This window comes from Stenella coeruleoalba (assembly GCF_951394435.1).
Source record: "Stenella coeruleoalba genome assembly, chromosome: 5".
Lineage (NCBI taxonomy): Eukaryota > Metazoa > Chordata > Mammalia > Artiodactyla > Delphinidae > Stenella > Stenella coeruleoalba.
The window spans coordinates 11,689,431-11,933,223 of record NC_137150.1 but is presented as its reverse complement, the minus strand read 5'-3'; the positions used below and the strand labels follow the sequence as shown (position 1 = coordinate 11,933,223).

The 243,793-nt window shown below is 39.4% G+C and overlaps 2 protein-coding genes across 4 annotated transcripts; one reads left to right on the top strand and one right to left on the bottom strand.

Annotated features, from left to right (window-relative positions):
• Nucleotides 1-566: 566 nt before the first annotated feature.
• Nucleotides 567-74,745, top strand: PIK3R4 (phosphoinositide-3-kinase regulatory subunit 4). Of its 3 annotated transcripts, none has more exons than XM_079923343.1 (21): nt 567-692; nt 958-1,081; nt 1,799-2,569; nt 9,983-10,116; nt 11,247-11,829; nt 16,150-16,284; nt 17,871-18,092; nt 22,997-23,170; nt 31,482-31,627; nt 33,577-33,780; nt 40,493-40,694; nt 42,441-42,628; nt 43,406-43,616; nt 45,924-46,089; nt 64,365-64,529; nt 67,281-67,492; nt 69,132-69,263; nt 72,084-72,184; nt 72,807-72,895; nt 73,198-73,306; nt 74,161-74,745. In XM_079923343.1, the coding sequence occupies exons 3-21, from the start codon at nt 1,837-1,839 to the stop codon at nt 74,329-74,331; spliced, it is 4,077 nt and encodes a 1,358-aa protein (XP_079779469.1). In that variant the 5' UTR covers nt 567-692; nt 958-1,081; nt 1,799-1,836; the 3' UTR covers nt 74,332-74,745. The 3 variants fall into 3 exon arrangements, with proteins under 3 accessions (XP_079779469.1, XP_079779468.1, XP_079779470.1); XM_079923342.1 differs by having other exon boundaries at nt 568-692; nt 955-1,081; XM_079923344.1 differs by lacking the exon at nt 958-1,081 and having other exon boundaries at nt 597-692.
• Nucleotides 74,746-77,228: 2,483 nt separating this feature from the next.
• On the bottom strand, nt 77,229-187,563 carry LOC307186556 (collagen alpha-6(VI) chain; the record flags this gene model as incomplete). The annotated part of the gene is made up of 36 exons (XM_079921790.1): nt 77,229-78,248; nt 92,480-92,573; nt 95,242-95,913; nt 98,656-98,752; nt 105,654-106,147; nt 109,631-109,642; nt 111,911-111,947; nt 112,057-112,092; nt 113,147-113,209; nt 118,032-118,094; nt 118,812-118,847; nt 120,505-120,555; nt 121,335-121,397; nt 125,497-125,559; nt 133,176-133,238; nt 135,259-135,321; nt 137,203-137,238; nt 145,205-145,258; nt 146,847-146,912; nt 152,873-152,935; nt 154,010-154,063; nt 154,154-154,198; nt 154,528-154,554; nt 154,641-154,712; nt 156,449-156,502; nt 157,919-158,011; nt 160,719-160,873; nt 165,637-165,715; nt 165,799-166,142; nt 173,412-173,981; nt 175,805-176,380; nt 179,371-179,928; nt 181,094-181,654; nt 182,730-183,350; nt 184,605-185,192; nt 187,503-187,563. 36 exons carry the CDS (start codon nt 187,561-187,563, stop codon nt 78,032-78,034), a joined length of 6,801 nt encoding a protein of 2,266 aa, XP_079777916.1. The 3' UTR covers nt 77,229-78,031.
• Nucleotides 187,564-243,793: the final 56,230 nt, after the last annotated feature.

Sequence of the window (243,793 nt, the reverse complement as noted above, 5' to 3'; positions counted from 1 at the left end):
CATATACACAAGATGTCCAGAATAGGCAAGAAACAGGAAGTAGATTAGTGGTTGCCTAGGGCTGGGATAGGGAGAAACAATGGGCAGAATGGGGAGTGACTGCTAATAGTTACAGGGTTTCATTTTGGGGGTCAGGAGGAAGATGTTCTAAAGTTAGATTATAGGTATGATTGCACAATTCTGTAAAAAAAAAAATATATATATATATAAATCCATTAATTTGTGTATTTCAAACAGGTGAACTTTATAATATGTAAATAATATCTCTATAAATCTCTTAAAAAATTCAACTTGGGATATATTAACTTTCCTAAGCCTGTGAATCCTCTTAAAGGACTCTGCTCTGGTGTACTTGGGTGAAGGGCATCTGAACAGGTCCTGGGAGATGTCAGAAAGCTTCAGAGTTTAGGGATTGGGTAGAAGACCTGGATGGGGAACAGACTGCTGTCAGGGAATCTCGTTTTCTTCGCCCAGGCTCAGGGCGCTCGGCCACGCCCCTCCCTCGTTTCCTAGCAACCAGCTCCGGACCCGCGGTCCTCCTCAGGCCGTCACTTCCGCTCCGCGACAGGAAGTAGGGTCAGAGCCGGCAGCTTTCCCGGGAGTTCAGCGTTCGCAACGTCTGCAGCCGCTGGAATAGCGGAGTTTCCCTGTACCTCGCTGTCTGCCTGTCTCCCGGGTTCCACCTCCCGCGGGTGAGGAGGTCCTCAAGGAGTTAGAGGGTCTCGACGGTCCAGGCCCGCGCGAGAGGAAGGCGAGGCCCGGGAACGCGTGGCAGGCGGGGCGGAGGAGGGGGCTGGCGGGGCGACTCCCTGGGGTCTGGGATCACCTCAGCGTGGCTCGGTGTCTGCCGCGGCCCCGAGAGCTTCCCGCCTCTCCCCCGCGGACCGCCGGGGTCCGGGAGACTGGGACTCCTCTGCGAACCTCCTGCAGGATTCCCTTCTCCCTTCTTTAAAGGAGGACCCCTCGTAGAGAAGACTCGCCGGACTGCTGACTCCCTTCCCCGCCCAGACCCTGAAGTGACCTGCCATGACCTCCGTGTGAGCGAGCGATCGGCTTGTGACACTTCCCAGAGTCCCCCAGGGTAAATGTTTGCACGTGTGCACGGCCGTGTGTACATGTGTGTTTTCATTTCCTGCAAAATCTGAGCTAGGAGGACCCTGGGCTGTGTTTGGCAAGTCGGTATTTTGGTTTACTTTTCTTTAGCATCTCTACCAGGGGTTCTTCCTTGTTATGGCAAACCAAACGACTCTGTGCCTTCTGTTAGCTGAGTGGGAAGGCACACTGGAATTAGGCTGGGCGGGCTCAGGATATGCTGATTGTTTGGATTTTTTTAGCCCGACCTGTTTGTATCAGGCGATTCTTAGTTAGATTTAAGTTTTTTATGTGTTTGGGTTTTCTATTCAAGACTAAAGGTTCTTCTTGGACAAAGACTGTGTCATATAGTACTTTTGTAACTCTTATAGCCCCAGCATAATACTGAACACATTAGTAAAGGCTCATTAAGTTTTAAATTTAAATATCATAAAATACACATTCTAACATTTTCAACTTAATAGAGATGGGGCCTATTTACATATAAGTCAGCTCCTGGAAAGGACAATGTAAAATAACACGATCTTTTAAGATAAATATGTCTGAAATTTAGAAGCTGCCCAGAAGGCTAAGTACAGTGCTCTCGGTGGAAGAGAAATATGGTATATCTATCTTATAGGAAGAGGCCACACAAATAATGGTGTTTCATTGCTTGTTTCTTTTCTTTTTCTCTTTCCTTCCTTTTTTTTTTTTTTTTTTTAAATAGGTGTTGTATCCTAACTTACTGAGGTGCTTGCTGCCATTATGGGAAACCAGCTCGCCGGCATTGCTCCCTCCCAGATCCTTTCTGTGGAGAGTTATTTCTCAGACATCCATGACTTTGAATATGATAAGAGTCTGGGGAGTACTCGGTTCTTTAAAGTTGCTCGAGCGAAACACCGAGAAGGCCTGGTGGTTGTGAAGGTCTTTGCAATTCAGGATCCCACGTTGCCTCTAACCAGCTACAAACAAGAGCTTGAGGAACTGAAAATCAGGCTTCATTCTGCACAGAACTGCCTGCCATTCCAGAAAGCAGCAGAAAAAGCATCTGAGAAGGCAGCCATGCTCTTCAGGCAGTATGTGCGAGACAACCTCTATGATCGCATCAGCACCCGTCCGTTCTTAAATAACATTGAGAAGCGCTGGATCGCTTTCCAGATCCTCACAGCCGTGGACCAAGCACACAAATCTGGAGTCCGTCATGGGGACATCAAGACTGAGAATGTGATGGTCACCAGTTGGAATTGGGTCCTTCTAACTGATTTTGCCAGTTTTAAACCCACTTATCTTCCAGAGGACAACCCAGCAGATTTCAACTATTTTTTTGACACTTCACGGAGGAGAACTTGTTATATTGCTCCTGAACGTTTTGTTGATGGTGGATTGTTCGCCACTGAGTTAGAATATATGAGAGATCCTTCAACTCCACTTGTAGACTTAAATAGCAATCAGAGAACAAGAGGAGAGTTGAAGCGAGCAATGGATATCTTTTCAGCAGGTATGTGAGTTGGTCAAATTTGCTAGGGTGGGAGTGTGCATTTATTTTAACTCTTGAACATAGAAAATTAATTTTTTTGGTAAATCCTCCTGCATTTTCAGATAGTTGCAGTATTCTTTCACTGAACGTGTTTCAGTACCTAGAAAATCCAAAGAGTGGTCTACTCATTCAGATGTTTAAGGAATATTTGAATTCTCTCTTCTGTATATGTCAGGCACTGTCTTAAGTGCTAGAGACGTAGATGGGTAATTACGTTTCTCTTTTCAGGGTGCTTACACTTTAATGGGGAGATAGATATGATATTGAAAAAAGACATTTCAGTGCACTGTGGTTTGCTGTGGTGGTGATAAGCTTAGGCTGCTGTTACAGGAACGTATGGATACTTAAATGAATCTCTGTGGTGGTGATGGCTAGAGTGGCAGGATCAGGAAAGGCATCTCTATTGGAAGGAAGGTATTTAAACTGAGACCTGAAAGGTGATTGGGAGCTAGCTATGGGAAGGGTAGTTTGTTTCAGGCAGAGGGTGTTGCTTATATGAAGACTTGAAGACCAGAGCATGATGCATTGATTTATTAGGGGACTTTAAGTACTTTAGTACATCTGGAACGTAGGGTGTGAGGTAAGCAAGGCCCAGATCAGAAGGGGTCTGGTATGCCCATGCTAGTCTATAGGGACATTATCAGATATGTGTTTTAGACAAAACACTGACTGTAGCAGGAGATAGGAAAACCAGTTAGTGGTCAGCTGCCACAATTCAGGTAAGACATGATGCTGACTGGTTTCAAGTTGTGACAGTTGGAGAAGGAGTGGAGAAAAGTAATGCTTAAGAGATAATTAGCGGGTAGAATTGTTAGGATTTGATTGGAGGATCAAGAACACTCCTGTTCCCCCGGCTTGGGAAACCAGGGGGATGGTGATACCAGTCACTGAGCTAGGAGACACACGAGGAGGAACAGATAGGGGGTGGGAAGATGCTGAGGTCTGTATTAGATGTTGAGTTGAAGGTGTCAGGGGATATGCAGGGGAAGATGTGTGACAGGCAGTTGTTACAAAGGTTTGGTACATGGAGATGTGGGGTGGAGATGGAGATTTGGTAGTTATCAGGAAATAGGTAGTAGTTACTGTAGCCAAGGGAATGCGTTTCTAGTTGGGGAGTTTGTGGAGAAACTGGTGTGTTAGTTTCTGCTTTCCACTCTCCCTATCCCACCCCTCTAGGTGGTCACAAACCACCTAGCTGATCTCCCTGTGCTATGCGGCTGCTTCCCACTAGCTATCTATTTTACGTTTGGTAGTGTATATATGTCCAGAAATGATTCTTAAGTGTTTTTGGCTCCCCTTAAAGACTTTGATGAAACCAGGGACCTCCTTCTTTGGAAAAAAGTACCATACATTCATATACATTACATACACAGACCACATGAAGCTTGGTCATGGATTGTAGGCTATCTATGAACTTCTGGAGGAGAAGTGGGCTGAGGATGGTATCCTGAGGAGTACCATATGAATTCTAGCATCACTGCCATTTTTTGTAAATTTTGCAAAGGTTGGCTTTAATCTTTTTCTCACCTGTAGGTTTCCTACAAAGAAAACATAAATTGAGTTGTATTTTAGATTATTTAGGAAAAGTGATATAATTAATGAAGAAATGTATTTCATCTAGGGGAACAAATGAGCTTTGTTACACAGGATTGTACCTCTCTCTGTTGGTCTGTTTAGCTCACTAGTCTATGTCCCAAGGTAATACTGAAGGAGGGTATTTTTGATGAGGTGGGGTAGCTTCCACACTGTAAATATAACAAGATTAGAAATGTAATCCATCAGTCCCAACCTGATCAGTGAATTTATCTAAATTTTTCTTGAACTATTTTTACCTTTTAAACTTACTGTTATGTAAATAGGACTCCTCCAGCTTAGAAATGTGATCACTTTCTAGCTTCAGCGGATCATTTGTAGCTTTTTTTAAAAGTAAAATTGAGGTATAATTGACATATAACATTAGTTTCAGGTGTACAACATAATGATTTGATATTTGTATGTGTTGGGAAATGATCACTACAAGTGTAGTTAACATCTGTCACCATACGTAGTTACAAATTTTTTTTTTTCTTGTGGGTGAGAACTTTTGAAATCTACCCTCTTAGCAACTATAGTCACCTTGCTCTGCATTCCATCTCCATGACTTATTTATTTTATAACTGGAAGTTTGTTATAGTTTTAAAATTTCAGGGATTGATGAAGAGTTTATATTTATCCTTTCTGTGTGCATTATAGTCATTATAGTTTTGTGAAGTTCAACAGAATTCTTACTTAACATTTGTTTTTCCAGACTAAAGAGCTCTACATTGTTTTGGCTGAAGATTTCATTTCTTTCATTTCTTTGAAAGAGGTGGATGGGATCTCTTCACCTCCCACTGCTCCTAAGATTTGATTTAGGCTCTTTGGGTTTGAATGTTAGGCTCTCTGGGTTTGAATGTTACTTTTCCCCATCCTAAGGCCTATCCATGGTTCCTGGCTGCTAGTTTGGGAGAAGTGTATATATTCCCTGTCTCTGGTCATATATATCGGCAGAGCCTTGTTTGCTGGAGATCTTTCATTCATTCACTTGACAAGTATTTGAGTGCCTATTATGTGTAAGGCACTGTTGTGTAGGTGTTGGGAACGCACCTGTGAACAATACTGATAGAGTTTCTGCACTCATGGAGCTTGCATTCTAAGTGTGGGCAGGGAGAGAGAATAAAAAGGTCAATAAGTTAGAAAGTTAATTTTGATTAGTGATAAGTGCTGTGATGAAGTGCTGTGATTTCTAAATGGATGACAAGGGCTGGTAGATAAAATGAAGGCCTCCCCTGAGGGTGACATTGATATGAGATCTGAATGATAAAGAAGGACTCAGTGATGATAAAGGCAACTTGAACAAATTGTTCTATAGAGAAATACCAACCCATAACACCTCTTCCAGAATACCATTTTAAAAGTTGCAAGAAAGGGGACTTCCCCGGCGGTCCAGTGGTTAAGACTCTGAGCTTCCACTGCAGGGAGCATGGGTTCCATCCCTGGTCAGGGAAATAAGATCCCGTGTGGTGCGTGATGCATCCAAAAAATTAAAAAAAAAAAAAAAGTTGCAAGAAAAAAAATCCTGTATTTACCTCTGTATTAGTTTACTAGGGATGACATGACAAAATACTCCGGGCTGGGTAGCTTAAACAAAAATTTATTTTCCCTCAGTTCTGGAAAGTTCCCTCAGAGCCTGGAAGTCCAAGATCAAGGTGCCAGCAGGGTTGATTTCTCTTGAGCCCTCGCTCTTTGAGTTCCAGGTGGCCACTTTTCCCCTGGTGTTCCTTCCTCTTATAAGGACACCAGTCATAATGGATTAGGGCCCACCTTTATGACCTCATTTAACCTTAATTACCTCTTTAAAGGCTCTGTCTCCAAATAGTCACATTCTAAGGTGTTAGGGCTTCAACATAGGAATTTAGGGGGGTGGTGAGGGATGTAGTTCAGTCTGTAAACAATCTCCATTTAGTTGTAAATAAATGTTCTTTATTTTTACAGTATTTGGAAATAATTTCAAACTTAAAAACTTGCAAAAATAAAAATAGTACGTAGATCCTACATAAATCCTTTACCCAAATTCACCTGTTGTTAACGTCTTGTTCCAATTGCTTTATCACTTATACCTTTTCTCTGCACTCTGTACCCCACACTCCCCACCCTTCCTCCCCACCCCTCCATGGCCCTTTGCCCCAAATACTTTAGTATTTCCTAAGACCCCAGTATTCTCTTACATAAAGCTTATGTAACTGTATGTTGCAGTTACCAACTGCAGTGAATTTAACATTGATAGAATTATTTACACTTTTTATTCTAATTTTGTATTTGACCCAGTAACGTCCTTTATAGCATTTTTCCTCCTCCAGGACACGACCCAGTCTAGGGTCAGGTATTGCATTTAGTTGTCATGTCTCTTTAGCTTCCTTTAATCTGGAACATTTTCACAGTCTTTCTTTGTCATTATGACATTGACATTTTTTGAAGAATACCTCTCCCCTTAAAATTTTTAAAAATTATTTTTATACTCTTTATTTAAAATAATAGACTCATAGTAAGTTGCAAAAATAATGAAGAACCCTTCACACAGCTACCCCCAGTGACATCTTATATGACTGTAGTACCATATCAGAATCAGGAGTTGACATTGGTGCATTACTGTTAACTAGACTTACACCTTATTTAGTTTTCACCAGCTTTTACCTGCACTGTGTGTACGCGCTCGGCCTCACCTCTTTCTTTTTCAATAGAATGGTCCTCATTTTGTATGTATCCTGTTTCCTTGTGATTAGATTCAGGTTATTCATTCTAAGTAGGAATACTGTGTAGGTGACGATATCTTCACAGTATCGTATCTGGAGGCAAATGGTGTCTGTTGGTGATGTTAATTTTGATCACATGGTCAAGTTCTTGCCCAATTTCTCCCCTGTAGTTACTTGTTGTTTTCTTAATCCCTTGCAACTAATAAGCAACCTGTGGGAAGAAACTTTAAGACCATGCAAATATCCTGCCAGTCATCACAGTTTCCTCTTTGATTTGGTGTCTGTTGATCATTCTTGCCTGATCCAGTCTTTACTATGATGGTTGCAAAATGATGATCTTCCAACTCCAGCACTACCTCCACATTTACCAGTAGGCCCTCAGCATTCTTGTGTGCTCAAGTGTCCTGTCTTTCCCCTCATTTATTTATTATTATTGGTATGGACTCTTTAATTCCTGTATGCAGTTTGCTAATATTTTTTGGAGGATTTTTATCTATATTCATCAGGGATTGGTCTGTAGTTTGCTTTATTTGTGATGACTTTGTCTGGTTTGCTACTAGGGTAATACTGGCCTCATAGAATGACTTGGGAAGTGTTCCTCCTCTTCTGTTTTTGGAATTTGCCAAGGATTGGTGTTAATTATTTTAATGTTTGACAGAATTCACCTGTTAAGCCATGTTGGCTTAGGTTTTTCTTTGTGCAAAGTTTTTCATTACTAATTCAGTCGCTTTAAAAGGCCTATTCAGATTTTCTTTCTTTTTAAGTCACCTTTGGTAATCTTTATCTTTCTAGGAATCTTTCCATTTCATATAGTTTATCTGTTTTTTGGCATGCATTTGTTTAAAGTATTCCCTTATAATTCTTTTCATTTCTGTGAGGTTGGTAGTAATGTCCCCTTTTTCGTACCTGATTTTTATAGTTTGAGTCATCTCTCTTCTTAGAAAAGCTTGTCAATTCTGTTGAGCTTTTCAAAGCACCAACTTTTGGTTTTGTTGATGTTCTCTATTGTATTTTATTCTCTATTTCATAAATTTTCACCCCAATATCTATTGTTCCTTTCTTTTTGCTTTGGTTTTAGTTTGCTTCTTAAGGTTATTGTTGGTTTTTTTTTAAAATTAATTTATTTTATGTATTTATTTTTGGCTGCGTTGGGTCTTTGTTGCTGCGCACGGGCTTTCTCTAATTGCGGCGACCAGGGGCTACTCTTTGTTGTGGTGCGCGGGCTTCTCATTGTGGTGGCTTCTCTTGTTTTGGAGCACGGGCTCGAGGCGTGTGGGCTTCAGTAGTTGCAGCACACGGGCTCTAGTTGTGGCTTGTGGGCTCTAGAGCACAGGCTCAGTAGTTGTGGCACACAGGCTTTGTTGCTCCGTGGCATGTGGGATCTTCCCAGGCCAGGGTTCGAACCTGTGTCCCCTGCATTGGCAGGCAGATTCTCAACCACTGTGCCACCAGGGAAACCCTAAGTTATTGTTTTGAGGTCTTATAAAATAGGTGTTTATAGTTATACATTTTCTCTAAATGCTGCTTTACTTGCATCCCATACATTTTTGTATGTTGCTTTTGTTTTCATTCATCTCAAAGTATTTTCTAATTTTCCTTTGATCATTGGTTATTTGAGTGTGTTGTTTAATTTCTACATATTTGTTAATTTTTCAGATTTTCTTCTGTTACTGATTTTTTTCATTCCATTGTGGTTTGAAGGATGTAATTTGTATGATTTCAGTCCTTTTAAATTCATTGAAGCTTGTTTTATGGTCTAGCATATGATTTCATCTGGAGAGTGTTCCACATGTACTTGAGAAGAGTTTTGTATTCTGTTGTTAGATGGCGTGTTCCTTTGATGTCTGTTAGATCTGGTTTATAATATTGTTCAGTTCTTCTATTTCCTTCTTGCTTAAGGTGTTCTTAATAGCTATTTTAGTTTTTTATTCTAAAACTTGACACTATGGATAGAAATTAAGAAATTTATTGAGTGTTTATTATGTATCAGGAGCTGTCTTAGTTGCTGGAGTTTTTTCAGTGAACAAAATAGACAAAAATCCTTTATGGAGTCTGCATTCTAGTGGGTATATGGACAATAAAGAAATAAATACATACAATATGTAATGTGGCATTTGGTGATGTGGGGAAAAACAGCAGGGAAAGGGGAAGGGGAATGTGTTAGATAACGAGTGTGGGGTAGTTGTAGTGGGGGGGGCTTGGAATTTTAAACTGGGCATTCAAGAAATGCCTTACTGCTAAGATGACATTTGATTCAAGGTCTAAAGGAAGTTTAGGTGTAAGCCATGAGGGTGCTTGGGGGTATAGTATTCCAGGCAGAGGGACCAACACATGCAAAGGCTGTGACTAAGGTTGTTTAAGGATCTCCTTAAGATTTTTAAAATGCATGTCATATACTGATCAGTGAAACTGCTTTGTCTTTTTGGGAATGTAGTTGCTTTATTTATTCCTTGTTTGAAGATTATGTAAGTGCAAAATGAAAGGTATCTCTCTTTCCTTCTCTAATCTTACAGCCACACTTCTTAGCACTTCTCATTTTATAAGTGTGTCTGTTCACTGGTTTACTTTATTTCTTTCTTCCTAGAATTAAAGCTTCATGAGGGCAGAGTTTTTATCTGTTTTATGCACTGAGTCTAGTGTGTGGTAAACACCTGATAACTTTTTGTTTAATGATGAATAAATGAGTTGTCAGATGTTACTTCTCAGTAGTTTCTTATAAACTTAATATTTTATAAATTCATATTTTGAAAGAATACTTTCTTATGGCTTTTAATCTATTTTTGTATCTCTGAATGTATGTGTGTATATAACATGTGTAATTGTTTTCATTTATAGAACCAGGAAGTAATTTTATTTGATTTAATTTTTTTTAAGAAGGAGAAAAATTAAATAGGCCTTTTTTGACTTCATACTTTTAGAAACTGATGATTAGGCAATAGACATTTTTCCTGTCTTGCTGGATTGTAGTTGTATGTTGCATTAAACATTTTAATTCGGTTTACTTTGAGTTTTGCATCTTGAGTTTTATGAATTCTCTGAATTCTTGATCTGTGTTAATATCTTGCATTTCATTTTTAATGGAATTATATCTGCTATTTTCCAGGTTGCGTGATAGCTGAGCTTTTTACAGAAGGTGTGCCACTGTTTGATCTCTCTCAACTTTTGGCTTACAGAAATGGACAGTTTTTCCCTGAACAGGTGCTGAATAAAATTGAAGATTGCAGTATCAGAGAATTGGTAACTATGCTACAAATATTTCTCACTTTTGCATTAGTCAGTTCTCTGGAATGTTCTGAATTTGGGACAAGCAGTAAAACCCCATGGACTCATATACCAGCCTATTGTTTTTACTTTGTTAGGCAGAAGTGTACTATTTTTTCCCCCTTCTTAGGCACAGAGCTCATTTGACTTTATATTACACACACACACACGCACGCACGCACGCACGCATCTTTCCATTATAATATTTAGCTCTGCTTTGGACAGATTTGGAAGGAAGTAAGGAGGTGCTTGGGGGTTAGAGATTGTCCAGGGTAGAGCTTGCTAGTAAGAAATGAAGAGGATAAATATCTAAAATGAGGAGACAGGAAACAGCAACTTGAATGTAATACAGCAGTATAGGGGCATTTCATATAAAAGCAACTAGCTTTGTGTACCTCCCTTGACCCTGAGGGCAGGTCTGGAAGGGGAGCTGTAGAATCACACATTAGTTTAGCAGAACAGATGTGAGGAATTCTTTGGGAGGTCACGTAAGCCGTATATCCACAGTACTGTTTGAGGGGATCTTTTCTAAGTCAATCAATACAGTAAGTGATGCATATGATGATGACTCTGAGCCACGGAAAGGTTATGTATATTTAAAATATTCTTTAGTAAGGTAGGGAAACATGCATTTTGATTTCTATTACGAATGGCAAATATTAAGAAATAAGATGCTCCAGAGGAAGCCAATTTAGTTCACGTTCAGTGAACAGTACACTGGATTAGGAGTTGGCATACCTGGCTGTTCTAGGTGTGGCACTCATTATCATGTTGTGTTGGCTAATTAACTTTATGAATTTGGGCCTCCTTTTCTTAACTGTGAAAGGAGTGAATCTGACTAATTTTTAAGGCTAATCCTCTTTATGTGTCTGGCCCATCTGGAGTATGTTAATACATGATTCCTTGTTGCTTCATAGGATGATAGTAGATTCATATATTACTCAGTAGTCAGGTTCTGAAAGTAGTTTGAAAGATAAAGATTAGAAAGAGTCAGAATTACCTCAAATATCCTTTAAATCATATGTTAAGTTGCAGTTGTAGCTTTCATTTGATTTAATTTTCTGTTCTCAAATCTATTTTTTACTCCCTTTCTTGCCTTGGTATAGGTAACTCAGATGATTCACCGGGAACCAGATAAACGTTTAGAGGCAGAAGATTACTTAAAGCAGCAGCGTGGCAATGCCTTTCCTGAAATATTTTACACTTTCCTTCAGCCCTACATGGCCCAGTTTGCCAAGGAAACATTTCTTTCTGCAGATGAGCGTATTCTGGTTATAAGGAAGGATTTGGGCAACATTATCCACAATCTCTGTGGACATGATCTGCCAGAGAAAGCAGAAGGAGAGCCTAAGGAAAATGGGCTGGTTATCTTGGTGTCAGTTATAACGTCCTGCCTACAGACCCTTAAATATTGTGATTCCAAGCTTGCTGCTCTGGAACTTATTCTTCATTTGGCCCCAAGACTAAGTGTAGAAATTCTTTTGGATCGTATTACTCCATATCTTTTGCATTTCAGCAGTGACTCTGTTCCTAGAGTGAGGGCTGAAGCCTTGAGGACGTTGACCAAAGTTCTTGCTCTTGTCAAAGAGGTTCCTCGCAATGATGTTAACATCTACCCGGAATATATTCTGCCAGGCATAGCCCACTTAGCCCAGGATGATGCTACTATTGTTAGACTAGCCTATGCTGGTAAGAGCTTATTGTCGAAGTAATAACCACTCATATTTTTGAAGTTAGTGACTATAATACCTCTTGTTTCTCTGACATCTTTGGGAATTCCAAGAGTGAACTTTGGTCCTTGAACTATTTGTGTACATTTTAATAATATTTATAGCCGATCTGTTCCTGGAACTCAAGCTTTGTGTGTATCCTTATTTTTGAGGTTATCAGAATTATTAAGTGAAAAATATATAATACCAGAATCTTATGATTTTACTGGGAGTATTATTATTATTATTATTTTTAGTCCAAAGCTTGGGAAGCAGAGCAGCAGTTTTTTTTGTTTTTTGTTTTTTTTTTAAATTTTATTTATTTATTTATGACTGTGTTGGGTCTTTGTTTCTGTGTGAGGGCTTTCTCCAGTTGCGGCAAGTGGGGGCCACTCTTCATCGCGGTGCACGGGCCTCTCACTATCGTGGCCTCTCTTGTTGCGGAGCACAGGCTCCAGACGCGCAGTCTCAGTAGTTGTGGCTCATGGGGCCTAGTTGCTCCATGGCATGTGGTATCTTCCCAGACCAGGGCTCGAACCCGTGTCCCCTGCAGTGGCAGGCAGATTCTCAACGACTGTGCCACCAGGGAAGCCCTAGGAGTATTATATTTAATTTGGAGTAAGACTAATGTTCACAAGTATGTGCTTCAGGTCTAGTGTCTTTAGGCCTTTATAAAGTTTCTCTGAACAAATACGTTTGTTTGAATATCAGTATTAGGATATAACAGTCTATTGCTGTTGAAAAAGATTAATTTTGCTGGGTAATTTGGTGTTGAAAGGACCTAGCCCGTTTGTTAAGTTACTGAATTTTAAGGTCCTTTCAGTTACTATGATGCTTAAGAAGTGTGGCTTCTTTGTGATGAGGTGAGTGTGTTATATAACAAACTTACCTGTTTTATTTGTAATTCTCATAAAATAAGTGATACAGATTCATATTTTTAGCTCCCCAAATTAATTTCGAATGCTTATTTCTGCATGGAAAATGTCATTGAAACATTTACATAATTTCATCATTTATTTTTAAAATGTAATCTGATGGAAATCAGGAATTCTGAAGTCTTTGTAAGTAGTACATAACGTGTGGTGATGATACTGTCTCTTTCTTTGAAAGATACTTGCTTATTAGTTCATTATTTTATGATTTACTTGTCATTATTTTAACAGAATGTGAAAAGTGGTCTTTGGACTCTGTCTTTATGGCTAGGCACATCCACAAAGTGATTGGTGGTTGTTGGCTTTTTAAAAAATACGTATTTTTAAAAATATTTATCCATTTGCCTCTTTATTTATGGTTTCTGATTTCCATAGCTTTATAGGTGTAAATTTTAGGCTTAGAAAATTCAGGATTTCTTTAAGACATATCCAAGTTTATCATTTGGAACAAAGCATGTTTACAATTCACTTGATAAATAGAAATACAGTTGACCCTTGAACAACGTGGACGTTAAGGACGCTGACCCCCCACACAGTTGAAAATCCCCATATAATTTATAGTTAGCCCTCTATCCATGGTTCCACATCTGTGGATTCAACCAACCATGGATTGTGTTATACTGTAGTATGTACTCTTGAAAAAAAATTCGAGTGTTGTTCAAGGATCAACTGTAATTGAACTGGATAAAATTAAATGAAAGAAAAGCTTATGATTTTTAAAAAACAAGCTGTATGTTTAGACTATTAGGACCTACTTTTGTCCCAGTGTATCTTGGTCTTTTCTCAATTGTGGTAAGTAGGTAAGGTTCTGATGTGTAGGTACCATATTAACATACTTATATTCAATTTCTAGCAGTCACAGCATAAAAACAATAGCTACTGTTTATTGAAAAATCTGCTTTGTACATACTGCTCAGGGTTGCAAGGGTTAGTTGCAAAAGATATAGAGATTCTAAAATAGGTTCTAGATTCTAAGATTTTAAGATCTGTGTATCTCTTGAAACTGACACTTGGAACAACCTTGAGCAGTAGATGTTATAGTGCCTTTGTTTCCCAGCTGAGGAATTGGGGATGGGAGAGGCTAAGGGACACGACCAAAGTGTATCTGGACTAGTTCTTTCTCAGTTCTCAGAGCTGCTGGTCTAGACCTTGATTTTGAAGCAACCTGCTTTTATTTTACCCAAGTGTGCTGGGTCTTAGTGGTAAAAGTCCATGGTAACCCAGGGTCAGTGCCAGGACCTTGCAGTGCCCCATGCCACCCAGCCGTGGTGAACCAATGGCTTAGTGCATGATAAAGCTGCCTTTTTAGATAGAATCTAAAGTCTCTTTGAACTTGTATGGTTAAGTGTAATTAAACCACACGTCAGTAATTATAAAAGTTTAAAAATCAATTAAAAATTTCTTTTATAGCATTGTTTTTAAACTCAGAGATGGTGGTCTAGATTTGTTTCCTGTGTAAAGTGAACTGACAAGTGTGTTGTAGTTTATGAACTTAAATGGGGAGATAAACATAGATCTGCTCAGACTTGAGAGGTGCCCCAGAAAGTAAGAGATTTTTCCTAATAAAGATATTTTCACTAAAGTGGGGATATTCATCTAGAACCATCAGGGGATGGTGTAGAATTCTCCCATCTTTAGGGTGAGCAGGCATTGCAGGGTATTAATAACTTGCTTATTTAGAGGTAAATTTTTGTTCTACTCAGAACAGTGTTGAACCTGGCAGCAGTGGGGCGTGGGACTCCAGGATGAAGGGAATCACTGTATTCAGTAGACTCAAAAATGTCAGTTATTGTGGGATGCATCTCAATTTCGGAGATGTTAAAAAGTGAAGAAAAAGTGAGTCTTAGAATCAGTAAAATAAGGTAGTTTATGTTCAGTGCTACTCACTGCTGAGAAGGAAAAGAGTGCAGTCTTTGCGGGTATAGTCGTATATTAGGAAGCATGGAAGTGGGAGGAGAAGAAGGATAGAGGCACAGGAATAAATAAAAATGGAGGGAAGAGGAAAGTATAAGCAAAGAGCAGATATAACTAACAGCAAGTGTGATAGCAGAACTTAGAAGTAGATACTTTCACAGTGGTGAGGAGTATAAATAGTCTTAATAGATGATCAGAGAGAAAGGAGAAGATACAGATCACTGCAGGAGTGTGACAAACAGTCTGGCGCTTTGGTTCACTAAGAACCTCAGAGTATCACTTGTAAAGCAGTCCAATAAGGGTTGATGCACTTTGGTAATGGTTCTTTGAGGTGGATGTGACTCAGTTATGTATGAGGAAACTGAGACTCAGATTGGTTAAGCAGCCAGCTAGTAAGTGCCAAGGTCAAGGTTTAAAAAAAAAAAATTAATTTTTGGCTGCGTTGGGTCTTTGTTGCTGTGCGCGGGCTTTCTCTAGTTGCGGCGAGTGGGGACTACTCTTCGTTGCGGTACACGGGCTTCTTATTGTGGTGGCTTCTCTTGTTGCGGAGCACGGCCTCTAGGCGCACGGGCTTCAGTAGTTGTGGCACGTGGGCTCAGTAGCTGTGGCTCGAGGGCTCTAGAGCAGGCTCAGTGGTTGTGGCACACGGGCTTAGTTGCTCCGCGGCATATGGGATCTTCCCAGACCAGGGCTTGAACCCGTGTCCCCTGCATTGGCAGGAGGATTCTTAACCACTGTGCCACCAGGGAAGCCCCCAGGGTCAAGGTTTGAGCCAGGGTCTGTGTGATTCCAAAGGCCAGCTTGATCTGTGATTTTAATGTGAAAATGTGTTTCTCTGTTAGCCTACTGCATATCTCTTACCTGATAAACTGTTTAAAAGGTAGGTCTTTGTGGAAGTATTCAGCTTTTTTTGCCTCAGATGTTTTGAGTGCTATATTTTGGGCTATTTGGTATTTTTTCCCAGTTTTATTGAGATATAATAGACATACATCACTGTATAATTTTAAGGTATAAGCATAATGGTTTGACTTAAATATATTGTGCAATGATTACTGCAGTGAGTTTAGTTAGCGTCCATCATCTCATGTAGATATAATAAAAAGAAAAAAAAAAGAAAAAAAAATTTTTTTCCTTGTGATGAGAACTCTTAGGATTTACTCCAATAACTTTCATATATACCATACAGCAACGTTAACTATAGTTATCATGTTGTACATTTCTGTATTTTTTAAAGAAGCTTATGATTTATTATTAAAACAGGTAGTTTGGGTATAGTTGTCGATTATGAGATTAGTTACTAAAAGTCTGATTAGGTTAAGTGCTAAATTGAAAAGTCCTGCTTTTCTTTAGTCTTAATGATTATTATTTATATGTATTAAGACTTAGGGAAGAAAAGTTATAAGTATTACACACATTTATGATTATAATTATTATGAATTTTCTTCCTTTTATAGAAAACATAGCTCTGCTGGCAGAAACAGCTTTGAGATTCCTGGAATTAGTACAGTTGAAAAATCTCAGTATGGAAAATGACCCAAATAGTGAAGAAATAGATGAAGTTACACATCCCAGTGGAAATTATGACACAGGTAGTATGATTTTCTGTTATTTAGAATGAATTGCTGATGTGAACTTGCAACAAACTCTCACTTACAATTTTAATGTAAAATGAAAGAATACCAGATTTATAGAGGGAAGGATTCTGCTGTCTGACTGTTCTCTTTCACTCTTATACATTGTTATCTAGCCAGGAAATGACCAACTTGTCACCACAGATTCTAAGCTCAGTAGTTTTTCAGCCAGAATTGGTTTGTGTCAAAAGCAAAGCTAGCTGAATTATATAATTCTTACAGAATAAAAGGAAAAAACATTGGAAACACCATAGCCAAAGAATCTAAACCTTTTCTCCTTATGTGAGTTTATTTTGAGTGTCCTCAGTCATAAACAGTGTTTCTTTCATACTACCTATGATGTATGTATCAGAACCCACACCTTTTACTGTAAAGGAGCAATGTGATGGTAAATTCTGTGAGGTCAGAGTCCCTGCCTCAAGTTTCTCTACATCCACACAGCTTTTAACAGGCTTTTAATGAATGTTTATTATGTTAAAGATTTAGAAGTCAAATAATGTACTTAGATCTATTTCAAGATGTTTCTAGTTCAGAAAAACTAGAGAAGTCTACTTTTCAGATTTTTATGCTATAGACAACTGTAGTGTCTCAGTTACTTGTTAGAATGGATCATTTTATGCAGCAAATATTATTTGGAGTTGAAGACACTGGAATAATTTTAAACTTATAGAAGGATGTATCACAAAGGAAATCCTCACTTTTTTTCACGGAATTACTTAGAAAATAATACTGTCCTACATCCTATAACCATGTAATTGGACCTTTTAAATAATGAAGCTAGGCATTAAAACTTTTGGGGAGTTAATCTGAAGTTTTTCTTAATGTGAACATAGAATTGTGCCTTTCAGACTGCCTTTTCCCTTGACAGTGGCTGCCCTCATTCATTTAGTTGGCAGATAATTGTTAAACATAAGCTTTGCATCAGGCAATTCGTGTGCGTGCTGTAAGCACTAGGGATATAGTGGTAAATAAGACAGAAAAGATCGCTGCTCTTGAGATTGTTTCAGTAAGGAAAAGACAAACAGCTAAGTAAATAAATAAATGAAAAGGGGAGGGTAGGTAGGTGATAAGGTCAGAGAAGAAGGCAGTGGCTAGATCATGTAAAGCCTTGTCAGAACTTGCAATGTATTTTCTGGCTTTCTAAAATATAATTAACCAACCTTTAAAAATGCTTTCTCAAAGGATTGCCCTGTACCATCAGATTATATCCTGAACCAGTCCAGTAATTTCAAGTCCTTGATTAAGTTGATCTTATTGGAGCAGTATGATCTCCCTCTGGTGCTTTCCCATAGGTTTTCTTTGAGCCTTATAAATTAACTAGTGAGATAGTAACCATGCCTGTGGCATCTGCTTATTAGGATGTTTTTCAATCTATATTTCATTTTCCCAACTATCCTTCAGAGCTTTGAGTAGTGGAAAAACTTAGTAATTATAGACTTTCTCTGGTGGCTTCTGTAATCATTCTCTTTTCTCCAAGGAGTGAGAAAGACTGGGTCTATATGTTTGGAGAAAAGAAAATTGATCATATTTTTCCTTTCTTTTAGAGCTCCAAGCCTTACATGAAATGGTCCAGCAGAAAGTTGTCACTTTGCTAAGTGACCCTGAAAATATCGTGAAACAAACCTTAATGGAAAATGGAATAACACGGCTGTGTGTATTCTTTGGACGTCAGAAAGCCAATGATGTTTTATTGTCCCACATGATCACTTTCCTGAATGATAAAAATGATTGGCATCTGCGTGGAGCTTTTTTTGATAGTATAGTTGGTATGTTTTTTGCTTGTTTTTAAATTTATCTTTAAGATTTGAATTATCTTCTCAAACAGATACTTTCATGCAGTCTGAAAGGTGACAGTACTACCAAATTTTATTAGTAATGAAATGAGTTCCTGGTATTTCTGTCTTCATGCTGCTTTTGGTTGATGGAAGTATCTTAGTTGATAAAGGGATTGGTTAATAAAACTGATATACCCTTATAAAGGGATACCATGTGGTCATTAAAAAGTATGTTTTAAAAGAAAATTTAATGACCTGGGAAAGTACCATGAAATATTATTAAAATGACTGAACCCAGTTGTGTAAAGGTAACAATAACAAGTCTGAATATACTAAGATGTGAACAGTGATTATTATCTCATGTTTGTCAAATTTTCTATAGTAAACATGCATCACTTTTACAATCGGAGAATAACAAAGTATAATTATGATTGAAAATCAATCTAATTAGAAAGAATTAAAGCTTATAGGCTTTGCTTTTTGTAAACTGAAAATTTGTGAAAAATTAATCAGCTTTTTTCCTACTTTTTCAAAATGTTGCAATTCTTAATTTTCAGATTTATCTAAAGAAGAGAGACATCTTGTATTTTATATGCATATGACTCCTCTTGCATTTAGATTCAAAATTAGAAAGAAATAGACTTTATTTTGGTAGATTGTCATGTTTGACACAATATTTAATATTTTTCTTTTTGGAGTAATAAGTGATCATTTTCCACCTGATTGTACTGACCTTTTCAGTTTTAGTTTGGGTCATTTATGAAATGTTATATGCTAAAGCCATATTATTAAAATTACCCACTAACCCTTTTTATATCATTTTACACATGATTATAAAGCTTGTCTATTAACTCAAAAGATTTAAAGACTGTTCTGCACACTGGAAAGCTTTGCAGGTATCCAAGCTTTCTTGTGTAGTAGCAGAAGGCTGTAATAGAGTTTAGATTTTGATTTCCAATAATCTGGGAAAGTAACTGCTAAAAGGTTTGCTGTTGGATGTTTTTCCTAAAAAATTAGAAAAGGAAAGAAACTCATATAGCAACAGTATTCCTATTTTTACGAATATTATTGTGTAATGTTTTGGAGAAAAGGTTACTTTCTACTTTTGAAAAGCCTTGAAATTGCTGTTCTTGCTTTGTTATAACTGGAGATTACTGTACCTCCTCTTTTCAGACATCTCTAGTTTGTTTTTAATTTTTACATTAGTTTATTGATTCATGTCAGCCCTCCATCTTGGACTCCATCTAACTCAGTTTCTAAATACAGTATGCTTCTCACACCTTTCTGTCTTTCATGCTCTCTTCTTTCAAATAATCTTATTTTTATTTCTTTTCTTGGGAAAAGGTGGTTCTTGGAACTTCATCTATTGGTTAATTCATGTGTATTTTGAAAAAATGGCCTTTTTTTCTTTTTTTTTTTGCGGTATGCAGGCCTCTCACTGTTGTGGCCTCTCCCGTTGCGGAGCACAGGCTCCGGACACGCAGGCTCAGCGGCCGTGGCTCACGGGCCCAGCCGCTCCGTGGCATGTGGGATCTTCCCAGACCGGGGCACAAACCCGTGTCCCCTGCATCGGCAGGAGGACTCTCAACCACTGCGCCACCAGGGAAGCCCGAAAAATGGCCTTTATGTTAGTTCTTTTTTCATTTTAAAATAATTTTCATTGATTTTTTGTTTGTTTATAAAAGTAACATGTACTTCCTGTAGAAAAATTGGAAAATTCTTGAAGAAGACAAATCCCCTCCAATCCTCTAGCCCACATACAGCCTCTGTTAATGTTTTGTTTTTTTCTTCCTATGGGTCATCCTTGCCTTCTCCTTCCACCCATTGTCCCGTTCTGCCATCTGTGAGGCACTGCCGTGTGCTGGCTAAGAGCAGGCACTCTTGGCGACAGACTTCTGGGTTCAAGTTCTGGCTTTGTCACCTACTGGTTGTGGTTCTAGGGGAAATCATTTAATCTTTTGTGTGTCTTAGTTTCCCTATCTGTAAAATGGGAATAATAATATTACCTAACTCACTGGTTGTTGCAAAGATAAGATGAATTAACATATGTAATAGTGCCTGGCACATAAGTGCTATGTATGTATTATATTACTTCTTAGTCTTGTTATTTTTTAAACCTTTTTCTAGGAACATATGTATATTCTAAGCATTTTCTCATGTCATTAAAAATTCTTTGAAACCATAATTTAATAGAAATATTTCATTATACAGTTTTATCAAAATTTATTTAACTCTTCTTTTGAATATTTAAATTGTTTTAACTTTCGTCAACCATATATTATACACATAATTATTTACATAAATATTTGCCTGATTATTTTCTTAGGCTAGAAGTCTGAAATTTTAATTACTGAGTTAAATAATATGAACATGTTTTTAAAACTTGACACATTTTATAAGCTTTTCAAAAAGATTATATCATTTACTACTCTGATCAGCATTGTTTGATAGTACTGCACAGCCTTCCAGTGTGGAATAGGCTTCAGTCAACCTTTGCCTGTTGGTAGCTTAAAGCAATGACTTGTTTTAGTGTATATTTATTTGCTTATCAGTGAAGGTGAAAAAAATTTCTCATGTTGATTACTCATTCATGTTTCTTACTCTTTGAATTTTTAATTTATTATTTTGGCCCCTTTTTTGATGGTATTATGCTTTTCTTATTGATTTTTTCTGAGCCTTTTATATATACATTAAAAACAATAACTTTTTATCTTTTCTATGGCACTTTTCTCAAATAACTTGACTGTTATTTTTTATGTCTTAAAATAATTTTAGTGTTGTCTATTTGATCTTTTCCTTTGTGATTTTTTTTTTTTACTTTTGTGCTTAAATATTTTCCCATTTCAGAATTAGGTTAATAATTTGTTGGGCGCATGTCTGTTTTGTTTTGCTTTGTTTTAATGCTTTATTTTTTCACATAAAAATATGAACTGTTTAATTGATCTTTATTTTGGGCTGTGGTATGAGGTGAAATCTAAATTTTTCTCAGAAATATAACCAATTTTCCTAACACTATTTACTAAACATTTCATTTATTTTCCATTGATTTGTGAAGCTTCTGTTATCACCTGTTGCATGCATATATGTTTTAGGGTTACTTTTCTAAATATCCTATTCCATCGATTTTTTTTACTTCTGTACTCAATATTATACTCTTTTTATAGCTATATTATATTTTAATTATTATATATTTATAAGCAACTTTAGTATCTGGTAGAATAAGCTCCCAGATGTCAATCTTCTTTTCCAAAATATTTTGAGCTATTTTAGCTCATTATACATTTCAGTTTGTAAAGTTTTTAAATATAATCCACTGGAATTTTAGACAGCGTTTTTTCTTTTATTACAGAAAAAAAATTCTAAAATTATTTCTCAATACAGTGGAAATATGCTTTTGCAGATCACTCAAAATATATGAAGTACGTATGGAAGGCAATAGTTGCACTTTCCAGAGGCACCTACTCTGGTTTGTGGTTTTGGTTTGATATCTTCAGGTGATTATTGCCATGTCTCTAAATAGTATTTTCATATTACTCTTTTTAGGGTTATCAACTTTACACTTTATCTCTTGACTTTTTCGTATGCCACATGAAGATTTAACTCACTCATATCATACCCCAATCCCCCTTCGCCTCTGTTTTGAGATGTAGATCTTTAGTTTGTTGTTTTTATAACTTTAAATAATTCAACCTGTTTCTTATTGGTCTACTTCTGACTTGGACTACAAGAAATTTAGTGCCTCCCTTCCTCCCTTCCTCCCTTCCTTCTTTTCGTTTTTCTTCCATTCTAATTCTTTTGTTGGTTAATAATTCAACTAATTGTTAATTGACAGTTCAACAATTGCATTTTCATAGTTGATAATATTTACATTCTGTTATGTAACTGTAATAAAGTCTTTTGTGCTTGTATAGACTGATTCTGACAATTCAAAACAATTTACATGATTAAGAATGTGTAACTTTTATTGACTTTAGAGCCAAGTAGTGCACTATATTTATAACTGCTTCACCACAATTCTAATGCCATAACTCCTTTATCACTTGATGAGAATGTTTATAGCATCAAGGATTCTTTTTTCTATCGTCTGCAAACTACTAAATGCACATTTTAATTTATATCATTTTTACACTATGACTTTCTTGAACAACTTTTTTGCTTGTCATGGAGTTTCAGAGTTTTTTGTTTTCCTTTTAGAGAGAAAAGTAATATACCTTCCTCACTTTATATTATCTAGCTTCTTTCTTACCAGTTTTATGTATTGCTTGTAGTCTGTTCCATTTTTCTTCTTGATGACATTTTCGAAGTTTATTGACCTTTAGGTCTAATTTGGGCTGATTAATTTCTAGCTCTTTACTAGCTATTATCCTTTTTTCCCCATTGAATTCCTGGGTTATATTTACCATTTTGTACATTCTACATTTTCTTTATTTTTCTGGAGTACATCCCTAAGTACTTTCTTAGAAATGTTTGCATGGGAGGTAAACACACATAGTCCTGGCATGTCTCAAAATGACTTATTTTTGTTTTCTTATTTTATTGGCAGTTTGGGTATAAAATTTCTCCCATAACCTTGAAGGTCTTGCCCTGTTGTCTTCTAGCCTACATTGCTGCTGAAGATCATCTGATGCCAGTCTGATTCTACTTCCTTTTTAGGGAATCTGTATTTTTCTTTCTGTAAGCTCGTAGGATCTTTTTTTCCCTTGGTGCCGCAGAATTTCTTGCAGATTTGCATTGGTGTGGGTCTTTTTCATCTATTTTGCTGGGTAGGAAATGCAGCGTCCCTGCCTGGATTGTTGCTCGATATATTTGACTTTTGATTAATTTTATTGTTTTACTTAATGGCATTTGTACTTTCAGGTATAAAACAGTCATGTAATATTGCTTCTCTTTTTCAGGTGTTGCCGCCTATGTTGGCTGGCAAAGCTCCTCAATTCTCAAACCCCTGTTGCAACAAGGTCTTAGTGATGCTGAGGAATTTGTTATTGTGAAAGCTCTTAATGCCCTTACCTGTATGTGCCAGTTAGGGCTGCTGCAAAAACCCCATGTCTATGAATTTGCCAGTGATATTGGTAAGTTTTTGTTTCTCAAAATTAGGATGGGAAAATTAGGGAGTGGTAAGAGAAATAACAACTGATAGGGCATTGTAAAGTTTCTAGGCAATCTAGAGTGAGATTTTCAGCTTCATTGTCCCTGTTGTGTGTGTGTCTGTGTGTGCACACCCATGTGCATGCTTATGCCTGCATGCTTGTATGTATGTGAGCGACACGTAGGCACACACACAGGAGCACTGGCCCTCCAGCCCAGGTTGGGAAATACACCTTTGTTTCAATCTGTAGTTAAGTCTTGATGATCCTTGAAAAATGAAGATTTTTTTTTCTTTTGAAACACAATGTGCATTAAGTATTTAACTGCTCTGAAGAGTCAGCTTATGTTTTTGGACACTTGACCATTAATCAAGTTGAAACTGGATGTGGAGGATTGTCTGTGACTTCTGTCATTGCACTGATCTCCAGTTAAGCATTCGTAGTATTGACATTACTACTGTTAGTAATTTTATTAAACAATGAAAGGAATTAATTCCTTGACCTTTATAACAGTTATCTAGGTCCATCAACTTAAAATTCAGAATAAGAGCAAACAGGTACATGTGACACATTGTAAAATTAAAAATATTAGAAGCTCTTAGTCTTCTTAACACTTCATTTTAAGAAAGTAACCAATGTATTGATAAGATTGCAAGTTGGCTTTGTACTGAGAAGACATGAAATCTTAGGAAATTGCATTTTTAGATAAAATACTTTATTGCTGCTGAATGCTTTGCCGAGAAAATTTATAGAAAGCCAGAATTAGTTAGATTTGGTTAATAGGTTTTTCTTGAGACAATCCTCAGAGAAAAAAGACAAAGGAGTTTTTATTTTGATAGTTGAAATTAGATGGTTAGATAGTAGAGAGGTATAAAATGTCTGGAAGTTTTTAGGCATGAATGTAGCTTTTTAAAAGAAAAATTTTGTGGAAATCTGAGTATATGTAGGTTTCTTATTTTGTACTCTTAATATTTATAATCATTCTTTTAGTTTGTAACACTAATTTGGTTTGAATTTTTTGATGATTATGTTAAAAAAATGACAAATTTAATAGAAAAGTTTTGAGTATTGGCAACATAATCATGATAAAAATCTCTATTACACAGAAATGATTTTGATTTTTTGTGTAAGCTGCAGAGTGCTAAACCTTGAGGGAGTCATCTCTGTTTTCTTCTTAATTTTTAAAAGAGCTAATAGCTTGGGAAATAAAAATTATTAATATAATGAAAGATGTTAGAATGTTTTTTGAATTTCTTATCCTGTGTAGTGTAAGGCAGATGTAGAAAGCACCCCTTTTCATAATAATATTAAAGAGAAAATGTATCATCTTAACACACATATCTTGCTGCCTGGAATATTTTCCTGCTCATTCTCATTGTGTGAATTCTCACATCAGTGTTTTCTTTTTTTCTCCTGTGAAAGTGGCATTACCTCCTAAGGGTCGAGTTTTTCTTGCTTTCGACTTTGATTTTCTTCATTCTAATGAAAATCCTTTGTATATAAATATGTGCTTGTATATTCTAATTTCACATAATACATTCCTTCTGTTGCCTAATTATTTGGAAATTATTTTTGAGATTTAATATGGCATATAACTAGCATTTTATTTATCTGCAAAATGGATGTCCATCCATTTTTAAGCAAAAATTATCATAAAAGATAGTTTTTTACTCCTCCTGTCAAATTTTGCAGAAATTTTTCTGAGTCCTATGGGTTTTAGTCCTTGGTCATAGGATGAACATATGGGGTCCTCATGTATCTTAAGTTTAGTATCAAAATAAATTATTATCTTTAGATATAGAATAAACCTAATGTGGTACAACTTCTTGGGTGTGATGCTCTCTTAGAACTGGAACTGAATTTGGTACTAGCTGTGGGGAGGAAAAAAACCCTTGCTGAGAAAAATCAAGCAAATAGTCATTTGTTGGCATTTTGAACTATTTAAAAGAAGAAAGTTTTTAATAACTTAGAAACACCTACTTACTTAAAACAAGTGATAAACTGTATGCATCTCTCTGTTCTGTCTTTATGCGTGGTTAGCCTGTTGTAGTGATTCTTAAAGGGAATTGTGGTGGTGATTATCATGATTAAAAACTACACTCTTCCCACTTAGACATTGTGAAAACTCACCTTTCCATCTGCTTGTCCCCAGATAATTGGAAATGTATTGGATGTTTTATAGGAAATCCTCGATTCTGGTTTCTTGTATTTGGAGTCTTGCAGGTTCTTTGTATCAGTTAGCTACTGACTGATATAATAATGCTGTACAACAATCAACCACAAAATCCCAGTAAATCCTTCGGTCAAGTTCTCAGCATGCATCTGTGAGCTCAGTGGGTGGCTCTGCTTTAGGCCTTGCATCTCCCAGACGCCTGTGGTGATTGTGGTTTATCTGTCTCATTCTGGGGCCCAGGTTGGAGGGGCAGCAACCACCCAGGTTATGTTCTGGGTGATGGCAGAAGCCTAGCTCTGCCATACATTTCAAGCCTCTGTTTGTGTTACATCTGTTGACATTCCATTGGCTAGAGCAGGTACTGTGTCTGAGACAAGAGGGAGGGACAAGAGAAGTACCCTTTGTACACCATGAGCACCAGGCAAGAGTGACTGTATAACAGAAATAACACAAAGAATTGGGACCACTAATTCAGCCTCATCTAGTGCCTAACTCCGCCAGGTCATCTTGAGTTTATTTCTTTTTTGGAGGTTTTTCAATGGTTTTTCCAGTCCTCATCTTCTCTGTTGTGAGAGGGAAACTACCAGCCCTCCCTTGTTGGCCATCTCAGAGGCTGCAGGGTGTTTATGAAATAATCAAAACCACCTCCATGTGTAGTTAGAAGAATTGGAAATGGGAGAACTTTGGAGACAGATATCTTGAACAATTTTCTTCTCTTCCCCTATTTATATGTAATATTAGCATGAAATAGTATTTTTTTAATCATTTCTTATTTTTTGAATTTACTTTTTATTGAGGTAACATTGGTTTATATCATTTAAGTTTCATGTGTGCAACATTATATTTCTACTTCTGTACACACTACAGTGTGCTTACCACCAAAAATTTAGTTTCTGTCCATCATCATTCAGTTGATCCCCTTTACCCATTTTGCCCTCCTCCCTGCCCCTCCCCATCTGGTAACTATTACTCTGTCCTCTGTATCTATATGCTTGCTTTGGTTTGGTTTAGTTCATTTATTTTACTTTTTTTGTTTGTTTGTTTTTTATATTCCACATATGAGTGAAATCATGGTATTTTTCTTTCTCAGTCTGACATTTAACTTAGCATAATACACTCAGGGTCCATCCACGTTGTTGCAAATGGCAAGATTTCACCTTTTTTTAATGGCTGAGTAATATTCCATTGCATATTTATACCACATCTTCATCCATTGATGGGCACTTAGGTTGCTCCTATATCTTGGCTATTGTAAATAAAGCTATGGTGAACATAGGGGTGCATATATCTTTTTGAATTTGTATTTTCTTATTCTTTGGATAAATACCCCAAAATAGCTGGATCTTATGGTAGTTCTAAATGTCGAGAAATTTCCACTCTGTTTTCCACAGTGGCTGCACCAGTTTACATTCCCACAGTATATGAGGTTTCCTTTTCTACACATCCTTTCCAACACTTACTATTTCTCATCTTTTTGATAATAGCCATTCTGACGGATGAGAGGTGATGGCTCATTGTAGTTTTGATTTGCATTTCCCTTATAATTAGTGATGGTGAACATCTTTTCATATGTCTGCCAGCCAACTGTATGTCTTCTTTGGAAAGATGTTTGTTCAGCTCCTCTGCCCACTTTTTGTTTAGGTTGTTTGTTTTTTTGTTGTTGAGTTGTATGAGTTCTTTATATATATTGGACATTAACCCCTTATCAGATATATGACTTGCATATATCTTCTCCCACTCAGTAGATTGTCTGTTTGTTTTGTTGATGGTTCCTTTTGCTGTGCAGAAGCTTTTTAGTTTGGTGTAGTCCCATTTATTTATTTTTGCTTTTGTTTCTCTTGCCCGAGGAGACATAGCTAGAAAGATTTTTGCTAAGACTGATGTCAGAGAGCATGCTGCTTATGTTTTCTTTTAGTGGTTGTGTGCTTTCAGGTCTTTAATTCATTTTGAGTTAATTTTTGTGTATGGTGAGAGATAGTGGTCTAGTTTCACTTTTTTGCATGTAGTTGTCCAGTTTTCCCAACACCATTTAAGAGACTGTCCTTTCTCCATTGTATGTTCTGTGCTCTTTTGTTGTCCACATGTGTGGGTTTATTTCTGTCTGGATGATGATTTACCTGTTGATGTAAGTGGGGTGTTAAAGCCCTTTCTGTTACTGTGTTGCTGTCAGTTTCTCCCTTTAGGTCTGTTAATAATTGTTTTGTATACTTTGGTGCTCCTATGTTAGGTGTATATATGTGTATTAATCACTGTTATGTCTTTTCGATGAATCGTCCTGTTTATCATTATATACTGTCCATCTTTGTCTTTTGTTACCTTTTTTTGGCTTGAAGTCTATTTTACTTGATATGAGTTTGGCTACATTCCCTCTCTTTAGGCTGTAATTTGGAGTGTCATCTTCCATCCCTTCACTTTGATCCTGTGTCTGTCTGCAGAGCTGAGGTGAGTCTCCTGGAGGCAGCATATAGCTGGGTCTTGTTTTTAATCCATCTGGCCACTCTGTGTCTTTTGATTGGTGAAGTCAACCAATTTAAATTTAGGGTGATTATTGATAGATGAGGACTTAGTACTGCCATTTAATCTTTTGTTTTCTGGTTGCTCTATATCTTCATTGTTTCTTTTTCCTTGTGTTTCTGTTTGCCATTTTGGTTTGGTGGTTTTCTGTGATATTTTTCTCAGTTTCCTAATTTTTTTTTTTTTTTGGCGGTACGCGGGCCTCTCATTGTTGTGGCCTCTCCCGTTGCGGAGCACAGGCTCCGGACGCTCAGGCTCAGCGGCCATGGCTCACGGGCCTAGCTGCTCTGCGGCATGTGGGATCTTCCCAGACTGGGACATGAACCCGTGTCACCTGCATCGGCAGGCAGACTCTCAACCACTGCGCCACTAGGGAAGCCCCCTCATTTTTTTAATGTTTCCTGTCTGTGCTCTAGATTTACGTTTGTGGTTACCATGAGGTTTGTATAAAACATCGCATAGGTAAAATAATCCTTTTTCTACTGATGGCATCTTCATTTACCTCTGTGGGTTCTGTCCTTTTCCGCTTCCCTCTTTGTCATTTTGTTGTCTTAAACGATCCCTTTTATGTTGTGAGTTTGTTACCAAATTGAAGTAGCTATAGTTAGTTTTTCTTCTTTCCTCCCCCCTTTAACCTCCTTTATTATGCTATAATAAAGTGTTTAAAAACCTGTTCTTATAAAGAGTTGCTATTTTCTGAGTCTGTCTATTTATCACCTTACTCAAAGTTCTATTTACTTCTGCCTTTTTGTTTCTGGTAGATGGCAGGTCTAGTGTTGATGAACTCCCTCAGCTTTTGTTTGTCTGGGAAACTCTTTATTTCTCCTTCATATGTGAGTGATAACTTTGCTGGCTAGAGTATTCTTGGGTCACAGTTTTTATCTTTCAGTGTTTTGAGAATGTTATTCCATTCCTTCCTGCCTGTAGAGTTTCTGCTGAGAAATCTGCTGGTAGCCTGAGTGGGGTTCCTTTGTAGGTTACCTTTAAAATTCTTTCTTTGTCATTGATTTTTGACAATTTTAGTATAATATGTCTTGGAGAAGGTCTTTTTTTTTTTTTTTTTTGCGGTACTCGGGCCTCTCACTGTTGTGGCCTCTCCTGTTGCGGGGCAACAGGCTCCGGACGCGCAGGCTCAGCAGCCATAGCTCACGGGCGCAGCTGCTCCGCGGCATGTGGGATCTTCCTGGACCGGGGCACGAACCCGTGTCCCCTGCATCAGCAGGTGGACTCTCAACCACTGCGCCACCAGGGAAGCCCGGAGAAGGTCTTTTTGCATTGAGGTAATTAGGTATTCTCTTAGCTTCATGGACTTGTATATCTGGTTCCTTCCCCAGACTTGGGAAGTTCTCAGCTATTATTTCTTTAAATAAACTCTTTGTTTCCTTCTCCTTCTCTTCTCCTGGGATACCTATTAGCCTAATGTTGTCCTTCCTAAAGGAGTCTGATAGATCTTGTAGAATTTCCTCAGTTTTTAAATATCTTATTTCTCTTTCTTCTTCTACTTTTAGATTTCTAGTTTTCTATCTTTGAGCTCACTAATTCTCTCTTCCATATGGTCTGCTCTATTTCCAGTGCTTTCTAATTGCATTCTCCAACTCGTTTATTGAGTTCTTCAGCTTCAGATTTCTGTTTGGTTCTTTTTTTGAGTTTTAGTCTCTTTGGTAAAGTGTACCTTCTGTTCATTAGTTTTATTCCTGAGCTCATTGAACTGTCTCTGTGAGTTTTCTTGTAGCTCGTTGAGTTTCTTCATGACAGCTATTTGGAATTCTCTGTCAGATCTCAGTATTCTTTGACTTTAGTTTCTGGAGAATTTTCATTTCCTTTTTGTGGTACAGTGTTACTGTGGTTCTTCATGGTGCTTGATGAGTTATTCCTCTTCCTGTGTCTTTGAAGTAGTAAAAACCTTTCTACTTGATTGTAATGACTCAACAGGTTGGAAGTTAGAGGTCTTTCTCTTTGTTTTCCAGTAAGTGGCCCGACAGCACAGGTTTTTAATTTCTTTTACCTGAGCTGCCTCTGGTTATATTTGAGAGTCTACAGTTTCCACCCTCCACTGCCTCTGTTAGAGGTGTCGCCCTGTGACCTCATTATTGCTTCTTGTGCCTCTGGTGTTGTTGGTGCTTTGCTGCTGCCAGTGTTGCTGGCGTCATTGCCTGGGGCACCAGGATAGTGAGCTCTCCTGCCATGTCCAGGATCCTCTGAGTCTCAGGCTCCACTGTCACAGGGTGAGGGGGAGGATGGGGTGGAGCTGGGATTGCATGGGCATCTCTGCCGTGTCTGGAATTGTAAGGTTCGAGGGCTTTGCTGCTGTGGGTGGAGGTGTGGGGGGCCAGAGTTGTGGGTGCCTCTGTGGCTGGAGGGATGGGGTCTCAGGCCCCACTGCTGTTCCTGCCCAGTTACCTGTGATTGCTGCTGTGGGGGAAGGGCAGAGTCATGTGTACACCTCCCCTGCTGCTACCATGTTCTCTGGGGCTGCAGGCTTAGCTGCCATGGTCAGAGGTCCAGGACTACAGTCACCACCTGTACTGTTCTCCTGGTTCTACCTCCTCTGTTTGTTCCAGTCCACCCACCTCTAGATGTACAGATAAGTGGAATTCTCCTGCATCTGGTGTGTTGGGCAGAGGCACCTTTGTTGAGTTGTGGATGTTTTACTGGTTGTATATTAAAGGGGAGACACAAAGGGAGCATCTCACTCCACCATGATGTTGACATCACTGTGATAATATTCTTATTTCTCTGTTAGCCTGAATTTCTTTTGAAATTTGTATACTCTAAATGCCGATGCTTTTACATCCTCAGAACAAGTACTTTTTTTTTGCTTTTAGAAATTTGAATTTTATTCTAAATCAGGTTAGTTTGGATGTTTGAATTTTATTCTGAATCTTACTTCCGTTAGTTGAATCATTGACTTTAGGTGTAGTACAGAAAATAGTTAAAATAAAAGCTGTGAAAAGATATTCATTTAATTTTCTTATATCTTAAACTCTTTAAGAATGAGCATCATATGTTTTGTGGCTTTTAGTTTCCATTCATAACGCCTTGTGAATGAATTTATGAGTACTGTATTTGATGTCATCAAATCTTTGCATTAAAAAGAATGTCAGTCAGGCGAAATCATTCCCTTAATTTAAGCTGTGGCTTGGAGGAGAAACAACTCAGTTTCTTTGTCCTTTATGTTGTAAATGGTATGTCCTTGGACTTTGTGGAGGTATTGGGTGGGGGAGTAATAGTTTGCTATATGCTGTTGGGCTGTTGGGACTTTTTATGTCTCTCTCCAATAGTTTTTAACCTAGTCTTGTAAATGAGTATATATGCCCACTGATCTTCAGCCCTGACTAAAAATATAACAATTAAAATCTTAAGAAAAGAGGTAGCTATTTTTACTCTTCTATGGTATTGCTGATATTTATGGTAGGAAATATTATAATAGCAGTATGTTCACTTGGTTCAGTTTAAGTCCCAGGATAATTGAGTATATGAAGGAAACCTGATAGTAACATTTGGTATAATCTCTTTATCAATTGTGTTATAAGGTGAAAATTTGTTTATCTTGATAGTGTGAGACTGTTTATGAACATCGTTTAATCCATACCTTTTTTTCCCTCTTAGCCCCCTTTCTGTGTCATCCCAATCTGTGGATACGCTATGGTGCTGTGGGATTTATCACAGTGGTAGCTCACCAAATAAGCACAGCTGATGTCTACTGCAAACTGATGCCTTACCTTGACCCATATATTACTCAACCAATAATACAGGTATGCATGTTCCAACTTAGAATCAATCTTCCCTCCAAACTGTGCCCCTTTAAAGAAAGGTTTAGAGAGTCCTATTTTTATTTAAAATTTTAAAGATTTAAATTGGGCTACAGCATTTTCACATTCCTTTCAAGTTAGTTAATGTTAATGGAACAAACACTTTGGAAGGTGAGAGAAGTTCAAGAGACTTACGTGTACATCATGTTGTATGTAACGCAGCACTCGGTAGTTCATCCTTTTTCCTTTTGTGCAGTGTTGTAAAGCATCTGGTATTAAGTGAAATATAGCAGAAACGTATATTAATGGACCTGCTTTTGTCATAAAAGTACAACTGATTTCAGTCCAACTCCACATTTATAATAAATTTGAAAAAGGATTTTTCAGAAGTTTGTTTTTGGAGCACTAACTGGTTCTGTTTTTTGTTTTTTTTTTTAAATCTAATGACTACCCCACCCCTCTTGCTCCCTCCCTCCCCCCGCTTACCAAGCAGTGTAGCACTTGATGATAAACTTTGGGTCTTTGGTTTGTACAAGGCAGTTATTTACCAGTTTGTCAGTGTTTATACCCTTCATTTTGCTGGACAGCCAACTATCAAAATAGATATTTAAATTGAATGGACTGTTGAGAGATGATTCTGGCTGTTAAAACATCCTAAAATGTCCTATTTTTTTTACTAAAACTCTAATTTTGCTTTTGCAAATTCCCATTCCTCTCTAGCTTTCTCTTACTTGTATAAGCCCCAGTGTGCCTTCCCTGTGGTTGGAGAAAATGGCCATGGATATCCTCTGCAAACAAGTAGCTTTGACTGCCTTCAATCCTTACTTTTCATAATAGATTAATCCAATTTGTGAAATCATCATTCTCTATTTCATAGAGTTTGTAGATTTTAAAATTTTTATCCCAAGAAAAATTTATATATCCGTGAAAGATGGATAATACTGCTAGAAAATATGTCCCCACTTTTTGAAGTTTATTAAGGCTTCCTTGGAAATCAGGTCTAGAGATTCCTACTACTTTGACTACATATTGTATTTAGAAGTTTGGCTCTTAAACTCATAATGAAAGAAAGAGAAAGTGTTTCTGGGATTGAAAATTGCATGTGTTTGTAATAACTTTTAGTTGTGGCTTACTAAAATAAATCTGATATATAAGTGGTTTGTTAGAAATCACCATTCTCTTTGTTTTCTCAGAAATTATTATTATTATTACTTTTTGCTTTTATCATTGTTTTATATTTTGAAAGGCCAGGCTCAGGAGTTGAGAGACTGATTATATGCTTCATAATTTTTACCTTTCTGCAGTTTGGATTAGACAAAAGATACCTTTTTATGCTGGTTTCTACTGGCCAACTTACCAGGTAGTTAAATATATCTAAAGAAAGTCCTCTTGGTTACTGTTTAGTAATGCTCATCCTTTTTATTGTAAGTGCATTGGCAAGGAGAATATTCTTGGGGATTAAAAAAGGAGGGATTTTATGAACTCTGTGGAGAGAGTAGTGTTTTTTAGAAGTGGTTGAAGCTATTGGGAAAACCTGGTGACTGAAGGGTGGCCCTGTGGCTGTTGAGCATCTTCTCTGGATCAGTACTTTTGGCTACTTGACCTGTGAACTGCAGGTACTTTTTAGATCTAGGAAGTCATCTGACATTTTGGGATCTAGAAAACTTGGGATCTAAACTTTCCTAGTCTGAGTATTTATTAGTAGTATTCAAGTATGATAGACACAGATATCTACTCAGATGCTAACAATGAATGAAGAAATACCGTAGCTCTCTAAAGGTCACTGGTATTCTTTTTTCTTCTAAGCAAAAATTGCAGATATTGATATCTCCCATTTTCTTAGAAAATGAATATCTATGTTAACTTTACACAGGTTATGTATTTATTGAATTTGAAAACAGATGTACTCTATGTTGTATCTTTGGCTGATTCTTTTTATTTTTCTAATATAGATTGAAAGAAAACTTGTTCTACTCAGTGTTTTAAAAGAGCCAGTAAGTCGTTCTATATTTGATTATGCTTTGAGGTCTAAAGATATTACTAGCTTGTTCAGACATCTTCACATGCGTCAGAAGAAACGAAATGGGTCTCTTCCTGACTGCCCTCCACCTGAGGACCCTGCCATAGCACAGCTTCTGAAGAAATTGCTCTCACAGGTTGTATCACCTTTCTGAAATCTTAACATTTAAATGCACAATTTATAAAAACATTGAGGTATACATGTCACTCTTAAAAATATTTAAAAATATTTTGATTAAGTTGTATCATAACAAATGAGTAAATAAATCTGGCAAATATGCATTTGCTTTGGTATCTAAGACATATTATAATGATGATAAGGCATTGGATTGAGCTAAATAAAGGAATCATGAGAGACCTAGTAAGTTTTTTTGTGATAACTGACTATGTAAATGAGGGAAAGAGTAGGTATAACCTTAGATTTAAGTAATATTCTTGATTGCATTTCATATTTCATCAAAAATATAATGAAATTCAGTTAAAAGGAACATTACAAAACACAGATGCAATGCAGAAAAATCCTGGTTTATTTCAATTCGAATTTAGAGAGTCTTCACTATGTACAAACAGCTAAAATAACGGGTTTGTAATGCGTCTTAGATTGAATAAACCAGCAGTTTACTGCTGTATCTTAAAAGTCTGTGAATTTGGATCCTTTTAACAAATCTCGTTAGAATTAGGAAGTAATCTTTTTATTATGCTTGGCATTAGTAAGTCCTCTTTAGAAATATTAAATCTAGATTCAGCATCCTGTTTTAGGAGGGATGTGTGGATCCTGGAGAAGACAAGGTAGGAGTGAAACTGGTTAGAAATAAAGGCTATGGTTTCTGAATAAATGTTCTTTGAGACTTAAAGTGAATACTGAGGGACACCTGACTGTCCTTAAGTCTGCAGGACGTCTTGGTTAAGAGAATGAGTATCAGTCATTGTCTTGTCTAAGAGAAAAGAAGATGAGAAAATACTTCCATCGCAGAGAGAGAATTGGTCAGCTTTGGGCTGTAAATCCTTTCATGTATTGTACTTGTCACTGAATGTACAGTGCTGTTTGATGCCCAGACATTGGTTTGGGTGATTGAATGTTGGAATAGGCTTCTGTGGGAGGCTGGTCAATAACCGTCTTGGTTCTTTTAGGTCTAAGTTTATCTGGAAACTAGAGCTGCCTCTGAATGTCCCTTCTAGGCCAGTGGTTCTATTTCCTATATTTCAGAGGACTTCCCTTTGATGTGACTTGAATTGCCAGAGAGCTTTTTCTTTGAGTTTTCTTTTGACATTGGCTTGTACATTAGATGTATTTTCCAGTTTATGGAAAATTGGGTATTGAATCACATTTTTCAGTTGTTTCTCCTGAGTAAGTAATCCTTAACAAGATTTCAGCATGCAGTAAAAACCACCCCAATTTAGATGTTTCTTTGAGCTTGGGTGGTGCGATTCTTTGCATTATTCTCTCTCCTGCAAATCCTATATATTAAGTTGAAAGCTTCTATACTGAAGTTTTCTCTTCTTTGTAAGTCATTAGTTACTTCACGGAGCCACTGCAGTTCCTAATACTTGCTTTTCACCTTGCTGCAGGTGTCAGTTTTCCATTGCCATGGGTAAAAGGAGGGAGAGGGACGGGACAATTTCTATAGCCTTTCTACTTCCTGCTTCCTACTGCTCTTCTCTCAAACCCTCCCACCATTGCTGCTGCCTTGGTGCCAGCCCCCATCACTGGTGCCATGATGAAATCACTAAACCCACTGACTTGTATTCCTCTACGTGTCAGTGCTTGATGTATTCATTCATCTCTCATTTGTATGAGTGGAAAAGGGGAATATGGAATTTCCTGTTTTATGTTGTTTCTGTGAATAATAATCTTAGGAGACTCCTCAGGGGCAGGAATACTCTTTATTAAGGTGTAGTTGCTGCTGGTGGAAGGAACAGCAGGCCAGAGTATCTGAGGTCCTCAGAAGTAACAGCACAACACTGGCTTCCGTTGTTTGAGGACATACAATGAGTCTATACCTTCTATATTGTGTGACTGTCCTTGAAATAAGCTTGAACAATAGTTAGCACCATTTTATTAGATAAGAACACTGAGGCTCAGCAACCCTAGTTAATTAACTTCCTGTGTGCACACAGTTCAGTAAGTTTCAAAGCTAACATTGGAACCTGAACCTGTCTTTACTCCACATGTCCCCCACTGTGCCATCTTGCCTCTCAGAATAAACAGAGGACAGGGAGCTAAAGCTGAAAGGCTTGCTTGAGTTTTATGTGGACTTAGGAAGAAGTCCTTGGGCGGCTCACCTCTTCCAGCCCTTTGCGAGCCCTTTCTCTGCCTTTCCTTCTTTTTGGTCCCTTGCACTACCGAGTTTCTTGGGATTACTAGAAGAGGCTTGGAGCCAGGGGGCGCTTTGGAAGTAGGAATTGAATCCTTTCCCTAAAGTCAGGGATACAGAGGGAAGAGACATGTTTTTAGCCTCCGCAAGTGGGAATTCTGAAACCTCCTGCAGAATTTTTTTTTACTTGGGGTTCTGCAGTGCTCTTTAGTGTAGGACCACTTGAGGACACTTGAGATACAGTGTGAGTAAAATAGGCCTTTCCAGAGCAGCCTAGCATTGTTTCTGTGGTATGTTCAGAGCACCAGATAATAGACTTAAAGAACACTTTTGGAACATGTGGGAGTTGGAATCTGCCTATACTCCAGATTTTCAATAGGTCTTACCATCTGGAGATGACAAATGGCAGGGCTGTTTTAGATTGATCTCATCTATGAGAGCTCCCTGGTTTTTTTTTCTTATTTATTAAATCAGACACTAATACAGAGTACAAAATGATTTCACTCCTTACTTTAAAAAATGACAAATACTTGACATTTTGAACTTTTAAATATTTTTAATTAAAATTTTTTTTGACTGGGTAGTATAGACACAAGGTGTAAAATTGAAAAGGTATATAAGAATATATATAATAAAATGTAAGTATAATAAAATGTATAATAAAATGTAAGTTTTCCTCTAACCTCTGACTCCTGGCCATCCATTTTGCATTCTCTGTTGATTGTGACTTTTATGCTTTTGGGTGCTGAATCCCTTTATACAGTTGGCCCTCTATATCCATGTGTTCCACATCCATGAATTCAACCAACTGTGGATCGAAAATATTAAAAAAAAAAAAACAACTCCAGAAAGTTCCAAAAAGCAAAACTTGAATTTGCCTCATGCTGGTAACTATTTACATAGTTGTATTTACAACTGTTTACATAGCATTTACATTGTTTTAGGTATTATAAGTTATCTAGAGATGATTTAAAGTATATAGGAGGATGTGTATAGGTTCCATGCAAATACTACGCTGCCATTTTATATAAGGGACTTGAGCATCTGTGTATTTTGTTATCCACAGGGGTCCTGTGGATGGCTGTATAGTGTTAGATTTGTTCTACAGTTAAAGTTACCTGGAATTGGTTTGATCCTGTTAAGCCTTGTTATTGAGCTTTGTTAGGGCAGATCCAGAGCAACCTTGGGTCAGTGGCCAATTTAGCTTGACTCCTAAGGACTTGTGAGGACATGATGCTCTGTCTGGTGAGGTCTCTCATCTCTAGCTGGTAGGAACATGAGTGATCTCCAGCCCTGTGTGAGCTCTGGGATTGTTTGGCTTACTGCTTTCTGGTTGCCTTTCTCTGGTCCCAGGTGATCCTGTTCACACACATGTAGTTCAGCACTCAGTGGAAGGCTGGAGGAGCCCTGACCATAGCTCTTGCTCTGTGCCACGTCCCCCTTCTCCAGGTCTCTGCCCCACACATTTAGTCTTTTGGCTTCCTGGAACTCTGATTTGTCTCTTGAACGTGGCTTTATTGAATCCTATTTGAGATCCATGGCCTGGAAACTCTTCACAGAGTAAGCTGGGACAGTCATAGGACTCACCTTTATCTTAGGGAATCACAGCCATGTGCTTCCTGTTTTCTAGTGTCTGAAAGTGTTTCATATTTTTTTCTCTGGTTTTAAAGTTGTTTAAAATGGGAGGGTAAATCTTGTCCCTGTTATACATCATGTCCGGAAGCAGAAGTCTGAGGGCATGTTAATGGACTCACATTAGCATTGCACTTTGCTGGGCTTGACCTCTGGTTAGAGCAGAATCTCCCAGCTTGTTTTGCTTTTTTAAGATTGTCTTGGCTGTCCTTTGTCCTTTGCATTTCCATATACATTTTCCAAATGATGTGTCCAAATATTTCATCTTGTCACTTCAATAAAAAAAATTGTTGGTATGTTGATTGAGATTGCGTTGGAACCTATAGGAGAGAATCAGATCTTGACAGTGAGTCTTCCAGTCCATGAACATGGTACGTGTCTTCATTTAATTAGATCTTTAATATATCACAATAATGTTTTATGGTTTACTTTGTAGAGCTTTATGCATCTTTAATTATAAATATTTTGAGTATTTGACTTTTAATGCTGTTATAATTGGTATATTAAAAAATTGTTTTTGCAGCTGGTATATAGAAAAAAATTTGTTCACTGATCTTGTATCCAGCAACCTTGTCTGACTTAGCAATTCTAATAACTTGCTTATAAGTGCTTCTTTTGAGTTTGTACATTCACAGTCCTACCATGTGTGAATAGTAGTAACAATATTACTCATTTTTCCCCTATGTGAATCCTTTTGTTTTCCTTGCCTTATTTAAATGAGGAGGATCTTCAGTGTAGTGTAAATGGAATTTGTGATAGTGGGCATTCTTGTCTTGTTTCTCATCTCAGTGGGAAAATTCTCAACATTATACTATTTAGTGTGATGTTTGTTAATAGTTTTTTTGGTACAATCTTTTTATTAGATTAAGGAAATTCTCTTCTATTTCTGGCTTGCTAAGAGGATTATTGTGGAAGAATGTTAAATTTTATCAAATGTCTTTTCTTTATTGAGATCATTGCATGTTTTTTTTTTATATTGTTAATGTAGTTAACTATACTGATTTTCCTATGTCATATCAACCTTTTATACCTAGATTTTTGGACTAATCACAACTTAAGCATATTATATTTATATTTATATACACTTTTATTGTAAAATACATAAAAATAATAAACTCAATTTAAATAATATAAAGTAATATAAATATTACGCAAAATGTTTTTTTGCAGTCGATTTCGTTTGCTGATACTTATTTTTTTTTAATTTTTTTAATTTAGACTCATGAATGACTTGTCCTTCAGTTTTCCTTTCTTGTAATTGTACTTGTCAGGGTTTTTTCTTTTTTTGATGGTGCACTTCTAACATTTTTTATTGAGATATAATTCACACACAATAAAATTCACTCTTTGAAAGTGTACAATTCACTGGTTTTTAGTGTATTCACAAAGTTGTGAAACCATCACCACTGTCTAATTCCAGAGCATTTTCATCAGCCTAAAAAGAAACCCCATTCCGGTTAGTTGTCATTTCTGCGTTTGCTTCTCCCCCTGGCAACCAGTAAATCTACTTTGTGTTTCTATGAATTTGCCTGTTTTGGATATTTCATGTAAGTGGGATTGTATGATATGTGACTTTTGTGTCTGGCTGCTTTTGCTCTGCAAAATATGTTCAGAGCTCCTCCATGGTTGCGGTATCTCTCCACTTCAGCCTTCATTATGGCCTTATGATGGCCTTCCCTTGTGTAGACTAAAGCAGAGCCTCCTTGTGAGCTGAAACATAGATTAAAAAAAAAGAGTAGAACTCTTACCACAGCTGTAAGATTGTCTGGGCAAATTTTAGGAGAAGTGTAAGTAAATGAATTTCAGGTTAATATTGGAAAATACTCAGTCAAGGATCCCTTATAATTATTGTATCACTACTTTAATGTTATTTTAAGAAACAAGGAATTTCTTAGCTTTCTGACTTTCTAGAGTTTATGTCCTCTTGTGCCAGCAGATTGTGACTATTATCTTAAACTGCAGTTTTAGAGGGATTTTATATCGAGGCCTTAGGGAATTGTCATTTTATTTTTTTTCGTTTGCATAATAAAAACATTCTAGAGGAGTCTGTGGATGGTTGGAAAGTTAAGAAAATGCAGAACTGTCCATGTACCAGAATATTTAAGTTGCACATTGAATTTGTTATTTAAATTAGTATTCTTTAGCTGTCAGACAATTTGAAGTGTCTTGGGTGGATTAACTTATTAAAATTTGATAATAACCGTATGAGATGGGTGCTAGTAATTATCCTCATTTTATAGATAAATAGAGGTCCAGAGAAAGTGGGTAGCTTGCCCAGGGTCATACAGATTGTAAGTAATGGGGCTGGAATTTGAACCGAGGTAACCTGACTCCAGTCATTCTGTTACCCTGGAATGCTGGTGGGTGTGTTTCTTACATTTGCCTGTCAGTCCCTGAGGTGTGCAGAATGCTTTATATATCAGAGTGCCTTCACAACAGTGTCACACTGCGTATCCTCAACACATCTGGGGACCAAGTTGAAGTACATACACTTTCTTTTGCTTCATATTATATTTCCAGAATTTTTGTTTAGATACTAAATGTTTGTTTATTCAAAGTTATATATTAAAGATCTGCTAGTTACCAGGCACTGTATTAAGTTCTTTGGAGATTTCAAAGATGAATTATATTTGAATGTCGCCTTTTAGAAAGAATGTTAAGATATAAATCATGATACAAGGTAGAAGATGCCACAATAGAGGGAGAGTGTCTGGGAGATCAGAGTTATGAGATGTTGTTCTTTATTGATAAATTTCTGTTTCTCTTGCCTTTGCTTGCTTCATTTTACATTGACCTGAAAGTTTAAACTGAGTGGTTTGACCCTTCAGCTGTCAGTCATTTTGAGGCCTGATATTACTTGCAAAAAAAAACCCCTAGGACATATGGTTTCATTTGGTTTTAGGGAATGACGGAGGAAGAGGAAGACAAACTCTTGGCACTGAAAGACTTCATGATGAAATCTAACAAAGCAAAGGCCAATATAGTGGACCAGAGCCATCTCCATGATAGTAGTCAGAAAGGTGTAATTGACCTGGCAGCCTTAGGCATAACTGGGAGACAAGTTGATCTTGTTAAAACCAAACAGGAACCAGATGACAAGCGAGGTTAGTACATTTATGTGTGTGTATGTTTAGCTTGTTATTATTAGTTATTTCATAAGGCTAGTTTTAGCTGATTAGTAGTAAAACTAAAAAGTCACATTTCCCAGATATAGAACTTTCAAATATAGTGAGTGAGTGACTCCATTACATAGTAGGAAGATTTGGGGGAGGAAAAGTGGAGAAGTGGACTAACAGTTAAGAAATTAAATAACCTTCCAAATTCACAGGTCTGTATGTGTCAGAGTCAGAATTCAAACCAAAGCCTGACTCCAAAGCCCTCCTCTTGCTTCTGTGGAAGTATATGATTGAAGGTGAAATTCTGTTTTTTAGTCCTTTAAACACCAACCCAAGGCCAATAGTCTATATGAAATGAGGTAAAGTTTCCTAGCTTGTCGCTAGTAGGTAACGCCCAGTGAATTGAAAAGAATAGTCTTGCAAAGGAGAGACTAGAGACACCTTCACCATTTGAAGTCTTGAGATTTAAAACTGTCGGCTTTTGTGACAGTGACATTGACTCTGTGTGAGGGTTTTAAGATCTCACGCATTCTTCCTTTAACCCTTTTTGGAGATACACTCACTTCCAAGCACATGGATCCCTCTATTTTAAGATCCCTCTATTCCAGTATCAGATTTTGAGGGCAGCTGACGAATTACATTTAAAAAAACTTCTAACTGCTGAACTTGGAATAAAGTATTTGCAACTTAATTATTAATGGTTTGCAGCCATAAAATGTAAAGTATTCATACAGGTTAATAAGAAAAACTGCAAGCATCCGAAAGAAAAATAGGGAAGGATTTGAACATACAAGTGATAGAAGAATAGAAATACACATGTTTGAAAGGTCAACAATTAAATGAATGCAAATAGAAATGAGATGCCATTCTCTGCCTATGTGATTAGCAAAGACTGATGATGCCTGTGTTAGCAACGGGGCAGGGAAATGGGCATTTTCACTCACTGTTGGTGAGATTATAAATTGAACATATTCTTTTTTTTTTTACTATTTGACTCACCATTGGAAATTTCTCATAGAAACGCTGACAGACATGTGAAGAAATATGTATAAGAATGTTCTCAGTGAAAAAGGAAATAATTGAAATGTCCATTAATAGGAGAATGGTTAAATGTTCAGCTGTATTAATTAATTAGGAGAAAAAGCAAGTTGTGAAACAGTATGTATTATTTAATTTTTGCAAAATAATATAGTAATATATCATTCAACTTTATAGTTTATGAGGTTTACAAAGTTATGGGAGCAATTCATGCTACATATTGGAATGCCAAAACTTTGTTACTTAGTGTACTTTTTATAATCAGAGTTTTTGAAAAAAGCGTTTCTCATCTATCTGTAGTCAGGAGGTGACCGTATTGCAGTTGACTTTTTATTCTTTTTTTCCCCCCATGTAACTGATACTGGATATAGAGAGGTCATATTTAGCAGTGTGGTCAGTGACATTTGAAAAAGTTGTTTTTGTTGTTGGTTCTTCAGATAAAGTGGTTAGTTGAAATTGAGCTAGCCTTGGGAAACTAGGAAGCAATTAGGTCTAATTATTAACGCTGTTGAAAGAGTGCATCTGTCCATCTGCCCCAGAGATGAAATGAGAGCTAACAAGTTTATATGTAAATATAAATAAATTGGCCATCATAAAGAACAAATAGCACATGAAGTCCATTGCTGTCCCCCTCCCCCCACAAAGAAAAATAAAAGCACATATTTGTTGTAGATTATTCTGAATCTTTTTTCATAGCTAGAAAACATGTAAAACAAGACTCAAATGTAAATGAAGAGTGGAAAAGCATGTTTGGGTCACTGGAACCACCAAGCATCCCACAGGCCCTACCTAAAGGGAGTGACCAGGAGGTGATTCAGGCTGGGAAGCCGCCTCGTTCCGAGTCCTCTGCTGGCATTTGTGCCCCTTTGTCGACTTCTCCACAGGTATCATCATCCAGGCAGTAGAGCACCTTTTGTCTTTGGATCCCGTTCTACTGTTTTGGATGTTTAAAGGCTGTGTACTGTACTGGAAAAATCAATACAGTGACTTGTCCTTTAGGGAGGATCTGTTTCTTTCTAAGAGAGGTTTATCTTTAACTTTATAGCTAAGGGGAGGTCTAGTATTGAAAGCACCAAAAAGGTCTCGTTTTAGAGTACTCACCAATAAAGTGGTCTGAAACTGTGGGTTGAAGATGTCATTATAAACTGTTATTCTAATTAGGCTGCAGTGAACCTTTAAAATCTTCTTATTCTTCTTCTAATATAATATAATTATATCTGTAAAATAGCAAAAATACTTCTGGGAAGAAAAGGCCCAAGTTTGCTCTGTGTGAGAAATGTCATCATGATTTTGATATATTTGAAGTAAGTTTGTAATTTGAGGTAACTCTTCCCTAGCCAATTATATTTTAATTGAAAAATATGAATTGAACCAACTGATAAATTAAAATTCTCTTCAGTTAAATTAATGAGGATTTTTGTTTAACATTATTGCTACACTGATAATTTTTTTAAAATATAGAGTCCTGGAACTTGTGGTTAAACTGCATTTAAACTAGACTTTCATTGAAAAAAATGTCCTTGTATTTAAATGGATTTAAAAATTGGTACATTAATAAGGACAGAAGGCTGGTGTAATGAATAGAGAGAACATGGGTGCATTTTTATCATCAAATACACTTTGCTTGTGACACAAATATGTATATTCTTTTTGTTTTGCAGGTTCCAGAAGTGACAAACGTCCAAAATAGAAAACCAACAATACAGGTTTTAAGTAGTACAATTTTACCGTCCACCTACCAGATTCGGATCACAACGTGTAAAACTGAGCTTCAGCAACTCATACAACAGAAACGGGAGCAGTGTAATGCCGAGAGGATAGCTAAGCAGATGATGGAAAATGCTGAGTGGGAGAGTAAACCGCCACCACCTGGTAAATGTGCCATTGATAGGTAGTTGTATTCCAGCCCAGGTGCCAGAGCCTGGAATCTGATGGAAGAAACTGATAATCAGTTACAAGGCAAAGGAAGTGGGAACAAAACTGTCACTTTGAAAGCCCACACGAGAACCAATAAGTGAGAAATCCCAAGTCATTATTTGTGAAATTTGGATCTTCTTAGCTGTGGCAGTGCCTTTTAGGCCAGTAACCTACTGTTTTGTCCTGTCTGTGGTCCATGTTCCCCATTTAGAGTACTAGGTTTTACCTACCTGCTTAGTGTCATGCCACTTTCTCATTGAATGTCAGGCTTCTTAGAGTAAATTCTGGCTTTTTATTTCTGAAGGGTTTAATATTAATTTTATTTAAACAAAAAGGTAAAAACATTTAGAAAATAATGGGTGCTTTAGAAAGAAAACAAAATCACCTATAACCATCACTCAGCAATCATCAACATTAAGATTTTGGGGAAAGCACTTCTGTATTCTGAGAAGATTTAGAAGAAACTTAGAGATATTTCAGATGAAAATTGTATCTCACTGTGTTAACAGACATGCCTAGTGTTATATGGTGGAGCTAGTCTTTGATATTGGATTGGCAGATTTTTAAAAACATTTTTAATGAGTTTCTGTATAGATTTTAATAATAAAAATGTAGCTTGAAAACTGAGAAGAAATGTATAGTGTGCTTATGTGTAGAGACTGAAAAGTCATGTGAATCCCCACGGGCTTCCATTGTGAACTCGGGGAAAATTCTGGTGGAGAGCAATGGTTTAAAGATTTTAGAAATATTATTAAGTGGTAAGTGGCATCTTTAGTCACATAAATTTTTTTTATGAAAATAAATATCCTGGAATGTTTAAGTTGTTTCTGTAATATAGTTCAATATGATTTACCAGCCCTGCTTTAAAAACAAAAAAAGTTGACCACACACTATTTTATGATAGAATCTGTCTTTATAAGTGGCATTTTAAAATGGAGCTATACATTTTATTCAGTAATCCCAGAAAAGGTGTCAGATTTTGTGGTTCAGGAAATGTGCAGTGACTGTTGGGCTTCTGATTTTTTCTTTCCACACTTGAGTGGTTGTGTGAAATTGATTTTCTCTAGGGGGAAATGTTCAACCTAGCCTGCTAGATTATCTAGACTTCATGGCAAAGTGTTTTTGATTATTCTCAAATTCAGCATATCCTCCTTAGAAATCGCATTCAGCTGTTCTTTCCACACATTTGAGCTAGAGATCCAAGGGGAAACATTTTTCTATCGTTGAGTATGCCAGGTTGGGCAGTGGTCTTGGTTTCATTTTTGTTTCTTAGTAAAAGAAATAAGTTGATTTTAAAATGACTTTATTATCACTTAATTAGGCACAGTGCTGCTCCCAATACAGTATAATCTTCAGCATAGCTTTCTGTTTTGTTTTATTTTAAAATTGATTAATATTAAATATTATTAAATGTTATGCCTAATATAAAAGTTTATTTATCAAACATTGAAGATTGTTATATGCAAAGACCTATGCTAGGTATTGTGAATGATTCAGAATGAATAAGACATAGTCAGTTCTCTGGCCTCAGGGAATTTATAATTTATTAGAGGAAATTAATTATACACAAAAAGAATATACATAAACAGAAATGTATAGATGTCATAAAGAAAGTACTAGAAAATCCTTGGGCATTCTGAGGCTATAATTTATAGTACTGTTTATACCAACCTGTTGATATCACAGAATAAATGATTGCAGGTAGGGAAGAAATAAATCAACATTTGGGTGTTTACTGTGGCCCTGGGACAGTGTTAGACTCTTTATATCTCATTTACCAATACAGTCATCCTTTGGGTTAAGTAATTTCCCCCTCATTTTACGTTTGAGTAAATTGAAGCTCACAGAGTTTAAATAAGTACCCCAAGGTCACACATGAGGGTGTGGTGGGTGTTCGAGGCTTTCAGGACTGGGCTGCCTCCCTAGTGCCTGATTTCTCTAGGTCAGGGTAGTCATTACCTCTTGCTATTAAACAAGTAGTCAGGGTTTTTCTGGGTAGCAGGTGACTATTGTGCCTTCTCAGACACTGGAGAAGGGCCCAGTGCAGTCTTTCTAAGGCTATGTGAACATGGGTGTCTTTCTCCATAGGCGATAGTATCTGTCATAGTCCAGTAGGGCACTCTGAACTGGCTAGCTGTTGGGACCCTTTGTTTAGTTCTTATGATTGTTCTCCTGTTGGCTGTTGGTGCTTGTAGCTGGGGGTGAAGGAAAGATTGTGTTTGTAAACTGCAACTTAAGACACACTCCTTTGCTTTTCCTTAGGGTGGCGGCCTAAGGGGCTACTAGTTGCACATCTTCATGAACACAAATCTGCTGTGAACCGCATTAGAGTCTCTGACGAACATTCACTTTTTGCCACATGTTCAAATGATGGCACAGTGAAAATCTGGAACAGTCAGAAGATGGAGGGGAAGACCACCACCACCAGGTAACCTATGCATAGGTGGAGAGTCCAATCATCCATCCATTCAGTCAGCAAGTATTTATTGAGTGCTCATTCCATGACAGGTGCTATTTTAGGTACCAGCGATACAGTAATGATAAATGGACACAAATACATGTTCTGTGGAGCTTTCCTTCTAGTGGGAGGTGACAGACAATAAACAGTGTAAATAAGTAAAACATATAGTGTATTAGATGGTAAAATACATTATGGAGAAAAATTTGGCAAAAAGAGAGAGAATGCAGTAGGTTGGGTAGAGTAGAGTTTAAAGAACTCATCTGCTGCCTCACGGAGAAGATGTCATTTAAGGAGAGACCTGACAAAGGTGAGATAAAATGCCATGTGGATGTCTTGGGGAAGAGCATTCTAGGGAGCAGACACAGGGGCTTCAGAGGTTCTGAGGCAGAAAGATGTTTGGCATGTTTGAGGAAGAGCAGAAAGGTCTGTGTGAGTGGGAAAGAGGGTCAGAGGGCCTGAATTATACAGGGCCTTGCAGGCTATTGTGAAGGACTTGGACTTTGACTTTGAGTGAGATGGGAACCTTTGGACAGTCCTGAGCGGTGGAGAGACATGATCTGAATTAAACTTCCACAGAATTACTCTGGCTCTTGTGTTGAGAATAGACTGAAGAGGTGCAGGGCAGAAGTATTAGGAGGCTTTTTCTGTAATGGAGCGAGAGGGGGAAGTAGTGGGAAATGATCAGATTCTGGGTATGTTTTGATGGTGGAGCCATCAAGATTTGCTGAATGGGTTAGAGGGAGTATGAGCATATGGGAAGAGTCAGAAAATGATGGAGTGTCCAGCTGTGTAAGGACAACACATATTGTAACATGACCCACTGGAGTAGTCAAGAGAGAAGTAATTATTGAAATCTTTAAGACTCTTCAAATATGCATGATGTGATTATGATAAGTGGGATTATAAGAATTATTTTAGGTTTGTACAACTTTATAGTTATCTCCCTACTTGATATTCATATTTGTTCTGTGCCTAGTTTGGTCTGGGTCTGAAAAGAAAGCTACTAGAAATCAAAATTGAATCTTATGTACATGAAAAGATGTGGGGAACCTTTGGTGCTTTTCTCCTTATCAGTTCATTGACCAGAGTTAACTACAAGATGGTCAAACAACAAAATATCTTTGATAAACTAAAATAATTCAAAAGTTTACTCCTTATCAACCTGATATGATTTTGTTCTGTTTATTTTTTAAAAAGAGCTCTATATTTTTACAACATGCTTAACTCTTTTTCATGTTCATTCTGTCTTGGCATTGCATTGGTAAGAACATAAATCGAAAACCAGTAAAAGAATCCTGGCTCCATGTAGCAATTTTTTGTCCATATTTTATTATGAAATTTTCAAACCTCAAGTAAAGTTGAGTTTTGCAGTGAACAAGCATATGCTTGCTGCTATATTCTAAATAATTAATAATTTTACTATATTTGCTATGTCATATAATTATCCATCCTCTTATCAATTCGTCTTTTAAAAATGTGTTTCAAAGTGAGTTGTAGACATGAGGAGACTTCCCCTAAAAACTTCAGCGTGCATATTGTTAATATTTGTTTATATTTTTCCTTTTCTTTTTTGGTATAAAATTCATACTCTGTGAAGTACACAGATCTTAAACGTTCCATGAGTTCCAGCAAATACACACACCTGTGCAGCTTAAACCACACTCAAGATACAGATGTAACCAGGACGAACCCTCATGTTCCTTTGCATGAAATCCCTGCCTCTTCCCTGCCTACAACCATTCTTTTGATTTTCCCCCACCATTATTAGCATTTTGATTAATATTTTAAAAACCTCTTCTGAATATTATTTTCCAAGTGGTTCTTTGTTACTATCATCGTTAGTTGCATTCATTATTGCTTTTATTAGGAGGGTGAGTTTAATTGACTGGAGTAAACTTAACTTTGCAAAAACCTCTCTTGTTAATTCCAAATGATCTTTATCACAGAGCCATGCCTTCTGTATCCCAGTGTCATATTTTAGGCAGTGGTATACCAGAAAATGCGGCAATTTAGCTGACAGTAACTGTAGTCTTTGGGAAGTTTGTATGATGATTAGGAGATTGGGTTCCCTCTGGCCACAGCTGCTCTCTTGCTTTGCTGTAATACCTGCTCTCTTGTTTGTGGACTGCAGTAGGCCTTGGCTTGGAGGTGCTTCATTCTAGGTCCAGGGAGGGGAGGAGGGGAAGGGAATAGAAAGTGTTGGCTTCATCACATGACTTTGTGAACTGATGAGGGAGAAGGAGGCCATTATTATTGCTAGAACCATGTGGGGAGCAGCTGGTGGCTGGGAAAGAGCAGCAGAAGTGATATTATATTTTCTTAGGAAATCTACTAGTACATTCTGACTACTGAGGCTTTTCCCTTATGCATTATGTTGGCTGACCACCCAGTTTCCAATTCTTACTTTCTCATTGAATTTGGATTCGTGATTTAGGCCATCTGGATCTTGGCTCTGCCATTTTCCTCTTTCTTATTTGACTTAAACTTTTAGTTTGTCCCCTGTGGACTAATTCTTGAAAAATTGCTGTTTTTCTACACTTTTACATAGATATTTTTCAATTTAATCCTTTGTAGTATTCTAAACTGTCTTTTCCATATACACTTTTTGTGCAACCCCATTTTTGGCTCATTTAGCTTCTCAGTTTTAGGGAAGATTGATGTATTTGATACTTGCTGAATTTGATGGTAAAACATCTAAGTGGAGTTTTGTCCCAATGAAGAGTTGAAACAATATGAAGCATGTGCAAGAAAGTTATCAGTGTTAAGATTACATATTTTAGAGTCATAGATGGTGTTGGAAGCTGAAATTTTTGAGTGCTATCACTACGCTGAACTAAAGGGCTATAAAGACCTGAGGAGGCTTGAGGCCTGAATTTTACAAAATTGAATTTTGGGGACAGGAAGTGAGTAGTCCGAAAAGAAGGGAGAAGAAGCCATTTAAGTTATGTCATACTGCAACAGAAGAGAGGGTTTAAGAAAGGGGCTTATAAACAGCTCTCAAATGCAGTAAAAAAACCAAGTGGCATGAAAGCCTAGTAAAGCATTTGGGTGTTCTCACACAGTGCCCTTTGGTGAAGTATAGTTCATACATCCATAATCCCTGGAGGGCTTTTGGGCATTATATATTACAAGCCTTTATGATGTACATATCCTAAGGAGATACTAAGAATAAACTCAGCGATTTAGTTTTAAGGCTGTTCAGATTGGCTTTCTTTTTAATTGTAAAAAACTGGAAGCAGACCAAAAGTTCAACAGTAGGGGGTGAAAATGGATAAATAAGTGATTGTTGTGGAAATACATTTTTTGATATGGAATATATTGATACAGTGTGTGGAAATATAGGTTTGAGAAGTAGGTTTAAGAACCCACGTAGGGTTTCTGTTTTTAGAATGACAGAGTAAGGACTTTAAAAAAATCTGTTCCTCTATAAAAACAGTGAGAACACTGGCAAAAACTCAAAATCAACTTTTTCAGAATTCTAGAAATAAAAGTCCTACATCAATCTGAAAATTGTTATTCAAGAAAAACAGCTGACTCTCAGAACAGTGAGCCATGTATGTGGTCCCAGTTTCATCCCCCACTACCAAGCTCTGTGATGGCTTTGAAGACTAAGTCCCACAACTACAGTAACTATGAAAACCAACAGCTAAGTAGCCACTGGTAGGGTTGTAATGGCTTTGGAACTCCCCCAAAACCCCATCTCCAGAGAATTGTCACTATTTGACCAGCTTGCTGAAAAGCTCCATAATCAGGGCCTATCTTTATTTCACCTGACCGTTGCCTTGTTCTTGGAGAAAAACTCTACCCATAGGGCATTTGTTGAAATTATTGGTGGTATTTGTTTAACATTGCAGCTCTCTGAGGTGGCATTTCCAGTTGTAGCTCATAAGAGGCTGACAAAAAACTTTAAAGGAAGAGTAAGATATCAATAGGGGCCTTTTGAAAAGTTTGGATGTATTCATGGATATGTGTAAGACCACATGCACTTGCACAGTTGTGCACAAGCCCAAGAAAGAACTGAGGAGACCCCAGGTTCTCACCTCTGGCTGACCTTGAGACTCTGTGCAAGCAGGAAATGAAGGATAAGGCCAAGTTGTAAACTGCTTTGCTGAAGGTGTGCCACAGCGAGCACAGAGAGCCTCAACAAAGGCTGGAGCCCTTATCAGTTCATGAGATGTAAGGAAATGTCATTAGCTGACCACTGATCTAACTGAACAAAGAGTTCAGTGGCCACACATGAGAGAGAATACAGACTTTGTAGAATTAGTCCAGGCAAATCATTAAACAAACAGCAACAACATTGGTATATTATTTCCGAAGTTGATACATATCAATTAGAATGTCCAGTTTTGGACAAAAATTGCAGGTCAAGCAAAGAAATCAGAAAGTGTGTCCTATACACAGGAAAAAATGCAGGTAATAGAAACAGTACCTCACTGATCCCAGACATTGGACTTACTAGACAATGACTTTAAATTAGTGACTAAAAATATGTTCAAAGAATTAGAAGAAACCATGTCTAAAGGGTTGAAAGGAAAGTATGAGAAAAATGTCTCAACAAATAGATAATGTCAAAGGGATAGAAATGATAAGCAGAAATCCTGGAGTTGAAAAGTGTAACTGAAATGAAAAATTTAGGGCTGAACAGCAGATTTCAACTGGCAAGAGAATAAACCAGGGACTTGACGATAGATCAGTTTGACATCCATTCAGAGGTATGAAAACTAAAAAAGAATAAAGAAAACTGAACAGAGCCTCAGAGACCTGTGGAACCAACATACACATGATAGGAGTCCCAGAAGGCAAGGAGAGAGAAAAAGGAGCAGAAAGAATATTTGAAGAAAAAGTGTTTGAAACTCCCCCAGATTTGACAAAAAACATTAATCTGCACATCTGAGAAGCCCAACAAACTCCAAGTAGGATAAAGATCAAAGAGAGCCATACTAGAGACATTATAGGCAAATTGATGAAAGACACAGAGAAAATTTTGAAGCAGCAGAGAAATGTGACTCATCTCGTACAATGGATCTTCAGTAAGGTTAACAGCTGACGTTTCATCAGAAAATGATGGAGCCTGGAAGTCAGTGGGATGATGTATTCAGAGTCTTGAAAGAAAAAGAGTGTCAATCAATAATTCTATATCTAGCAGAATTGTCTTTCAGAAACAAAGGAGAAATTAAGACATTCCAAGTTAAATAAAAATAGGGAATTTATTGTTAGCAGATTTTCCCTAAAAGAAATACTAAAAAGAATCTGTTGTGCTGAAAGGAAAGGACATGAGACTAACTTGAACCACATGAGGAAATAAAGAGCATGGGGTAAAGGTAGATACATGAGTGAATATAAGACAGTACAAATTATTTTTTTCTGTAATTCTTTTTACCTGCTGTCTGATTTGAGAGAAGACTATATAAAGAAATAATTATAAAACTGTATTGATGGGCTTATAATATATAAAGGTGTAATTTGTATTACGTTAATAGTACAGACAGGGGAGGAGGGAACAGATATATTGGAGCAAAGTTGGTATTAATCTGATTGTTTTTAGACGTTAATTGTATTTCCCAGGGAAACCACTGAAAGAAACACTTAAGAACATTTAGTAAAACACAAAAACACATAGTAAAAGAAACTAGGGAATTAAAATGGTGTACTAGAAAATATCTTTTTAACACAAAAGAAGGCAGCAGTGGTGGAATAGAAGAGCAACAACAACCAAAAAAAAAAAAAACCATGTAAGACACAGAGAAAACAAATAGCAAAATGTCACACATAAGTCCTACCTTATTGGTAATTCCATTAAATGTAGTAAAAAAGCAGAGTTGGCAGAAAGTATGACAAAATATGACTATGTGTTGTCCAAAGAGACAACACTTTAGATTCAAAGACACAGCGTGAGAGTAAAAGGACTGAAGAAAAAGATACTTCATGCAGACAGTTCCTAAAAGACAGCTGGAGCAGCTATGCTAATATCAGACAAGATAAGGTTTAACACAAAAATTGACACTAGAGACAGACAAGGACATTTTATAATGACAAAAGCATCAGCGTGTCAGGGAAACATAGCAATTACAAACAAATGCCACTAACAGCAGAGCCCCCGAATGGAGAAAAAACTGACAGAATTGAAGGGGAAAATAGACAATTCAACAGTAATAGTTGGAGACTTCAGTACTCTGCTTTCATTATAGATGGATCAACAAGGCAGTAGAAGACTTGAACAACACTGCAGACCCACCAGCTCTAACATACAACTATAGAACGCTCTACCCAGCTACAGCAGAATACACATTCTTCTCAGGGGCACATGGAACACTTCCAGGTTAAATCATATCTAGGACAGAAAACAAGCTTCAATAAATTTAAAGGCACTGAGCCATATCAACATATATGTTCTTTAACCACAGTGTAATGAAACTAGGTATCAGTAACAGAAAGCAGTTTGGAAAATTCACAGGTATGTGGAGATTAAGCAACACATGGCAAAATAAGCAGTGGTTCAAAGGGAAACTAGAGAATATTTTGAGATGATTGAAAATGAAAACACAGCATACCAAAACTTAGGGATGCAGTTAAAGGAGTGTTCAAAGAGAAATTTATATCTGTACACATCTGTATTTAAAGAGAAGAAAGATCATAAATCAGTAACTTAGCCTTAACCTTAAAAATCTAGGAAAAAAAGAGAAAGTAAACCCAAAGCAAGTAGAAGGAAGGAAATCATAAAGACTAAAGAGGAAACAAATGAAATAGGGAATAGAAAATAAAGGTGAAAAACCAACAAAAGCAAAAGTCAGTTCTTTGGGAAGATCAAAATTGGCAAAGCTTTTCTACAATAACCAATTAAAAAAAGGGAGAGGACTCAAATTATTAAAATTGGGAATGGAAGAGGGGTTGTTACTGTTGAGTACACTACTATGGAGTACCGAGGAATACTACGAACAGCTGTATACCAACAAATTAAATGACCTAGATGAAATGGGCAGATTAGATTCCTAGAGAGATACAACCTGTCAAAAGTGAATCAAGAACAAATAGAAAATCTGGATAGACCTAAAACAAAAGGTTAAATTAGTAAGTAAAAGAAAAACTTCCCACAAAGAAAAACCCAGGCTGAGATGGCTTCATGGTGAATTCTACCAAATGCTTCATGAATTAACACCCATCCTTCAAAAAATTTTACAAAAAATAGATGAGGGAACATTTCCTAACTCATTCTATAAGGCCAGTGTTACCCTGATACCACAACCAGATAAATATATCACAAGAAAACAGCAGACCAAGACCCATAGTTAATATGGGCATTAAAATCCTGAACAAAATACTAGTAAACTGAATTCAACATAATAAAGGATTATATACCATGACCAAGTGCAGTTTATCCCAAGAATGCAAACCCTTTTCAATATATGAAAATCAATCCATGAATATATCATATTAATAGAGTAAAGGATGAAGACCACATATGATCTCAAAAGACTCTCATAAAACATTTGATAAAAATCTAACACCCTTTTATGAGTAGAAACGATTCAACAAACTATTATAGACAACTACTGATAAGGACATCTATGAAAAGCCCGCTAACTTCATACTTGATGGTGAAAGACTGAAAGCTTTCCCCTAAGGTGAGCCAGATAAGAATGTCCACTCTCACTGCTTTCATTCAGCATTGTAGTGGAGGTTCTCCGTGGGGGTAGTTAGATAAGGAAAAGAAATATAAGGCATGCAGATTGAAAAGGAAGAAGTAAAACTTAGCTGACAGTATGATCCTGTATATAGACTGTCTTAAGCAGTAAAAAGAAAAAAACGGAGGGACCTTCAAGATGGTGGAGGAGTAAGACGTGGAGATCACCTTCCTCTCCACAAATACATCAAAGATACATCTACATGTGGAACAACTCCTACAGAACACCTACTGAATGCTGGCAGAAGACCTCAGACTTCCCAAAAGGCAACAAAATCCCCATGTACCTGCATAGGGCAAAAGAAAAAACAGGACAAAAGAATAGGGTCGGGACCTGTGCCACTGGGAGGGAGCTGTGAAGGAGGAAAAGTTGCCACACACTAGGAAGCCCCTTCACTGGTGGAGATGGGGGCTGGGCCGGGGGGAGGGGAAGCTTCTTAGCTACGGAGGAGAGCGCAGCAGTAGGGGTGCAGACGTCAAAGTGGAGAGATTCCCGCACAGAGGATTGGTGCTGACCAGCACTCACCAGCCTGAGAGGCTTGTCTGCTCACCCGCCGGGCCGGGTGGGGCTGGGAGCTGAGGCTCCAGCTTTGGAGGTCAGATACCAGGGAGAGGACTGGGGTTGGCTGCCTGAAGACAGCCTGAAGGGAGCTTGTGTACCACAGCTAGCCAGGAGGGAGTCCGGGAAAAAGTCTAGACCTGCCTAAGAGGTAAGAGACCATTGTTTCGGGGTGCGGGAGGAGAGGGGATTCCTTCCCTGTTGGCCCACAGAAGGCAGAGAGCACCACTTAAATGAGCTCCAGAGATGGGCATGAGCCACAGCTATCAGCTGGGACCCCAGAGACAGGCAAGAAATGCTAACGCTGCTGCCGCAGGCACCAAGAATCCTGTGTGCAAGCACAGGTCACTATCCACACCCTCTGGGGAGCCTGTACAGCACGCCACTGCCAGGGTCCCGTGATCCAGGGACAACTTCCCCAGGAGAACACATGGTGCACCTCAGGCTGTTGCAGCGTCATGCTGGTCTCTGTTGCCACAGGCTCGCCCCGCATTCCAATTATAACTACTGTACCCCTCCTTCCCTCTGGCCTGAATGAGCAAGTGTCCCCTAATCAGCCACTGATTTAATCTCCTTCTCTCTGAGTGGGAACACATGCCTGAGGGCGACCTACACACAGAGCTGGGGCCAAAACCAAAGCTGAACCCCAGGAGCTGTGCAAACAAAGAAGAGAAAGGGAAATTTCTCCGTGAAGCCTCAGGAGCAGTGGATTAAATGCCCACAATCAACTTGATGTACGCTACATCCATGGAGTACCTGAATAGACAACAAATCATCCCCAAATTGGTGGACTTTGTGAGCAACTGTAGGCTTGGGGTTTGCTATCTGTGAGTGATGTGTTTCTGATTCTTAACGTTTATCTTAGTTTAGTCTTCAGCGCTTGTTATCATGGGTGGATTTGGTTATTGGTTTGGTTCTATTTTTTGTATTTTTAAAATATAATTTTAATAATTTTTTTAATTTATTACTTTAAAATTTTCTTTTCTTCCTTTTTTTCTCCCTTTTCTTCTAAGCCATGTGGCTGACAGTGTTTTGGTGCTACAGCCTGGTGTCAGGCCTTAGCCTCTGAGGTGGGAGAGCTGAGTTCAGGACATTGGACCACCACACACCTCCCAGCCCCATGTAATATCAATCAGCGAGAGCTCTCCCAGAGATCTCCATCTCAATGCTAAGACCCAGCTCCGCCCAGTGGCCAGCAAGCTCCAGTGCTGGATGCCCCATGTCAAACAACTAGTAAGACAGGAACACAACTCCACCCATTAGCAGAGAGGCTGCCTAAAATCATACTAAGTTCACAGACACCTCAAAGCACACCACTGGATGCGGCCCTGCCCACCAGAAAGACAAGATCCAGCCCCATCCACCAGAACACAGACACCAGTCCCCTCCACCAGGAGGCCTACACAAGCCACTGAACCAACCTCACCCACTGGGGGCAGACACCAAAAACAATGGGAACTATGAGCCTGTAGCCTGCGAAAAGGTAACCCCAAACACAGTAAGTTAGACAAAATGAGAAGACAGACAAATATGCAGCAGATGAAGGAGCAAGGTAAAAACCCACCAGACCAAACAAATGAAAACGAAATAGGCAGTCTACCTGACAAAGAATGCAGAGTAATGATAGTAAAGATGATGCAAAATCTTGGAAAGAGAATGGAGAAAATAAAAAAAACGTTTAACAAGGACCTAGAAGAACTAAAGAGCAAACAAACAATGATGAACAACACAGTACATGAAATTAAAAATTCTCTAGAAGGACTCAATAGCAGAATAACTGAGGCAGAAGAATGCATTAGTGACCTGGATAAAAGAGTGGAAATAACTACTGAAAAAAAAGAATGAAAATAATTGAGGACAGTCTCAGAGACCTCTGGGACAACATTAAATGCACCAACATTCAAATACTAGGGTTCCCAGAAGAAGAAGAGGTAAAGAAAGAGACTGAGAAAATATTTGAAGAAATTATAGTTGCAAACTTCCCTAACATGGGAAAGGAAATAGTAAAGTCCAGGAAGAACAGGGAGTCCCATACTTCCCCTTGGATAAATCCAAGGAGAAACATGCCAAGACATATTAATCAAACTATCAAAAATTAAATACAAAGAAAAAATATTAAAAGCAGCAAGGGAAAAGCAACAAATAACATACAAGGGGGAATCCCCTTAAAGTTAATACCTGATCTGTCAGTCGAAACTCTGCAAGCCAGAAGGGCAGGACATATTTAAAATGATGTAAGGGAAAAAGCTACAACCAGGATTACCCAGCAAGGATCTCATTCAGATTCATTGGAGAAATTAAAAGCTTTACAGACAAGCAAACGTTAAGAGAATACAGCACCACCAAACCAGCTTTACAGCAAATGTTTCCTCTAGGGAGGAAACACAAGAGAAGGAAAAGACCTACAAAGAGAAACCCAGAACAATTATGAAAATGGTAATAGGAACATACGTATCGATAATTACCTTAAATATAGATGGAGTAAATGCTCCCACCAAAAGACATAGACTGGCTGAATGGATACAAAAACATGACCCATATATATGCTGTCTGCAAGAGACCCACTTCAGACCTATGAACACATACAGACTGAAGGTGAGGGGATTGAAAAAGATATTCCATGCAAATGGAAATCAAAAGAAAGCTGGAGTAGCAATTCTCATGTCAGACAAAACAGACTTTAAAATAAAGACTATTACAAAACACAAAGAGGACACTACATAATGATCAAGGGATCAATCCAAGAAGAATATATAACAATTGTAAATATTTATGCACGCAACTTAGGAGCACCTCAATACATAAGGCAAGTGCTAACAGCCATAAAAGGGGAAATAAACAGTAACACAATCATAGTAGTGGACTTTAACACCCCACTTTTACCAATGGACAGATCATCCAAAGTGAAAATAAATAAGGAAACACAAGCTTTAAATGATACATTAAACAAGGTGGACTCAGTTGATATTTATAGGACATTCCATCGAAAAACAACAGAATACACTTTCTTCTCAAGTGCTTATGGAACATTCTCCAGGATAGATCATATATTGGGTCACAAATCAAGCCTTGGTAAATTTAAGAAAATTGAAATCATATCAAGTACCTTGTCTGACCACAATGCTATGAGACTAGATATCAGTTACAGGAAAAAATTGTAAAAAATACAAACACATAGAGGCTAAAAAATACACTACTAAATAACCAAGAGATCACTGAAGAACTCAAAGAGGAAATCAAAAAACACCTAGAAACAAATTACAATGAAAACACGACCACCCAAAAACCTATGAGATGCAACAAAAGCAGTTCTAAGAGAGACGTTTATAGCAATACAATCCTACCTCAAGAAACAAGAAACATCTCAAATAAACAACCTAACCTTACACCTAAAGAAACTAGAGAAAGAAGAACAAAAAAAAACCAAAGTTAGCAGAAGGAAAGAAATCATAAAGATCAGTTCAGAAATAAATGAAAAAGAAATGAAGGAAACAGTAGCAAAGATCAGTAAAACTAAATGCTGGTGCTTTGAGAAGGTAAACAAAACTGATATACCATTAGCCAGACTCATCAAGAAAAAGAAGGGAGAGGACTCAAATCAACAGAATTAGAAATGAAAAAGGAGAAGTAACAGCTGACACTGCAGAAATACAAAGGGGCATGAGAGATTACTATAAGCAACTATATGCCAATAAAATGGATAACCTGGAAGAAATGGACAAATTCTTAGAAAAGCACAACCTTCCGAGACTGAACCAGAAAGAAATAGAAAATATCAACAGACCAGTCACAAGCACTGAAATTGAGACTGTGATTAAAAATCTTCCAACAAACAAAAGCCCAGGACCAGATGACTTCACAGGCGAATTCTATCAAATATTTAGAGAAGAGCTAACACCTATCCTTCTCAAACTCTTCCAAAATATAGCAGAGGGAGGAGCACTCCCAAACTCATTCTAGGAGGCCACCATCACCCTGATACCAAAACCAAAGATGCCACAAAAAAAGAAAACTACAGGCCGACATCACTGATGAACATAGACGCAAAAATCCTCAACAAAATACTGGCAAACAGAATCCAACAGCACATTAAAAGGATCATACACCATGATCAGGTCTGGTTTATCATCCCAGGAATATAAGGATTCTTCAATATATGAAAATCAATGTGATAAACTATATTAACAAATTGAACGAGCAAAACTATATGATAATCTCAATAGGTGAAGAAAAAGCGTTTGACAAAATTCAACACCCATTTATGATAAAAACTCTCCAGAAAGTAGGCATAAAGGGAACGTACCTCAACATAATAAAGGCCGTATATGACAAACCCACAGCCAACATTGTTCTCAATGATGAAAAACTGAAACCATTTCCTCTAATATCAGGAACAAGACAAGGTTGCCCTCTCTCACCACTATTATTCAACATAGTTTTGGAAGTTTTAGCCACAGAAATCAGAGAAGAAAAAGAAATAAAAGGAATCCAAATTGGAATAGAAGAAGTAAAACTGTCAGTGTTTGCAGATGACATGATACTAAACATAGAGAATCCTAGAGATGCCACCAGAAAACTACTAGAGCTAATCAATGAATTTGGTAAAGTAGCAGGATACAAAGTTAATGCACAGAAATCTCTTGCATTCCTATACACTAATGATGAAAAATCTGAAAGAGAAACTAAGGAAACACTCCCATTTACCACTGCAACAAAAAGAATAAAATACCTAGGAATAAACCTACCTAAGGACACAAAAGACCCGTATGCAGAAAAATAGACACTGGTGAAAGAAATTAAAGATGATGCAAACAGATGGAGGGATATACCATGTTCTTGGATTGGAAGAATCAACATTGTGAAAATGACTCTACTACCCAAAGCAATCTACAGATTCAGTGCAATCCCTATCAAACTACCAATGGCATTTTTCACAGAACTAGAACAAGAAATTTCACAATTTGTATGGAAACACAAAGGATGCTGAATAGTCAAAGCAATCCTGAGAAAGAAAAATGGAGCTGGAGGAATCAGGCTGCCTGACTTTAGACTATAGTACAAAGCCAGAGTAATCAAGGCAACATGGTACTGTACAAAATAGAAATATAGATCAATGGAAGAGGATAGGAAGCCCAGAGATAAACCCATGCACTTGGTCACCTTATCTTTGATAAAGGAGGCAAGAATGTACAGTCGAGAAAAGGCAGCCTCTTCAATAAGTTGTGCTGGGAAAACTGGACAGCTACATGTAAAAGAATGAAGTTTGAATACTCCCTAACATCGTATAGAAAAAAACTCAAAATGGATTAAAGATCTAAATGTAAGGCCAGACACTATCAGACTCTTAGAGGAAAACATAGGCAGAACACCCTATGACATAAATCACAGCAAGATCCTTTCTGACCCATCTCCTAGAGAAATGGAAATAAAACCAAAAATAAACAAATGGGACCTAATGAAAGTTAAAAGCTTTCGCACAGCAAAGGAAACCATAAAGAAGATGAAAAGACAGCCCTGAGAATGGGAGAAAATATTTGCAAATGAAGCAACTGACAAAGGATTAATCTCCAAGATGTACAAGCAGCTCATGCAGCTCAATATCAAAAAAAGAAACAACCCAATCCAAAAATGGGCAGAAGACCTAAATAGACATTTTTCCAAAGAAGATATACAGATTGCCAACAAACACATGAAACGATGCTCAGCATCACTAATCATTAGAGAAATGAAAATCAAAACTACAGTGAGATATTACCTCACACCAGTCAGAATGGCCATCATGAAAAAAATCTGCAAACAATAAATGCTGGAGAGAGTGTGGAGAAAAGGGAACCATATTGCACTGTTGGTGGGAATGCAAATTGATACAGCCACTATGGAGAACAGTATGGAGGTTCCTTAAAAAACTAAAAGTAGAATTACTATATGACCCAGCAATGCCTCTACTGGGCATATACACTGAGAAAACCATAATCCAAAACCACAGTGTTCGTTGCAGCACTATTTACAATAGACAGGACATGGAAGCAACCTAAGTGTCCACCAATGGATGGATAAAGAAGATGTGGCACATATATACAGTGGAATATTACTCAGCCATAAAAAGAAATGAAATTGCGGTATTTGTAGTGAGGTGGATGGACCTAGAGTCTGTCATACAGAGTGAAGTAAGTCAGAAAGAGAAAAACACCATATGCTAACACATATATATGAAATATATATTAAAAAAATGGTTCTGACGAACCTAGGGTCAGGACAGGAATAAAGACACAGATGTGGAGAATGGTCTTGAGGACATGGGGAGGGTGAAGGGTAAGCTGGGACGAAATGAGAGAATAGCATTGACATATATACACTACCAAATGTAAAATAGATAGCTAGTGGGAAGAAGCTGCATAGCACAGGGAAATGAACTCCGTGCTTTGTGACCACCTACAGGGGTGGGATATGGAGGGTGGGAGGGAGACGCAAGAGGGAGAGGATATGGGGACATATGTATACATATAACTGATTCACTTTGTTATACAGCAGAAACTAACACAACATTGTAAAGCAATTACACTCCAATAAAGATGTTAAAAAAAAACCTATTTGAACTAACATGAGTTCCACAAAGTTGCAGAATAGAAGATTATGTTGTATTTATGTGTACAAAACTTAGTTGGATTTCTGTTTGCTAACAGTGAACAATCCAAAGATGAAATAAAGGAAACAAGTCCATTTACTCTAGCATCAGAAAGAATAAAGTACTGAGGAATCAATTTAACAAAATAGCACAAGACTTGAATAGCGAAAGCTGCAAAACATCATTGAAAGAAGTGATATAAAAAAAAATTATAGAAGATCTAAATAAGTGGAAAGACATCCCAGTTGATCTTCAGATTCTATGAAATCTGTATGAAATTTCCAGCTGCCTCTTTCTGCAGAAATTGACATTCTGATCCTACAATTCATAAAGAAATGCAAAGGACTTAAATAGCCAAAACAGTCTTAAAATTTAGGAAAGAACAAAGTTTGAGAACTCACACTTCCCAGATTTACTACGAAGCTACAGCAGTCAGGACACTGTATTACTGGCATAAGGATAAATATATTAATCAGTGGGCTAGAACTGACATGCGGAAGTGCATTTATGGTCACTGTTTTCTGAGAAGGGTGCCAGGACAGTTGAATGGGGGATAGAATAACCTGAAAAGATGGTGCAGGGATTACTGGGCAGCCACATGCAGAAGAATGAGTTTGCAGAGAAGTTTTCAAAATGGATCATAGACCTAAATGTAAGAGCTAAACTATAAAACTGAAGAAAACATAAGCATGTAGTGCTTCGTGACCTTGGATTAGGCAGGAGTTTCTGAAATATACCATCAAAAAGCACAAGTGACAAAAAATAGATGTGACTTCATCAAAATTATAAACATTTGTGCTTCAAAGGACACAAGAAAGCGAAAGGAAAACCCACAGAATGAGATAAATATTTTAAAATCATATGTTTAAGTACCCTGAGTATAAAGAACTCTTAACAATAAAAAAACAACTCAATTGAAAAGCAGAGGATTCAGATAGTGTCGGTCCTTCATACCTGTGGGTTCTGTAGATTCAGTCAGCCATGGATAGAATATTTTCTCTGGATATGGAACCCTTGGATACAGAGGGCTGACTGTAAGGGACTAGAGCATTCACTGATTTTGGAATCCACTGGGGGTCCTGGAACCACTCCCCCAAGAATATGAAGGGGTAATTGTAGATTTCTCTCCAAATAGGACCAATATGTACACAAAAAAGATATTCCACGTCATTAGGGAAATGTAAATCAAAACCACAGCAAGTTACCACGTCACACCCACTAGAATGCTATAATCAAAAAGACAATAAAGAGTCATGTACCAAAATGTTCATTGCAGCTCTATTTACAATAGCCCGGAGATGGAAACAACCTAAGTGCCCGTCATCGGATGAATGGATAAAGAAGATGTGGCACATATATACAATGGAATATTACTCAGCCATAAAAAGAAACGAAATTGAGCTATTTGTAATGAGGTGGATAGACCTAGAGTCTGTCATACAGAGTGAAGTAAGTCAGAAAGAAAAAGACAAATACCGTATGCTAACACATATATATGGAATTTAAGAAAAAAATGTCATGAAGAACCTAGGGGTAAAGCAGGAATAAAGACGCAGACCTCTTAGAGAACGGACTTGAGGTTATGGGGAGGGGGAAGGGTGAGCTGTGACAGGGCGAGAGAGAGTCATGGGCATATACACACTAACAAACGCAGTAAGGTAGATAGCTAGTGGGAAGCAGCCGCATGGCACAGGGATATTGGCTCGGTGCTTTGTGACAGCCTGGAGGGGTGGGATGGGGAGGGTGGGAGGGAGGGAGACGCAACAGGGAAGACATATGGGAACATATGTTATATGTTTATGTATGACTGATTCACTTTGTTATAAAGCAGAAAGTAACACACCATTGTAAAGCAATTATACCCCAATAAAGATGTTAAAAAAAAAAAAAGACAATAACAGTGCTGGAGAGGATGTGGAGAAATTGGCACCTTTGTACATTGCTGGTAGGAATGTAAAATGATGCAGCAACTTTGGAAAAAAGTTGGCAGTTTCTCAAATGCTAAACATAGATTTACCTTATGACCCTGCAGTTTCATTTATTCTGGGTATTCTAGCTATAAACCCAAGAGAGTTGAAAACATTTGTTCACATGAAAATCTATAAACGAGTGTTCATAGTAGCATTGTTCATAAAAGCCAAAAAGTGGAAACCAGAATGTCTATCAGCCATTGAACAGATAAACAAATGTGGTGTATCCATACACTGGAATATTATTTTGGCACAAAAAGGGATGAAATACTGATGAATGCTACACCAGTCACTGAATTATACACTTTAAAATGTTGTACTTTATGGTCTACAAATTGTATTTCAGCAAAGCTGCTATTAACAAAAAGTGAACTAGAGAGGCATGATTAATTAAAAATACATAGAATATGATTCCATATTAATTTGAAAAGCAAATATGAATATATTGTAATATGCATAGAAAACTCTTTGGAAGGATATATAAGAAAATGTCAATAGTGTTCCTCTGTGTGGTAGAAGTATGGTTTTACTTTTCTGTATTTTCTGTATTTCAATAATTTTTGTATATTTAATATGTGTTAATTTGTATAATAAAATTAAATAAATTACAAAAGATGGAGATGAATAAATTTGGTGATTAGGGGCTTGTGACCTTTTAGGGGAGTGGCCCCTTAGAAGGCTGAGTATGCAGCCCTTGCGGGGGGGCAGTGAAGGAGGGACTTTGTGGTGATGGGAGGCAGGCACCCTGTGTAGGTCAGGGTCAAGAAGTTTGGCGGTGAAACTTAAGGAGGGTAGGCAGCTTGAGAGGTCAACGTGTGTGAGAGAGACTGAATATTATAATAATATTGTGCATTAATGAATGTTTTATGACTTATATGTTATTTACACTTTGTCCCAGTTGCATAAATTGGGCAGTCTTTGTTTTGTAAATGAGTAAACTGAGATGCAGAACAGGTTAATGGCTTGACCTAGATCATATGGGTCGTCAGAAGTGGAACTCAGCCCTTTGATTCCAAAGCCAGTGCCTTTCCTGCTGTGCCAGGCTGCATCTGAGGGATTATAGAATAACTGCAGGGGTAAGAGTAGGACTTAGGAATTGCAGAGAGGAAGGAGAACTGGGTCAGGGCCACAAGTATGGGAGTTCCAGCTGCAAAGGAGGATGGACAGTCTTTCTGTGATTGGAGAGAAGTGTGTGAAGGTGGCCATTAAAAAATATCAGAAGAAAAGGTGATTTTGTACCAGTGCTTTTGAGGGGGATTATTGTTTTTGTTATGAGGTCAAGGAGTGAAACAGACTTCAGAGTAGTACTTTTTGTTTGTTAACAGTCATGTGGCTATTTAATATCAGCAATAATAATACTCTTGTGGCTTTTCAGAAACGCAGTCTTACTTTTCTTTTGTGCAGGTCTATTCTTACGTATAGCCGAATTGGGGGACGTGTCAAGACACTCACATTCTGCCAGGGTTCCCAGTACTTAGCCATAGCGTCTGATAATGGTGCTGTCCAACTTCTTGGAATTGAGGCCTCTAAGCTGCCCAAGTCTCCTAAAATTCATCCTCTACAAAGCAGGTATCTGCCTATCTTTTGTGTTTTGTAAACTGCATTTAGTGTACTATAATTTAACCCTCCCTCTCTAATACAGTTTGGATCAACTGAGGACCTTTGAGAATTTACTTCTTTTTTTAAGCACGTGAAATAAATAAAATTGTGTTTCCAACTCAAATCTATCACACATAGTTTCAGGAAACTATGCCTGCCTATTACTTTCTGCCAATTTGCTAAAAGGTCAGAAGGGCAGCTTTGAACTTGTGGCCCATCCCAGTCTGGAATCTGTCTGAATAACCTAATTATCAGTTACAGCTTCTGTCTCAACTCTGGCTGGCTGATTTGAAAATGTGAGTGTCCTTCATTAAAGAAAATTCAAGTGTTGTCAGCATTTTGTTACTTGGCATTAAGACCTCTGGAGGTGATGGGAACACAGAGCAGAGGTTTTAGTCAGATGATTTGCTTATCATTTTAAAAACAAGGTCCTGGCTGGTTTTACCTGAGAATTTCCTCCATTTCTTATAAATTGTAGTTGCCTGTAGATTAAACACATGCAAGGTAAGATATTTAAGATCAAGCAGAATAATTTTTCAACTGACTAGTATGTGCTGCACAATGAAAATTCCAGAAACGAATAAGATGTGTTGTACTCTCTAAGAAACCACAGTCTAGTGGGAGAGACAGACCAGTGAACAGATGATTTCAGTGCAGTGAGACAGTGTGCCCTGTGACAGGGATGGGGGGCCAGCTTGCAGGTGGATAAGGAAGAAGGCCTGGAGGGGGTGACACCAGATGTAGCCAAAGCAGAGTAGTTGAGTAGGGTGGGGCAGATAAGTCAGACATATATGCTGTTCTGGAAAACATGAAGTTATAGGGAGGAAAACAGATCCATGGTTACCACAGCTTGGGGATAGGGGTAGGGGGTGACTACAAAGGGGCTGCACAAGATACATTTTGGGGTGTGGAGTTGTACTGTATGGTTCTGTGGTAGAAGATACATGAAATGGATTTGTCATAATGCATAGAACTGTATACCACAAAATGAATATTACTGTATATAAGATTAAATTAAAAAAACCCGAAGCAACCAGGATATTGGGGGAGAGGTAGAGTGCAGCCTATGGCAGTCAGTCTAACTGTTGTACAGATGAATCACATAGTCATGTGGAAGAGTAAGGGGAATAAAGGAGGCAGCTGAACAACTTGGGAAAACTGCAGGCTAATGACAAAAGGAGCTGAGCTCAAACGTTGTATTCTAGTTGGTTGTTTTTCACATGGTTACGGTTTAATAATTCCAAAATGACTTTATTTGTACACTAAGGTTGAATAAATGAGTAAACGTATTATAGATAATGAGAGCCAGGTTTCTCACTGGAGGAAAGAAATTACAGACAAGGAAAGGGGGCTGGCTAGAATGAAGCCTGGTGCTGGATAGATATCAGTATGGACTCGATATCAGTATGACTCATGACATACATCTTTGTGTATGTGTATACACACATGTATATGTACACACACATACATGTAGACACACACAAATAGATACAGAAATAGAGTTGGGTCTGTGTGCGTGAGGGTAGTATACAGAATATACTTCCTAGCTCTGGCCGTTGAGGGGTACTAGACACAGGGTCATCCCCATAGCGATGAGCACTTAGCTCATAGACCTTGGTTTTAAATGCCAATAAAAGGGACCAGGACTCCTTGAAAAACTGGTTGATTCCAGAGCCTGGGCAGGGAAAACACAAGATGCATCTGGAGCATCCTGTGATGCCAGAAGGTTAGGAAGTGGTCAGTAAGAGCACATTGCAAGGGCGTTTGAGCTAGCCTGACAGAGTGTCCCATGGCCAGACTTGGAGCAAGCTGAGCAACAAGAGGCAACGACTGTGTTAGGTCATAACTCAGAGGATAAAATAAAGTGGTCCACAAGTCCATACTGACAGAGACGAGCTGACAAGAGAAATGGCAGCTTTTCCGTACAGAAGAATTCTAATAAGCGTAGAAGGACCAAGGGAAATAGAACACCACAGGCATGATTTGTCCACAGGTCCTAAAATTAGTGGAAAAAAGTTTACACAGAAACAGGTTTTTGCATAGTCTGAAAAGAATTTCCCCTAAGTATAGAGTAGTTATAAATGGAAAAATAAAAAATAATAAGTTTACAGTGGAGGGTCCTGCCAGGCGCCATGATCCAGGTGAACATCACTGGCATCACGTGCTGACGTCAGGTGCTTCCATCTGTGCACTGAGACAGGCACGTCACACAAGTGGTCTCCCTCCCAGTAAGGCACCAGCTCTGTTTGTGAGAACACATGACATGACATTCAGAAATGTCAAGGTCGTGAAAGGACAGACTGAGGCGCTGTCATAGGTGGAGGAGATGAAGGAAACGCGGCAGCTAGATGCCAGGCGGTGTCTTGGTCTGGAGCGGTTAGGTCACCAGTGGGAAAACTGGTGAAATCCAACCATGTTTTGTACCTTATGGGTACTGTACCAAGGTCAATTTCTTAGTTTTGATAAATGGTCTATGTTTATGTAAAGTGTTAGCGTGAGGGGAAGGTGAGCGAAGGATATACGGAAGTCTGTGTACTATTTTTGCAACTCTTCTGTAGTTCTAAAATAATTTTTTAAAAATGGTCAGCTATCATTGTCTTATGGGTCACAGAGTTTTTATTTCTTGACCATGGTTAGAATATAGATTCATCTTCAGTGGAGAAGGGTACTGTGTTTTTAGTGACTGGAAAAGTCTTTGCCTTTTGATGTGTGTCTCCTTAGAGTCCTAGACCAAAAGGAGGACGGCTGTGTGGTGGACATGCATCACTTCAACTCCGGGGCGCAGTCTGTGCTGGCCTACGCCACTGTGAACGGCGCTCTGGTGGGCTGGGACCTCAGGTCTTCCAGCAATGCCTGGACGCTGAGGCACGATCTTAAGTCAGGTCTCATCACTTCCTTTGCTGTGGACATCCACCAGTGCTGGCTCTGCATCGGTGAGCTGCCTTTCAAGTCCTTGACTGGGTCTGGATGCTACTGTCTGGAGTGGCCTTCTTAGGAAAGCTCTTTCCTTTTTCTTCATTGGTAATTTTCCCCCGTGTCCTTTTTTTTCCCCCATAATTATTATGTTATAATCACTTGCATTTTATTTTTTTCATTAAAAAACAGATTTAAAAAAGTGAAATCAATATTCCAACACATAAAACAATTTCCTCTTTCTCTTCATTCTTAAATGAGCCTCTTTATAATCATTATAGTGATCAGGTTTGCTGGCATTTTCTTATTCTGCCAGGGAAGCAGCAGGCTTAGTTTATGGATGAAAGCATTTGAATTTGGGCACACTTGGTTTTAAATTCCATTAACCACTGGCAAGCTGCTTATTAACTCTTTTGGGTCATAGTATCCTCATCTTCAAATGGGGCTCATCCTTTCAAGGGCTGCTTAGAGGAGTCAGTGAGGTAAAAGCATCCAGCACAGGAGAAGAGCTAAACAGTGGTTTCTTGCCTTGTGATTCCTCCCCACCTGCCTTTCCTCAAATGCTGAAGATGTACCCTGTGCTCTTGCTTGCTGCTTTCCTCTGTTTTAGTTTCACCTTTTTCTCTCCTAGGGCTTTGAACGTGCCCCTTTAGAAGGTACTAGAGTTTATTCATTCCCACTTGGCACTCTTTTTCAGAAGAATTATAATCTGCTGCACTTGAATATTGGTTTCTGGATTCCCTAACTTGCATTTGTGACATTAAGTATCTTTATTTTTATGTAGTTTTTATGAAATGTATTATTTTTTTGCCTTTTGTGTGACTAAACTGTACTGGTTTAGGAATATGTAATGCCAGGCCTAGAAGAGTAGCGCTATTACACATGTAGCAAATTAGCAAATGGCACTGGTGGCTCTCAGGGCGGCAGCCAGTACTGCTGTGGCTATTTGAGCCATTGTCCTGGAGAGGGGCAGGGCGACAGAGGGACCCGCTGCCCCTTTTGTCTTTTCCCACCCCCATCTCTCCACTGGAACTGGAGACCAGTCTCGGTGTTAGGGTGGACATTATTCTTTGGGATGGGGTGCCTTTTCTCTATGGGGTTTAAGGTGCCATGGGCAGATATGCACGCATTCACCCCAGTTTCTACTGTGATTGGACACCCGTGCCTGTCTCCAGAACGTTTCGGAGAAAAGGGCACATGGAAATGATTGAAACTGATGATAGCTGCAAAGCTGCTACCACTTTGGGATTGGTAAAGTGATCACTGAATGCCAGTAAACCACCTCTGGTTATTTAAGGCAGCCTGAACATTTTGAGAAGACATAAAGATTCACTTTATGTCTTCTCTAGGCCTTCTGGGTTTTTTGTGGGCACTTTTGGCAGTTAGTAAGTGTCAGTAATTAATGAATCACTCGTTTTCACTTCACATCTGTTAGGCCGTTTTGTAGTAGCTTCGTGCCAGTGCTTTGTATCTTTGGCGTAAGGCACTGTTTGACACTGGGGTTGGGGAGGGCAGCTTAGTGAAAACAAAGCCTTGTCTCCAAGTGGCTAAGCCAGGTTGAACGCGCATCCGTACAGAGCTCGCAAATTACCACTTGATGACTGTAGCCTGCTGTGCTTTACCATGGGTGGTCACCTTCTGGACTTCTCTTCCCCTCAGGGACAAGCAGTGGCACCATGGCTTGTTGGGACATGCGGTTCCAGCTGCCCATTTCCAGTCACTGCCACCCTTCCAGGGCCCGCATCCGGCGCCTCTCCATGCACCCGCTGTACCAGTCCTGGGTGATCGCAGGTAAGAGGGAGGGCTGGCTCTAAGAACTCATGTTCTTAGAGTTTTATTTTACATATGAGCCAAATGCTTGCTTTTGTTCAGTTCTGATTATGGAAGAAGTTCCCACCACTGATATCTCATTGTCATTGCTTATTTATCATGTTTCAGAATGATCTCATCAATCACACTACCACCTTCCATTCCTACCATCATTTCCTTTCCATTTATCTTCTTTCTCTTGTGTCCCCTATTTTTGCTAAAGTTCTCACCGTCTTCCTGGAACTCTTAAGTTAGAAGCCTTGAGTCATCCTTCTCAGCTGCCATTTCTGTTGAGTTTCTTGCAAGCTTCCCTCCCTTTCTCTTGTTGGGCATTCAAATTTTCTTGTATGGATTCTCTGGCAAGACACTTGGGCAAGTCTTTGAAACTCATTTTCCTCAACGGTAAAACGTGGTTAAAAATACTTAGCTAGCAGAGGTTGTAAGAATTTCAGAAAACACATGTAATGCACATAGCCTGGCATGCAAGGAGTGCTTGTTAAGTGGTAGCTCTCGTTACTCTTATGTTTCCTCGCTGGTCCCCGTGCCTCTGGGCTCTTCCTGGTCCCTTCTCATCCACACAGTGTCCCTCATGCGCTGCTCCTGTCAAGGTCATCGTGCTGCCAGGTTCAATGGCCGTGACTCAGCCTGCGTCTTATGTGATTTGTCACTTGGTTGGTTGATCACTTCCTCTGTCTGAAACACTTTCCTCACCTGACTTTGAGGACATCACTCTCTTGGTTCTTCTGTTGATTGATTTGCTGATTCTTCCTCCTCTTCCTGCTTCTAAGCTGTAGCCGGCCTCAGGGCTCAATCTTGGTCTGAACCTCTTCTCCTTCTGCACTGGCTCCCTGTGTGAGCACATCCAGTCCCCCGCAAAATAGTACCAAATTTATTCAGATTTTTATATGTGCCTATGTAAAGTTCTCCCTAAAATGTCTGATAGCCGACTGAAACCTGACCTGTCCACGCTGAACGCTTGGCTCCTCTCCACCAGCTGCCCGCCCCGTACCACCTCCTTGAGGACCTGAGACCAGCCTGCTCTCCCTGCAGTGTTGTCCCAGGAAATGACAGCATTCAGGCTCAAAGCTTAGGAGGAAGCCTGGCGTCGTCCTTTGTTCTTCTTTCTCTCTCATCCCACTTCCAGTCCATCAGCCAGTTGTACATGTTCTGTCTTAAAATATGTCCAGAATTGAGCACCTTTTACTATTTCCATCACTGTCCCCCTAGTCCAAACAGCCATAATCTCATGTCCCTATTAGTGCAACATCCTTGTAACTCCCTGCTTTTATTCTTACCAAAGACTGTTCTTTCTTCTGCTCAGTACCTTCCAGTGGCTCTCAAATAACAGCCAAACTCCTCACCATGGCCCAGAGACTTTATGGGATCTGTCCCTGCTACCTCACTGACACTCTTGATCAGTCAGGGTTCCAACAGGAAACACATGGCATACCCAAGGTAGGATAATTTGAGGAGGACTTATTGTCAGAGGAACTATTTACAAAGGTGTGGGTGTGAGACATCGTAAAACACAGTGCAATAAAATAGGGCTCCAGCCACAGGGGCTTCCTGGCCTTTTCCTTGAACTAATCACATTCCTGCTTTGGGGCCTCTGCATTTTTGGGGGGTTGTTGTCACCACTAGGATGTAAGTTCTGTGAAAAAGGGATGTTTTTTGCATTATTTGCCTTCTTTTCCTCAGTGCCTAGGACAGTGACTGGTTCATAGTAAACATTGTTGGTTCAATAAATGTTAATGAAGGACTGAAGCCTGGGGTATTGTCACTATCCTGCTCAAAATTACTTTCGAGATAGCCTCTCTCAGGCCTGCAGCTTCCATTCCCTAGAATCTTCCTTCCACTCTTCCTGTCAGATGTGCTCCGATCTGACCACAGCACCCAGACATGGGTGTGTGTGCTTTACTCCTTCCATCCTTTCTGCCTGAAGTGATCCATGTGCCACCTGTGTCTCCAGCCTCACTTGCTCTTTCCGTCCCAGTGATGACACCTCCACGAGGTGGCCTTGATTCTCACCCACTGGATGTGACCTTTGCCTTCCTGAGTGTAGGTGGAACTCTGCATTCTCTCTTTTTGTGCTCATTGTCTTATACTTTATATTTTTTTCTTTCCTTCTAGACTGTAGGTTTCTTTTCTTTTTTTTTTAAATAAATTTATTTATTTTATTTATTTATTTTTGGCTGTGTTGGGTCTTCGTAGCTGCACGCGGGCTCTCTCTAGTTGTGGCGAGCGAGGGCTACTCTTCGTTGCGGTGCGTGAGCTTCTCATTGCAGTGGCTTCTCTTGTTGCAGAGCATGGGCTCTAGGCACACGGGCTTCAGTAGTTGTGGCACGTGGGCTCAGTAGTTGTGGTTTGTGGGTTCTAGAGCACAGACTCAGTGGTTGTGGCACGCGGGCTTAGTTGCTCCGTGGCATGTGGGATCTTCGTGGACCAGGGCTCAAACCTGTGTCTCCTGCATTGGCAGGCGGATTCTTAACCATTACACCACCAGGGAAGTCCTAGACTGTAGGTTTCTTGAGGGCAGAGTCTGTTTATGCTTTGCCTTTCCACCCTACACTTCTTTCCACTTGGCTGGACACCAGTAAATATTGACTAGTAGGCTATAAAAAACATTTCTTTTTTGCACTCCAGTGTGGTGGCAGGGTCACAGTATTATTTAAAAGTATTCTTGAGTGTTTCTTGCAGGATGGGAGAAAATGGAAATGGCTGTAGGCTGACTACCTCTACCAAGACATGAATCCCTAAGAGTGGAGACCTTGTCTGAGTAACGTTCTGGCCTGTTTCCCTCAGCTGTCCAGGGCAACAATGAAGTATCCATGTGGGACATGGAGACGGGTGACAGAAGGTTCACGCTCTGGGCCAGTGGTGCACCACCACTGTCTGAATTACAGGTTTGCTCCAGTTTTTATTATAAAGGCCAACATAATCTCCCACATCCCAAGCACTTTCAGGCATTTTGCCAAACATGATATTTGTTGGGCCTTTGGGTTATGTTTTAAATTTGGGTTTTTACGAAGTATTAGGTGGGCATTGCTACCATGTGCTTTCCAGTTCCCGCTTACTGGTGTCTGCTTCTGTGGGTGTTTTGGTTGCCAGCTCCATAAGGTTTGTGATGTCTCTTTGGAACCCCAGTAAAATATGGGTTAATTAGGAAAAGCACAGATTAAAGCTTAGATCATTAAAAAAATGGAACATGACCCCTCATACACACTTTTTTAAGGGTGCTTTGTTGGGGCAGAAGGTAGGGAAGATTTTTTTCTCCTTTAGTTGGGGTCCTTCTCATCCCAAATAGAGAATTTTGGGAAGCTGAACAGGCTCTGCTGCTTCATTCAGGATGATATAGAGCAAATGCATTTTAAATTCCCAAAGAAAGAAGATCTAAGACATACGTGATCTGTCTCTAGTCTCTTCAGTTAACCACAGACAGCTGACTTGTCTCTAGAAACGGCTACATCCTTTATGGGCTACACTGGTGTCTGTTATTTGACTCTTTATTTCTTTATTTCCTTTAAGCCTTCTCCTCACAGTGTCCACGGTCTCTACTGTAGTCCTGCAGATGGGAACCCCATCCTGCTAACAGCTGGCTCAGACATGAAAATAAGGTACAGTAAAGACACTTGATATCCAGCACTTGAAAGGAGAAAGGTAGCAAAATGATGAATACTGCGGTTACCACTAGGCGTTGCTTATTATAGATACCAGCAGTAGTGTGACGTTTAACGTCATCTGCTTCTTTCAGGGACAGCTGTTAATACTTCATTTGTAACTAATTTTAGGCTCTTCTAGAAGATTGTCTTTTCCTAATGCAGAAGAGAACAAGCTAGCATTGATGAGTGTCAGCCAGTAATCATTAGTCCCTCCCCTCCTCCTTTGAGATTATCACCAGTTGTTTCCTTTACCCCAGGTTTTGGGACCTGGCTTACCCAGAGAGGTCCTATGTCATTGCAGGAAGCACTAGTTCTTCATCTGTGTCCTACTACAGGAAAATCATTGAAGGCACCGAAGTCGTCCAGGTATAAGCAGTCTTTCTTTCAACTTTTGTAGGAACAAAAACGGCTTTCATAAATATCATGTTGATTCAAATAAATGGCTTGGCCAAGAGTGGCACTATTTCTTTGAATTTAAAAAATATGTTTTATTTTCTCTTGACTTTTCTGTATTTTTTAAATTAACTTTTATTAAAGTAGAATGAACATAGAAAGTGCATGTGTAAGTACACTGCTCAAAATAAGCACTTCAAACACTTGCCAAGTCCTTAAAACAACTTTATAAGGAAGTGCCATTATTATTTTCCTTCTGCAAATGAGAAAGTTAAGCACAGCGAAATTGAACACGTCTAAGGTCACCCAGCTAGCAAGCAGCAGCGCTGGGACTCACACCTGGCTGGTGGGGCTCAAGAGCTTGTGTTCTTGAGTCAGGCAGAGGCTGCAGAGGAGATGACATACTTGCCAGTGCTGGGCCTGGTACGTGGTCAGTAAATGAGGGGCTTCCTTTGTCCCAAATATCAGTGAGCTTCAGAAGGGCTTGAGTGTCTGACAGGTGTTTACATCCATATCCCGGTTGTCTCTGCCTCTCTGTTCTTTCCTTTTGTTCTTTGATGTTGACAGAGGTAATATGCACAGATTATTGGCCTATTTGTAAGTTTTCCGTATTTGTAAGTGGCTACTTGTGGAGTCTAGTGACTGGAAACGTAGAACATCACTTTGAACACTCTCTGCTCAGTGTCTTTGTGAAAGTGTGACTCCTTCATGGGAGGGCTAGCCTAAACAAGAACAGTATTCCTCAGAAGCAGGAGGACAGACAGGCGGTAGAATGTGCTACAGCCTTTAACTTCTGGCTTTCTCCTTGACTTTTAACCACCAAACAGGAAATTCAGAATAAGCAGAAGGTGGGACCGAGTGATGATGCCCCTCGGAAGGGCCCAGAGTCTCTGCCTGTGGGTCACCACGACATCATCACAGATGTCGCCACGTTCCAGACGACACAGGGCTTCATTGTGACTGCTTCTAGAGATGGGATTGTTAAGGTTTGGAAATGAAAACTGAGTGATTTGTATAATGTGTAAAAATATATAAATATACTATAACTCAAGAGAAAAAGTATTTTTAGAGAACAGAGTGAACACAGATTCATTTGCTTAATTTTCAGAATCATGTCTGTTTCATGATTAAACAAATCCCATGCAAGGTGGTTAAGGAAGTTGCTGGCATACTTGTGTATATCTCAGCTGAAATTAGCCAGACAATAGTATCTGGGACTTTCTTATTGTATATATCACAGAGGTGAGGAATTTAAAATGCTAAGACTTAGGTGATCTCAGTTTACTTTGTATTAAAAAAGATGACTGAAAGTTGGTTGTAAGCTATTATAATGTAAACACATTTTTTGCTATTAAAAATGCTATTCAAACTAGCCAATAAACTGTATTCAAGCATCTTAAGGGGTTTTTGTTTGTTTTTGTTGGTGTTTTTAACAGTAAACATTAGCAGAAGAATAACCTCTCCAGCAGCACGTGTTCTGAAGACATGGACCCGGTGTTGCAGGGACTCAGTGAAAGAACTAGGCCTTATGTCCAGGTCTCTGGATTCTCAGTATCATGCTTCCTGCTCTAGCCCATCTATCTTTCTTCCAGTTTTAGAGCTGGCCTTGTTAGATGTTTAACCCTGTAGACTTGATCCCCTGTGTGTCATTTCCAGAGTAGTGTGTCTCTTCTTGGTCATCATTACTGTTTTTTATAGGCTCTACTATAAATTCTGAAACTTGGCCCATCACCTCGCTTTTATCCAGTGTATATTATTTATTAAATGCATGAAAAGAGAAAAATAAAAAGATTAAGCTGTTAAAAACATGCCCCAAATTTATATTTTTAAAAGACCAAAATTTGGTCTTTCCCACTAAAATAAACCCTTCAAAATTATCGATTATTGTTCACACAGCAACTTCTCATCCACATTTAATTGTCATCCGCTTGCAGAAGGGTTTATGGTGTTCAAAATATTTTAGTTTGAAATTAGCTACAGGAGTCTGTAAAACCAAGAAGTTGAACAGATAATCTGAGTCTAGGGAAAATACTTGTTTAAGAAATACTCCAAAAATTTAATTTGTATAATTACATAACTTAGTATGAGACATGACAGTTGCAGTGCATAGGATTCAACACACTTAGTGTTTAGACAAGTAAACAATAAAACTATCAGAAAACCCCATCATTCAGAGAGGTCCAGGTCAGGAGTGATGGACTCTGATGGGCGGGGGAGCTCAGTGGATCCATAGAATATGCAAATTTGACATTGGCGTTTTCATGTTGTAGTGCCTCTGTTTCCCTTAATGTGTGCTAAGACCATATTTATAGAGGTTCTAGCTACTAGGTCAGATTTAGAGTCTGCAGAGGTTGGGGGAAGTTTTTTGAGACATAAACTTGTTCTGAAAATGGGCCCCAAGCCTGGAGCCATTAGATAAGCCACAGACTGATAAATGTGGGGAATGCTGAGGGAAGAGATGGAGTATGCTGATGGAGCTGTAATCCTTTTCCCCTTATCTTCCTACCACTCATTCTCCCCACTTAAAAATCCTCCCCCCCCAGCTTTATAAAGATCATTTGGTTGAATTGTTACTGAGTATTACAATCTGACGCCACATTGAGTTTGCATTTCTTTTTGAATTCTAGGGGTTTTCTTTAACATGTTTGATTCATAGTTCAGTGCAGAGATAACAGAATAAATTGTCCTTTATAGTCAATTAATTTATAATTCTATATCAAGAACATCACTGCTTATTTGTGTGATTCTTGGTTTAAATAGGGTTTTGTTTAATTTACACTCAATTTATGGTACTTTCCCCTTTAAGAGGAAGAGGTAAATCATGGAAAATGCTAATATTAGGGATTAATATTTTTAAAAGGAACTTACTATTTACACTATGCTTCAGACCCCTCACCTACTAATGACTAAAACGATGACCCAAAATGCTAAAATAATCTCAATCACCAAGAAAATATTTGTTTGGTGTACTTTACTTACCAATGCTGAAAAGATAGACAAATAACATTTTAAAAGTATTTCCAACAATAAACAGAAGAAAGGAATTTTTGCTTAATCCAGAGTTAACCAGAAAAATCCCTTTTATTAAAATACCTCTTAAATATTGCTCATCAATTTCCTGTACTTGAAACAAATTTTTCCTGAACTCCTAAGCACCATTTAGGATACATGAAGAAAGCTGATGTGCTTTATTCTTCTGTGTTACCTGAGTATGGATACAACCTTTTAACTCCTTGCTCTTTGGAGACATTGGGAGCTATTTCTATGGAGTTGCCTGGGTAAGGATGGCAGAAGTGATTTGTAAAAACACTGCAGATGGCTCTTCTTTCCCAGGTTTTATGAAGAGAGGTGTAGAAAAGAAAGTCAGATGATACCTGCTGGTATTTGGTGTCCGTAACCCTGTGCCCCATGCATCCGTGCAGGGCCTCCCTCCCTTTCTGGAGAGTATGGCCATCTGTGCAGCCAGGCCACTACCACCAACTGTGGAGCCAGCTCTTAAAATTTGCCATTATGTCTAAATTAAGTATTGCTTCTTTGGTGTCTAGTTGTTGAAAACATTAGCCCTATCATAAGATTAAAAATCAGTTATGTGATCTGGATGGGAGTGAGGAGAAAGAGCCACCAGAGATGCACTTTGAAGACCTTTCCAGGTTTCACTCTGATCTCTTTTCGCATCTCTGGCGCCCCCGCCCCCCCACCAATAAGGATTTGTAGATTAAGACATGGACACCTTTATCTTTTCCAAACTCGCTGTGCATTTAAGCTCTTTTTAGAGCTCTGCCCGTCCTCTTTGCTGCTGCTCACTATGTACTAAAGAGCTACCTGATGGGTAACTCATAGCTTCACCCATGACATGTTGTGTCTTTACTATTCTTGTCTAAAGAATACATGGATTAGTAAAAATAATAATAATAATAATAATGGGAAAGAAAGAATAAAAGTCTATCAAAATGGCCAGGCAGGAGGCTCTACACAATTTATGTTCTGGGGAAATATGAGTTTCTCAGTGAGTTAAGGAGGATTTGGAGCTGGGAAAAATTACCCTCTGTTTCTCACCTGTCCAAGCAAACAACTGCACAAGGTGGAGGAAAGCTTCCCGCACAAGCCCATTGGCGATCCAGTCAGTCCAGACAGAGACCGGGGTGTGTTGAAATGGAGTCGTCGAGAAAGGTCAGATTTTCAGTTACGACATACAAACAGCATCAATTTCTAGGGTTAATGTTAGGATCTCCCAAAACATTAACCTTTGGTTAAATAGATGAGCATTAATCAGTCCTAAGGTGAGAAAGAAGGCTTGATTTATAGAAAGTGGACTGGACAGAGACCTACAATTTAAAACTCATGACTGTTGGTGCATGTATATACACGTATACACGTTATAACATTTATAACATTTATAATCAAATTACATCGCCATTAGACTTTTCAAAAGACTCCTTTTATTCTTCCATCTTTTAATGATAACAGTTCTTGAACATACCAGTCTCGGAATTATCAGGAATGGTCAAATAAATGGACAAGATATATCTTAATACCAGAGAGTGCAAGGGGTCAAGTTCTCTGATGACCCACCACCTGTGGCCACAAGGTCCTCCAAAGCGGACCTCGGATGCAGACAGAAATCCAAGTAAAAGTCGTCCAACGTTGTGTTCATGAATTTAGTTATTTAAGCCCAGAGTCTTACCATGCTTCCTGAGGCTAAACTCTTCGAGCACCTTTATCATGTTGTTTGGGAGCCGTTTTTATCACTCCTTTCCCACTTTTAAAGGTATGGGATGTGTTTCTCGTAAAATTTTGAACAGTATCATCTCTGCTGCCTCTTGCTGTTCTTGACAGATACTTTTTACGTTGAAAGAATTTTGCCTTCTGTAATACATCTTCTTTGAGGGTAGCTTTATGTGGTCCAGGAAGGAAGCTATACAATGAAAGAAAAGAAACCCCATAGAAGATAAATACCATTTCAACTGTAACAGATTCTACGTTAACCCGTCTTCCTAAATAATTGTGCACCCATTCCTTGTTGCATCCTTCCTTCAGGGTAAGTTTATTGAGATGATTCAATTGGGGATTTACACTGAACAGGTATATTAGAAGCTGATGAATAAGATACCTTGTCAAAATATGCAAAAGTATAATTTTAATAGGGAAGTTTCTTCTTCATGGAGTATATTTCACTCAGAACTTCATATGGTTGGCTCCTGTTTATTCAGATGTTGGTTCAAATGGTACCTCCTTAGAGACCACCAGATGTATAGTTTTCCCAGTCCCAGTCACGCAGCACAACATGCTCTTACATTTTTCCTAACACTTACCACTATCTGATTTTTATTTACTTGTAAACTTTGTGATTTGTTCCCCCTCTTCCACCATCCCAGACAGAAAGTGTCATGAGACCATGTCTTGTCACCATAGTAACCCCAGGAACCTAGAGGAGTGCTTAGCACATGGTAGATACAAGTATTTGTTTAGTGAAAGCATCAATGAATGCCCCTTCTTCCCTCCCTTCCGCCCATCCATCCATCCATCCATCCATCCGTCCATCCAAATGTTCATGCTTTATGGAAGGCACTGTGTTAGGTACAGTGGGGGACGCAGAAATAGCGCCCAGTTTGGCAGGCACACAGGCGTTTGGATGGGAGTCGAGAGTAACCCAACAATAAAGGGAAGCTGGGGTCAGACTCTGGGAGGCCTTGAGTGCCAGGCTGATGACAGGGAATCAGAAGCTAAGTGCTGACCAGAAGTCCTAGCCTGTCCAATCAAACTTTCTGTACTGATGGAAATGTCCTATGATCTGCACTGGCCAGTATGGCAGCCACTGGTCACACGCGGCTGTCGAGCACTTGAAACGTGGTTAGTGTGACCAAGAAGCTAAATTTTTAGTTTCATTTAGCTGAAAGCTAGTGGCTACTGTAGTGGACAGCATGGAAAGGGAGCCATTTCAGACCTCATCTCACAGGGAGGCAGTGGAAAGAGCTTTGGGTCCTGGAACATTCTTACATTCTAGGTCCTCTATTACTAGCTGAGCAGCTCTGAGCGGATCACTTAACTAGAGGGAACCTTGTTTCTTCAGGTGTAAAACGAGGATGAAAACCACCAATGTTGCTGTGAGCGACAATCGAAGTCCCATGGTGTCTGCTGGTTACAGATGAGGAGACTGAGTGTGAGGCTGCAGGAGAGGCAGAGCTGAGGCTACAATCAACTCTTCTGATAGAGTCCCGTGTGACTTCCACTCAACTAGGTTTTTATCCAGGACACTATAGAGACCTATCAAGATATTTGGAATAAGAAAGTGAAATGATAAATGTCATGCTGTCAGAAGCACCTGGGTATGGGTGCAGAACCACAGGAGGGCAGGTGGCCTGGGGCAGAGGTTAAGAAGCTATGTGGAGCCTGGCACATAAGCTCTTCATAAAATTTTTAGAATAAGTGAGAGCCTGGTGGCATAAGAGAAACTAACTGAATTGTGGTCACGGGAAGAGTCATGAGAACTCCAAAATGTTGAGACCAGGAGGACAGTGGCAACGTTCACCATATTCACCATATTCACCATGATCCATGCCTTTGCATTTGGATTTTTCTGCTTTATCCAGCCATAAATCTGATCTGTCTCACAAAAACATCACTATTTAGAAAACGAGTAAGTAGAGGATGTAAAAAGAATTTAAAGTTACTCTGCTTTCCCCTTTCTCTCTCTGTCTTTGTCTCTGTCTCACAAACACTGCATATTCTTCTTTCGTGTATAATGAGAGCTGAGGGTAAGGGAGACATCAAACCAACCGAGAAGCCTAGCATTCACGTCACACAGACCCTGAGGACTCCACACCTTATATACTGTATGTCTGGGCTTCTGTCAGTGCTACCAGAGTTGCACTACATTGATCAACAAACTCCTCCCAATCACCAAGAACAGCGGCCACGGCTAAATTCCAGTGGAAATACAATTTCCTTACACCTTCCCCCATTTTGCTCTTCTCTATATTTTCTTGTTAATTTCCAGACTAAATATTATGAACTCAAATCCTCCAAAGTTGTAACTGTATGCACAAGCTACGGCCCCACAGATCGTGAGGGGACATTCTTTCAGGTCTGGAACATACTGTTTCCATGGCTTGAGTTTATCTTGTTTATACTGGTCTCTCCCCTCCACCCTCATTCTCTTTCCCTTTGCATTGGCTGCTTTTTATAGTAAATTTAGTTAACTTTGTTGTCTTCCTCCCTCTTTGTTAAGAAGAAGTTGTTAAATTGGTAATTGCTTCTATAGCATTGCATTGCTATTTTTTCCCCTCAAATATTTTTATTCTTAAAAGGGTTGAACATGATAAACACCACATCTCTGAATTTTCACCTTTTCCACTGTGTCATACGTGGAGTTGGTATTGGAGAAGCATTTGATAAGAATCATTTGATTACTCTGGGAATCATACAGACTTTCTGCTTTTCTTTCTCCCATTCTATATTGTTCAGATACTTCTTTGCTGATGGGTAACTTCGACAATACGTAATCAAGATAAAGAAACCCTCCATTCATTTTGCAACGTGTGTCCAGCACCAGTAAAGCTTCTAGAAAGAAAGATGTGGCAACTCGGTAAAATGTGGTGGGTGGAACTAATTGTAGATTTCAATCCTCTGTGATCACAGATTCCTTCAACCATGCAGACAACCAGGAGTCAGCCCAGCTGCATTTATTAGTTGACTGGATGCACTGGAGTGGAAAATGTGGACAAGATTACTTTTATTTCGAGAATTCTTTTTACCTTAATATACATTTTTGTGTGTCTAGAAAACACACTTTGGAAAGCAGAATTACAACAGATGTATATTCACATGGCACTGGCGACTGTGTCCATTTTTACAATTCAATTGTTCCCGTTCTGGCCTGTCATCGCTTTCAAGTGTGGCACGAGTGCTTATCTGCCTGGATGAATAGGCAGGTGGCTTTCAGTCTTTCACTGTCTCTGAGTGGATCTAAGTGCTTACATAGAGGCTGCCCTGCAATCTCTCCTTCGTGGGCATGTCTCTTGCTTGTGGTTTGGTTCAGTGTCTTTTACCAGAGAAGAACAAGCTTTTACCTGTATATCTCAGAATCTGACAGCAGAATGATCTAATTCTTACGTGGCAAGTCATCCTATGTCCAGGCCTCTTGCCTCTGCATCCCTTCTGTTGAAGAGCTCAGGCAGTCAGTTTCAGAAGAAGCTGTGTGCTTGTTACCTTTTATTATAGTCTTTGGTTACTTAGAGAAGGCCTGGGGAGTCCCAGCCTAACACATGGTCAGGGAGTCATTGATGGCAGTGTGGATTTCATGACTCAATTCCTTATGCCCCAGCATTTCCTGACATTTCACCATTCCAGGTATGTGGGAGAATCTGAGCCTCCAGTGTACCTTAGGGCAATGTGCAGAAGCGGCAAGAAACACAGGGTGGGAATGGTTTCCAAAAAAGTCTTTAATTTGTATAGGCTGGCTCCCGCACCTGCCCTTGCAATTATCTATAATATGTGGAGCCTGATCCACGTGCAAATTCGAAGCCTCTTTCCACGCTACCAGACACCTGCAGCAGGGGGAGCCCTGCTCCTCCTGGACTGACCGCACAGGCCGGTTTAGACCTGACTTCAGAAGCATTTGCTGCTGGACAGTTCCCCTGCTTCCCAGCAAGGTGAGAGGCTTCTCGGAGCTTCTGAAGCTGGGGCTTCCGGGCCGGGGGGAGGGCCTTGGGCCCCATCACCACACAGGAATGCACACACTGCACAGTAGGAGGAGCCACACTGTCAGAAGCATCTGTCTAGGTGTGATTCTCAGGGGCTGGGGCACTCTGATTTCAGTCAGATGCGGGGCACGTATGTACGTGTTAGCATGATTTACGCTGAAACAAACAACCACCAAAAAACCCCACTCTCCTAACTGATTTCAATTATTTTTAATTAAAAAATAAGTAATATTCATACATGCAAAGGCTATGATATATATGTATATTATTATTTTAAAATAACTTCTGCCTTTGTTGCTGATAAATTTTTTTTAATTAAGATATTTTAAAAAGTAAATTCTACTCTTATTCCATTCTTTGGGTATATGCTATTTTTTTCTATAACATTGCTTTAAAATATTTATTTATTTAAATTAAAAAGCAGTTTTTACATCTTTAAAAAAATTGAAGTATAGTTAATTTACAATATTGTGTTAATTTCTGTTTTTTTAATTGTATTTTTTTATTGAAGTATTTAAAAAAATTTAGTATATATATTTTTTCTATTACACCTTAAGAGCAATGTTTAGCTCATTAGCTTTTAGATTTTAAAAAATTTCCCTAATGTACTATGGAAAACACTATGGAGGTTCCTCAAAAAATTAAAAACAGAACTGCTATATGATCCAGCAATTCCACTTCTGGGTATTTGCCTGAAGAAAATGAAAACACTAATTTGAAAAGATATAAGCACCCCTATGTTCATTGCAGCAAAATTCACAATAACCAAGATATAGAAGCAAACTATGTATCCATCGACAGATGAATGGATAAAGAAGATGTGGTGTATATAGACACAATGGAATACTACTCAGCCACAAAAAAGAATGAAATAATGCTATTTATAATATGGATGGACCTAGAGGGTATTATGCTAAGTGAAATATGTCAGACAAACACTGTATGATTTCACTTATACATGGAATCTAAAATAACAAACAAAACCTGCAGAAACAGATTCCTTGATACAGAGAACAAACTGGTGGTTGCTAGAGAGGAAGGGAAGGGAGGATGGGCGAAACAGGTGAAGGGGATTAAGAGGCGCACACTTCCAGTTATAAAATAAATAAGTCACGGGGATGAAATATATAGAATAGGGAATATAGTCAGTAACAGTGTAACAATTTTAAATGGAGACAGATGGTAACTAGACTTATGGTGATCATCTAGTAATGTATATAAATGTTGACTCACTATGTTGTACACTTGAAACTAATATAACATTGTATGCCAATTAAAAAAAATTCCCTAACATAAGAAAACTATAAACTTTCCTAAACTATGAATTCTGAAGCATCCCACAAGTTTTGGCATGTAATATTTTGATTATTATACAGTTCTAAGTATTTTTAAGTTTTCACTATGATTTTTGTCTCAGTTATTTAGAAATGTGATTTTGATTAAAAAACATATGGGCTTAAAAATATTGTTTGTATTAATTTCTAACTTAATTGCACTGTGATCAATTGGACTGTATGAAGCCAGTTCTTAGAAATTTGTTGACACTTGATTTATAAGCTAAAAACTGCACAATGAACCCCTGTACACCCTCCATGCTGATGCAACAGTTGTTAATGTTCCGTGTGTTCAGAAGAATGTCTCATTCTTCTGTGCAGGATTCTATACGAGTCTATTAAATCAAGCTTGTTACTTATGATTAAATCGTTATATCTTTAATTTTTGTCTGCTTGACCTAACAGTATTCAAACTGATGTAGCGAAATCTCCATCTCACTGTTGTGGCCTCTCCCGTTGCGGAGCACAGGGTCCGGACGCGCAGGCTCAGCGGCCACGGCTCACGGGCCCAGCCGCTCCGCGGCATAGGGGATCTTCCCAGACAGGGGCACGAACCTGTGTCCCCCACATCGGCAGGCAGACTCTCAACCACTGCGCCACCAGGGAAGCCCTCTGATGATATTTTAATGCCAATTTCTCCCTTTTCAATTTCCACATTGTATATTTCAAAATTATTTTATGACCCTCTTATAAATTTAGAATTGTTGTATCTTCTTCATGAATTAGACACTTATCATCATGTGCTGACCGCTTTATCTCTACAAAATGGTTTTGTTTAAGAGCATATTTTATAGGACTCATTTCACTTAGAAACTAATACAACATTGTAAATCAACTATACTTCAATAAAATAAAAAAAAATTAGGTATATTTTATCTGATATTAATATAGCTTTCCAGTTTTCTTTTTAAAATATTTGCCTGTTATACTTTTTTCCCATGATTTTACTTTCAACTTTTCCATGTCCTCATTTTGTAGCTGTGTCTCTTGAAAACAGTTATACCTGGATTTTATTTTGTTTTCTTAAATCCGTCACTCTCTAACTGGAACTGGCACGCTTAGTCTGTACATTTCTGTTATAATTACTGATATATAGAAGTGGATTGGATTCTGCTGTCTTACTTTGTGCCTATCACTTGTCCTTTTTTTCCTTTCTTGCTTTTTTATTTAAAAAATATTACGTTGTTGTTTGCTTTTATTCCATTTTCCCTTACTACATTTCGGGTAGTTAGCTACTTTTTATTTTTTTCATGTGTGCCCCCCAAATTTTAATGTATTTTTTTAACATCTATATTGGAGTATAATTGCTTTACAATGGTGTGTTCGTTTCTGCTTTATAACAAAGAGAATCAGTTATACATATACATATATCGCCACATCTCTTCCCTCTTGCGTCTCCCTTCAACCCTCCCTAACCCACCCCTCTGGGTGGTCACAAAGCACTGAGCTGATCTCCCTGTGCTATGCGGCTGCTTCCCACTAGCTATCTATTTTACGTTTGGTAGTGTATATATGTCCATGCCACTCTCTCACTTTGTCCCAGCTTACTCTTCCCCCTCCCCATATCCTCAAGTCCATTCTCTAGTAGCTCTGTGTCTTTATTCCCGTCTTACCCCTAGGTTCTTCATGACCTTTTTTTTTTTTTCTTAGATTCCATATATATGTGTTAGCATACAGTATTTGTTTTTCCCTTTCTGACTTACTTCACTCTGTATGACAGACTGTAGGTCCATCCACCTCACTACAAATAACTTAATTTTGTTTCTTTTTATGGCTGAGTAATATTCCATTGTATATCTGTGCCTCATCTTCTTTATCCATTCATCTGTTGATGGACACTTAGGTTGCTTCCATGTCTGGCTATTGTAAGTAAAGCTGCAATGAACATTGTGGTGCATGACTCTTTTTGAATTATGGTTTTCTCAGGGTATATGCCCAGTAGTGGTATTGCTAGGTCATATGGTAGTTCTATTTTTAGTTTTTTGAGGAACCTCCATAATGTTCTCCATAGTGGCTGTATCAATTTACATTCCCACCAACAGTGCAAAAGGGTTCCCTTTTCTCCACACCCTCTCCAGCATTTATTGTTTGTAGACTTTTTGATGATGGCCATTCTGTCTGGTGTGAGGTGACACCTCATTGTAGTTTTGATTTGCATTTCTCTAAAGATTAGTGATGTTGAGCATCCTTTCATGTGTTTGTTGTCAAACTGTATATCTTCTTTGGAGAAATGTCTGTTTAGGTCTTCTGCCCATTTTGGGTTTGGGTTTTTTGTTTTTCTGATATTGAGCTGCATGAGCTGCTTGTAAATTTTGGAGATTAGTCCTTTGTCAGTTGCTTCATTTGCAAATGTTTTCTCCCATTCTGAGGGTTGTCTTTTCACCTTGTTTATGTTTTTCTTTGCTGTGCAACAGCTTTTAAGTTTCATTAGGTCCCATTTGTTTATTTTTGTTTTTATTTCAGTTACTCTAGGAGATGGGTCAAAAAGGATCTTGCTGTGATTTATGTCATAGAGTGTTCTGCCTATGTTTTCCTTTAAGAGTTTTATACTGTCTGGCCTTACATTTAGGTCTTTAATCCATTTTGAGTTTATTTTTGTTATGGTGTTAGGAAGTGTTCAAACTTCATTCTTTTACATGTAGCTGTCCAGTTTTCCCAACACAACTTATTGAAGAGGCTGTCTTTTCTCCATTGTATATCCTTGCCTCCTTTATCAAAGATAAGGTGACCATATGTGCATGGGTTTATCTCTGTGCTTTTATCCTGTTCCATTGATCTATATTTCTGTTTTTGTGCCCGTACCATGCTGTCTTGATTATTTTAGCTCTGTATAATAGTCTGAAGTCTGGGAACCTGATTCCTCCAGCTCCGTTTTTCTTTCTCAAGATTGCTTTTTCTATTCGGGGTCTTTTGTGTTTCCATACAACTTGTGAAATTTTTTGTTTTAGTTCTGTGGAAAATGCCATTGGTACTTTGATAGGGATTGCATTGAATCTGTAGGTTGCTTGGGGTAGTATAGTCATTTTCACAATATTGATTCTTCCAATCCAAGAACATGGTATATCTCTCCATCTGTTTCTATCATCTTTAATTTCTTTCATCAGTGTCTTATAGTTTTCTCCATACAGGTCTTTTGTGTCCTTAGGTAGGTTTATTCCTAGGTATTTTATTCTTTTTGTTGCAGTGGTAAATGGGAGTGTTTCCTTAATTTCTCTTTCCGATTGTTCATCATTAGTGTATAGGAATGCAAAAGATTTCTGTGCATTAATTTTGTATCCTGCTATTTTACCAAATTCATTGATTAGCTCTAGTAGTTTTCTGGTGGCATCTTTAGGATTCTCTATGTATAGTATCATGTCATCTGCAAACAGTGACAGCTTTACTTCTTCTTTTCGGATTTGGATTCCTTTTGTTTCTTTTTCTTCTCTGATTGCTGTGGCTAAAACTTCCAAAACTATGTTGAATAAGAGTGGTGAGAGAGGGCAACCTTGTCTTGTTCCTGATATTAGAGGAATTGGTTTCAGTTTCCACCATTGAGAATGATGTTGGCTGTGGGTTTGTCATATATGGCCTTTATTATGTTGAGGTAGCTTCCCTCTATGCCTGCTTTCTGGAGAGTTTTTTTTATCATAAATGGATGTTGAATTTTGTCAAAAGCTTTTTCTGCATCTATTGAGATGATCATATGTTTTTTCACCTTCAGTTTGTTAATATGGTGTATCACATTGATTGATTTGCATATATTGAAGAATTCTTTCATTCCTGAGATAAACCCCACTTGCTCATGGTGTATGATCCTTTTAATGTGCTGTTGGATTCTGTTTGCCAGTATTTTGTTGAGGATTTTTGTGTCTATGTTCATCAGTGATATCGGCCTGTAGTTTTCTTTCTTTGTGGCATCTTGATCTGGTTTTGGTATCAGGGTGATGGTGGCCTCCTAGAATGAGTTTGGGAGAATTCCTCCCTCTGCTATATTTTGGAAGAGTTTGAGAAGGATAGGTGTTAGCTCTTCTCTAAATGTTTGATAGAATTCGCCTGTGAAGTCATTTGGTCCTGGGCTTTTGTTTGTTGGAAGATTTTTAATCACAGTTTTAATTTCACTGCTTGTGATTGGTCTGTTTATATTTTCTATTTCTTCCTGGTTCAGTCCCGGAAGGTTGTGCTTTTCTAAGAATTTTTCCATTTCTTCCAAATTGTCCATTTTATTGGCATATAGTTGCTTATAGTAATCTCTGTATTTCTGCAGTGTCTGTTGTTACTTCTCCTTTGTTATTTCTAATTCTATTGGTTTGAGTCTTCCCCCTTTTTTTTTTTTTGATCAGTCTGGCTAATGGTTTATCAATTTTATTTATCTTCTCAAAGAACCAGCTTTTAGTTTTATTAATCTTTGCTATTGTTTCCTTCATTTCTTTTTCAGTTATTTCTGATCTGATCTTTATGATTTCTTCTGCTAAGTTTGGGGGTTTTTTGTCCTTCTTTCTCTAATTGTTTTAGGTGTAAGGTTAGGTTGTTTATTTGATATGTTTCTTGTTTCTTGGGTAGGCTTGTATTGCTGTACTTCCCTCTTAGAACTGCTTTTGCTGCATCCCGTAGGTTTTCGGTTGCTGTGTTTTCATTGTCATTTGTTTCTGGTATTTTTTGATTTCCTCTTTCATTTCTTCAGTGATCTCTTGGTTGTTTAGTAGTGTACTGTTTAGCCTCCATGTGTTTGTATTTTTTACAGAATTTTTCCTGTAACTGATATCTAGTCTCATAGAATTGTGGTCGAAAAAGATACTTGATATGATTTCAATTTTCTTAAATTTACCAAGGCTTGACTTGTGACCCAAGATATGATCTATCCTGGTCAATGTTCCATGAGCACTTGAGAAGAAAGTGTATTCTATTGTTTTTGGATGGAATGTCCTGTAAATGTCAATTAAGTCCACTTGTTTAATGTGTCACTTAAAGCTTGTGTTTCCTTATATATTTCATTTTGGAGGATCTGTCCATTGGTGAAAATGGGGTGTTAATGTCCCCTAGTATGATTGTGTTACTGTCGATTTCCCCTTTTATGGCTGTTTGCATTTGCCTTATGTGTTGAGGTGCTCTTATGTTGGGTGCATAAATATTTACAATTGTTATATCTTCTTCTTGGATCGATCCCTTGATCATTATGTAGTGTCCTTCTTTGTCTCTTTTAATAGTCTTTATTTTAAAGTCTATTTTGTCTCATGAAAATTGCCACTCCAGCTTTCTTTTGATTTCCATTTTCATGAATATCTTTTCCATCCCCTCACTTTCAGTCTGTATGTGTCCCTAGGTCTGAAGTGCATCTCTTGTAGACAGCATGTATACAGGTCTTGTTTTTGTATCCATTCAGCCAGTCTGTGTCTTTTGGTTAGATCATTTAATCCATTTACATTTAAGGTAGTTATCGATATGTATGTTCTTAATGTATTTTTAAAAGAGTCTTCAACAGCCTAACCACCAGCCCAAACAACACAAATTCCTAGAACACTTTAAGTCCATTCATTTCCCATGACATATTATTGCCCCTTTTTTCAATGCTGTCTTTTTTCCCTTTAAAACTCAAGGCTTCATTTTTTAATAACAAAAGATAATTTTATTGTTCACTGTCTTTTCTCATGTTTAAATAATTAATATTTATTAATACTTATATTTATAGTCTTAGTACAACTTGTTTTTTCTGTAAAGCCACCAAGGGCCAAATGTTTTATATTCATAGCTTTTTAAACAAGTACAGCTTTTTGGTAACCCTACAAATTTGATATGACTATAATTTAAAAGTACAACACTTATTTAGATTTACCTAAATATTGACAATTTTTTTATCATCTACTATTCTTGCATCACAGTCCTTCCTTCTGTGGTCTTTATTTTCCTTAAAGTACTTTTTTTTTTTTTTAACCTGGGCCCCCTGCATTAGGAGTGCAGAGTCTTTTTAAAAATCAATTAATTAATTAGGCTGCGTTGGGTCTTAGATGCGGCATGTGGGACCTTCGCTGTGGCGCCTGGGCTTCTCTCTAGTTGTGGTGCACGGGCTCCAGAGTGCGTGGGCTCAGTAGTTGCAGTGTGTGGGCTTAGTTGCCCCGTGGCCTGTGGGATCTTAGTTCCCCTACCAGGGATCTAACCCATGTCCTCTGCATTGGAAGGCAATTCTTAACCACTAGACCACCAGGGAAGTCCCTGAAGTACATACTTTAGAAGTTCCTTTAGCAAAGGTCTTTTTGTGATGAACTATTGTTTTTGTCTTTCTAAATCGTCTTTGTTTCACCATTTTTATTTTTTATAAATTTATTTATTTATTTTTGGCTACATTGGGTCTTTGTTGCTGCACACAGGCTTTCTTTAGTTGCAGTGAGCTGGGACTACTCTTTGTTGTGGTGTGCAGGCTTCTCATTGCGGTGGCTTCTCTTATTGCAGCGCACGGGCTCTAGGTGCGAGGGCTTCAGTAGTTGTGGTGCATGGGCTCAGTAGTGGTGTGTGGGCTTAGTTTCTCCACGGCATGTGGGATCTTCCTGGACCAGGGCTTGAACCTGTGTCCCCTGCATTGGTAGGCAGATTCTTAACCACTGCACCACCAGGGAAACCCTCATTATTTTTGAAAGACAGTTTTTCTAAGTTGGCAAATTTTTTTTCCCCACTATTTAAAATGTTCTCAATAGTTTTGTGGCTTCTACTACTGCTACTGATTATTCAGCTGCCAGCCTAATTATAGTTTCTCTGCAGATGTCCTACTCTTTATTTCTGGCTGCTTTTAAGTTTTCTTCATCCTGGTGTTCTGCATTCCCCTACACCACTCCAACTGCTGTTTCTTTCTATCTATCCTGACTGTTATACCTTGTCTTTTCTTCATCTTTTAATTCATGTCTCTAATAAGTTCTTGAAAATGATCTTCCCTTTATGTCTTTGAATACTGTCTCTGATTTGTTATTTCTATTTCATCTTTCTAGAATTCCACTTAGCTATAGGTTAGATCTTTCCAATCTGTTCTGTCTCTAAACTTCTTATATTTATTTATCTTCTTTGCATTCTGAGTAATTTCTTCAGCTTTATTTTTCCAGTTCATTATGTTTCTCTTCAGATGTGTCTATTGCTCTGTTTAATCCATCCACTGAGTTTTACAAGTTATCTTTTTACTTTGAAAATTGTCAAATTCACAGAATATTATAAAGATCAGAGAACCATGAATAAATACTGGTATATCTTTCACCTAGATCAGTGGTCCCCAGCCTTTCACCAGGGACTGGTTTTGTGGAAGACAATTTTTCCATGGATGGGGTGTGTGGGAGAATGGTTCAGGTGGTAATGCAAGCAATGGGGAGCAGCAGATGAAGCTTCGCTGGCTCTCCCGCTGCTCACCTCCTGCTGTGCAGCCCTGTTCCTAACAGGTGCTGGTCCTTGGCCCAGGGGTTAGGGACCCCTGATCTAGATGGTTCTTCACCTGTTACCATCTTGCTACTCTGTGTGAGTGTACACATATATACATATATATATCTATATATCTATATACACACATATATACATATATATGCATATACACATATATACTTATATATGCATATACACACACTTTACTTCCTTTTAGGAAACCATCTGAAAGTAGGTTGCAGCCACCATGCATGTTACTCTTAAATACTTCAGCATACCTCTCTCAAGAAAAAAGACATTCTGTTACACAAACATGATACTATTACCACACATAAGGAAATTCACATGAATCAATAATATTACCCAACATATTGTTCATACTCAAGTTTCCCCAATTATCCCCCAAATGTCATTAATATAAGCTTTTTTTTCTAATCTAGGATCCAGTCAAGGTTCACACCACTACATTTGGCTGTTATGTCTCTATAGTTTCTCCAATTCTAGGACACTACCTCACATCCCTCTGCTGTTCAAGACACTGAAACCTAGGGAGAATATAGGCCGGCTGTTCTGAAGAACATCCCATATTCTGGAATTGTCCAATGGTTTCCTCATTATTAGACTTGGGTCAAACATCTCCAGCCAGAGTCCCACATGGGTGATACTGTATCTCCCCCTGCCTCCCTCATGAGATACATAGTGTCAGATCCTGGTTACAATGGGTAGGGCCAGACCTCACCATGTAAAGGCACATTTCCCCTCTGTCATTAATAAATATGTGAGGGGTTCTGTGGGACTGTAAATAGCCTGCCCCCCAACTTGTCACCCACTGGTTTTAGCATTCCTTGATCCTTGCCTGACTCAGTTATTACAATAGGGATTACAAATTGATAATTTTCTAATTCTACCACTTTTTCTATATTTATTAGCTAGCATACTTCTATAAAAAAGAAATTTTCCTCCCCTTCTCTCTTTTTGGGTCTCTAGATAGACTTGTGGATTTTTTTTGTGTGTGTGTGGTACGCGGTCCTCTCACTGTTGTGGCCTCTCCCGTTGCAGAGCACAGGCTCCAGACGCTCAGGCTCAGTGGCCATGGCTCATGGGCCCAGCCGCTCTGTGGCATGTGGGATCTTCCTGGACTGGGGCACGAACCCGTGTCCCCTGCATTGGCAGGCGGACTCTCAACCACTGCACCACCAGGGAAGCCCAGACTTGTGGATTTTTAAAATTCAGTGTTGTAATCCATTACCATCATTAGTCTTTCTGATGTTCAAATTGTTCAAAATTGGGCCAGTGGGAACCTTTTCAAGACAACTCCTTTGTCCTTTTGACATGACAGTTTTTGCTACGTTCTTTCTTTCTGGCATAACAAATGTTCCAGGCTCACATTGTACTTTCCCTGTTACAGGTTAGGATTAGTTATTTCTCCAAGAAACCTGGTTCCTTTTAGTGGGGAATGATACTTAGAAACCAAGATCTGGTTATCAGGTCTGCTCATTGCCACTGGGGTGTCCCATTGGTTGTTTTAGTTCAACAATTAGATTTTTCTATTTTAAAAAACTCTTATTTGATTGTCTTCAGATCAACCTGGTCATTTTTTTATTATCTCTCGTTCCCTCAAATTATATTTTATTATCATGTAGTGGTAGATTTTGTCCAAATAGGATAAAGAAGGAGAAAAGGAGGAGGAGGAAGGGGACACATTCATTTATCAAGTAATACCAAGCAGGTAATACCTTCGCAACTGGCGCGTGGGCTGCTGCAGATCTGCAGAGCTGAGTCTGTAGCACTTTGCTTTGATGTTTATTGGTGGATATTTGTTGATTGCACCTAGGAAGAAAAGAAATCTGTGAGGGGACTCTTATTCACAGCAATTAACATTACAGCAATCTGCTCTGCATGCAAAGTGTCCCTTCACTGTTTTCAACATCCATCAAAGGAAGACACCAACTAAGGTGGCCATATGAGATGAAAGCAGATTTCTCAGGGTGGTCTCTAAAATTGGGTTTAGAAAATGCATGACTGTCAAATTTATAAGTGGAAAAGTCAACTTACTTTTCAATAAGGTGCCCTTAGCTGCTAAAGTCCATCAAACATTAGAGGAGAAATCACAAGCCCATCCTAACAGTCTGGTCTCTGACATGAACTAATCAGAATAGTTATTTTTTACTTGCTCCTTTGGAATATTAAAATGCAAAGGGAAAAGGATATTTCCTTTATGGTCTCCATATCAATAACAACAACAGTAACCACAGTGCCATCTTGGGTTTAATTCATTATAATTCATTTCATCTGAAGTATATTAATTTTTTATAATATGAAAGCATGCCTCTTCCCACACCATTTAAACATTAAAAAAAACATTTTTTGATGAGAAACTTTAAAAAATGCATTATTATTTCCATGAAACAATTTAATTTAATTTAATTTAATTTAATTTAATTCCATGAAACACTTAATTTAATTTAATTTAATCTCTTCCTGATGGTCTCAGGTCGTCTAAGTAGCAAGTTGGTCCTGGGCTGTGATCCAGCACTACCTTCTGAGCTGCTATTGTAGACTGGGCTGTGTGTTTCTAAACTGAATGGCCAAGACTGTGATGTTTCCTTTATGTATATCTGATTTTTAATTATCTGTCTTAACTCTAAGGTTGTCAGTCAGTAGTTTTGCATAGAAAATTTGTCGATTCTGATGTGAACTGTGTCTGATAGCCAATTCTGTCACAGCAGTGTGATAAAAGAGTCACTTAGAGAGGGAGCTGGACTGGGATGCCTAGGAGGGTGAGGACCACATCTGTTTTGGTCCCTCCTTGATACCCCATAAATCAACAGTGAGTGGTTCAGAGTAGGTACCTAATACATACATGTTAATGTTGAGGGGTGAGTGTGGGTCTGGGGGCCTGCTATTGAATGGAGCATGTAGGATTGAATATGATTATGTTAAAATCTTTTCAACTTTTTGTACTTTCACAGCTATCGTTTAAAGATTGGAGATTTCTAGATACTTAAAGTTTTAGAAAACTTTAAACCCCAAGTAATTCTTCTTAAAACATCTCTTCCCCTTTCCCTGGGTGATGGGGGTCGGTGTCATTTATTTAATCATACAGTTTGACTAGTTACCATGAAACACCATTAAGAATTTTGCTGAGCTGGGGAAGGAAATTCCATCTTAACTTCCTTTCAACTTTCTGCCTCATAAGGAGTGTTTCTTTACAAGTTGCTAAGAGTCTTTCAAGGTGTTCTTTTGTTTCACCCTTACAAATGCCTTGTGATTTCTTTTTTCAGAATGACCCCTGGCCTTCATTTATTTTTTCCCTTATTTTTTTCCAGCTCCTCTTTCTGGATCCTATTCCAGAACCCATCCACACAAATTTCATTCTGGGAGCAACTGCTCCTATACCAGTGTCTCTCAAACTATAATGTACATATGAATCACATGGGGATCTTGATAAAATGCAGATTCTGGAACAAAATGTCTGGGGCAGGGCCTGTGATTCTGCATTTTTCACAAGCTCCCAGGTGATGCTGGGATGTTGGTCCTAGACTCACACCTAGAGTAGCAGAGGACGAGAGGACATGACATTAGCCCTGCCGACCATTTCCCAAGGCTCCTCAGACCTCACTGACCCTGACTAGTCAGTGTCTTTGCAGCCTTCACTGGTCTCACCATGAATGTCAGTGACAAGTTTGAGACACAGTCAGAATTTTCCTTAAGCTACACTGGGTGCCCTTTAGCCTGTGTGTTCACTTTCCTTTATCTGTACTCCAAAAGTAAATTCACCACAAAAATGATCAGAAGTCTGACAGTGCTTTTCTTCAACCTCCAGAGTCATATCAGGACATAGCTTCTCTTAATCCATCCTGTTGCATTCAAAATGAATTGCATACTTTCAAGACAAGCTCACTCCAAGAAATACAGCCCACGTTTCTTTTTCATGGGCACCAGTTACACTAATACTGGCATCATAAAAACTCATTAACAAAGCTAAGAAAGTTTTGCAGGGCTATATTTTTTATTCTGACAGGTAAAATGGTATCTCCTAATACTTCAAACTCTGCCTTTGGAACTTGTAAAAGCAAAGCCAAGGATTGTTGAATTTTTCTCTGGCTCTCTCTTTTGGGGTGTTAACCAGTCAAACTTTCCATCGAAGGGCAGCATGATAATGTTACATGCCAAGGGTTTCTACTTTGTAGCTAACAGTCCAGGCTGTGACTTCACACCCCCAAACTGTGCTGCTCCATATAGACTGCGAGCAACTGCTTGTTATGATTGTTTCTCCATAGGAACCAGAAGCATAAAAAAGATTAGCCAGAAAATTCAATGCTTAGAAATCAGAGGCTTCCTCCCTCCACATCCATAATTACATATTTTCCTTGCTGAGCCTGCAGTGCCCTTGAAGACAGAGGTTTCCAAGAATCCATGTCAACTCATCAACCCTTCTTTGGGGAGTACCAAGAATACTCTTAATGTGCAAGAAAGAACAGGTTTTATGACTTACGCCTGACTGAGTTTATAAAGGCCTTCACAAACTTCACACCATATCTGTGGTCAGGCTTATGAATGCGGCCAAGCTGGACCAAGTGGTGATCCAAAGGGTAGCTGGCTAGATCTTCCAGTTCCTGGTCGTTCCAAGAAGGGCCAAGGGAAAACACAAATAAGGCATAACCTTGACACTTGGCTCTCAAGGATTCTTTCTTTAAGGTTTCCCTATCCAAGTGACTGGTTTCCCCAGCAGATATCACAAAGATGACTTTATTTCTTCTCAGATTGGGTGTACTCAAGAAGACATTGTTCAGAGTCCACTGTAAGGCATGACCAATAAAAGCATCTCCATTGAGCTGCTGAACTGATTCTTCCACGTGCCTCTTCATAAGGCGTTTACTCTTGTAGGTGGTAAGGTTGAATTCACTTCTAACGGGACTCCTCTGAGTGTTGGGTAGGAAGTGGGGGGGAGCATGGCTTAATAGGGCCACCCGGTCTCCAGTGACAGAGGTCTCAGGCTCTGGGGTGATGTCAAAGTGATCTAACAGTGCTCCCAGGAAGCCTCTTATGTCTTCAAATTCTGCACTTCCCACGTGCCGGGAGCCATCCAGAAGGAAAGCAGCGTCCATGTAAGATTGCACAGCTGGTGGTCTGGCTTTGTCGCAAGAAGCATCCGGCTTGCAGACATCTGCAGACCAAAAGTCACTTAGGGTTACTAAACAGAAACGGACAGAAAAGGAAGAGATAGCATCTCAAACATTTCGACATTTGGAAGCTGCATAATCTTTGATGTTAAAGTAGTAACTAAATGATTTTGAGGTCAACAACAGGAAGATTTCCTAGTACGTGGTTTGCATTTTGATCCCCAAAATACAGATTTTTATACACAGCCCGTGTCTTGAGTTCCATTCACTAATATTATCTGACTTTTTAAAATTAGGTTGCTTTCAACAGAGGTTTCATCTTGGCTCTGCTTTAAGTTTATAAAGATTGAAGTGGACAATTCATCTCATGATTGTACATGATATACTATATCATGACATAGAAACTAATGATCTCTCTAACTGACAATATACAGGTTAAACCAATGGCCCCTATCATCCCACGCACACTGCTTTACTATGAAAAGTAATCTGCTTAAAAAGTAAGAGTGAAAAAAGCAATGCATCTTTTATTTCAATTTAAATAAAAGTTTATAACTCTATCTATGTAGAGACATTAAGGACAAAACTACCGCTCATGTCTTATGTTCAAAGTACCTATTAGTTGAAAGCTCAGTATGTGTTTGTTAAATAAACGAATATAAATACTACATGTTAACGGACTTTCATAAAATATGAGGTCATTTTAATACTTATGCATATCTCATTTAAAAAGGTATAGTAATAAAAACAGTGCATTAATTTATTGAACCTGACCACAATGAATATTCAGAGGAATAAAATTAACTTGGAAATGAAAGGATCTTAGAGGTCACCTAATCTTCTAATTTTACTGAAGAGTCTGAGGGCGGGAGAATAGAGTTATTTTGCCAGAGGAGACACCAGCATTTCTAGAAGGGTCTGCGTATGAAGTCAGTGTGGTACTGTTTGAGGCAAGGCCACATAGCACAGCAGAGGGGAGGCCCCTTGGCCTGAGAGCCAGGATGCCTGGGTTCTGGTCTAGCTGTCCCCAGTAACAAACATGCTGTGCGCCCCCATCCAAGCCAAGACTGGGCCTTAATTCTGCACAACTAGGTGCTTGGATTAGATTCACCCAGAGAGCCCTTTCAGGGTTGATATTCTGCAATCCTAGATTTCCAATAACAGTTGATGGTTAAGGATGAGAATTAAAGAGAATTTTCTCTTTAAAAACTAAAGAGAAATGGAAAAACACACGTGTGGACAGCCAGTACTTAGATATGGGCCTGGCCATGAACAAAAGCTGTCAGATGAAAGGTTAATAACCAGAGTGCAGATCCTTAGGGGACGGAGCAGACTTCAGAACTTCAGACTTACTCATGGACTCAATAGAGATATAAGCTCTGAACAAGTTATGATTCCCTTCTTAAAATTCAATAAAATTTGATGACGCTGTTTAACAGGCAGATGACAGCACAGTCACTTGTGTGCAAGGCAGTTTCTAAAATCAGGGACAGTAGCCTGCCCATTTATTCAATTTTGTGGGGTTTCTTAATTGCAGGAAACAACAGCCAAAATACCTTCCATTATATGCCTCAGAGACAAAACAAGGATTTAAGCCAAGAAATGGAGCCAAAATATATCCCCAGACACACACTGGCAACTTCTGACCATGCATCAGACCAGCACAATGCATCACTGATGTGTCTACACACAGCTGAGAACTCTAGGGGGATGTATTTGCCCATGGTGTGGTGAGCTCTTCGGGAGGCGGGGGGAGGAAATGATCAGAGGGCAGCAGAGGGGAAGACAGAAGGAAGTGAGGGTTATTAGGAGAAATCCCACTTCTCCCTTGGAGTCGCCACCTCCCTATGAAGTCACTCACATGACCAGAATGAGCATCTCATTGACACACATGCAGAAGGAGAGGAATTAAGCATTTTCTTCAAGGCCAAATACAGAGTTTCAGGGAACAGCATAATAAGATCTGTGTTTCTCATAAATTGCAGGTGTCTTAACGCCAGCTTTCTCGGGTTTGATCTGGCTGTGAGCAAACTATTTCATCTCATCTGTAAAATGGAGCTAATAACCTTTCAAACATTTTAGGGTGATTATAAGGATCAAATGAAACAATGAGAAGAGTGCTTAGAACACAATAAACCCAATAGCCTAAGCATTAAGTATCATCATCATCACCATCAGTGTTATATAAAGCAATTAGAACAGTGTGTGTCTAATAATGAATGTCTGATAACTGGAAGTTATCACACCCACCAGTAACCTCAGTGGGTCCCACTCTCTTTGTAATTATTAGAACATCCAAATTATTAGAATACTCAAATACAGGTCTGTCCGGTTCTCCAGCTAGACCTATAGATTGTGTATAAAACACAACCACAGACAAACCAGCATTGCACATCTTTCTGATGCTTAACATTTGGGAGTCTGAGAAAACCTCTTTCCAATGAGAAATGCATGAATTTCTGCTAATTTCCACTCCCACTGTAAAGCATTTCTTTGGAGTTGTGAACATTTGAGATTTAGAAAACTCATAAATATACAGCATGAAGAAGTTGGCAATGGGACAGGCTAAGTTTTTCTAAAAATGATTCCTGTTTCCTAGAAGCTGCATGAGCTGAGAGGCTCCATCTGTGGATGAGGCTGTGTGGCGAGATGAGGCCGGAGCCCCAGAGAGATCCTCTCAAGGCCACTAGCGTCTCTGCTGCCAAGTTCCAGCCGCTCCTGCCAATGGTGACTCACTGCACTGCTTAACGGGCCTGATCAAGTTATGTTCTCCCTGTGGGTCTCACCGTAGCAGAAAGTGCACCGCTGGAGTCCCTCTAGTGCTGGTGAAGAGTCAGTCCTGTGTGGAACCATGGTGACTTGGAATCTGCCAGTGTCGTCAATCTGCAAGAAGCAGAAGCAAGAGGAAGAATAGCTTCATGGGTGGGGCTGCAGGAACCTCCCAGGATGGTCCAGAGAGCTGAGATCTGCAGAGGGAAGTGGGGGGCCCTCCCTCTAAGAGGGTCCAAGGGAGGCTGAAGGGCAGAGGGGCTGAGTACTGTCTGGGTTTAACCCACGACTTTCTCTTTAGCTGGATGACAAGTGGCTTTGCCTCTGTTTCCACATCTGTGAACAGAATAGTCATACTACTCCCTAAGAGGGCTACCGTGGGCACTAAATGAATTCATAATTGAAAAGCACTTACTGGCACCAGGTAGGTGCCACGTGGGTCATCAGAGACAGCAAAGCACTTCTACTCACAGCCCAGTGAGTTCGTTCTTAAGTTCATCATTCCCATTTTACAGACGAGGAAACTGAAGCTCAGAGAAAGGTTAAAGGACTGATCAAAAGACACTGGCCATGGAAACCATTTAAGGAAAAGGACCAGAGACACCCCTCTTCCCAAGTCCAGACAAGTGTGTGAAATCACAGATGTGCTTTAGAACTGGCTTTGAGTTCCCACCACGAACAAGGCATTGACCCTGGCTTTGAAGTGCAGACCCAGATTCACGTCCAGGCAGCTCTCCTCTGAACAACTTCCCACCCTTTCCAATTTGGCCCTATTATTAGTAACCTCCCCGAGGAATTTGAGGCTGGAGAGAGGCAGACAATATGGAGGCTCCTAATAATGAAGAATAATTAGCTTGTCAGTTAATTGACTCAGAGATCACTGACAGTCGAAAACGTATTGTGGGTGTGATCCTACCCAATGCCTCAGAGATGTGTCACACAACATTTAGTCTCTCTTGTGAACCCATCTGGCTAACCCCCTCCCCTCCTTCTCAGGGAAGCTTCCTTCCCATACTTGATCCACAGAGGTGCGACTCAGGCAGCTGTGTTGGTGTGGGGTGACCCCATCTCTCAGCAGAGCGGATTGCATCAGGGATGGACACCTGAGCCGATCAGAAACACAGAACTGGGGTCCTGAGGGCAGTGCGTCTCCCCGTCTTAGTGCTGAGCACGGACAGGGCTGCAGGCTGGTCATCTTCTATGTTGTTCACTGAGGAGCAAGGGACATGGGAAGGGGGGTGGGGGCTTTCCTGAGAGTTATCTCTGTTTCTTCCCATCTTTTATTCTCCCATGTATAAGAGATGGAGAAATCAGCACTCCCCTGAATTCCTCCCTGGGAGACCACTGTGTTTGCCTTCCTAAGCCATCTGGGTGAGAGGGGGAGGCTCGGAGGGAATAAGCGGTAACTGAAGCTTTTAGCTAAATTTCTAGGCACAAATGCATAGAGAAAGGAAGGTATGGTGTCTGACAAAGACTGAGAGGGAAGAAACAGAGTGAGAGTGAGCATCGTGTGGTTTAAGAGAAGAGAGAAAAAGAAAATACCCTGTGATGAAATTCCACATATAAGCAAGTTTTAAAAAATGGTACAAATGAACTTATTTACAAAACAGAAGTAGAGTTACAGATGTGGAAAACAAACATAATTACCAAGGGGTAGGAGGGATAAACTGGGAGATTGGGATGTACATATACACATCACTGTATATAAAATAGATAACTAATAAGAACCTACTGTATAGCACAGGGAACTCTACTCAATACTCTGTAATGACCTATATGGGAAAAGAATCTAAAAAAGAGTGGATATATGTATATGTATAACTGATTCACTTTGCTGTACACCTGAAACTAACAACATTGTAAAGCAACGATACTCCAATAAAAATTAATTAAAAAAAGAAAAGACCCTGTGATAGTCGGGTGGCAGAAAAGGGACAGGTGGTGGGGACATAAATGGGGACATTTTGTGAATGAGGACCTGTAAACACAGTCTTGACTCTTGATTCTTGTCCACCAGAAGACACAATTAGCCTGAATTATTAATGGCTTTTAATAGGTGTCTGGGCAATATTTCCAGTGAATCATGCCATTGCTTCATCTGGACTGTGATGAGGGACCAGGAAACCAAATCCAGAGAGCATGGATCAGTCCATCTGATAGGGGCAAAGTAATTTCTTATTGCCAACTATCAGGGTCTGGGAAAAAAAAGTCACAGAAGGCTTGAGCTAGAAGAAATTTTAGAAGCCAATCCCACCATTTCATAGATGAGGAAAGTTAGCCCAGAGTGGGGAGGAATACAGATGCCTCCAGTTTAAACTTTGCCTTCTGCACTGTTGGTGGGAAGGTAAATTGATACAGCCACTATGGAGAACAGTATGGAGGTTCCTTAAAAAACTAAAAACAGAACTACCATATGACCCCGCAATCCCACTACTGGGCATATACCCTGAGAAAACCATAATTCAAAAAGAGTCATGTACCACAATGTTCATTGCAGCTCTATTTACAATAGCTAGGACATGGAAACAACCTAAGTGTCCATCGACAGATGAATGGATAAAGAAGATGTGGCACATATATAGAATGGAATATTACTCAGCCATAAAAAGAAATGAAATTGAGTTATTTGTAGTGAGGTGGATGGATCTAGAGTCTGCCATACAGAGTGAAGTAAGTCAGAAAGAGAAAAACAAATACCGTATGCTAACACATATATATGGAATCAAAAAAAAAATGCTGCTAATGAACCGAGTGGCAGGGCAGGAATAAAGGCACAGATGTAGAGAATGGACTTGAGGACACAAGGGTTGGAAGGGGAAGCTTGGGTGAAGTGAGAGTAGCATCGACATATATACACTACCAAATGTAGAATAGATAGATGGTGGGAAGCAGCAACATAGCACAGGGAGATCAGCTCCATGTTTTGCGATGACCTAGAGGGGTGGGAAAGGGAGGGTGGGAGGGAGACGCAAGAGGGAGGAGATATGGGGATATATGCACACATATAGCTGATTCACTTTGTTGTAAAGAGAAACTAACACAGTACTGTGAAGCAATTATACTCCAATAAAGGTGTATTAAAAAACAAAACAAAACAAAACAAAAACTTTGCTCTCCCCACATAAGACCTACCTTCCACCCTCTGCCTGAGCTACTTCGACTATAGTTTTGTATCAGGGGGTTCTAACTTGATTTGGAACAGTGTTCTCACCATGTCACCCAGAGATTGCTGCCCTTTGTTCACTAGCTTGTGTTCTGTGTGTCTACCATGTGGCAACTTCCATCCTTCTGGCAGTGGCACTAGTTGATAACTTAGGCTTCACATTTAACCATGTATCAACATGTTGGTGTCAACCTAAAGCCATACTTTCCACTCATTGATTCTAGTGCGTCTTTTTTTTTTTTTTTACTGGGAGAGACCTCAGGGGGTCTGTGCTCTCCACTTCCCTTCCCCCAAGTAATTTCCTAATCAATAAAGTTCGGCAGATGTGGTCTTAGAGATCACTCATCCTACCACACGTCATCGGAGCAACTGTAATTAGCATATCACAGAAAAATTCCCCAAGATGAATGTGAGTTGGGGATTTAAAATAAAGGGTCCTATGGGTCACTTTTCTTATTGCTCACTTTCCTGTGGATTCAAAGATGCACCAGCTTGGATGATCCACAGATGGGTAAAATGAGCCTTCAGTACATCATTCTGGATGATACCCTGCTCTTTGCTTTCTCAACATCATGGGGCTCCATGAATTGGTGCATTTGAAAAAGATACCATTAACATTCTTTAGACAATTCTCTATTAACAAAGGAAATCCATATAAAAATAAAAGGGCAGGGTGCTCAGAGTGCTAAAGTTTCCCATTAACCCTCTCTCCCCCCAATTTCAGCTCTGTTTCATCACTAGAATAATCTGTAATGTCAACTATTACACCTAATGTTTCTCTCACCTGCAAAGCTAAACAGCAGAGTAAAGGAAAAAAAATAAGGCTAGCTATAAAGGACACATTTCTTATACATATATTAGAAAGGGAGACCCAGCCCACATTAGAATTCTTCACGGGCAGCAAATAAAATTTCACCAGAATTAAGAGGTAATTGCCCAACAAATTTAAAGGAAAAACCCTATGGACAAAACAAAGCTGAGATTGAGTTTTTTCCAATCAAAAATAGTCTTCCATTCCAGAAGGATGAACAGCTCATCACTTGGCTTCAGACCATCATGAAAAATTTCCAAGATGGTGATCACACAACACGTTTGCTCAGAAACATAGGGAAATGAGCCCATGTTTTCAGAGCAGCTGCTTCTGAGACCTGCCACATGTGTCTCCACAGGTTCCAAATTTCAGTTGGATTCTACTGAACTCTCAGATGAATCAAGATATAGAAAAGTCACAATGGTTATGAAACGAACAAGGGGTTTTGTGATATGGCCTCCAAATAAAAATTTATTGTGTCATTAAAACTTTGAGCTCTGTTCTTAAAGTACTAATAAATGACAGTTTAAGAGCAAGCGAAGAGATGGATAGAAGAAAGAAACAGAAGGGAAATGGAGAAGTAGTAACATCATCTCTCTTCTGCAATGTCAGATATTGGGTTCTCATCAATTTGTTTTGAGCCCTTCTAGACAACCCTGCATAGCTCCATCCTCTAATAGGTGAGGTCTTTTGGTTTTCTACTTACTCTTGTGTCCTCAGAGCCTAGGATGGCACCTGGTATATATGAGCTGCTCACTCAACATCTGTTGGATGAATGAACCTTGGGACCAAGTCTGACTTCTGTCTGCAACTCTAACTCTTTTTCTACCCAAGGGATATTGGGGCCAATACTGCTCCAATCTGTGAGGGTCATTGTCAAGAATCTGAACCTTCATTGGTGCTCTTCTGAGATCAATTCCTTCAAGAAAGGAACAAGGAGTCTCTAGGTGATGTGGGTAGAATCTCTAAGTGGGACTGTTAACACTCCAAAGTTTCAAAGAAAAACTCTACAAAATATATTTTCTAAAGTTATACGCTATGCACATACCTTTGAGAGGGTAGGTGGAATTGCATCTGTTTAAATTTGTATCGCAAGTACCATCAATCATTTGTGTCAGGATATTAAGCTGTCTCCTATTTTGTGACTAAATAAAGCCAAAGAACAATGGTTGTTCCCAATAAACAGAGGGAATTAGGAGGACTCTGTGTATAACCAAATCCACTTACAGAATCTTTGAGCCTCTGCCTCTCAAAGCAGCTTCATTAGCATAGGCGGGCCCCAGTCTTCTAATTTATGTGCATTTTCTTTTCTGAGCCTCATAGATCAGGCTGCTCGTTTGCATAATTCTGAGTTAGTTTCAATGATGCTAATAGCAGTTTCAGCTTCTTTACAACCCAGACTTTAATACAGTTAAACAGATTTTAGTTCACCATCAAGAAACTGATAACAATAATAATTAAAGCAAGAGCTACCATTCTTGAGTGTTTGCTATGTCCTAGGCACTGGTGCATGGAGTTACATCATTTCTTCTTCACACCAATGCTAGGAAACAAGCACCACTTTCTGCATTCTACAGAGGAGTACTATATTTCAATTCTGGTCTGCTTAGTTTAGCACTTTCACAGAAAATTAGGGAGCTGGAGAGGGTCTCAAAAAAGCCACTTAATCCTAGTTCTCCAGGAAAGACAGAAGTCACCCTTGCCAGGTGAGTGACCGCCCCTAAAAAAGGCCTTCAGAGAAAGGTGGTGTCTTGACCACCTACATTTAGCCATCTGGCCCATGGCAACGTTAAGTCAATCTTGCCTTCAGAAAGCTCTTACTCAAATCTAAACTGGAGTTTCCACTGCTATGATTCTCAGTTTCTCTAATAAGAGATTTTGCTAACTTGGAGTTGGCTGGCTAGTTTTCTCCAGTAATAATCCTGCACACACCTGAAGGCAGTGACTCGGTCACTTCTCACTTTCCTTTCTCTACGTGAATTAATTTTTAAACGCTTGTCCTTCTGGTTCAGGTTGCATTTTCCAATACCCTTTGCAGATGCATGGGGTCTCTCCTCATGGCTTCCCCATGAATGGAGAACAAAGCAGCATGTTGGGTGGTCACAGATGACAAGAAGGACACTCTGCCAGGTCCAGCAGGTGTTTTGTAAGGAACCCCTGCCACTGAGGCTCTATTGATAGAGTGTTTTAAAGGTCGCCGTGATCCTAGGTGGTTTATTTAGAAATGCTACACAGTAAGATTTTTTTTTAAATTAATTAATTAATTATTGATTGCGTTGGGTCTTTGTTGCTGTGTGTGGTCTTTCTCTAGTTGCAGCGAGCAGGGGCTACTCTGCTGCGGTGCATGGGCTTCTCGTTGCTGTGGCTTGTCTTTGTTGTGGAGCACGGGCTCTAGAGCGCAGGCTTCAGTAGTTGTGGCGCATGTGCTTAGTTGCTCCGTGGCATGTGGGATCTTCCGGAAGCAGGGCTCGAACCCATGTCCCCTGTGTTGGCAGTTGGATTCTTAACCACTGTGCCACCCAGGATGTCCCCACAGTAAGATTTTAATCTTCAACCTAAGAAGCTATAACTGGAATGGCTTTTCCTTTATAAAGTATGGATAGTTACATGATTGGTGAAGTTATAAAATCAGTCCTTTGGTTTCCATTCCATGACCACATCAGTGACATCCACGAATATTTACTGGCTACCCAGATTTAGTATCTTTAGATCCGGAGCCAACTCAGAGAGTCCCTTGGAGAAGCACTAGAATAGAGGCCTGGATTCAAGCCCTGACATTGCCACTTGTCAGCTGTGTGAACCTGGGCATAGGGTCCACCCCTCCAGACTCAGTGTTCTTACCCGTACAACGGGAATAACAATGATTCCCATCTCATACACACTGCTTGTGGGAACTAAACAGGATGATGCCCATCAAGGGCTTGGCATGTTCCTGGTACATAGTAATAAACACTTAGTACAGCTCCATGCTTTCTTGTAAATGCCCCTGAGTACAGGCAAAAAAGAGAGAGAAGAGTTATGAGGCAGCTTGCCCTTCTTACCACAAGCGAGCGCTCGATGGCGGGCACCTGGCTGAAGGCGATCACCACCGGGATGATGTCCAGGGCGCTGAACTCCAGGCCAGCCGTCGTGATGGTCTGGGCATCCGCAGATGGGCCGCCACTGAAGAACGTGGCGATTCTTCTGGTGTGAGCCCCTGGGAGCATCCGCTTGAAGACATTCCTGGAGACAAACCTCATGGCCTTGCCAATGTCCCTGCTGGACGTGGACTGCTCGTAAGGAAGGGCCTCGATCTCTCTGAGGAGTCTGTCCTTCCTGTAGGCGTCGGAGAAGCGGATGAGGAGCCTGGCGTGGGAGTCGTAGGTGAGCACGGCCACGCGCGCGCCCGCAGGGCAGCGGTTCTCCCGGACCCGGAGACCGCCCAACAGGGAGATCATCATCTCCTTCATCCGTGCGAACTCTGGCTCCGTGACGCCCCGGGACTGGTCCAGCGCGAACACCAGCTCCGTGGGATGCACAGGGCACCGCGGGGCTCCTAAAAGGCCAGAACATGTGTCTTACCACAAGAACACTTGCTTAAAAATGAAAAAAAGATATGCACATAGAAGGCGAAGTAATTTAGATGTTAAAATATGGAAACACAATCATTAAATATAAATAACTTAAATAGTAAAACAAACACTTAAATCTTTAATAATTAAAATGGTATTCTAAAAACTGACTTTGATCTTTTAAATAAAGCAAAAGATGAACTCATTTATGAAACAGAAACAGACTCATAGACATAGAAAACAAACTTACGGTTACCAAAGGGGATAGAGGTGGAGATATATTAGGAGTTTGGGATTAGCAGATATATGATATTATATATAGAATAGATAAACAAGGTCCTACTGTATAGCACAGGGAACTATATTCAATATCCTGTAATAAACCATAACGGAAAAGAATCTGAAAAAGAGTATGTGGGGGTGTGTGTTAATTTCTGCTGTACACCAGAAACTAACACAACATTGTAAATCAACTCTACTTCAATTTAAAAAATACAAGAAAAGTCTATAATTCAATTTGAGTTTTAATGAAATTTGTAAGTTCATTACTAAAACTCCTAAATAATAAAGAGCTCATGGACATGCCCTTTTACCTACAGAGATTGGATCGATGGTATCATGTTTGTTCCTGAAATTTTGTTAAACAAACTAAAACATACATTCTTTACTTAATAAGGAAATTTAAAAGGGGTTAAAAAGGGATGAAAGCTCTGTTGATAATTTCAGACAGATTGGGATTTACCCTCTCTGTGCCTCAGTTTGCTCATCTGTAAAATGACAGTCCTAACCGCACCCACTGCCTAGGCCTGTGCTGGGGATTAAGTGAATCAACACAGGTAAAGAAAGCACTTAGGACCACAGTACCTGGTACACAGCAGGTGCTCAACTAATGTTCACCATTACTGTTATTATTACAGACTTACTCATTGTGAAAAAGAACAGCTATATTACTTAAAAGAATGAGGAAACCTCAACTGATAAATTTTTATTTAACAGTTAGAAATGCAAGTTTAACCAATAAATATGCCTTATTACTTAGAGAAACTCTGAATTAGGATGGTTAAACACGAATGTAAGTGTTAAGATTTATTCATTGATCCCAATTCACTCATTCTAATCCCAGTATTCTGCACTTATCACAGTCGGAGATTTATTTATGTCTAATTATCTGATTAACGTTTGCCTCTCCCACTACTTTATGAAGTGTGGAGACAGGGATGATCTCTCTCTTGAATGCCAGATTCTTAGTCCCTGCCATAAAGTTGGGATCTCATAAATGTTGAGTGAAAAAGAACCAAACAAAGGACAGTTCTTTGCAACAGGTACAGGAAAAACAGAACTTTCTGGATAGGTGAGATGCCTGGTGTTGAGATACATGCTGGTAAGAGGAAATCTGGCTGATGTGCTCCCCTTGGAGGGGGCTGTCTCCTCTCATTCAGAGGCCAGCAACTCAGCTCTTTCCAGGCGAGCTCAGGACTCAGACCCACCGGGACTGGCTAGGTTGGCCAGGCTGGCCCAGGAGGGGTCCCCCTCTCAGCTGGGCTTCATCACCTTAGTGCTAGATTATCATCTCCTCTGGTCCTAGACTCTGTGACCTTCACAGGCAAAAGGACCAGTAAGAATAAATGTTCAAACCCAATCAAACTGTGTATCTCAGTGGAGACAGGACAGGATTTATTAGCCTCTGAGTCTAATTTAGTGGGCTGAGCAGATATTAAAAAAATCAAGGTCACGTCAATTTTACAAGAAAAAATGGGTAAAATTATGACCAAACATGACAGTGGTCTGCTAGCTCTTTGTCTGGGCTGCTATTTCATATGGGAACAACAGCAGTGATAACAACAATGCAGCTTCAGCTGTAATTTAGAGGTAAAGGGAAAAAAAGATATAAACACTGGCTGTTATCAAGTTTTCAGGAAAAAAACACCTACGGGCTAACTCAGCTTGTTGCCAGGACCCCGAGGATCTTGAGGAAGGCTGGGCTGGACTGTGGAGGCACCGAGGAGGGCCCCCTCAGACGTGGACCCCCACATGGAGACCCAACTTACTGACCAGAGCAGGTGACAATGAGTACTGAGGAAGGCAAACACAACACCCGCCACGTGACTACCACCCAGCAGTGGCGGCCCATCCAGGCCACTGCCATATTTGCCTGGAATAGCTCCACGTGGCCCCCTCCCCCCAACACTAGCCCTCTGGCTTTTATGCTTCTCCTCCCTACAATCCACTCTCCCACAATGGCCCAAATAAGCTTTAAAAAATTGTTCATCAGTTCACGTTTATACCTTCAATACTTTTAATAAGCTCTTTAATACCCTTCCATTCCAATCTGAATAAAATCTGGCCTCCTGATTATAACCTACAAAACTCAGTGCAATCTGGTCCCACTTCCTTCTCCATTTTTGCACATGGAGAAGGAAGTGGGACCTCACCATGTCTCAGTCACACTGGGCTTCTGTCAGCAGCTAGAAAACACCTGGGTCTGTTTTGTATCATGGCCTTTGCACTTGCAGGATTCCCTGCCTGGATCTTGCAAAGCTGGCTTCTTTTTATTCTTCATCCAAACTTCAATGTCATTGTCTCAAAGAGGAGCCCTCCATTCAAAGGCATTTCTCCCCTCCCCTAGTGTCATTTTGTGACAGGACCTTCCATTATTTATCTCTTTCACAGCAACTAAAATATTCTGTAATTCTTTCCTTTGTTTACTTACTACCTGGATCCCTCCATTAAGATGGAAGCTTCTGAAGACAGGAATTATGTCCATCTTATTCAGCCCTCTGTCCCCAGTGTCTGGGACAGAGACTGGAACATAACAGGCTTCCAAAACACATTTGTTGAATGAGTGAATAAGCAATCAGAAGGCATGGATCGATGGATTTATACAAAAGGTATAAAAGTATAAGAGGGTGATGATGGTTTTATACAGAAACATCATGTAATAAGCTTTTGTAATATTCCTGAACGATGGCCCAGAAAGATACTAAGCCAACTTGGTAATTAACATCAGCCAAGTGCTCCACAGATTTTTAGCACTATGTGAGCTGCACATGCAGATAATTTGCTATCTGATCATCCCTACCTTTGTTCCACACACTTCTGCCCTTTGCATCTTAATCCCTAACCACAAGACTACAGAGACAGGATAACAAATGGAGAGAGAAAATGGAGGGAGGGAGAAATGTTTTTGAAATTACAAAAAAATCTCTTGGTAAGGTAAATGGCAATGTTAGTCATTAAAATATAAATAATTAAAAAAATCAAACCACTTCGTTGGCAAAGAGCTATGAGATCCAGCTTAAACTCAAGTGATTTATTGGAGGCAGAGATGTGCTACCAGTATGAGGCAGCAAAGAAGTCCAGATAAAGTTTTTATCATTTGGCAGGCAACACATTGTTCTAACTCATCTTTCCAGATGTACCACATTTTGGAGCTTGATTATAATATGCTATAAATAAAGATTACTCACCATGTCTGCCAGCTGGGGAAGAAGAACAAAGGAGGTTGGGTTATTATTTGGTAGGGTAACAGTGTTCTGTATTGTGTAAGAAATCAAGGCAGCCAAGGTTCCGCCTTGTGAGCTTTTTGTAGATGACTCAAAAACCAAGGCAACAAATAGCGTTTGGAGAAATGCAGACAGATCCAACATGTTGGTAAAAGCACAGGTCCTTCCGTAGGGAATGGGATGGGAGAAATAGGAGGGCCATAAATCAGCGGTGTATAGCCAGCTGTCAGAGGGAAAGGATTTCTGCCTGGGAGGGAACATTATGTTGCAGAGAGGTGCACTGAATTTGGAAAGTTAAAAGGTCCTAAAAAAAAAAAAAGGTCCTAACCACTCTTTACTCTAGATTTTCCCCATGTAGATATCTATAGCTATCAATTACATATAGGTATACATATATGTGTACATATATGTAATGTGTGTATATATATACATATATATATATATATATATATAAACATCAGAGATGGATTTAGTCATAAGTAAATGAAGCTTAAACTTTAGGACCGTACTGTCCAATATGAAAGCCACTAGCCTCATGTGACTATTTACATTTGAATCAATTAAAATTAAATGAGGGACTTCCCTGGTGGTCCAGTGGTTAAGAATCTGTCCTGCAATGCAGGGGACACCAGTTCGATCACTGTTTGGGGAACTAAGATCCCACATGCTGCGGGGCAACTAAGCTTGCGCACCGCAACTACTGAGCCTGTGAGCCACAACTAGAGAGCCTGCGTGCTGCAACTACAGAGCCCACATGCTCTGGAGCCTGTGAGCTACAACGAGAGAGAAGCCCGTGCACAGCAACAAGAGATCCTGCATCCTGCAACTAAGACACGATGCATCCAAAAAAAAAAAAAATTAAAAAAAAGGAAATAAATTCAGCTTCTCAGTTACACTAACCATCTATCAAGGCTCAAAGTCCCATGTGGTTAGTGGCTACATATTTAATAGTGCAGTGGATACTTCCATCATTGCAGAGAGTTCTGGACAGCACTGCTCTCGACCTCTCACCCACGGGCCCCTTGCAAGGCCTTGAGAAGGGCCTTAGCCACGTGTTCACATGATCATGTGATTTTATAATAGAAGTCAGTAGTTGTGATTTCCTTTCTTGTCCTAAAGGACACTTTTGAAGTAGTTTTGTACTTACTTTTGGATTTATGATTTTGTATTGAACACCTCAAATTTTAAAAGATCAAGCTTCATCATACTTGGATTTATCCTTGAGTCATCATAGTTCACACGGCTCCCATGTCAGAAGCCCACTCTGCTAATCCAGCCCCAGAGCAACCAGTCTTCATGACCCAATGCATAGATTTTGATTCCCACATACGGATGGCTCCGTTCTGCTACAAAAAGGCAGAGTTAAGATCAGCACTGCATTCAAAGCTTTGAAAAGTCTGTGTCTTTGAGACTGATGCTCTCTACAGAAATGGGCTCTAATTTGTCTATCTTCTCCCTTCAAATACACTTTCATTTTAGAAAATTGAGATATTTCCCAAAAGCCTGGAGGGAACTGTGACATTCTTTTGAGTCCTAGTGTTTATCTGGGAAGTTGTTACGCATTTGTAGGTGAACATTAAATAGCCGACTCTCTCCTCATCTTGTCCGTGGCGTTCTTTTGATGCTGCTAACACGTATTTTGATAGAAGATGCTGCTATAAGGGTCTCAAAGCAAATTCAAAAGAGCATTTGCTAAATCAAAACGCCTTTTTGCTTTTAAAATTTTGAGAGTAAAGAAAATACAGGCAGAATGAGTAATTTTAAAAGCAAATAAGTCTAACTCAAGGTAGTCAAGCACACCTTCTCAGGGAAGGAGTAACAAATGATAAACAGAAGTCAGGGCTCCCACCCACTAGGACACCCCCTTGGCATGGCTGGCTATTTTGTACCAGCTGAATTCAACACTTAGGTTTTGTCAGGGTTTAATCATTTTAAAAAGTTTAATGTGACTCCCCACTGATTGATTTCACCATCAGGGGAGTTCTGACCTTGTGTCTCCATTTCCCCCTGGTTAAAAGCACCAGATATAGCCTGACTTAGTGCTTGGAAGCATTTCAATAGACATGCTGGCCGCCAGAGAGGGAGTCAATAGTCACCAGTGTATGCTGCCTCAAAATATACACAGTGACATCTCTAATTTTAAGAAATTGGCTGGTAAATTGTCTCAATTTTGCGTGCAGAATTTGCTGCTTTTCCTCTATGAATGCTGACACCCCGGGTGATCATTCTAAGTGGGGTACTTACGGCTGTGGTCCTGCACATGCTGGATGAGCTCACATGTCTGCTCAAAAATAAAACAGAAGGAATTAACCAACAGACTTCCAGGTCCTAGAGTTGAGAAATAAATGTCACAGGGCGCTCAGGCTCCTTTGGAGTTAGCAGGTACGTACGGAGAGGGACGGCAATCCTTTGGCCCCTTTCACACCCTAGGGAAACAAAAAGAGTGTGGTTTCAGGGCTTTGGACACACACATCAGGAACCAGAATGTGCATCAACATTACTCTAAGAAAAAAATAACTTCTTAACATTTTTATTCTAAGTTCAAGGGAGAAAAGAATTCATGTAGGATACTCATCACCTAATTAACAATAACATTCTAAGGGGAAGAAACTGTAAGCAGCGAGCGTCCAATGGCCACTTTCCTCTAGCTGCATCTCTGGATGATATCCAGAAGCTAAGGATGGAGCTGACAATGAGACACTGGCAGGGAGACTCTGGAGCAGGTCCTCAGCCTAGAACTAAATAAGCCTGAACCATCCCCTGTGCCTGCCCCTCCTTAAGGCAGAGGTATAGAGTTCCCCAATGCTTGGCCTTGGCCACTGGGCAGCCGCTAAGCAGAACCTAAATCTATTCCTGCCACTGGTTGGATGACAAAAGGACCAGACTCAAACTGAACTTCTGGAAAGGTAATCCCCATTGTCTTCCCAAAATGAATAGGTATATCTCTGGGTTGGGGATAGAAAGAACAAAGTGGAATTGATTTGAATTTCATGTGTTCAGTCTCATCTTTGGAACAGGAAGAGTCTGGCTGCTCTCACACAGAGACAGGGAAAAATGCGATGGCGCCCCTCCCAAACTCCCAAAGAAAATAAGTTCCATGTGAATGCAGCGTTAGTAACTTATTTATTAATTTTCTCTCACTTTCTTTCATTCACTGATAACTTACTGACTGTGAGAAAAGGGCAAGGATTGGCCAGATAAATAAAATTCACTGATCATTGAGAAATCTCATTCTAGATGAAACGAGAAATCTCTTTTCATTTCCTCCTTCAATTCCCCCCACCACCCAAGAAATGGCAACTGATATTTAATCGGCATTTTATTCCCTCCTCTCTCTGAGCACATTAAAGGTGGAAAAATAGTGAAAATCATTGCCAAACTGCAAAGACTGAAAGCACACACATTTGGATAATGAAGACTTCAGGCACCGACTTTTTATTTGGAAAAGGAGCTGATGTGATTTATGGGTTTTCAATTTACCTTGCGTCCAGGAGGTCCCAGCTCCCCAGGGGATCCCGGCTCTCCTGGAAGCCCAGCAGACACCTCAAAGCAGAATTTATTTACTTTAGAATTATATATACATGTTTGTGTGTTTGTGGGTGTGGGTGTTTTACATTTCAAAAGCAATACACTTTCATTTTAGAAAATTGAGAGATTTCCAAAAGGCACACAGAAGGAAAAAAATCCTCAGCAACCTCTTCTCCCCCAAATAATCCTTGTTGACATTTTGGTGTCTTTTCCTCTGGTCTTTTATTTGTTTATCCTTTTGTTATTAATCTATACATATTTTAATATATTTTTATACTTTCTCCTGTTGCCTTTTAAACTAAATATATACCTTGGGGCATTTTCATGTTACTAAATATTCTTTCACAAAAATCACCTTTCATGGCTGCCATAGTATTCGATTACATGGATATACCATAATTTATTTAATCAGTCCATTATGGTTGGTATTTAAGTTTGCTGTTGTTGTAATAAGCATGCCACTATAAAGTCATATGTGCAATTCTGATTATTTCCTTAGGGAACATTGTTAGAACTAGAATTGCTGGGTCAAGGGAGAAATTTTTATCTAAATAAATTTTTATCTCAACTTATCTAAATTTAGTAGGTGATTAAACTGAGAAACAAACACATGAACAAAACCCCAGAAAAATAAAAATTTAAGTATAAAAACCTTTGAAGTAACTACAACAAAAAAATATTTAGTTGTTGGCTGGAAATATTTGTAGTAAAATGGGGAATAACAGCAGTAAATAAAAAGAACATTTGTTGACTATTTACTTTATTCATGTGCATTCAGCAGTATAATTTATCATAAAGAAAGCTAGAATTTAGTTTAAGAATTAGGAAAAATTCCTTTGCTCATTCACAATGTCATGTTTTTTATAAGAATAAAAAACAAAGTTGTCTAAAATCAACTTAATTTGTAAAAGCATTGCCTATGGAACAGAAAATAATTATTGATGTCCTTTAGGTCTTCCAATGATATTTACAGCATGCTGGGTTGAGTAAAAAAACAAAACAAAACAACAACCTTACTGATCATATTTTATTTAGAAGATATAGATTAACCTCCAGGGCAAAAAAAAAAGCAGATTGAACATTGGCATTTACTTTTGCTCCCTCCAGTGTCTTACTAAAATAATAGTAAGCAGATTTTTTTAAAAGGCAAAAATATGACAAGCATGGGGAGAATGAGAAAGGAGAATCTCAACAGCCATCAAACTTCGGAGGCTGGAAAGCAGAAGTACCAGTGTTAAATGACTTAGAGCTGAAAAAGCTGAAGCCTAGGCCAGCAGCAGGGAAAGCCAAGAATCTGTGTGTTTTATAACACACTCTCAGAAGGTACCTCCAGAAGTGGAGGTAAAGGAGAGAGGCTTAATAAGGCAGATTGGTTGAAGATCATTTTAGGAATCCCCAAGCCTCCTCCCCATTCTCTACCGTTGGGTGAATGTCTCTTCTTCCTCCTCAGTGACAGAGGTAAAACCGAGGTGTCTGCACTAGGAAACCCCAGGCAGAGCTGAGGGCCAGTGGTACCATCCAGAAAATAGGGTGATCAAATGAAGGTGTGGAATAGATGTGAGACCCCGAGAAAGCTGGGGTTCCCAGAAAGCTGGCAGCCAGAACTTCACCCTCAGGCAGGAGGTTGAAAGAATCTTCTCAGGGGAATCTGACTAGATTTGAGAAGAAAGACCCAAAGATGCTGATGTTAGACGTTTGCTAAGTAACAGCTCAGATCACTCTGTGACACTTGTAGTTGACGAGCCCCACCCATCTCCTCGGGGTTTCCAATCAGAATTTTTGTCCTCAACTCTTCAATACAGAGAGTTAGCCCATTCCCTGGAAACATGAGAAATAGAGAGCAGGACAGAAAAAAACACACTGCAGGGAACAGACTATGTTGGGCAAAGAAGACTCCAAAAATACTAATTTATATCCTCAGGGAGATGAGATGTTTCAACCATAAAACAAGAGCAGGATAGTATAAAAAAGCAAAAAAAGTGAGTGCTTGAAAATTAAACTATGAGAGAAGCATTGTAAGATAAAGTCAAAGAAATCTCCCAGAAAGTAGAGCAAAAAGACAACGTTCAGAGAAATCAGAGCTAAGTGGCAGAGAGATTGCCAGGTTTTCCTAACAAACCTTGTGAAATTAGTTGACTCTCTAAACCAGTGGTCCTTAACTGGGGTGGGGGGGGGGATTTTGTGTCCCTCAACCCTGACTCCTGTGGGGACATCTGGTAATGTCTGGAGACATTGATGGCTGTCATAATGGTGGGGTAAATGTGGAAGATGCTGACTCTAGTGGGTAGAGGCCAGGGATGCTGCTAAACATCCTGCAATGCACGGAGCAGCCCCACAGCAATTATCCAGCACAAAATCTCAGCAGTGCTGTGGCTGAGGAACCCTGCCTTGAAGTATGTGCATGTGTGTCAAATTGATAAAAAGAATAAATAAATACAAACATACCTCTATACCCAAAATAAGATAGGTTCAAAATCATGGCAAAATTTTTAAAAAATCCTTCAGTTGGGGGAAAAAGGTGAAGATTTAGAAAACTGAAACTAGGAATGTAATCATTCCAAGAGAACTAAAGAGACACTCAAAGCTTTATCACTAAAACCTTCCAGTGGGAACTGCTGATCTTTCAAAGGGAAAACCTGGAAGTTTTCAGTGTCTAAACTTCAAATTCAAAAATACAGAGATGTAGAGAAAGCAGCATGGCAGGTGAAATAAGCAAGCTAAGAAACAGTGATGAAGGGCTTCCCTGGTGGCGTAGTGGTTAAGAATCCACCTGCCAATGCAGGGGACACGGGTTCAAGCCCTGGTCCAGGATGATCCCACATGCTGTGGAGCAACTAAGCCTGTGTGCCACAACTACTGAGCCTGCACTCTAGAGCTCGTGAGCCACAACTACTGAGCCTGTGTGCCACAACTACTGAGCCTGCGCTCTAGAGCCCGCGAGCCAAAACTACTGAGCCTGCATTCCTAGAGACCGTGCCCTGCAACAAGAGAAGCCACTGCAATGAGAAGCATGCACACCGCAATGAAGAGTAGCTCCCACTCGCTGCAACTAGAGAAAGCCCGCACGCAGCAACAAAGACCCAATGCAGCCAAAAATAAATAAAAATAAAAAGTAAATTTATATTAAAAAAAAAACAGTGATGAATTGTCCAATGTGGGAAAAAAATTCAAGTAACCAAAGGCCAAGAGGAAAAGATGATATATTTATTCCCCATTAGTTTATTGCTTTTTAAAAATGATTAACGTGCCATTGGGCAGCAAGGGAACCCAAGAAGCTGCTGACCATGTTTGCATGCCTCCAATGTTCAAGGGTAAACTACCTCATTAACAAGTAGAGGGAAAAGATCCAGAGATCTGGATTAATTTGAAAGTCTTTTCAAATTATCTTTCTTTTATCGGTCTTCTTCTTCTTTTTTTTGAGAACAAAAATGTTAAAGGATAGTTATCCAAAAACATGTATGAAGAAAAGAATTATATCCAGGAAACAGTCCTCTTGGGAAAAGCAGGATGGAGGGAAAGAAGTTTCTTTATTTTGTACCCCTAAAACCCACATAAATAGTCTCTTCACATAAAGTTTTTGTTATACTTTCCAGGAAAAAAACAGATCAGAGTAAAACTAACTATGGTGACAAAACTGAAAAACCACCTCAAATAATAGTTTTATCAGACTTTGTGTTTTTCTTGTCCAGCAATTGACATGGTATCAAGATCAGTTTACCTGATCAGTGCTGTTCTGAAGAAAAGAGATAAAGATGGTCTCAGGAGATAATTGTCATAAGATTTTGTTTTTTATAAAGCCACCATCTCAGTTTTGCAGCTTATGATATATAAAGAGTCAGCAAAGGCAAAATCCATTCTTAGCACACGAGAACCCAAGGTAACCTCGGGATGCTGATGCTTCTGAGGGTGCCGGAGATGGGTGTTTATTCTGAGTGGTCCAAAGCATTAGGCAATGTCTAGGTCCTCCAGGGAATAAAAAGGACGCATTCATTACAGTATATTATTTTACATAATAAATGGAAACTTTCTCCTAGAGCTCAAGAGATACTTTCTTGAGCTAAATTGGGAGAGGACCACCTCATTAAAGTAGTTTAACGAGACCTTAACAGGGGAGACAAGATGCCAGTGGGCATTATATTACACGAGATCTGCGGGGGGGATGGGATTAAACTGGCCATATTTTGTGGTGCAAAAACAGTTTTGACCACAAGGATTCCTTAAGAAACAACACACAACTTATTTCCAGTGTTAAGAATGGTACCTTGTCAACCAGATCAGGTGAACTTGGTCACTACGAGCCTTATTGCTGGCAATGAAGGATGAGTAAAATATCATTTCCCTTCCCCAAGTTTGCCTTAACAAAAACCACACGTTTTACAAGTCTTTGGGACCAAATGACAACTCAAATGACTGTAAAAGCATGAAAAAGGACTTCCCTGGTGGCGCAGTGGTTAAGAGTCTGCCTGCCAATGCAGGGCACACGGGTTCAAGCCCTGGTCCGGGAAGATCCCACATGCCACGGAGCAGCTAAGTCCATGCGCTAAAACTACTGGGCCTGCGCTCTAGAGCCCGTGTGCCACAACTACTGAGCCCACATGCCACATCTACTGAAGCCTGCATGCCTAGAGCCCGTGCTCTGCAACAAGAGAAGCCACCACAATGAGAAGCCTGAGCACTGCAACGAAGAGTAACCCCTGCTCACCGCAACTAGAGAAAGCCCGTGCACGGCAATGAAGACCCAACGCAGCCAAAAATAATAAAATAAATAAATAAATAAACAAAAAAGGGCTTCCCAAAGTAGCTGAGGTTGTAAGGCTTTGCAGCCTGAGAAACTTACCATCTTGCCTCTAGTGCCCTTGGGTCCAGTTTCTCCTGGACCACCAGGGTCCCCAACCTCACCCTAAATAAGTTCAGAGAAATAAAATAAAATGGTTAGTAAAATCAAGGAATATATCTCATTGTATTTTTATACTGATTCCAACATGAAGACATTTTTCACATATATTTTTATTTTTAATAGTCTTCTTTGAAGTGTCTTCCCCCCAATAACCCCTCATTTTTAAATTCTCAACACAGTACACTGGAGCCTCACTATTTTATTCCTCTGTCTCTCCAGCCAGAACACTGCCTCCTTGGAGATATGAACTGTGCTTTTCATTTTGTCCCCTGATCCAATCACAGGACCTAGCATTTACTGAGCTCAGAATCTTTCCAGCAGAAGTGAAAGCCTTAAGGTAGAGGACAGCATCGCTAACTTATTATCTGAAGGTGCCTTATAAACACGTTGGGAGAATTGAGGCAGGTGAGATCAGGTAATTTTGGTTTTCCTTACATTTTACTTCCCTTTGAGCAAAGAGGAAAATACATATCGTAGAGGGGAAAGGAGTACACGTGAGGAGAAAAATAAGGATGATTTCTTCCTTTACTTATGAATTAAAAACTTTACTTATGAAATGAAATATTATTTTTAAAAGTCTGCTTCCTCCTTCTCCCCTTTCCCCATAAAGTTTTCTTTTTATTCATTTATAATTAACTATCCTTCTATTATCCTATAATATATTTCATAAGCCCAGGAGTATCTCTGATTGATCCCTAGTTAGTATGAAGTACACGGTACCTTAGGTCCAATTTCTCCAGGGAATCCTTCTTGCCCCTATAATCGACAGTGGAGAAAATTAATATATGCACATATCACCAGGGTAGGCTTATATTGACTTTAATTTTGCCTGCCGCCTTATTTAGTTTAAGTGCCTCTGAACCAAGGAAGGGCCAGAACAATTGAAAATGAAACTGTATGGCATGATTTGAGAAACTAACTCCAATTTCTAAATTAAACTATTTGCTGGTCTCACCAAAATATCATGACAACCTAAGACAAATGGGTAAATGCACACATCTGAGGAATTACACATCAGCTCTCCTTCAAATGTAGACATTCGACAGGATAGCTGGCCATCTGGCCAAGTGTTTCTGAAACAGTCTTCTTAAATGGATTTCAATTTTGGGGAAGAAATTGGGGAAGCCTGCCGTCTAAATTTGATCATTGGTTTTCTGGTCCTCTGTTTACCTTCTTTGGCCACAGACTATAGTTGAAGAGGTATGATAATCCTCATTTGATGAAAAACATATTTTATTTAAGATAAAGTTTATTTTCTGATCATTAAAAGTAAGATCTCCTCAAATATATTTAAAATATAAAAGGATAGAAAGAAGAAAAATCACCCAAATCTCACTTCCCAGAACAGTTACTATAAATATTTTGTCATATTTTCTTTAATCTTTCTAAATGCATTTCTAAAATGCATTTTAGCACAATTGGGATAAATGTTTTTTCTTATTACATTCTGATTTTTACTTGACATTGTCACAGAAGTTCTATACAATTATGTATAAACATTTACATTCATTTTAAAGAGTGGCTAATATTTCTATGTTATAAGCTACTTAATAGTTCCATTTTTAACAAATATTAAGGTTGTTTTCAATTATTCTCTATTCTAATGAAAATTTCACTGGAAATCCTTCATTCATTAGGTTTTTTTTTAAAGAAATTTTAGCTGTTTGGGGTTTGTTTATTCTTCCAGACAGCCTCTTGCATCATTCCCATTGGGATTTCATTTAGAATTACATTGATCCTTTATAATGTTTTAGACTTTCCAACAGAACTTGGTATGTCTCCATTTATTGAAATTTTATATCTCAGTAATTTTGGTCATAGGTCTTGAACATTTTTGTAGAAAGGATGTTCTTAACTATATTATGTTTTTGTGGATGTTATTATGATTTCTAAGTGGTTATTGTTGGTATATAGCAATCACTGCTTTTGATAAATTTATCTTACTTCCAGACACTTAAATATTCAGTGACAATATAAAGTTATAATTCTGATATTAAGTTACAAGGTTTAATTTTGAAGTTACTGCTTGGCCCAATGCATTTGGAAAGGCCCTGTAAAACTTCTCACTAATGATTAGAGTAAACATAGTCAGAGGACAAATTTTGGAATGCCTCCCTAAGGCTTTAGATTAGATGTAATGTTCAGGCTGGAACCAGTCAGGCCCTGGCTGCGCATCTCTGCAAAGAACAGAAAATTAATTTCAGGTTTCACTTGTTGCCTGGCCCTTAGGTTTAAGTTGTTTTCTTTTTTTCTACCATATTCCCCACAAGATATCAGCAAATAAATGATCAAAATCTATCTATGAAGATCCAAGTTTACCTTATTCACTACTTTCTTTTTTCTCTTAAATGTGGCCATAAAGAGCAACAAAAAATAAATGGAAAATGACCAGCTTTCAGTCGATGTGTCTTACCTTTGCTCCTTTACTTCCAACACTACCATAACCTGGGTTACCATCATCACCCTGTAAACAAAGCAATTATTTACAAACATCCCCTACTGCAGACAGAGGCAGGCTTATTCACAAGAGAACTAGACAGCCAGTTTTTTGGTTTGATTAGAAAAAATTAGGCAGCAGGATTCTCCCTCTGGGGCAGGCCACTGACATAGTGGCACTAAAGGAAACTCTCAATAACAGGCACAGACAAGGCACTGTCACTTAATCTCACTTGTCTCATCTGTAAAGACGAATAATAATTGTACCTGTTCATCATGTTATTAGGATTAAATGAGAAAATTTCAGGTGTATAATAATCTTAATAAAAGAAGGTAGAAGTGTTATCTCTCCTGGATAACATTTGTATTTTAATACCTTAGCTCTAAACCATTTTCAGTTTTCTGGATAAAAGTAAGATCTCCTAAATGTCTGGGCACTGGCTACTGTTGGATCCTTGTAGAGGTTTTAGTGAGAAGCCCTGAGCACTGGGGGAAATGTGGGCTTAGTTTCCCATGAACGGGTTTGGATGAGAGGAAAGAATGCAAGAAAGGTTATGGGGTTGTTAAACACAAGTTTTGTCCATTTTATCATTTGGCTTCAAGAGCATCCAGCCAGGATGCTTGGTACCTGGGAAGTTGCTACCTTGGAAAAGCTGGTCAAGATGAGGATGAAATCTCAATCACTAGAAAGCTCTACGGCTAGATTAGGATGTTATCTTCAACATGCTCTTCAGAGAGCCACACCTGATATCTATTGAACTAAAAGGATCCCAAGAGCCAGATCAAAAGTAGGAATAAAATGCAAACCGGCAAGCCTCGAGGACCCCAAAGGCCAACGGCTCCCTTTTCTCCCACATCGCCAGGTTCTCCCTGTCAAACAGAACAATGAAATGTGTCCTTATTAGGTTGTTTTTGTAAAGGAAATTAGAAATGATGGTACTAAGACAAGAATTTTCAACTGCATCCATGTGTATCACAGTGACAATGAGTTTGTGGCCAGGACTGTGTCTGTAAGCAATACAAGAGGAACTGCTGTTGTTGGTGAGTGAAGTCTCCTCCATTGATAAATGAAGCCCCAGCAAGTCTGATGTATTGTTTAGCGCAAGTTGCCATCTTAGCAGCTCAGTGCTATGAGCCGCACCCTTGGAAATGTCTTACCATGAGTCAAAGAGGAGGCTCTGTACTGTCTTAAAAAATTAACAAAACAGTTTTCCATGATGACCCATGCAAATCTTCTGGCTGCTGCAGAAACAAGAGGCCTATTAATCTACTTTTAATCAAGATAGCCAAGGTAGCACGACATCCCTGGCAATAGTTTCTGACTTCTGACTAACAGAACACCTACTGTAGATTATAAATCAATCTCAGTATTACGGTGAGGAAATCCAGCTACATGGGAAAGTTAACATAGGTTTACAGAAGAAGGTTAATTCCTCTTCTTAAAAAAAAATAGCTTTTAAAGTTTAGATTTTAAATGTACAAGATGTTGTGAAGACAGTACAGAGAGTTCCTATACATTCCACATTTAGCCGCCTGTATTGTTAATATCACATTAGTTATATTAGTAGGAACATTTGTCACAGCAAATACATGGATATTAACTCATTAACTAAACCCCATACTTTATTCAGATTTCCTTAGCTTTTACCACTTAATCTCCTTTTTCTGTTCCAGGACCCCATGTCTCTGTAGGCCTCTAGATGGGGACAGTTTATCTGGTTTTCTGGTTTCTGATGACCTTGACAGTTTTGAGAAGCATTGATCAGATATTTTGTAGAATGTCCCTCAGTTGGAGTTTGATTGATGTTGTGCTCATGATTATGCTGTGTTTTATGAGTTTGGGGAGAAAAGACCACAGAGGTGAATTGCCCTTTTTATCACATTGTATCAAGATTATATCCTATCAACATGGCTGGCACTATTGATGGTAACCTTGACCATCTGACTGAGGGAGGCTTGGCTAAGTTTCTCCACTGTCTAGTTATTCCCCCTGCCCTTTCCACAAAGCTCTCTCTGGGAGAAAGAGTGTTGGAAGAAGCCCAGCCCATGCTGAAGGAGTGGGAGTGGTTTACTCATTGTTAAGGACAGAATGACAACACAGTACATGTGAGGAGTCCAAATGAACAAATGTCCACCAGCACTGACTGACCCCGGGGGGAGGGCGGTGGGAAGAGATAAGGTTCCATGGAAGAGAGGCAGAAGATCACCTGCCCTGAAGCCTTTCTTTCAGGGCGGTGTCCCCCACAGTGTGCTCTGGGGGCCACCTGCCTCCAAATTACCTGGGGTCCACGGGAAAAAGGAAATTCCAGGACTCCATCAGTATCAGTCTCTGGTGGTGGAGCCCAAGGATATGCCTTTATAAATAAGCTTCTCCGTGGATTCTTACACACACTGAAATTTGAGAACATCTGTTTTAAGGCAGGAAGACAAGGGAAGCCATGAGGTTTGTCCAGGGTCAACCACTTTATTATTGGTTACAGCCAGATGTTGAGCTCAGTATTAATTGCTGGGTTGCTTGCCTCCCTGGGAACTTGAGCTTAATGGAGTAAGGCAGGAGTAAGTGTCTGGGACTCATCTCAGTTAATTATGAGTCTAGAAGACTTGGTCCACCTTGGGGCTGCCCAAAGGGTTTGGGTTTGCTTTGAGGGCACTTACCCCCCAAATTCTTGCCTGTCCCATTCAAAAGTCCCTCTTATTAATAATGATATTCTTTGGCACAACTACCCTGCTCCTGTCTATCTCCTTCCACACTTCTTTCTACATGCTCAGCTACATCCCCCTCTAGGGTCCCTCCATCCCTGTCTTGGTCCCTTCCAACACACCCTATGGAGTGCCTTCATTTCACATGCAAACCTTCACTATACACCCATGATGTCTGCACACACACATCCTCACTGTAAGATAAACTGTGTTCTTACCAGTGACACCACTTCCCCTCGAGCCCTCTCCAGGGCAAGAAGGCAGCAATGTATCTCTTCCAAACTTTCCTTTCCAGACCATTATTTCTACACCACATGCTCTAGTAATCCCTTCCTTTTCGAGCTGATTATCCTTGTCATCCATGGATCGCATTTCATCCTGCAGTCAGCTGTCTTTGTAACACTCGGCTGCTGGCTCCATCATGTCCGCCCTTCTTAGTAGTTCTCCATTCCAATGCTCGCCCCTCTTCTTATGCCCTCAAGAAATTTCTCCATTAATTATCTACACTTTCTCACATCTTCAACTTCCTCCTTTCTCTCTGTTTTTCTTTTCTCTGTTTATAAAAGTAAACTACAGCCTCTTCTATCATTGAAAACAAATAAATAGCCTGCTCCAATCTGTTCTAGACCTTGCCAGTACTAGCAGTTAATGTCCCATCTCACCCCCAAAGCCTAGTTTCTCCAAAGAGTAGTTTACTGCCCAGCATCCATTTCCTCCTCGTGAACACATTGTTCAGTCCTCTGCAGCCAGTCAATTGCTACATTTTGGAATCTATTCTTTGGCTCATTTAGCCATCAGATGTGGTGGCTTCTCCAGTCCTCTCTTTCTTACCTGCTCGATGCCAGCTGAGACTCCTGACCTCCCTTTCTAGGACTCTCCTTCTCAGCATCCAGTGTACTTTTCTGCTTCTTTCCCATCCTCCACTTACCCTTCTTACAAATGGTCATCACCAAGAGTCCTTTTAAACTCCAAATGATTCTGAAACCTCCATCTCCAACCAGTCCTAGACCCTCTCCTCTATTCCCCAAACAAAGCATTTTTCCTCACTCTTATTCCTCACTCTGACTTTCCCACTTCTGTGATGGGGTTCCTGCTCATGCTGGAAGCCCAGAGTCATCCAGCCCTCTTCTCTCTGCCTCAGTTCCCTCTTGGGAGAGCCCTACAGAGTCATCATGGGTCCCTCCTGTCCTCACCCTGTTAAGTCATCCAATCACTGCTTGTCTTGGAGACTGTGAGAGGACACCAACCTGCCTCCTAGCTTCTAATCTCTCATCCTTCAAAATATTCCCACATTGAGTTGCCTATTTAAGACCTTCCAAAGTCTGGCTGTGCTTGTACACGCCAATCACAAATTGTAAATAACACTGTGCTGGCTACCTAGTCAAGTCAGTCACCACAGACTTTCTTGTTCTTTATGGTCCCCCAAACAGGATCATTTTTCATCCCCCAAATACCGGCTCATGGTTTTTTTTTCCAATCCTGTGTTTTCCTTCACATTATTTCTTCAACTTAAATTCTTCATGCCCCCTCTGCTTGCCAAATACTTCTTACCTTCCAAAGTCTACTCAAAATCTGCATCCTCATGATGCCTCTTTTCCCAGCCCAGAAATACTTCTATTAACACTATGCTTAAACCTCTGTTTCAGTCCACTATCCCTGACTAGTGTTTTATGTCATAGACTCTTGTCTTGAAAATATTCTCAATTCTGTGGGGTTGATTCTATGTCATATTTATCATTACACAACCCAGAAATTCTTTCATGAAACAAATATTTTCTAAGCACTTATGACATGCCAGGTACTGTTCAAAGCTCTAGGGATACATCAGTGAGCAAAACAGACAAAGATCTCTGCTCTCCTGGAACTGACTTTAGTCCAGCTGAATGGCAGTGTAGTGTCTTGGTCTTTAAAGGTATTCAGCGAGAGTTTGTATTAATGGAGGAAAGAAATAAAGGAAGAATAAATGAAGAGAAGGAAGGGTGGAAGGTGGGGGAAAGAAAGGAAGGCCTGCCCTAGAACAGTCCCCCTTCCCTGAGATCCTCAGCTGAGATTGGGTGTAGCCCCTTGTGAGATGATGCTGAGCTGGATTCTCATCTGGGTCCACACCCATGTCCTTAAATGCTGCTGGCTCTCTAAGAACCAAGCCAGGGTATAGGAGCAATGAGATATGTTCTCTTTTGTGTTGAAAGGGCTCTGGCTAATATAACCAGACACACTTCCCTTGAGGAGAAAACCTCAGCTTTGGTGTGTATAAAAGAATGTGACTTACTTTATTTCCTTGGCTTCCCACACGGCCTTGACTCCCTGCCTCTCCTGCTGGTCCTGGAAGCCCCTAGAACAAAACAAGGGGTGCAAATATAGCTGAATATAAAGCAGCTTTCCTTGAAACATTCTGTGTCTCTTCTAAGAGGAAAATAAACCACAGATGGGAAAAGAGTTACGGCTTTGGAAAAAAGTATCACAGCTGTCAAATGAAGACTAGTAAATAAAAGAAAATTAATAAAGTAATTCAGGCCAGATGTTGCCTAAATGATTGTATTTCCCTGTGAGTCTTCTCTTCGAAAGAGATTTTAGTTTCTCACTGTTTTGCTCTTATAGCAGATGTTGCTAAAATGTCTAAAATTTGAAGAAGGCATTTCAGATGACGTTTGCCTTGGACTGTATTATTCCTGTTTCCTCGTTTTGAAAAAGCATGCTGTTGTTAAGGTCAGCTTATCTTTATTTGAAAATAATATGATTAATACAATAGAAAACTCAAGGAACTTTACTAAAGATAATTAGCACTCATAAGATATGTTCAGGTGGTACAAGATAAATATTCTGACATCATTTTCTCTTTCCTAGAAAAGTTAGAAAAGTAAATGTAAATAAATTTCCATTTATCAATATGAGAAGAAAACTGTAAAATACTCAGAATAAATTTAACAAGAAAGATAAAAGACCTACATAAAGAAAGTTTTAAGATTTTACTGAAGAACATAATAACAAAATTCAAACAAATGGATAAATATACCATGTATCAATATAGAAAGTCTATTTGATATAATAGAAGTCTCTAATATTCTAGAAAGCATACTTTCTTGGAACAGCTTTAGAGTTGAACATTAAAAAATTCCAATTCAGAGGCAGCCCAACTGCCTTCCTATGCTATTGACACTTGGGATTGGATTTTTTCTTTGGGATATCCAAACATATGGCAACAGATATCTCTTTTGGTTAAACTGTTTACAGGTACTTGTAAATAGTCCAAACACCAGTGAACTGAAATCATTTTCACATTTTTTTTGCCATGGTTACTATAATTTAAAAATAAATAAACCAAATCTGTATAATAAGCATGATACTTAGTAAATTAATTTTATGAGAAAAAATTTAACATTAACCTTTTCATCTTTTAAAGAATTAAAGATGTAATAAGTTGAACATAAAAAATTTCCTAATAGGAAAGATTGTTGAACAATGAGTTAGTTACTAGGAAAGATAATAATGATCTTCCCACAATCTTCCATTTTCCCCTCTTCTTCATCTTAAAAAAGAAGTCTCAATTTCTTCATCCTCCAAAGCTCTTAACCCTTTCCCTTCTTTTACTTCCATCACTGCATGGAGCTCCCATGACCTGCATGTTCAATCCAGTTGACTTTTTTCTGCTCTTACCTTACTTGAATTTGATCATGTGTTCTTTGAAACTTTTCCATTAACTTCTGTAACACCAAGTTACCATGGTCTTCCTGGCTCCTTTCTGGTCTGTTCTCAGTAAACTTTGAAGATTCTCTGTCTTCTATTTGCCTCTTAAATCTCCATGTACCCCAGGGCTCCTCTAACCTTATTTTCTCACTTCATCCCCTTTTCCTGAGTCACACCGCATATATTTTCACATACCACTTCCACAAAATGATTCCTAAATATATGACTCTGGTCCAAACCACTCAACTGAACAGCAGAATCATCTATTAAAATGCCTATTGGGTATTTCATAGGAACTGGTTACCAAAGAAAATCATATTTGCCACCAGTCACACTCAGTCCTATTCTTTTCATAAGGAATGGTGCCACACTTTACTTCTCTTGAAACCCAATCCAGAAACCTAAGAATCATCCTAGACCCCTCCCTCTAGTTCATCTCTCAAAATCAATCAGCTACAAGTCCTACAGGTTCTATCCCCTTTCTGTATCCATCTCTCTTCCATTCCCATGGCCATCACCTACGTTCAGGCCCTTCTTGCATTCTTGCCTGAATTCCAGGCTTCCCTGAATGTAGCCTGGCCTCATTCTAATCCATTCTCCTTTCTTTTTCTCTTTTGATTTAAAATGTCAGGCTGACGATGCTATCGCTTTGTCTGAAATTCTGAATTCTCAGTAGATTTCAGAATAAAATTGAAGGTCTTTATTGATATGTAAAATCCCTCAAAATGTGGGTATTGCATGCCTCTGCAGTCATCAGTCACTCTATGGTCATGCTCATCAAACCATCTGAAGTCCCCAAATTCTTCCCATTGTCTTATGTCTCCACACTTACACAAGATGTTCCCTTAGCTGTTCCATTTTCCCATCTAGGGAGAGGTACAATCTCCCTTTCTTGAAAATCTTACTTTTAGCATCACTGTTTCAAGAAGAAGACCTGAACTCCCTGGCTGAATTGGGCCACATAATTGTCCCACAGATTCCTCTACTCTGTAGGTAGTTGTTCATTTATTTCTCTCATCCACTAGATGCCAGCCTGTACACTCCTTGAAACAAGGGGCACATCTTATTGACTTCATATCTCTGGAACTTAGTATTGTATGTAGAACCAATCAATCCACCCATCCATTTCTCTATCTATCCATCCACCTATCCAGGAATGGTCCCCAAGAGGGATGAAATAGTGTGTTTAGCTTGTTGGTCTTCCATATGATTTTTTCATGTACTTCACATGTACATGAAACGTACTTCTGAAGTAGAGAGATTTTAATTGTCCTTGACAATAAGAGGTATATTGGAAATCTTGCTTAAGAACTCACTTTTTGTGCTTCCTTCAGACATAATGAGTTCTATGAGATGAAGGAGATTTCTCAGAGATTACTTCCTGTATAGTCCCCACAAGCACACACAAGCACAATGAGAGATAATCTTGTTTGAAAGTCCTTCAAAATAAAAGATTTCTTAGATGGATGGATGGAAATGGACAGTCTTGTAATTAGAATATCAGAAAACCTGATCCTGTTTCCTGTGCAGAATCACACAAAGTACCAAACCAGGGTTTGTGACTGCTTGAATGGGGCTTAAACGTCAGTGAATTGTTACCCAGATATATTACCTCCTCAAATACAGCTGGCTGTAAAAGGGACTATGTTTGTAAAGGAAAGAAGGAAAATTCCCTGCCACCCCTAAGATATCAAGAGTCAAAAATTTGCCTGGATCTGAGATCAAGAGAAGCTGTGGAGTATAAAAAGGAGCTCAGGGCATCTAAAGGGAAAGAGCATTAGCCAAATCTCCATTGGCTCTTTTGTAATGACAGCCTTTTATTGAGCATTTATTTTGTGGAAGGCACTGTACTAAGAGGTATATATTTATATATAGGCTTCTTCAATCCTTACAACAACACAATGAGATACATGTTTTTTTTAACATCTTTATTGGAGTATAACTGCTTCACAATGGTGTGTTAGTTTCTGCTGTATAACAAAGTGAATCAGCTATACATATACATTTATACCTATTTCTCCTCCCTCTTGCATCTCCCTCCCACCCTCTCTATCCCACCCCTCTAGGTGGACACAAAGCACTGAGCCACGAGGCTGCTTCCCACTAGCTATCTATTTTACATTTGGTAGTTCAGATACATATTCTTAACACCATTTTACCACTCAAAAACAGATTCTCAAAGCATTTAACCACAAATCAATCAGTTAATAAGAGGATGAGATGGGAACGCAACCTGATTCTGACTCTAAAGACTGAACTCTCAGCCACTCTGTCTGCTGTTCTGAGGCCCATGTCTGGGACAGGATTCCAAAACTCTTACCATCTGTGCACCAGCTGAGACTGGAGTTTTAAAAATGTGAATCTCCAAGCTTGATGCAGGAGGCTGGGGCCAGATCTAACCTCCAACATGGGGACTTGGGCTGGGGATCACGTTCCCTTTGAGACTCTGACACAGAGTCCTTGGCAAGCACAACTGCTTAAGTGAGGATAGAAAGGAGGTGTTTAGAGGAGGTGCAAATGTTTTAAAAATGTCCTCAGGTAGCATCTTATCACAAGGGATTGTACTAGGAGTTTGGGATAAATGGCCGGGGCACTGCCAAGAACACTTTGACTTTGGGTGGGATATGGCAGGGCAGGGGCAAGAGGTGTGGGTTCTTCCCATACTTAAAAGGAATCTGGATCAGTTTTATGGGGGTAAAATCTTTTCTACACTCACAACCAGCAAATATCATGCTGGGATGGAACAACTCAAGGAGATTAAATGCTCAGCTTCTGTAAGAGTCAGATATGAGCTAAGTCTGAGAAATAAAAATCAAGAGACCAGCAAGGGGTGAGCTAATGCAAGAGCAAACCCCAAGACACCTGAGAAGATGCTGCCCTGGATGGTGCTAGTGTAGGAGATGGCCCCCAACCTCAACTTCTGATCCTTTTGCATGCACCCTACACTCCATCCACATTGAACCATTTATGGTTTCCCAAACTCACCTTGATCTTTTTTCAGACAACCTGGTTCCTTTCCTGTGCCTGCCTCTCCCTTGGTCACCTGGAAAACACCTCCTTATCCTGCAAAAGCTAAGCCACTCTCTTCCTCCTTTAACTTCATCCATTCTCCCACCACTCTACCTTGGGTGTAATTCTATTTTAACATTCAGTACATCACATCTCAATTATTTGTTTGCATGAGTTTCCTTTATGAGACTGGGAGCACTTGAGGCTAGGGTCTATGTTTCATTCACCCTTTTATTTTACTACAGGGCCTGACACACAGGAAGTGCTCAGTACATGTTTGTCAAGTGAGTAAAATAAATGGTTGATGGATCATCCAATCTGGATTATGCAGAATGATGAAATTCAATGACTGCAATATAGATTATATATTGTTATAGTGTTACTATTATTATGGCCTTCTTTGGATTGGCATTAGCATGCTTTGGGCATAAAATGAGCCTGTTAACTTAGGTAATGTTGATGCAATATAGTAGTAAAAACATTTATATGATGCGTATTATATTGCAGGCACTGTTCTAAGCTCTTATATATATTAAACCATTTAATTTTCACAACAATTCAATGTGGTATCTATTATTACTATTCTCAGTTTACAGCAGGGAAAACTGAGGCACAGAGAGGCTAAATAATTTGCCCAAGGCCACACGGCTAGGAAGATACAAACCTGGCAATCTAACCCAGGCAGGCTGGCTCCAGACTCTGTGCCCTTGACTACTATGCTATGCTTTAGAAAAATAACAACAGAAACTATACTTTGTATCCCAAATTTGCACTGAATAATTTCAACCTTTCTTGATATTTCATGTGATACTTGATATTTCATATAATATTTCTAAGTATTTAAAGAATAATTCCAGCTCTAACTGGAATTAGTATTTTACATCTTATTTTCCATTTCTTTTCTAAGCATTGGTTATATTAGTGTAGGACTTGAAGGTAAACCAAACAAGAAAGGAACAAAGGAAGGTACAAAAGAATATGCCATTCCTTTCAAAGTTTTCTTCTTTCTCATTGTACCATGGACTGTACTTCTTTTATCTCATAGCTATATACTTGGCTGGATTAGCACGTGTGATCTAAGCCGAATTCCCCAACAGTGCATAAATTAATAAGTCTTCAGAACACTGTCAACAGAAGTCACATCCCTTTTTCTAAATGTACATCCTAAGAAACACTTTAGAGCCTGCAGTTAGAAAACACTCATGTAATTCCATTCAAGAGGCTGGTCCTTGTGCTGTAAAACATTATGAAGCCTATGTCAGTGAATTTATAGAGCCAATAAAAAATAATACTCTCTTGTCTATCTGATTGTGTTTGTCTCCCATGGTTTTCCTTTGAAAGCAACAATGTTGAGATCTAATTCATCACCTCCTGAGCACAGAAAATTCTATACATCTTTGAAATGGCACTTTCACTGTTTTGACAAGGATATTTCCAGAAAAGCAATCAAAGAAAGAAACACATTTTCCAGCCAGTTAAACGGAAGAGCTAGGCTACAGGGAAGTGGTGCCTTTTGACTAACTCTGGTGATGCCAAGAGGCTGGATGATTTATGACTATGACCATTCCTGCCAAGGTGAGATTAAAGGGGACCCTCTCATAGAAGTATGCTACAGGGCAAATGGAATACCTTATTTGAGTAATAGCCACTTGGGTACAATTTTGGATTCTAGAGTGAGGGAATTACCAAGCTCTTTGGATTTCAAACCTTTTACATCTCAATATTTCATATAAACAGATGAGATAATCACCACATATATGTTTCCTTTGGCATTTACTGTTTTTTTTTTTTAAATCCCGATTTGTGGTGCCAGCAATGATTCAAGGATGTGAATCCAAAATAGCTACATTTCATCAGTTTAGTCCTACATGAAATTTTAAAGTTTTCATGCTTTTTGAAGGGGCACATTCATCAAAATTAGGAACAAATATCATTATGAGCAGGAATTAATATGCTTTAAAATATTGGGTCATGAGATACAAGTTCATGCAAATAGCTTCTAAAAAATTTTGATGATGAACATATCCACTTAAGCATTGGACCACTGCCCAGTTTAACTAATGGACACAGAGTAATGGATTCCCTTTACCTTCATGTTAGCCCAGAGCACAAGTCCCAACTGAGACTCATTCATTCATTTACTGATTAATTCATTATACAAATGTGTGTGGAAGCACTCTTATTCTGGGCTCTGGGACAAAGTCCTAGCCATCACAGAGCTTACAGTCTAGAAGGGAAGACACACAGCTAAGCAAATAAGTATATTCTATGATAGCAGGTAGTCAAGGACCAGATCATGTACAGGGACTTGCTACTCAGAGTGTGGTCTCGGGACCAGCAGCATCAGCATCACCTAGGAGCTTGATGGAAGTGTAGCATCTCAAGCCCCATCCCACAACTACTCAATCAGAATCTGCATTTAAAAAAAAATAATTTTATTTATTTATTTATGACCATGTTGGGTCTTCGTTGTGGTGTGTGGGCTTTTCATTGTGGTGTCTTCCCTTATTGGGGAGCACGGCCCCCTAGGTGCATGGGCTTCAGTAGTTGTGGCTCATGGGCTCTAGAGCGTAGGCTCAGTAGTTGTGGCACACGGGCTTAGTTGCTACGCAGCATATGGGATCTTCCCAGACCAGGGCTCGAACCCATGCCCCCTGCATTGGCAGGCGGATTCTTAACCACTGCGCCACCAGGGAAGTCCCCAGAATCTGCATTTTAACAAGTTCTCTATGTGATTATTATGCACTTTGAAGGTAGAGACGTGCTGATATTGGACAGTTCATTCCCACTGCTGGGTGTGTATGTTAGACCCACCTGGAGAGAATTAAGATTTAAGTGGTCTGGGGAGAGTTCCAGGTGGTAGAGTATTTTACAGTCATCCTGGGAGATTCTCATGTGTGGTTAGTTGAGGACCACTGAAGTAGGTTGTATTCTGGGTGCAAAAGGAAGCCCCTGAGGACGGGGATAAGGAAGTCATGTGACCTGATTTACATAGAGGAGGAATTCTTAACCTCATAGTAATGGCTGAGCTGCCATCTTCTACCTCTGTGTCTGATTCTGACATAACGACACCCACTCCGTAAGGTAGGGAACAGAATGTGATGTGGCCACCACATCGACCCCCAAAGTCAAACTTCATACACTTTGCTGGTTCACAGGCAGTAGATAACTCCATCTGCAGGGAGGAAACCATAAGGACATCCACATTCAAGCCAAGATCAAAGCCAGATGCAGTCACTGTCTCTCATTACATACCTGGGGACCTTTACTTCCCAGACCTCCTTTTTCTCCTTTCATACCAGCCTCTCCTCTTGGGCCCTACAACAGAGAATTAAAGCATTATTCTCTCCCTAAAAGAGAATACTAGATTATTAACTTGAATATTAAAAATGGAAAAGCTAAGTCAGTAACGTGGACAGAAATTAGAAAGAGAACTTCACTCATGGTTTTGGTTCTGTCTTGGTCGGTCGAGCTCTCCCTCTCTGCAAGGATACAGGGTCCAACCTAGCTCTTAAATGGTTGGGCATTTGTAGTCAAATTGAAGAAATACTGAAGAGCCGAATTTTCCGGTATTGCTTTCTAATTATCCTAAGCATGTTTGTACTCAAAATAAATGTATTTCTTAAGTTAAAAAAATAACTCTTACTTATGTAAATCTGAAACTGGGATAGTTAAGTGGATTTTCTATTTAATGACCACACTGAATACTAAGACATGGCACATGGTAAGATGAAATTTAGATAATTCTACTTCTGTAATATTATGTTGACTATTAACTTTGGCTTCATATGTTATGCGGAGGAACCTTCATGCTGTGCTTGGTTTTTGCATCTCCTTTTAAATTATGTCATAAAAAAGTAAGAGTCTATAAAATGGAAGAAGAGATGTAGTATTATTTGTTTAGTATGAAGTAAAGCCAGCCAATCTATTGAAATGCTTCCCTACGATCTCAGTGGCAAATATTTCTCACTTGAAGGTAAGAAAAGTGAACATTCCTCAGCTGCCAAGTAAGACAAAGAAAAGCCATTGAGTCAGAAAGAGACAGAGGTCCCAGGGGCAGACTGTTTACTGCTCTGAAATCTTGGTAAAATGTGGATTAAGTTTCTCCTCTGATGTCTAAGAATATTTTGCCCAACTTCAGTGCAGCAGGCTGTTAACATATAATAGTTACTTCAATTTTTTTAATCTACGTGAACTAAAACTTTGAAAAATTGCAGGACCATTGCTTATCCTGCATTTGCCAAAGAGCAAATTTACTTCTCAGATTTCAAAAGTAAAAGTTTGGAGAGAAAAAAAAATGTTCTAACTTTCTTATATCTGACCTTTCTTTCACCTCAGCATTTTTGAGGACTTCCCTTCCCTTCTCATGATTATTTTAGGCTACATTTTGCTCTTTCTGGCACATGCTTCTTTTCCCCTCATATAATCAGGGTAAGAGCCAACCATGGCTTGTTCCTTGCAAAGGAAAAAGTGCTTGAGGCAGCTCCCTGGAGAAGTGAGCTAGAAAGATGACTATAGATAACCCCGCTGAAGACCTCAGCTCTATTTGGAACAATTCTTTCCTAGGCTAGAGTCACTTTTTCTACATCACAGGCATCCAGATATATAACACTGAGCTCTTACTTGCTAAATTGACCAAAATTTCCAGTTTTGAGGCTCAGTATTTTCCTTGGTTTGTCTCCCTAGGATACAGTAGCCAGCTTGGACCCTGTCCTGGACTAGCCAGCACAAGGACCACTACCCAGCATGTTCATTCCCTTTCCACCTCTTGACTGGGACAAAACTCAGATAAAGGAGACCAAATGCTGTACAAGTCAAGACTGTGTTGCTTCCTTACTTTACTACCCCGAAAACACTTGAAACATCTGTACTTCTGCAAGGCGGTTGGAGGTATTCTATCAAGGCTTCAGATTCTTCTTTCCATTCTCAAAGCCTGACTAGTCTTTTTTTTTTTTTTGAACATCGTTATTGGAGTATAATTGCTTTACAATGGTGTGTTAGTTTCTGCTGTATAACAAAGTGAATCAGCTGTACCTACATATATATCCCCATATCTCCTCCCTCTTGTGTCTCCCTCCCACACTCCCTATCCCACGCCTCTAGATGGTCACAAAGCACCGAGTTGATCTCCCTGTGCTATGCGGCTGCTTCCCACTAGCTATCCATTTTACATTTGGTAGTATATATATGTCCATGCCACTCTCTCACTTTGACGCAGCTTACCCTTCCCCCTCCCTGTGTCCTCAAGTCCATTCTCTACGTCTGTGTCTTTATTCCTGTCTTGCCTCTAGGTTCTTCAGAACCATTTTTTCAAAGTCTGATTAGTCTTGATACGTACCTGAGGACCCTTAAGTCCCAGTGACCCTGCAAGTCCGTCTGGGCCTGGGTTGCCTGTTTTCCCCTGTGGGGAGAGAGAAATCAAACTGTTAACATTGTTTCCTGAGAAATTTTGTCTTCTTTATGTGCAAGATTCTAAATATTTTTCCAATCACAATGGAAGTGCAGAATCTTTGCAAAAAATATGAAAAATAAAGGTAAATACAACAAGGGAAATAAAAATCTTCTAGGGGCTTCCCTGGTGGTGCAGTGGTTGAGTGTCCGCCTGCCGATGCAGGGGACATGGGTTCGTGCCCTGGTCCGGGAAGATTCCACATGCCGCGGAGTGGCTGGGCCTGTGAGCCATGGCTGCTGAGCCTGAACGTCCGGAGCCTGTGCTCCGCAACGGGAGAGGCCACAACAGTGAGAGGCCCGTGTACCGCAAAAAAAAAAAAACTTCTATAATCTCATCAAGCTGAGATAACCACAGCTAATATATTGGTGTATTTGCTTTCATTCTTTATACACACGCATGTGTGCACGTGCACACACACACACACACACATCCCTTCTTTTCCTATAATACTTGTTATATACTGTATCAAACTTGGGTGTTGGCCTGAAAAAACTCACAATTTACTCCATATTTTCTTAAAAAATCTCCAGGCATCTTACACTGTATTTATATCCAAATAGATTGAATATCTAGGGACCAAAAGTTGAGCATTCCCTTCATATTGCCCTTGAACTCTGCCACAGATAAGAATTCCAAATAAGATTAAAAAGTTTAATTTAGACTATTGGATAGCTTAAGTTTACATCTCAGTTGTTACACAGTTAGATGAGATTAAATGTCCCTCACTGATGCTTTTCCTAGAAATCATAAAGAGGAAATTTCTCAACACTTTCTCTTCCCAATCTCATTTCATTCATTTCACGCCATTTTTCTGGATCCACTCTCCATTTTGTTGCAGTCTAACCTTGAAAAAAGTGTGTGCAAGTGTGTGTGTATGTGTATGTGTGTGTGTGTGTGTGTGTGTGTGTGTGTGTAACATCTGTGGATGGTAAATTCTTAGTCTTTGTCTATCTGAAAATGTCTGTTTTACATTCATTCATAGTTTAACTAGGTATAAAATTCTAGGTTAACAGTTATTTTTCTTCTGCACCTGCAAAACATTACTTTGTTGTTTTTGGTATGTTTTATTGTTGAACAGAAGCCTGCTGCAATCTAATTGGTTATTCCTCTCACGGGTAAAAGTGTCTTTTCTCTCTGGTAGTGTTTAAGATGTTTTCTTAACATTCTGGAGTTTTACCATGATGTGATTGTGAGTGAATTTGTTATTTATCCTCATTGTATTTTCAAGCTGAAGATGTGTGGTTCCTCAATTTTGTAAAATCTTAGTCACTGCTCTTTCAAAAATATTGCAGTTTCATGTATTTATTTATTAATTATTTATTCATGATACATTTATCACTAATATGTACAAAGGGGATATGATATGACAGTTGGTATGGTCAAATTTTGAACAAAACCTTCAGACTATCTAATTTGTATTAAGGTTTTACTGTACTCTCAGTTAAAAAGGGGTTTGTGCAAATTATAAGTAAGGTTCAGAGTTAACTGAACAAAAATCTAAAAGAAAGATCACTCACTGAATTACTAGAGTTTGTATCAATACTTGAAATCCAGACAAAGTTAAATTTAATGATAATTGGGCCAAGTGTTTTCTCTTAACTTTAATTTTTAGAGTTTTTAATTAAAGTGCTCAAATTTTAATTTTCTTTTAAGGTTTGAATTCTTTAAATTGTAGCCTAAAAGTTTTCCAAAATTTGATTCTACAACCATTATTATCAAAAAGCAAAAGAAATTTAGGCTTGGAAGAGACTTTCCAGAGTCTATTCAGGCTCCTTGACTAGACACAGAATATTTATCATTTACAGTTAAGAAAAAAAAAAATCACTGTACCTGTGGGCCTGTATGTCCCCTCTGGCCATGAACTGCCTACAATAGGGAAAAAAAAGGTAGATATCTTTAACTCTGAAAAAATGCTTTTTTATGTTTAATTTAAATTAGTAATGGACACCTTAAGTCACTGACATTAAAAGAAAAATTCCCACATACTGCTTTATATTATCCACTTCACCATGAAAGCAAAATGTTGCCAACTCTGAATTTCTATCCTCAGGCAATAGGTAATTAAAACTATAGATAATGTAAATCTATAAATATTTGTGAGAATAGACTGTGGTCAATAATTTACCCTCCACTAAACTACTACTAGAACTTGTCACAAGCACCAAAATTGGCTGATTTGAATTGTACTTTTCATTTTTCCAAAGTACTACCAAGTAAGCCAGAAATCAGGAGTAGAAGTGGTCAAAAGGCAGGAAGCCAGAGGAAACACTGTGAGAATTAACTTTATGAACTTTATTATAGATTAATTTCAGAAGCTAATGATAGCCAAACTAATTTTATCCCCCTCCCCTTCAAGAAGCCAAATATGCTTACCTGTCAAAAATGAAAGAATCATCTTAAGCAATCAAGAGTTACTCAATTCAATATGTTAATAAAATATTCAATCAAAAAAAATGGATTTTTCCTACTACTCTCATATATAAGGTTAAGGTCTGAGTATATTCTAGATCACTATTTCATAAATCTGGGAATCAAGAGACAAAGATATTTTATTGTCTAACTTAGGATCTCTCAATAAGGTTATAACATCCAGGATTTACAAAATTCAATAAATATCAGACAATAATTTCTTGATGGAAATTTGAGATATTCAGGTCAAATTTCTATGTGAGGTCAGTATTGCAGACTTTAAATTCTTCTAATCATATTTCAGTCAAAATCTATTGTTATTTCGGAAATAGACTATGTGTCTGGGGAAATGGTTGGAGGCCTATTTCTTTAAAACCTGAAGAGTTATCTTGAGATGAAAGTCTAAACCTCCCTATCAGAGGGATGAAGAGCAGCTCTCTCTACTCTTTTTACACAAGGGTTTATCTTTTCTAGTTCAATTCACTGCAGTTTCATTCAGAGAAATATATACCTAAGATCTACTATCTACAAAGCATACAGGATGGGAACCATAGGAGCATAAATATGACACACAGTTCTTGACCTCAGAGGACCCTCACTCTCTGGGTTAGTGGGTAGGAGATAAATATTACAAATATTTATGAGGCAGAATATGTCAAACAGTATAAGAAAGGGGAAGACAGAATTATGGGTTTCTCCCAATCGAAAAATGGGCAGAAGATCGAAATAGACATTTCTCTAAAGAAGACATCCAGATGGCCAACAGGCACATGAAAAGATGCTCAACATTGCTAATTATTAGAGAATTCAAATAATTAGCAAATCGAAATTAAAATGAGGTACCACCTAACACTGGTCAGAAAGGCCATCATTAAAAAATCTACAAATAACAAATGCTGGAGAGGGTGTGGAGAAAAGGGTATCATCCTACACTGTTGGTGGGAATGTAAGTTGGTGCAGCCCCTATGGAGAGGTTTCTCAAAAAACTAAAAATAGAGTTGTCATATGATCCAGCAATCACACTCCTGGGCGTATATCCAGACAAAACTATAATTCAAAAAGATACATGCACCCCTAAGTTCATAGCAGTAATGTTCATAACAGCCAAGACATGGAAGCAACCTAAATGTCTATCAACAGATGAATGGATAAAGAAGCTGTGGCACATATATATGATGGAATATTACTCAGCCATAAAAAAGAATGAAATAATGCCATTTTCAGCAACATGGATGGACCTAGATATTATCATATTAAGTAAAGTAAGTCAGAAAGAGAAAGACAAATACCATATGATATCACATGTGGAATCTAAAATTGGAGACAAATGAACATATCTATGAAACAAGCAGACTCACAGACATAGAGAACAGACTTGTGGTTGCCAAGAGGGAGGGCAGGTGGGGGAAGGATGGATTGGAAGTTTGGGATTAGCAGATGCAAACTATTATATATCAAATTGATAGACAACAAGGTCCTACTGTATAGCATGGGGAACTATATTCAATATCCTGTTATAAACCATAAGGAAAAAGACCATATATATATGTGTGTGTGTGTATATATATATATATATATATATATATATATATATATACACATATATGTATATATATCTGAATCACTTTTCTGCACAGCAGAAATTAACATAACATTGTAAATCAACTATACTTCAATAAAATAAATTAAAAAACAAAGAAATATGGGTTTCAAAAAAATCAATCATATCCACTTGGTCATTTCAGGAAAATCTTCCTAGAGAAAGAGATTTTTGAGATGGGTTTCACAGGATGTGTAGGAGTTTTACAGGTAGAGAATGAAAGAAATCTTTCTAACAGAGACTACAGCCTAAGTAATGAAGCAGAGTCTGGAAACTAGGAAGAGTGTTTGATAGTCTGGGTCAAAGGTGAGAGAAAAGGGGAGTAACAGGGTTACTAGGCTGAAAATAGTAAGCTGAAGGGTTCATCTTCCATTTAACAGAAACCACAGGGCTTCTTGGAGCAGGAAGTATATGTGCTTAGACTTGGGCTTTAGGTGGATACATCCAGTTGTGGTAGGAGAAACCGAATGCAACCCTATATTCAGGCAAAGTAAGGGATGTGGAACTTGTTTTTACATCCAAAATCTTTCTCTGGTTCACTGTCACAGTTTATTGAAACACTATCAATAAACGTTTGTTCTCTGTCTTTCACTTGTATTTAATAAAAGAAAAAACAAAACAAAGAATTGGAAATGTGAGGTGGTAATATTTCTTGACAGTAAGAGATATATAATTCTCAAAGAGGAAAGAATGATTATTAAAAAAAATTAAAAATTAGGAGGTTAGGGTATGTTTGTGATACATATTTTAGCTTATGATGATGTTTAGACATTGACTCCCTGCAATGAAAGATGAGGACATAGTATTTTGGAACTTTCCCCATACCTTTTCCCACTTTTCTATTTGCAGATGGTTTTTAGATGGTCAAATGTATAACATTTACATTTTTTCCTGTAATCATTATTTCTATGGTTTAGTCTTATTTCTACACAAAGGATCATGGGGGTTATATTGCTTGAGTTTTTGAAGGCTTGATCATATTGATTACTTATATGCTTAAAGGACATCTTAGGTAGGTATAAAGATCTTGGACCACTTTATTTCCATCAGAACTCTGTAGCCATTGTACTGCTCCCTATTGGCCCTGAATGTTGAGAAGGCTGAAGACAGACTGAATTTTCTACCTTTATTGCTTGGAAATTCTTGATTCTTCTTTTCCGTAATAAGTTTGGGAATTTCACTGCAATGTGGCTCAGTGTTGATATTTTTGTATCAGTGTTTTTCGCTGAGTCAGAGTATGCCTTTTCTTTCTGCATATTTGAGTCTTTGTTTCAAGAAGTTATCTTTTATTACATTTTTGAAATTTTTTACATTACATTTGGTGTGTTTAATAACACAAATTGTACATTTATTGGCTCTCCATTGTCAGTATTCCATCTCTAGCACTGCTTTTGTGGCTTCCTGATTACCATATGCCTGGATATATTTTCAGTCATCCTTGTTCTAATTTTTTGTTGCTTCTAATATATCATAGTTCTACACGTATTTCCTTTTCCATTGCTCCCCAAGCACTACCAGTTTGCTTTCTTCACTTTCTATTGTCTTGTCAGATCTTTAGACTCTTAGAGCAATCATTTGTCTTAATTTTTTTGGAGAACTATTTGCCAGAGTTATTCTTCTTTATCATTGAATACTTCCTCTTCTAATGAGGGTTTGTCTGTCCTTTGCTCATGTAGTTTTCCTCCTCTTCTCTTGCAATTTCTATGCATAGGTCCTGATTAATAATCATCCAATTAATTCATAATAAAACCTATTAATATTTCTGATTATTAATCACTTTTGAATAGGGCTACCCATTTACTGAATAACTGTATGGGGTGTAGCCGGACTTGTGACAGTAAACTTGATACAGATATGTTGTTTCAAACACTTTGTCACTGTGAATTATTTCTTTTACTTATGGCTACCTCTTCCTTCAAATTTTGGCCTTTAAGAGACATGAACTCACACAAAGCCCCTTAAGTCATAGTTTCTTTGAGTTGTAACCGTTACTGTTTCTTCTATCTTTGCAGCCTCCCTGGCCTAGGCTACTAGTTGTAATTTTAAAAATGGAACAGTCTTCAGTTTCTCATTATTTCTGCCTCCTCTGCTAAACTGTATTTGTATCAGTATATTCCCATATCTTCTCAAAATCTACAGTACCCCTGGATTTTGTTCATCAGCTTTTTCAGGACTAGAGCAGCTATTTTTAGATACATCTGATCCCTGATTCAGGTTTGAGTTGGTATGCGTCAGCTTCCAAAGCCTGCCTTATTAGGATCCAGATTTTAAAACAGTTGGCCAAACATGAAAAGATGTTCAACAACACTAATCATTAGAGAAAGTCAAATCAAAACTACAATGATGTATCACCTCACACAGGTCAGAATGGCCATCATTAAAAAGTCTACAAATAACTAATGCTAAAGAGGGTGTGGAGAAAAGGGAACCCTCCTACACTGTTGGTGGGAATGTAAGTTGGTGCAGCCACTATGGAGAACAGTATGGAGGTTCTTCAGAAAATTAGAAATACAGTTGCCATATATGATCCAGCAATCTCACTCCTGGGTATATATATCCAGACAAAAGAAAAGACACATGCACCTCTATGTTCATAGCAGCACCATTCATAATAGCCAAGACATGGAAGCAACCTAAACATCCATCGACAGATGAATGGATAAAGAAGATGTTGTATATATGTACAATGGAATATTACTCAGCCATAAAAAAGAATGAAGTAATGCCATTTGCAGCTACATGGATGGACCTAGAGATTATCATATTAAGTAAAGTAAATCAGAAAGAGAAAAATACCATAGGGTATCACTTATATGTGGAATCTAAAATAGGACATAAATGAACTTATCTATGAAACAGAAACAGACTCAGACATAGAGAATAGACTTGTGATTGCTAAGTGGGAGGGTGGGTGGGGAAGGAATGGATTGGGAGTTTGGGGTTAGCAGATGCAAACTATTATATATAGAATGGGTAAACAACAAGGTGCTAATGTATAGCACAGGGGACTATATCCAATATCCTGTAATAAACCATAATGGAAAAGAATATGAAAAAGAATGTGTATATGTGTATAACTGAATCACTTTGCTGTACAGCAGAAATTAACATAACATTGTAAGTCAACTATATTTCAGTAAAATAAAGTAAAATAAAACCTCTAAAAAATAAAATAAAATAAAATAGTTGGCCAATACCGTCACCATGTGTGGCTTGAAGCTGTAGTCATTCTTTGTTAATTTATTTTAAATTTCTTTTGTTGTTTTTGGTGAGTTGCACAGAAGGGGAACAGTATTAAAAAAAACACTTGACTGTGCCATCTTTAGCTGGAATTTACTTTTACTCAATGACACTGCTGAATCTATAACCCAAGAAGGGGCCATATTTCTCAGGAGTTGTGTGATTTAAATAATACATGGTGTCACTGCCTTAGCCTGTAGAGAGATTATAGCCTCTATGAAACAAGAAAAGTACATCTCCTATGCCAGGATTTTTTGGATGATATTCCTTAAGTTCAAAATATTTTCCTGGGGTATGTAAACTGGCTACACCCTTTCAGAAAGTAAAATAAATAGCAAATGTATTTTAAAAATCTTTAGATGCATTAAAAAGGGCTTTCCCAACAATTAAATTCTACACATTTTAAACATAATCCCTGTTCTTATTTCCATTTTCTGTGCCTTGCAAAGAAGAATGTGTTCCAAGACATAAAAATATTTTCCCGATGGAGTATAATATAGCTGGTTGTATGAACTTCTGCTTTGAAAATACAATGCATAATAAATGAAATGTATTAAACTACTCTTTATTTGTGCTCAATTTTAAAACATTATATATATATATATATATATATATATATATATATATATATATATTTTGGGAGTGGTGGAGGAAGTTGGAAAAGGCTGGATAACTAAATAAAGAATGGAAAGAAAATGTTGCACAATGAGAAGAGACAGGTCTAATTTAGAACCCAATGCAGGCATTTAAGTATATTTTATTAAAGTTATCTCTTCTTAATGGATAAAGATTTTGTTTTATAATGTCAGTACTTTCACAAGAAGTCAAGCACAGAATCTTTTTAAAAAAGTACTTAGTGGGGGCTTCCCTGGTGGTGCAGTGGTTGAGAATCTGCCTGCTAATGCAGGGGACACGGGTTCGAGCCCTGGTCTGGGAGGATCCCACATGCCGCGGAGCAACTAGGCCCATGAGCCACAACTGCTGAGCCTGTGCATCTGGAGCCTGTGCTCCACAACAAGAGAGGCCGTGATAGTGAGAGGCCCGCGCACTGCGATGAAGAGTGGCCCCCACTTGCCACAACTAGAGAAAGCCCTCACACAGAAACGAAGACCTAACACAGCAAAAATAAATAAATTAATTAATAAACTCCTACCCCCAACATCTTAAAAAAAAAAAGTACTTAGTGAAAAAAATAACAACAAATGAAAAAGACTCCAAAAGGTTTCATAAGCAAGTGACTTAATTTTGCTCTCAGATATATTTTTATAGGCATACATTACATATAATCTTTTTAGCAGTATGGAGGTTCCTCAAAAAATTTAAACACAGAACTACCATATCATCCAGAAATTCCATTTCTGGGTATTTATCCAAAGAAACAAAAACACTAACTCAAAAAGATATATCCCCATGTTCATTGCAGCATTATTTACAATAGCCAAGACATGGGAGCAACCTAGGCCTCCACTGATGTATGAATGAATAAAGAAAATGTGATACACACACACACAATGGAATATTATTCAGCCATTAAAAAGATGGAAATCTTGCCATTTGTGACAACATAGATGGACCTTGAAGGCATTATGCTAAGTGAAATAATCCAGAGAAAGACAAATACCCTATGAGCTCACTTATATGTGGAATCTTAAAAAACCCAAAACCCCCCAAAAATCAAACTCATAGATACAGAGACTAGATTAGTGGTTGTCAGAGGTGAGGGATGGGGGTGGGGGTGAAATGGGTGGAAGGGGTCAAAAGGTATAAACTTCCAGTTATAAAATAAATGGTCATGGGATGGAATATACAGCATGGCAACTATAGTTAATAATACTATATTGTATATTTAAAAGTTGCTAAGAGAGTAGATCTTAAAAGGTTTTCATCACAAGAAAAAACATTCATAACAACATGTGGTGATGGATGTTAATTAGACTTACTAGCTGAATGGTGGTCATCTTTAATATATACATATATGGAATCATTATGTTGTACATCTGAAACTAATACAATATTATCTACCAATTATATCTCAGTAAAATATATATATTTTAAAATTTAGCACAAATAAAAACCAGTTTAATATATTGCATTTATTATGCATTCTATTTTCTGAACAGGAGCTCACATAACCATATATTGTAGTCCACCCAAGAAACTATTTTTATATCTTGGAACACACTCTTCTTTGCGAGTCAGAGAAAATGGAAGTAAGAACAGAGGACTCACACCAGGACTGACTGTTCTAAGCAGTCATAAAACTGGGCAGAGGAATGGAGTCTTGGACTTTAAGCCTCAGCTGGCCTAGTGAATAGGCTAAACTTTGACCACTCTTCCCCTAGTCGACTGCTCTTGTGTTCTCTTTGCCCAGCTCTTTCCTCTGATTGGTAACTTCCCCTGCAGCCAGCACCTTCCTGCCTGAGCTTCAGGGCCCTTCCGGAGTCCTTTGCCAGCTCTGTCCCAAGTCAATTTCCCTAAGGTAGTGAGTCCCAGCGGAACCATCCTGCCCACTCCCACCATCAGCCATTTCATCCCAATACAGGCTCCTCTGCAGTGGGCTGACTTGTCTATGGGGGTTCTTACTGTCTTTCTTCTGGAGCCTGGGGTTCCAGGGGGGCCTGGCCAGCCTCTTCTTCCCTGTCAAAGGAACAGACAGATGTATGACAATAATGACACAACATTGACATGTGTGCTCCAACATTGACTTGTTGTGCTCCTGGGAGGGTAGATGGGGACACACCAATTAGAGTTATCCTCCCTATGGGATGTGGCCTTAATCCACTGGTCACAAATCATATCTCTCTGTGGGTATGACTTCATCTGTTCATCACCACTGTCTAACTTGTGTTTGGGCTATAAGTTAGAGTATTCAAATCAAACTGTCCCTACTGTGTTGCCACAGAGTGGATAATTGAAGCATCCGTGTGTCAGGGATGGCTACAACTCGTTTGGATTTCTACCTTTGGACTCCTTGCTCTGTCTGGCTAAACTTTGTAGATTAACACCCTAACGTGAATAAAATCTCACAATACACACAAGTCTTCCCAAGGTAGAAAAGGGGGGAATGACTATGAGTCTATAACAAGACTTACATTTATCCCTTAATAAAAATGGCAGGTAACATTTACTGAAGGTTTATGATGTAGCAGGGTCTGTCATCGAATTCCCACCATCCCCTTCAAAAGTAAGCTATTTGTCCTATTTTGAAGATGAGAAAATTGAGGTTTACAGAGAGTACCTTGAGGTCACAGAGCTGGTAAGGAACAGAGCATGAAATATGACCTAGGCCTTTTCCCAAAGCAAAGATCTTTCTACCATATCAGACCTCTCCCACAGGTGGAGTCATCAAAGAACTTCCTTACCAAGAAGATCCAGAGACACACATTTTCCAGATAATTATTTTTTTTAATTCTGAAAAATCTCATATTTCATGAGATTAATAGATCTACCAGACCTTGTTCTTGTTCTTTTTTTTTTAAAGATTTAATTTTATTTATTTTTGGCTGTGTTGGGTCTTTGTTGCTTCACGTGCGCTTTCTCTAGTTGTGGCAAGGGGGGCTACTCTTTGTTGCGGTGCACAGGCTTCTCCTTGTGGTGGCTTCTCTTGTTGTGGAGCATGGGCTCTAGGCACACGGGCTTCAGTACTTGTGGCTTTCAGGCTTCAGTACTTGTGGCTCGTGGGGTCTAGAGTGCAGGCTCAGTAGTTGTGGCACACAACTTGGTTGCTTCGCGGCATGTGGGATCTTCCCAGGCCAGGGATCGAACCTGTGTCCCCTGCATTGGCGGGTGGATTCTTATCTATTGTGCCACCAGGGAAGTCCTGATCTTGTTCTTTTTTTATCATGTGCTATGTATAACATGACATCTTTTTAGGCTATGTGTCCTCTGGATCCTGGGAAGGCCAAAAACTTTTTTGCTAGTGCTTTCTATCAGCTACCTTACAGTTTGAGTTTAGATGTTTGCATTCATAAATTGAGACCTCAGTGGTATGGCTTGGTGAAGAAAGTCACCCCAAATTCAGAAGAAGAGAATGTGTCTTAAATCCCAGGGTAGTAGAAAAAGAGGAATAAAAGATCATTCTGCTCCTAAAAATAGTTTTTCTGTATTAAGTATATTCACTCTGATTCCAAATTCTTTATATGCCTTTCGTATTCTACCACTAAAACTCTGAGCCCCACAGTTGTCACATCATCACATGTTTACTTCCAAAAGCCCACACAGTTACCTGTCTTCCGTGTTCCCCTTTCAAGCCATTGGGTCCTTCTATGCTACTGTCAAATCCAGGAACTCCCTAAAAAATAGAGAATAAAGAGAAAAATTGATAGGCTTTGAAATTTTTTCCTTAAAAATGTAATTTGTGTGTAATACACCAGGTCACCCCCCAAAAAGGTGACGAGAAGGTCAACTCATTTGAAAGCAGAAATAGGCTAAATTATAAATGGTTTACAAATGTTTTCTTTTCCTCCCATGCTTTGCATTATCAGAGGAGAGAGAAGACCTAAGATGAGTGTGTGGGGTTGAAGTGAGAGCTCATGATGGAAGGTAGAGCCCAGGGAAGCAAGGGTGACATGACTTGTGTTTAGGTATTTCTTTCTTGCTACTACCATCTTTCTCTTAACTTCTGGTCTTCTTTCTTGAGGCCTCGGCAAGTTTGTACTCGAGGGTTGGTAGATTTTACTCTCCCCAACCCTTGGGAGAAGGCAAAGATTTTTTTGTTTTGTTTGTTTTTATTGAAGTATAGTTGATTTACAATGGTGTGTTAGTTTCAGGTGTACAGCAAAGTGATTCAGTTATATATACATATATATCTATTGTTTTTCAGATTCTTTTCCCTTATAGATTATTACAAAATATTGAGTAGAGTTCTTTGTGCTATACAGTAGGTCTTTGTTGGTTATCTATTCTATATATAATAGTGTGTATATGTTAATCCCAAACTCTTAATTTGTCCGTCCCCCACCTTTCTCCTTTGGTAGCCATAAGTTTTTTTTCTATATTTGTGGGTCAAATGTAACTAAATTCATTTATATCATTTTTTTTAAGATTCCACATATAAGTGATATCATATGATATTTGTCTTCTCTTTCTGACGTACTTCATTTAGTATGAAAATCTCTAGGTCCATCCATGTTGCTGCAAATGGCATTATTTTATTCTTTTTTGTGGCTGAGTAATACTGAAGGCAAAGGTCTGTAATGGGTTCCACCACAAGAACAAGAGGACCCTGAACAGCGCTGAGGACTGTACCTGCCGCCCACCCTCTCTTTCTCCTCCTGGGTCCTTGGCCGCCTTCTAACCTCATTTGCTCATTCCTACTTTTCTGGTTTTCAGAAAATCCTGTAATCTTGAGTTTTTCTCAATATTTATACAAATGTTCCAGCAGGAACTCATTGAAAACAGGCACATATTATGGGATGTTATCCTTGGCAGGCCAAACTGAAAGCTTTCTATCTTGGGTAGTTAGGACCACAAACAGAGCAGCCATGATGCCTGGACGATCAATTGAGCCAGTCAACTCGTCAAAGCTCTAGTAAATGGAGAGAGAATGGCAATTATCCAGTCCTGATGAGAGCCAGCTGCCTGGCTGTTTGGCTGATAGCAGATTAGATGACCTTCATCAATCAATAAGTAATTTGAGATCACCAACAGGGACACAGCATCATTCCAGATACATCAGAAGCTTTTTAAACAAGCAGTTCCTACACTCACAGAGCTTATAGGCTAACAGAGTGAAAAAGATGGGCTTAGAATTTACTTTATAACTGATAGCACTAAAACTTACATGAATAAATATTTCTCTCCCCCACATACCAAAGCCAAAGATTATTTTCTTATGTCTTCTGTTTTACCCTTAGATTTAAATATTTGTTAAGTTTTCCAGGCAGGTATACCTAAATTACAATATTAAAGAATTGTATTTTCATGAGAAAAGTGAGGAAGGAAAAGGAAGGTAAAGTCTAAAATTTTCTTTCACTGGGTGTATACACTTCTTACTATAGTCCAACTCTGCACTATTTAATTGAAGAGATGACATAAAAAAATCATATAGCAGCACATTGTACAGAACAGAATGTTTCACTTTCTATATGGACCAGCTGTGTGGTCAGTCTGAATATGATCTGGCCAATTTTATGAAATTGGACAAAAGAGCATCATCTAATACAAATTTTTGATTAAACACGGGCTTCTAATAATAATATGCTTTAGAATTATGAACATTACTAAGCTCTGTAGCTCAGACAAATGAGCTAGCTCAGTTTCCCCCCAAGATTACATGAGATTTAACCATACCAATGCTTTCTTAGGTCAGCTCCCAAGGCGATAGAAATAAAAGCAAAAGTAAACAAATGGGACCTAATCAAACTTATAAGCTTTTGCACAGCAAAGGAAACTATTGACAAAATGAGAAGAAAACCTACGGACTGGGAGAAAATATTTGCAAATGATGTGACTGACAAGGGCTTAATTTCCAAAATATATCAACAGCTCATACAACTCAATAACAAAGAAACAAACAACCCAATCAGGAAATGGGCAGAAGACCTAAATAGACATTTCTCCAAAGAAGACATACAGATGGCCAACAGGCACATGAAAAGATGTTCAACATTGCTAATTATTAGAGAAATGCAAATCAAAACTACACTAAGGTATCACCTGACACTGGTCAGAATGACCATCATTAAAATGTCTACAAATAACAAATGCTGGAGAGGGTGTGGAGAAAAGGGAACCCTCCTACACTGTTGGTGGACATGTAAACTGGTGCAGCCACTATGGAGAACAGTGTGGAGGCTCCACAGAAACTAAAAATACAGTTGCCATATGATCCTGAAATCCCACTCCTGGGCATAAATCAGGCATAATTCAAAAAGATACATGCACCCTAATGTTCATTGTGGCACACTTTTTAATAGCAAAGACGTGGAAGTAACCTAAATGTCTATCCACAGATGAATGGATAAAGAAGATGTAGTATATATACACACAATGGAATAACCACTCAGTCATAAAAGAGAATGAAATAATGCCATTTGCACCAACATGGATAGACCTAGAGGTTATCATACTAAGTAAAGTAAGTCAGAAAGAAAAAGAGAAATATCATGTGATACCACCTATATGTGGAATCTAAAATATGATACAAATGAACTTATCTATGAAACAGAAACAGACTCACAGACAGAAGAGAACAGACTTGTGCTTGCCAAGTGGTGGGGGGTGGGGTGGTGGTGCTGGTAGGGGGGATGGAGTGGGAGTTTGGGATTAGCAGATGCAAACTATTATATACAGAATGGATAAACAACAGGATTCTACTGTCTAGCACAGGGAACTATATTCAATATCCTGTGACAAACCATAATGGAAAACAATATGAAAAAGAATGTGTGTGTGTGTGTAAATATATATATAATAATGTAATAATATATATATAAAAATCACTTTTCTGTACAGCAGAAAGTAACACATTATAAATCAACTATAATTCAATAACATACATTTAAAATACATTTAAAAATTTAGGTCAAAATGGGAAATTTCAAACAAACAAACTAGCTTTTAAGTGATCAAAAATTCTCTCTGAATAAGCACAGATTTTCAGGAATTTGTGCCATTTGTGCGTGTTCTATTGATTCTATCAGCCTTGTTGTCCCCAATTTTTTTCCACAATGGTAACCCACTAAAAAACACACAGAAAAAAGCAGATTTGTCTTTGATTTGAGATATATATTCCCAAGTGTCTGGGAAGAGTTATTATGCATTGAAAAACCATCTGAAGTAAGTATATAGTGACAACACATCACAGGGAAGATACAGTGGGTTGAATTTTCAGCCATCTCAAAGTCATAGAACACTTCTCTTTAGATAAAAATGCTTTTACATTATTCAGATTCTTTTAAAGGTGTTACACAATCATCCAGACAACTAGGGGGAATTCTGATTGAAGTGAAGTACAATTTTATGGCAATACCCCAAGTGAATTTTTAGCCATCATATACCAATGACTGAAATGTCTTTATGTTTGAACTACTATTTCTTAATTATACTTATTTGTGGATAGATTTTTGTTTCTGATTAGACACTTTGAGGTTGTTTGAAACTCTCAGGTCACCAGATTATTATCAGATGTCACTTAGTAAACAATGTTGTCTTCAAGTGAAAATTCTTCTGCTTTTTAAACAAAGTTATCTTCAATGTATACATAACATTTATATTTGTCAATATATTTTGTACCAAATTGTTTCTCTGATCAACCCACTGTATACTGGAGGAGGAGTCATTAAAGACAAAGTCCTGTGACATTCCCAGTTGCCTTTCATACTTATCAGCACTTGGTATTGTCAGTTTTATAAATTTTAGGCTTTCTAATGAGTGTGGTACACTGCTCTGGTACATTGATGGCGAGAGTGTAAATTAGTACAAAAATTTTGGAAAACTGTTTGGCTGTAAAGAAGCTGAACATAGGCGTACAAGTTATCATCCAGACGTTCTACCCTTAAAGTATAGACCCAACAGAAATGTGTACAAAAGACATGTACAAGACTGTTCATAGCAGCACTATTTATAAAAGCTATATCTGGGAACAACTCAAATATCTATCAATAGCATAATGGAGAAATAGATCACAATATATTCACACAATGGAATATTATACAGCAATGAGATTGAATAAACTACTGATATTCACAACATGGATTCATCTCACAAGCATATACTTGAGCAAAAGAAGCCAGAAACTGAAGAGTGTATTCTATATGATTCCACTGAAAAGTTCAATAGCAGGCAAAACTAATTTATGGTCCTGGGATAGTGATTACCTTAGGGAGGGCTGGTAGTGATTGGAGTAGACCTGAGAGGGTTTCTGGGATGCTCTACTGTTGTCTAATGTTCCATTTCTTTACCTGAGTGGTGAGTGCACAGGTGTATTTATATTCATCAAGCTATGCATTTATAATTTGTGTACTTTTCTGATGCATGTTACAGCTTAACAATAAGTTTGAGAGATTTAACAAATAGCATGGTGATTATAGACAGCAATACTGTATCATATACTTCAAAGCTGCTAAAAGACTAGATCTGCCCATATCCTCAAGTCCATTCTCTAGTAGGTCTGTGTCTTTATGGCAGGGTAAGATGTGACAAAGTGAGAGAGTGGCATGGACATATATACACTACCAAACATAAAATAGATAGCTAGCAGCCACATAGCACAGGGAGATCAGCTCGGTGCTTTGTGACCACCTAGAGGGGTGGGATAGGGAGGGTGGGAGGGAGGGAGACGCAAGAGGGAAGAGATATGGGAACATATGTATATGTATAACTGATTCACTTTGTTATAAAGCAGAAAATAACACCATTGTAAAGCAATTATACTCCAATAAAGATGTTAAAAAAAAAAAAAGACTAGATCTGGCATGTTCTCACCAGAAGAAAGAAATGATAATTATATGACAAGCTAGAGGACTTAGCTAACACTATGGTGATAATCATAATATATAAATGTATCAAACCAACCCGTCATATACTTAAACTTACACAATGTTATAGGTATATAACATTGTACATGCAAATATATCTCAATTTCTAAAACTTTAATAAATGTTTTAAAAAATGCTAAATCCTAATTCATTGAGGTTTTGGAGACTGATGTGTGGGCATAGTGATCAAAGTCCTGTAGTACTGAGGTCTAATTGGACTCGGCATATCCCCTAGGTTGGCGTGGGTCCTGCTTCTTTTGGTGTAGGTCATGCCTACTCAACTGGGTTGCATCCCCATGACAGCAGGTGTTTGTGGGTCATAAGTTTTGCTTAATGTACTTTTAGTTGGCTTAGATTCAAGGAAATGAAGCTAATATTTTTAATTGAGAAAGACTCTTGGGGAATAGAAAAAAGAGATGGCTTTGTTTCTTTCATTCTGTCCATATTTCAAGATACCCAGAGGAAGATAATGGAATGGAGAATTCCTTCATAGCTCTGAAGCACAAGGACAGTTCTGAATATGTAGTCTCAAAAAATACATGTGCAAACAATGTGCAAGGTCTTCTCACTATCCATACTCATACTGTATATAAATAGGATCAGGCACAAGAGACCTACTTTTAAAATTCTAAACAGTTGTGCCCATGATGATTTCATTTCAGGACTGCTATTGTAGTACCTTCAAGTGGGCTCTCTTTCCCTATCAGAAGTGCTGATGGGAAACAAGCCCTGACGTGACGTTAGTTTGCAGCCCCCCAGTCCCAGCACTTACAGGGTCTCCACACAGGCCCTTTGCTCCATGGTCACCAGGAATCCCTCTCTCTCCTGGGATTCCCTAAAGTTAACACAAATCAGAAGAAGGACAAGATAAGAATTTTAAATAACATTAATAAAAACAAAGAACTTATCTTCTCCCTGATTTGAATTATTAAATATTTTCTTGCTAAAGTTACTTTGAAACTAGAAAGAGGAACAACTAATAGTTTCAGGCATCGTACAAATACTTTAAAAGTGACCTCAAGTATTTGCCACAGTGGTGAACACTCTGTTCCAGACACATTTGTTGTCTTGTTCAGTTTTTACAACTACTTTATGTGGCAGGTATTGTTTTTTATTTTTCTTTTGATGAGGCAGCTGAGATTCAGAGAGATTATCCATTTTCCCCAAAGGGGTTGCATCAGCTAGAAAGTGGGTTCTTGACTCAGCTGTTCACACTCTCAAGACAGATAAAGTGGATGGTGGAAGTATGGCTGCTGCTGGAATTTGTTCCAGATGGGAAGGGATGACAGACACCTTCAGAGTGCTGCCGACCCCAAGGCTCTCACCAACACCCTGTGACTGTTCTTAGTATGGTAGCTTCTTTTCAAGATTACCCCCAGTTCTTCACTTTTCTCTGTATCTATTGCCTTTGCCATGAAACTCTACAGTGCCTTCCAACTGTGGTGGGGTAAGATTCCCTACCCCTGAGTTTGGCTGTGACTTGATCTGGCCAACAGAAAGAGATGCAAATGTCGCCATGAGAGCTCCAAGCCTAGGCCCCAAGAAGCCTTGAGAGAGCTTGTGTGTTTCTACTTGCTCCCTTGTTCTTCTGCCACAGCCATGAAAAGGTCATGGTCAACATGGCCAGGCAGCTCTCCAGTCCCAGAAGGAGGATAAGAGACAAGTGAAACAAAGCCCCCAGCCAACCTAGAGACACATGAGCGAAGGTCAGCCATGCTCAGCCTTGATCAGCTGAACTTCTCAGACACAAAATAAATAAATGTTTATTGTTGCATGTGATTGAGGTCTTGTGATCATTACAAAGCAATTTTGTGGCCCTAGCTGACTGATATACCTGGGGTAGCTGTTTTACTGTTAATCACACCTTTAATTCCCAGCACAGTTTTCACGTTGTCCCTTTATTGAATACCTGGGCTCCTTCATCTCCTTTTTCTCCTTTTGCTCCTGGAAGACCATTTTCACCCTAAAGACGGAGAAGAATAAACTCAAATTCCCATTTTCTTAGTGAGAAATAGCTCAGAACGGTTTTCATGGTACAAAGAGAAGGCTCTACCTGTTCTCCATTTAACCCATCAATTCCACTTTCCCCAACTTCTCCCTGAAAAGACAGATGCGATCAGAATAGAGTGCATTGCATTTATGTGGAAAGAAGCCAGACACCAAACAAAAAGTCTAACTTTGTGTTCCATATACAGGCTCTTTGCTAGGCTGGCCCTGGGTTCTATCAAAGATTACTGAGTCACAGAAACTCAACAAATAATATACATTGCCTGCAATAAAAGGCAAGAGTAAACAAAATGAAATGGTTAGCAATAAAAAAGGAAGGTCAACAGAAACTTCATTTGTGCAATCTACTGGTCAATCATCTCAAAAATAAAAACATTTCTAGATAACAGATGGGAAGATAAATGATATTTGGTACGATACCTCCTGTCCATTTAGTCCTCTGTTTCCCTGAAAATAGAAATGACAGTAGGGGTTAGCGTAGGAAGAAGAAATTAATGTTGGGAAGACTTCACAGTGTCTTACGTGACCCTTACCTTAGGACCTTTGGCACCATAGCATCCTTTAGTACCTTGCTCTCCCATTGGTCCGGTGGCTCCTCTTTCCCCCTGAGAAAGAGCACATATTCAGGTAAGCTTTTTCTATTGTCATCTGGAATCTGTCTTGGAGATTTGACAGTTTTTGTGTTGGAAAAAAATTTGCAACTACTCATGGTTTACAACCCAGAATTCATGCTTATAAAAACTGAGAGTGCAAGTGAATCAGAGCCACTCTGATGACAGCTGTTTGTGTTGGATCCCACCTGGATACTTCCCAGGGTGGGGTAGTATCTAAATAAAACAGACATGCAAACAACTGGCTGCTAAAATGCATTCTCAAGGTTTCAGGAGATATTCCAGGAACAGATAATGAATAATTGGTGAGACATCAGAGCAGGATGCTCTAGGTATGGTCTAAGCAAGAGGCAGATATTTAGACCAAATTCCATCTCCCTTCTCTCTTTCTCTCTTAAACCAAGAACTGCTCCTGCAATCCTTGTCTTGGTAACCCCACCAGTCTGTGCAGTCTTGTGAGCTGGAAACAAAGATGTCATCCTCAGCATCTCTCTCTCCAAGTCGTCACCAAGTTACGTCCACTCAACCTCCTTAACATATCTATTCATACTGCCCTAAACTAAGATTGGGACCTCTTTGTCTTGCACCTACTACTGCAAGACTTCTACCTGCAATCCTTACCTTATCATCCTCCGTGATGTTGCCTGATCATGCTTTCTAAACCCATACCCTAACCATTTTTAGTCCTGTGCTTAACATCATTGAATTATGCCCATCAATTGGAAGACACCTTCTAAGTCTTCCACAGGGTATTCAAGACACCCAGTACTCTGGGTCTTGCTTGCCATACAACCTCCTCTCATGGTCCTGGGTTCTGGCCATGTTGACCATATGTTATTCTGCAAATACGCAGTTCTCAGTTACACACACTTGATCACACTATTCTCCCTGTAGTAGAATGTTCTTCCCACAAACTTTGCCTAGAGAAAGTTCTATCTGTGATTCAGATGCCTGCCTAACCATCAACCCCTGTCTACAGTCTTCCTCTCCCAAGCCCTAACTGTCACCAGGGCTGTTACCTGACTCTGTTAGGTATTTGCACGGCCACACTCTATCACATTGCACCGCTTTATACCTCTAGCAGAGTCCTTGTGTATAAGGACTGGAACTACTGTTATCTCATTTGCCTTTCCACTACTCTGGAAATTACCTGAGATAGGAGCCATAGTTTTTCTTCTCTTTCTTTACTTTTATTTCTAGGGCCTGGCACTGTGCCTGGCACATGGTAAGGCATCTTAATATATATTTGTTAAATGAATGATGAGTGCATTTATGAGTGAGGTCTTTGATAAATAATGTGGTAAATTGTAAGATACTTAATATACACTTGTTAAATGCATGGATGGATGGAAGGAAGGAAAGAAGGAAAGATAGATGGATGAACAGATGCAAGAAAGGGTGAAGTCTTTGACAAGCAGTGTGGTGAGTTGGTTTACTCAAGCAAAATGGATCAGAAAGGGGGAATGGCAGTGATTTGACTCCCTCAGTGAAAAAGATAACTTTTGCATTGAGTTTATTATACAATGTTGGTGGATAGTCAAAGAGGAGACAGTAGGTTAATAAAACACTTGTGACCACCAGAAGCCTGATGAAGATTAGGAAAGACCTCAGACTTTGCCTACGAATCCTTAGAACTTGACTTTTCTTGCTTCCTTCTGAATTGACACAAAGATTTCATATTATAGATATGTTCTTAGGAATAAATGGAGCTGGAAAAAACCTTGACTTACAGCAATGCCTTCCTCTCCCGGGTAGCCTTTACTGCCTTTAAAACCTGGGGGTCCCTGGAAATAAGGAAAGGAAGGATACATTAGCACTCCATAGACCAAAACCCAGAGGTAATCAAGCAAAATTCTTCAACTTTACAGTTTTACTTTATGTAGAATAGTATGATTTTGAAAAAAACGGTTCCCCCTCCATAACCTAAGCTGCATTTATACACATAAAAATAAATGGAATTTTGAGACAAGTATCCAGATAACTCACGGGTGTGTGTGTGTGTGTGTGTGAATCATAATATTTTCCATAACTCTCTCAGGTGTTATATATAGAGCTGGAGTTTTTTTTTCTAGACAAGCATTCAAATGAATACAGCTATAGTTGCTTCTGACAAACTAGAATTATCCTCTTTTCATTAAAAAGTTCTTTTTGAGGATTTATGCTACACATAAAATAGACCACACACATTTCTTTCCATTGTTTTTTTCTGAGACCTGTTTTAAAAAAATTCTACCATTCTTGGGACTTCCCTGTTGGTGCAATGGGTAAGATGGCGTGCTCCCAATGCAGGGGGACCCGGATTTGATCCCTGGTCAGGGAACTAGATCCCACATGCATGTCGCAACTAAGAGTCCACATGCCACAGCTAAGGGGCCCACCTGCTGCAAATAAGACCCGGTGCAACCAAATAAATAAATAAATATTAAATAAATAAATAATTTTAAAATTCTGTCATTCTCTTTACATGAAATCAAAGCATTCAGGAAATAATTAGCTCAAAAACTTTCTTCAGAGAGACATCCATGGTGATTTGAAACTTATAGTGCTATCTATAAATTATTCAATAATCAAACACACATGTAAATAAGCAGTTTTGAAATTGTTAAACATACCCATAGTATTTTTATACATATTTCAACATTTCCTCAAGCCCAAAATCATATTTTTACATACACGAATCTATTGTTAGTTATTGTTTTTATGCTTGGCCTGTTTTACTTGGCAACATTTTGGTCTGGCTAGAGCTGAATGAAACATCTTAGTGTCTCTTGCTATGACAGGGTGATCTGATCTAGCTTTTCAGCAGACTGTACAACCTATTCCCTACTTTATTTAAATTCCTCTGCTTCCATTAAAAGTGGAAATTGAAATAACTCTTCAGTATTCAGGAGGTTTTCATTATTCAACATGAGAGATCACAGTTTATTTTTCTGCATCATGGTCATCACTGCCAGAACATGGGATAAGCAATGATCTCTGCAGTTTTTCTCTTGATACTTGCATAGAAAGGTTTTTTAAAGTATCCAATTTAGAAAGCCAAGAAAAAGCTATCTAATTTGACATATAAGAAGAGGAGTATGACATATAAGAAGAGGAGCTTCTACCTAGAAGCTAAAAACATCCCTTATTTCTACCTAAACTTGGGTCTGAAAAACATATTGTATTCAAATAAAGTAAGCCATGATTGTAACTAAAATCACCTTTTTCCCTGCTGGTCCAGGGTCTCCCACTGTGCCATCTCCTCCAATGCACTTGCAGAATAAACAGCAGCATGTCCTTTCTGCAACACTGACCTTGGGGAGGGTAGGAATACATTACATTTGGTGGCATCGCTTCCCAAAATCACACACCACACAAGCTCAGGGATGTGATTTGAGAAGCCTGTTCACCACTCAAGTGACAGTGCTCTGGAGAGGATGCAGGAGACATTCTTTACCTTCCATCTTTCCTTCTGTGATCTGCACCATACAAGGAATTCAGAATCAACTCAAAGACGTTTTGTGTTCTCAAAAAGGCATCAGTTTAGCCACGGCCAATTCATTGCACACTGATTTATTAATGAGATCTCCTGTGCCCACACCATCCCAGCACTGACCACTGTATTGTTAATTACCCTATATAATTCTGCCCCTAATATTTTGTTCAATAAAATGAATACATGCTGTTTTCTCCTTTTCCTGTTTTATGAAATCTTTGTATGTCGGAGGATATAGACAGTGTTCAATGTCACACTGCTTGGCGTGGAGTTCAATGATCGACACTTCCAGAACAGTTTGTGTGGGACAGGATTTCAAAGACACCAATTACATGTCCAACATTTCAGAAGCACTTGCTGTAGAGGGTGGGCACGTGAAGAGATTTTATACTCTGGTCACATTTTATAGTCTGGCCAAAATAAAATGTTTTTTTGGCAAAAAAATTTGAGTGAATTTCATCCTGCACCTAGTTAGTCATCCCCTAAAAAATGTACATATTCCACTGCATTTTTACAATTAACCCACAAGATTTATTTTTACGAAAATTCTGCTTGCAATAAATACTATGCTTTGCCTTAGTAGGGTAGAATCAATCTTTGTGTTGAGAAGTTTCCTATCAAAATTCTAGTGTGATTAAAAAATGAAAATGTTTTGTTATAATCACTTAGCAACTTCCCCTCTTTACTTGTTTCTTATTATATAATGTTTCTTTTCTGACATTAGAAAACTCTCTGTTTTTTTCCCCTGAAAACCCAATAAAACTTGAAATGTGTGAAACCAAATAACAACAACAAAATGGATTCTGTGATTTCATGTTAGATGATATCAATTTTCTTTGCATCACTAAAATCCTACAGCATCAACTCTTTTACTATTAACATTAAAACTGGCTATTTCTAAAATTAAAATTTTCTTATACAGTGTTGCATTTATGTGATATCTAAAAAGTGATAGGCTTGTTTGAAGAATAACTTCCTCCCTCTATGGATTACCAATTTGAAATTACACATTTCAAAGAGCAGTAGACACAAAATTTTTTTTGTAAAGTAGACACCGTCTTCCCATGTAGAAAGGAATTACAACAAAAATTCCATATTCTCTAAGTAATTATTTTTATATAATTACTACACTGAACACACTGTCACATATCTATATACAAACTCTATAGGCAGAAAGTAGCAGGAGCTAGAACCTTATTGGAAAGTATCTTGATATGCTGATTACAGATTTTATAAATTATAAGCAAATTACAAATTATCAGCCATTCATTAAAGGTGAAAGTAGTGCTAGATATCTTGGTAATATTTCACCAATAGTTGAATTCTTGTATGTTTCTGAAAGAAATAGGATTGCGATGCATCTTATCTAGATGTTAGGTTCTAAAAATAGATCATAAAGCAAAAATCTCTGTCGGCCAAGACAACCTTTAAAAAACTTTTCATTCTAAAGTACATCATAGGAGGTCTATCATCATATCACTAGTTTTTCTTCCAGATTGGATGAGATGCTCTTTGCTTAGTTGAACTCTCAATGGATTTGGCTCTCGTTCACAGGTCATGTTGCAGAGAAAACACACATCTTTTTTTTTTTTTTAATTTTTATTGGAGTATAGTTGATTTACAATGTTGTGTTAGTTTCGGGTGTACAGCAAAGTGAATCAGTTATACATACACATATATCCATTCCTTTTAAGATTCTTTTCCCATAGAAAAGAATCTTCAGAGTAGCGTTCCCTGCGCTATACAGCAGGTTCTTATTAGGTATCTATTTTATATAGAAAACACACATCTTAAACAGAAGAATGATATTCAGTGTGGTGAGTCATGGCACTTAGGATCTGCAAGGGACATGAAAACTGGCTGGCTGAGGGAGCAGCCGAGTCACCCCTACTGGTCAGACACTCTTGGGCACTTATGTTTATTGACTGTAATTTGGGCAGGATTGTAGGTGCTATTTAGTTTCTTCTTCTTCTTCTTTTTTTTTTTTTTTTTGCCAAGCATATAAATTAAACATGCTTTCAGACATAGGAAACCAACTTATGGTTACCAAAGGGGAAAGTGGGGGGGGAAGGATAAATTATGAGTTTGAGATTAACATATACATACTATATATAAAATAGATAACCAACAAGGACCTACTGTATAGCACAGGGAACTATACTCAATACTTTGTAATAACCTATAAGGGAAAAGAATCTGAAAAGAATATATATATATATATATATATATATATAAAAAACTGAATCACTTTGCTGTAACCTGAAATTAATACGACATTGTAAATAAACTATATTTCAATAAATAAATAAATAACAACAACAAAAAGAAACACGCTTTGACATCTGTCTACTATATTACATTTCTTTCAAAACACCCTCTTATTTGGGCTTTGCACGAAATCAGAAAAGCCTGACTTCACTCCCAAATGAACAAAATTAGTTCAAATTCGTAAGCCTAAATATGAAGAATATATATACAAAACAAATAGAAAGTTTAAACTCACCAGCTTTTTCTGAATAACTTACCAGGTGCTTTGACAGTCGGCTCCCAAGATCCCTCATCTCAAGAGTGAGCTGTGTCCTGTACTCAAATCCTTTCCCAAATTCAATGTAGAGAAGGTCAGCCAGGTCATTGGAATTGGTGGCTCCATCCAGAGCAACTGTGATGAGGGCATTCAGACCTAGCCAACACAGTTGACAATTCTCCAGGTGAGGGGACTTTGGTTACTTTAATCTTTTTGCATATGTATCTAAGTTGTTATTCCAGGAAACCAGTTGCAAGAGGAACACTCATTTTACTGTCCACTTCCCCCAACCACACACTGTAAAACTGTCAAGTGACAAGACCATCATCAGAGAACAAAAGGAATTCCATTTTTCAAAATAAACTAAATTGGAGAATAATTTATATAATAAATTATAACAGATCCTTGAGTTCTCTATGATATGAAGTAAGATAGTGAGTTTAAAAGAGCCCACAGAGAAAAGGGAACCCTCCTACACTGTTGGTTGGAATGTACATTGATGCAGCCACTATGGAAAACAGTATGGAGGTTCCTCAAAAAACTAAAAATAGAGATAACATATGATCCAACAATCCCACTCCTGGGTATATATCTGGAGAAAACTCTAATTCAAAAATATACATGCACCCCAATATTCATAGCAGCACTATTCACAATAGCCAAGACATGGAAGCATGGAAGTAAATGTCCATCAACAGATGAATGGATATAAAGAAGATGTGGTACATATATATATATATATATATATATATATATATATATACACACACACAATGGAATATTATTCAGCCATAAAAAGAATGAAGTAATGCCATTTGCAGCAACATGGATGGATCTAGAGATTATCATACTAAGTGAAGTCAGAAAGAGAAAGACAAATACCATATGCTATCACTTATATGTGGAATCTAAAATATGATATAAATGAACTTATTTACAAAACAGAAACAGACTCGCAGACATAGAAAACAAATTTATGGTTACCAAAAGGGAAAGGGGGTGGGGGAGGGATAAATTAGGAGTTTGGGATTAACAGATTAAAAACTTCTATATATAAAATAGATAAACATCAAGGTCCTACTGTATAGCACAGGGAATTATATCCAATATCCTGTAATAAACCATGATGGAAAAGAATCTGAAAAAGAATATATCTATATATATCTAAATCACTTTGCTGTACACCAGAGACTAACACATTGTAAATCAACTATATTTCAATAATAATAAAATAATAATGAAGAGTCCATAGAGCATGCTAAAGCACAGAGGAATTCATATGTCAAGAAAGGGAGTGTTCTAAATTTTTGCCACTTGAAGGGGAGATCCTTGGAGCAGCAGCACTGCCTTCACCCGGAAGCTCATCAGAAGTGCAGAATCTCAGGCCCCACTCTAGACCCACAGAATCAGAATCTGTATTTTAATAAAATCCCCAGGTGATTCATATGCACATTAAAGTTTGAGAAGCACAGCTCTAAATGACAATCCAGTTGGAATTATAGGTACAAGAGACAGTAAAGGACCCCTTGTCAGGCAATCAGGAACAAATGTCATATAAGCAACCAGAGCTGTGGCTCATAGGCTTGGAAGTTTATAGAATACTTCAAATAAAACTTTTAGAGACTAACAAAAGGTTGACTTATTTTGCAAAGTAAGGACATTAAATGATGATAGTAATAAACCTGGCAATCATTAGGGTGGAGGTAACCATGGCAACAACTGTGCTCTCATTTATTAATAATTACTATGTGCCTGGAAGTTGCCTAAGTGCTTTACATGCATTATCTTATTTGTAAGATACAAGCACAACATTATAGGTAAGTGCGATTACAGCTCTATTTTACAAACAAGCAAAGGTTTACCCCAGACAGCCTGACTCCAAAGCCTACACTCAGAGTGCATTTTAATAACAAAAATGTACGAAGGACATAATCATAAAGAGCAGTCCTAAAGTTGAATAAATTTAGTTTTATGAAAACATGACTATATTGGCATAACTTTTCTCATTTTATTAGGGATAGGTGAAGAATTCTTTGAATGGGACCTAAAAACCAATGGCTCAGAATAGATAAAGAATGTTCAAGGACTTGGCAGAGTTGAGTGCGTTCTTATATGATAGAATTATGACTCTGAGAGGAAGAGGAGAATGAAGAGAATACAGTTTCAGGGACAGAGTGGGAGGCTCAAGTTCTAAGAGATGCAAACAGTGTGGTTGCTGAAGTGGAATAAAGGAAGAATCACCAAAGAGTAAGATGACCAACTTGTCCTGGTTGGCCCGAACTTTCCTGGTTTTAGTGCTGACAGTCTCTGACTTGTCTCAAGCAAACAAAGACAGCTTGTCACTCTTCCAAGAGTGAGAAGGATGGGGAGAAGGGCGATGAGGGCTGGGAGAGGCAATGAAGAATGCTGAGTTCATCAACTGGCGTTTAATGATGAAAAGAAGGCACGCCAGTGGGTCTATCTATAAGGGAAAAAGATCTCACATCTGATTTTTCTTATAAGTTCCAGGAAATGTAAAAGTTTAATAAGAGTTATGAGAACCATGGGATTGTTTATTTGCAGAAAATATGCATATAACTATAATTTGTAACTGCTTTTCTCAGGATGGAGGACTTGATCCTTTCAGACTCATCCAGTACATGAGTCATATGATCTTAAATAGTATCTTCAATTCCTAAAAAATGAATTAAGAAAGAAAAGATTTCAAAAATTGGAAGAATAAAGAATCACTGAGAAGATTCTAGAGTACTGGAATTTTTAAAATGAAGAAACTGATTCATACCCCAATCCACATGGATTAAAGTGATATCCATCATTGAGAATACTTTTCTCCTGGTCTCCTCTTGTTTCACGGTGATGGCACAGTTTACATGTATAGATTCTGGGCCTCAAGTTAGAGAGGATCTCCTGGGTTAACAGATCATAGGGTCCAGCATCAACTGAAATCGTCTATATTTAGATAAGGGAAGCCAGAGCCAGAGGTGCTCTTTGTTCCTATTGAGAGACATTCGACACTTTTCAAAGAACATTATGGCCCACACCGCTTTATCTTTCCCATTCAAAGATTGTAGCTAGTGTGAGTCCTCCAACTTTTGCCTCTTTTTCAAAGTTGTTTTGGCTATTTTGGCTCCTTTGCATTTCCACATACATTTTGAACCAGCTTTTCTAGATCAACAAATATCTTGCTATGATTTTGACTGCGATTTAACTGAATCTATAGATTTGTTTGGAGAAAATTGAAATTTAACCATATTGAGTCTTTATATCATTGTTTAGTAATTTCAGCAAACAAACAACTATATTTTGTTAAATGTATACCTCAGTATTTCACGTTGTGTGTACATTGTAAATGGCTTTTTAAATTTTGTTTTCCAGTTTTTCGTTAGCATTTGGAAATATAATTGATTTTTGAATATTGAAAAAAAGATTCTAAATTTCTGAGGATATTCAAAATCTAGCTTCTGAAGTTGAAACTCATTTACTAGTTTTTCCTTGGGAGTTGGAAGAAAGAAGATTGGTCTTAGAAATCTGGGTGTTCCGAGAGAAACTTCCTGGAGAAAACTCCGATATTGTCTGTAAGAGAAACATCTTTCCCCCACAAAAGAAAAGCTGAAGTTGAGAAAACCCTACCCACCCACTCTAGGGTCCTGTTCTCAGTCTTCATTAACATCTCCACCTCAGATCAGGAAAAAAGCCAAGACTTGACAGAATAAAGGGAAGCAGATTTAGTAAATAAAATAAAAATTCTTACTCTTCAGTTGTGAATTCAGTGAATTCAGCAATTTTTTTAAGATGGAGGAAAGAGAACCAGACAGAAAAGACAAAATCTAATCAGCCTCTAATAGTTAACCTGGGAGACAGATGTCTTAGGCTAAATTCCCTAGAAGCAGAGCCTGAGATAGCAATTTGGACACACACAATTTATTGAGGAAGCACTCTCTGAAAGAAGGGGACAAAGGTAAGCAGGGTAGGACTGGGGAAGGATCTGAGCAAGACAGTGTTTCAGCTAACATCTAGCGTCAACCTGACCCCTTGGGAACTCTGGAGCATGAGTTACACTACAAAACTGGCGCCACTTTGAGGCAAAGGTCCAAGTGTCTGAACTCTACCTGCTGCCCAGGTGTGGGATGGGGAGTAACATTCCAGGTAAGGTGGCTCCCACTGGCAAAGGGCAGTTCCTCAGAGAAAGGGGAACCTGTGGGTAATGTGTTAGCAGCTGGAGGATGGGGGAACCTGTATGTAAAGGGGTCTGGGTGGAGTACCAATTACATCCACTTATAAGTATTTCTATTTTCAGTCAAACCGGAACATGTGAATGCATTTTTCTTCCACTGATCCATATTTTAGTATGAACTGACAATGAGTCAGAATAGGCATTGGTTTCTAAAGTCGAAAGCCTGGTGCCAGAACTTTACAAACTCATAAACACCATAGTTGGTCCATCTGTTATCTGAAGGAAGGAACTGATTATGAAATCCCGAAACATGAGTAAACTTGTCCAACACTGCTTGTAACTCTGGAAACTTTAAGAGTGTTAGAAGAAAATAATCCAACTCTCCCATTCCTTAGTCAAGGAGAAATATACATGGTTCACTTCTGCTGACACTAAAGACATAGCAATATTAGATAATGCGGGGCAAGGGAGACAGGAACATCCTCCAGGAAAGTTTAGGAAGAAGAAATAAGGTAATATGAGAGAAAGGATAGGACACCGTATTCAGCGCTGTTTCATATGGGGAGAGGAAAAAGTAGGTGCCAAAATGCTGTGAGAGCTCATTTGCTCTGCCAAGTGCATCCAGAGGGGAGAGGCTGGCAAATTCAGTGCTATTTGAGTGTCTGGAAATGTAAGAGTTAGAAATGAGTTTTGAGATTATAAAGTTCATCAACACTCCTTTCCCAGTCCTCCCCATGCTTGGTACCTTCTTTTCTAAGTTCATCAGATTTTTGTTCAAGTTTTTCAACATCATCATCCAATCCATCTGAAAATAAGAGAACCACCTAAGAAAGTATTCAAAAAAGAAAAATGAGTAAAAAGGAAGTCATTGCACCAAAGACCAATAAATAAAATAAAACCAAGTTACCTTTCCCCGAGCAGCTGATTTATTCTGAAATGCACCCCACAGAGAACTCAAGAGGTTTGCGTTGAGAAGAGATGGTCTTTTAACTGTTACATCCTTCAAGCTGTTCAGTATGCTTTCACTGTAGATCTCAAACTTGGGGGAATATTTTTCCATGGCATTGGTCACTTGAAAAGCCACACTAACCTGAGTCTCCGTGCCCACCTCACAGCTTACCCCACTGAGGGAACTGATGGCACGTAAGATGTCTTGAAGGTAAGTTTCCATCCAAGACTGACCTTCAAGCAAATTCTGCCCATTCTGCTGAGTTGAGATGTCAAATCCCACCACAATGTCCACAAAGCAATCTAGGATTCAAGGGAAAATCATATCTTATTAGACTAACAAATAGCTTTATTTGACTTGGATGTCATATCTGAATCACGGGACTTGGAATTCTTGTTTCTGTCCCAGTTATAAAGTTGGAAAAAATGAAAGAGCATGAGTGAATAATGGAAGAGGCTCAGAATCACTCTTTCACAAGCTGTTAAAGTGTTACTTTTTTAGCATCTATAAAATCTAGATGATTCTATAATGAAGTTCTGAAAGATTTCATTGTGTCCATTGAGAAAGCTATGTAGTCCCTTAAATAGCTGAAATATGTTGTGGAAATGTTAACAGTCTAAAATAGGAAATTCATATCATGCTATTTATAACTGAGGTCATTCAACAAATATTAAATTATAATTATAAGGGAAATATAAAAAACATTTGAATACAGAAAGTAATTTAGAAAAAATAAATCACAAAAGACTCCTAAAGGAATGATTTTGATGATTTATCTTTCTGAAAAGAATCTTTGATTCCTCTTTTTGTCTCCTAACATCCACTCAGAAAAGAAAAAGTAGAAAGAAAAATAGAGACTCTGTGAGACCCTTTGAGATCTTGCTTGGTTGGAGTTCTTCAAGTGAAGAAACTGGGTACCGAATTACCCATATTCAACCGTGTCAAAGATGGCTTTGTGCTCAGAGCTCAGCCACTCAGGAAGCCAAAGCCACTGCTATTTTGGAGTTTAAGAAATACTTAGAGAAGCATTGCGTTTAAAGTGCTTTGCTTTCATCCTTATTAACTCTAGAGACATTTAAGCACTGGAGAAACTACAAGGGCTTGAAATTTTAAGCTGACCCTCCTAACAGGAAGATAATGAGAAGGGTAAAATCCTATGACATATACACTCTTTTTTCAAGAACTTTTAGGTTGACTAGAAACTTCAACCTTTTCCAGCAAATTACACACACACACAGCTTGCTTGGTAAAATAAGGCATAGGGATGTTTAATTTTAATTTGCATTATTTAGAGAAGCAGTTTTTCAGATATTTGTTGTGTAGACAAACGCCCGCCTTCCAGACACACTGGTCAGTTGGGCATTTGCAAGTCTTTGAAACCAAAACAACAGTTTCAGTTCTTAAAACAAGGGACAGGAACTTGATTCACTTTTAATGATAAAAGAGTTGGGTGAGGGAGAAGAAACCTTATTTGATAATCAATTTTCACCATGACATTCAAGGTAAATCAAAGTCATCAAAACATCTGAAAGGTGAGTTTTCTTATTTTACTGTACTTAATTGGAAAATGTCTTCTCCGATACTCAGAAAGTGAGATAAAAAGAAAGGAACTAGTCAGAAGGAAGCACTCGAATATGTCCCTTCCAAACTTCCTCTTAAATCTATATCCTTTCATTTCCATTTTGAGATTGAAAGTTTCACTCTTGGATGAACATTGTTTTAATCCCTGAACAGAAAACCATTCATTCACCAAAACACTTTACTGCCTTCAAGGAAAACAGTCTCTTGTGAAAAAACAAACATTGGCAAATATGCCAAAATGTCATTGAGTGTTCCTGGGAACTGTCCCCTTTAAAAATAAAGCGTTTTAATTTTTTGTCTAGATTACTGAGATTATAAACTCTAGTAAACAAGTTCCTGGTGTTTGTTTAACTAATTCAAATTGACAAATGAGTCCATGATAATGTGATCAAAGGAACGGAATTTGGGGAACAAGTCCAGAGGTGGCAGTCATATGTCTACAATTACATACAATTAGAGAGAGTGGGCCATGCAAATCATGGAATGGCCTTGCAGACTCTGCAGGACATCTGCCCTCAACTCAAGAGGCCTTTGAAGAGGCAGGGATGATTTTGGAAGTGGGCTAGAAAAAAGGCTAAAAGTGGATTTCCAAAGAGAAATAATGAAGGATTGTAGTTATCAATAGGATAACAGGAGTGGGAATCAAAAGGGGGTAATAAATGCAAGGGAAATTAAGAAGGTAATCCACGGGACTGGCTACAGAGGGTGATAAACACAAGTAAACTAGTACTCTGAGAATTTGCCAAATAGCAGTGTGGAACCCTGGATTGGGGAGGCAGAGTTTAGTTTTAGTCCTGTACAGGTCACTTCCGTGTTACTACCAAATAATTTCTGCCAAATCTCTTAACCTCTCCGGGCATTAATTTTCTTGTCTATAAAAATAAGAAGATTATATATTTCAAAATAAAAATACAAAAGAACAGGAAAAAAAAAAGGATTGAACTAGACAGTAATGGTCTCCTGCTAAACCCCAAAGCTGATTTTAATTATCTGACTTATAAAGAAAGTCCTTAATTGGAGTTAATGATGGCAGACTTTTAGTATTAAGAAATACTGTCAAACAAATGAACATATTTATGAAACAGACTCACAGACACAGAGAACAAACTTATGGTTACCAAAGGGGGAACGGGATGGGGGAGGGATAAATTGGATTAGCAGATACAAACTACTATATATAAAGTAGATAAACAACAAGGACCTACTGTACAGCACACGGAACTATATTTAATGTCCTGTAATAAACCATAATGGAAAAGAATATGAAAAAGAATATATATATATGTATGTATGACTGAATCACTTTGCTGTATAGCAGAAATTAACACAACATTGTAAAGCAACTATACTTCAATAAAATTTTTAAGAAAAGAAAGAAATACTGTCAAGATGGTAGGGTATATTTTTAAGATTAGAAGACAGATTTTTGAGATTATTTTCCCTTTTCTCAAAAGTTTTTGAGCAAAGGGCAAAGTCGGGCTGTTGACTGTTATTAACTGGGTTAAGAGAAAAATTTCTTTGGAGATTTGAAAGAAGGGGATATCTTAGATGAAAAAAAGAGAAAGAACGATCTAGCAAATATAGTTAGGTGAAGACCTAGTTTATATACCTCCCAGATTGCTTCTGCCCTCCCCCTCCCTCAGTCCCGGCCGCACACACACACAGGAGTTGGACATTTGTCCACTGGAGAGCCTTGGCAGCCGCCATCGCTGGGTCTCCCACACTATGGGGGATGGGCAGGCTTTGACACGGCCTCCATCATTCTCACTGCAGTAGTTCCTCAATGACTCTGGTGCCCACGTCCAACCCAGCTGAACTCACGGGATCTCTGGCCCCTTCCACTACTTCAGCCACAGATACAAAGCACTGCTGGCCCCGTATCTGGTTTTCCAAAGGGCTGATAGCACGATGCAGTAGGATGGGAGAGTAAGTCTCCATGGGGTGAACTCTGACCAGTGAGAGGCAGTAGATAGGAAGGAACCGGCAGATAACCAGCCTTTATTCCCCCTGATAGGCTGGTCTGTGCAGTGGTTCTGAGGCTTCCCTGGGTGATGTTCTGCAGGACCAACGTACCAGTGATGCTTTCTCAAAAGCTGTAGCTAGCTTGGTGATGTACATCTTGTATGTACTTTTCTCTTTTCTGTATCACTTCCCTCCACTCACTCTTGCTTCCCTGGGACTGTACTCCCACTGGAGTATTAGCACATAAACTGTGCTTTAAGCTCTGCTTTCTAGAGAATGCTATTAAGACAGGAACATAAAGAGATTCTTGTCAAGAAAAGTTGGAAATGACCGTCTATTTTTTCCTTATATTTCCCACATTCCTTGAGCCAATTCCTGAGGGTGTGTCTACTTCATCTTCATCAGACTGGCCTTTTGCTGAATCTCCTTTTTGACTCATCTTCCATGATGATGAAAAAGATGAGAGGTACTCTCGATTCTTTTGCTACCCAGTCACGGCTCCACACCAGAAAAGGCAGCAAGTCCATACCCTGAAAACTGCCTGGGGTCTCCTTTGGGTGGTCAGAATAGGTAGACTCCAAAAAAATCAGGAGAATAAGCATGAATGAAGATAAGAAAACAGACTTTGGAGTTGTTTAGGGGAATGTGATGCATGTTGAGGCATTAAATTGGAATATGGCTCTGAAATGTTGCTAAACTACTAAAGTTCCTGAACCAAGGAACTCTTGGTACATTGTCCTTCTGTGAACTAAACTACTGCATCACTCCATGTACCTGTGTTAATGAGATCACTTCAAGATACCCTCTGTAATACGCTGTGAGAGTTACCAAGACATGCTGAACATTTATACACACTTCCCATGCATTCCTCACGTGTCCTTATGAAACACAGAATAAGTAGAAATGCTTCTAATTCTCATTTTGCAGAAGGGGAAGCTGTGACTTAGAGAAGCTGGCCTGAGGTCTCATAATTATTATGGTGGATCTCGCACTTGGGAATCAGATCCAGGCCTGTCTGGAGCTCCTACGCTGAACGACCTTATTTCACCACCTACAGGGTGTCCAGTGATGCCAGATCATGCAGGTTACAAGTGTTAGATTGTGCTGTCAGAAGTGACAGCTTAGCAGTGAGTGGCTTCCTTAGGGAGCAGCAGCTTTTGAGCTATAAACCCATGATGTCTTGATAAGTTTCAGCTATTAATTGTTGAAGCACATCACTTATAATGTAAGCATCAGATAACCTAGACAGCGATTATATCAAGAGAACTGGCAGCTTATTTAACAACCCACAAATGGGTTGGAATCAGACAGACCTAGGTTTCAAAATTTGCTTACTTTGTTGCCTCCTGTATGATCTGGGTCAGGTTACCAATATTCCTTAGAGCCTCAGTTTCTCATTTATAAATGGGAATGAAACCAAACCACAGAGGGTTTGGGAGTTTAATGAGATAATGCATTTAAAACACTTTAAAATGCTTGACCCTACACAGATGCACAAGAAATACTGATTCTTCCCTCATATCTCCATGCAGCTGACCATCCTTTCCCATAAATTGAAGCCTAAGTACAATCAGAGAAACAGAGATGATGTAACTGCACAAATGTGAAAAGAAAGGCGAGTGACCTCTCCAAAGTGGTGCATATTTTAATAAGAAGCAAAGCTGGATGTTCAGGCTCTGAATCTGGTTTGCTCTGAGACACACCAAGCTACTGTCTGATTTCCTTGATTTGGGGGTTTATCATTTCAGAGGAGCTAGTATCCTCCGCTATGTTTGCACAGGTTTTTGAAGCTTTATCAGCTTTATCATTCTAGCCTCATTATTCCTCAGCCCAGGCTTGGCTACAAAGGCCTCATACATTCTTGTTTGCTACAGTAATCACTTCAAGTTTACCTTTATAGGGTACTTTCCTTATTTGTTTATTTATTTATTTATTTATTTATTTATTTATTTATTTATTTATACATTCATGACTGCTGTTTTGACTTTCCACATGGTCTTCTTTCATCCTCTCTAGGACAGACTAGATGGTTCTGGGATCATTTTCTGCCTAATAATTGGAAATGGGTATTTCATGTGAAAAAGGAAAGTCATGTGGAAGGTTTGGCTGAGGTCACCAGGCACATTCCAAAGTATGGGGGGAAAGTAGAGTGGGATTTACAAAGGTGATAATTCCTGACCAATGACAGGACTCTTAACCTTTGGCTCACACACTGGGTCTTATAAAAGGTTTGAGCTTGGAGTTTAGAGGAGCACTTTTGGAGACGATGGTTGGTGTGCCATGAGGTCTCTCCCCGCAAGCACACACACACACAAGGAGAGGAGGTAACGTCCTCTTTAAGTCAAGAGAGAGGAGATTTGAGAGGTGACTTGGAGATGACACAGCCTAGAAATTCTAAAGAATGAGACAGGATGGCACGCTGCTCTCTGCAAAGGAGAGGCACCCACACCAGGGGGCTGGAACTTCCAGTATTTACTGGGGAAATTGACATGTAATTGTTTCCCATGGAGGTGATATGGCTGCATGTAAGAAAGAGCTCTGTTGGGCTCCTCTGATCTCCCATCCAAGAAGGCCACCTGGAGGGGCAAAGAGCTGGCAGCAGATAAAGCTGGAGGCATCACTAGATGCCCGGTGGCTGAGAAAGGCATAAGGGAACATCTGGAATTGAGAGATGCTCACCATCCTCAGGGGAGCTATGGTGGAGAGACAGTGATGCTCTGACAAATGTGCTTTGGTAGGGGTGGAGGGGGTGGGGGCAGGAGGGGAAGTCTTTGAAACATTCATGAATGGGACCAGCTTTAGACATGGGCTACTGAGAAAACGAAGTCCTGAAAAATGCCATCAAGTAGGAACTTTCCTGAATCTCTTTGGCTCCTCTCCCTTCCCCAGCCCATTCTGGAGAGGCCAGAAACCATGGTCAGTAAGAAGAGGGCAGGGCCTGGGAGAAGGAGGCAGAAGTGGGAGGTTGGGAACAATGGATAGAATGCCAACCGTGTGCAGTCGCTTCTGTCATGGTGAGTGGCCTGTGGCAGGGAAAGCACAGTAACCTTCTCGCAGTAACCTTCACATGAAGTTTGAATAGTTCCACGGGGATGGACATATTCATCACCAAGAAGAGGTTCACTTATTTCCTGAAAGTGACTGAGGGCAAGGGAAGAGCTGACCCCCATGAATAAACTGAATGGGTCAATGGTAGACAAAAGTGAAGTGACTTTATAATGGCATCCCAGGTGTCATGTTTATTCAAAGTAACGTTACATATGCATTTTCTCATTTCATCTTCACAGTGACCTTCTGAACTAGGTGTTCTGTCATTCACATTTTACAGAGGAGAAAATTTTAAACTTAGAAAAGTTAAGCCACTTGTCCAAGAAAAAATAGCCATGGAGTGGGGATTTGCAGCCCAGTTAACTGTCCATTTCCAGAGCTGCCTCTTAGCAACCCTGTAGCCTTCCTCTCCCAAGTGGAAATCCAGGGTTAGTTATAATCCACAGGTAGTTATACAGAATCACAGCTAACCCAGTCAGAACTTTTAGAAAAAGCTATTTATCCTTGAAGACCTTTCTTTCAATCTATTGGAAAAATGTCAAAATGTGCTAATTTTTAAGAAGATATTTACCAACTTCTGCAGTGAAGTTTCATAACAAAGCTCTAAACCTCTACAGATGTTGCCTCCCTACCTGTGGCAGCACTTGGCAGCCCCGTTGCCAGGCAACCCAAGTCTGTCAAATAGTTCATTTCTTTGGGACACATTCCTCAGCCTCTGAAACCAACCAGAGTGTAAACAACGGCCTTCTCCTCACACCTTCTGAAGCTGAGGCATTCCCATTCACAGAGGGGGCATGTACTCCCAGGAGAAGGGGAGAGAAAAGGACAGAGTCTCTCCAATATCCTGTTTCTTAATCCACAAGTCACAAAAAATACTTGATAACTGTGAAAAGCTTAATTTGAAATCCGGAGGCACAAAGCTACGTTTTCCCACCAGCCCCAGGGAAGGAACAAACACGAAGGACACTTTCAATACTCACTGCTCTCAGCCCCCGAGGTACAGATGTTGCGAACGATCCTCTTCTTGACCTTTTTCAGTTCGTCAAAGTTGTGAACTGTCAGTTTTTTATCGGCAGTCCCGGTGATCTGAACGAGCTGCTGGTCATCCACATCTCCGATGCCCACGGAGTAAATGTTGATCCCTCTGTGTCTCAGCTCTTCCGCGGCCTGAGCCACTTCGTCTTGGGACTGGCCATCTGTGAGGACCAGCAGCACCTGCGGGGTACCTGTGTTGATCCGGCTGCCCATGTCCGGCTGGAAGTAGTGCCCTACCTGCCGGAGAGCAGAGCCAATGTGCGTGTATCCAAAGATCTGCTGGATGTTTTCAATCTGAAAGGAGATCTCCTTTTTGCCGATGAAAGTTCCCAGTGGAAACTCCGGCCGGTAGGTGTGGCTGAACTGGGCAGCTCCTATACGCACTCTGTTGACACTGACATCGAAGTCTTGAACGACAGATGCCAAGAATTTCTTCATCTTTTTGAAGTCATCTGGATGAATGCTATTCGAACCATCCATGAGGAACACGAGGTCTACTTTTTCAATTTCACAATCTACAAAGTACACAGCAACAAAATCAGATTTTTATTCTTTCTCTAACCCAGCAGAAGTCAAATGTTTCCAGCTACAGAGAAATGCTATTTCTGAAGCTGGTTTCTTAGCTTAAGCCACCCTGTGGTCCCATTAACTGGAGAGGAAACAAAAACAAACAATTGGGCATAAAGGCAGCATGAGGCATATACAATTCCCACGTCCTTTTAGGCTTCTCTTGGCTTTTCTGTTTGGTCTCACACCGAGATGTCAAAGAAATGGGTGTGGTGCCACAGAAATATTGTTCTCACCTGCAATCTAGCTTTAACTCTTCCAGAAAGCTCAGTGACAGTAGCAGCATAGCAAGAAAAAACACACCTCCATTTAGGGATGCAAACAAGAGACAGATGGTCTGTATTATTGGCTTGGCCTTGCTGGCCAGTTGAGCCAATAAGTGCTTTTCTAGTTTCTTAGGGCAAATTGAGCTTTGAGAATCATGACTTCCAGCCTATATCTAGTCAGTTTGTTTCTTAATCAGCCCATTTTCTGGTGTATACAGGTAAAAATGTCTACTTGAGAAAAATGTTTTTGAACAACGCACTATGGCTTAGAGATGCTTCCCTTGTCTTAACACAGCAAATTAACAAAAAGAATGTGAAAGGCCGTTGCCAGTGAATGAGTTATGCTTGGCACGAGCTCATGTGTGTTCCTTAGCCTTCTGGAAAGCATTATCATTTCCTTGAATTCCCCAGAGAGCTCACCATTGAACTAACTTTATTAATTCTCATTTTAACCTCAGAAAATGTTAAAGGTGTCTGAGATTCCTGTAGCCGAGATAAGCAAGGAAGAGATAAAATATAGGGTAAACAGATCCTTCGGGAATTGTTTAGTTCATTAAATTCCTTTGTTTCAGTGCCCAAGGGAAAACTTCCAGTATAAACGTTCAATTTCAACTTCTACAATGGACTTGAAAGGGGCAGATTGATTTTTAGACATTGGCCAACAGAAAGTAAGAGATTCTTTCTGGTTTTCAGTGAGATCCAGATGGATTTTTTTAGTTTTGTGAAAGAAAAAGACAGTAGCTGCATTCTCAGGAGGCAAGGCATATGAAAAACAGGAAAGTTAAATAAGTTTTAAAAGGAACTGCACCAAGATTTTGAAATCCTTGATTAATATTAATTCATCTAATTAAAAATACTTGGTATTTTTGGTAAAACACATCCTAATAGAAATACTAAGGAATTTTAATAAACCACAATCTCCCTTTGAAACAAAGGTGTAAAGTGGCAGCTGAATGAATGAATGAATGAATGAATACATACATACATACATACAGCAATGCAATTTCTAGCTGCCAGAATAGAAACACAGCATCCAGGGCAAAAGACGTCCTGCTCACAATCTTCTCTGGAAACATCTGAGGCTAAAACTGAGGGCTTAACATTGGGCTCCATATTGCAAATGAACTTGTGCCATAACAGAAACGGGTGAAGGCACAGGGGACTTCCAGAATGGAGGAGAGAGGGCTTCAAGCAGTGGTCGCTGGTTCTTAGGAAGAGAGGGATTTGATTTCTTGTGAGAACTAGAGGGTGAAAGTGGCATGTAAACACAGTTGTGTTCCAATAAATAAAGCCTGTTTGAAATGGCGAATTTCCCATCATTGGAAGAGTTTAGGCAGAAGTGAGTGGGAATGTTGTGGAAGGCCAAATGAAACATCCTTGAGGTCTTTCCAATTTGAGATTCCACAATGTGGGAACTTCTGCAGAACTCTCAGTGCCCCTTCTCTTTGGTTTCTCCCTTATTTGGACCTCTGCTGATAATTAAAAACTTAATGGATGAATCTTACCTACTTTTGAAGAGTTACACACACTGGCGGACACATCTGAAAATATCCCCTTCAGGCCTCCAAAAGTTTCCACAAAGAAGTACTTGTCACTTGATCCTGCCATGGCCAGCAGCTCCACGGGGTTGGCACCAGCGATCCCCACGGCCAGGACAAGGATGCCCTTGTCCCATAAGGCCTTGGCTGTGGCATTGAGCTTATCGGCATCATGGGATTCCCCATCGGTGATTACGATGAGGACCTGGGGGACCCCCTTGTGCAGGCGGCTGCCCCGGGCTTCAGTGAACATGTGGTCTGAGAAGTCCAGGGCCTTGGCGGTGTAAGTGTTGCCCCCCATGGGCTGGTCATTTTGGAGCACCGAGATCACCTCCCGTTTTGTGCCAAGGTTATCCAGATAAAACAGCACCTCTGGGTCATCTGCATACTTCAGAGCCCCAAACCGGACGTGATTCTTGCCCACATCAGCTTTTTTCACCAAGCCAATCATGAAGTCCTTCATGATATTATACTCATCATGGTCAATGCTGCCAGAGCTGTCAATTACAAACACGACATCTAAAACTTCAATGCGCTTGCATTCTGAAGGAGGAGAAAGGAAAACTGGATGAGATTAGCTTGCACATCATGCAGGACTCCCCTCCCCCACCTGTTTTTTAAATGCCAGTGTCTCCTCTCCATAGGATCAAGCTGTACATTGGAATGTCCGCTCCCTGGACAACAGACACAACACACATGCATTTGTGCTGCCAGTACATAGTAATGCTCATTTAGGTGGCTTTTAGGACAAGGCAGATGTGACGTGAAGCCTACTGCAGGGGTTGGGAAGGGGGTGGGAAGATGGGTCACAGGATCATCAGGGATAAACATGTCAAGTGCTTTTGGACCAAAAAAAGAAAAAATTCAAAATTCTGAGGAAATTTTCCTGTGTTTAAGTGGTACTTTCAACATGTGCGTTCATTTACACTAATTTGTTTATTTTTTTTAAGCCACAGGGACCATGAGATTTTATTCTTAAAATGAACCCTGGGGAAATGACCAGATGAAAATGAATTTGGCAACACTGTATATTTTTTCATGTTTAACTTTTCAAGGTTACATTTTCTCCCTTTTTGACTTTCTTAAGACATTATCTGTTTTCATGATTGGGCCTCGTCATAAAAATAAACCCATTTCACACCTGGCCCAACCAAGTGGTCCTAGCATGACTTCTCATTAACCTTTTAAATGTAGGGTCAATGTCATGGAAAAGTAAAGCAGGAAAGACCCAATTAGTCTATGTGTGTATCACATTCTAACTCAAGGTACAGAGTTCCAAACTCCAACTCACTCATTCTGGAGAAGTGGAATTGTAAGATGGTGAATGATTTAGTCTCTATGTAGCACCATCCCTCTACAGGCCTTAGGAAGGTGTGTTCCAAATGTTAACTCATCCATTCTGGAGAAATGGAACTGTGAGAAGATTCCCCCTGCCCCCTCCGAGGCTCACCACATTCCCTTCCTTGACAGCCACTTTATTGCTCCGTGGTAGGGCTGTTGCAAATCCTAAAGCCAATGCACTTCCCCCCCTAACTAGAGGCCATGTGTACAGAGCCGTAACCAAATTCTCCAGAAAGTCTGGGTCCTCACAAGGAGCAACTATGTCCCTCTGGCCTTCGGCTGCCCAGGGAACCTGCTTGGATTACCCAGGGGGCTGGGGGGTAGACTGCTCAGTGCTGGCACCCTTCAAAAAGGTCAGATTTGTTCTGGGTGGAGTTACCAGGACATGTAATCCAGGTGTATTCCTCTTGCCACAAAACATAGACCGCAGTCACCAAGACTTCTAGTGGGGGTTGACAAGAACTGTTATTTGAACAACAGAACAATGTCCCTCTTTTCCTTCAGAATTCCATTAAGATCCATCTCCTCCATAGAGGTTTTTCAGAATGCCTCTTTCATCAAGTCCCATGGGTCGCAGTATAAATCAGCCCCTTATTTCTGCTGAACCTAAGTTTTATCACTTCCCTTACTCTGCAGTCTCCTAGGAACATGTGGGTGACTATACTATTTATTTCCTTGGAAGCATCCATTGCTCAAGTTCCTATATTATATTCCTCCTTTATAGGATTTAATAAATATCAACATGTTTTTACAAAGATTATCTCATTTTATGTAAGTATTGATTTTTAAAAATTGTAAAATTAACAAACATGTATAGTGGATGTTAGGTCAAAGGGGAGACACCTTGCCCAGGAGGTTATACCCCTCTATCGCCTGTCTCAGTGGACCACACATAGCCCCCAAACTCAGATTATACAAGGCTGGGCCCCTGCCTCAAGGTGAAACCGACTCTGTGATGTAATTCATGCTCCAGTGCTCCCCGTGGGATGAGGCTGAAGCCAGACTCTAGCTGAGACCACCTCCTTGCTTAACTCTTACCCATGCCCTGTCCTGCCCTCCTTACTTCTCTTCTGAAAACACCTCCTCAATAAATCAAAAGTCTACAAATAATGAATGCTGGAGAGGTGTGGAGAAAAGGGAACCCTCCTACATTGTTGGTGGGAATGTAAATTGGTGAAGCCACTATGGAGAACAGTATAGAGATTCCTTAAAAAACTAAAAATAGAGCTACTGTATGATGCTGCAATCCCACTCCTGGGCCTAAATCCAGAGGTAACCATAATTCGAAAACATACATGCACCCCAATGTTCATAGCAGCACTGTTTACAATAGCTGAGGCAAGGAACAACCTAAATGTCCATATATATAATGGAATATTACTCAGCCATAAAAAGAATGAAATAATACCATTTGCAGCAACATGCATGGGCCTAGAGATTATCATACTAAGTGAAGTAAGCCAGATAGAGAAAGACAAATATCATATGATATCACTTATACTGTGGAATCTAAAAAGAAAAAGATACAAATGAACTTATTTACAAAACAAACTCAGAGACAGAAAACAAACTTATGGTCACCAAAGGGGAGGGGGGGGGGAAGGGATAAATTAGGAGGTTGGGATTAACATATATACACTACTATATATAAAATAGATAACCAACAAGGACCTACGGTATAGGACAGGGAACTCTACTCAATATTTTATAGTAACCTATATGGGAAAAGAAACTGAAAAAGAACATATATATGTATGTATGTATAACTGAATCACTTTGCTGTACACCTGAAACTAACATGACATTGTAAATCAACTATACTCCAATAAAATTTTTAAAAAAGGAAAAGCAATAGATAAATAAATAAATAAATCACTTCCACAAGAACCCCCGACTCAGCTTCTGCTTCTAGGGAACCAGACCTAAAATCCGGTACGATACTATTTTCCTTAAATGGAGGATTCATCACCCTAGTGCTTTGTCTACGAAAGGGAAAGCATCTAGGTGGATCAGAATTGTTCCTTACTGTCTAATTTAACAGTTCTGTTGAGGAAACTTTCATTTCTATAAGCAAGTCAAAAGCCACTAGGATACAATGTTCAAATAGTAGTCTGCTTAGTTCAAGAAACAACGACTAACATGTATTTGTGGCATTTGGATAATCCCCCTATAGTGAATATGCCCACACCTACCTTCATGGGGGCTGCATATTCCAAAAACAAGGTCGTCTTCAATGTGTTGCAGAATGTCAAAATTCTCAACATAAAAAACCATCTCCGGCCTCCCACTGATCTCCTCAAGCTGGGTGACATTGGAGCCAAACACCCCCACGGAGTAGATAATTATGCCTTCTTGCCGAAGTGCCACTGCTGGGTCCTTGACTGTGTCCTGAGCCTCACCGTCCGTGATGAGAATGAGGAACTTCCTGACGTTGGGTCGGGCCCCCTTGGCAGGGCTGAAGTACTGAGACACGAAGGTCAGGGCGCTACCGGTCAAGGTAGTTTCTCCAATGTGAGCCATTCGGTCTATTGCATCTGAAATTTCCCCCTGGGACATATATCTGTTGAGCTGAAACTCCTCCTTATTGATGTCACTGAACTGGACTACACCGATTTGCACTCTATCTCCCCCAATCTGAGATTTGCTCACCAGGTTTTTCATAAATGTTTTCATTTTGATGAAGTTTTCAGGTCCTATACTGCCAGAACTGTCCACCAGAAACATGATGTCGGCCTTCATCTCTTTGCAGGCTACACAAGAGAAAGGAGATGGGTTATTCAAGTTGGCTTTGTGTAAAAAGATTAAGAGTGAACAGAAAAACCCAAAACACAAATAATTCTATATGTAAGTTAAGCATGTACTTGGTAAGGGCTGTTATCAGGTAAATAATGCATTGAAGGCAATGAGAGGGAGCCTATTCTCTTTGTTATTTAGTAATTTGCTTTAATATGTAACTCAGGGTTTCTCAGCCTCAGCACTACTGACATTGTGGGCTGGAAAATTTGTATTGTGGAGGGCAATCCATGCACTGTAGGATACTGTAGGATGTTTAGCAGTATCCCTGCCCTCTACCTGTTAGATGCCAGTAGTGCTGCCCCAATTATGACCAGCAAAAATGTCTCTAGATATTGCCAACTGTTCCCTAAGGGGGCAAAATCACCCCTGGTTGAAAACTATTGATCTAACTCTAGAAGATTTCATACATGTTTCATCAAAAAGCAATTTAAATAAACCTGTAGTACTCCTTAAAATCAGAAATCATTTGATCATATTACACAGGCAGTGTCTAATCATAGATCTATCCTCACAGGGATTTGTGGGGAGAAGCTAATTAATACTTATTAGAAGCTAATTAATTAGCACTCCCCTAGTTATCACCACCAAAATTGTCTCTAGACATTGCCAACCATCCCCTGAGGGGGAAAAATCACCCCTAGTTGAAAATTACTTATCTAGCTCTAGAAGATTTCATACACATTTTATTAAAAAGCAACTGAAATAAACCTGAAATATTCTTTTTATGCTTCAGATAATAATAATTAGAGCAACACTATAATGGGCCCTTCATTTTGTTCTGGATAATAAACAGCTCCACGAGTCAATGAATCTCAGCTTGGTCATTTATGCTGTTTCTGCACACCTGCAGCATCAAACACTGCAGAAAGTAGATGTAAATTGTTATGTATAGGATGGGTAAACAAAAAGGTCCTATTGTACAGCACAGGAAACTATATTCAATATCCTGTGATAAACCATAATGGAAAAGAATATGAAAAAGAATGTGTATATATGTATAACCGTACAGCAGAAGTTAACACAGCATTGTAAATCAACTATATTTCAATTAAAAAAACAAAAAATAAATACTGCAGGAAAGCAATTTGGGAGCTGAAGTCCAAAGGCAAGGAGTCCTACCTTCTTTGGCACAGAATTCTTGAACAACCTGGTTTCTTATGTCTTTCAAGGCATCAAAGTCATGCACATAGTACACCCGCTTCTCCTCGCCTGCGATTTCTCGCAGCTGTGTCTCGTTGGCCTCCTTGACCCCAATGGCATAGACGTGGATGAGCTCCTCTCTCAGTCTGTTTGCGGGCCCCAAGATGCTGTCCTGGGACACACTGTTGGTCAGGACAACAAGGTGGCTTGGCACTCTGTTTTCCCGCTGCCTCTTCGCTTTCTGCAGCAGCCCCAGGGTGAAGTTCAAGGCTGCACCTGTGTTTGTGTTCCCGCCCAGCTGCCTGATGTTCTCGATGGCCTTTCCCACATCATGCTTGTTGGTGTATTTATTGATCTCAAATTCCAAGTCCCAGCGGTCAGCATACTGGACAGCCCCAACTCGCACCTTCTGGGGAGCGATGTTGAACATCCCTACAACCTCCGACAGGAAGGTCTTCATTTCCTGGAAGTCCGTGGCCTGGGTGCTCCCAGAGCCATCGATGAGCAGATAGATGTCTGCTTCCTCAGTGTCCACACAACCTAAAATGCAACACGAAAACTGAGTGTGGCATTGGGGCAAGTGGGACAGAGACACAGGGGCAGGTGGGAGGAAGGGCAAACACCAGCCTTGTCAGACAGAAAAATGGGAAACAGTTTCTCCATGTTAAAGACCCAAATGAATTATCTGTGACAGTTTGAGATGATTTGTATCAAGGATCAGAGTCAATCTGGATGTAGTAAAAGATTAGAAAGAAAACATGAAGATGCTTTTTACAAGTCACTTCTCTTAGCAGGGAGTAACTGTTTAGCAAAATGTTAAGTGGTGATTTGCGAGCTAGAGAAGGTAGCATTTAACTGGACATGGTGGACAAAGTGCCGTCTTTCTTGAAATCTTGAACAAAGTATTTACCCTTCATCCACTCCTGGTCAGTTAACACAACCAGGGGTATTGTCAGTGGCCTTATTTATGCCAGGCAGTGACACTTCTGCAGTCGACATGCTGTAAATATTTGTTGAAGGATGCAGATATACATATGTATTGCATGCACACACATAATTTATGAAAAATACATGTGTATGTATGAAATATATGAAATACATTGCTCTCTGTCTCTCTCTAAACTCACTGATACTAGAATAGTACCTCCCAATAAATTCATTACTCTGTCCTCAATCCAAATCATGCTTCCTCTTTATTCTCTAAATTGGAATTTGAGGCTGAGGGAAGAAGAGGAGGGAGAGAAAAGTACTCACACACAAAAAAAAAGAAAGGAAAGGCAAGGAAACATGAGAGGCAAAGGTGAGAAAGGAAAAAGTGCAGAGCGGGAAATAACAAAGGAAGGTATTCTGGAGTGTTGAGAAGTAACAAAGAATCCAAGTAAAGCTGTGCAAAAGAGCAAATAAAAAAAGAAATCCCGTCTTCCCATTCCAACACCTCAAGAGCTTTTATTCTCCCCCAATTTACGTTTCCTATTATCAAGTTAAATTAAAAAGTCAGGAACTCACTCTCCCTCCCTACATCATGCCTGCCAAGCCCTTTTGTACACAGAACACCTGCAAGACAAGAAAAAAGCAAAACGATGGGAATAATCCTTCTCTCAGCAAAAGGCTTTACCAGATTTGAGGGTTTCAGTCCTTTCGGAAACGACAGAGACTGTGTGTGTGATCTGGTTCCGCAGTTTCTTTAGAAACGTCTGGTTGTGGGCGGCCAGGTCGGAGAAGGTTTTCAGTTTGGAGACGTACTGCTTGGCAGGGTGAGATGCGATCTTCTCCAGCTGGGCGTCGCTGGCCCCCTCTATGCCCATGGTGAAGATGGTCACCCCCTGGCGCCGGAGGTTCAGAGCAGCCTTGGTCACGTTGTCCTCAGACGGGCTATGGGTCACCAGCACAGCTATCTGTGGCACCCCCTGATTCTTCCGACTGCCGTGCTGCACGCTGAAAACCTCCTTCCTGATCTTTCTCAAGGCAGCTCCAGTGTAGGCCTTCCCGGCCTGGGGAGAGAGGCTCTGTATATCCTGGAGAACCTCTGACTTGTTTATGCCACTGCTCAGTGGGTTAATCACCTTCGTCTCATTGCTATAGGTCACAAGGCCAACCCTCATGCAGTTTTCCTTGATGTCCAGAGCAGATACACTTTCTTCCAGGAATTCTTTAAGATAGTCAAAGTCCTCCCAGCTGCCATTGATGGACATATCCAACAGGAACACAACATCTGCCACAGAAGGGCCTTGGCAAACTGTGGGCAAGGAAAGAACAGGCTGAGTTTCAATTCAGCAACTCTGCTCAGCATTAAAAGACACGGAGAACTCAACCAGAACTTAGTTATGCCCTTAAAGATGGAAGGAGGTGTACAAAATGATTATGAAGCCGAGATCAGAGAGTCCTGGGTTCAAAGGTGGGAGCTTAGCTAACCTCCCAGCTCCAATTTCCACATCTGTAAAATATAAGTAACCATAATAATGATCTCATAGAGTTGTTATGGGGATTAAATGAGATCATGTGTTTAGTATGGGACCTGGCACATAAAAGTCACTCAGTGAACAGAAGCTACTGCTATTGTATTAAAATCACTAATAAAATCAGTATTTATAGTCCAAACATTCTTAAAGGATGGTAATGGAATAGCAATTGACATTCCAATATTTTATTCAGGAAAGATGCTAGTAATAGGATTCCCATATTTTCATAGATTGCTACAAGAAAAGCAGCATTCTCCAGTATCAATAGACAGTTTTATATGTCATCTCACTCAAACTGACTTAACCAGACATAATGTGAGTTTCTTACATCACTTGTTTGGACTTGTACACTTTGAGCAAATTGTTTTTTTACTGGCTCTCTCCTGCCCCTCTCTTGGATGATGTTCATAAACTCTTGGCCATTCTTGCTAATAGGAGAGCACAAGGGGACAGACCAGGACAGCAGGTTGGAGTTGGAGCAGAACACGGGGAAGCTAATTTAGAACAGAGCTGCAGGAAGGGGCAGCACGGGACTGAAACCACACAGGCGTGGCTCTGACTCCAGACTGCAGGGCCAGGTCACATCATTTCTAAGAGGGCCCGCAAGTACCTCTCTGTGGAACAGAGGTTTTGGACTTCCTGAAGTTGTTTCAAGCTCTAACATCCTGTGATGACATTATACGGCTTCTGGAGTCAAGGATTTTTTTAGGAGGAAATCGACCTTTTAAATGAACCAGGAATAAAACTACATAGCAACTGAAGCCCAGGAAGAAAGCTCAGGCAGCTGGGAGCAGGGTGGAGGCAGCCTGTGAATGATGAGCAATAAGTGAAGCATGGAAAACCAAGGCTCACCAAGTACACTGGATTTAAAAAGGCCACAATCATTCCAGAATGATTTATGCAGAATTTAACATCTGAAAATGCAGCCCAGCTTTTGGGGAAGGGGATGTTCATAGAGTCTCCATCCTCTCCTCTTGTTGATCTTCCAAAAGCATTTTATCATCATCCCTACACACGCGCCCTGAACCCACCTTCCACAAGAATGTCATTGACTGCTCCTTCCTTGTACTGAGCCGCATCCTTGAGAATCTGCGTCATGTTTTGGGAGAACGTGCTGAGGTCTCGGACCGTCCGGAGGCTGTAGTGGAACTGGCCTGTGGCCATGGCCTTCAGGGTCTCCTCGGACACCCCCTGCATACCCACGGAGATGATCCTCACCCCGTCGTTGCGCAGCGCCTTGGAGGCCTCTTCCACGGCATCCTCAGACTCAGCTGAAGCCAGGACCACCAGGATCGGCGGAAACTGTCTCCTGTCCCTCCCGTTTGAGAAGTAGGTTGTGTGTACCTCCTGGAGAGCGTTACCAATCCTCAGGGAGCCACCCAGGAACCTGAAGTTCTTCTTGAGGTGGTTCAACATAGGCCCTCTGCTCTTGAAGGTGCTGAGCTGGAATTCTCTGTGGAGCCCATCTCTGTACTGGGCCAGGCCCACACGGTACTTGTGGGCCTCTATGGGGAGGCTGGTGATCATTTTGTTGATGAATGTCTTTACAAACGGGAAGGATTTAATTCCCATGTGGTCAGAGCTGTCCACCAGAAACACCACATCGGCATACTCAGGGCCTACAAACCCATAGACAAACACAAACAAAGCAAACTTCAAAAATTTACTACCAAGTTTAATGCCAACCATAAGGGAAAAACATTACTTCCCTCTTTTGTTTGTATTTGTAATATCTTTCCAATGCACTGAAAATAATACACATTCTCTCAAGAAAAATATTGTTTCTTGGGCTGATTATTTATACACCCTCTCATTTGAACTGATCATGAAATTAAGCATCACTTTTGCAAGGAATTAAGTAGAAATAGGTAAATATAAACAAGTTAAAAATCATGGGTTTTTATATGTTTAGTGGATAATTTCCCCATGTCTTTTTTTCTTTCAGAATTTGACTTCAATTTATATCAACACGATAAACATTTTCATTGAGAATCTAATCAAATCAAATTTGAATGGAGAAATCTAAAAAATAGCCTTTCATTGTGATTTCCACTTAAGCAAAGCAACAAGTGATCTGATTAACTTATAAACATATTAGTTTTGTATTCAAAGTGTCAAATTGGTGAAGTTTAAAAAGAATCCTAAAAACCATAAATATGAGATTGCATTAATCTATCTTAAAGTTATTTACAATATTTTTTGATGAGTGGGCATTATAATTGGTAAATTTATTCTCACAAATGTAAAATGTGATAGAAACATGAGCATTCCTACCTTAAGCTAGGAATAGGATTATACTTTTAATTTCTATTAAGAATATAATTTTTATAGAGGTATACAATACTTTGCTGAGCTTTTAAGGCTTCATTTGATGCCAGATTCAATGCTAGGTATGTAAAATTATATTTTTATGTGATAGAGAGTTATTTGGTTCAAGCACAAAATATCATTTGCTCATGGTCTGTCTGCTGGTTTGAATTCAGAGCTCTTACAACTGTTCTATAAGCTCCATTTCTGGTCCAGGGAAGGGAGGGAAATATTTGTGTGTGTCTGGATGGTGTATGTTTAAGAAAATACAGTGTAATTGAACAAGCAATGTGAGTCCTGACTTTGTTATCAGCTAATTCTTCCAGCTCTGTCAAGCCATTCAATATACTTGGGCCTCAGTTTCCTCATATTTTAAATGAGTAGATTCAACTAGAAAATATCTAAGGTCTCTCCTCACTCTGAGTTTCTGATTATCTGAAAGAGTCACAAGATAAATTCTAATCAAATTAAAAGAACTTCAATCTTTTCTTGTCTACAACTGTGAGGAAATCAGCTTTGGCACCCCAGCATGTTACTTCATTCTCTTTAGAGCAGTCTGATCAAGGCATAGTGGATAAAATCATTCTTTCTTTTCTTCTAAACAACATGATTTCAACCAGTTTGAGATTGCTTTGATGATCATATAGCCAGCAGAATCTCAGGGGAAAAACTAATTGAGGGGATCAACATCTTCCTCCAAGAGAAGTCTGGAACCCCTCTGAGGACTGTCAGGTGAGTACTGCGTAGGATGGCTTGACTTGTGACCAAAAGTGACCTTTCTATTCATGGACAAATCCCCATATTTTGTATGGAGAAAAGAAATGTAGCCACTGGCACAGGAGGCATATTTAGGTTCTAACCAGGCCCATCACTGTATGTGAACCACAGAACAACTGGGGAAAAAGCACTGTCTTTCTTTAAAAAGCTTAATAATAGGCCTAGTGAGACATCAAAGGAAGATGTTTGCAGGGCAAAGTCTAATCTGTCTCTCCAGAAAACTTGCTTCCAAGGTCAGAGTCCTTGAGAAAACTGTAAAAGTCAATCTAGGTGGCCCTGGACATGAAGCGACCAGTATAAGAACTGATTATTTAGGAGGTGGTAGAGGCTGTGAAGGCTTGGCCAGTATTTTGACTTCAAGTCCACTGGACATAGATTGCTGACAGTGGATGGCTCTGGAGCTCTCTCTTCAGGGTAAAAGCACTTTCTTTACAATAATCAGACACTCAGTTTAAATTGGAGCAAAATCTGGATGCTTAACCAAGACAATTGTTTTGGCACAAACGAATTAGGAAGAGACATTTCAAATTTTCCAGGCCTGAACCTAATGTTAAAAGAGAATTTTCATGCAACCTCCCAGAAGACCTAGAAGTAGTTGAAACTGAGGACAAGAAAATAGTTCTCATATCTTCCTATTGTGAACAAGGAATAAGATCCAGAAACAAATGATCTTCAAAGGAACACAGGGTGACATCAAAAGTAACTGAGCTGCCACTCCCACCCTTACTATCATCAAAATCAAAACAAAGCAAAACAAAACACTTAACTTTTAAGCAAGTCAAACTCATATATTATTTTCCATAATGAAAATTAAGGAAAAGAATTATTTTCATTTTTTTCCTTACCAGAATGTTGGTTGACAGAAACATGGGAACAAATTATCATAAGGAGCAAAGTGAGCAGCATTTTCGTATTATAACCTGAAAAATCACCAACTTGAAATCTGAAAAGGCAAAAATATAAACATCTAAAATTGTTGTGGATATTATTTGGAAATCAAGACTCAAACACATATGAGCACACAAAATTATATAATAAATTGGGTGAAGACAAGGAATTTCTGAGGTTCCCTGACCTTTGGCTCTGTGAAGTGCCTTGGAGAAAAATGAACCGTCAACATTTACAGAATCACAAAAGCTTCTCCTGGTCCCCAGACCCTGTAGAAACATGAGTTTTTGATTGTCAATGGAAGCAGCCAGATGCATTCTAGTTCCACCAATATTATGTGTCCCTACTAATCAATTTTCCTATAGCCTCATGTCACCCTCTGTCCACTCATTGCCAAGACAATTCAGAGTTCACAGTTGGGACACAGTCTAAAAGCTGATTTGCAATTTTTCCAACATGAACATGTAGGTGTGTTTCATACTTGAGAAGTATTTCTAGATGTGGTCAAAATTCTCTTTTCTCCTTTTCCTACATGATTAGAAAGGTAACTATGTCCCTTTATTCTTAAATTTGAGAGAAGACATAAAGAAATAAGTAGTGACCCTCCATATTGCATACGATGTCTTGGTCCTCAGAATGATGCAATTGGTATCATTTTTTTCCAACAACCTAGAACCACATGAAGCAAAGTTTTCCAATTCTGGTTTGGCCTAAAGCATTTTCAGCCACCTTGAATTATTCGTTTCATGGGATAAAATAGGATATTGAAGATATTGACAATAAATATTTCAATTAAACAGATTGGGCTCATTCATTCACTCAATAAAAAATGAATTGATCCGTGTTAATAAACTAGTATTTCTGTTTCTTGCTTAATTCATACCCAAATGTGTATTTGATACAAATGACTGTCTCATTCCTTGTCAGGCAGGCTCCTATTGTTTAATATTTCACCCTTTCAGAAAAGGGACCTTTGCCATGAAAAATTCCATCCCCACTTCCTCATCTACTCCATCGTCCCTCTGACATTCTGGAATTTGGGACCCTGTTCTGTTCCTTCATAGGAAGACTAGATGATTTAAACTTTTCAGGCTGTGAGTCAATTTATCCATGCTATTTCAGAGGAAATCAGTAAGCTGGAAGGGGACTTTAAGAGGTTGTTTTTAGTTCAACCTTTCATTTTAGAGGAACTTTGGTCCCAAAGTGGATTGTCCAAAGTGAAAACTTGGACAATGTGTACAAATTTTCTACTAATGTGTATAACAATAATAACAAAGTCTACCATTTGGTCAGTCTTGACCATGTTCCGTGTCCTGTGCTAGCAGCTTTATACTTGTTCTCCTGTTGCATATCGATAGGAAACCTAGAAGCAGGTCATATTATTGTTCCTATTTTGCAGATAAGGAAACAGATTCATAAAGGGGAATGTGATTCAAGGCCACACAGATAAAATGGGCCACAGTTCAGACTACAGCCCACATCTATCCAATTTTAAAATCTGGACTCTCAAACTTAGTTCCTCTGCATCCCAAACTCAGTATTATTTTTAAAATTTATTTTATTGAAGTAGAGCTGATTTACAATGTTGTGTTAATTTCTGCTATAAAGCAAAGTGATTCAGTTATACATATATATTCTTTTTCTTATTCTTTTCCATTACGGTTTATTACAGGATATTGAATATATTTCCCTGTGCTATACAGTAGGACCTTGTTGTTTATCCATTCTATACATAATACCAAACTCAACATTATGAACACAAAAAGTGTCTCCAAGTTTTTTGGTTCTATGTCTCTTTTTCAAAGTATTAGGGGTTACTGGTACTTGTTTTCATGCCTTTTTATTTTCGCTTTTCAAACCAGTGCTTTACCCTCTTCACTTTTCTGTCTATATTATGAACTTTCTCAATGAGTGCTATCTTTAGGAGTTATGAGAGATAAGAGACTTTAGGTTACTCCATAGGATAAATGCCAAAGACTGGAAGAAAATAGTACTGAATGGAAGTTAAAACCTGGAGAGAAAAGTGAGGGTTACCTAAGGCCACAATAGTCTCAAACAGTATGCAGCATCCGGAAATTTCGCCATGCAGGTGGTCAATACTACTGATACATTAAGAGTTGAGTTCCTTGGGATAGCATTTTGTAAAACAATTTTCTTTTTTTAACATCTTTACTGGAGTATAATTGCTATACAATGGGGCATTAGTTTCTGCTCTATAACAAAGTGAATCAGCTATACATATACATACATCCTCATATCCCCTCCCTCTTGCGTCTCCCTCCCACCCTTCCTATCCCACCCCTCTAGTTGGTCAAAACGCACTGAGCTGATCTCCCTGTGCTATGCGGCTGCTTCCCACTAGCTATCTATTTTAAATACGGTAGTGTATATATGTCCATGCTGCTCTCTCACTTCGTCCCCGCTCCCTCTTCCCCCTCCCCGTGCCTCAAGTCCATCCTCTATGTCTGCGTCTTAATTCCTGTCCTACCTCTAGGTTCTTCAGAACTTTTTTTTTTTTTAGATTCCGTATATACGTGTTAGCGTACGGCATTTGTTTTGCGCTTTCTGACTTACTTCACTCTGTATGACAGTCTCTAGGTCCACCCACCTCACTACAAAAAACTCAATTTCGTTTCTTTTTATGGCTGAGTAATATTCCATTGTATATATGTGCCACATCTTCTTTTTCTTTTTAATAATACTTTCTGTATTTAATTACTTATCAAATCCTATGTAGTTCTCTTTTTAAACATCTTTATTGGAGTATAATTGCTTTAAAATAGTGTGTTAGTTTCTGCCTTATAACAAAGTGAATCAGCTATACATATACATATATACCCATATCTCCTCCCTCTTGCATCTCCCTCCCACCTTCCCTAACCCACCCCTCTAGGTGGTCACAAAGCACTGAGCTGATCTCCCTGTGCTATGCGGCTGCTTCCCACTAGCTATTTTATATTTGGTAGTGTATATATGTCCATGCCACTCTCTCAATTCGTCCCAGCTTACCCTTCCCCCTCCCCATGTCCTCAAGTCCATTCTCTACGTCTGCATCTTTATTCCTGTCTTGCCCCTATGTTCTTCAGAACCATTTTTTTTTTAGATTCCACATATTTGTGTTAGCATACGGTATTTGTTTTTCTCTTTCTGACTTACTTCACTCTGTATGACAGATTCTAGGTCCATCCACCTCACTACAAATAACTCAATTTTGTTTTTTATTATGGCTGAGTAGTATTCCATTGTATATATGTGCCACATCTTCCTTATCCATTCATCTGTTGATGGACACTTAGGTTGTTTCCATGTCCTGGCTATTGTAAATAGAGCTAAAATGAAAAATGTAGTACATGACTTTTTTTGAATTATGGTTTTCTTAGGGTATATGCCCAGTAGTGGGATTGCTGGGGCATATGGTAGTTATATTTTTAGTTTTTTGAGACACCTCCATAGTGTTCTCCATAGTGCCTGTATCAATTTACATTTTCACCAACAGTGCAAGAGGGTTCCCTTTTCTCCACACCCTCTCCAGCATTTATTGTTTGTAGATTTTTGGATAATGGCCATTTTGACCAGTGTGAGGTGATACCTCATTGTAGTTGTGATGTGCATTTCTCTAAAGATCAGTGATGTTCAGCATCCTTTCATGTGTTTGTTGGCAGTCTGTATATCTTCTTTGGAGAAATGTCTATTTAGGTCTTCTGCCCATTTTTGGATTTGGTTGCTTGTGTTTTTGATATTGAGCTACATGGAACTGCTTGTAAATTTTGGAGATTAATCCTTTGTTAGTTGCTTCATTTGCTAATATTTTTTTCCCATTCTGAGGGTTGCCTTTTCATCTTCTTTATGGTTTCCGTTGCTGTACAAAACGTTTTAAGTTTTATTATGTCCCATTTGTTTATATTTCCATTTCTCTAGGACGTGGGTCAAAAAGGATCTTTCTGTGATTTATGTGATGGAGTGTTCTGCCTATGTTTTCCTCTAAGAGTTTGATAGTGTCTGGCCTTACATTTAGGTCTTTAATCCATTTTGAGTTTATTTTTCTGTATGGTGTTAGAGAGTGTTCTAATTTCATTCTTTTACATGTAGCTGTCCAGTTTTCCCAGCACCACTTATTGAAGAGGTTGTCTTTTCTCCACTGTACATTCCTGCCTCCTTTATCAAAGATAAGGTGACCATATGTGTGTGGGTTTATCTCTGGGCTTTCTATCCTGTTCCATTGATCTATTTTTCTGTTTTTGTGCCAGTAACATACTGTCTTGATTACTGTAGCTTTGTAGTATAGTCTGAAGTCAGGGAGCCTGATTCCTCCAGCTCCATTTTTTGCTCTCAAGATTGCTTTGGCTATTTGGGGTCTTTTGTGTTTCCATACAAATTGTGAAATTTTTTACTCTAGTTCTGTGAAAAATGCTAGTGGTAGTTTGATAGGGATTGCATTGAATCTGTAGATTGCTTTGGGTAGTATATTCATTTTCACAATGTTGACAATCCAAGAACATGGTATATCTCTCCATCTGTTTCTATCATCTTTAATTTCTTTCATCAGTGTCTTATAGTTTTCTGCATAAAGGTCTTTTGACTCCTTAGGTAGTTTTATTCCTAAGCATTTTATTATTTTTGTTGTAATGGTAAATGGAAGTGTTTCCTTAGTTTCTCTTTCAGGTTTTTCATCATTAGTGTATAGGCATGCAAGAGATTTCTGTGCATTAATTTTGTATCCTGCTACTTTACCAAATTCATTGATTAGCTCTAGTAGTTTTCTGGTAGCATCTTTAGGATTCTCTATGTATAGTATCATGTCATCTGCAAACAGTGACAGGTTTACTTCTTCTATTCAAATTTGGATTTCTTTTATTTATTCTCTGATTTCTGTGGCTAAAACTTCCAAAAATATGTTGAGTAACAGTGGTAAGAGTGGGCAACCTTGTCTTGTTCCTGATCTTAATGGAAATGGTTTCAATTTCTCACCACTGAGAACGATGTTGGCTGTGGATTTGTCATATATGGTCTTTATTATGTTGAGGTAAGTTCCTGCTATGCCTACTTTCTGGAGGGTTTTTATCATAAATGGGCATTGAATTTTGTTAAAAGCTTTTTCTGCATCTATTGAGATGACCATATGGTTTTTCTCCTTCAGTTTGTTAATATGGTATATCACATTGATTTATTTGCATATATTGAAGAATCCTTGCATTCCTGGGATAAATCCCACTTGATCATTTTGTATGAATCTTTTAATGTGCTGTTGGATTCTGTTTGCTAGTATTTTGTTGAGGATTTTTGCATCTATGTTCAGCAGTGATATCGGCCTGTAGTTTTCTTTTTTTGTGGCATCTTTGTCTGGTTTTGGTATTAGGGTGATGGTGGCCTCATAGAATGAGTTTGGGAGTGTTCCTCCCTCTGCTATATTTTGGAAGAGTTTGAGAAGGATAGGTGTTAGCTTTTCTCTAAATGTTTGATAGTCTTCACCTGTGAAGCCATCTGGTCCTGGGCTTTTGTTTGTTGGAAGATTTTTAATCACAGTTTCAATTTCAGTGCTTGTTATTGGTCTGTTTATATTTTCTGTTTCTTCCTGGTTCAGTCTTAGAAGGCTGTGCTTTTTTAAGAATTTGTCCATTTTTTCCAGGTTGGCCATTTTATTGGCATATAGTTATATGCAGTTTCAGCTGTTACTTCTTTTTCATTTCTAATTCTATTGATTTGAGTGTTCTCCCTTTTATTCTGGATGAGTCTGGCTAATGGTTTATCAATTTTGTTTATCTTCTCAAAGAACAAGATTTTAGTTTTATTGGTCCTAGCTATTATTTCCTTCATTTCTTTTTCATTTACTTATTTCTGATCTGATCTTTATAATTTCTTTCCTTCTGCTAACTTTGTAAAACAATTTTCTTGAAGCCTTTAAATAGAATGCAAAATCTGGTGTGCTGTATGGCTATACAATGTGGAAGCCCAGTGGAAGGGGCCCTTGAAGTGCTTATGTGCCTTGTTTTGTGTGTGTGCCAAATCACACAAAGGACTAGTATGGAGAGAGGGGGCACTAAATCTCTTAGTTAATGCTGGGGAGGCTTTGGTTCATTTTTACCACATCAAAACATGGATGGATTGCCTACGGATTTACATACCAAAATTTTTAAAATATCTAAATATTTGAAATAAAAATTGTAAATACTCAGAGACATTAGGGGAGAATGAAGGAGATATATAAAGTAACAACATAAAACTTAAATTCATGGCACACCCCAACTTAATATAGCAACAGTCAGATTGATTGCTTCTTTTTATAGAAACACTCTCACTCTCAATGGTACAGATCTCTTTAATCAGAATTTTTAGTACTCCATTCATTCTGATTCAAGCAATCTGAGGCTAATACACTTTTCCCAGAAGTTATACGCTATAAAAAGCCTTTAAAAATATTTGCATCTCTTAGCATAATACCCTCAAGGTCCATCCATGTTGTTGCAAATGTCAAGATTTCATTATACTTTTATGGCTTAGTAATATTTCATTGTGTATATACATCTTGTTTATCCATTCTTCTATGGATGCAATAAGACAGAGAAAAACAAATACTGTCTGATTTCACTTATATGTGGAATCTAAAGAACAAAACAAATGAACAAACAAAACAAAATTGAAACAGACTCATAGGTACAGAGAGCAAACTGGTTATCGCCAGAGGGGACCTGGGGGATGGGGAATGGATGACACAGGTGAAGTAGATTAAGTGGTACAAACTTCCAGGGGTGTAATGTACACACACATAGGGTATATAGTCAATAATAGTGTAACAACTTTGGTACAGTGATGATCATTTCATAATGTATAAAAATATCAAATCACTATGTTGTACACCTGAAGCTAACATAATATTGTATGTTAATAATAATTCAATTAAAAAAAGAAAGCGAAAAATATCTGGATCTCTGTAAACTTTCCATCAAGAAGGAAGAATGTTTCTAATTTAAGCTACAGCTGCAAAAGCAATACAGCCACCCAATACTTGGCTTCAAACCCAGAATGTTTAGAACTTGTGCAACATCTCTCTTAAGGCTATTAACAACCAGGGGCTTCGGGGAGACCTCTGCCCCTATGAGCCAATTCATAATCTAGGACATGTCTTTGAAAAAATATTAAAAGCCCAGAAGGGATACAAAAAAGACCTCAGCAGAATTAAGATAAACACTATTTCTTTCCTTTAAAATGAGCATGCAGGAAACATCATTTCTAAGCACCGATTTTACCTTGCTTCAGAAACATGAATATTGTCAGCTTTTGTATTGTAAGAAGCAACACGGGATCTGTGCCACAAAGTTCAAGATAAATGGTTGTTTGCTTAGTAAACCCCTCATCTCTTTACTGTTTCCCTTCCTCCCTTCTCGGAAGTCAAAACGTAAAAAGAAAAATGTTCAAAGTGAGACTTCATTTCATATTGAAATGCTGCAGGATAAATCCTTGGCACACAATGGTAACAAATAAAGATTGGATCAATGATGGTGAGCAAAACAAAACAAATGAGCAAGCACTCGCCAGCCAAGCCAGTTTCATAATTTTACTGTTCATGTCACACTTTCCCCCAAATGCATTTTCTGGAACCACAAAAAGAGGCTGTATGGGGATCATATTTGAACAAGGTCATGCAGGTGACCTTGACACTGTAAAATGCACACTCTTCTGTGTTGAGGGGTGCTTGGCTCAGCAGGAAGAGCACAGGCTATACAGTCTCATGACCTGGTCTTCACGTGGTTCCTAAACTGTTGTGTGACTTTAGGTAACACCACTTCACATCTGTATGATTCTCATCTGAAGCACAAAGACTACATTCTCTCTAAATTCTAGCAGCTCCACACAGTTAACAGTTCTGTGATCTAACAAATAGTACTAGAAGGAAAAGAAAAAGAATAATTAAGCCAAGAGCACACTGAAATACTGAACTCACATTTTGAAACAACCCCCAGATAGAGTCCCTGCCGGTCCTTTGTGGGAGGGGCCCACACCAGCCACAGCAGGGGCCTGTCTTGACTATTGATCCTTTCCATGTCTGAAACTGCTGGAATCCTCCCAGACCCCATGACATAAACTTAAGAGAACTAAAATTCCAACAAGGCAAATCCACTAGGAACGAAGTGCCCAACTTAGAAATTAGAAAAAAATACAGAATAAATCTAAAAGTACTTTAGGGATACTGAAGTACTAAAACTTTGAGCAGAAATCAGTAAATTAAAAAACAAAGGTAAAATATTTTTGGGATCATTTGTATATTTCGTTATTAGACAAGTTTCTCTGAATGTGTAGAGCACCCAAAACCACAAGGAAGAGGTACAGCATTCTCTCCTGAGCGTGAAGCCAGCTCTAGGTGTTGCTTCTGCAACTGCCATTAGTCAGTGATAATCCTTCTTCTCTTCCTTTGGGAGAGTAAGAGGGAGAGAATGCTGTCTGAGTGGTTTTGAATGAGAAAACAAACAAACAAAAAACAAAGATAAAGAGGGAGGGATAAATTAGGAGTTGGGGATTAACATAAACACACTACTATATATAAAATAAACAACAAGCACCAACTGTATAGCACAGGGAACTCTACTCAATATCTTGAAATAACGTATAATGGGAAGGAATCTGAAAAAGAAATATATACATATCTGAATCACTTTGCTGTACACCTGAAAAAAATACAACATTGTAAATCAACTATACTTCAATTAAAAAAAGAAAGATAAAGAAAATTAAGTATTGAAAACATCAACCTCACAATAGACTTATCAAAAAAAAAAAAAGAGAGAGAAGACATAAGTTGGTAACTGTATAAAAGAAGACATAACTATACATAAGGCAAAGACTTTTTAAAAAATTGAAGCATTAGTTTAAAATATTCACAGGAAGAAAACCCCAGGACAAAATGGATTTATTGGCAAGTTCCACCAAAATTTTAAGGAACAGATCATCTGAATCTTTTACAAATTATTTCAGAGACTAGAAAAAGATGAATATTAGCCTTTTCATTTATATGGAGCCAGTAAAATCTTGATAGGCAAACCAGTTAAGGACTGTATGAGAAAAGGAAATTAAAGGCCCATTTTACTAATGAATATAAATACAAAAAAATTCTAAATAAAACATTAGCAACTCAACTCCTTTAGTGTATAAAAAAGATAATACACCATTATCAAGTTGGGTTTATCTCAGGTATGCAAGGATGTTTTAAAATTAGAAAATATATTTTTCCAAAGAAGAAATGCAGATGGCCACCAGGCATATGAAAGGATGCTCAACATTGCTAATCATCAAGGAAATGCAAATCAAAACTACAATGATATATCAACTCACACTTGTTTAGAACAGCTATCATCAAAGAGAACACAAATAACAAATATTGGTGAGGAAAAAATTGGTGTGGAGAAAAGGGAATCCTTGTACACTGTTAGTAGGAAGGTAAATTGGTTCAGCCACTATGGAAAACAATATGGAGGATTCTCAAAACACTATAAATAGAGCTAAAATATGACTCAGCAATTCCAGTCCTGGATATATATCCAAAAAGCAAAAACAAAAACCCCCAAAAAACACTAATTCAAAAAGATACACCCCAATGTTCATGGCAGAATTATTTACAATTGCCAAGACATGGAAGCAACCTAAGTGTCCATCAACAGATGAATGGATAAGGAAGATGTGGTGTATATGTACAATGGAATACTACTCAGCCATAAGAAAGAATGAAATTTTGCCATTTGTAGCAACATGGATGGACTTGGAGGGCATTATGATAAGTGAAATAAGTCAGACAGAGAAAGATAAGTACTGTATGATATCACTTGTATGTGGAATCTAAAAAATACAACAAACTAGTGAATATAACAAAAAAAGATGAAGACTCACAGAATAAACTAGTGGTTACCAGTGGTGGGGGGGCAATATATGGATGGGGGAGTGGGAGGCACAAGCTATTGGGTGTAAGACACGCTCAAGGATGTGTTATACAACACGGGAATAGAGTCAATATTTTGTAATGACTGTAAATGAAAGTAACTTTTAAAATTGTATAAAAAATACAGTACTGAGGGAAAATAAATTTAAAGATTTTAAAAAATGAATATGGTCAGAAAAATTAGAAAATACATAAATATTACCACATCAACACACTAAAAGAGATATACTATAAATATGAAAGGAAAACCATTCCATTAATCCATAATTAAAAAAAAGAATTAGCAAACTAGGAGTAGAAGGAAACTTAACTTGATAAAGGATATATTTTTTGAATCTGAAATATATACCATCCTAATAGGAAAATATTAGAAGTGCTCTTTAAAATGAAGAATCAGAAAGGTGGTCCTCTTTCACTCCAAGGTTCTTGAAAAATTAAAGCCACGAGGATAAAAAAAAGAATAACAAGATGGCGGAAGAGTAAGACGCCGAGATCACCTTCCTCCCCACAGATACACCAGAAATACATCTACACATGGAACAGCTCCTACAGAACACCTACTGAACGCTGGCAGAAGACCTCAGACCTCCCAAAAGGCAAGAATAAGCAGAGACAAAAGGATAGGGACGGGACCTGCACCAGTGGGAGGAAGCTGTGAAGGAGGAAAGGTTTCCACACACTAGGAAGCCCCTTCTCGGGCGGAGACTGTGGCTGGCGCAGGGGGAAAGCCTCGGAGCCGCGGCAGAGAGCACAGCAACAGGGGTGCGGAGGGCAAAGCAGAGAGATTCCCGCACAGAGGATCAGGGCCGACCAGCACTCACCAGCCCGAGAGGCTTGTCTCCTCACCCGCTGGGGCGAGCGGGGGTGGGAGCTGAGGCTCGGGCTTGGGTCAGAGCGCAGGGAGAGGACTGGGGTTGGTGGCGTGAACACAGCCTGCAGGGGGTTAGTGCACCACGGCTAGCTGGGAGGGAGTCCGGGAAAAGGTCTGGAGCTGCCGAAGAGGCAAGAGACTTTTTCTTCCCTCTTTGTTTCCTGGTGCGCAAGGAGAGGGGATTAAGAGCGCTGCTTAAAGGAGCTCCAGAGACGGGCGCGAGCAGCGGCTAACAGAGTGGACCCCAGAGACGGGCACGAGAAGCCTGTGTGCGAGACAGGTTACTATCCACACCCCCTTTCTGGGGAGCCTGTGCAGCCTGCCACGGCCAGGATCCCGGGATCCAGGTACAACTCCCCCGGGAGAACGCACGGTGCGCCTCAGGCTGCTGCAACGTCACGATGACCTCTCCCGCTGCAGCTCACCACGCACTCCGTGCCCCTCCCTTCCCCCAGCCTGAGTGAGCCAGAGCCCCCGAATCAGCGGCTCCTTTAACCCCGTCCTGTTGAGCGAAGAACAGACGCCTTCCGGCGACCTACATGCAGAGGCAGGGCCAAATCCAAAGCTGAGCCCCTGGGAGCTGTGAGAACAAAGAAGAGAAAGGGAAATCTCTCCCAGCAGCCTCAGAAGCAGCAGATGAAAGCTCCACAATCAACTTGAAGTACCCTGCATCTGTGGAATACATGAATAGACAACGAATCATCCCAAATTGAGGGGGTGGACTTTGAGAGCAAGATTTATGATTTTTTCCCCTTATCCTCTTTTTGTGAGTGTGTATGTGTATGCTTCTGTGTGGGATTTTGTCTGTATACCTTTGTGTCCACCATTTGTCCTAGGGTTCTATCCTTCCTTCCTTTTTTTTTTTTTAAATATTTTTTCCTTAATAATTATTTTTTATTTTAATAACTTTATTTTACTTTATCTTCTTTCTTTCTTTCTTTCTTTCTTTCTTTCTTTCTTTCTTTCTTTCTTTCTTTCTTTCTTTCTTTCTTTCCTTCCTTCCTCCCTCCCCCCCTCCCTCCCTCCCTCCCTCCCTTCCTTCCTTCCTTCCCTCCTTTAGACAACAAATCATCCCAAATTGAGGAGGTGGACTTTGAGAGCAACATTTATGATTTTTTTCCCCTTTTCCTCTTTTTGTGAGTGTGTATGTTTCTGTGTGAGATTATGTCTGTACAGCTTTGCTTCCACCATTTCTCCTAGCGTTCTATCCGTCCATTTTTTGTGTTTTTTTTTCTTAATAATTTTTTTTATTTTAATAATTTTATTATATTTTATCTTACTTTATTTTACTTTATCTTCTTTCTTACTTTTTCCCTTCCTTCCCTCCTTCCTTCCTTGCTTCCTCCCTCCCTCCCTCCTTCCCTCTCTTCCTCCTTTCTTTCTTATGACTTCTACTAATTCTTTCTTTCTATTTTTTTCTCCCTTTTATTCTGAGCCATGTGGATGAAAGGCTCTTGGTGCTGCAGCCAGGAGTCAGTGCTGTGCCTCTGACGTGGGAGAGCCAACTTCAGGACACTGGTCAACAAGAGACCTCCCATCTCCACATAATATCAAACGGCGAAAATCTCCCAGAGATCTCCATCTCAACACCAGCACCCAGCTTCACTCAACAAACAGCAAGCTACAGTGCTGGACATCCTATGCCAAACAACTAGCAAGACAGGAACACAACCCCACCCATTAGCAGAGAGGCTACCTAAAATCATAATAAGTCCAAAGACACCCCAAAACACACCACCAGATGTGGACCTTCCCACCAGAAAGACAAGATCCAGCCTCATCCACCAGAACACAGGCACTAGTCCCCTCCACCAGGAAGCCTACACAACCCACTGAACGAACCTTAGCCTCTGGGGACAGACACCAAAACAACGGGAACTATGAACCTGCAGCCTGCAAAAAGGAGACCCCAAACACAGTAAGATAAGCAAAATAAGAAGACAGAAAAACACACAGAAGATGAAGGAGCAAGGTAAAAATGCACCAGACCTAACAAATGAAGAGGATATAGGCAGTCTACCTGAAAAAAAATTCAAAATAATGATAGTAAGGATGATCCAAAATCTTGGAAATAGAATGGAGAAAATACAATAAACATTTAAAAAAGATCTAGAAGAAATAAGAGCAAACAAACAGTGATGAACAACACAATAAATGAAAATAAAAATTCTCTAGAAGGGATCGATAGCAGAATAACTGAGGCAGAAGAACGGATAAGTGACCTGGAAGAAAAGACAGTGGAAAAAACTACTGCAGAGCAGAATAAAGAAAAAAGAACTGAGGACAGTCTCAGAGACCTCTGGGACAACATTGAACACACCAACATTCGAATTATAGGGGTCTCAGAAGAAGAAGGGAAAAAGAAAGGGACTGAGAAAGTATTTGAAGAGATTATCGTTGAAAACTTCCCTAATATGGGAAAGGAAGTAGTTAACCAAGTCCAGGAAGCACAGAGAGTCCCATACAGGATAAATCCAAGGAGAAACATGCCAAGATACATATTAATCGAACTATCAAAAGTTAAATACAAAGAAAAAATATTAAAAGCAGCGAGGGAAAAACAACAAATAACATACAAGGGAATCCCCATAAGGGTAACAGCTGATTTTTCAGCAGAAACTCTTCAAACCAGAAGGGAGTGGCAGGATATATTTAAAGTGATGAAGGGGAAAAACCTACAACCAAGATTACTGTACCCAGCAAGGATCTTGGAGAAATTAAAAGCTTTACAGGCAAGGAAATGCTAAGAGAATTCAGCACCACCAAACCAGCTTTACAACAAATGCTAAAGGAACTTCTCTAGGCAGGAAATACAAGAGAAGGAAAAGACCTACAATAACAAACCCAAAACAATTAAGAAAATGGGAATAGGGACATACATATCGATAATTACTTAAAATGTAAATGGATTAAATGATCCAACCAAAAGACATAGACTGGCTGAATGGATACAAAAACAAAACCCGTATATATGCTGTCTATAGGAGACCACTTCAGACCTAGCGACACATACAGACGCAAAGTGAGGGGATGGAAAAAGGCCTTCCATGCAAATGGAAATCAAAAGAAAGCTGGAGTAGCAATTCTCATATCAGACAAAATAGATTTTAAAACAAAGACTATTACAAGAGACAAAGAAGGACATTACCTAATGATCAAGGGATCAATCCAAAAAGAAGATCTAACAATTGTAAATATCTATGCACCCAACATAGGAGCAACTCAATACATAAGGCAAACACTAACAGCCATAAAAGGGGAAACCAACAGTAACACAGTCATAGTAGGGGACTTTAACACCCCACTTTCACCAATGGACAGATCATCCAAAATGAAAATAAATAAGGAAACACAAGCTTTAATTGATACATTAAAGAAGATGGTCTTAATGGATATTTATAGGACATTCCAACCAAAAACAACAGAATACACTTTCTTCTCAAGTGCTCATGGAACATTCTCCAGGATAGATCATATCTTGGGTCACAAATCAAGCCTCGGTAAATTTAAGAAAATTGAAATCATATCAAGTATCTTTTCGAACTACAACGCTATGAGACTAGATATCAATTACAGGAAAAAAATCTGTAAAAAATACAAACACATGGAGCCTAAACAATACACTACTTAATAACCAAGAGATCAGTGAATAAATCAAAGAGGAAATCAAAATATACCTAGAAACAAACGACAATGAAAATACGATGACCCAAAACCTATGGGATGGAGCAAAAGCAGTTCTAACAGGGAAGTTTATAGCAATACTATCCTACCTTAAGAAAAAAGAAACATGTCAAATAAACAACCTAACCTTACACCTAAAGCAATTAGAGAAAGAACAGAAAACCCAAAAGTTAGCAGAAAGAAAGAAATAATAAAGATCAGATCAGAAATAAATGGAAAAGAAATGAAGGAAACAATAGCAAAGATAAATAAAACTAAAAGCTGGTTCTTTGAGAAGATAAACAAAATTGATAAACCATTAGTCAGGCACATCAAGAAAAAAAGAGAGAATACTCAAATCAATAGAATTAGAAATGAAAAAGGAGAAGTAACAACTGACACTGCAGAAATACAAAGGATCATGAGAGATTACTACAAGCAATTCTATGCCAATAAAATGGACAATCTGGAAGAAATGGAAAAATTCTTAGAAATGTACAAACTACCACCTTCGGAAATGGAACCAGGAGGAAATAGAAAATATAAACAGACCAATCACAAGCACTGAAATTAAAATCGTGATTAAAAATATTCCAACAGGGCTTCCCTGGTGGCGCAGTGGTTGAGAGTCTGCCTGCCGATGCAGGGGACACGGGTTCGTGCCCTGGTTTGGGAAGATCCCACATGCCGCGGAGCGGCTGGGCCCATGAGCCATGGCCACTGAGCCTGCGCGTCCGGAGCCTGTGCTCCACAACGGGAGAGGCCACAACAGTGAGAGGCCCACGTACCGCAAAAAAAAAAAAAAAAAAAAATATTCCAACAAACCAAAGCCCAGGACCAGATGACTTCACAGGTGAATTCTATCAAACATTTAGAGAAGAGCTAACACCTATCCTTCTCAAACTTTTCCAAAATATAGCAGAGGGAGGAACACTCCCAAACTCTTTCTATAAGGCCACCATCACCCTGATACCAAAACCAAAGATGTCATGAAGAAAGAAAACTACAGGCCAATATCACTGATGAACATAGATGCAAAAATCCTCAACAAAATACTAGCAAACAGAATCCAACAGCACCTTCAAAGGATCATACACCATGATCAAGTGGAGTTTATTCCAGGAATGCAAGGATTCTTCAATATAGGCAAATCAATCAATGTGATACACCATATTAACAAATTGAAGGAGAAAAACCATATGATCATCTCAATAGATGCAGAGAAAGCTTTTGACAAAATTCACCACCTATTTATGATAAAAACCCTCCAGAAAGCAGGCATAGAGGGAACCTACCTCAACATAGTAAAGGCCATATATGACAAACCCACAGCCAACATCATCCTTAATGGTGAAAAACTGAAACCATTTCCACTAAGATCAGGAACAGGACAAGGTTGCCCACTCTCACCACTATTATTCAACATAGTTTTGGAAGTTTTATCCACAGCAATTAGAGAAGAAAAAGAAATAAAAGGAATCCAAATCAGAAGAGAAGAAGTAAAGCTGTCACTGTTTGCAGATGACATGATACTATACATAGAGAATCCTAAAGATGCTACCAGAAAACTACTAGAGCTAATCAATGAATTTGGTAAGGTAGCAGCCTACAAAATTTATGCACAGAAGTCTCTTGCATTCCTATACACTAATGATGAAAAATCTGAAAGTGAAATTAAGAAAACACTCCCATTTACCATTGCAAAAAAAAAGAAAATATCTAGGAATAAACCTACCTAAGGAGAAAAAAAGAACTGTATGCAGAAAATTATAAGACACTGATGAAAGAAATTAAAGATGATACAAATAGATGGAGAGATATACCATGTTCTTGGATTGGAAGAATCAACATTATGAAAATGACTATACTACCCAAAGCAATCTACAGATTCAGTGCAATCCCTATCAAACTACCAATGGCATTTTTCACAGAACTAGAACAAATAATTTCACAATTTGTATGGAAACACAAAAGACCCCAAATAGCCAAAGCAATCTTGAGAACGAAAAACGGAGCTGGAGGAATCAGGTTCCCTGACTTCAGACTATAAGTAATCAAGACAGTATAGTACTGGCACAAAAACAGAAATATAGATCAATGGAACAGGATAGAAAGCCCAGAGATAAACCCACGCACATATGGTCACCTTATCTTTGATAAAGGAGGCAAGAATATACAATGGAGAAAAGACAGCCTCTTCAATAAGTGGTGCTGGGAAAACTGGACAGCTACATGTAAAAGAATGAAATTAGAACACTACCTAACTCCATACACAAAAATAAACTCCAAATGGATTAAAGACCTAAATATAAGACCGAACACTATGAAACTCTGAGAGGAAAACACACTTTGACATAAACCACAGCAAGATCTTTTTTGACCCACGTCCTAGAGAAATGGAAATAAAAACAAAAATAAACAAATGGGACCTAATGAAACTTAAAACGTTTTGCACAGCAAAGGAAACCATAAACAAGACAAAAAGACAATCCTCAAAATGGGAGAAAATATTTGCAAATGAAGCAACTGACAAAGGATTAATCTCCAAAATTTACAAGCAGTTCCATGTAGCTCAATATCAAAAACACAAGCAACCAAATCCAAAAATGGGCAGAAGACCTAAATAGACATTTCTCCAAAGAAGATATACAGACTGCCAACAAACACATGAAAGGATGCTGAACATCACTGATCTTTAGAGAAATGCAAAGCACAACTACAATGAGGTATCACTTCACACTGGTCAAAATGGCCATCATCCAAAAATCTACAAACAATAAATGCTGGAGAGGGTGTGGAGAAAAGGGAATCCTCTTGCACTGTTGGTGGGCATGTAAATAGATACAGCCACTATGAAGAACACTATGGAGATGTCTTAAAAAACTAAAATTAGAACTACCAGACGACCCAGCAATCCCACTACTGGGCATATACTCTGAGAAAACCATAATCCAAAAAGAGTCATGTAGCACAATGTTCATTACAGCTCTATTTACAATAGCCAGGGTATGGAAGAAATCTAAGTGTCCGTCAACAGATCAATGGATAAAGAAGATGTGGCACATATTATTACTCAGCCATAAAAAGAAACGAAATTGAGTTATTTGTAGTGAGGTGGATGGGCCTAGAATATGTCATACAGAGTGAAGTAAGAAAGAGAAAAACAAATACCGTATGCTAACACATATATACGGAATCAAAAAAAAAAAAAAGGTTATGAAGAACCTAGCAGCAGGACAGTAATAAAGTCGCAGATGTAGAGAATGGGCTTGAGGATACTGGGAGGGGGAAGAGTAAGCTGGGACAAAGTGAGAGAGTGGCATGGACATATATACACTACCAAATGTAAAATAGATAGCTAGTGGGAAGCAGCCACGTAGCACAGGTAGATCCGCTTGGTGCTTTTTGACCACCTAGAGGGGTGAGATAGGGAGGGTGGGAGGGAGGGAGACGCAAGAGGGAAGAGATATGGGGATATATGTATATGTATAACTAATTCACTTTGTTATAAAGCAGAAACTAACACACCATTGTAAAGCAATTATAGTCCAATAAAGATGTTAAAAAAAAGTCAGTTGCGGGCTTCCCTGGTGGCGCAGTGGTTGGGGGTCCGCCTGCCGGTGTAGGGCGGTGCGGTTTCATGCCCCGGTCCGGGGGGATCCTGCGTGCCACGGGGCGGCTGGCCCGTGGGCCGAGGCCTCTGGGCCTGCACATCCAGAGCCTGTGCTCCGCAGCGGGAGAGGCCACAGCGGTGAGAGGCCCACGTATGGCAAAAAAGTCAGTTGCATTTCCATACATACACAATAAACAACTAGAAAACTTGACCATCTTCTTAGAAGAGTCACATTAACATAGCATCAACATGTCAAATACCAAAAACTAAACATTAAAATATGTAAAAGACTGATACCAAAGTTTATAAAACTTTACTGAAGCACAATACACCAAGGGAATGGAATAGACAGCCCAGAAATGCCCATGCATAGTTGTTATGGTAGACAAGTGGGTGGGAGGGGAATGGTTATTCACGTGGAAATAGGTGAAATTGGATCTCTCTTTAACACTGTACACAAAAGTCAACTACAGAGGGCTAAAGTTCTTAAATGTTAAAAGCAAAACTTTAAAATATTAAGTAAAAACCATAGGTGGATATATTTCCAACCTCAGTTAGGGTTAGGGAAGCATTTCTTAAACAAGACACAGAAAGTACCAAAAAAAAAAAAAAAGAATAAATTTTATTACATTATTATGAGAACTTCTGATCAAAGATATCTGAAAGAAAAGGGAAAGATAGTTTACATATTGGAAAAAGATTTTCACAATACTGACAGAGAATTGGTATCAAAAATATATAATATTCCTAGAATTTCTAGGAATAAATAATCAAAAAGAAAATGGGCAAAAAACATGAATGAAAAACATAGAACTCAAAAACATATGGGCACTAACCATATGAAGAAATATTAAAATTCATTTGTGCTCAGGGAAATACAAATCAGGATCACATTGAGATATAATTTTACAATCAGCAAAAATGAAAAAGTCTGACAAAATCTAGTACCAAAGAGGATGTGGATGAGCAGGTCCTCAGTTTACACTGTTGGTGGAAGTGCAAATTGGTACTACCACTTTGGAAAACAGTTTGGCATTATCTTATAAAACTGAACATTCTCAAGCCCTCTAACCTTGCAATTCTACTCTTGGGGAAGCTCTTGCACATATGTGTGAGGTGATGTATTTAGAAACCATCAACAAAATGAAAAGGCAACTTACCCAATGGGAGAAAATATTTGTGAATCATGTATCTAATAAGGGGTTAATATCCAAAATATATAAAGAACTCATGCAACACCAAAAAACCAAACAATTCAGATTAAAAATGGTCAGAAGATCTGAATGGACATTTTTCCAAAGAAGACATACAGATAGCCAACAGGCATGTGAAAAGGTGTTCAATATTATTAATTATCAGGGAAATGAAAATCAAAACCACAATGAGATCACCTCACTCCTGTCAGAACGGCTATTATCAAAAAGACAAGCAATGACAAATTGTTGATGTGGGGAAAAGGGAACTCTTGTGCACTGTTGGTGGGAATATAAATTGGTGTAGCCACTATGGAAAACAGTATGGAGGTTCCTCAAAACATTAAACATAGAACTACCATACAATCCAGCAATTCCACTTTTGGGTATTTAACTGAAGACAATGAAAACACTAACTTGAAAAGATATACGCACTCCCGTGTTCATTGCAGCACTATTCACAATAGCCAAGATATGGAAACAACCTAAGTGTCCACTGATGGATGAATGAATGATAAATTTTGGAGTACACACACACACACACACACACATACACACACACAATGGAATATTATTCAGTCATAAAAAAGAGTGAAACCTTGCCATTTGCAGCAATAATATGGATGAAACTTGAGGGCATTATACTAAGTGAAAGAAGTCATATACAGACAGACAAATACTGTATGATCTCTCTATATGAGGTATCTAAAAAAACAAACAAAAAACAACCAGCCAAACAAACAAACAAAACCCAAACAAAAAATAACCAACCTCATACAGAGAAAGATTTGTGGTTGCCAGAGTTCGGGGGTGGGGGTTTGGAGAAATGGGTATTATCTTTTAAGAATTTTGAAAGCTAATCAAAGATAAGAAAAGAAAATTTAAAATATAAATATTGGGAAGGAAGAAATCAACGGTCTTTGTTCATACATGACATAATCATCTATGTAGGAAATCTAAAAGAATCAACAAAACACTTCTGAAACTAATAAGCAATTATAGCAAGGTTGCAGGATACAAGGTTAATATACAAAAGTCACTTTCCTACGTAACCAGCAACGAATAAGTGAACTTTGAAATTAAAAACATGATACCATTTACATTAGCACATCCTAAAATTAAATACTTAGTAATAAGTCTAACAAAATATGTACAAGATCTATATGAGGAAAATGTCAAAATTCTGATGAAAGAAATCTCAGAAGAACTAAATAAATGGAGAGATGTTTCATGTTCAGGGATAGGAAGATTCAATATTGTCAAGACATCAGTTCTTCCTAACTTGATTCATAAATTCAACACAGCCACAATCAAAACTCCAGCAAGTATTTTGTGGATATTGACAAACTGATTCTAAAGTTTATATGGAAAGGCAAAGGATCCAGAACAGCCAATACAATACTGAAGGAGAAGAACAGAGTTACCTGACTGACACCATCTGACTTCAAGACTTACTATAAACTACAATAATCAGAAAACATGGTACAGGTATACCTCAGAGATATCGTGTGTTCAATTCCAGACCACCACAATAAAGCGAATACCACAATAAAGAAAGTCACGTAAATTTTCTGGTTTCCCAGTGCATATAAATGTTGTAGTTACACTGTACTGTAGTCTGTAAAGTGTGCAATATGTCTAAAAAAACAATGTAAGTACCTTAATAAAAACCATTTTATTGCTGAAAAATGCTAACCATCATCTGAACCTTCAGGGAGTCATAATCTTTTTGCTGCTGGAGGACTTGAAATATTGTGAGAATTATCACAATGTGACACAGAGACATGATGTGAGCAAATGCTCCTAGAAAAATAGCTGATGGGCTTGCTTGATGCAGGGTTGCCACAGACTTTCAAAATTTGTGAAAAACTTAGTATCTGTGACGTGAAATAAAGTGAAGTGCAACAAAATGAGGTTTGCCTATACTGGTGAAAAGATAAACAGATCTATGGCACAGAGTACAGAGCTCAGAAATAGACCCACATAAATATTGTCAACTGATCTTTAGCAAAGGATCAAAAGCAATACAATGGAGAAAAGATAATCTTTTTAACAAATGGTGCTGGAACAACTGGACATTCACACACAAAAAAAAAGTTAAAAAAAATCTAGACATAGACTTTTTACCCTTCACCAAAAAGTAACTCAAAATGAATCACAAATTTACTTATTCATTTATTAACATCTTTATTGGAGTATAATTGCTTTACAGTGTTGTGTTAGTTTCTGCTGTATAACAAAGTGAATCAGCTATATGCATACATATATCCCCATAACCCCACCCTCTTGCATATCCCTCCCACTCTCCTTATCCCACCCCTCTAGGTGGTTGCAAAGCACCTAGCTGATCTCCCTATGCTACGCAGCTGCTTCCCACTAGCTATCTATTATACATTTGGTAGTGTATATATGTCAATGTTACTCTCTCATTTCATCCCATCTTACCCTTCCCCTTCCCTGTGTCCTCAAGTCCATTCTCTATGTCTGCGTCTTTATTCCTGTTCTGCCCCTAGGTTCATCAGAACCATTTTTTTTCCTTTTAGATTCCATATGTATGTGTTAGCATACCGTATTTGTTTTTCTCTTTCTGATTTACTTCACTCTCTGTGACAGACTCTAGGTCCATCCACCTCACTACAAATAACTCAATTTCATTTCCTTTTATGGCTGAGTAATATTCCATTGTATATAAGTGCCACATCTTTATCCATTCATCTGTTGATGGACACTTAGGTTGCTTCCATGTCCTGGAAAATAGAGCTTCAATGAATATTGTGGTACATGACTCTTTTTGAATTATGGTTTTCTCAGGGTATATGCCCAGTAGTGGGATTGCTGGGTCATATGGTAGTTCTATTTTTAGTTTTTTAAGGAACCTCCATAGTGTTCTCCATAGTTGCTGTATCAATTTACATTCCCACCAGCAGTGCAAGAGGGTTCCCTTTTCTCCATGCCCTCTAGAGCATTTATTCTTTGTAGATTTTTTGATGATGGCCATTCTGACTGGTGTGAGGTGATACAGCATTGTAGTTTTGTGAATCACAAATTTAAATGTAAATGCAAAACTATAAAACACTAGAAGACAACATAGAATAAAATTGAGATGACCTTGGATTTGGCAATGACTTATTAGATACAACACCAAAAGTATGACCCATGAAAGAAATAATGGAGAGGCTGGACATTCTTAGAATAAAAACTTCTGATCTGTGAAAGACAATATCAAGAGAATAAGACAAGCTGAAGACTGATAGAAAATATTTGATAAAGGACTGTCATCCAAAGTATACAAAGAACTCTTAAAACTCAACAGTAAGGAAACAAACAACTTGATTAAAAAGTAGTACAAAGACCTTAACAGACACCTCAAAGAAGATTTACAGATGACAAATAAGCATATGAAAAGATGTTCCCCATCACCTATCATTAGGGAATTGCAAATGAAAATAGCTAGATACTACTAGCTGTTTATTAAAATAGCCAAAATCCAAAACAGTGACAACACCAAATGCTGGTAAGGATGTGGAGCAGCAGGAACTCTCACAAACTGTAGTGGGAGTGCAAAATGGCACAGTCTCTTCGGAAGACGGTTTGGTGGTTTCTGACAAAACTAAACATACCCTTACCAAACAATCCAGCAATCCTGTTCCTTGGTGTTTACCCAAAGGAATTGAAAACTTATGTCCATACAAAAACCTGCAAATGGATGTTTATAGCAGCTTTATTTATAATTACTATAACCTGGAAGCAACCAAGATGTCCATCAGCAGGTGAATGAATAAGTAAACTGTGGGACATCCAGACAATGGAATATTCAGCACTAAAAAGAATGAGCTATCAAGCCACGAAAAGCCATGGAGAAAACTTAGATACATATATATTATTAAGTGAATGAAGCCAATCTGAAATGGCTACATACTTTATGATTCCAACTATATAACATTCTGGAAAAGGCAAAACTATGAAGACAGTAAAAAGATCAGTGGTTGCCAAGGGGTAGGGGGGAAGAAGGGATGAATTGGCAGAGTACAGATGATTTTTAGGGCAGTGAAAATACTCTCTATGATACGATAATGGGGGATACCTGTCATTATAAATTTATCCAAATCCATAGAATGTTCAACATCAGAGTGAACCATAATGTAAACTATAGACTTTGGGTGGTAATAAGGTGTCAATGTAGATTCATCAGTTGTAACCAATGTACCACTCTGGTCGGGGATGTTGATAATGGGAGAGCCTCTGTATGCGTGTGTGGCAGGGGCAGCAGGGAGCATATGAGAAATCTCTGTACCTTCTGCTCAATTTTGCTATGAATCTAAAACTGCTCTAAAAAAATAGTCTATTAAAAGAAAAAGCAAAGGAATAATAAACGTAAGATCCAGGATAGTGGTTACATAGGATATGGGAGGAAGAGTAATGGGATTGACAGGGAACTTATTATAGATATAGGTTATTGTTAATATTCCAGTTTTCATATGCGTAGAGTTTCATGGGTTTGTTGTATTATCAGTAAGCAAGCAAATAAAGAGAAAGTCTTACAAGGAACCATGGATAAATGTGTGTAATGAACTACAGTTTAGATTTAATCTAATTCTGTGTATCTGAGGTCCAATAAATGTATAGAAAAATAGCCAGTTTTTAAAAATAAATACAGTTAGAGGAAAGAAAAAATTCAGGCAATTAAGCCAAGAGCCCAGTGACATGTTGAGGGCAGATATGGAACAGTTGCAGGAAAAAACTTCTCCCCCTGAGACTGTCATCTGTGATAAGTTTTATATTAGTGGTATGAGAAACAGGGAAACAAGAACATGTTTTGACCAAAAAACTTTCCCCAAATTCATAACTCCCCCTGGCATCCTGAAGGACCCAATTAAAGGAAGTGAAATCAATAAACTTTCACCCATGATAAACCATCTAGCATCATCATGATTCTGGTAGCAGACACCTCTAGCTGTTCACCAAGAATCTGTCCTGCCCGCTCTGCATTGCAGAGATGTCACCGAGCTATGGCTGCCTGCTGGGATCTGCGTGTCCCAGACCCATGTGCAGTAGCGAACGACAGAGTCCTGGCCGGTGGAATGCGAGCAGAAGTGACGTCACCAACCAGCTGCCTTATGCCTCCCACAGGGTGGCCCTCCGTCCCTTTTCCCCTTCCAGTCGGCTGGAATGGAGACGACCTCAAAGCCAAATGTTGAAGATGGCGGAGCTATGCTCAGACCGGGGACGGAATGACTGTGTGCAGAGGGACTGCCCCATGATTGTGTGTATCCACTTGCTTTTGTTACATCAGTAATAGTGTAACTTGTCGTTGTGTTTTCCAGTATACATTTTTGGGGTGTATTTGCTACAGCAGGTAGTATCACCCAAACCAATGCAGCCCCCAACACCTATTTCCTGTGTGCAGGAAAAAGCAGGGACAGGAGAGGCTGTGACCAGGGCATAGGAGGACGAGAACAAATTCCTGAGGCACAGAGGGACTCATGTTACTAAAGATGACTCAGCACCCCCAACACTGAAGTCACAGTCCAGTTACACCACGACTCAGCTATAGAATGTGTAGCCTAGTAGTTACACTTGCAGGTTCTGGCAACAGGCTGCTCGATTAAAATCCTGCTCGTGTGACCCACTAACTGCACAGGCTGCTCGATTAAAATCCTGCTCGTGTGACCCACTAACTGCACGACAGGCAGATAATAAATCCCTGTGAACCCGTTTCTCATCCATAAAACAGTGTTTGTAGCCACACCCACTTCAAGGAACTGTTGTTGCCCTTAAATGAACTGATAACGTGCAAAGGAGTTGGCGTAGCACTGCTTTGCTGTCGATATTAAATAAATGTTAGCTGTTGTCATTATTTTTACTCTTGTTATTGCCATCTTTACAATGGCTTGTAAGTAGAGCAATCTAGAAAAGACACTGGCTAAGGAATACCCTGGAAGGGAAATGTATTTACTTCCTCTCCCTTCTCCCCCACATATTTTCAAATCTTAACACTTGTATAGGCTTGTATAGGTGTAACAATTGCTGAGGAATAATATTCTGCACCTTTTCAAGTCCTGTCATAGCCATTATCTCCATGAATCTTGATAGCAACCCCATGAGGTTGATAGGAATTATATTCCCACTTTACAAAGGAAACATCACCAGGTGCCAGCCAGTCCCTGTGTTCTCAGTCCAGGACTATTTCCATGAGGCAAAGCCTTGCATGCTATCCAGTTCTCTAAGGATGGAGGAATTTTATCTCGTGTGTTAGAATGTACCAGATCATCTGTTTGTAATTATTTTTTTACAAATTTCTTTAAATTATCTTCTTTCTCAATGAATATCAACTGCTGTAAATTTCTGCTGTTTACAGCTGATCCCATTAACTCTGAATAAGGGCTCTTCATCTCCAAGGTGCTGTTTTTCTCTTTGGCTAAAGCTGCAAAAGGGCAGCCACACTGACACAATTCACAAAAGCCAACAATGACATCAGCTAGTCGGAGATCTGTCCAGCAATACCCAGAAGGACCAGAGAGGCAATGAAATATATTGGGTCACTGATAAAATATTTTTATTCATTGCAGCTAAATCAAAAGCATACATGGCTTAGGATGGCAGGAAGTAGGAATTAGGCCTAACTGCTCCTCTTAATATCCTAGCAGTTTGGACTTCCCTGGTGGCACAGTGGTTAAGAAACCGCCTGTCAATGCAGGGGACACAGGTTTAAGCCCTGGTCCGGGAAGATCCCACATGCCGTGGAGCAACTAAGCCCGTGTGCCACAACTACTGAGCCTGTGCTCTAGAGCCCATGAGCCACAACTACTGAGCTTGCATGCCGCAACTACTGAAGCCCGCGCGCCTAGAGCCTGTGCTCCACAAGAGAAGCCACCGCAATGAGAAGCCTGTGCACCGCAACAAAGAGTAGTCCCCGCCCGCCACAACTAGAAAAAGCCCACACGCAGCAACAAAGACCCAACGCAGCCAAAAATAAATGAATAAAATATATATATATCCTAGCAGTTAAATATCTATACACTTTTGGCCTCCTAAGTTTGAGGTTTTGAAAATCAAGAGGTAACCAGAGAGATTCAGACACAGTAACATTCTAAAGTTGGCATGGATTTTCTCTATCAGCTCTGCAAAATATTAGGTACCTTTGAAAAATATTCTGATCTTGCATTGAGCAAATACAGTAAAGAGTAACTCCTAAGATCCTGGTTTGACTGACTGTAGTTGGTGAGAGGATTCCCAAAATGAATAAGAAGAGCTAGTATTTACTGAGCACTTACTATGTACCAGGCATTGTTCTAAGGGCTACACTTAACTCTCTCAATAACCCAATGAGCATCAATAAATACTACACTCATTTTACAGATGAGATTGAGTCAGAGGATTACGAAGCTTGCCAAAAGTCACACTGCTATCAACTAATCTATCAAATGTGAATACAGTATTTGCCTATGTTGAGGGACACAGGCCTACAATCTGATTGCTGAGCTCTAACAAGTACAATAATTAAAGAACAATTAACTGTTAAATGATGCACATTGACTATAGCTGCCATCTCTGTAAAGGGCACGACTTCCGCAAAGTTGCCCAGGCTAGAACCATGGGAGTTATCATTGATTCCTCTCTTTCACACCCATAAGCAAGAGTGTTTTTATTTTAAAAAGTAGATCTCAGATCCAGCCATGTTTCAACACCATTTTTACTTCTACCCTAATCTAAGATCCCATTGTCTCACCTGGATTATAGCAAAAGCCTCCTAATTGGATTCCCTGCTTCCACTTTTGCCCAACTACAGATTCTTCTAGAGTGATTTATTTTAAACTAAAAAATGAGATCACATCGTACATCTACTCAAAACCCTTACCATGTCCATCAAGGTCCTACAGTGTCTGAGTCCTACAAATCCTTTGACCCCAACTCCCTCTTACCCCTTCTCCCCACACCAATCCAGCTGAAACAAACATTGCATGGTGTTAGTATTAAATCTGGGTCAGGAATATTTATTACATTATTCTTTTCTGTATATTTCAAAGAAATCACCAATAAGAAAGGAAAAAAGAATGCTTAACAATGGAATGCAGGAATTAAGAAGGAACCAGCAGGCTCTTGAAAAGGGACTGCTCATGTCTTATGAAAACCAATCTGGTAAGAAAATTTAGTATCCCAAAATAGCGAATAAATGAATTTCTATTTTCATTCCACTACAAAAGAAATCATTGCCAGGGACAAGAAACTGCACTTGTTAGAAACATGGTAGAATTCTTTGCTACTGCTCCCACTGACAGAGGGTTCTAATTTCCCTCCCCTTGAACCTGGGTTGGCCTTATGACTTATTTGATCAGTAGAATGTGGCAGAAGTGATGTCTTGAGACTTTCAGTATTGTGTCTACGAAGGCTGCAGCTTCCATCCAGGCTCATGGAGCTCTTGGAGAAGCAGCCACCAATCACCATGTAAGAAGTTCTGCTGGGCTTCCCTGGTGGTGCAGTGGTTGAGAGTCCGCCTGCCAATGCAGGGAACACGGGTTCACGCCCCGGTCCGGGAAGATCCCACATGCAGCGGAGCGGCTGGGCCCGTGAGCCATGGCCGCTGAGCCTGCGCGTCCGGAGCCTGTGCTCCGCAACGGGAGAGGCCACAACAGTAAGAGGCCCGTGTACCGCAAAAAAAAAAAAAAAAAGTTCTGCTAATCTGGGACCACCATGTTATGAGGAAGCCAAAGCTTGCCCCATGGAGGTGTTAAGTGGGGGGGGGGGGGGGAGGGGAAAGAGACACCTGGCCAGCCCTCAGATGATCCAGCTACCCCAGCCCAGGTGTCAGATGTGTGATTGAAAAAGCTTTCTGATGGCTCTAGCCCCAACAACCACCTGACTGAGACCCTGAGCAAGAACTGCCCAGGAGAGCCCAGTCAACCCACAGAACCATGAGAGATAAATTGTTGTTTTTAGGCCACAGTGTTTTGGAATGGTTTGTTTTGCAAAATTAAATAACTGGTTTAGAAGGAAGATCTAGGCTTAGCTTTTTTGCGAAGCTGAGCTGCCGTTGTCCACAAATTGTGGACGTGGAGACATCCTGCAGGCAGTGGGCACATGGTATTGGAGCCTAATGAGTCATCGTCATACACATGAGCGTGGTCACCTGCTTTGGCACACAGTGCACCAGCCCCTGGGAATGCATAATCCAGTAAGCGCAGCCTTCCACCTTGTGAGCTCATAGTCTGATAGGGGAAGCAGGGAGGCAGATCTGTGCTATGATGCAGGTGGGCAAGCCCCGAAGGCTGTGGGAAGTCAGAAAAGCGTCATCTGGATGCCTTGGCAGGGGAGAAGACTGAAGGGTGCAGGGATGACTTTTCTGGAAGAGGACTGCTTCAGTCATTCTGACGGACAAATATTTGGTCTCAAGTATGGGTGCTCCCTAAGGAAATAAAGACATAGACAATGGGGGTAGGTAGAATTATGGATGAATGCCATCATTTCCAGGGACTTGAGGTCAATAACTAGGCAAATTGCATTGCCTTGGCAACTGCCCAATTAGGTAATTTATATATTAATCTCAGAAGAACACAGAAAGGACCCTGCCTACATTACTTTAAAAGCTATCAGAAGAAGAAAGTAAAACAAAAGCAAAATATGACATGCAAATTCATGTATTTATTTGTTCATTTAGCATTTTTCAAGGTCATATTTCATCCTAAACCCCCCTGAACTGGCTGTTTTCTTACAAAAAAATATAAAAGCCATGGTTTTGCTTTTTTGATGGAAAAGCCTATATTTTTATAGTTCAAAAGTGCTTGTACTTTATAACTACTCTATGAAGACACTCAACTCTTCCAGTTTTATAGATACTAATACTGAAACTCAGGAAGAATGAGTAGCTATCCCAAGGTCATAAGGTGAGAAACAGCAGGATTTGGACTTGGATACAATTATTTACTCCTCTTACCAGGGCTGCCCCTTCCTTCGAGGAGGTTTGGTGGAAGTGGGCAAAGTACACATATATGAGGCTACGGAAAGACCACTGGAAAAAAGTGTGATCAAGTGAAATGTGCACAAGGGAAAGACAGGCACAGAAGTGGGATCTGCAGGAGGAGGGAGGACATTAGGGCCACCTTTGGTGGCAGTGGGTTTTGAGCCTGATTTTGTGGAAAGTGATTAACTTGTTTTGATGGCGGCTACATGGGCAACAGTGCAGCACTGGTTTAGTTGGAGCAATGGTGCCTGCATTTCACAGTTATTTACAGCAGTGGTTCTCAGCTGAAGGAGATTTTGTTCTCAGGGGACATTTAGCCATGTCTAGAGAGATTTTTTCTTTTTACTGATAGGAGAGGGGGCAGTGCTTCTGGCATCTAGTGGGTAGAGGCTGGGGATACTGCTAAACATCCTACAATACACAGGATGGTCCTCCACAACGAAGAATCATCTGGCTCAAATGTCAATAGTTGAGAAACGATATAGGTTGAGAATTCCTGACCTACACATATATAACACATTGTATTAGAACTTTCAAAAGAAATACAACAAATAGGGTGTGTGTGTGTGTGTGTATCTGTATATCTAGAGAGAGAGAGAGAGAGAGAGAGAGAGAGAGAGAAGGAGAAGGAGAGAGATTGAGAGATGTAAAGAACAGGTTCTTTTGATTGTGAGACAGGCTGGAGATTCTGGTTGCAGTTTTGAGACTGAAGGCAGTCTTCTCTGGACACTTGGGAGACCTCAGTCCTGTCTTATAGTTACCAAATCCAAGCTCTGTCTGCTCGCCGCATGACAGGCCAATAATCGGGAGATAGGTGTTGAGGCAAGGAATAGTGATTTTATTCAGGACGCAGGGCATCCGAGAAGATGGTGGACTAGCATGGTAGAGTCCCATCTTATCGGGGTCTGGATGCCAGTTTCTTTTACAGAACAGAGAGGGGGAGGAGGTGAGGAAGTAAAGCAAAAAGCCCATAAGTTTTGCAAAATATCTCCTCGTTTTGGCCAGCCTCAGGGAGGGATGTGTTAATTTCTTTTCTGTAGCCATTCACCTGTGGGCAGGGGCAGGGTGTTTCCCTGTGAGCTGAGCAAAGGCACTTTAGATTAACATTCAGGCAGAGGGGCAGAGTTACCCGAGGCAGGCCATTATGTATGCCTATAGCTACAGACAGAACAAAAGCAATGGAAAGCAAAGGTTAAAGTAAAAGAAACAGATCGAACACAGAGTCATATTTTGTTCTTCCCTGTTACATTATAGTCTTTAAGTGGCTGGATGAGGCCCCACACATCATGGAGGGTGATCTGCTTTACTCAACGTCTACTGATTTAAATTCTAGTCACTTATTTAAAAATCCCTTCCCAGCAACATCTTGATTTGTTGGTTGTCCAAATAAAGGACACCATAGATCAGCCAAGTTGACACATACAGTTCATCATGACAGACATTTAACTTTCAAAACCATGAGAGGCAAAGATTTTATTCTTACTTCAAAGATAAGGGAAGTAAAATTCAGAGAAGTTAATGAATTTTCCCATGGTTGCACAGTTAACACTACTAACAGTTAACTTATTTGGAGCACTTACTGTGAGCAGATGCTGTGTTAACAGCTCTATGTTGTTAATCCAATTGAGGCAGCTAACATTATTTTTATTATCTCCATTTTATAGATGAGAGCACTGAGACACAGAAAGGTATTGTAAATATCCCAGAGCTAAACAATTTTTAAGCAACAGAGCCAGAATTTGAAGCCAGGCAGGCTGCCTCAGAGCCCATACGCTAACCTGTGGTCCTCACACAGAATCATCAGGAAGGCTAACTGAAACCAATTGCTGGGCCCCATCTGGTAAGCTGGGGATGGGCCCAAGGATTTGCATTTCTAACAATCTCCCAGGTGATGCTAATGTGACAGGCCTGGGGACCACACTTTGAGAATCCATGCCCTAAACCACTGTGCTGCTCTCTGCTTCAAGTATCCATGAGCAGGACTGGCCCAAAGTGCATACATGCCAAGTGCAGATATTCCTGAGCCCCTTCAATAAATCAGGTGTAGTGGTTCTAGTCACCGATTCTGGTGTGTCAGGGGTTCTACATCTCTAAACAATGATCTAACACCACTGGGTGGCCTACAATCCAACTCAGTTCTAACACCATCTAACTGTAGACGTGTCAGGTCCCACAGGTTAAGGGCTCAGTCCCTCAACCCCCCACTCCTACTTCAAAGCCCAATCACAATTCCAGGTTGTCACCTGTGCTTGTGACCGAACAGCTACCAATCAGAGGTTCTCACTACCCTCTCCTCAGGCTTGATGAATTTTCTAGAGTGGCAGAGTTCAGAGAAACATTTTACTTATTAGATGACTGGCCTATTATAAAAGTATATAACTCAGGAACAGCCAGATGGAAGAGATGCACAGGGCAAGGTGTAGAGAAAGGGTGTGGAGCTTCCACGTCTTCCCCAAGCATGTGCACACCACTCTCCCAGCATCTCCACCTGGTCACCAACCCGGAAGCTCTCCAAACCCTGGGGGTTTTTATGGAGGCTTCATTATACAGGCATGATGGATTAAGTCATTAGCCAGGGCTGATTGATTCAAGCTCCAACCCCCTTTCCCCTCCCAGGAAATCAGGGAGTGGGACTGAAATTTCCAGCTCTCTATTTGCAGTTGGTTCCCCTGGCAACCAGCCCTCATCTTTAGGTGTTTTCCAAAAGTCACCTCATTAATGTAAACCCATTTGTGATGAAAAGGGGCTTATTATGAATAACAAGACACGCATCTCACATTGATGGCTCCGAAGCCATTTCAGGAACTGAGGACCAGATACCAAATATTGTAACAAAAGATTCTCCCATTGATCTTATTTCTCAGGAAATTCCCAGAGTTTTGGTAGCTGTGAGCCAGGAACCATGGACCAAAATATATATCCATTATAAATCATAGTATCACACCAGGTGATAGAGATAAAATGATGACCAGGCAGTCATGGTCCTGTCCTCATGAATTCTCCAGGGCATGGAGAATAAGTCTGTTAAAAAGAAAGAGACCATGCTGTGATGGGGAACCACTAGGGATGGTAGATGCTCCCAGCAGGGGCCCTTCCCCTGGGCATGGGCCAGGGAAGACACCCCAGAAGAGGCAGAGGGCTAAACTGGGACCTGAGGGAGAAGCAGGAATTAGAGGATTCTAAGGAGGAGAGGAAGCATGTCCAGGGCAGGGAGACTACCAGGTACCTGCAAGGGCCCAGAGGGGAAGGAGAAGCTTCACATTTGGGGAACTGAAGGCAGTTCAGAAGCTGTCACAGTATTTTGCCTGTAGCTCCTTGGCACATCATCACACCATCTGCACAATACATCTTCAGGGGCCTCATCTTCCTTGTCTGAATAACAGGAATGAAAATACTGTATTTCCTGGATTCAAACTGCACTTACCCCCTCCCCCCATTTTAACATTCGTATAATCAGGATGGGTGTTACTATAGATTTTTACTTTTTCTGCTGCTTTTTTTTCTCTTCCTTGAAAGCTATTGGGCAACTGATGGCGTTCCAGAATTAAGGACATTGAAATCATTTTTGCCTTACCTTTCTCCTAGGGTCACAAGAATATGGAACTATCAAATAAGATTAAGGCCCATACTGGCTCTCAGCATCACCTTGGCAGCTTTTCAACTCTATCAGTTCCTTGGCTCCGTCCCCAGAGATTCTGATGTCATTGATCTGGAGGAGGAACCTGGTGGGATTTTTTTGGAAACCCAGGTGATTCTACTGCACAGCCAAGGTTGACAACTGATACCACCTGATCCTGCAGCAGGGGGCAGAACTCTACCACCTGTGAGCCAAATCTGACGCTATTTTGCTAGATAAGGTTTTACTGAAACACAGCCACACCCATACCTCTACAGACTATCTATGGCTGCTCTTTCATCACAATGGTACAGTGGAGTAGTTGCAGCAGAGACAGTAGGACCCACAAAGTCTAACAATTTCATCGTCTGACTCTACAGAAAAACCATGCCAAACTTTGTCAGTTACTGTTGCTACTCAGTGTGGTTCTCAGCTCAGCACCTGCAGCACCAGCAGAGCACCATCAAAGCCTGCTGGAAATGCAGAATCCTCAGCCTTAGTGAATCAGCCTGTGACAAGATTTCTAGGCGGTGTGTGTGCACATCAAAGTTTGAGAAGCCCTGCCCGGTGCCCTCTGACCACTGCTATTCTCTCTGGCCACTTTCTTTTTTTTTTTTTTTTTTTGCGGTACGTGGGCCTCTCACTGTTGTGGCCTCTCCTGTTGCGGAGCACAGGCTCCGGACGCGCAGGCTCAGCGGCCATGGGCCCAGCCGCTCCACGGCATGTGGGATCCTCCCAGACCGGGGCACGAACCTGCGTCCCCTGCATCGGCAGGCGGACTCTCAACCACTGCGCCACCAGGGAAGCCCTCTCTGGCCACTTTTTTGCCCTCTACCCTTCCTGCTGCTCAGTCCTCATCCTCCAGGTCTTTACTGCAATGCTCTTTTCTCAGGGAGGTCCTCTCCTGTCCTCATAAATTTGATTTTTCTCCCATGGCACCTTATTATTTTTCTTCATAGCATGTCACAAGTCTGTGATTAAACCTTCGTTTGAGTGTTTATCTCATTAATGTCTATCCCACTGCTAGACTAGAAGCTTCCCAAGGGTGGAGGCTGGGTCTCAGGGCATGAGAAAGAGCTCAGAAAGGTACAAATCACTCTGGGTGGTGGCAGTGGAAAGAGGAATGCAGACAACGTTGGAAGTGACCTGGTGGGTGTAAACCAGAGGAACGTCGCTCACCATCTGGTTCTATAAGGGTTAAGCTGTTAGCCACTGCAGTCGCTTACCTACAGTACACTCTGAAAGGAGTTCAAGAACAAAGAATAGAATGAGGCACTCTGTGCTTTGGGAAAACAGGCCAAACAGGCCTTAGATATTAGGTATATTTCAGGAGGAATTTTTATGAACCCAGATCCTTGCATCTTCCCATGCTTCGAAAAGCACTAAGATCATTAACTGAAATATCTGTTCCTCGTGACTAGCAGTGACCTTCTACCAAAGTGCACGCTGGATCGTACATATTCTTTAGCCAGTATCACACATATACTGGCCTCCACCTCAACACTCACCTCTTCAAAGCAGTTCCTCAGAGCTACTGAGAGGCTACCTCCCAGGCTACAGTCCTCAGTAAGACACTGAATAAAACCCAGCTCTCAGTTCTTACTGTGTGTGTGTGTGTGTGTTTGTGTGTTGTGTGTATGTGTGTTTTTTCCAGTCAGCATGGAAACAGAACCAATCACTATGCAGATCAGGAAGGGTGCAGTGTAGAAGCTCTCAGTTGATGAGCAGTTAGGTAGGATCTAATTTCCTCTTTTTGTATTCCAGGGTTAAATATTAGTATTCAATCACACAGAAACACTGAAGTGCTTTGGTAAAGCTCTGCAGAGTAAGGATCCAATTTTACCAGCTGTTCATTAAATCACATATATATATATATATATATATATATATATATATATATATATATAATCTCAGGAATTTAATTAGAAAGGCAGAGGTCCAAGCATGTCATCATTGCTTGAGAAAGTCACATTTCAGGCAGCTTCTCCCTTCCAAGTGAACCAAGGAAACGCTTAATTGCATTTTATTCTTTTTTTCCCTCTTAATCACAGCTTGCCTCAACTGATTTTTTTTTCCAAAATGCCCTTGGGGAGTGAACATTTTTGAATGGCAAACTTCTTGTATGAAGATTAAGCACACCAGCTGCTCTTGTCTGAAGCTGTAGCGTCTTTTAAAACAGAGCATAAATCAGATGGCTTAGGCTGACCTCCTTCGGGTCCTAGGCACACAACAGTGAGATAAAAAGATACAAATGAACTTACTTACAGAACAGAAATAGACTCGCAGACATAGAAAACAAATTTGTGGTTACCAAAGGGGAAGGGGGAGGGGTAAATTAGGAAGTTGGGATGAACATACACACACCACTACATATAAAATAGATAATCAACAAGGACCTACTGTATAGCCCAGGGAATTATACTCAATATTTTGTAATAACCTATAAGGGAAAAGAATCTGAAAATGAATATGCATACATATATCTGAATCACTTTGCAGTACACCTGAAACTAACACAACATTGTAAATCAACTATACTTCAATGAAAATAAAATAAATAAAAACTAAAAATAGTGAGATAAGATCAATGTTTTTTTCTGGAGAAGAAAACAAGCTCAAAGAAAGAAAGAAGAAATGTCACAGACTCAGATTACCTCAACAGAGCCTCACCAAGGGGATTAGAACAATGCTGGCTGCTGTTTGTGTTGAGTCTCCCATTAGGAGTATTTGACGTACATTTTGGTAACCCCCTCCTCTCTCAAATAGACGAGGCTCCACTGCAAAAGGGAAAGTAGCTTGTATGAAGAGTGTGGAGACAAGGGTTCTAGTCCAGACTGAGAGGCCTTAGGCCAATCTTTTAACTTAAACTCTCAGAGACTCATTTTCCTCACCCGTAAACTAGGTGGTTTTAAAATACGTATTTATCCACTCATATATTTATCTGAGGCCCTGTGTAGGCAGCAGGTGGGTGATGAAGAGTAAAACCAGATGTGATCTTTGTCCTTATGGATCTTCCAATCCACTGAGGGAGCAACATACTTTCGAAAGAATGACATCAATAAGTGTGACAATAAGCAGTGTCACAGGCTGTAAAGAAGAGGTTTCTCTAAGGCTCCCCAGGACATCCATCAGTGAGTCTGGGCAACAGTACCTGCTAATCTAACCTCTTCTCACCACTTCCCACCCACGTCCATGCCACCACTGCCTCTTGCCTGGTTTATGCCACTAACAGATCTCCACGTTTTGACTCTTGCCCTTAATATATTCTTCAGGCATTAGTCAGACTGATCTTTGAAGACCATACATTAGATCAATATCACCACGTTCAAAACCTCCAGTGACTTTCCATCAGGCTCAGATTAAATTCCAATATCGTGTGCATGGCCCACAAGCCTCTCTAGGCCACCGGCTGTGCCCCATGATCTGATCTCATCTTCTTTACACTCCCTCTCACTCCCCCACTCCAGCCATACTGGCCTCCTTGCTTTTCTCATGCCAACATTGCTCCTGCCTGGAAATGTCCTTTTCCCCCAAGCAGCCTCGTTTTGCTCCCAAGTTCACTCAGGTTTCTGCTCAAATGTCAGCTCCTCAGAGATGCCTTCCTGACCACTCCATCCAAAATAACTTCCCACTTCCTTACTGTCAGCCACTACCCCATTAAATACCTCTGTATTTTTCCCTAGCATTTAAAACACATTTGTTGACTTTATTATTTATGTCCTCCCTGGAGGTGGGAACTTTTCCCATCTTGTTTCCCAGCACCTAAAATAAGGCTTACACATAAAAAGATACTCAATAACTATTTGTTGAATTATTATATATTGGGATGACATGTAATACAGAGAATTGATTAACTCAGAGGCCAGGAAAGGTTCCCTTACGGGACTGTTATTTAAGGTGATATTTGGAGGAATGGTGAGAGTTAACCAGGCCAAAAGGAGTGTGGAGTAGGAGGGAGGAGAGCTCTTGTCAAGGTCCTGTGGCAGGAAGGAGAGCAGAGTGGTCCTGGAAGCAAAGGAAGCCCAGTATGACTAGAACACAGAGCGAAGGGGAGCATGGCACTTGTTTAGGCTGGAAAAGAAGTAGCCAGGCCATGCATGGCTTTGCAGGATCTATTAATGATTTCTGTCTTTATTCCAAGACTAGTGGGAAGTCATTAAAAGATTTTAATTGTGGAGAAAGATGGGGGAAAGAATCAATCACTTTTGTTTATAAAACATACTTGAAATGATTCGTAAGACCCATTTTTGCTCTGAAATTCTTGAACCCTACAAAAAGTCAAACAGCAAAATGAGAATGAAATTTTGAAAATATTAATCAAAATCAATTTCAGTGACAGAGATTCAGTCCCTTGAGCTTTGTAGCGACTCCACATCACTACTTTGAGACTTTATGTTCATGTTGAGTTTAGCACTCTCTCTTTCTTCCCTCCCCCAAATAATAGTGAGTCAAAATTTCCTTGTACTCTGAGAAACCTGACTTCTGTACAATTATTCTGACCATGCAGGGATCTAAGTTGAGCGTCAGCATTAGAAGCTTCTAGGCTTTAGAAGCACATACTTTCTAGCTGACCCAAGCAGAATAGAGAGGTAGCAGTGTCAAGGCCTGGGTTTTACCACATCATAAATTCAAATCCCCCACGGGCCAGCGGTGATTTTGAGCACTTGATGCATATTGAAACCTCAGACCCTCATCTGTGAAAAGGGGATAATGATAGTACCACTTTCCTCACTGGGTTGTTGTGGATTAAATGTGATGATATATATAAAGTGCTTAATAAGTGATGAGGTAATTGACATAGAGTATTGGAGTATTCAAAGATCCACTGTTTGAAAAACATCTGGAGTCAACCATCTCTTTCTACCTGCGTGGTTCTAGCTCAGTCACCTATTGCTCCTGGCTGAAGCTGGTGGCATGGCTACCACTCTGCACACAGGGCACAATCTCCTTTCTCAGTGGGGAGTTACAGATCTGCAAATATGGAATCACAACCTCTCCTTTGGTGTCCACTGTGCTACCCTACTCAATCCCTTTGATAGCTGCTGATTGAGATGACAATGGAATATCTATTCCTAATTGCAACTTTCTCCATGAAGAAATTGAAAGAACTGATGGAGCAATAAACAAATAAAATAAATGAAGAGATAAATGAAAACCCTCAAGCTTTGGGGAGAAAAAAGTCATCTATCTAAAGTATTTTGCATCTAGGGCTACATAACTATGGATTTATGAGGTGGGTCTCAAACATAGACAATGCTGTCAACTACCAATTTACCTATTTATATTAGTAAAATGATTGCTAATTACAAATGACTAAGTGTGCCCAAATTTGGGGGATATGTAGAAACAAAGGGCAACAAACTCTGTGTATCAGAGTGGGGTGGGCATCCCTGGCCCAGTGAACTTGAAAACTGGATTGCCATAGACTTAGGTAGGTGTGCCAAAGCAGTAAGTTACCAAATAATACCTAAACGTCTTTCCTAAAAAACTAAAAATATAGGTACCATAATATATATATATTGTTCCAATTATAGTTTTCTCCAAATATATGCCCAGGAGTGGGACTATAGGATCCCACTCCTGGGCATATATTTGGAGAAAACTATAATTTGAAAAGATACATGTACCCCTATGTTCATAGCGCACTATTTACAATAGCCAAGACATGGAAGCAACATAAATGTTAATCGATAGATGAATGGATAAAGAAGATGTGGTACATATATACAATGGAATACTATGCAGCCATAAAAAGAATGAAATAATGCCATTTGCAGCTACATGGATGGACCTAGAGATTATCATACTAAGTGAAGTAAGCCAGCCAAAGACAAATATCGTATGATATTGCTTATATGTGGAATCTAAAACAATGATACAAATGAACTTATTTACAAAACAGAAATAGACATAGAAAACAAATGTATGGTTACCAAAGGGAAAAGTTGGTGGGGGAGGGATAAATTAGGAGTTTGGGATTAAAATATACAAACTATATTTTTAAATAGATAAACAACAAGGACCTACTGTATAGCACAGGGAACTATACTCCATATCCTGTAGTAACCTATAATGGAAAAGAATCTAAAAATATCTATATATAGGCATGTATGACTGAATCACTTTGCTGTACACCTGAAACTAACACAACATTGTAAATCAACTATATTTCAATGAAAATTTAAAAAATTAAAAATAATAAAAATCTTGAACATGTGCAGACAGTTCTTGGAGGTGCTATTATCCTAATTTCCACCCAAATTATGTGCTTAACGTTCTCCCCATTACTAAAATCTAAAAAGTTTTTTACCTTAATCATTGACCAGTACAGGTCTGTTAATTTGTTTAGTGCTTGCCTCCACCCAGTTAAATCAGCTGCAAATGTGCCCCTGGGTCTGTCAGCATTTTCACGACAAGTTCCTGGAAGCCCAAGAATGAGGTGCTTAATGGTGTGTTTCAGAAAGATGACAGCAATCCTGGAGAAGGCGGGAAACTGAGGAGGAATTACAGTTGAGAATAATTTAAGGCAAAACTCTTGGAAAAAGCTCCTCAGTTTAGAAACTGGATTCATGGCATTAACCCAGGAAATGCAGATGTTGAAGCTGGAGGATTATTTGGAAGAAACTGTGTGAGAGAATTAGACACAATTATATGTTATTATATCACTTACATTTCCAAACACACACTCCATGCAAGGTTTGAAAGCAGGATACTTCTAGCTACATGGCACTTTCCTCCCTCTTGGTTCCGCCCAAAGTCCCTCTATTAGAGTGCCATTTAAACTTAGACACCCTGGAATGTGGGCTTTACTATCTCATAATATCACAGGGTCAAGTCAAGCATAATACTCATCTTGATGACTCTAAAAGAAAAATCATTTATTCAGCACCAACTAACCAAAACCTCTCAATCTCTGTGTTTGGATATGATTTCTACTTCAGATGTGAAAATGAAAGTTCAGAGAGCTTATGTGACTTGCCCTTGGTCATCAGTTAGTAAGGAAGCTGATTTCAGTTCATTTATTCTACAGCAGATATTTATTGATCATCTACTAAGTGGTTAGCACTGAAGATGCCTGGTGAACATGAAAGACAAAGCAACCACGCTTCAGTGGGAACTGTGGGAGCCCAGAGTACAGTGGGGACTCAGGGCAAAGTACCTTACCTAGTAGACAGGGCTCAGTAATAATTTCCCAAGGAATGGACATGTTAGCTGAGCCCTAAAGGGAGAGAAAGAGTCAGCCAGGTTGAGAGTCCAGAGAATACTGTTCTAGGTAGAGGAAATTCCAAATGCAAATGGCAGGAGGGAGAGAGCAAAGTCTGCTTAAAGACCCAAAGGATTGGCAGTGGTGGCAAAGAAATAGAAAAGCAGGAGAGGTGGATAAAGATTGGATGGTGGGAGGATTTTCAACCATGATAAGGATTTTGGATTTTACCCAAAGGCATTGGAGAATATTTTATTAATTAATTAATTAATTAACTTATGGCTGTGTTGGGTCTTTGTTGCTGTGCTCAGGTTTTCTCTAGTTGCGGTGAGTGGGGGCTACTCTTCATTGCAGTGCATGGGCTTCTCATTGTGGTGGCTTCTCTTGTTGCAGAGCTCTAGGCATGCGGGCTTCAGTATTTGTGGCACACGGGCTCAGTAGTTGTGGCTCACAGGCTCTAGAGTGCAGGCTCAGTAGTTGCAGCGCATGGGCTTCGTTGCTCAGTGGCATGTGGGATCTTCCCAGACCAGGGCTCGAACCCGTGTCCCCTGCATTGGCAGGCAGATTCTTAACCACTATGCCACCTGGGAAGTCCCAGCATTGGAGAATTTTAAGCAGAGGAAAGTATGAGCAGACAGTTTTAGGGAACTCACTCAAAGCTGAACTATGGAAAATGCTAGAAGAGGAGCAAGACTAGAGCAGAGAGGTGGTCTAGGTTGCAGCTGTCGTCTGGGTGAAAAAGAGAATGGTGTTTGGGGACCAGGAGCAGAGATGATGGAGAGGAGTTTGCAGAAATCAGTAGGAAATATAATCATAGGATGTGGAGACCAATTAGATAGCATTCTTGATAAGGGCTGGGGAGGACAGGGCTTCAAGGCTACGTTGGTGGAAGATGTTCCGGTGCCTTGTGGGCAGTTAGATGTCTGGGTCTGAGTTCCGAGGAGAGGTCTGGTTTGGGGTGAGGGGTGGATTAGGAAGTAATTGGTAAATGTGATGGTAAATTTTATGTGTCAAATTGACTGAGCTAAGGGGTGGTAAAACATTATTTCTGGGTGTGCCTGTGAGGGTGCCTGTTTGAATTGACAGAATGAATAAAGAAGATGACCTTCACCAAGGCAAGTAGGCATCATCCAATCCATTGATGGCCTGATTAGAGCACAAAGGCAAAGGAAAGGTGAATCTGCTTTCTCTGCTTAAGCTGGAAAGTCCATTTACTTCTGCCCTTTGACACTGGGGTTCTTGATTGTCAGGCCTTCAGACTCAGATTGATGACACCACTGGCTTTCCTGGTCCCCTGGCTTTGCAAGCGGCAGATCAGAGGACATCTCAGCCCCCATAATCATGTAAGCCAGTTCCTATAATAATATCCTCTTATACATATCTCTCTATAGCCTATTGGAGAACACTACTACAGTAAAAGAAATTGTGACCAAAGCAGTGGGGGGATAGGAACACCCACCAGAAATATTGTGAGACTGGTTCCATCCTTACGGAGCATGTGTTTGAGCCACTTCTCATAACCTGCGGAAGGTGCTATTTCTCTAACGATGGAGTCATAACTGAGCCCTCCCCGATACCTCCCTCCCCGTGCTCTTGATACATTGTCAGAGAGCTGATGGGAATTCAGGATCAGGTCACAACCAACAAGCCAACTGACCCAGACACAAGTGAAACAGCACTGGCTGGGGACAAAATTCTGTTCTCCAGTGTGGAAAGCAAGAATTCCATTCTTGATTCACTTTTTGGCCAGAATGGAATCTACAGGATACTTAGAGCTAAAGCACTGCCTTAACTAAAATAGTTAACAAGCTTACGGTAGATTGGGTTCCCCCAAAGCAGACTCTAGACAAGAATTTGTGCAATCAGATTACTGAGGAGAGGATCCCTGGAAGCACTAGTAGAGCGTCAGGGAAGTGAGACAGGGAACCAGGTAGAATTGTTAATGAGCAAGTGGGTTAGCATTCTGGGCAGCTGGAGCTCATCCCCTTGGGCACCTCTGGAAGAATGTAAAGATCAGACCTCAAGAGTGGCCTTCCCCAAGGTGTGAGAAGTCTGAGGATACTTATTCACCAGCTTTCATCTGTTATTGGACGAGGGGTTGCTCACAGTGGTGTTAACTCCCAGGGCCCTCTGGCCTACTCCACTTGAGTCTGCCATGCTCCCAAGGCCAGAGAAAGCCCTCAGGCCTCCACTGGTGCTTGAAGTAAGAAGCCTGCAGTGAGAACTGGAACTGAATGCAGAAGGGACGCAGACAGGGCTCTGATATCCTCTGGTAGCCAGCAGAGAAGAGAAAAGCCTGCGCATTAGGGAAATCTGTTACAACATATAACACCATCTGCCCTGTATTATAGTCCCAGAGAAATATGTAAGTAAATGTGATTGATTATAGCATTATCCACACCTGCTGGCTTATGGTGAGTTAAGGGTACCAAAAGATGGTATATGGGCCATTTGATACATTGCGGAAATTTTTTCCACCAAACAAAAATAGCCAAATGTGACTCTGATTCGCTCATGATCTTCAGAGTTCTATTGTATTTGGACTCATGCAATGGAGAATTTCAGTCACAATGTCTTGCCAGATGTTAATCATGTTGTTTTTAAAGGACTCAATATGTGATTAATTTATGGGTTTTCAAGCCAACACAAATGCCTTTGCCAACTAACTCTGGCAAAATCTTTATCCTCTAAAGTTTAGGATACAGTACTTAAAGCATTACAAAAACATGTTCAAGTCAAATCGATACCCCATCCTTAATTATAAATGGTTAAGGAATGGTTAAATGTATATTTATTATCTCTTTGTACCTTGAGGGGAATGCTGAGGCTTAAGATGGAGTTGTATGCTTTATTTTTCTTCCCTCCACTCCACCTTTTGAACATTTGGGGGAAAACTTTCTCTTCCTGGCAAAATTAAATCAGCAAATTTCCTGGGACTTGTTATTTAGAATCATAAAAAGTGCTAGTTTTTAGGGTTATCTCAGTCAATCAAGATGAGTCATAACGGTAAGATTTAGAGTCTATTTCTTCCTTTAGCAAAAGCAAGCAAGAGGTGATATCACCTCTTTTATCTTGTCTGGATTTTCTAAGTACAACTGCTCCAGATTTACATGAAAAGCATACTTCAGCCAGAATTTTGCAATTTTAAGTCATTCATTTATCAAATATTTATTGAGTACCTACTAAGTGCCAGGTACTATGGGAAACACTAGGGATGCAAGAGCCACAGGAGGTCTTTTCTTCTGCACATGGTTTATGTTAGCCAAACAGTATCCATTTTTATTCATGGTAACCTTGTCCAAATTTTCCTCTCATTGCCTTGGGGTCACCCCAAGAAAAGACAAGTTTGGAAGGAGGGTGAGGAATCTGGAGAGCAAGTGACACCAAGTCTCTAACTACTACTATTTCTTCATTTAAAAGTTTGGCCTTTACTGTTCTGTAAAGTATTCTCTATGCCTTCTAAATTCTCCATTCCCTTGAAGAACTGAAGTTTGCTTTGCGGGCCTTTATTTTAAAATTCTGAAAATATAAATCTATTACCTTTCTGCTGAAGGCAGAAAGATATTATTGTTACCACAAAACCATTATACAAAGAAACTAAAACCCTGAGTGCACTTTTCAAAGCTTTTGACCTGAAGTAACCATTTGACTTCTCTAGAATGAGAAGCACATTAGCACCAGTACAAAAACTCAGTAGGTACGTATTGTGATCATCGTGATCATAATGGACAGCACGTGTACAAAATATTCTCCCCAAACTGTAAAACAAAATATATGAAGAGACACAGAGTGAAATCAGAATAGCCATAACTCTCAAACATCTCTTCCAGGATGGCAGCATGCCTGAGTGATGGGTCTTTCCTTAAATGCCCTCCAGGAACTGGAACACTTCCAGGGGAAAAGGGAGATTACAACGTTGGGCGAGTTATACATTTCTTGGAATCATGTTCTACTCCATGGAGACAAGGTATTTCAGTGAGGTCAAAACATGGACTAAAATTGGACTCTATGACGGAGACCTTCAAGATGGCAAAGGAGTGAGACCTGGAGATAGCCGTCCTCCCCCAAAATACATCATAAATACATCTACACGTGGAACAACTCCTACAGAACACCTACTGAATGCTGGCAGAAGACCTCAGACCTCCCAAAAGACAAGAAACTCCCCACATACCTGGGTAGGGCAAAAGAAAAAAGAAAAAACAGAGACAAAAGAATAGGGATGGGACCTGCACCAGTGGGAGGGAGCCGTGAAGGAGGAAAGGTTTCCACACACTAGGAAGGCCCTTCACGGGCAGAGACTGAGGGTGGCGGAGGGGGGAAGCTTCGGAGCCACAGAGGAGAGCACAGCAACAGGGGTGGGGAGGGCAAAGCAGAGAGATTCCCGCACAGAGGATCGGTGCCAACCGTCACTCACCAGCCTGAGAGGCTTGTCTGCTCACCGCCAGGGCAGGTGGGGTCTGGGAGCTGAGGCTCGGGCTTCGGTGGTCAGACCCCAGGGAGAGGACTGGGGTTGGCTGCGTGAACACAGCCTGAAGGGGGCTAGTGCACCACGGCTAGCTGGGAGGGAGTCCAGGAAAAAGTCTGGACCTGCCTAAGAGGCAAGAGACCATTGTTTCGGGGTGCGCAAGGAGAGGGGATTCAGAGCACCGCCTAAATGAGCTCTAGAGATGGGCGCGAGCTGCAGCTATCAGCACGGACACCAGAGACAGGCATGAAATGCTAAGGCTGCTGCTGCAGCCACCAAGAATCTTGTGTGCAAGCACAGGTCACTATCCACACCTCCCCTTCCGGGAGCCTGTGGAGCCCGCCGCTGCCAGGGTCGCGGGATCCAGGGACAACTTCCCCGGGAGAACACACGGCATGCCTCAGGCTGGTGCAACGTCATGCTGGCCTCTGCTGCCGCAGGCTCGCCCAGCAACCAGACCCCTCCCTCCTCCTGGCCTGAGTGAGCCAGAGCCCCCTAATCAGCTTCTCCTTTAACCCCGTCCTGTCTGAGCGAAGAACAGACGCCCTCAGGCGCCCTACACACAGAGGAGGGGCCATATCCAAAGCTGAACCCTGGGAGCTGTGCGAACAAAGAAGAGAAAGGGAAATCTCTCTCAGCAGCCTCAGCAGCAGCAGATTAAATCTCCACAATCAACTTGAGGTACCTTGCATCTGTGGAATACCTGAACAGACAATGAATCATCCCAAAATGGATGCGGTGGACTTCGGGAGCAACGATATATATATTTTTTTCCTTTTTCTCTTTTTGTGAGTGTGTATGTGTATGCTTCTTTGTGTGATTTGTCTGTATAGCTTTGCTTTTACCATTTGTCCTACGGTTCTGTCTATTTTTCTTTCTTTCTTTTTTTTTTGTATAGTTTTTAGTGCTTGTTATGATTGGTGGATTTGTTTTTTGGTGTGGTTGCTCTCTTCTTTCTTCCTTTTGTAAATTACTTTTTAATTGTTTTATTTTAATAATTATTTATTATTTTAATAACTTTATTTTATTGTTTTCTTTCGTCTCCCTTTTCTTCTGAGCTGTGTGGCTGACAGGATCTTGGTGCTCTGGCCAGGTGCCAGGACTGTGCCTCTGAGGTGGGAGAGCCAAGTTCAGGACATTGGTCCACCAGAGACCTCCCAGCTCCATGTAATATCAAATGGCAAAAGCTCTCCCAGAGATCTCCATCTCAACACTAGGACCCAGCTCCACTCAACAACCAGCAAGCTACAGTGCTGGACACCCTAGGCCAAACAACTAGCAAGACAGGAAAACAACACCACCCATTAGCAGAGAGGCTGCCTAAAATCATTAAAAGGCCACAGACACCCCAAAAAACACCACCAGACATGGAACTGCCCAACAGAAAGACAAGATCCAGCCTCATCCACCAGAACACAGGCACTAGTCCCCTCTACCAGGAAGCCTACACAACCCACTGAACCAACTTTAGCCACTGGGGACAGACACCAAAAACAATGGGAACTACGAACCTGCAGCCTGCAAAAAGGAGACCCCAAACACAGTAAGATAAGCAAAATGAGAAGACAGAAAAACACACAGCAGATGAAGGAGCAAGATAAAAACCCACCAGACCTAACAAATGAAGAGGAAATAGGCAGTCAACCTGAAAAAGAATTTAGAATAATGATAGTAAAGATGATCCAAAATCTTGGAAATAGAATAGAGAAAATGAAAGAAACATTTAACAAGGACCTAGAAGAACTAAAGATGAAACAAGCAATGAAGAACAACACAATAAATGAAATTAAAAATACTCTAGATGGGATCAATAGCAGAATAACTGAGGCAGAAGAACGGATAAGTGACCTGGAAGATAAAATAGTGGAAATAACTACTGCAGAGCAGAATAAAGAAAAAAGAATGAAAAGAACTGAGGACAGTCTCAGAGACCTCTGGGACAACACTAAATGCACAAACATTCGAATTATAGGGGTTCCAGAAGAAGAAGAGAAAAAGAAAGGGACTGAGAAAATATTTGAAGAGACTATAGTTGAAAACGTCCCTAATATGGGAAAGGAAATAGTTAATCAAGTGCAGGAAGCACAGGGAGTCCCATACAGGATAAATCCAAGGAGAAACATGCCAACACACATATTAATCAAACTATCAAAAATTAAATACAAAGAAAACATATTAAAAGCAGAAAGGGAAAAACAACAAATAACACACAAGGGAATCCCCATAAAGTTAACAGCTGATCTTTCAGCAGAAACTCTACAAGCCAGAAGGGACTGGAAGGACATATTTAAAGTGATGAAGGAGAAAAACCTACAACCAAGATTACTCTACCCAGCAAGGATCTCATTCAGATTTGATGGAGAAATTAAAAACTTTACAGACAAGCAAAAGCTGAGAGAGTTCACACCAACAAACCAGCTTTACAACAAATGCTAAAGGATCTTCTCTAGGCAAGAAACACAAGAGAAGGAAAAGACCTACAATAACAAACCCCAAACAATTAAGAAAATGGCTATAGGAACATACATATTGATAATTACCTTAAATGTAAATGGATTAAATGCTCCCACTAAAAGACACAGACTGGCTGAATGGATACAAAAACAAGACCCGTATATGGCTACAAGAGACCCACTTCAGACCTAGGGACACATACAGACTGAAAATGAGGGGATTGAAAAAGATATGCAATGCAATGGAAATCAAAAGAAACCTGGAGTAGCAATTCTCATATCATACAAAATAGGCTTTAAAATAAAGACTATTACAAGACAAAGAAGGACAGTATATAATGATCAAGGGATCAATCCAAGAAGAATAACTAACAATTGTAAATACTCTTGCACCCAACATAGGAGCACCTCAATACATAAGGCAAATGCTAACAGCCATAAAAGGGAAATCAACAGTAACACAATCATAGCAGGAGACTTTAACACCCCACTTTCACCAATGGACAGATCATCCAAAATGAAAATAAATAAGGAAACACAAGCTTTAAATGATACATTACACAAGATGGACTTAATTGATATTTATAGGACATTCCATCCCAAAACAACAAAATACACTTTCTTCTCAAGTGTTCATGGAACATTCTCCAGGATAGATATATCTTGGGTCAAAAATCAAGCCTTGGTAAATTTAAGAAAATTGAAATCACATCAAGTATCTTTTCCAACCACAACACTATGAGACTAGATATCAATTACAGGAAAAAAATCTGTAAAAAATACAAACACTTGGTGACTAAACAATATGCTACTAAATAACAAGGTGATCACTGAAGAAATCAAAGAGGAAATCAAAAAATACCTCGAAACAAATGAGAGTGAAAACACAATGACCCAAAACCTATGGGAAGCAGCAAAAGCAGTTCTAAAGGGAAGTTTATAGCAAAAAATCCTACCTCAAGAAACAAGAAACATCTCAAATAAACAACCACACCTTATACCTAAATCAATTAGGGAAAAAAGAACAAAAAACCCCCCAAAGTTAGCAGAAGGAAAGAAATCATAAAGATCAGATCAGAAATAAATGAGAAAAAGAAATGAAGGAAACAATAACAAAGATAAACAAAGCTAAAATCTGGCTCTTTGAGAAGATAAACAAAATTGATAAACCATTAGCCAAACTCATCAAGAAAAAAGGGAGAAGACTCAAATCAATAGAATTAGAAATCAAAAAGGAGAAGTAACAACTAACACTGCAGAAATACAAAGGATCATGAGACATTACTACAAGCAACTATATGCCAATAAAATGGAAAACCTGGAAGAAATGGACACATTCTTAGAAAAATACAACCTTCCAAGACTGAACCAGGAAGAAATAGAAAATATAAACAGACCAATCACAAGCACTGAAATTGAGACTGTTATTAAAAATCTTCCAACAAACAAAAGCCCAGGACCAGATGGCTTCACAGGCAAATTCTATCAAACTTTAGATAAGAGCTAACACCTACCCTTCTCAAACTCTTCCAAAATAGAGCAGAGGAAGGAACACTCCCAAACTCATTCTACGAGGCTACCATCACCATGATACCAAAATGAGACAAAAATGTCACCAAGAAAGAATACTACAGGCCAATATCACTGATGAACATAGATGCAAAAATCCTCAACAAAGTACTAGCAAACAGAATCCAACAGCATATTAAAAGGATCATACATCATGATCAAGTGGGATTTATCCCAGGAATGTAAGGATTCTTCAATGTATGCAAATCAATCAATGTGATATACCATATTAACAAACTGAAGGATAAATACCATATGATCATCTCAATAGATGCAGAGAAAGCTTTTGACAAAATTCAACACCCATTTATGATAAAAACCCTCCAGAAAGTAGGCATAGAGGGAACTTACCTCAACATAATAAACACCATATATGACAAACCTACAGCCAACATACTTCTCAATGGTGAAAAACTGAAACCATTTCCACTAAGATCAGGAACAGGACAAGGTTGCCCACTCTCACCACAATCATTCAACATAGTTTTGGAAGTTTTAGCCACAGCAATCAGAGAAGAAAAAGAAATAAAGGAAGCTGAATTGGAAAAGAAGAAGTAAAGCTGTCACTGTTTGCAGATGACATGATACTGTACATAGAGAATCATAAAGACACTACCAGAAAACTACTAGAGCTAGTCAATGAATCTGGTAAAGTAGCAGGATATAAAATTAATGCACAGAAATCTCTTGCATTCCTATACATTAATGATGAAAAATCTGAAAGAGAAATTAAGGAAATACTCCCATTTACCATTGCAACAAAAAGAATAAAATACCTAGGAATAAACCTACCTAAGGAGACAAAAGACCTGTATGCAGAAAATTATAAGACACTGATGAAAGAAATTAAAGATGATACAAATAGATGGAGAGATATACCATGTTCTTGGATTGGAAGAATCAACATTGTGAAAATGACTCTACTACCCAAAGCAATCTACAGATTCAATGCAATCCCTATCAAACTACCACTGGCATTTTTCACAGAACTAGAGTAAAAAATTTCACAATTTGTATGGAAACACAAAAGACCCCAAATAGCCAAAGCAATCTTGAGAAAGAAAAACAGAGCTGGAGGAATCAGGCTCCCTGACTTCAGATTACACTACAAAGCTACAGTAATCAAGACAGTATGGGATTGGCAAAAAAACAGAAATATAGGTCAATGGAACAGGATAGAAATCCCAGAGATAAACCCATGCACATATGGTCACCTTATCTTTGATAAAGGAGGCAAGAATATACAATGGAGAAAAGATAGCCTCTTCAATAAGTGGTGCTGGGAAAACTGGACAGCTACATGGAAAAGAAAGAAATTAGAACCTCCCTAACACCATTCATAAAAATAAACTCAAAATTGATTTAAGACCTAAATGTAAGGCCAGACACTATCAAACTCTTAGAGGAAAACATAGACAGAACACTCTATGACATAAATCACAGCAAGAGCTTTTTTGATCCACCTCCTAGAGAAATGGAAATAAAAACAAAAATAAACAAATGGGACCTAATGTAAGTTAAAAGCTTTTTCACTGCAAAGGAAACCATAAACAAGACGAAAATACAACCCTCAGAATGGGAGAGAATATTTGCCAATGAAGCAACTGACAAAGGATTAATCTCCAAAATTTACAAGCAGCTCATGCAGCTCAATAACAAAGAAACAAACAACCCAAACCCAAAATGGGCAGAAGACCTAAATAGACATTTCTCCAAAGAAGATATACAGATTGACAACAAACACATGAAAGGATGCTCAACATCACTAATCTTTAGAGAAATGCACATCACAACTACAATGAGGCATCATCTCACACCAGAGAGAATGGCCATCATCAAAAAATCTACAAACAATAAATGCTGGAGAGGGTGTGGAGATAAGTGAACCCTCTTGCATTGCTCGTGGGAATGTAAATTGATACAGCCACTATGGAGAACACTATGGAGGTTCCTCAAAAAATTAAAAATAGAACTACCATACGACCCAGCAATCCCACTACTGGCATATACCCTGAGAAAACCATAATTTAAAAAGAGTCATGTACCACAATGTTCATTGCAGCTCTATTTACAATAGCCAGGACATGGAAGCAACCTAAGTGTCCATCGATAGATGAATGGATAAAGAATATGTGGCAGATATATACAATGGAATATTACTCAGCCATAAAAAGAAACGAAACTGAGTTATTTGTAGTGAGGTGGATGGACCTAGATACTGTCACACAGAGTGAAGTAAGTCAGAAAGAGATAAACAAATATCGTATGCTAACACATATATACGGAATTAAAAAAAAAAGTTTATGAAGAACCTACGGGCAGGACAGGAATAAAGTCACAGATGTAGAGAATGGGCTTGAGGACACGGGGAGGGGGAAGGGTAAGCTGGGACGAAGTGAGAAAGTGGCATAGACTAATATATACTACCAAATATAAAATAGATAGCTAGTGGGAAGCAGCCGCATAGCACAGGGAGATCAGCTGGGTGCTTTGTGATCAGCTAAAGGGGTGGAATGGGGCACGTGGGAGGCAGATGCAAGAGGGAGGAGATATGGGGATATATGTATATGTATATTCACTTTGTTATAGAGCAGAAACTACCACGCCATTGTAAAGCAATTATACTCCAATAAAGATGTTTAAAAAAAATTGGACTCTACGCTAAATGAATTTTAGGGAACACTTCTATGTGCCTTGACCCTTAAGAATTACCACCACCATGACTATCACCCTCGCTTATTGAGCACGTATTCCTGCCATTTTATAAGGATCTTATTTTCTCTCCCACATCCCTGTGAGGTAGGTAGGTACCACTGCTCCCTGTGACAGGTGAGAAAAGACTCAAGACAGGTTAAGCAAAAGTCCAAGCTCCTGTGTAATCTGAACCTAGACCTATTTCAGAGCAAAGCTACCAGACTGCCTACTTTAAATAACAGTGACAACAAACAACTACAAAAAGATCAGGACAGGAGATTTTGGCCAACTTTTGATCACTCTGGAGAAGTCATATTCATGACACTTATAAAAGTAGAAGTGTAGAAAATCTAATCTTCGTAATTATTTCTTGGGACTGTAAGAGTGAGTGATTTTTGGTTACAAATACACCATCATTAGTCGTGACCACTTTTCTTTATTTGCAGGTGGTATATCTGGCAATCCGATATTTTTGAGAAATTCCAGAGACAGTAGGTATTTACTGACAGGGAAGATACTTTCAATCATTTTTAATACCATTATATTAGCAGGACTACATAGTATACTGTGTATATAGATGAATAAATAATGCACCAACTTTTATTCACAATGCTATAATCTGACCTTCGTTTGGTGACTTAATTAGCTGCTCTTGGCACTGTCCATGCAAATAGGTAAATAAAGAAATTCTTTCTTGATAAACATTCCAAGTACTCAAACTTTCCTGAAATTTGGACTATCTGAAGGGGATGTGAAAAGTGGAAGTTGCAAGTATATTATATTTAACAACAGTGTTTTTTGAGAATTGTTTCACAAAACGATTTAGTAAAGGTAGATTTTTTTAACATCTTTACTGGACTATAATTGCTTTACAACGGTGTGTTAGTTTCTGCTGTATAACAAAGTGAATCAGCTATACATAAAAAATACGGAACGCTTCACGAATTTGTGTGTCATCCTTGCACAGGGGCCATGCTAATCTTCTCTGTATCGTTCCAATTTTAGCATATGTGCTGCCGAAGCGAGCACAGGTAGATGGTTTTTATTACTAAAAAAAGGCTAAAGATGATTCTCCAAGGAGTGGTTCCCATAAAGTCTTTTATGTACATCATAAAATTTGATTTCATATGGCACAATGTCCAAAACACATGGACTTTTGAGTGGAAGGTAAGCTTTCTTTTCAGGTTTCCCTCTGCACTTCTAATATTTTGGAATAAAATGAGGGAGGGTGGAGGAAGAAAGCTGATAACTTCTTTTATAAAGGAAAAACCTTTAAGGCCATCCATGTATTTTAAAACACTTTATTTAGATAAGGCCATACTGCAAAGTTTTATATTAAAAATAGTACTCATCAAATAGATCCTTCTTTTAAAAAGCAGTGTGATTGCAGATTCTGTAACTGTAGAAATTCTTAACAAAAGACTTCTAATATCCTTCCTATCTTAAGTCTTATGATTTTCTTAGACATCTCAGTTATTCCCAATCAACATCACCACTCTTTTCCCCTATGGAGAATTTCCCCCCAACTCGCAAAGATTATCTTTAAAATCTCCATAGAGTAGACTTCTAAAAAGAGAAATGAGAAATCTTTATCACTAAAGGACACAGAAGAGAAGAAATCACTTCCTAGTGCCCGTTTTTTTTCCTCTTCCCACCGGCCTCCCCGGCTCATCGAAATTATTTGCACAGTTGACACTGAGCCAGGTAGCTGGGGTTCTACTCATTGCAGAATGTTACTGGGCATTCATAAAAGAGTGTATTTTTTCTGCCTTCTCCTCTCCCTTCAGCTAACAATAAAATTCCAACCATCTTTAATAAATTTGGGTGATTGCAGTTGCAAAAGTACAGGCTGGGTCTGGACCGGCCTGGCAGGGACTTTTCCTAACCCCGGCTGGTTAACCTCATTCATCCACTCCCAATGCCATCCTGGGTTCCTGCCACACTCCAGGCCCTGTGCTGGGCATGGGGACACGGTGTTGAGTGAGGCACCTCTCAGCCTTCGAAGCTCTCAGGAGTGCGGTGGGGGACACGGAGCCCGGAGCAGAGAGTGACCAGAGTGTACTCTGGGCTCTCCAAGAGGAGAATGCGGGGAACTCACAGAAAGACGCAGTGAGGTCAGCTAACCCTGCCTGGAGGAGTTGAAAAACAGAACGAGGCTGTTTTGAGATTCTGACATCCCTTCTTCCCTTTACCGGGATCCTCAAGCAGCCCCGTCCATCCGGCGCGTCCTTCCCGGGCAGTCACTCACCACTTGCAAACCTCGTTCTGGCTCTGGCCGGCCCAGCCAACAGCGGTTCTAGCACTTACCTCGGGGAAAAGTCCATGCGGCTCCCGGCCCCGCACTTCCGAAGCCGCCGGCGGGTCTCCTCGCAAAGCACGGATCAGAGCGCAGCGCACCGCTGGGAGCGCAGCGCCGAGTGCCGCCGACCGGGGAGACCGTGGGGCCAAAGGGGACCGTGGGAGGGACGTGAGGCAGCGAGGGCAGCCTCTGGCTTCCTGGTGTCCTGCAGGCGGGCGGCAACTCCCAACCCTCCTCGCCGCTACATAAACGTTTCTTCCCGCCCCGCGCCGACCCTTCCCCGCCCCGGCGACCCCCCTCTCTGCGCACGTCCCCCAGGAAGCGGTATGTGGGGTTCTTGGGGCTGTCACTGCCCTGCCAGCTTCTTCCCTACATGGAACCCGTGCCTACGGCTGCGGACTAGGGAGTAAAACTGAGGGCGGGGAAATTGGGGCGTTCGAGGTGCGCGCCTTCTCTGCGCCCAACAGACGGGCAGCGTTGTGCGCGCTCTGAGGCATAGCGAAGATCAAGCTGTGCTCCGACTGTTGGAACTGCAGTCTCTTGGTGGCTTTGTCTGTGTTCTAGAATCTTCGTGCAAGGGACCCCGAGAGTCCTCGGTGGTGGGAACTGCTCCCTCTTGCCTGTGAACGCCCCAGGAACTGCACGCCTCAGGATGGAGGCCAAGCGCCATTGGGGTCCCCACTTGGAATTCAGGGTCCACAGGAGAGTATTCTTGACTCTATCGTCTACTGACCTTTTTTCGCTGGCTGTCTATTCATTTGTCTGTCCGTGTACTTGTTTCACAAATATTTGAGCACCTAGTATGTGCTACTAATTAGGTGCTTGGGATGCAAGTAGGCCTCTCAGCTCGCAGTTTTATTCGGGAAACAAGTGGAAACGAACCAGGGTGGTAGTTGCGAGACGGGGTAAGCGCGGCCATGAGAACATAGAAGAAGTTATCCTAATTCAACCTTGGAAGGCTAAAAGAAGCTTCCCTGAGGAAATTAAATTCAAACTAAAATCTAAAGAGTGAGATAGGCAGGGAAATGGGGAAAATGGAACAGACAGCTGCAAAGACTGGGAAGACAGAGGAAGCACTGTCCCTCTTCATGGGAACTGTTTGTTTTTAAAAACTTGCTATTTACTGTCATCCTAAGTAAAGGAAAAAAAGCTTTAAATGCAAAGAAAGACAAACTTCTAACTGGTAGAATTAGGATTGAATGCAGGCAGTCTAGCCCAGGAGGGTGTTTTACAGCATGGAGTGTCAACTTGGCAAGTTGACAAGTTCAAAACAGAGATGGTTCCCATAGAGTGGGGATTCCTCTGGAATCTGAGGCATAACTTCAAGACTCAGACCATCACCAACTGTAATTTTGGCCAGGTCGTTCATTTTAGTTTCTGCCCCAGTGGAATGTAAATAATAAAGACACTTCTTATGCCCCCCCTTGAGTGTTCATGTTCTGGTCCATAGGTTTGGTACGGCAGGTGGCTTCAGAATGGTGACTCTTCTCTGGGTCCCTTGGCTTTGGTACAAGGGAAAGTGTGATAACATTGGAAGCCCGCCCCCCCCCCCCCATGCAAGCAAACTTTGGAACATCCTAAATTACTGTTTCTTTTACCTAAAATTACTAAGATTCAGTAATTCAACTTTTCATATTCTCATATAGCATTAATATTGTTTAAAATACTTTTCAAAACACAAAAATCATCCCAGGATCATTATTGAAAGAGGCAGATGTGATTCCAGCTAGCAGGGTTTCTAGCCAGCTGCTAGCTCACCCAAAGCTCCTTGTAAAAGTGTACCACACATACAAAGAGTACCCATTTTATTATAGCCTCGTAGGAAATACCAGTCTGATAGAATGGCTTCTGGGATTCATAAGCCTCTGACTTATGGCCCAGCCAGAACCAATGATCATGTCTGTTCAATAATGTGAAGACTTGATAGCCTTAACAAAAAGTCAAGTTCCCCCAACATATTGTTTTCGGGTATCTCAAAACACTATCTTATATCCTGGATCTTTTGATGCCCAAACCAGTTTTCACAACTGGATCAAACTTTGACCAGCACCCAAAGAATAAGGCTTCCTTTCACTTAGACTAGAGCAAAAAGACAGAGAAAGAAGAAAGGTCCTTGGATCTTGTCAATGCAAGTGGTTGCTGAAAATGACCCCAGTTTTTCCCATTGTGCAACCCTTGATTTCTGAACCAGAGAAATGATGGGCAAGTAGCCAGTGTTCTTTGCTGGATTTCCAGAGCTTTTTAAGTAACCTAAGTGGAAGTGTGGGTAGCATATGTGCTTGAATGGGTTTTGGGAACCCATGACAACCTCATCAAACTGGTCAGGAATTTCATTAGAAGACGTGGACAACACTTCACCTAACCCATAGACTTGAGTGGTCTACCATGACAGTGCTGGGACCATGGGGACCTTGTCCATTTATAGTTCAGTCTTTGGGAGAAGGTCAACGACTTTCCCCTTAGCTTGGGAAGATCCTTGTGGACTTCTCACATGTCTCCAGAACTCAATCCAGCTAGACTTTCACAGCTTAAACGCTGAAGTACTAAAGTTGCCTTCTATTTAATCTTCCAAAGTCCAATCTTCTCCTTCACCACTCCACCCCATCCAATTCATGCCAATTCATCTTTTATTCTTCTGACAGAGGGATATTTCTAAACCACAGATCTGATCAATCACTGCTGACTTAACACCATAAAGGGCTCCCCACTGCTTGCAGATCTG

Coding starts and splice junctions, on each gene's coding strand:
- PIK3R4 (XM_079923343.1), top strand. CDS start 1,837: ATGGGAAACCAGCTCGCCGGCATTGCTCCCTCCCAGATCCTTTCTGTG. Junction 42,629..43,405: donor CTTTGTCGACTTCTCCACAG/GTATCATCATCC, acceptor TTTGTTTTGCAG/GTTCCAGAAGTGACAAACGT. Junction 72,896..73,197: donor GGCTCAGACATGAAAATAAG/GTACAGTAAAGA, acceptor CCTTTACCCCAG/GTTTTGGGACCTGGCTTACC.